Source organism: Taudactylus pleione, unplaced genomic scaffold, assembly GCF_031769625.1.
Source record: "Taudactylus pleione unplaced genomic scaffold, aTauple2 ptg000792l, whole genome shotgun sequence".
Taxonomy (NCBI): Eukaryota; Metazoa; Chordata; class Amphibia; order Anura; family Myobatrachidae; genus Taudactylus; species Taudactylus pleione.
This window is the reverse complement of record NW_028285194.1, coordinates 6564033-6852390: the sequence shown is the minus strand read 5'-3', so window position 1 is coordinate 6852390 and position 288358 is coordinate 6564033. Positions and strand designations below refer to the sequence as shown.

Below are 288358 nucleotides of genomic sequence, written 5' to 3'. Positions count from 1 at the left end.
TTCCAGACCAAAGAGGTGGAATGTTTGGTCTTCTGCCCAGGCATGACCGTCATAGGCTTTTTCATCCCACAGACAACTGTCTCCCCACATCCACATCAACATCAGTATCCTCTTTGTCAAATTCCTCCTCAGTGCCAGCTACACCAATATCCTCATCCTGTTGTACTTCAACAGTACCATCTTCAATTTGAATATCAGCAAGTGGACTGTGGGTGCTCCTTCCAGCTCTCGCAGAGGGCGTGCAAATGGTGGAAGGAGCCACCTCTTCCCATCCAGTGTTGAGAAGGTCAGGCATCGCAACAGCCGCCACACTTGGACTCTCCTTGGGGATTTGTGATATCTTCTTAGAATTAGAACGCACAGTTCTATGCTGTGCTTTTGCAAGCTTAACTTGTTTCATTTTTCTAGCGGGAGGAGGAGGACTTCCATCGTCTTGTGAAGATGAACCACTAGTCATGTACATAGGGAAGGACGTTAGCCGTTCCTTGCCATTCCGCGTCGTAAATGGCATATTGGCAAGTTTACATTTCTCCTCAGACGATTTAAATTAATTTTTTAAGGTCATTAGACTGAACTTTGGCTTTTTGGATTTTACATGCCCTCTACTATGACATTGGGCATCGGCCTTGGCAGACGACGTTGATGGCATGTCATCATCTATGTCATGACTAGTGGTAGCAGCTTCAGCACTAGGAGGAAGTGGTTCTTGATGTTCCCCTATTTTATCCCCCATTATTTTTATGGAGTGAATAACCCTTGTAAAATTATTTTTTTTTGAAGGGCAGCGTACCCCTGCACCACACAGGACAGCACCTGTACAAAATTATTTGTATTTTTGGGCAGTGTACCCTTGCACCACTTCTTCAGTTTTGACGGGAAAGGGGAGGGGAACCACTGCACTAACTATTATGATGAAACCCCAATTGACTATTTCACACACATTTTAATTGTCTGGGGGTGCTGCCTGGGACACAAACCAATAGAACCAAATCAATATCTCAAAAGAAATGAGAAAACAGAATGTCCTTTATAGGCGCACAATATAGTAGTGCAATTGAGCTGGTATAATCACTAAGTCTATATAAGTTACATATATTCAACTATAATACATATTATGGTATGTTTCAGAATATACAATAATATAACACATATTGAGTAACGATTATTTACTGTGAAGGCTTATAAGGTCTATGATTTACTACTATATAAAAGAGACATAGATTCTCTAATATTATAGTAATAATATGAATAGCAGCACCCAGTGAGTCAAGTGTCTTGATATTTTATTTCACATTCTATCTTTTTTCACTATTTTTTCTATCTATATTATTTTAACTATATTTCACATAATAAGGTTTTAATATATACCAATAAAGGTTATATTTTATGCGTTATTTGTATTTGTGCGCCTATAAAGGACATTCTGTTTTCTCATTTCTTTTGAGATATTGATTTGGTACCCTTGCACCACACAGGACAGCCCCTGTAAAAATTATTTGTATTTTTGGGCAGCTGCCCCTTCCTAGGGGCGCCCGGCCCTCCGATCACCCCCCCTATTTGCTGGGCGCCCACTGAGATTGTGTTACCAGCGGGCACCCGGCTCCTTCTCTACCCCTTCCCCCCCCCCAGGGGCACCCGGCTCCTGACCAACCCACCCTCCCCAGTGGGTGCGGAGGATGGAGCTCACTACTGAGCTCTGTCTTCCGGGTCCTGTAGTGTACTATGGGAGCGACGTCATGATGTCACTCCCATAGTTCCGAGGAGCAGGTGCCGGGGACGAACGGCAGTAGGTACTGGAGCGGCTTTTAAAGTAAGTGTTGTTTTCTTTTTAATGTGTGTGTATGTGTGCGCGCGGGGGGCTTACTACTGGGGGCATTACAGGGGCCGCACTACAGGGGGCACTACAGGAGCCTTACTATTGGGGGCACTACAGGGGCCTTACTATTGGGGGCACTACATGCGCATGCAGAAGTTTTGCCTAGGGTGTTTAGAAGTCTAGCACCGGCCCTGCAGCCAGCCCAGTATTGTAATGTATATAACTATATAAGTAGTGTACTACTAAGTTTATTATTTTTATTTATTATCACAACAGTACAGTAGCCAACACCTCCCAGCTCTCTCCCTCTACCAGCCCCTATGGACAGGACAACAGCCAGCCCCTATATGGACAACAGTAGCCAGCCCCTTTGTATGGACAACAGTAGCCAGCCAGCCTCTTCACAGTAGCCAGCCAGCCCAGTATGTAATGTATCACACAACACTAGCCAACAGCTCCCAGCTCCCTCCCTCTGCCAGCCCCTATGGACAGGACAAAAGCCAGCCCCTATATGGACAACAGTAGCCAGCCAGCCCCTATGTATGGACAACAGTAGCCAGCCAGCCTCTTCACAGTAGCCAGCCAGCCCAGTATGTAATGTATCACACAACATTAGCAAACAGCTCCCAGCTCCCTCCCTCTGCAGGGATGATGACATTTTGCCTCGATTTCAGTTCCATGCCAGGCAGGAAAACCCGAGCCTGACTCGGGTTCCCGGCTCGGATCGGGGGGGCTCAGGGGGGTTCGGATTTCGGAAGTCCAAACCCGCTCATCCCTACTTTTTAATATACGCAAATTGCTTATGTGTTTGGGGTGCAATGACATGCCAAAATTGCATACATTTATTTTATGTATTACATTGTTTAATACACAATAGATTTAATCTTTCATTTCTACCACTATACTTTAATAGAGACACCTAACTGTATCCATCGTCTGCTAGTTAATTCTATAAAATACAATAAATAAATATGAATGCCATTGCTTGTATATAAATTCATCTTGTAATGAAGTCATTCGGATAATTTCCTAAATATAACCGACTACATGAGTGGTTTAATTAAGAACAGAGGAAGAAAGCTTACGTGGAAGGCAACAGATTGGAGCTGGCTACATTTATCCAGCTAATAAATATTTGTTTTGGAGCTCACCACTCATCCCCTTATTCATTCTATGCGTAGGAGGCAATGTCTGATATGCAATTAATGTGATACAGAGATCTGTTATTTACTTGGACTGTACTGACAGCTCAGAAAGACCGACCATTTATGGAGGCTGTACAATTAGGCAACAAAAAAAGAAAACACCATTAAAATTGATGCCCTATGAAACTGATGGAGAGGTTGTAATGAAACTGCTGCAAATGTAAATTTAAGTATCCAGCCAAGAATGCTGCAGTCAGAGGCCCCATTGTCAGCGCTGCAAACATAGACATCTTTGTTTACCATCTGAAAAATAAAACATGGCTTATAATGCTCAGCAGAAGTATGGAAAAGAAAACTGTGACCACAGAGCTTACAGCCTATTTCCTATCTACAGCAGGCAGATCATCTCAAAATAGTTTATTATGGTTGATTGGATATAAGGATTCATAATAGAAGAGGGTATTCTGGAGACATATATGTACAGCAGGTTAGGCAGGTTCCAAAATTGTTCAATGAGTATAAATTGATTGACATGTTTGCAACAGAGGCTAAAGCTGGGTGACATTTAGAAAAGCACATTGATAAGTAAATGTCATCTGTGGAGCACATCTATATAATTTCACTGTCACTCTACAGGCATCAGTCCAATCTTTTAAGCATGCTTGTTCTGTACCACCAGCACAGTTCAAATGACCTCATATCAGAAAGACCAGGAACAAAACTAAAGATAAGAATTGTCATGTGGGAAATGGACTGAAGAGTTACAGTACGGAACAATTACTTTTGCTGATATTTAATGTTTCATATTGCATCAATGGTTAAAAAAAACTAAATCCATGTTACTCAGTCACTCAACCTGACGGAGTGGGGGAGAATGGGAGGGAGAGGGGGGGGAGGGAGAGGGAGAGGGAGAGGGAGAAGGAGAGGTAGAGGGGGAGGGAGAGGGGGAGGGAGAGGGAGGCAGAGGTGGAGGGGGAGGGAGAAGGAGAGGGGGAGGGAGAGGGAGAGGGGGAGGGAGAGGGGGAGGGAGAGAGGAGGGAGATGGGGAGGGAGAGGGAGTGGGGGAGAATGGGAGGGAGAGGGGGGGAGGGAGAGGGAGAAGGAGAGGGGGAGGGGGATGGAGAGGGGGAGGGAGAGGTGGAGGGGGAGGGAGAAGGAGAGGGGGAGGGAGAAGGAGAGGGAGAGGGGGAGGGAGAGAGGAGGGAGAGCTGGAGGGAGAGAGGAGGGAGAGGGGGAGGGAGAGGAGGGGGAGGGAGAGGGAGAGGGAGAGAGAGAGAAAGAGAGGAGGGAGAGAGAGACACTATTATACTTTGGTATTGCACTTTTAGTCCAGAACCCAATGTGAGTGGTGCCAGCAAGACACAAATAGTGGCAGGGCCAGATTAACAATGGGGTGGATAAGACTACAATTCCAGGCCTCCGCATAAAAATAGGCCCATCGTCATGGCAGCATGAGGATAACCAACTGCCCAACTAGCCATATAGTTGGTTTTAAAGCGTATGTATTGCATTTGCATACCTACCAACATGACCCTCTCCAGGAGGGACACAATGCTCTGGTCCTGGACTTCCCTGGTAATTTATGATTGGTGGCGGCTCCAGAGGTGGGGCTGCAGCACAGTCCAAAATTCAAATAGGGGAGTCACACCAACTGCCAGTGAGTCCCAGCCAGTGATGTTTGGCAGCGTATGAAATGACAGTTAGTGTGACTCCCCTATTTGACTTTTGAACTGTGCTGCAGCCCCACCTCTTACCAGGGAAGTCCAGGACCAGAGCATTGTGTCCCTCCTGGAGAGGGTCATGTTGGGAGGTATGCAATTGTTTTTCTGTTTTCCTCTTAAAGTAATGCATTTTTCTTTTTTACTTTGATATATTTGGGGAGACTTTGGGGCTGATAATGTAGGGGTATACTGTATATGCTCAAATGGCACAACCACACAGCATGGTTATAGTTCCTCCGCTTATAACAATTTCAGCACCAGGCCCATGTGTCCCAATCTGTCCCTGGATAGTGGAAATAATATATCTTTTACTGTCTGATAAGGTTATTATAAGTTACTGAAGAGCCCCATAATGACATGAAAGGCCAAGAGGCTTTTATTCAAATCACAGAACTTACTAAGGAATTTCTCATAAAGTTTTTATTTTATAGTTGTGAATGTTACATTTCTTCTAGAACTAACAAAAGAAATTTGTAAGTATTTTTGGAGCCCATGAATTATTATTCTTGTCTATTTAATGTTATTTTTATCCTGCCTGTCTCACATTTAATGTTTCCCCCCCCCCCACAGTTATATGATGTTGACAGTCACTTGTTGATAGTAAAAATATGTCAATCCAGGAATGGGGGCATCAGCATGTCACCAAGGGTAACATACTACTTAGTACAATTTAACCGGGTTTGCAATCATTCAACATGGTGCAGCACTCCAAGCACAGCAATAGTTATTGTCTTCAAACTCTGCATAATGAGAACGTTTCAGTGCTTTTAATATACAGTATTAGCACTTTCATCAGGACTAACAACAAGAATAACATCAAACACTAAATAGGCTAATACACCCAGTGTGCTCCAGATTCCAGCAGCAGGACTGCTTACCCGGCCAGCGGCGCATAATCAGTGACGTCATCTATCTATCTATCTATCTATCTATCTATCTATCTATCTATCTATCTTTAGATATCTTTTATTTATACTAGTAGTGTGTACCCAGCTCAATCTCCTATGACCCAGTACACATTGAATTAGAAACAGTTCAGTGTGAACGTTCCTCTATGGGACTGGGAGGTCAGCATCTAAAATATTAAACAGCACATAAGCTGCGACCTCCCAGTTCGGCAGTTGCAGGAGCATTTTATGCCATTTATCGGCTAAAGCTCCTGCATTGTCCCTCCATACACACCTTACAATCATCGGGCCAATCACCCGATATCGCATGATCACCCAGATAATTGTATAGTTGCGTTACGCAGCTTAAACGATAGTGGAAGTGATGTGGAGTCTGTAGGAAATAGACACCTCCGGCATGCATCTATGATCTGAGTGCTGCGTCTGGAGATGCAGCATCAGGTTGATGGATGCGATGATCGAAGCCCTTGGCTATTCTGAGTAGGTAGGGTTTGGACATAGCTAGGCCTACCCTTTCATTTTGATCCAATCCATGAGAAAGAGGAAGGAGAATCTGGGCAACGTGGTTGATAGTCTAGTTAGATCCGAGGAGACCTACTGTGAAAGAGTAGTTTTCTTTGCTGCCACCTCTAGGAGAACTTTAGTTCCATAAGATAAACTAGGTTGGGAAGAAGGAGATTAAAAATTCCATAGTGCCCATTGAGCGGTCAGGTCAATCAAAACTTGCTGCACTTTGGGGCACAACCACAACCACATACAGTGCATGAGGTCAGTCTCTGATTGTGCACATTTAAAGGAATTGGAATAGGAGAAAGCACCAGTGAGGAATCTCAATTTGGGAGTGAAGTAGGAATGATGTAAGAGTTTATAGTGCATTTCTGCATAACCATTACTGACATCATATTTACAGTAGACTCCCCCATATATCTTGCAGGGACACTTTTGGGAATTCAGCATTTCATTTTGCCGTTTCTAAATCTAGCGTAAACTTATAGATATAAGTCAGGGTAAAAATGTCAGAGGAGCGATGGTGCAGGGCACCGTCCAGCTCACAGCCTTTGTAGAATCTGTCAAAGCAGGGGCCACTCTAGAAATATAGCTATATACCTGGATGTAAGTGATGAGTGGGATAGAAAGGGTGACATAAAGTTCTAGCAGTTGAGAGTGTGTGTAAGTCATCAATGTAGATGGTAAAGAAAATGTATACCATGTAGGTACCAAGCATCAACTACCCTAAAAGAGCATCCACTTTGACAGTCAGTGTTACCGATTAAGGGGAGAAAGAGGGACCTGTCTAGAGTAAGACATTGATGGGAGTGGAGCAAGTGCCAGGCTGATCAAAACAGTAGATTATCTCAGAGGGGGGAGGGGCAGCCGGAGGAGCAAATATGAAGGAGACCAACAAGATTAATATCTGGGCTAAATGTCTGATCTATGGAAAAGTCAGTATATGTGTTCTGCTCCCCTATCCAGTCCTTGGCATATCTATAGTTTGCAGCTAAGGTACAATCCCTAAAACAAGGGAGATTTACTTCACCCAAAGCTAATTAGCCAAATAAGTTGTGAGGGGTGTGAGGGAAAATATAATTCTAAATACTTCAAGGAGGAAGTATCCCATTGGAAATGAAACTATCTTGACTATTCAATCCGCATCTCCCTGAAAAGGGCAGTGCTGTTTTTTGTCATATTAAGTAAAAACCCTGAAATAGAATGGAAGTGCCTCTGGGATGGCCTCACGGGAATTGTGAAAGTATACAAGCAAAGCCAATAGTGATGCCCTTCCATATAGAGTCACACATGAAATGTCCATTTAAGGGGTCTAGGGCGGGGTAAAAAGGAATGGGGAGACAGGGCACCACTGCTTTGTTCCCCAATAAAGCTTACAGGGCTGAGTGTTAAGGCCATTCACAATGAGGAATGCCATTGGGGCACAATACAAGGCTCGAAAAACACAAACAAATGCTGCAATGAAACCTTGAAAGTGAAGTAAACGTTACCATGACATACTTGCCTACCCTCCCGATTTGGTCGGGAGCCTCCAAAAAAGCGGGTGCTGCTCCCAACCTCCCAGGAAGACAGGCAATCCTTCCGGCTGCCGCCCACCCCTCCTATCCCCCCCCCGCAATTACCTTTGAAACCCCCGCGTGGCCCCGCCCCCCTCCCACAAATACCCGTAGTCTGGCCGTCCCCTGTCATGACGATCTGGCTGCTCCCTCCCAAAAGGGGCAGCCACAAAGTCGTCAAGCCTGGACTATGAAACCCTGCGAAATGCCTTATCAGCATCACAACGCACTATGATATTATGTAGATCAACAGCAATGTGAGTTTGAGTCATAGCTCCCACCAGTTGATGAATATTGTGGACAGGTGACCGACTCTTACAATTCTCGTCTGGGAATGATGAAGCAAAGAGGGGAGAAAAAAATTGTAATCGGAGGGCACGGAGTCTGGAAAACATCTTTAAGTCCTGACTCCTGATTCAACAGTGATATGGCTCTATATTTGGACTAGAGTCGGTTCCCTGATGTGCAGAACTATAATCGTAGCCAAGTTAAATCCCACATGAGACCCTGACTGTCCAAAATAGAGTTATAAAGGGACGTCAGATGTGGCAATAACTGTGTGGATAGTAATTTATAATTTTCAGCACTAAGGTCATGTGGGCCAAGTCTGATCATTATAAACAAGCAGCAGTTTATTATATTGAAAGAACATAACAGAGGTAGAAATACAGTCGGTGCATCAATACTCAACTTATATGTGGTCAAATATGTCCTTCATATCTTCATTCATCTCCTTCATGTTGATAATGGATAGTCACACTTGCAGACATCTAAGCACAGGTGCATGTTGTTCCACTGCCTTAGACAAATCCCCCATCCATCCTTCTGATGAATTCTCCTCCTACGACTTCCCTTTAGACGACTTCCCTCCTCATCAAAGAGAACCACTGTTCATATACTATGCTTTTTGCTGACCACACTATTCTGAGTCTATCTCACACTGACCAGTCTTGTCATGTGGTTTGCTCACACCATATAAGGTTCTATTACCAACTGTTTCTTATGAGCTCACTGTACCTAGGACCACTTAATGTCCTGTGTGACCTAACAATTGCCCATTCTCTAAAACTAAACATGAACAAATACTGCATGGTACATTTGCTGCTTGAGAAATGTAGAAATTAAATTAACCATATGGTTATGGTTACACTCAAATTAGAGATATAGGGCTTCATTCAGAGGCGGCCGTACGGTTTACGGCCGCACGGCCGCCTCAATGTTTGTCCAGTGCGCATGCGCACGAGGGAGCCGGCTCCTTCGTGCGCATGCATGAGACCCGCTACGACCGACAGCGCCGGTCGTAGCGGGTCTCTTTCCAAAGGGGGCGAGCTGTCAATGTTGATTGACAGCTCGCCCCGTTTGGAAGGCGGGCTGGGGGGGTGGCAGCCCAAACGGAGGCGTTCCCATGGGAATGCCTGCCGTTTGGGGGAGGCCCCACTGACATCACTAGTGATCACTAGTGATGTCAGTGGAGAGCTTCCGGCTCTGACAGAGCCAGAAGCTCTCCGGGGCTTACGACAAGTGAGACCCTACCCTAGGGTCTCGTCGTAAGCCCCGATGGTCGCGATGGTCATAGACCATCATGACCATCACCCTAGCGGTCGTTAGAGCTGTGGGTGTAAACCCAAAACCTAACGACCGAAACAGAGGCGGCCAGTCAGAATGCAAGCCGCCGCCCAGTTTCTGAGCGACCGCTTGCATCCTCCGACCGCCTCTGAATGAGGGCCATAGTGCCTTCAGATCGAAGTGTTCAACGTCGTATATGTGACCTGAACATATTGATGAACAGTTGAAAACTGATCTAGGACAATGTAAGTTTTTTTTAGTCTTACTATAGACTAGAGATGACCGGGTTCAGTTGTCAGAGAACCGAACCCACTAGAATTTCAGGGATCTGGGGCGATCCAAGCCTAGCTCAGATCTCCCTGCCTGCCCCGGATCCCTCTTCCGATGAAAAACCTTGCGATCCTGCTGTTGGATCGTGAGGTTTTGTATTGAGCGGGCTTAACACTGATGGACTGAGAGAGCCGTCCGTCACGGCTCTCAGCCAATCAGCATTGAGCCCATTGAATATGGGCATAGGAAGGAAAAGAAGATGCCGTCCGTCCCCTTCCTGTGGCCTGACACAGCCGGCACCCCCTGCTGCCGACCCCCCCTGGCAGCATCCCCCGCTGCCGACACCTCCGCTGCTGACCAGCTGGCACCCTGCATTGAGGACACCATCAGCAGCCATGCACTGCCGACACCATCAAGACCCCCACACTGAGGACACCACTGGCACCCCGCTCTTCCGACACCCCCGGCACCCTTCACTGTGGACACTGCCGGCACCCATGCACTCCTGCCCCACATACTGAGGACACCGTCAGTGACCCCACAGTGCCGACACTGCCAGCACTCCCACACTAAGGACACCACCGGCACCCCTGCATGGCCGACACTGTCAGCACACATGCACTGAGGACACCGCTGGCACCCCTGCTTTGTCGACACCACCGGCACCCAGCACTAAGGACACTGCCAGCACCCCCGCACTACTGCCCCACATATTGAGGACTCTGTCAGCGACCCCGCATTGAGGGCATCCCTGCACCGCAGACACTGTCAGCACTCCTGCACTGGAGGACACCGCTGGCACTCCCGCTCTGCCAACACTGCTGGCACTATGAACAAAAATGTCTTAAATGACATTATGGTTATTGTAGTCACAGTTGTTAATAGAATTGTGGCACGATCAGCACTTACTCACAGGCGATTTAGGCCCTCATTCAGAGCCGGACGCTCTGAGAAGAGCGCACGCTCTGAATGAGGGCCGTCCTCCATAATTATGGAGCGTCCTCCTGGACGCTCGTATAGCTGTGGGTCACCACCCACAGCCTATACGAGCGTGCAGGTTGATGGCCGCGATGGTCTTGACCATCGCGACCATCGCCACTGCGAGCCGGAGCCTGCGGTTGAGTTTCTCAACCGCAAGGCCCGGAGTGATTTTGGCTCTATCAGAGCCAAAATCACTCCCACTGACATCACTAGTGATTTCAGTGGGCCGGCTTCTGATGGTAGGCGTTCCCTTGGGAATGCCCCCGTCTGGGAGGCACGCCCCCGGCACGCCCACCAAAGGGGGCGTGCTGTCAATCAACATCGACTGCACGCCCCCTTTGATCAGACACAACGAGTGAAGGAAAGTCCTTCGCTCGTCGCGTCTGGCGCATGCGCACTACGGAGCTCCCGCCATCGTGCACATGCGCAGTGCACACCATCGACCCACTTGCGAGCGGACAGCCGCTTGCGAGTGGGTCTGAATCAGGCCCTTAGTGCCTTCTTAGGAGAAATGCAATCTGAATATGGCGATCTTGTATTACACTGCAATGTACATTGGCTGAGCAGAGGGATCGTACCCAGATTCAGTATATTGCTTCAGCTAAGGAACAGTGACATTACCCCTGCTACTAATAATATTCAGCTTCAGTATACTGCTTCAGCTAAGTGATGTATGACCTCTGCTACTTCTAATATTCAGCATCAGTTTATTGCTTCAGCTAAGGAACCAAGGGCCTGATTCAACAAGGATTGCAATTGCAAAGCTGCACGCAGGCAACTTTGCAATGTGATCCTTGCAATCATGCAAATGCAGCAGGAGGTGTATAACACCCCATGCTGCATTTGCGATCCCAGTGCTGCGATGGAGGTTGCGATGGTGGACAGCGCCGGGTGAATGGCCAGTTGAGTAAGCCTCAGCTTATTCAGGCTGGCTGGCTTGCAAGCCCAGCAGACTGTGTACGTCCACTCAGTCTCTGGGCTGGCCACACCTGAAAAACGGGGCAGGCACGCCCCATTTCCGGGAACGCCAGCCAACCACACCCCCACACCATTCCTTAAATGCCTCTGCCTGTCAATAAGGCAGAGACATTCAAGGTCTAGCGTGTGTGTTAGCAGGACCCATTCTGCACACTCGCAGAATGAGTCCTGTGCATGCGCAGATTCCTGATGTTCGGGAATCTGCATTCAGCAGTGCACTTGCGTGCACTACTGAATTAGCCCCAGTGACAGTACCTCTGTTACTGCTAATATTCAGCTTCAGTATACAGCTTCAGCTAAATGATATATTACCTCTGCTACTGCTAGTATTCAGCTTCAGTATACTGCTTCAGCCAAGTGATATATTGCCTCTGCTACTCCTAATAGTCAGCTTCAGTATACTACTTCAGCTAAGTGATACATTACCTCTGCTACTGCTAGTATTCAGCTTCAGTATACTGCTTCATCTAAGTGATATATTACCTCTGCTACTCCTAATATTCAGCTTCAATATACTGCTTTATCTAAGTGATATATTACCTCTGCTACTGATAGTATTCAGCTTCAGTATACTGCTTCAGCTAAGGAGCAGGGACATTACCCCTGCTACTGCTAATATTCAGCTTCAGTATACTGCTTCAGCTAAGTGATATATTGCCTCTGCTACTGCTAATATTCAGCTTCAATATACTGCTTAAGCTAAATGATATATTACCTCTGCTACTGCTAGTATTCAGCTTCAGTATACTGCTTCAGCTAGGTGATATATATTGCCTCTGCTACTCCTAATATTCAGCTTCAGTATACTGGTTCAGCTAAGTGATATATTACCTCTGCTACTCCTAATATTTAGCTTCAGTATACTGCTTCAGCTAAGTGATATGTTACCTCTGCTACTCCTAATATTCAGCTTCAGTATACTGCTTCAGCTAAGTGATATATTACCTCTGCTACTGCTAATATTCAGCTTCAGTATACTGCTTCAGTTAAGAAGCAGGGACATTACCTCTGCTACTGCTAATATTTAGCTTCAGTATATTGCTTCAGTTAAGGAGCAGGGACATTACCTCTGCTACTGCTAATTTTTAGCTTCAGTATACTGCTTCAGTTAAGGAGCAGGGACATTACCTCTGCTACTGCTAATATTTAGCTAAGGATCAGTGATATTACCTCTGGTACTGCTAATATTCAGCTTCTGTTAACACCCACATTGTTATTGTTTATATATACTGTATATACTATATGGACAAAAGTATTTGGTCATACCTGTTAATTATTGAATTGAGTTGTTTCAATCAGACCCGTTGCCACAGGTGTATAAAATCAAGCACCTAGCCATACAGTCTCCATGTGCAAACATTTGTGATACAAAATGGGTCACTCTGAAGAGCTTAGTGACTTCAAGTGCTTTACTGTGATAGGTAGGATGCCACCTTTTCAATAAGACGGTTCGTAAAATTTCATCTCTGCTGGATATTCCATGGTCAACTGTAAGTGATATTATTAGAAAGTGGAAGCATTTAGGAATCACAGCAACTCAGCCACAAAGACAAAGACCACATAAAATTACAGAGCGGGGTCATCGACTGCTAAGACGCATGGTGCGTAAAAGTCACCAATGCTCTGCTGATTCCATAGCTGAAGAGTTCCAAACTTCCACTGGTACTAATGTAAGCACAAAAAGTGCGCGATGGGAGTTTAAAGGAATGGGTTTCCGTGGCTGAGCAGCTGCATGCCAGCCTCACGTCACCAAGTCCAATGCCAAGCGTCGGATGGAGTGGTGTAAAGCACACCGACTGTAGTGCAGTGGAAACGTGTTCTGTGGAGTGATGAATCATGCTTCTCTGTTTGGCAGTCAGATGGGTAAGTCTGGGTTTGGCTGATGCTGGTAGAACGTTACCTGCCTGACTGCATTGTGCCAACTGTGAAGTTTGGTGAAGGAGGGATAATGGTATGGGGCTGTTTTGCAGGGTTTGGCCTAGGCAACCTTATCTCGAGTGAGGGGCTAACTTAATGCTTTAGCATACCAAAACATTTTGGACAATGTTATGCTTCCAACTTTGTGGCAACAGTTTGGGGAAGGCCCTTTTCTATTCCAACATGACTGTGCCCCAGTGCAGAAAGCAAGGATATAAAGACTTGGTTTGATGAGTTTGGTGTGGAAGAACATGACTGGCTCGCACAGTTCCCTGATCTCAACCCCATTGAGCACCTTTGGGTTGAACTGGAACGGAGATTCCAAGCCAGGCCTTCACGTCCAACATCAATCCCTGACCTCATAAATTCTCTACAGAATGAATAGGCACAAATTCCCAGAGAAAAGGTGCATGTCCACTAGCAGATAGTGGAACGACAGTACGATTACAACATTGTAATCGTACAGTCATTCCTCTTCCCCTGCAGTGCCTCCACTGAACGATATGTAATTCCGTGCAGGCACCCTCCCTCATCCCTGAACATGACCAATCTGTCGTTATTGGCAGATTGACCAGCATGTTCAGGTGATGATTGATGTCGAAAACGACCAGCGGGAGCACACATTGCTAGTCGTTTTCGACATTTTCATGCCCAATTCATGCACAATTAATGAGCGATTGAACGAAACAATAACGATATCATTATCATTCAATAACTCATTTTAATCAGCAAGTGGATACGCGGCTAAACACTCCAAAATCTTGTGGAAAGCCTTCCAAGAAGAGTGTAAGCTGTTATAGCTGCAAAAGGGGGACCAATTCCATATTAAAGTGTATGCATTTGAATATAATGTCATCACAGTCCCTGTTGGAGTAATGGTCAGGCGTCCGAATACTTTTGTCCATAATATATATATAAACATTTTAGCTCTTTTCACCCCCTTAATTTTCAAAAATCAAATTTCCAAAAATCCTTGCTTAGTGGGTACCTGCATCATGGAAGCACATTCTCCCCGATTTTCATGTTTCTAGGTCCAGGGGTTTGGGCTGGTCATTTATCAGTCAGTGAGTCAGGGCAGTGTGTGTGTGCGTGTGTGTGTTAGTTAATGTGTAAACCTGAATAACTTCTTCATAACCTAAAGAAGGAGCCATATGCCACCTGTGTCTCCAACAGCAGCCTGTTTAATAAACTAATATTTATATCCTGTGTGATTCTTGGGTCTGGTTCGGGTTTACCTCTGCCAGGGAAGAAAAGAGAAAGCCTCCCTATTACAGCGCAACTTGATTCTTCTAACCAGCCCCAATCCACCAGACACCACTTATTACAACACACTACTATTGCGGGGGAGTGTCACAAATGTACTGTGAATCAAATGCCTTAACTTTCATGTTTTGACATAATGTTTAACTGAATTGTTACCTCCAACTGTTTTTTGTTATTTTGCTGTTATAAATAAAGAGATTAAAAATAAAAATGAAAGTTCTGTAAATCAGTGGAGTTGTTATAGGAGAGGGGGACAGGCAAGCAGGCATGGTGCTGTTCTGGGTACACTTCCTATCTACCCCTCCCTATACGGAAGGAGGGCATGCCATTATTTTGTACTTCAGGCTTTCAATAACCTGTAATTAACAAAAACGGATATGTCAGAATCCTTTTTAGCTATTAACAGTTTCCCATAGGAAAAGGTTAATCACCACAACAAAGTATTTTAATATTTCATTTCCTCTAGTAAAAACAAAACATGCAAATATACCCAATGGGTCAGTTTATATTATGTTTTTCAGCAAACTATTCTTGCCAGAGTTCATTGCTTTATTTAATAAGAAATGTGCTACAGACCTATGGGCCTGATTCAGACCCACTCGCAAGCGGCTGTCCGCTCGCAAGTGGGTCGATGTTATGGACTGAGCATGCGCACGACGGAGGGAGCTCCGTCGTGCGCATGCGCCAGACGCGACGAGCGAAGGAAAGTCCTTCGCTCGTTGTGTCCGATCAAAGGGGGCGTGCTGTCAATGTTGATTGACAGCACGCCCCCTTTGGTGGGCGTGCCGGGGGCGTGCCTCCCTGACGGGGGCGTTCCCACGGGAACGCCTCCCGTCAAAAGCCGGCCCACTGACATCACTAGTGATGTCAGTGGGAGTGATTTTGGCTCTGATAGAGCCAAAATCACTCCGGAGCTTGCGGTTGAAAACCTCAACCGCAGGCTCCGGCTCGCAATTTCGATGGTCGCGATGGTAACGACCATCGCGGCCATCACAATGCACGCTCGTATAACCTGTGGGTGGTGACCCACAGCTATACGAGCGTCCAGGAGGACGCTCCATGAAAATGGAGCCCGGCCCTCATTCAGAGCGTGCGCTCTGCTCAGAGCGTACGGCTCTGAATGAGGGCCTATGTTATAAAAGAAATCAGAATTAAATTAAGTGTAAAAAAATATTTCTTGGCATTTACTGTATAAACAACTGATTTTACACAAGTTGCTCTGGGCAAGTTACTGTATATGATTTCAATGTAAAATAATACAAAGAAAATGCTAAAGCTTTTGAATATGTACCAAGATTTTCTGGATTACCACCAAAATCTATTTGGTCTATATTCATTTTCCTTATTACCTGGCTAAATGCAGATAATCTGCATTTGAGACCTGATTAATGATGTTAATTATAATTATGCAGATAAGTTGGATTATTGTAGTGTATGAGATTGTAACCGTTGCTTAAGTGTTTTTTTTTTAATTTTAATTGCTTTCTGCCCAGCTGTTCCAGCCAACAAGTAATAAAAATACAAAACACACAGCGTTTGGATGTGGATGAACCACAGCTGTACAATATTGGCAACTTGTTTACACAAACATGCAACATTTGCCAGTCATGTACTCACAAATAGCGTGACACATCAGCCATCATCTAATGTAAATGTACCAAACATTAAAATGTAACAAACAATAAAACAGTATATTCCTCATCGCCATTATCAGGTAGCTTATTTATACCCCTTTTACACCAGAGCAAAAACCTGGGTTTTTGCTGGATCTACCCGGGTCGCAGCTCAGTGTAAAAGGGTCCCTGAAAAATAACCTGGGTCAAGTGACCCAGCAATCCAACCCAGGTAGCTACCAGGGTTCGACACAGGATGGACCTGGGTAATGGTGCAGTGTAAACGGTTCAACCCGGGTTATCTGACCTGGGTCATGCCTAAAATTAGCTGATTGGCGGTTGTGGGGCATTCACCTCCCACTTTTTATGACCTCACAGGTTTAGCAGGGCAGACCTGAGTTCAGTGTGAACAGGGCTGACCTGGGAGTAACCCAGGTCGAAGCTGCAGTGTAAATGGGTCTGACCTGGGTCTGACCAGGGTTGGAACCATGTCCAAAAACCCGGGTCGGACCTGGGTTTTTGGTGGAAAAGAGGTATTACACAATACCTACATTCACAGGCATTCATGTAAAGTTCCTAAACACTCGGCAGTATAATGAAAATAGTATAATTATATACCATAAAAGACCCTAAAGCAGCAGCGAGACTTCATGTAGGGTGTTTGCTCCATTCTAATAAATGCCAGAATATGTAAAAAGCAACAAAACCCCAACATTATAACTCTCAAGCAAAAAAATGGTACTTAATTAGTTAATGGATGCATCATCACATAACAATGAAACATTAAACTTGCAGACTAATCAAACCATATATCCTGTTGTACAGTTTGTGTATAGCTGATGAAAGTCTTCTGGAGTAATAAAAAACAGACATGCAAAGTAAACATACTAGATGAGAAATGGACATATGTTTTCTAGTGCAGCACTGAACAAAGGAAACATGAGATGCACAGTGCCCTAAGTGGAAATAAAAACATATTTATAATTAAGAGGTTATATACTTTAAGAGCACTTACCCCTTTTTCAACTGCACCCCATCTCTGTCCCCATCACCCAGTAGCAATGTAGTGATGGCTCCAACTGTTATCTGATATCTTCTAAGAACTGCTGTATTGCATAAATATTTACTACATGAATGGTGAGTTCATTTGGAAGGGCTTTGGCAACCTGCACAAGTCCCCAACTCCCCACCAGGAGAGAGCATCTGCTGGTTAGACTGATAGACCATTTGGGTTACCCGTCAAATTGCTGCTGCTGAGCAAAGTTTTGTCTATTATTCTAAGTCACCTAATATAACCCACAACTAAATTCATAGGGTTCATTGGAGTTTTTCATTAAGGCCTCTCTGTCACACATCGGGGTCCAAGTCCACATTACCAAGTCCGACAGTGTCACCTTACTGCCATATGTGTCCCAATTGGCCCACCTGCAGCATCCCTGAGACCTAGGATCACTCATCTGTAAACATGCAGTTCCTGCTGTTCTGCATTATGAGTGCCGGCATCTTGAACAGTATCACATGATCCGCTCTGACAAACCAGTTTCCAGCAATTCCAGTCACATGATTCTTCCAGCCTATCAGCACTAAGGCTGCACTATTTAAACCAGCAACTGCTGTCGGCTCATTGCCAGTACAACTTCTCTCCCTAGAGATCAGTACCCTGGCTCCTGGTTCCATTTGCATCCTGTATCTGTTACAGTCATCAGTTCCAACTTTTTTATTATTAAAATAGGAGATTGTTTTTCCCTTATTTGAGTGTGGTACTGTGTGATAAGCGCAATCTATTATCTTTTTTTCTGTGCGTGTATTGTGCATTGTGAGACGATTGACAAGACCTCTCTATAGGTGTGCAGCAATAATCACCTGTGACCCAACAATTTAATCTATTATATACCCCCATTTGTGCCAGGTTTCTGTCTGTTGGTTATCAGTTCCAGCATTGCTTTTCAGCATTCTGTCCAGTGCTGGCTAAGAAATTTGTTCAGTGTTGCTTCTCAGCATTCTGTCCAGGGCTTTCCAGAAAACCTGCTCCATCATTACTTCACAGCATATTTACAGAGTGCTTCCGGCACCCAGTTCTACTGTAGTTCATTGCAGTCTGCCTCTGAACATTCTACATTGTGTTGCAGACTCAGGTAATCCTGCTAGCCTGCATCCATTCTCAATACCATTCTCCAGCATCAGTCTTCTGATGCATAACAGTCTTTGCCTATAGCCCTGGTCTGCATGAGAAAAAGCATAATCATTTTCTAGCTTCATTTACACTCCAGCTCCTCTGGCTAGCCTTAGGGGTCCCAACCCGAATCAACAAAACCCCAGTGTCATGATGCTCCCTAATTATCCATCTTAATAGCAACTAGTGGTGTGCAACGGCCACTTTTCGTGTTTTGTGGTTTGGTTTGGATCTGGATCTTTCTTCGTGTTTTGGATCTGGATTGGTTTTGCCAAAACCACAGTTCCTTTGTTTGGGTTCTGGGTTTTGTGTTTTGGATCTGTATTTTTTTTTTAAAAAGCATAAAAACAGCTAAAATCACAGAATTTGTGGGTTTTTCTGCTCCTATGCTATTATTAACCTCAATAACCTTAATTTCCACTTATTTCCAGTCTATTCTGAACACCTCACACCTCACAATAGTGTTTTTATGTCCAAAAGGTTGCACCAAGGTAGCTGGATGACTATGCTAAGCGACACGAGTGGGCGGCACAAACACGTGGTCCATCTAGGAGTGACACTGCAGTGGCAAACAGGATGGCAGTTTGAAAAACTAGGCCCCAAACAGTACATAATGCAAAGGAAAAAAAGAGGTGCAAGATGGAATTGTCCTTGGGCCCTCCCACCCACCCTTATGTTGTATAAACAGGACATGCACACTTTAACAAACCAATCATTTCAGCGCCAGGGTCTGCCACACGACTGTGGCTGAAATGATTGGTTCGTTTGGGTCCCCACAAAACAAGCTGCCAATTAATCTGTCCCTGCACAAACTGGCTCTACGGAGGCAAGATGTCGTCCTCATCCTCCTCATCCACCAATTCCTCACCCTCTTCAGTGTTGTGTACATCCTCATCCTCACAGAGTATTAATTCGTCTCCGCTGGAATCCACAACCACAGGTCCCTCTGTACGTTCTGGAGGCTGGTCTCCCTGGAAGAGTTGATAATTCATTTTTATGAACATCATCTTCTCCACATTTTGTGGAAGCAACCTCCTACGCCTTTCGCTGACAAGGTTCCCGGCTGCACTAAACACTCTTTCGGAGTACACACTGGAGGGGGGGGCAACTCAGGTAAAATAGAGCCAGTTTGTACAGGGGCCTCCAAATTGCCTCTTTTTCCTGCCAGTACATGTACGGACTGTCTGACATGCCTACTTGGATGCTGTGACCGATGTAATCCTTTAACAGACAGACGCATGCTTGTCGCTGCTGCTTTGAGGATGCAGGTGTGGCTACAGCCCACACAATTCACAAAGACAGAAAAAAAGAGAATTTTTTATTTTTTGTGGAGCGCACTTTGAGGGTTACACCACCCTTTAACAGACAGACGCACGCTTGTCGCTGCTGCTTTGAGGATGCAGGTGCGGCTACTGGGCATACATTTCACACACAAACACAGAAAAAAAGAAGATTATTTTGGTTGGAGCACACTTTGGGGGTTACACCACCCTTTAACAGACAGATGCACGCTTGTCGCTGCTGCTTTGAAGATGCAGGTGCGGCTACAGACCACACATTTCACAAAGACAGAAAAAAAAGAAGAATTTTTTATTTTTTGTGGAGCGCACTTTGAGGGTTACACCACCCTTTAACAGACAGATGCACACTTGTCGCTGCTGCTTTGAGGATGCAGGTGCGGCTACAGCCCACACATTTCACAAAGACAGAAAAAAAAGAGTTTTTTATTTTTTGTGGAGCGCACTTTGGGGGTTACACCACCCTTTAACAGACAGACGCACACTTGTCGCTGCTGCTTTGAGGATGCAGGTGCGGCTACAGCCCACACAATTCACAAAGACAAAAAAAAAAGAAGAATTTTTTTATTGTTTGTGGAGCGCACTTTGAGGGTTACACCACCCTTTAACAGACAGATGCACGCTTGTCGCTGCTGGTTTGAGGATGCAGGTGCGGCTACAGCCCACACAATTCACAAAGACAGAAAAAAAAGAAGAATTTTTTTATTGTTTGTGGAGCGCACTTTGAGGGTTACACCACCCTTTAACAGACAGACGCACGCTTGTCGCTGCTCCTTTGAGGACAGTATCATATGCAGGGACAGTAGACTTGTCAGAAATTGTTGGCACGTCCTTCAGTCCGGACCAGATGTCCAAAGCGGCCCTTGACTTATGACACAGGCGCACGCTTGGCGCTGCTACTGTGTTGATGCACGTGGGGCTACATCGCACACAAGTCACAAACACAGAAAAATAATAGTTTTTTATTTTTTGGAGCACTTTGGGGGTTACACCACCCTTTAACAGACTTATGGGACACAGGCGCACGCTTGGTGCTGCTCCTTTGTTGATGCACGTGCAGCTACAGTGCACACAATTCACAAAGACAGAAAAAAAAAAAAAATTTTCATTTTTTGTGGAGCGCACTTTGAGGGTTACACCACTCTTTAACAGACAGATGCACGCTTGTCGCTGCTGCTTTGAGAATGCAGGTGTGGCTACTGCGCATACATTTCACACACAAACACAGAACAAAAGATTATTTTATTTTGGTTGGAGCGCACTTTGGGGGTTACACCACCCTTTAACAGACAGACGCACGCTTGTCGCTGCTGCTTTGAGGATGCAGGTGGAATCTAGATGGGATTTGGAACCGGGGACACACTACCTCCATCAATTGTCTAAATCCCACTGCACTAATGGCGGATACCGGACGCATGTCTAACACCAACATAGCAGTCAAGGCCTCAGTTATACGTTTTGCTTCAGGATGACTGCTGTCGTACTTCATCCTCTTCGCTAAGGACTGTTGGGGGGTCAATTGTTTAGTAATAGTAGTGGTGTTCCTACTTCCTCTCTGGGATGATGAACAACTCCCAGCAGCAGCAACAGCACTAGGAGGAAATGGTTCTTGATCTTTCCCTATTTTATTTTTATCAGAGAAAGTTTGGTCCTCCATTTATGTTATATTGATATATACGTGTGGCTAAGGCACACACAAACACAGAAAATAATTTTTTATTTTTGTTGGAAACTAGAGCACTTTGTGGGTTACACCACCCTTTAAGAAATGAGCCAGCCGGCCCTTTACTTATGGGACACAGGCGCACGCTTGGCACTACTTTGTTGATGCACGTGCGGCTACAGTGCACACAATTCACAAACACAGAAAATATTTTTTTTTTTTGTGTTTGGAGTGTACTTTGGGGGTTACAGCACCCTTTAACGGACAAGCCAGCCGGCCCTTTACTAATGGGACACAGGCGCACGCTTGGCGCTGCTCCTTTGTTGATGCACGTGCAGCCACAGTGCACACAATTCACAAACACAGAAAATATTTTTTATTTTGTTTGGATTGAACTTTGGGGGTTACAGCACCTTTTAATGGTCAAGCCAGCCAGCCCTTTACTTATGACACAGGCGCACGCTTGGCACTACTTTGTTGATGCACGTGCGGCTACTGTGCACACAATTCAGAAACACAGAAAAAATATAATTTTTTTTTGCACTTGGGGGGAGCACCCCTGATGGACAGAGCACCCCCTGGACAAAACTACAGCACCCCTTTAGGACTGGGACACTGCACAGGACTTTGGAGTGGACACAGCCCCTATGGACAACTGACTGCACAACACAGTCCACCCAGCCCCTATGGACAACAGCAGCACAGCGCAGCACAGCACAACACTACACTGCACTACACTACACTGCACAGCCCAGCTAGCCCTAACTCCCACCCTCCCTCTTCACTGTCCACAGCCGAGTGAGAAAATGGCGCCGACGCGGGTACCTTATATAGGATCCAAAACCCGTGAGACCCGGAAGGCGGGATGATGACATTTTGCCTCGATTTCAGATCCGATTCAGGCGGAAGAAGTCGAGCCTGACTCGGATCGGCCTCGGATCGAGGGGGCTCGGATTTCAGAAATCCGAACCCGCTCACCCCTAATAGCAACTTTAAGTTTTCATCCAGTATAAATGTAACTTTATTTGGTCCCTGATTGGTAGCAGGAATGCAGTATCTGAACAACTTTACTCGAAAGTTATCATTTCTATCCTTTTCAGAAATTTAGTCCAAGGTTGGTATCCTGAATACAAATTGTTCCTTTCATGATGAGTTTGAAATGCGTATAAACCACACAGGCCTCTGACAACTGTGGAATCATTGACAAGATTACACCCTACGCTCTGAGCTGACCATCCCACATATCAATTCTCACTATTATCAAAGACTTGGGGGTCTATTTACTAAGCCTTGAATGGAGATAAAGTGAACGGAGATAAAGTACCAACCAACCAGCTCCTAACTGTCATTTTTCAAACACAGCCTGTGACATGGCAGTTAGGAACTGATTGGCTGGTACTTTATCTCCATTTGTTTATCTCCATCCAAGGCTTAGTGAATAGACCCCTTGATGACGAAGACTGGATGGAAATCAGAGAAAATGCTGCATCCAGTTCCATCTGTGTTAGGTTACCAGAGAATACTTTCAAATTACTGTATATACTGTAGATGGTATTATGTACCAAGACTTGCCTAGATACACCCAAATACACTCCTCTGATCAATTTTAACAAGGCTGCTCTTCACCAGGGTCATTCCTTTACTTTTGGTGGAGCTGCCATAAACGTTCCTGTTTCTGGTATGATGTACACAGTTTAATATTCTTAATCCTCCAGTTCAGCATTCAAGTGATCCCAAAGTTCTTTCTTCTACACCTTAGTGTAGCAACAGCCACTGCACCTCAAAACAAATTGATCAGGCATATATGGCCCAGATTTATCACCAAGTGACATTCTAGTTATCACTCATTACTAATCTTAAATGCTGCTCCATCCAATCCACTCCTAATTAGATATGTGCGGTTCGATTTTCCTAAAATACCAATACACCCGAACCTAGAGGTTCCAAATTGAATCGAGTCCTAGTTCGGAATCACTTTAGGGTTCTGAGTCGAACTGAGTCCCGGTTCAGTTCTGCAGTCAGTTTGGAACTCAGATTTCAAAAACAAACTCAGGTTTTGGATTGCAAATGAACAGGTTCAAAATAGAGGTTTTGTCGATTTATTATTTTTTTTATTGATTTTTATAGTTTTTTTATCGATTTTCATCGAAACCAAAACCGAATTTGAACCAAAACACTTGAGAGTGGTTTTGCCAAAACCAAAACACAATGATGAAATAGAACCAAAACCAAAATACAGGTGTCACGGCTCGTGCAGTTTCTCTTCTCTGCCTGGGGTGTCACTCTCTTCCGTGGTGCTTCAGCACTCTGGTCTGAGTATCAACTGGGCAATTAGTTGATACAGCAGCTGTGAGCTGCACCTGAACTTTCTATTTAGACCAGCCACACAGGTTCTCTGGTGCCAGTTCATCAAGTCAAGACTGCCTCAGTGTCTGTACTCCGGATCATACTTCCAGTTAGAATTCCTTGTGTTTCCTGCTGTTTCCAGACTCTGGTCCCTGCAACCTTATATCCCCTTGCTTCTCATGTAAGTTGTGTGGGACATTAATCTGCTTCACCAGAGCTCAGCCTTCTGGCTATCCAGGACTTGTCTCCAGTTGTTGCTACCTACATGCTACACCGCATCTTCAGTATTTCATTTATCATTTATCCGGATTCTGTATATCTAGTGTATAGAAGGTATCTGCCTAATGGGACCTAGTTTCACCTGCTTAGCAGATTGCACTTACTATTTGGGACTGTGTTGGGATTGCTTTCCAGTGTGTTTGCCGAGGCATATTCTTTAGAACTACTAGTACCTTCCAGATTCTCTGCACTGCTCTGCAGCAATCTAGGTCAGTGCCTCCAATCATCTGTTCTCACATGTGCTTTCTGGTTAATCAAGTTCCTGCACTTACAGCATATTCTGGGCATTTCAGTCAACCCGTCAATTTATTACTCAATCAGGACTTTGTGTATCCATAACCTGCATCCAGCATTTGTCGTCCTCATCCTAAGTTCTGTTTCTATTTCCTGCATTATCCTGGACTATATTATCATTGCATACCAGCTACTCAGAAATGCCTGTGAACATTGGGGGGAATTCAATTCAACACGATGTTGAATAGCCGCCGGAGGGAGCTCCCGCAGCTATTCAATTCACTGCGCTGTTTGGGTGCGCTAAGGATTTCTTCTCGCACCCCCCTGGGGATGCAAAGAGAAATCCGACCAAAGTGCCGGGCGCGCAGCTGTTTTTCTGCTTAGTGTGGCGCCAACAACCGTGCGCCCGGCACTTTGGTCAGAGAATGCCGGTTAACGCGCCTTAACACCCTTGTTAAGGTGCGATAACCGGCATTCTCCGACCACACAACGTGGTGTATTGAATAGCTGCGGGAGCTCCCTCCAGCGGCTATTCAACATCACGTTGAATTGAATTCCCCTAATTGTTACCTGTTTGTTTATCTGCCTGCTTTAATATTGCACCACCCTGTATGACATTAAATATTACTATTTTACCTTTATCAAAGTATTGTTTCCTGTAAGTATGATCACACAGGGAAACACCAGTTGAATCCTCACAACAGGGGCCTGCTCACATATCTACTCCGAACTGTCATGTGTTTGAAAAATGACAGTTAGGAACTGATTGGTTGGATCACCATTTAAGAGTAGTAATGATTGAGTAATAACAAGAATATCACTGTCAGCTGTCCTCTGAGTGGAAACGGCTAAACCTACCAATGATGCAGTCATTAATTAATAGAATTTGGCACATCCATTCTATGGAGTATATGACTAGCATACTCAAGAATTCTTGTAAACTTTTGATAAATCTGGGGGCCTTTGCCAGTATGCTTCAACGCTCGTACACTGTTTTTATGGTTAAATTACTATCTTCTTCATGCTGTATGCCACACCACACCCATCTACCCTATTAAACAAAAAAAATCATATTGAAACGGTTTTCTAACATGTAGCTTTAGGGTGTGATCTGACATGGTGGTATGATATGTCGATAATCATAATGTTGTCATGAAAATGCCGAAATTGTCATAATGGCCCAGGGGTGACTTACCTGCTCCTGACGGCTGCAGTGGCTCCATCACAGCTTCCAGGTCCCGCAGTCATGTGGTCGTCACTTCCAGGTCAGACCGCCAATCCTCCTCCAGTGATTTGGTAAATATTCCATAACCCTACCCCTTCCTCTGCTGCCTAACCATAACCTCCCCTCCCCCCCACAGCCTAACCCTAATGGCGAAATTTTAACAATGTCAACATCATAACTGTTGACAAAATGGCGTCTGCACCTTTTTCCCAGAGACATCTTTTTTGCGCATGCTCGAGTCACCGGGCATGCCGGAATCTGTGGAAAGGTAAGTATAACTAGTATGGGTGCAGGGTGTGTGGTGTGAGCCTGTGTGCACCCACACCTTGCACCCATTATAAATATGCCCCTGCCTGGCACAAATGCTATGGTGTTTGTGATACGCACTACTCAATATAAAGTATCCACTGAAATACACTTTTCTACAGTTGGATTCCTGGCATGATAAAGGCATTGTGACTCTGTCTGAGCTTATTACAGAGGGGGTCTTTTTACTGTTGTCTCATTATTAGGAACTATGGTCCTCATTCAGCAGTGCATGCTTGTGCACTACTGAACGCAGATTGCAAATAATCGGGATTCTGCGCAGGCGCATGTGCAGAACAGGTCTGCGATCCTGCACATAGAATGGCAGCAGATTGTCATTGTTTGACAGTCTGCTGCCGTTTGTGGGTGGGGAGGGGTGCAGCGATGGCCTCCGTTTCCCAAAAAGGAGGCACATCGCCGCCATTGAGGGGAGGGAAGAGGCCAGGATCTCCTTCGGCTGACAGAGATTTCCAGGCTTCTTCCTCTCCTCTGTGACGGCTGGCTTTGTGACCCCGGCCGATGTTCCACAGATTATTCGATGCTGCGTTGGACAACACAGCTTGGATTAGTAATGCAGCAGGAGCCGTGATGCCTCCTGCTACATTACCATATCTGCACAGACGGAATTGCAAAGCTGCTTTTGAGCAGCTCTGCAATTCCGTCCAAAGCTGAATCAGACCCTATACCTTATCTCTTGAGGTTTTTGTTTACAAATATATTGAAATTCAACACTGGCTACAAGCTTCCTTAACAATATATCCCAGATTGCTTAGCATTCCTTCTTAAATCCTTTTTTAGGTTATCCTCAGCAAAACATAAAGGAGGTATAACACGGTGAGATAAAATGATAGATAAACAAAGAAAAAAAGGAAAGCTCCTAATTTAGTTGAATTGGGTGAGAGATATTGAGGAATCTCTCCAACCGGGGAAAGTCTTTGAACCTGTTATCCTATGCCTAAATACATAACGCATGCCGACCTTACCCCAAATAGACTCCACAAAATCTAGCCCATTGCCCTCCGACTGCGTTGGAGGAATTGTAGCCAGGAGGGAGATATATTTCATGTGTTCTGGGGATGTTCTGTTATTAGGCCCCTTTGGAGTGCTGTCTCTAGTTTAATTCTTCGAGTTATAGTCAACAATAATTTTGCAACCACAATTGGCTTTGTTGCAGCTCTACTCTGACATTATTCCAACTAGAGACTGTTGGACACTGGGCTCTGGCCCCTATGGGGAGCTGCACAGTTGATGTCATCATTTGTTTGTGTTTTACCCTGACTCTTGGCACTAAGCACCTTATAAGAACAAGCTCCTTTGTGACAATGTCCAGATTTGGAACTTTTTCAGCTACTTGACACCAGTAACAGCGATACACTGGAACTATTATGCGTTCGGGACTATCTGCTTCAAAGACCATCGCTAAATAAAGGGTACCGCTGGACTACTTTACAAGCCGGTAATATATACCTAAAGCCGGATTACTAATACCTAAATGGACTTTGTCTGGTGATTATCTATTACACATTTATGCCTACAGGGTTTTTGGCATTTCTCATGAGTATAAATTCATGCATGCATGTCTACAATTGATCGTTATATGTGCCTATATTTTTTAAGCTTTACTATTGTTGTATAGATTGACTTGTGTTATAAAAATTGTATCTATACAATATTATAGTTATTGTTATATATACAATATCCGTTATATTTTCTACTTCCTTTAGGAGACTGACTCCCTACCATCAGCTGCTTGGAGAGACAACCCCTGACAGTGCCCTTTAAATATTTATAGTTTTTTTCTGCTTGTAACCCTGCCGAAAACCTGTTCCTGGATGGAGTCTCAGCTGCCGCAGCTGTGAGTTCTACAACATGCAGCAGCACAGTGAGTGCTTCTGCATACAGCGCAGAGCGGCTCCCGAGTCCCCTCATCAGCATAACGTAACACGTCACATCCATAACACTGATGAGGGTACTCAGGAGCAGCTCTGCCAGAATTGGGGGGGTCAGGTGAGTAATCAGGGGCCAGAAGGGAAGCAATAGGCCCCCCTCCCAGCCTCTGATTACTCAACTGGGGGGGAAGGGGAATAAGTAAGCTCCGTGTTGCCTGGGAGGGAGGTAGGCTCCATGTGGTTTGGAGGGGGCCACCACAATTTAGTTGCCCTGTGACACCCACAAGCCTACAACCGGCCTTGCTTTCATAAATTGTTTTTTGGGTGTGGGCAAGGTCATGCACCCCAGGATTTTGTCACGTTTCCTCTACGGCCCTGTGTGCATATGTGGCTACTTTATGTCGCTAGGGAAGAAATAGAGATAGACTGTATTACTTGTTAGACGCTTTGTCTATGCTGTCAACCACTGTTACTGGGACATTCACTGCGCTCTGCTGTATTACAATAAATCCTGTTTCTGGTTAACTCAGCTTCCGTCTTGATTAATAGCTCCACATATAAATGTATTGCTGACTTCAACAGAGACAGATATATGATGGGACACATACAGTAGAAACACTATGAGAAGGAAACAATGGCCTGTGATTATTCAAGCTGGGTATCCCCTATTGTGTCAAAGTGGTTCAATTGGTTTATCACCCAGCTCTATAAGCCACTAAATTATTTTCTTGCCCTTTTATGTGGTAGTTCTATTTTTTTTCTTTTCTTCTGCTCTCCATCAAGATTAATAGGGATCTTTATATTTGTTTTTAAGATGATTTAGTGATTCTTGGTTTATTTTTTTTTATTTTTTTACAAGTTTAAACTTATGCAGTAGTTCCAGTGTCATTTCATGGGCATGGGCATTGCCTCCCCAATTACATTTTTTTTCCCCTTTTGCTTTTTTTTTTTTTTTCTTATAAATCCTTAAACAATTAAAAAAATAATGTGTGAAAAAGAAATACACTTTTTTGCATGTGTGTATTCCCTGCACACATTCTCAGTCCATTTGTAGATGAGTAATACTATGACCAAGGTTATGGGTTTTAGAAATTGCCTGTTTTCATGGCTATGCCATATTTCCTACTTGTTATAGCATTTGGAGCATAATAATAGAGCACGGGGAGGATATAAAGGGATTGGGGGCAGATTAAACCTGTGGCCCTGTAGTGCATGATAGCAATATCTGCAACAAGCATGACTCAAAATACTGATCAATTAATCCATTTAACAAACATAGTTGCAGTACTTTCATAAGTTTGAAACAAACTCTGGATGAATACAAAATGTAACAACCTGCATTTACTGTGAAGCTGTTCAAGCTGCCTTGAGTCCTGTAATTGCATTTGTCATAGTGATTAATTGGTCACCACTTTGATAAGAGCACAAACTGCATTTACCTCCCAGTGCAGACTCGCACACAATGACAATGCACCACATACCCTTGTGGAAACTATATAATCCCTGGAAGACTATTATACATTCATCTCCTAATAATCCATTAGAAAAATAAAAATTGGAACATACAATATAGAGTAATGGGGCCCATACATCAGACAGCTATCGGGGCAATTCTCCATTCTGCCGATGCCCGCGTTGGGGCATCAGTAAAATCTAACTTGTTGGGCAATCCCTATTGGCAGATTCTGACACAAAAAGGATTGGAATGGGCGAGTCAGAGATTTTGAAAATTCTGTATTTTGATGATTCCCGAACGGATCGCTGCTCTTCAGTGTCTGCCGTTTTGTGCTTTTGATTGTCGAACAGCAGATTGGATCGGCATGTCAGAACAGGAAATCAGCCCGTTGATGTATGGCCCAATATCCAACTAGCCTGTATTGGGGCAATTCTCCATTCTGCAATGCCGGAGTTTGGGGATTGGAAAAATACTACATGTTGGATCTTAATTCCCCGATTCCAACACAAAAATTGTCAATCGTCAAGTCCGGGATTTTTATCATGTTGAATATTCCCTGAAGGACCGATCCTCAATGGCGGATTGAATTGGCATTGGCAGAATGGGGAATCGAGCCATATATGTATGGTCTGCATTAGTGGAGAGTACAGAAAAGAGCCTGTCTATGCCAGCAGGAAAACAACAGGCATATGTGACACCATATTTACACAATAACATCACCTTTTAAAAATGTAGGCATTGATGTCAGCAAAATACAAGCTTGTGTAGGTGGTCGACAGACCTGCTGTTTGACCATCAGAGTACATGTGAAGGGGGACACCTTGTGAAAATAACTGTGAAATGGAAAACTTTCATTGGGTGAAAGGGTAAGGGCTACTTCACAGCTTCCGGTTTTCACCAGACTGCAAAAATCCGGGTATTTTTTGCCAGGTGTAAAATTTAGTGGTAGATGGATTGGGGTGGGTCCTTTCACAGGGCACGGTCACCAGTTACCGCCGGGAATATCCACTGAGAAGGATGGCTGCCGTGTCATGCCCGTGCCGTCACTGCGAGCCAGTGGAGTATAGGAAACACTGGGCCTGATTCAGACCCGCTCGCAAGCACTCGCAAGCGGGTCGATGGCCGGGCAGTGCGCATGCACGAGCCCCAGAGCGAATGACAAATCACTCACTCTGGCGCTCACATCCAAAAGGGGTGACTATCGATGTTGATCGACAGCTCGCCCTGGTTGGTAAGCGGGTCAGGGGGGGTGGCTGGCCAAACCGAGGCGTTCCCAAAGGAACAACTGTCATTTGGGGGCGGCCCCACTGACATCATGAGTGATGTCAGTGGTGAGCTTCCGGCTCTATTAGAAGGGTCTCGTCGCAAGCCCAATGATCGCGACCATCACCTGGCCGCTCGCTATAGCTGTGGGTGGTCACCCACAGCTATGCGAGTGGGAAGGAGGCCGGTTTTAAAAATAAAGGTGGCTGCCCTGATTCAAAGTGAGCGCTCGCTTTTTGTGAGCGGCTCTGAATCAGGCCTTCTGTTTCCCTGCACACACACCAACCGGCTTGTACAGCTGCTGCTGCTGCGTATGCCAAGTAGATAAATAATAATAAAAAAAAAAAAAACAATTAAAAAACTGCTCAAAGCCGCTGCAGGTGAAAGGCACTGAGTGCCTGAAAAAAACGGCCAGCCTCTGCCTGTTATTTTGTTGGTGGGGCAAAACCGGCAGGTGTGAAATAGGCCAGAGTAAATGTGGCAAAACCGCATAAATGCTAGAATGTAATCTTAAAAATATCCAATGAAATTACAAGTGTGACGTCCAAGTAATATGAATCCATCTTTTAAATCAGATGAAAATTAGAAACTTAAAATGTACATTTTCTGAGTGCTATACGAGTATTGTAGATTTTCATGAGGGTTCTTTCAGGACATTGAATTAGAGAGCCAAGGTCAGAACGGAATAAATTACCTTACAATCTTAAAATTAGGAATGCGGTTTTACATATGCAGGTGTTCATTTTTTTGCTATAACTTTTGGAATGATTAATCTTAATGCAGTATGGAGAGTGATGTTGTGATTTGTGTCCTGCATGGCAAAAGAACAGAGATTCACATCAAGGCAAAATGATAAGTCTGATAGAGACTGTGGGACTGACTCAGGGGTGGACACTATTGCAATTTGCATGCACACTGAGCGATTGTTTGCCATTGCGCATGTGTATGCATCACCGTGCACGAAGGCAGCTGTGCGATCCCGCAGCGATCGTCATGCGAGCTCGCAGACCACAGAGGCCCATTGTAGATTGATTGACAGGAAGTGACGATTTGGGGGTGTTGATGGGGAAGGGTTAAGGAAACGCAGGCGTGCCTGGGCTTTTGAACGCCGTTTCATGGGCGTGCATAAATTAGCCACTGCAAGTGCATATGAAGCCCTGCATGGCAGAAGAGCTCCCTAGGCTGCGGCAGGTCAGACCTTCGATGTTACCGATATTTATGCGTGCTTGCGATCGCGCATGCAAGTACGAAGGCAGCAGTGGGCGTCTTTATGCTCGGGTGATCTTTGATAACATTAGCATATTTTCACAGCTGCGAGCATGGGAATGCACGGCTGCGTACGCATTACCATCCACATCTGAATTAGGCCCTCAGTACGTAGCGGGTATGCAAAAATATGCAAATATCGCAGCCGCTGGGATTTGTATTAAAACACCCACTAGATGCGTCTCAAGTCCAGCCTCTTGCGTACAAAGAAGCAAAATCAGTTGCACCAGCAATCATCTGAGAAACCCTATGGGCGTTCAGAATTCCCGTAGCCAGTAAGCAGCTGGAGCCTTTACCACTGCATTCAAATTTGCAGACACATGCACAGATACGTCACCAAAACGGTCGCTTCACGCCTGCCTTTGAGTTGCCAAACCCCCGTTACATTCCCTCAAAAGCTCCCTATCTGTCATTCACTGTTTCCAAGCCCACACTGCGACCATCATTCGGTAATGAAAGATGGCGCATGCCATCATTCAACTGCGTTTCTTTCAACCCAACTGTACAAGCATCGGCACTGTGTTCACCTTCAGTTTAGGCCCTGTGTGTAACTAACAGCTAATCAGTCTAATATTTTGAGACTAGTTAGGCATCGGTTTTGCTTTTTCAGTGGTTTTCTGGTACTTTTATTGGTGGGATTGCATCCTGCTGATTTACTGAAGTCTAAATCGACGGAAAGCCACAGAGAATCCAGACTTACAATAAAGCATCGAGGTATGGAATCGCTAACACTTGAAAAGGGGTGTATCAGGGTGGAGACTGGGAGGTGACCGAAAGTACTCGCAAAAAGGCCCTTTCATTGGCGTGTTATGGTAGTGTCACGGGCGTCTGGGAATGCTGCTATGCTTCCAATAGCAAATCCAATGCTTCAGAGGCCACGTTTAGTTGGATTAGAGGAGAGTAGCTAGAGTAGACCCTAGACTTCCAAAAATGTCAATGGTGCTACCGATGTTGCATCGATGTTGGTATGTTTACAATCTCCATCACAAATGAACACACCACACATCCTGAAAGCAGGCGTCTCACCACTCACACTCCATCGCACCATCCAGCACAAAAGGAAGGCTGCATTTGCATATTCCCGCAACCACTATTGAGAGAGCTGCAGCGACCGTAGTTTCATTACCAACCAACTCTGAATCTGGCCCTTTAAGCTATCTGGTCAATCTTAAGCAGAGGAATCACAATAACTTAAAATGAGGGCCCTCATTATGAATTGAATAAGGAGGCAGATAAGAGATAATTCTCTTATGGGGAAATTATTATTCATATATTCATTATAAAATTATTGAAAGCAATATTATTTAATAATGATATTAAAGGGGCAATAGTAATTAATTGTTATTTGGTGTTTCATTTTTTTTTTAATTATGGGGGATTATTTATTATTTTATGGCTATATAAATGATGTCATCATAAAATAATAAATGTGGTGATGTTATGGCGGTTTGGTCAAAATCCCACTAAAAAAACGAGTACAAAACTGCTATAAAACAGATGGACATCAATGATGTTTTACAAAGCTCTATCAACACAGCTAAATAGTAAATTCAGTGGTTTGATATTTGTTTGCTGGTGATGTGCAAGGGTTTCAAAACCTCAGTAAAATCGATGCTTAGTAAATTATTCCCATGGAGTGCAAGGCCATTGATATTGGAATTGATATGCTGCATATACACATTGACTGCCTGCATTATAACATACAACCAGCATTATACAGATGGAGCAAATTGAGAGAGAGATGAATGGCACAGTACACTCATAGACACACACAGATGTGGCATTTGATGGCATGGGGAAATGTGTAATATATTCACATTTGTCTCAAAGCTTTTCCATCTGTATATGACTGCTTAACCAGTGACTGTATCACTGTGTGTCTACAATTCAGGCAAAGAATTGGACAAGTCAAATGATTTTGTATTCAAAGTTCAAATACAACATGGTAGTGGGCGCAGAGGCACAAACTTGTATTAGTTGTTTGAAATGATGTGTGTGCAGGTGTTGATATTGCAAAGTTATGTATTACTGAAGCAGAACTTGAGCGGAGTGGGGTTCTATACAGCTCAGCTACTTGTTGGTAACAGTGCAGGGATGCTGGAACAGGTATTGACCAGGTTCTCTCTAGGAGCTATGTGGGGTATCCAATTAGCCCCGAACATTGTTCGGTTGCTAATGGATAGCCACGATCGACGAAAAATATTGATTTTTCACCGATTATCCCCATTTTTCGTCAATGTTTTTTTCATCCTCTCCGATTATTTCAGTCGAAATAATAGGAAAGTTCTCCTGAAAACACATAAGACCTATGTGTTTTTGCCATGTAGGTGGTGAAAAAATTGCATTTATCGTGGATTATTTTTCAGGACACATCAGGCGGCACTTCGAGGCTAATATAAACACTCAACACTCAAACACTCCTCCAACCAGCTACAAACTTCTCCATGTTACATAAACATTTACTTTCAACTTGTCTGTAGCAATCTGTTAAATAAATTTTGTATTACACATGCAAAGGCATCAACATATCACATGACTTTAGTTTGGCATTCTTGGCACATACATCAGCATAAGTTCCTTTAATAACAGCATGGGCCATAACAATGGTCTCTCGACTAATAAACTTGGGACTGCTGCAGCTATCATGATCCTTGATGCTTTTCACACGGGTGTAGTAGGTATTACCGCCGGCCACCTGGCCAGTGGTTCAAATCCCGACAGCAGAAGCCCGCCAGAGGTGAAGATCCTGAAAGCTAAATAAGGTAAGTACTGCTAACCCTACTCCCTACCCTAACCCTAACCCTCTCTTAGGGGTGCCTAACCCTAACCTCCCCCCCAAGTGCCTAACCCTAACCCCCCTTCCCCGCAGCCTAAACTTAAGTCTCCCAGGGGGGTTGCCTAACCACCTCCCGGGGGTGCCTAAACCTAACCCCCCCTTCCCCTAGCCTAAACCTAACCCTCCCCGGGGGGTGCCTAACCCTCTTTCCCCCCGGGAGCCCTAAAACCTAACCCTCCCCCCCCGCAGCTGTCCACACCCGGCTTTCCTTCGTTCGGTATGCCGGGCATCGGTCTTCCGGCATAGGTCTAATTACAGATATCAAGATTTTGATGCCTGTCTTTAGTACCTTGCCGGGATTTGACTGTTGAGAAGCCAGCTGTCAGCATTTAGACTGTCGGCTTCCTGACTACATCCCTTTTCACACTTGTGGTTTTTAAATCTTGCAAAGTCTCTTTGCCTATCTTGGATATCCATTCACACCAATCAGACTTTAGTTTTGGCTTCTGGATATCTTGTGGCTCACTGACTGCAATGTTTGCAAATTCTTCATCATACCTCTTAAGAGGTTTGCTGATATTTGATCTCACAGAAGATATTTTCTGTGGTTGAACTTCCACACTGATAGTCTGACTCAGATACATCTTCAGCTGCTGGCATGTCCATGAACACATACTTGCTCTGCATACAGTATCAGTTTACAACTTTTCTTCAATTTGTATTGTTTCTTTTTTTTTATTATTCTTTTTTATTGAATCAGAGACGTATATGCAAACAATTCAATTCAACAATAGGTCAAAAAAAGAAAAAACATTGTTTGAGTACAGAACAACATGTACTTTCAATTTGATTTGACAAAAAGTCAAAATATATAACATACAGTAAATAAATATAATTGTACTAAAAATATGAATATAAATAGTATAAGTAATATAGGTAATATAGTTGAAGGGTGCATCGTGTGGGAAATCATCACTGAGTCACTGGGGGATCATTGGTATTGTTTCTTTAAAGATAAAATATTGTGATATAACAATCTTTCTGATGTTTGGATTCCACAATCTGAAACCTTTGCTCTCATGGCAATAGCCAGGTATGATGCACTTTACTGACTTTTGAATCCAGCTTGCATCTTTTCTCCTTTAGTATATGCACAGAGGCCATACTTCCAAAGAATCTGAGATGTCTTACACATGATTTTCTCTTTGACAGTGCTTCAATAGGTGTTATGTCCTTTAGGGCAACTGTAGGGGAATGGTTCTTGAGATAAACTGCTGTGGACATGGCTTCTGCCCAAAACTGCTTGTCTAGGCCTGTGTCCTTTAGTATACATCTTGCTCTCTCTCTACTAGTGTATGGTTTGCTCATTCACTGACACCATTTTTTTCTCTATATAGGGTAACATAATTTAAATCCTTTGTACTGTGTTTCAGTATAGGTAATAGCCAGTTGATGCTCTATTCCATATTTTCTCAGTAATTGTTCCATCACTCTGATATATTCTCCACCATTATCAGATCTCAGGGTCTTGAGTCTGTAACTTGTTAAATGCTCTACAAGTCTCTTGTAATCTGCAATCTTTTTCACCACTTCAGATGTTTATCTGATAAAATAAACATCAGTCATCCTTGTGAAGTCATTTATAAGAATCAGAAAGTATCTGTATCAACTCACAGAATTACTTCCATTGGACAACTCACATCTGCATGTACTATTTGAAGTTGTTTTGTAGCTATGTTTATTCTGGAAATGGATGACAACTTTGTTTCTCTGTAATACAGCTCTCACATATGGGTTTCTCTGCATGAGCCACTGAATTTCCTATAACCATCCCGTTGTGTAGCTTCTGGACACTGTCATATCCAAGGTGTCCAAATCTTCTATGACAAAGTTCTAGTGACTGTCACTCAGTTGTCATCACTGCATAACAGTGCTGTGAATCAAGGATTTACAATTGCTATTTGTAGCTATGATGGAGCTATGATGGAGCCTCTTCTGTTTCTCACAACGCACAGTCCTTTAGTTAACTCTATGGCCTCTCTGTTCTAGGACACTGAAGGCTATAAGATTTGTTCCCATTTCTGGTACATAAAGCACATCTTGGATTTCTGTGACTTGTTCTTGTTCCAATGTTTATGCAAACTTTAATTGTCCTAACTTTAGTAGCTGTAAGGACTTGATTTCCAATTCATTTGATAATGATATGGTAACATTTGGTTAACTTTGTGAACCGTTTCTTATTACAGCTGAAATGCCTTGTTACACCTGAATTAATGTACAGTATCAACAATTTTTTCTACAGTTAACTGTAACACTCGGGACTGACTCATCTTTGCTGTTGCATTTCTTGATTTGCATAGGATTCACATTATTAGGCTTGCATTAAAATGCCTTCTTTTGTATATCTATTTTATTCAAATACAGATTATTAATAAGCATATAATAATAAACATTGTGTCTAGTTACATAGATATAAATTGCCTTCTAAATAATGCAGTTGCCTCAGCATTTGAATCACATGGTAGACATTCTTGAAACTGTAATAACTTTTCTCTGACTATGTCTGTTAGCTTTGCTGTGTTTGCCTCCTATGTAACAAACAGGAAGTCAAATGCAGGTTTCAAATTCAGCAGCATTGCAGTAGCAATCTCCTCATCATCCACTTGCACTACAACAGACATTTGTTGCTGAGAGACAGACATCATTTTGTCTATGTAATCACTCATACTGCTGCATTCATTCCATTAGGTGTTATAAATTACACTTATTAGATTTATTCTCCTCAAGAGAACTCTAGCTGAATACACTGCTCCCAGCGCTATCCACATATCTTTTGCTGACTTTCAATTGTATTATAGAGTACACGTGTTGCTCTACACTAAAGGCTATGGTCTCCATGCCTTTCTCTATATCATCAGGGTTTGAATCTGCATATGGTTCTACAGTGACTTTCCACAACCTTTCATGCTTTAACTGCATTTCCATAGCAAATTCCAGGGTGTATACTTTATGTACCTTTTAGCTTATAAACCCTATTGTGGGTGTAGCTCCTATATTTATGCTTCTTAAAGACATAACTATGCAGCTTTTGTACTTTAATCAGCTTCACTGCTGCTATACTTTGCTGGAAACACTCTGTGCTGTCTTCACTCTGTGTTCCAATGCAGTCTGCACTACACATGTGCTTAAGATGTCACCTGCATTCTGATCTGGGTGTTTCTAATAGCTTGTATGTCTGAGTATCTGTTTATCTTTGTGCCTGGGTACTTTAGACCTGTGTGTCTGGGCCCATAATCTATTGGAAATTATGTGTTTGCATGTGTTGATAAAATGCAGAGTTATGTAGGCACACACCAGCGGATGATTCAAATTATGAATAGCCCAGTATTGGTTTATATAGTAGGTACAGCCATACTCACTGTTACTTGTACACTGATACTGAAGCGGAGCAGGATTCCTTACAGCTCACCAGCCGGTGAGTGCATGCTGCTTGTGGGTAGCGGTGCAGGGATGCTGGAACAGCTTTATAGCAGGTATTAACCAGGTTCTCTCTATGAGCTAAGTAGGGGACTACTGTCTGCCACCATGTCACTTTTATCCTGCACATGCTCAGTAGTGACCTCGGTGACCATCTTGGAACAGGAAATGAAGCCTCCCTGGAGGGACAGGAACACTGGAGTCTTAGCTGAAGAGCTCTCCTCTTTCAATATCAGGAACAACAGAGTAGTTTGGGGTTTTACACATGTATTAAAAATTATTAAATGGAAATTATATTACTTTATTGTTGAGGCTGGCTGGGTGAAAGAGGCTTACATTTTCATATGACCTATTAGCTTAATATTGGGCTACTTACAGGGTCCTGTAGTGTTCATTATTGCTTGGCATTCCATGAGGTAAAAATTACCTATCACTTTTCCAAACAGGATCCCAATAATCCCCAAATCAGACAATCAACAACTGAGTTTAAGACACCAACAGCAGCAATTAATCAAAGCTACAATAAAAGGTAGGAGAGATGCAGTGTCTGACATCTATCGGGATTCTAGCGGGACAGTTTTTGTATACGGTCTTGTGCAATTAGGACATTTGGTAATCATGTGCTGCAAAGTGCTGTCTTGTTCATTGAGGCAGAGCAATGGTTAAAGTATGCCCCAACCAAGGATTTGTATTATATAAAGGACATAATTAAACTTATGTAGGCTGTATAGCTTTTGTGGAAAAACACTGGAAGGAACTCCGCACTGGATTAATTCAATTTATTAGACCATAGGAACCAACATATACTTATGTATTATTAGGGTGTTATAAAAACATCCCATACCTATAAACTGGTTGGTGGTGCTCCCCAGGAGTAAAGGCTATATACAATTTGCAACAATTATCCTATAGAGTAGGACAAAAGAAAGAAACTCCTTTTTGGGGGCACTCTTAGTATTTAGAGTGCCCCCAAAAAGGAGTTTCTTTCTTTTGTCCTACTCTATAGGATAATTGTTGCAAGTTGTATAGCTTTTGTGCTCATGTTTTACACAGGACTTACTGTAGTTACTTTTACATCAAGCATGAGGGAATGATAAATGACTAATATCATTATCCTTACATCATCATTTTACTAATTTCCAGCTGTAAACTGCTGTAGGCCATTCCGAGACTCTCGTCCAGAATTCCTCCAGACAGTCTGGAAATCAGCAGTGCTGTCTGTTGTACGGAGTCTGCTTAATCCTGAATGGGTGGTGTCTGAGAAATCTGACAGAAGGGCATTGTGTCAGTGGCGTCACTCAGTCTTTTCTGCCTCAGCCTGCCCTGCGGCCTTCTCCTTCTCTGTACTCCAGCCGCGAGTTGGCGTGACTGACTGTAGTCAGTTAGTAGGCCAGATACAGAGGTGGACGCATGCCAATATGTGTGAGTTGACCAATGTTTTTTGTACTGTGCAAGCGTCAAAGTCGCACCACGCATGCATCCTGATTGTCTGTGCACAGAGACGCAGCACAAAGACACAGGGGGGCGTTACTGGGAGGTAATAGGGGGGCTGGCAAGGTTGATGTGGGTGTTTCACTGAAAGTGGCAGCATTAAACAGCTGCATTTGGATCATTTTATTTTGTTCTATAGTATATTTCACTCTAAAACCAGAAAATTGCAATTAGGACATTAAACTTTCTAACCTTACACTGGCCACTATACTAAAGAGAAGCTGTATACTAACATGCTACTGGCACATTGAGACAACCTAATGACATTGGCCCTCAATCAGAGGCAGTCGCAAGAAGCGAGCGCTCACTCTGAATGAGGGCGGCCGCTTGACTTTTCAAGTGCGGCCTCCTGGTCGCTAGCTAAGTTGTGGGTTACCACCCACAGCTTTAGCAACCGACCAGGTTGATGGTCGCGATGGTCAAGACCATCGCGACCATCGGGGTTTGCGATGAGACCCTAAGTTTGGGTCTCGGCAACCGCAAGCCACAGGTAGCTTCCTGCTCTGATCGAGCAGGAAGCTCCTCACTGACATCACTGCTGATGTCAGTGCGGCCGCCCACAAAACGGCGGCTGTCGATCACCATCGACAGCCGCCCCTTTTGTAGTGAGCTCCGGAGCGAGAGAATTTCTCACTCACTCCGGGGCTTGCGCACGCGCAGTGCGGCCGCTGCGCGTGCGCAGGGCCTAAACATCGACCCGGTTGTGAGCGCTCAGCGCTTACGACCGGGTCTGAATGAGGTCCATTGTCCCTGTGTATCATGGTTGTGATGTCTGTGACTACTGTACATACCGATGAACACTACTCTGTAGTAAAAAGATCCCATGGGGCACTAGCTGAGTGGACTCATTTTATTCATCATACCTTACTGTGCAATGCCATGCTAGCCTGGTAACACTAAGTCAATGAAGAAAACAAAACAGAGACAAAAAAAAAAATACCCAAAAGACAAAAACAGCACAAAAAAACACTAATTATAATAAAAACAAAAACTATTATTTTTTGACAATGAGGGGGCGCTTTATTAGAGTGGTTAGATAATGTTCTGAAATCTTACAAATTAAGTAGTTGTACAGTAACCGTAAAGACACACCCCCTGGTCATGAAAACTGTCCAGGAATCTGAAAACGAGAAGGTGGTAATATACTATAAGGTGTCATCAGATAAATAATTAATGAGTAACATTGCGAGTACCATACACCTATAGGTGTCAGTTACATTTAAACATTTTCATATACTTAACCTTAAATCATGTTACACATATAGATAAGCGTAACTTGCCGTTGAACAATGAGTCCGCTAAATAAATATAAATGAAGAATTCTTGTATCTTTTAGGAGTCAGGGGCCCCAATGAGATCTCCAACAATCTGATGAAAGCCTAGACCATGAAAGCTTGTTTTCATGAACTGATAATAAGGGCAGAGCAGTAAGTGATGCAATGTCTGCAGGCAGCTCTCATGGGAGACTAATGTAAGTACTATAGCGGAATTACTTATAGATGTGTGAGACTTTGAAGTATTTGGTTATAATGTTGTTTTACCTTTTAAATTCAGTGATATATTATGACATGGACCCTTGACTTTGGGTTCTGTAAGGCATGTACAGGGGTGCAAAGCACTGAGCAGAGCAAACAGACTCATATCACTGGTAGAATAGCATGATTTAGCTGCAGTAAAAAAAAAAGATGTTTTCTTTATAAAGTTTACATACTCTTAAATGCTGTTACCAGTAGCAACCCAATACAAGTTTATGCAATATTTTTAATCTTCAATAATTATACATGCTGGTGGTACTTATGTTGTGTGGTGAGAGGGGTTGTCTCTCACCTGAATTGTCTACATTCTGGTAGAATCCGCTCCCTCCAAGGGAGGCTGGAGTAAAACCTGTGCGTTCTGCATTAGCAGTATAGGTGTGGAATTCCAGGTTTTCACATTTACACAGAACAAGCTGGAATAATCACTGGAGCACAGGAAGGGTTTAAAATTCCCACACACCTGATGCTCCTTGCTCCTGATGCTGGACAAGCTAGCTAGGTGATAGGCTGGTGTGGTGGTTAGCATTAGGGTGCCAGCACCTGGAGGGTCCATAGACACAAGGAGTGCTGAGACATTTACTTTTATGTTTTCTTATTTTCTGTAGTGTGCCTGAGTGTGTACAGGCCTAACCTCACGTATGCTAAGGTGCAGTTTCTGCTACTATTAAAGAGACACTGCATCCCAAAGTACCTGCCTGTATGGAATCCTCATTTCAATACCCCTTGTTACAGTTGTTAGACTGAACTTGAGAGTTTACATACAATTTGAAATTATTTGGGATAGTTAAAGTCTTGGCTGCATAATACATTTGCATTTCAGTCCAATATTTGGTTGTGCTATCAATAAGGAAATTGTAGTCAATCAATTATGTGGATGTTATGGCCCTCTTGGGAAATAGAGAAAAAATCTCCACCAACCAGAGGCATGGGGAATAGAAGATATATTTATATTTTAGCAAAATTATGTTACAAGGGCTTTGGGTTTTTTTGTTCTTATTTGGTTAATCTTATTTTAAAAACACTAGAAAATAATTACAGCTTAGTTATGGGCAACATATTTGAAATGCTTTGTATTCCAACTGCAAAAGTAATGTCTGTTGCTAAGGTTTTGGATATATTAGTGTCAAAGAGTCACAATTGTATTATTCACATGCTTATGAGAGACCCACTTTGTTAAGCTGGGTACACACTTTTAAAATTTTGGCCAACATTGCTCAGGATGTAAAGAGCCTGGCCGTGGCCGGGTGATTGCAATGGGGCTCCACAGGGGTGCGCCGTTTTGCCCCTCAGCAAGGGGAAGATCCACGGGGGAAATCAGTGCAATCTCTCTCCCCCCTTAGCTCAGTGGCAGCATCTGTCTCTCTGTACTCACTACTGCCGCTGACAGGAGGGAGGAGGGGGTAGCAGCAGACCCGGGCTCCCGCCAGGCCCCTGCAGCAAGTCCGGGCCAAGTAATCAGTACCTGCTCCCTCCCTCTAGGCACCCCTTATGATGTTAATGACTAAACCAATTCAGACCATCTAAACGATTCCAAAAATATCTAATATATAGTGTACACACTATCCAGTAATCATTTAGTTCTAAATAATACCTTCAATTCCAAATCAACCCGCTGATATAGGGTCTCTATACACACTGTCAGATAATTGTACTCATGCCCGTCAAGAGCTGCGCCGGGCCCGTCTAAAAGGGGGCATGGCCTAATCGCTGGAGATGTGGCCACGCCTCCTTAGGTTAAAAAAAACTTTTGCAGCACCGTGAGCCCCCTCAGCCCGGCGCGAAACCAGTGGGGGGTACGATCAGCTTGATTGCTCCCCCCACAGGTATAGGAGACTGCTGTGGCTGCTTCTTAGCAGCCGCGAGCAGTCTCCCAGTGCAGCCCAGCACACAGCAGTGTGTGCTGGGCTGCTGTGATGTAAGAGGGGGGGGTGAGTGGTGCCGGACCCGGGCCCCCGCCGGGCCCCTCCAGCAAGCCCGGGCCTGGGTAATTTGTACCCGCTACCCCCCCCCTTGGCGCCCCTGATTGTACTTTCAGGATGGAAAATGCAAATTAATATTAATAATTTACAACATTTGTCGTTACTGTAATGCTATTGTATTGTAAAAACACTAGTAATATACTCAGATGCTGCACTCTACTATTGATACTGTTGGTTCCACCCTGGTTATTTTACATGTGAGAATTGATCATAAACAAGCTGTAGCTGCCTATGTGGCCATTATAGTGAGCTTCCTGTGGGATCAGAAGAGGACGGGGAGAAGGGCTCTTATCCATAGGAGCTGCAGGACCAAGAACTGGCTACTGAGCAGATGGATGACTACACCATTCTGCTGCAACTGGTCTCCCTACATAGAGAAAGAAGATAAAAGGTATGGCTCTCTGGAAGGTCCCTGGCACATTCAAGTTCAGCACACTCATCTCACCACAAGTACTGGACCTGGTCATACCTGAGGTGTGCCAAGCCATTATCCAGGTGCTTACAAATCAATATTTAACGGTGAGTGCAAAACTTAAAACAAGATTTTTTTTTTAGAAATATAAAACTTTCACAAAACTTTTCAAATAAACATATAAATCATTAGAAAAATATAACATTATCAAACTCTAAAAACCCTATAGAAAACATATAAGCAGTAGAACCATAACATTAAATAAATATAAAACCTAAACTACAGTATAAACAAGGCAAGCATCACAGGTTCTGATACGTGGGGTCAAAGTGGTACAAACTGTCCTCAATAGATGCTGTGCCACTGAAGTGCAACATACTAACGCATGCTGGAGTGGATGTTCTGGGACCCGGGGTAGGGATATGGGGATGGCGAACATGCTGAGTCTGTACCGGGGCACAAAAACCTATGTGTGACGTGGGAGTTGAGTACACAGACCTGATAGTCTCTTGACTGCGGGCCACAGGAGTAGCAATGTACAGTAGCTGTTCATAGACAGCTGCCCGTATCAGCCTTCACCAAGGCCTCCAGTATGATCTTCTATGCAGCCTTTTGCTTCCACTCCTCCATTCCCCATAAGTTTGGCACTCACCTATGTCCCAATATCGTCCACAGATCTGGTCCCCTGATTGAGCACCATTCTGGCGGACTGCAGCATATGGTGTGTGAGGTTGTCTGTAACATCTGCGGCCAGTGGGAGTTACTATTTACCCCTCTTAATGGGCTGGACAGTACCAGCCAATGGGATGACTGGGTTGGGCATCTGTGTGGGAGCAGTTGTGCGAGCTGGAGGTTCATCAGAATCCAGTAGATTATCTTCTGGTTCCTCTCATAAAGCAGAGAGCTGACATATAAAAAAATAAACATGTCATGTTAATATCAATGCACACATTTAATTCATATAAATATTTTCGATTTACAGCTGCCTTCAACAACAGAGGAACAGCTGGTAGGATTTTGAGGAATTTTTCCAACTTGCGGAGGAGCCATTGACAGAAAGCATGTTCGGATAATACCAAGTCTCACAAGTTGTTACTATTACTATAACTGTAAAAGATTTTTCAGCATTGTTATGATGGCAATTGTCAATGCAAACTGAGTTCATATTTGTAGTTGTAGGCAATAATGGAAGTCTCTGATTGTAAGACTTTGGAACTTCCATGATAGTCTCTAGAAAGGCATCCTGCATCTACCCTCTGTCAGCCAGACAAAGCATGGGCTCAACTTTGTGTTTGTTGTGGATGAGGCTTTTGCAATACATCCCACTGTGTTTAGGATGTGCAGGCTCGGTTCTACTCGGTTCCGTTCGGTTCTTTTTACCGGATCTTATTGGGTTTCAGCTGTCACGAGTTTTGGATAGCCAATAAGATTCGGTAAAAAGAACCGAACGGAACCGAGTAGAACCGAGCCTGCACATCCCTAGTTTAAACCATACCCCCAAAGAGGACTCAACTATGAGTGAAAAATCTTTAATTGCAAGGAGGGTTGTAGAAAATGCATTTGGAATATTGAGCAACCACTTTAGAATAAGGATGTGCTCCGCCCCCCGTGGTTTGGTTTTGGTTTTGCATCTGTATCTCCTTCAAGGTTTTGTATCTGTATTTGGTTTTACAAAACCACCCTTGCGTGTTTTGTATCTGTATTTTGGCCCTCATTCAGAGCCGTACGCTCTGAGCAGAGCGCACGCTCTAAATGAGGGCCGCCCTCCATAAAAATGGAGCGTCCTCCTGGACGCTTGTATAGCTGTGGGTCACCACCCACAGCCTATACGAGCGTGCAGTTTGATGGCCGCGATGGTCGTGACCATCGCGACCATCGAAACTGCGAGCCGGAGCCTGTGGTTGAGGTTTTCAACCGCAAGCCCCGGAGTGATTTTGGCTCTATCAGAGCCAAAATCACTCCCACTGACATCACTAGTGATGTCAGTGGGCCGGCTTCTGACGGGAGGCGTTCCCGTGGGAACGCCCCCGTCAGGGAGGCACGCCCCCGGCACGCCCACCAAAGGGGGCGTGCTGTCAATCAACATCGACAGCACGCCCCCTTTGATCAGACACAACGAGCGAAGGACTTTCCTTTGCTCGTCGCGTCTGGCGCATGCGCACGACGGAGCTCCCTCCGTCGTGCGCATGCTCAGTGCAGACCATCGACCCACTTGCGAGCGGACAGCCGCTTGCGAGTGGGTCTGAATCAGGGCCTTTGTTCCAAAAAATTATATAAACAGCTAAAACCACATAATTTGGGCCTGTGTTTGTTCCTACAGTAATATTAACCTTAATAACAATCATTTTCATGCATTTCCAGGCATTTTTAACCACCGTACAGCTCACAATATTGTTTTCACTATTTTTCACCAATATAGGCCATAGGCTGCAGCGAGCTGGCTGGCTAAAGTAAGCGACAGAGCAGCAGCACAAACGCACGGCAGTTTCAAAAAAATATAGGACATCTATGAAACATTATCACACAGCAGTCGCAGACAGGATGGCAGTTTAATAAACTATAATAATGTCAGTCTGCAATGCCCCAAATTGTGCAAAATGTAAATAAAAGAGGTGAAAGATGGAATTGATATTAAAAAGGACATGCACAATTTAACAAATCAAGCACTTTAGCGACAAGGACTGGCACTTTTGTGGCTGAAGTCCTTGGTTTGTTTGGGCCCCACAAAACGTTTTTTGGAAGGACTACCTTCAATTATTAAGGAGGAGGTTGATGATGAGGGTGTTGGTGCTGGAGATTGCACGTGCTGGTCCAAACTGCTGGTAACTGATACTGGACTGCTTGTTATTAATTTACAAATTACTATAGTTTTGTTAAACAAATTGCATGAACTCACTGCAAATAACGCAATGGGGAGAAGGTGCCTAGATGGTTAACGTCCCTTCCTCTGATCACTTTGGCTTTACAAATGGAACAGATGCCTTCACAACTGTTGTCAGAATTTAGTTTAAAATAATTCCACACCTATATGTGGCTTTTCTGGCTTTCTTTTTATCATGAGCAAGAACTGCTGACACTGGTGGCTGATTTACGCAAACAACATCGTTATCATCAACATCCTCATTAGCGTCAGATAGGACACAAATTTTCCCTTCATCCTCCTTTTGCACTTCCTCCACACTATCATCCACATTTTCTGTTATTTCACCATCTTATACTAGCACAGCCATCATGGCATCAGTGATCCGCTGTGCAACTGTGTGACAGCTGTTATACTTAGCTCCTCTATCAAAGGATTGTTTAATAGTCAATTGTTTTTTTAAATTACTGCTAGTAGTAGTCTTCTTGGTCCCTTTCCGGGATGAAGATCCACCCCCAGCAGCAACAGGTGTAGCACTCAAGGATCCTTCACGGATAGGAGAAGAGTGAGTCATGCTTATGAAATTGGATGCAGCAGGACTGCTTCCAATCATGATTATGTTGATGATGCAGGTGTTGGTGATGGAGATTGCAGGCACTTGGATATAACAGAGAGAAGGGAGCAGCTAGGTGATGCTGGACTGGATTGTTATGTTTTTAGCCAAAGTTTCTGAATTTTGCAAACACTTTGGAATTTGATGAATGCACTGCAAGTGACGAAAGAGGGAGGAGGTTCCTAGATATTTATGGTCCTTACCTCTACTCACTCTTGCTTGGCAAATGTTACAGATGGCTTGACAACTGTTGTCTGGATTTGGGTGGAAATAATTCCACACGTGAGAAGTAGATTTTTTTTGTCTTTTACCCCGGCATGACAACAATGGACATTTTTCATACCATGGACAACAACTGTTGCCTGATTTACACAAACAACATCCTCGGCATCAACATCATCATCCTTGTTAGCGTCAACTACAGAAATATCCTCCTCATCCTCCTGGTGCAATTCCAGCATCCTCGATTTTTATGTCAGCAAGTTGATTTGTGCTGCTCATCTCCACATTTGCAGAGGGCACACAAATGGTGGAAGAAGGATCCTCTTGAAATACAGTATTAGAAAGGTCAGGCTCACACATGACAACCGCGGACACACTTGGAATCTTTTCGGGGATATGTGACTTTTCTGAGCACACAGTTGGTTCATGTAACTTAGCGATTTAAAGTTTTTTGACACTTCTATAGGGAGAAGGGCTTTAATCATCATAAGATGCAGAAACACCAGTCATAAATAAAGGCCAAGACGTTATCCTTTCCATGCCACTTCGTATAGTAAATGGCATATTGCCAATTTTTTGTTTCTCTTCATCTAACTTTTCTTTAATAGTGTAAAACATTTCTTGTTTGATTTTGACTTAAGCCCTTGGGCATCGGCCTTTGTAGATGATGTTAACAGCCTTGCATCACCAACATGACTGCTGGCAGCAGCTGCAAGACTGGTATGTGGTTCCTGCTCTCCTCTCATTTGATCGTCCTCCATATCAACAAACTTACACTGCGATCTGACCGGCAGTGTCACCGAACAATATATTTTTTTACACTGGGAAAGAGCTCCCCTGAATGAGGCAGCAGCCCCTTGATGAACAAGGCCTTTTTATGGACAACAAAGCACCCCTCCAGAGTCACAAATACGTGGATGATAAACTGCGGCAGTGTCACTGTACAATAATAGCACAACTAAGTTGCTAATGCACACACACACAAAAAAAAACATTTTTATTTTTTTTTACAGTGGGAAAGAGAACCCCTGAATGAGGCAGCAGCCCCTTGATGAACAACACAGATAGCACCCCGTTTTGATGGACAAAAAAGCACCCCTGCTGAATGCGGACAGACCACCTGCAGTGTCACAAATACGTGGACGATCAACTGCGGCAGTGTCACCGTACAGTAATAGTGCAGTTAAGTTGCTAACACACACACACACACACACACAAAAAAAAATTTTTTTTTTTTGTGGATTGATATTGAAATTAATAATTTCATTTCACTTTGATTTTTTTCACACTGGGGAAGAGCAACCCTGAATGAGGCAGCAGCCCCTTGATGAACAACACAGACAGCACCCCTTTTTTATGGACAACAAAGCACCCCTGCCAAGTGTGGACAGACCACCTGCAGAGTCACAAATACTGTAGGTGGATGATAAACTGTTGTCTGGCCAGCAGCGTCATCAAACAATAATAGCACAGCTAAATTGCTAACGCACAAAAAAATAAGCACTTTTATATTTTCTAACACTGGGGATTAGCACCCCTGAATGAGGCAGCAGCCCCTTGATGAACAACACAGACAGCACCCCTTCTTTATGAACAGCAAAGCACCCCTGCCGAGTGCGGACAGATCACCTGCGTTCTCTCCGGCAGTGTCACCAAACAATAATAGCGCACCTAAGTTGCTAACGCACAAAAAATAAAAAGCACTTTTATATTTTTTTACACTGTGGAAGAGCATCCCTGATTGACGGAGCACCCCCCCCCCCCTGGACAACACAGCAACCCTTTATGGACTGCAGCCTTAGCCCCAAGTTTGTCAACACACTGACACAGACAGTGACAGCAACACGTCTGTTCAGTTCACTGTCCACACCCAGAGTGAAAATGGCGCTGATCACCAGGACCTTTGTTGAATCCAAAACCCGCGAGAATCCAACAGCCGGAGGATGACGTTTTGCCTCGTTTTGAGATCCGAGTCACGCGGGAAAACCCGAGCCTAGTTCGGTTCTCATCTCGGATCTGGCAGTTCAGGTGGGTCCGTTTCTCTAAGAACCGGACCCGCTCATCTCTACTTCAGAATTGTTCATACTAGTATTAAATTAAAAGCTTGACAATATAGACTGGGTTGTATTGGCCTTTTGTGTCCTACACCACATTTTAAGATGCAAAGCATCTTCTACATGAACATCAGCTTTTCCTGAGTCCATTAAGTGTCCTGAGGAAGTTGAGAGATGGATGCCAATGGAGCCTGGGTTACCTAGAGGTATTTCTGAACAGGGGCACGTAAATAGTGAAAATTACTTAGTTATTTTATTGAGATAATGCTATGGAATGGGAAAATTACATGGTGGTTTAAAATACAAAGATTTCAGTGCCTTAATTGGTAATGCATTGTTTAAGTTGGGTAGCTTAATAAAAAAAAAATAACATCATATAAAACTGTTGTCTCAGTTCTACTTACCATTTCCATCAATGATGTTTCATCTATGTCCTCCACATTCTGTGATGAACAACTTGCTCCCACATTCACTTCCAAGGCCATCGAGCTAAGAGATGACCTCTGCTCCTACTGGTCAGTGGTGAAGCTAAGCAGGTAGTAATTAGAAATGTGCGCGTTTGTATTACTGAAATCCCAAAACACCTGAACTGGAGGGTTTCCGAGTGGATCTGAGTCCTGGCTTGGGTCTTCCAGTCAAGTTCGTATCTCAGAACAAGGCTAATCATCATTTTCCCTGAAATGTTGAATCTCCTATGTTTTGGATTGCATATAACAGTCCCTCCCTCGTGATCAGGTGCCGTTTTACACAGGAAAGTGTAGGAAGAGGGTTTGGGCTGTAGTTGTTTAAAAAACACCACTAGGTAACTATTAGGACATCATTAGGACAGAGAGTTGTAGTAGGTAAATGGAGTAGATGCCTGGGTAGGGTGACTGCAGGCATCTTTGTCACTGTATACCGTATATGACTGTGAGGGGTAAATTTACTAAAAGTTGGTCTTGGTTCTAAACCAAAATTGTCAAACGACTGTTATCGCCATTGTTGTGTTGTCAAAAATCTGACTATTTATGATCTGTAGGGATTCAGCTTAAATTGAAACCCGACATCACTGTCAGATGGTTTCTGCAGCTCTAAATGCCATCAGTGTTGATCTTTCAGTTTAAAACCAACAGCAAATAGAAGTTATAAAATGATGGTAAACCCACCCAACTGTGTAGTGCTTCTCTCAAACTCGCCTGCCACAGACAGAGCTATGTTTTAGGTGGGTTTGCTTTCATTTCGCCATTGGTAAATCTTTAAATATTTACTAAATCTGAGGATCCTTGGGCCTGATTCCGCAATCGGCCAGTTGTTACGCACTGCGCATGTGTATATGTCGTAATGCATGTGCGCGAATGCTCCACTGCAATCGGAAATGAGATTGCAGTGGCTACGCTGACCCATCACAGAGTGATTGACAGGAAGTACCATTTGTGAAGGGTGATCTGCGAAACGCAGGCGTCCCAGTGATGTCGTTGCAGGGGCGTGCATAAATTATCCACTGCGATGCCGTACGCAGCCTGAGGCCTGATAGCGTGCGATGAAGTTAGCAATTTCTGAGTAAAGTCAGGGCTTCTGCAAGTGTGCGGGAAGCTGGGATGGTACTCGATTGTACCGATGGTTTCGCAGTCTTGCTAAACATTACAGATGTGTGCTAAGTAAAGTGGGCGTCCTTGTGTAGTGCTGCAATGGGATAGCAATCACAATGAATTAGCATACTATCGCAGTTGAACTGTGTGCGTAATCGCAATTGCATACGCAGTTGCGATCCGTAGTGAATCAAGCCCCTATTCTTCTCCTATGTTCTACATGCGGTTGCGGAATGAAGAAAAGTTTATGGGCCATAGTCAACATCTCCTGCACATACCTGTAATTTTTTAAAGAAAGTCTGAACCACCAACTTTATTGTGTGGGAAAAACATGGTACTAGTTGAAATGCTCGTACAGTATTACTTGCATTATCCGAAATGACAAATCCTGAGGAGAGTCTTAATGGGGTAAGCCATTTTGTTATCACATCTCTGAGTTTTTCCAACAGATTGACAAAGGTTTGCCTCTTAGTGAAGCCGGTGTTATAGAGAGTAGCCTGCCTGTAAATGAGCTGGCGTTGTTTGTTAGATTTTGCTGCTGAAGGCAGTACACCCACCCAGTGGGCTGTCACAGTCATGTAATCTTTAGTCTGACCAGTACCACTTGTCCACATATATCTGTAGTTTAGTAAATAGTCAGTCAATGGCATTTTCTAGGCAAACAGTAACTTTCTGTTTCATATCCCGGTACAGATGAGGAATTGCTGTTCTGGTAAGATAGAATCAAGACGGAATTTGGTAGCATGGGCACATTACTTCAACTAGACGGTTAAAACCAAATGTATTGGCAAAAAAACGCAACATAGCCGTCATGACTTCAGTGATGTGCTGTGCAACATGATGGTGGCTGTCATACTTGGTTCCTCTTGCAAATTATTATCTTGGCAAACTGTCTACAAGTTCCTGGACAACAGCAGGCGGTATGTTTTGCCATTCAGTACAGTGACCAACTGTGACATTGAACAAGGTTGAGGCAGCCTAGAACGAACCTGTCACTCCAATTCGTCCCAAAAGTATCATACAACTCAGGATGGACAAGCACAACCCTGGACAGCACAGCACTCCCCTGGATTAGCAAAGCAATGATAAATAACACAGCCCCTGGACAGAGCACAGCACATCCTGCCTGGATTGGACAACACAGGCCAGCACAGCACACCCCTGTATTGGACAACACAGGCCAGCACAGCACAACCCTTTATTATACAACACAGACCAGCCCAGCACTCCCCTGTAACGGACAACACAGCCCAGCACAGCACTCCCCTGTATTAGACAACACAGACCAGCACAGCACACCCCTGTATTGGACAACACAGTCCCTTGGATGAACCACAGCCCTGACAGCCCAGGACTCATCAAGTAAATGGCGCCGATCACCGCGGGGAGGGAGTTATATACAACCCAAAACCCGCGAAAATCCGATAGAGGGATGATGATCCCATACGAGGCAAAACGTCATGTTTTGCCTCGTTTTGGGATTCGAGATAGGTGGGAAAACCTGGCCCGGATCGCGTAGTGCAGGTGTCTCATCTCTACTTTTAACATGTGTCAGCGAGTAATAAATACACCTGTCAAACCAGGTAAATTTGGAAAACTAGTAAATTTGGAAAACATGCACTGTTAGGGATACACTACTATAGACCATCAATAGGGTTACTGTATAATAATACACTATGCAGTGCATAAGGAGACCATTACGTACATATATGTTCAGGACAGTGCTAGGTTCTTCTGCTGCTCCCCCAGGGGGACAAAAGGTCGACAGGGACAAAAGGTCGGCACACTAAAGGTCAACATGTAAGAAGGTCGACAGGTATAAATGGTCGACATGGTCAAAAGGTCAACATGAAAAAGGTAGACACAAAAATGGTCAACATGTTTTTTGTTTTTTTTTAGGGTTAGGCACTTACCAGGGGGTTAGGGTTAGGCACTTACCCCAACAGTTAAGGTTAGGCACTTACCCTGACGGTTAGGTTTAGGCACCAGGAGGGAGGGTTAAGGTTAGGCACTTGCCAGAGGTTAGGGTTAGGCACTAGAATGGACGGTTAGGGTCAGGCACCTACCCCGATGGGTTAGGTTTAGGTTAAGGGGAGGTTTAGGGTTAGGGTGTAGATTAGGGTTAGAAAACAAAAATAAAATGTGTTGACCATTTTTGTCTACCTTTTTCATGTCGACATTTTGACCCTGTCGACCATTTGTACCTGTTGACTTTCTTACATGTCGACCTCTAGTGTGTCGACCTTTAGTCCCTTTTGACCTTTTATACCTGTCGACCTATTGACTGTCTAACATTTGGTGTCTATCTAGACATTGTCTACCTTTTTAATGTAGATCTTTCAATCCACACCTGCACGTCATCCATCATCCCACGGCAGCGCTGTTTGGTGGCTTCATCTGAGGGGTTGACACCAAAATAGCAGAGCAGATGCTGATGGTGTCACCCGGTGTCGTCCGCAGCCCCACAGTGATGCCATTGGTATCACTTGCAATCCAGTGCAACCAGGCTTGTTTCATAAAAGAAGGGGTTTATGAGCGCTATGTATATTGATTAAACACACTCGTGGAAACTAAAAAAAATTCACAGATTAAAACATATGTTTATAGCTCCTTATAGGAGAATTTGTGTGAGGTGAAGTCCAGTTCAAGATCTCTATTGTTGTAGTGCTGACAGCCCTAACTGGCCCTACCTTAAGCCTCCGATGCCTTCTCCTTGCGGGTCCGGGGCTTAAACGGAATTGTACCGAGAACTCCGAATATCATCAACAAAGTGAAAAATTGAAGAGAAACTTCATCAGTAAAGGTTACAAATCTAAAGATCTAGAAATAGAACTAACAAAATAGAACAACTTGAGAGGAAAGATTTGATTAGCTATAAAAAGAAAGAAAAAAATGAAGAAAGAGAACTCTCATTTATAACACAGTTTAACAGTAATACCAATGCCATAGAAGATCTAGTAAGAAAACATTGGCATATTTTGAATGTGGATGATGATCTGAACCCCTACATTTTGGAAAATCCACGCATGATATACTGAAAAGCCAGGAATATGAAACAAGAGCTAGTAAAAAGTTTTAATAGCTTGGAAGATGAACCTCTACATCAGAATAAAGGTTGGAACATGAACCTCTACATCAGAATAAAGGACACCATTATTGTCTCAAATGCAAAGCTTGCAAGACTCAGAAAATAACAACTACAAAACCAACACAAGAGTTTAAATCATTTATTACCGGGAAAACGTACAAAATACAACAATCTGTTTCCTGTGAAAGTGAAGAATTGATCTACCTAGTGGAATGCCCCTGTGGGCTCCAGTATGTAGGGCAAACCAAGAGAAAAATGAAGATAAGACTGGCGGAACACATTTATAATATAAAAAGAGGGCTACAGACCCATAGTGTTTCAAACCACTTTGCAAATGTACATCAAAAGAATCCAGTGGGATTGAAATTCATAACAATACAAAAAGTCAACAGAAATTGGAGAGGTGGAAATATTGTAAATAGTTTAAAAGGAATAGAAACAAAATGGAACTATGACCTAAAAACCCTACATCCATCAGGGCTAAACATAGATTTTGAATTAAATGCATTCTTATAAAATACTGTTCTACCTCTAAAATTGACAATAATTATTTATATTTTAGAGCTATATATTTTAATACATTTAACGATTTATTACATTTTAATACATTTATTACATACATCTATATTTTTAAACTATTTTAAGGAATTAAATTCCTTTTAATTTATAAGTATGGAAGAAAGCACATGGATATCGCCCTTTTACACCCACTTCCGGTGATGACTTCCGGTCTTTATTGAAAATTAAATAAAGTTTAAGTATTTAAACAATCTCAAGTGGGCACATTGCCATCCTTGACAAAATGCCTGTAAGGCATGAAACGCATTGGAGGCAGAAGGTGACGTGCAAAACAGTTCTGGACTATTCTGACTGCAAAGCCGATTGCATTGCTGGCTCATCCCACTGACGTCATCACTTGCGGCCACACCCGGCCAGACGCCAGCGGCACATGTGGAATGGGAGCCAAGGCCAGGCTCAGCTCCACGCACCATCTCAGCCCGGACCGGACCCGCAGGGAGAAGTCATCGGAGGTTTCGGTAGGGACAGTTAGGGCTGTCAGCACTACAACAATAGCGATCTTGAACTGGACTTCACCTCGCACAAATTCTCCTATAAGGAGTTATAAACATATGTTTTAATCTGTGAATTTTTTTAGGTGCCACGAGTGTGTTTAAGCAATATACATAGCGCTCATAAACCCCTTCTTTTATGTTACAATTTTAATGAGCAGCTTCCCAATTTAGCGCAGTTGTATACATATATCTTATAATAATCTTGTGTATTGTTTGTTAGAGGTAAACTGGAAGTGAGCTGCACAAGGATATCTGTCTACACTACAGTATATATTGTCACTTGCTGGAGGGGGAATCAATTTTTAGGGGGTTCCTACTCTCTGAGGGATTCCAGCCCTTAGCTGACCAGTTTGGGGCTGGTTAACATTATTGCAGGGAGATCTCACTCTGTGTTAACCACCTGGCTGGATGTTGCAAAATAGGGGGATCCCCATGCCATGTTTTTCCCCTATTCTCCAATACCAGACCAGGCTCTGAAGCCCAGGGGGGGGAACCCACACATTTGTTTTTTTTAAATGTACAGTAACTATTTTGCTGCTACTAGCAGCATCTAAACAAGCTTATTTGGAGACATGTGTTGGTTACTTTTAGGCTATTAGTTCTTGATTAATGACACCATTCCATACGGTCGTATAGTTTATATTAAACTCCATCCTTCTGCCACTGCTGTGCTACTATGATTCATATGGGATGTAGTCAGGAAGCTGACCGCTGAAACACCAACAGTGAAAGCCCGGCATGGGACTAAAGATAGGCACTAAATACCAATACCTATCATTATCCGCACGCCGAAATCCCGACACCCGGCATACCAAACGTAGATAAGACAGGCATCGGGAGCTTTTAGCCGTGGGGGGAGGGTTAGGTTTCGGGACTCTCGGGGGGACTTAGGGTTAGGTAACCACCACGGGCGTTAGGGGAAGGGGAGGTTAGGGTTAGGCACCACTGGGGGGAGGTTAGGGTTTAGGGTGCGGGAAGGGGGGGTTAGGTTTAGGCACCCCTGGGGGGAGGTTAGACACTAGGGGGTGAGGTTAGGGCTAGGCCCCATGCACCACTAAAGGAAGGTTAGGGTTAGGGAGGGAGATTTAGGGTACTTACTTACCCTAGTCAGGATCTTCATCTGCTGGCCTGTGAGGTGGTAAAAATTGACTGGAAGTTACTGGAAATAAATGTTATTGATGTTAATAATACTGTAGGAACAAAAACAGGCCCAAATGATGTGATTTCAGCTGTTTTTATGATTTTTTTTAGAAACAATACAGATCCATAACCAAAGCCAAATCATGCAAGGGTGGTTTTGTAAAACCAAATCCAGATCCAAAATCTTGCAGTAGAAACAGATCCAAAACCAAAACAAGGGGGTCAGCGCACATCTCTAGTTAAAAGATCCACAGGTGGCGCTGATTATTTCATTTGTGATACTGAGAAGAACATGCAGCACTAGTAAAATTCTATTACTATTTCTATTGTGGTCATGGTGTGGCCTGGGGAGGGGTTTTTTCAGGCAACCAGAAACCCCCCTGCATTTGCCTACAACCTACAACTCTAATGGCATCTCTTAATGGCATCTATTGAAGCACAGCAATAACAGCCCACACCCTCTCCATACAATCTTCTGCGTGAAATGGTGCCTGATCACGAGGGGTAGGCTCTTATATGCAATCCAAGATTTCTAGAAAAGATAAGTTTTGCCTAGTTTTTTAGATCCAAACTTGGTAGGAAGACCTGAGCTGGGACTCTGATCCACTCAGAAACCTCGGTTTCGGGTGTTTTTGGATTTCTGTAAAACCAAACTGCTCATCTCTATATACACAAAATAGACAAAAGTGACTGGTCACCCCCGCACAAGCGAAATGGTGTGCTGTGCTGTGGGGTTGTTTCAGCTGGTTTGAAGTTCTGAGAAGAATAGAGATGTTCTTGATAACTCTGTGCGCCCTACATTGTGGCAGTTCTACGTAAACAATAATTGTTTTTATCAGGACAACAATGCCACCTGTCATGTTTTCAGGGTGATGATGGACTGGTATACAGAAAATTCTGTAAAAATTCTGTAAGAAAATTCTGTTACCCGGATGGATTGGCCAGCTCAGAATCCAGGTCGTAACCCCATTGAGTACCTCTGGGACGAGTTGGAGCGACAGCAGTGGCGTCCCTCCCCACGGTGACACCCGGTGCGGGGAGGGACGCCATGCGCTCGGCACCTGCCGAAATGGGGGCGTGGCCTTCGGGAGGGGGTGTGTTGGAGGCGTGGCGTCGCATGGCGGGCCTTCGGGAGGGGTGTGGCCTCGCGGCGCGAACCCGGCTCGTGGCCGTGGTTAACAAAATGATACATTAGGTATCAATGGGGTGATGCCCGGCGGGGGGTGCAGGAGGTGCGGGCATGGGCAGTGCGGGCTCCCTCACTGACAGGAGCCGAGTGCTGCACTTAATGCTATAGTGCAGCACCCGGCTCCTGTCACTGAGGGGGATCCTGCACCTTGGTGTCACCCCTCGGCGGGTGACACCCGGGTGCGGGCCGCACCCCCCGCACCCGCCTTGTGACGCCACTGAGCGACAGGTTCGTTTTAGGCTGACTCAACCTTGTTCAATGTCACAGTTGGTCACTGTACTGAATGGCAAAACATACCGCCTGCTGTTATCCAGGAACTTGTAGACAGTTTGCCAAGACTGCACGTGGTGGACCTACAAAATACAGACGTCAATAAAATCTTGTGATCTATTTGCTGTCAGTATCCAATTACTTTTGTCTACATAGTGTACATATATACAGAGAGAGAGAGTTATAGAAATATAGATATAGCTATATGTATACCATGTATCCTTGGTGTTGGGTGCACATGATTGATATTTGTGAACAGTGCTTGCTTGAATGCAGGCATGTGTGGAGGACACTTGTTTGTTTCACAAGGGGGGCTATAAAAGGGAGGTAGTCAGCATCCCGGCATGCGGGATATGGACGGATAAAATATCGGTGCCAGAATCCCGACAGTGTCGGCTCCAGTATCTCGACTGCTGGCATCCCGAAGGTAAGTATGTGGGTTAGAGGGAGGGTTAGGGTTAGGCACTAGGGGGAGTTAGGGGTTAGGGGTAGCACTAATAGGCAGGGCCGGATTATAGAGAGGGTGACAGGGGTGATCATTCCGGGGCCCCCACACATAGGGGGCCCCTACATAGTGTCCCCGGCCCTAATCCCCAAGTTGAACTGTTTTTTTTTTTTTTTTTAATTGGTGCCATCTGCTGCGTCCCATGATTAAGCCTCGCCCCGGATATTTGGCTCCACCCCCTTCTGCTGCTGCTGGCCAATATGCCTTTCCCTGCCTCTGAAGCAGTAAGCAATGTATATATCATATATGTATATGTGTACTGTGTCTATGTCTGTGTGTGTGTGTATATATATATATATATATATATATATATATATATATATATATATACAGTGTATGTATGTATATATATATATATATATATATATATATGTGTGTGTATGTGTCATATATATAATATATAGGCCCCCACATGTTTTGCCCAGGGGCCCCCACAGACCTTAATCCAGCCCTGCTAATAGGGGAGGGTTAGGTTTAGGGTGCGGGAAGGTTAACTTTAGGCACTAGGGGGGAAGGTTAGGGGTAAGGGTTAGCATTAGGGTACTTACCTCATAGTGTCGGGATTCTGACTGTCGGGATGCCGCTGTCTGTATTTTGACCGGCGGCATCCGACCCCCGGGATCCTATATGTACGTAAGTTTAATTTATTACTTGAACCTAAGGAAATGACGGAATAAACAGTACTGAAAAGTCGGAATCTATTTATTTATTTACAGTTTCTTATGTAGCGCAGCATATTCCGTTGCGCTTTACAATTGTACACATTATTAGAACAAAACTGGGTAATAACAGACAGATATATAGGTAGGAAGGCCCTGCTCGCAAGCTTACAATCTATAGGGAAATAGGCATTGATACACAAGGATAGGTGCTATATATTGCATTTTGGTCCAGCCAGAATGCACAGTTTCTTGGTGGGCTGCATGATCCATTCACACCAGAATGTCGGCCAAATGTCATGAGGATGTGAGAGAAAGACGATGTGTGAGGTTGTGTGTGGACTGTGAAAGGGGATGTAATTACATATGGAAGCTATGAAGGTCATGTGGGTGGTTCTGGGGTCTGATAAGATTGCCTGAAGAGGAGAGTTTTCAGGGATCGCTTGAAGACTAGGGGAAAGTCGTATTGTGAGTGGTAAGGCATTCCATAGAGTGGGTGCAGCCCGAAGAAAATCCTGTAACCGTGAATGGGAGCAAGTAATGCGTGGGGATGAGAGACGCAGATCTTGTGCTGAGCGGAGAGGTCGGGTAGGGAGATATTTTGAAATGAGTGAAGAGATGTATGTTGGTGTGGTTTGGTTAATAGCCTTATGTGTAAGTAAGAGTACTTTGTATTGAATATGGTACAAAACTGGCAACCAATGGAGGGACTGACAGAGCCGGGCAGCAGACGATGAACATTTGGCAAGGAAGATAAGCCTTGCAGCTGCATTCATAGTTGATAGCCTGTTTTTGGGAAGACAAGTAAGGAGGCTATTGCAATAGTCAATACGGGAAATAATAAGTGCATGGATTAGAGTTTTTGCAGTGTCTTGTGTGAGATATGGTAAAATTTTGGATATGCTTTTTAGATGTATGTAACATGATTTTGAGACAGATTGAATGTGGGGAACAAAGGACAGTTCAGAGTCAAGGATGACACCAAGGCAGCGAGCTTGTGGGGCAGGGTGGATTGTCGAGTTATCAACAGTGATAGAGAGATCAGGTTGGTAACGGTTAATGGCTGGTGGAAATATAATTAATTCTGTTTTAGAAATATTAAGTTTCAGGTGGCGAGATGACATCCAAGATGAGATTGCAGAAAGACATTCAGTGACACGGACCAGTACAGATGGTGATAAATCTGGGGAAGATAGGTAGATTTGAGTATCATCCACATACAGATGGTACTGAAATCCAAAAGAGCTGATTAGTTTGCCAAGAGAGGAGGTGTAGATTGAGAATAACAGAGGCCCTAAGACAGAGCCTTGCAGTACTCCAACTGATAGAGGTAGTGAAGAGGAGGCAGAATCAGAAAAACGAACAGTAAAGCGATCAGATAGGTAGGAAGAGAACCAAGAAAGTGCTGTGTCCTTAAGACCTAGGGATTGTAGTGTTTGTATGAGAAGAGAGTGGTCAACAGTGTCAAAAGCAGCAGAGAGATCTAGAAGAATTAGGAGTGAGTAATGGCCTTTAGCCTTGGCAGTGACCAGATAATTTACTACCTTAGTCAGTGCTGTCTCTGTGGAGTGTTGGGTACGAAAGCCGGACTGAAGTGGGTCCAGTAAGTTATGTGAGTTAAGAAAGTGTGTGAGGCGGGTGTAGACAAGTCTCTCAAGTAGCTTGGAGGAGCATGGGAGCTGGGAGATAGGACAGTAATTTGAGAGAGAGTTAGGGTCAGAGTTTCATTTTTTCAGAACAGGAGTAATCACTGCATGCTTGAACAGTGATGGAAAGTTGCCAGTAGAGAGAAAGAGATTACAGATTTTAGTTAGGGTTGGGATAAGCACAGGAGACAGAGCTTTACTGATTTGTAAGGGCAAAGGATCTAGAGTAGAGGTAATAGAGTAGGAGGATGAGAAGAGGGAAGATACTTCATCTTCGTTTGTGAGATCAAATGAAGAGAATGTGCCAGAGGATTCAGGTAGGGAATTGAGCAGGTCACTAGCTGAAGAAGAGCATACCATTTCATTTTGGATCTCATCAATCTTGTCCCTAAAATAGGGAGCAAAATCTTGCGCACAGATAGTAGCAGGAGGTTTGGGTGAAGCAGATTAAATGTATTAAAAAGTCGCTTGTGGTTAGAGGCTTGAGCAGAGTTAAGAGATTGGAAATATGTTTGTTTGGCAGTGTCCAGAGCAGCACGATAAGAGTTGTAGATAGTCTTATATGTGAGGAAGTCAGTTGGAGTATGAGACTTTCGCCACTGACGTTCAACTTTGCGTGAGAGTTATTGTAGATGCCTTGTTAGGTTAGAATGCCACGGTTGATGTCTAACTCTACGTGGTGTGTGATGGGTAGCTGGAGCTACTTCATCGAGAACTTTTTCTAGAATCTGGTTTAGGTGCGATGCAGCAGTCTCTGGAGAAGTGAATGTAGAAATTGGTGAGAGTTGTTGTTGTAGAGAGGTAGATAGTTGTTGAAAGTTAATAGCATCAATATTTCTGTGGGTTTTAGGTTTAGGTTTGGTTAATTTCAAGGACGTTGATGTAATGGAGGAGAGTGTGCAGGTGATAAGGTTGTGATCTGAGAGAGGGAAAGGAGCATTAGTGAAATCAGAAACTGAGCATAGTCAGGTGAATACAAGATCAAGGCAGTGGCCCTCCTGATGAGTAGCGGAGTCAGTCCATTGGGAGAGGCCAAGAGATGAGGTTAGAGAGAGTAGTCTGGAGGCATAAGAAGATTGTGGACTGTTAATGGGGATATTGAAATCACCGATAACGATGGTGGAGATGTCTGATGATAGGAAGTGAGGGAGCCAAGCAGAAAAATGTTCCAGAAATTGTTGAGGTGGCCCAGGTGGGCGATAGATAACAGCAACTCGCACAGAGAAAGGGGTGAAAGTCCTCATACAGTGTACTTCAAATTATGTAAATGTGAGTGAAGGTACCTGTGGGAGAACTGTGTATGTAACAGATTGGGAGAGTAATATTCCTACCCCACCTCCTTTACAATTACCAGGCTTGGAGGTGTGTGAGAAGTGTAGGTTACCATATGAAAGTGCAGCAGGAGAGACAGTGTCTGATTGTGTGAGCCATGTTTCTGTTATTGCCAGAAGGTTGAGGTTAGTTGAAATAAAGAGGTCATAGATGACAGAGTGTGCATTCCATAAGGCACATTTTAGTGACTTGGAGGGTGAAGGGAGGCACGCAATGTTTATGAGGTTAGCTGGATTTACAGATCGTTGTGGGTGTGGCATGTGTGTTGGGCCTGGATTTGGTGATATGTCACCAGCTAATAGAAGCAGAAGGAGAGAGATATAAATATATTGGTGGGATTTGTATGATAGATTTTTATGGCGACATGTTGTGCATGTCATTGTCAATGTGTATAGATAAGTTAAAAGTTCGTGTGTTTGTAAGAGGAGAGAAGATTAATGAGGTAGCAATATGTACAGAAGGATGAGCTGCAGGGAGAGTAAAGGATGTAGTAGCCTTAGAGATGATTCCATGTAATGAGATAAGAAATAGAAGTTTGTGAAGCATTTTTTTTTGTTCCTAATGTTAAAAATACAATGTTAAGTAATGGGTTTGTAATTACCTGGTAATAGATGTTGTTCAATGTTTTTCAACTGTTTTTTTAAACACACTTGATTTTAACCACACTTAATGCATAACCACACCAAGCTGCCCTCATCAAGCTGCCCTAAGACTGAATGTAAAGAATTAGTATGGCTGATTAACACACTGGCCTCATCTGAGCCAAATGGTCAGTTGATTGAAATGCAAATTGATCAGTGGACATACATTGCTCTAAGTTTAAGTAAAATCTATTGTGCATTTAACAGAGCCAATATAGCCAATAGTGCTTTCCTATTGCTACTAACATGAACATTTCAGTTACGGCTGTTAATTGGAAGGGCATTGGGCCAAGCACATCATTTGCACTAGCAATGCCGGACAGCCAGTTTGTACTGACACCCATTAAATCCGTCAGCCTTTTGACCATGTAGACCATATGTACTTATTGACCTTCTCCCATGTCGACATTTAGTGTGTCAATATTTTGTCCCTGTCAACCTATTGACTGTCTAACATCTGGTGTATATCTAGACATTGTTGACCTTTTTACTGTCTATCTATAGTCCAGATACCCCTCTGCACTAGACAGAAGCCAGGAACCTAGGCACACATATATAATCATGGAAAGCTAAGGCTGATATGGGCTATGGGGAATCACATAAAAGGATGCTTAAAGTGGCAAAAATAAGAAAGATAGGAACACAACAAGAATACTATAGAAAAAAAAGACATGAAACACTGTCCTGATCTGTTAGCAATAGTATATAAGTGCCAACTTGCCAACACCAGTATAACATTGTAATAGGTACCTATGTGCTAAAATGTATTTTTATACCTTATAGCTACTGTATATAGAGACATGGTCCATCATTTTAAGCAGACTTAGCAATCTGTGTCATTGATATAAGCATTGGTAATAGCACCAAACCTCTGCAATATATCATGCAGAAACACGTGTTTAATCTCTGGACATAATAGCACCCATAGAATGCGTTTGTAGAAGTGTAGTTGTTCAATGTTATTATTTGAGCCCTGTTTTCTGCCAGTGTATTTTGGCCATGGATGTAAGGAGAAAACTTTGGCAGAACTACAGTTTTCTTTGAGTGATTTCTAATTAAGAAGGAAAAGTTTAAGTCAGAACCTAATTTGGTCTAAGGAACTAATATGTAGATTGTGCACATTTTCCCTTCTTGCTTGCTGTAAATCAGGCCTTCTGCTGCACAGTGCTAGATAATTGTCTTCTGGAATCCAGTTGATGATACATTTTATACAACAAGTGTAATCTGGTGACCTCTATAAAGTTACTGATGAAAACATGCAAAACTTTATATTCTTTTTCTTTTATTTTTGATTAAAAGCTAAGGAACATGCATGCGTTGAAGCAAACTCAGGGAGAGCATTAATTCACTTTTCAATATAATTTTTTTTATTTAGTACCGTTACATGTCTTTTCTGGAAACCCATTACACTGAATTACACTGATTTTTCAGCAACAAATGAACAAATGGTCCATTTGGTGATGGAATAATGACAAAAACACATCCAACAGTCACTTAATTCGGCCATAATTCCTCCCACTTTAAGTGAACAGAACGAATTGTGTTTTTGACCTTATACAGAATGGCAACGGAACACCCCTAGCTATATGCTTAGTTTGTTGTCATCCTTATTAGTGCACACTTGCACCATCCCTATCCTTGGCGCTAAAGATATATCTGAAAACAGGTGTTTTTACAGTTTTGGACAATGATTCAGAGCCTGCAATTCTATAGCCATACCCCACTGTACATCACCCGTACTTTTGTTCCGAAGCATGCACTCTGTAAACTAGTATACAGTATGTCAAACTCTGCCTCAGCCTCACTGTGAGAAGCACTGCTAAACCATTTTATATGGAGGAGATTTCCAATAGCAGAGTGGGGAGAAACTGAGATTTATTTTACAATATGTAGTATATTATATGCATGGGTCTTCAAATTGTGGGAAAAATAACCTTGTCTAGAAAACTTAAGCATTCTATTTAACATCTTTTACCTCTACTTACAGCCATACATAAGATTTATGAGCCTCCACCAAGCCCCCACACACAAAATTTTGATTCTGGGCCCACCTCCATAAGATTTTTAAAAATATTATGTCACAATAACTAATGCTGGCCATACACGCTGCAATTATCGGGACGATCCGCCCGATATCGGCGGATCGCCGCGATAATTGTAGCGTGGGGGGGGGGGGCGACTGAGGGTTAAATATTGCTCGGTCGGGCATGCTGCGATATTTACCCGGTAACTGTTGGCCGCATCGGGCAGTGTATGCCCAGCGCAGCCGACAGACAGACATTTCCTGTGTTCCTTCCTACGGAAGGAACAGGGAAATGTCTCCTACCCCGGGGGCGGAGCGCGGATGTCGGGCTATACACTGTGAGATTTCTCTCACAGTGTATGCCGCGGACATCTGCAGCTGGCAGCCGGCCAGATAAAATGTCTGTCGGTCTGACAGACATTTTATCTTGCCGTGTATGCCCAGCATAAGTAATATAATAAATTTACAACAATAATGTTATAATGCTAAATATATAATTTTGTAACTGTTGTGCTTTTCTTACAGGTGCGTGGTAATCTTTGAACCGGGTATTACCAGAGTCTGTGCGAGGTTTATTCCGATCCATACATAAAACTATACTCACATGTTTACCAAAGTCTATGACAACGGGGGGGAGACATTTTTCATATGCACACCCTGTATGTAAATGTATTACACATTGTTGTAGAATCAGAGCACCCAATAAGCCCATTCACCTCCATCCCTATTATGTCCATTTACATTCACCCCCAGTCAGCATCCATTGAATGCTCCCAATCCACACCCATTCTTCTCCAAGAATCCATTAATGCAGTGATCCTCAAACTCAGTCATCAGGACCCCACAAAGGTCACGTTTTCCAGGTCACCCAGCAGGTGCACAGGTGTATTCATTACTCACTGACACATTTTAAAAGATTCACATGTGGAGCTAATTATTTCACTTGTGATTCTATGAGGTGACCTGGAAAACATAAACTGTTTGGGGTCCTGAGGACAGAGTTTGATAATCTGTGCATAAATCAATGCACCTTCCCAGCACCCTTCAACACACTCATCCACATATTCATCCATGCTGTAAATAACCTTTCCCTACCAAGAACTCATTAATACATTCACCACCAGCATCCATTAACCCAATCCCCCACACTCAGCACATTTACTCCTCCACCCAGCACTTATTGACCAATTCCCTGCAAGAATTCATTAATCAATTCACCCACTAAACACTCATTAGCCCATTCCCCTCCATATATCAATGTATCAATTCACTCTCACAGCACCCATGAACATATTAATCCATATTGTCAGCACTCAATTACCACCCTCCGCCCAGCACCCATTAATCCATTCACCCCAGTACCCATTAACATTCTCTTTTCAGCACATATTAACTTCCCGTCACACAGCACTCATAAATCCATTCAATCTCAGCACTCATTAACCCCCCTCTCAGCAGCCAAATAACAAGCCCCACTCAGCACCCATTAATCCATTCATTGCCAGAACCCATTAACCCCACTCACCACCCCTTAAATTGCCCCCACCCAGCACCCGTTAATCCTTTCATTGCCAGCACCCATTAACCCCACTCAAGACCCATTAACTTGCCTCCACCCAGCACCCATTATGTAATCCATTCTTCCCTAGCACCTATTAACTGCCCTCTCAGCACACATTAACCTTCCCCGCTCAGTACCCATTAGTCCATCAATCCCAGCAATCATTACCCCCCCTCTCAGCACCTATTAATCTCCCCCTACCTAGCACCCATTAATCCATTTTCCCCAGTACCCATTACCCCCCCCCCACACAGCACCCAATAATACATTCATACCCAGCATCCATTAACAATTCTTCTTGTGCAGTCTGGGAGGTGGGGCTTCTTGCATGTTTGGCTGTGTGAGAGGGAAGGGTAGAAGGAGAGGATATGTGACAGACTCCCACACTGCTGTCTGCCTGCTGCACCAGGTATGGTGCCACTGAGGGCAAGAGGAGCAGGTATAAATAAAGAGTTGGGGCAGTGGCGGCCGCTATGGCTTATAAGATTTGACGTGTATCCACTGGACAATATGCTCCATGAGCGATATCGTCTAGTGTTTCCCCGGCAGTGATGTGCTCAATGTCATTAACGACACTGAGCACTCACACTGAACAATATCAATCACTATATCATTCAGTGATGTCACTCTCCCTCATCCCCGAACCTGCACAACCTGACGATATCATCAGGTTGGAGAGCAGGTTCAGGCGATGAGTGACGTCATTAACGACCAGCGGGAGACCGCATCGCTGGTCGTTGATGACATATCCACAGGATGATACTGCGGACAATGAATGATAACGATATCGTTATCTTTCAAAATGTCCAATGTATTGTCTAGTGGATACGCGGCTTAAGTATGATAAGGATGTCCAAGAAGCTGGCTGTCACCTCATAGCACATGATTGTCACCATGACAACAGGATTATGATGCATTTGGTTCTGAGCATTTGGTAGCTGTATTTTGATGCCAACATCATGATTGAGTTTGTCCTGGCCCCTACAGTTTACAGTTACAGTAGCAGCCACGTTGGCCTTCCATGGGCTCCCTCACAAGAAGGACCCTGACAGACTTTCTGACTTTTGTAGAGATGTTACAGCCACTTTATAATAAAGTATTTTCCATATATTCCATTGATTTGTGAATATATTGAGAAATCAGAATATTGATATGCTCTATGGCAGCTTTTCCCACACATAATTCTTAATGTAAGCTCAAACCAGTGGCGTACCTCCCCGCTGTGACACCCGGTGCGGGGAGGGATGCCATGCACACAGCATTGCCACTGAAAAAGGGCATGGCCTCACGAACAGGGGCGTGGCCTCGTGCCGTGGGTATCATTCGTCACTGGGGTGGTGGTGGATGCTGGAGGTGCGGAGTGCCAGCTCCCTCACTGTGACAGGAGCCAAGTGCTGCACTTAATGCTTGGTGGGTGACACCCGGGTATGGCCAGCACCCCCCCGCACCCTCCTTGTGACGCAACTGGCTCAAACATAGCCTTCTTACTGTCCAGGTTTTAAGGATATCCTTGATTGGACACAGATAGTTAAATCAAAATGACTGATGTGCTAAGTAAGCCACCTTTGCTAAAGCATTGATATCCTTAAAATCCCCATGTCTGGTATCCTATGATAACATTCGTTTTATACACATCTATACTTTACAAGTGCATTAATGAGCTAAATTAATTGATGTTGAATTTGTGTTTTTGAGATCATCTAATTCTAAATCATTATTATATTTACATCTATATATTGGTTTTCATTTTATGTTGGCACTATCTTCAAATCTAGGAAACTAGGAGCAATATGGATTGAATTAAATCATACAATATTGAAAACATAAGAACATTTCAAACTCATATTAACATTTTCTTGACTACAATGACAGCTGCTTGTAGTATATTCGTATTGTTATATATGGTAATTTTCTAGTTTTCCATACTGCAGAGCTTTATAAATGCACAAGCCTAGAGAAGATTGTAAAAATGTAAAGGACAGAATTTCTGCTGACCTCGCTCTACTTTTATAGAACGGCTCCATCTTTATTTTTCTGGTTCTGCAGCTTTCCGAACACTATCCATTGTTAACTTTTAGCTGTATCAGTAAAGCATGTAGATGATGCATGTAATATCCCCTGAAACAACTGCGTCTCCAGCAGAATCATTAATTGCTTTAGTGACATTTATTCAAAGAGAGTATGTAACAGCTTCAGACATTAAAGTGCGTAAAATAAGTTTTCAAATATTCAGCACAAATGTTTCTTTAAATTGCACCTATTATTTTACTGGGCTCCTCTTAGTTTGCAAACTTACTTTAATAGTAAACTTTCCACCTTTCAGGATTTACACTCTGCGTTCCTGCAACTATTTTAAGATAAGAAACGAATAAACTTTGGTATTAACAGGGCGGTTTGTGCTCCTTTACCATCAGACCAGTTGTCCCTTAATATGATGCATCTGTTTTCACAGGAAGTAACTTTTATTTCTTATTTTGCTTTATTTTGCTTTACATGGGTATAAAAAAATAGACTTTTTCAAGATTTTTTTTTATCATTGTTTTCACATGACACCAACATATAATTAGCCAGATCAGTATTAAAATTGCAACACTATAATGTTTAGTTTGCATACCATTTTCCAGGCCCCTGTGCATGGATCCCAAACAGTGGCCCTCATTCAGAGGCGGTCGGAGGATGCAAGCGGTCGCTCAGAAACTGGGCGGCCGCTTGCATCCTGACCGCCCGCCTCTGTTTCGGTCGTTAGGCTGTGGGTTTATACCCACAGCTCTAACGACCGCTAGATCTATGACCATCGCAACCATCGGGGCTTACGACGAGACTCTAGGGTAGGGTCTCACTTGTCGTAAGCCCTGGAGAGCTTCTGGCTCTGTCAGAGCCGGAAGCTCTCCACTGACATCACTAGTGATGTCAGTGGGGCCTCCCCCAAACGGCAGGCGTTCCCATGGGAGCGCCTCCGTTTGGGCTGCCACCCCCCCGGCCCACCTTCCAAATGGGGCGAGCTGTCAATCAACATCGACAGCTCGCCCCCTTTGGAAAGAGACCCAGTACGACCGGCGCTGTCGGTCATAGCGGGTCTCACGCATGCGCACGAAGGAGCCGGCTCCCTCGTGCGCATGCGCACTGGACAAACATCGAGGCGGCTGTGCGGTCGTAGACTGTACGGCCGCCTCTGAATGAAGCCCAGTGTCCTCTATATAAACTTGCACTAGGATAAGGTAGTAATTCAGGCTTCTGCAGCTCCCCACAACTACAGTATAGCCGACTCAGAATCTGTATAACTTATGGCGGGCAATTGAGGGTTTGAGGCTATATGAAAAGCTTTCTGTGCAACAGGTGTCTGGCAATGGATATCTCTCTGTAATACAGGACCATGACTGGAAATGGGATTGGGGAGGGTATCTCTGCAGTAGATGGCTGTCAGTTAGTTTGTGTCTCTATAGGCCACCGGACCAAACATTAGCCCTGTTCGTCGATCCGCCGCTGCCTGGCCACCAGCAAGCCCATCAAACCACCCGGTTGTGGACACAGAAGTGGGATGGTTGGGGAGACACAGAAGGGGGGCTGTCTGGGGACACAGAAGTGGTGCTGGCAGGAGATACAGAAGGGGAGGCTGGCTGGGGACATAAGGGGGTTTGGTAGAAGATGCAGAAAGGGGGCTGGTTGGGGAGACACAGAAGGTGGCTGGCTGGGGATACAGAAGGGGTCTGCTGGAGAGAAAGAAGGGGTATGGCTGGAGACACCACGCCCCCTGTTTGACTGGCTATATATATATATGTGCTTTTTAATATTAATACTGGCGTTAGACTGGCTTTGAACCGAAATGAAACGGAAGGGAAACTACCTATCTACACTACCAACAACCTAATCTAGATTTGGAGTAAATAACATCCACAAAGGTGATTCCACATTCTCACTACTACAAGATCCTGCTGACTGCATAAACTGGACTTTCATCACTGGACTCTGGTTGCTACAAACACTTTTTGCATCACTTGCTACTATTTGTGCTGCCTCTGTGCTTAACAGATAATCTTAATGAATACTGTTAATGTAATTTTTCCTCTCTAATAATGTATTTTTACCTTAGCTCTTTTGCCTAGTCTTAAAGCATCTAGCTACTACCACTGTCTACTCTGTACTCTAATATTCAATTTCTGCCCCATCTAATCTCCACTTTTTCTATGCGCAATAATATATTTTTGTTCTGCTGATACTTTACCTCATCCTTACCATGACCATGTTGTCTTCAACTCCTCCCTTCACTCAATTATTACCTAATCTTTTGTTCTGCCCCCTGATTCCACCTTTCCCCTTGTCCCCTCCACCTCCTCCTATCTCCCCTTCTCTCTCTGCCTTCCTCCCTATCTTCTCCCATTACTCCTTTTCTTCCTTTTATACCCCCCCAGGATCCTACTACCCCACTGCTAATCTCTCCTCCCTCACTTCTCTCCCTGTCACTTCACCCCACCTCCATCCACGTCTCCTTAATTTCCCTCTCTGCCCACCTCCTACAGGTTCCCCTCCTAGTACAGGAGCCCGCATGATCCCTACACTCTATACATCTTGGTTTCCAAAAGTATTCTCATCTCCATGCTATAGCAACCCTGATAATCTCATTCACATTTCTCCTGTCAACTCTGTCACTCTATTCTGAGCCCTCTGGAATGTCAGATCTGGCCCCACTTCTCCTGCAGCTCTCTCCTATAGGGGCCTCACCTTCTCCCACACACCCCGGCCATGGGGGTCGCTATGGGGGCGGTGTTGGGGTCCTTCTATCCCCTGGTTACTCATACCAACTCATACCCTCAGAACCATCCCTTACATTCTCTACATTTGAAGTTCATGTTATACGCCTCTTCCAAACAGTACACCTCAGAGTAGCTGTCATCTACTGTCCCCCCGACCCTCCCTCCAAGTTCCTTGACAATTTTTCCTCTAGGCTCACTCACTTTCTTTCCTCAGACCTTCCCTCTATTCTCCTAGGTGACTTCAATATTCCAATTGATATCCCCACAGAATCCTCTGTTTCCAAACTCCTCACCCTCACTTCCTCTCCCAACGGACCTTCTCACCCTCCCGTGCGAGTGGGCATTTGCTTGATCTGGTATTCACTCACCGATATTTCTGCCTACTCCAATTCCCCATTCCCCTCTCTGATCACCTTTCTTTTAACCTATCCCTCTCTCCTTCCCCTCATCTACCTCTGAAAGCTACCATCACTAAACGTAACATTTAAGCTATCGACACTGCTTTCTTTTCTTCCCTACGACTTGCTTCTCTCCCCTATCCTTTTTCTCCTGCCCTGAACGAGCTTCTTCCCTATACAATACCTCCCTTACTTCTGCTCTTGACTCTGCTGCTCTGGCAATCACTACTCACCATCGCAAATCCACACCTCACCTGGGCATTCTAAATGCACCGGACACCTGCAAAAATGTCAACGAACCGCCGAGCGACACTGGAGAAGATCACACTCTCGGGCAGATTTTCTCCATTTCAAATTCCTGCTGTCATCCTACAGTGCTGCCCTTTCCCTCTCTAAAGCATCATATTTCAAGAATCTCATTTCCTCTCAGCCCTCAAATCCCCAGCGTCTCTTTTCCACCTTCAATTCCCTCCTCTGCCCACCCCCTCCTTGTCTCCCCTCCTTGCTCTCTGCCATTGACTTTGCTACTTATTTTTCATTTAAAATTGATTTCATATGTCAGGACATCATAACCAAACAGTCCACCAGCTCTCCACCTCCTCCTTTCCTGGATCATCCCTCCCCATCAATTTTACTAACTCTGACATCCTTCTCCCCTGTAACTGGAGAGGAAGTTAAGGCCCTTATCCAGTCCTCCCTCCCCCTTCCACCTCTCCCCTCGATTCCTTCCCCTCGACCCCATCCCCTTCCACCTCCTCCGCTACCTCTCTCCTGCCTGCTCCGATCTTACCCACCACCTTAATCTCTCCCTCTCTTCTGGCACTGTTCCTTCTGCATTCAAGCATGCCCTTATCTTCCCCATTCTTAAAAAACCTACCCTTGAGCCTTACATTTTCTCTAACTACCAACCAATCTCTCTCCTCCCTTTTGCCTCCAAACTCCTTGAGCGTATTGTTTACAACCGCCTCACCACATTTCTTTCCTCCCACTCCCACCTTGACCCTTTTCAGTCTGGCTTCCATTCTCCTCACTCCACTGAAACATCCCTCACGAAAGTCAGCAATGACCTCCTTGCGCCAAAATCCAAAGGCCACTACTCCCTGCTCATTCTTCTTGACCTCACTGCTGCTTTTGACACTGTGGACCACCCTCTACTGCTGCATATCCTTCACTCCCTTGGTCTACATGACATTGCTCTCTTCTGGCTGTCCTCTTACCTCTCTGACTGTTCCTTCTTTGTTTCCTCTCATGACTCCTCCTCCCCCCCACAGTCTCTTACAGTCGGTGTTCCCCAAGGTTCTGTTCTTGGACCTCTCCTATTCTCTCTCTATACATCCTCTATAGGTAAACTCATCTGCTCTTTTGACCTCCATTATCATCTCTATGCTGATGATACTCAGATCTACCTTTCCTCACCTGATCTTTGCTCATCTCTACTGACTCGTATCTCCAACTGTCTCTCTGCTTTCTCTTCCTGGATGTCCCAGCAATTTCTCAAACTTAATATGTCTAAGACTGAGCTAATCATCTTCCCACCCACCCACATAACATCATTGTCATGATCCGGTACAAGAGTTCCTCTGTGGGGGACGGTGAGCCAGGGGGTTTCGGATGGCTAGGGAAGTGACAGTCCTAGTATCCCCAATAAAGGTCAAATCCAGATGTTGGCAAGACATAGCCAGAGGCACAGAGTCTAACCCACTCGGTGGTCTTCACCAGTGACCCCTGCAATTGGTGATGTGGGTTTCGCCGCACCGAGTGACACACAAGAAAAACAACATAAAACACTGGACTTCTGAGAGAGAACTAAAGTCCCAGACTGAGAATTAGCATGGGAGCTAATACAAGAAATACTAGAGAACTGTGAGTAGGCTGAAGCTACACTCCAAAGGAAATAGCACAGAGCAACACTTGGTGAGTATCACAAGTCACTGGAACAGTGAAGTTGAACAGCAGTTTCCTGTATCTGGAGTCAGACTTAAATACCCCTGGGTAGCTGATCATTGGATCAGAGGATCAGCTGAGTGACCACAGAACAACCATTGGGAGAGACTAGTAAGGTGATATGGACCCCGGAAACCAGGACGTACACACGGAAGCCCTGGCAGACCCTGGGGAGAATACTCGGACACCACTCACCTCCATTCCCAGTGATTGGACCCCTAAGCCCAAGGACACTGGCGCAAAGGTGAGTAGCGGCCGATCCCAGGCCACATCCTGACAGTACCCCCCCTTTTAGGATGGACTCCAGACACCAAAAATGTGAACAAAAAATTTCCTTCCAGAAATACAAGAAAGTTTCCAAAAAACTTGAAACTTGAAACACCAGAAAAAACTTAAAAAAACTTCATAATCTTGATTGAGCCTGTCCGATATCTTCAAGAACTCTAAACTTTGAGACACCCAAAACATTTTCAGCCTCAGTATGTGGAACTTGTAGATTTGCCAAGTTTGATGATATCAGTTTGCTGATTTCTAATAGCCCTTTGAGACTTCTTCTTTTGGACAGATTCATCCAGTACCATATAATCTTGAGAAGGAAAGTAAGGCGGTGTTTCTAAGTTTAGTGTCTGAAGGTGGTGAAGTCAACGTAGAATTTTTGTCAGAATAGGTATCTGAAGACAGACACATAGGAGCAAATTCTTTAAGCAGAGCTTTTATTTAAGGCTATTACATCTTATAGAATAGGATCTTTGGACTCATTGAGTGGGTTAGCCCACTACAAGGCTTTATCTCTAAAGTGCAAAAAAAACATGACAAGGTTGGTGGAAATAATACCACAAGGTGGATCAGTTCTCATTAGGTTGTCATAATGCTTAAGTAATATGGTGTACTGGGACACTTCTCCATCGAAGGTTATGGACACTACAGCATCCAATGAGTCCTGAGTTACAGCATTCTTTTTAGGAACTGAGATGAAACCACTTAGGGATTCCTTAGACCGAAGATTTGGGTGATTCTACTAAACTTGATTGATGTTCATCACTCGAAACAACACAAGACCCAAACTGAGATGCAGGAGAATTGGAATCGGAGACAACGGGAACTGTTGTAACTAAAGAAGATGAACTTTGAAGAACACAAGTATGGACAGAATTAGTATTAGACAAGTTATCGTCCACTGGGATGACGTGCTCAAAAGATGACTTCCCACTGGTCGAGGTACTTATTAATTCACATAAGCCCACTTCATCTATAATCTTAGTCCCAAAGCCCTTCATTTTGTTTTGTTTGGACTCTCCACCATCACTGCCCATGATGAGGTAATTGATCTTATTGCTAAAATTCTCAAAGACTATGCCTGGATCCATAGCTTTGTATTAACATTTTAGCTTCACTTTTTGTTATAGACTCTAAAACTCCTGTAAGCATGAATGTTAGACCTTCCATGCATTTATCTGCATGGAAGGTTATCTCAGGGAATTTGCTTCATGTCAAAAGCTTTAGCTGTTGGACTAGTTTTGTCTTCAGGAAGAAGATCAGACGAAGAACATAACATTTTCTTGGTCCTCAACTTAGAACCCTTTCCTTTCTGAAATGTGGATACTTCAGACAGAATAGATATACCGACTGGAATGGACAAGTCACTTGAAACTTCCATCTGCGATATTACAATGGAGACCCCCTCCTGGGGTGCGAAACTTGAAATCCCCTCCAGGGGAACGAAACTTGAGACCCCCCTCCTGGGGTGTGAAACTAGAAATCCCCTTCTTGGAAATGAAACTTGAGACCCCCTCCTGTGGTGCGAAACTAGAAATCCCCTCCAGGGGAATGAAACTTGAGACTCCCTCCTGGGGTGTGAAACTTGAAATCCCCTCCTGGGGTGCGAAACTTGAAATCCCCTACTGGGGAATGACACCTGAAACCCCCTCCTGGGGTATGAAATGTGTAACCCCCTCTTGGGGCACAAGACTTGAAACCCCCTCCTGGGGTGTGAAACTAGGAACCCCATCCTGGGGCATGAGACTTGAAACAGAAGAGCTTAAATCTGGAAGTTCAGATAGGGACAACCAGCTGGAGTTTTCCTTTAATACAGGAAATATCTGGGAAGAGACCGGCAGAGGTAATATTCGGGCTGTGAGCGGTACACATGGAATCCGGGCTGTGACCAGTAGAACCGGAATGAGTAGTGTCCCTGACTTTATAAGGTTGAAATATCCTCCTAAAATTTCTTAGACGAGGGTTGAAGCATCTTGTAACAGGGCTCCAATCGAAAACTTGAACTTTCTTTTGCGTAGTGGACATCACCTCCTTATCTGTAACTAAAGAAATGGAAATCACTGATGGATGATGGGAAGAACTAAGGGCCTGATTAAGAGCCGGATGCTATTTGCTCTCGCTCGTTCAGAAAAAGGGGCCGGCTATTTAAATTGAGTGCTCGCTCTTTGCGGTCTGTTGACGCCTCTGTCTGAGCGAGCGAACGAAACATGCGCTCGCTATTTTGTAAAGACGCCCCCTGGCCGCTCGCATCCTACATCATCTCCGCTATTTATTAGATTAATCGAGTACATCGAAAGGCGTCTGAACTGCTCGCAGTGCTTGTGGTAGGATTTTCCTACCGCAATCATGTGAACAGTTCAGGCTAAGAAACAACCAAGTGACGTGGTCGATGATGCTGCTTTGTTAATTATGCACACCCTTAAAACGCCCGTTTTGACTGTTTGGCACGCCTGCGTTCGGATCACCACTCCCCGTTTTCAAGCACCTTCCCCTGTTACCACCCACAAACGCCTCATCCTGTCACTCAAATTAGCAGGCACTCGTTATTTTGCGAGCGCTCGATTTCTGACCACACTGACTGGTTGGCGCATGCGCATTATGACCCATATGCATGCGCAGATGTGCGAACAACGCTCGGAGCGAACGAGCGGCTGCTTACGAGCGGCTCTGAATCTGGCCCTAAAAGCGCAGACGTTGGGAGTCACACACTTGCCACCACTTCTCAGTGGGTGCAGAGTACAGTCTTTAAGAAAGTGATTGTCATAACCGCAATATAAACACAGATGTAGTTCCCGGCGCCGCTGACGTTCAACCTCAGAAAGTTTAGGGTGCAGTAAACTTTGATGCCTTACTTTACTTTGCTTGGAAGAAATGTTATTCAAGTCAGGAGTAGCACTAGAAAGTTTGGGAACAACTTGAAAAATTTTGGGACAGAGACTTTGTAATTGTTCTAGAAGCCAATAGAAAGTCTTGAAAGGTTCAAGGTCACAAATATCAGATACTTGGTCGACCAGAGGACACTTGAGAGGTTCACTAGTATGCACAGAAAATGTTTCATCAGTAGGAATAATTGCAATTTGAGAACGAAACTCTGGAGAAGAGGACACAGGAGAATTCATCAGCAGAACTTGTGCTGTGTCTGGAGACAAAACAGCGAGAACAGAATGAATAACCATCAATTGACTAGAAAGTTCTTGCAGCTGTTGTCTCACGAGTTGCAGAGCTGTCTCTTGTGCAGTCACACGAAGGAGTAGATCTTGAAAACTCTCTTCACCCTGCAACCCGGCGGCTTGCATATTTGGCTGTTCAAACTGTCATGATCCATAAAGGAATTCCAGATCCACTGTTTCATGATCCAGTTACTAATAATATACATCAATCTACCACTTTTATTAATTGTGAAACCTCATATGTAGTGTATTTGTTACAATGCAAGTGTGGGCTCCAATATGTGGGACGTACCACTCGCCCTTTGAAGAAACGATTCCTAGAACATCGTAGGAATATAATGAACCAAGGGCCTGATTCAGACCCACTCGCGAGCGGCTGTCCGCATGCAAGTGGGTCGATGGTGTGCACTGTGCATGAGCACGACGGAGGGAGCTCTGTCGTGCGCATGCGTGAGACGCGATAAGCGAAGGACTTTCCTTCGCTCGTTATGTCTGATCAAAGGGGGCGTGCTGTCGATGTTGATTGACAGCACGCCCCCTTTGGTGGGCGTGCCGCGGGCGTGCCTGCCAGACGGAGGCGTGCCCAAGGGAACGCCTACCATCAGAAGCCGGCCCCACTGACATCACTAGTGATGTCAGTGGGAGTGATTTTGGCTCTGATAGAGCCAAAATCACTCCTGGCCTTGCGGTTGAGAAACTCAAACGCAGGCTTCTGCTCACACTGGCGATGGTCGCTATGGTCAAGACCATCGCGACCATCATCCTGCACGCTCGTATAGGCTGTGGGTGGTGACCCACAGCTATACGAGCGTCCAGGAGGACGCTCCATATTTATGGAGGTGGGCCCTGATTCAGAGCGAGCGCTCTGGTCAGAGCGTCCGGCTCTGAATCAGGGCCCAAGTTTTGACTCACAGTGTTCCTCGACATCATGTGGAGAAACACTGTGGAGAAATTATGGACTGGAAATTATGGGGAATAGAACACATACCTAGAACCCTGAGACAGGGAGATAGATTCTCTAGACTGTGCATGAGAGAGGCCTATTGGATCCACCTATTGAGCACCCTCCGTCCGGATGGGCTCAATGAAACAGTGGATCTGGAATTCCTTTAGCTCATGCACCTCATAGTCTCTTTTAGACCATACCGTTTCAGTCACATGATACTCCCCTTCCCCCTTCTTTTCCCCTAGGACCCCCCCTAATCCCTTTGCTATTTTCTCACATATTCTTCCATATTTTGTTGACAACATCATTCAGGCATTCAATAGTCTATACTGCGGTTAGCCATTCTTATGTGTGGACACTGTATGTTGCCTTTGGATATTATAGAGAGTGTGAGTAATCATCTTATTTAGGATGTTTTTACACTCTCTCTCATATCTATCATACATGATGTCTATTAGTTAGGCCTTAGGGGTTATGTATTTATATATATGTAGATGTATGTGTATCTATGTTTGTTGGTACATATACACTCATCTGTTATCTGATGAATTTTTGGTATTAATCTATCAATTCTTCTAGCTGCTATTATGTGATTTATAGAGTTTCCTCTAAATAGGGATTGTTCCTCAATCCTCTAAGTAATATTGATTAATATGTATAACGATCTGCTTGTGATATGTAACCTGTTAAGGAATATAGGCCCTGATTCAGAGCCGGACGCTCTGACCAGAGCGCTTGCTCTGAATCAGGGCCCAACTCCATTAAAATGGAGCGTCCTCCTGGACGCTCGTATAGCTGTGGGTCACCACCCACAGCATATACGAGCGTCCAACAAGATGGTCGCGATGGTCTTGACCATCGCGACCATTCTACTTGCGAGTGAAACCCTGTGGTTGGGTTTCTCAACCGCATGCCCTGGAGTGATTTTGGCTCTATCAGAGCCAAAATCACTCCCACTGACATCACTAGTGATGTCAGTGGGGCCGGCTTCAGACGGTAGGCGTACCCATAGGAAAGCCTCCATCTGGCAGGCACGCCGCCGGCACGCCCACCAAAGGGGGTGTGCTGTCAATCAACATCAACAGCATTCCCCCTTTGATGCGAGACTCCGAGCGAAGGAAAGTCCTTCGCTCGCCAGGTCTCGCGCATGCGCACGACGGAGCTCCCTCCGTCGTGCGCATGCGCAGTGGGGAACATCGACCCACTTGCGAGCGTACTACCGCTCGCGAGTGGGTCTGAATGACCCCCATAAGCCCTGATTCAGAGCCGGACGCTCTGACCAGAGCGCTCGCTCTGAATCAGGGCCCACCTCCATTAAAATGGAGCGTCCTCCTGGACGCTCGTATAGCTGTGGGTCACCACCCACAGCATATACGAGCGTCCAACAAGATGGTCGCGATGGTCTTGACCATCGCGACCATCGGACTTGCGAATGAAACCCTGTGGTCGGGTTTCTCAACCGCAAGCCCTAGAGTGATTTTGGCTCTATCAGAGCCAAAATCACTCCCACTGACATCACTAGTGATGTCAGTGGGGCCGGCTTCAGACGGTAGGCGTTCCCATAGGAACGCCTCCGTCTGGCAGGCACGCCCCCGGCACGCCCACCAAAGGGAGTGTGCTGTCAATCAAAATCAACAGCACGCCCCCTTCGATGCGAGACTCCAAGCGAAGGAAAGTCCTTCGCTCGCCGGGTCTCGCGCATGCGCACGACGGAGCTCCCTCCGTCGTGCGCATGCGCAGTGGGGAACATCGACCCACTTGCGAGCGTACTGCCGCTCGCGAGTGGGTCTGAATGACCCCCATAGATAGATTTACTATTCACAAGTGTTTAGTGTTTTCTATTAATTTACTGGTAAACTTAATATTAATTCATGTATTCATGTATTATATATTAATTATTAATTATATATTATTTATTGCATCTCATTTAGACAGATATAATATGAGATTTTGCTGACATCTAATAAATCTGTGAATGTATAGAAGATCTGTGTGGATTGCACATATGAAAAATAATTACTTAAATAATTTGGGCTAAGGAATGTTGCTTACACAGGGACAAAATAGATTGCAGGTGTTGTCTGGACTAATGAATGAAATTGATTGGCAGGCTTCTTCCTTAAGTATGACACCTTCCTGCTCTTAAGACATCCTTCTGAAGAAATTCTCAGCGGAGAAAGAAACGTGTTAAGGGTGTCCCTGCAAGCTAACCTGCATTCCTGCCTTGCTGAAGCACTTTTGGAGAAACAGACAGAGTTCGCTCCTACTCTAGCCAGCACAGCCAATTGTCCTCTGCTGTGGCCGTAGACAGCGTTATGCTCCGGAGTTGAAATACTCTTTGTGAGTGCCTCCGTAGAACTACAGCCTGTTACCACGGCTCAGGATTCATCTTTTCACAGCCACAGCCAGACTTGAGCCAGTGCATCGTGAACCAACGCTGACACGGGATCTATTCCCCTTCACACTGCGCATCGACGGCTTCAACTGCTCTACTCTCCACGGCTCAGATCAAGTGCATAGCAACATTTGCCTAAGAACACTAGGTGAGAGACATACTTACACCTTATCTCCCAGCCTAATTCCTAGTTGGGCAAGAGGAGGATTTATGAGAATAAACACTCACCCTTTCTCTCATTCGAAAGAGATGCACTGTTGCTAACATTGGCTACATCATTTGTTACAATATTGCAATCACAGCTAACAAATGGATTTAAGATTTTATTGATGTCAGCATGGATTCCTATTAACGGAACTGTTATTTTGATGCAATAATAAGGCTATATATCTTTTCCTGAGGAGGATTTTATTTTCCTATTCCATCAAATAGAGGTGTATATTAACAGATTAATTGGTCTGATTAATTCATGTGATTGGAGCATACAGCTGGTGCTCTAATCTTAATTGTTTTATATGTGCAACTTTTTCTTTATTATTTTATCAAGTTTACTGCAGTGAATTCATTGTCGTTACTGACTATCTATTTTATGTGAATTTATTATCATTATTGACTATTAATTTCATATGGTACTGATTTTTCATGTTTAATTAAACAATTTATTTCTTTCTATATCTGGTGTGTCTTCTGGGTCCGGCTATATTTTCTACTATATATTTATCCTTTATTGGATTAGGAGACTGGAGGACCCTTGGGACAGCTGCTGGTCGAGATATATTGCTGGGAGGTGGGCGCTACAAATTTTTCCATACTCATATCCAGATTCTACTACTGTAACTTCCTCCTATCTGACCTCCCCAAATCCCATCTCTCTCCTCTCCAGTCTGTGCTCAATGCTGCTGCTCGGCTCATCTTCCTCTCCAAACACTCTACATCTGCCTCCCCTCTCCTACAAGCTCTCCACTGGCTCCCATTCCCTTTCAGAATCCAATTCTAGGTTCTCACACTCACTTACAAAGCCCTCACCCATTCCCCTCCCATTTACTCATGTCCCTTCACTCATCTCCCTTCACTCTTCTGTCTGCCCTCTTTGTTCACCTAATACACGCTGCCTTTCATGCCAATTGATTACTTACTCCCACTCCCGCCTCCAAGATTTTGCCCGTGCTCCTCCCCACCTTTGGAACTCCCTCCCTCTCCCCATCAGATTCTGCACCTCTCTACAATCATTCAAACGAGCTCTTAAGACCCACTACTTCATTAAAGCCCTCCAGTTCTCATCCTAATTTGCTGCTGCATCTTCCTTCCTATCCCGCCTACCCCATCTGTGTCACTCCTGTTTGTCTGCCCCTCCATTAAAGAATGTAATCTCTTTCGAGCAGAGCCCTCTACCCTCTTGTGCTTCTCCCTACTGTAATTTAATTTATCTCTTACTCCCCACTAGGGCATCTGACACTTGGCTACTTATGTGGGTGTAAAGGTCGCTAATATAACAATGTTTATTATACATGTCTGTGTCCTGCATTGTATTGTATTGTAAGTCACTGGTTACTTTATTGTAAGGCGCTTTGTACTTTGTAAGGCATTGCAGAACACTTGTGGCACCATATAAATAAATGATAATAATAATATATATACAGCATGTGTGTGTGTATGTATGTATGTATGTATGTATATATATATATATATATATATATATATAAATTTATATTGTGTGCATATGTATATATAATATAATATATATATATATATTAGTTGCCGGTTTTCTACCATATTCAATACAAAATACTTTCACTTACACATAAGGCTATTAACCAAACCACACCAACATACATCTCTTCACTCATCTCAAAATATCTCCCAACCCGACCTCTCCACTCAGCACAAGATCTGCATCTCTCATCCCCATGCATTACTTGCTCCCATTCACGGTTACAGGACTTTCTTCGCGCTGCACCCACTCTATGGAATAACCTACCTCACACAATAAGACTTTCTTCTAGTCTCCAAGCGTTCCTTGAAAACTCACCTCTTCAGGCAAGCTTATCAGATTCCAGAACCTACCACATAACCTTCATAGCTTCCATATCTAATTACATCCCCTTTTACAGTCCACACACAATCTCACACATCGTCTTTCTCTCACATCCTCATGACATTTGGTCGATATTCCTGTGTGACTGGATCATGCAGCCAACCAAGAAACTGTGCATTCTCGCTGGACCAAAATGCAATATATAGCACCTATCCTTGTGTATCAATGCCTATTTCCCTATAGATTGTAAGCTTGCGAGCAGGACCTTCCTACCTATATATCTGTTTGTTATTACCCAGTTTTGTTCTGTTAATGTTCTAATTGTAAAGCGCAACGGAATATGTTGCGCTATATAAGAAACTGTTAATAAATAAATAAAAATAACATATATAAAACATTCTATCACATACAGTATTTGTGTGTACATAATATATATATATGTATGTATGTATGTATATGTATATATATATATATATATATATATACACACACATAAATATGTGATAAAAATTTTTTCCAAGGAATCAGTAACACAATATCTGTCACGGTGCTACAACTGGGACCACCCATTCCCAGATCTCTAGTTTCACAAACAAAGTAATATCACCAATTGGATCCTGCGGCACTGAGATAATTTCACAAAGTCTTATTGTTCGTTTTCAGTGATCCCCAACTCCATCCGTAGGAAATCTAAACATGGGCTCAGAAAAAATGATACAATAGTGTAACCCAGTATGACAAATGGTACAATATTCGTTCACTCTCTCTAGTTCTGCCTACCAGAAGATGTGGTCTCCCCCCCCCTTAGGACTAATTAAACAATTGGAAGTTTCCAATTAGCTTAATTAGTCAGTAATTACTCTCCTTCCAAAATGCTGCCTTCTTCATCCAGTGTCGGAGCCCGGACTCCAGCAGCAGCGGTGAGTATGCAACTGTGTGTGTGTGTGTGTGTGTGTGTGTGTGTGTGTGACCTCTGCCCAATGTGTGTGTATCCACCCCATATATGTGTGGCCCCCCAGAATGGGTGCTGGGAGAACTACATCTCCCAGCAGCCCTTGCCCCTCCCACCAGCCCCTGGAGCCTCCCAGCAGCCCCCGGGACTCCCAGCAGCCCCCGGGACTCCCAGCAGCCCCTTTTCGAGTAAGAAGATAGAGGGGAGGCCATCAGAAGCCGCGGAGACCCCCGGCAGGTAAGTGAAGAATTATTATTTTTTTTTTATGCGGTACGAGGTTTTCAGAGCTGAAAACCCTGCATCCACTTTTTTTTATTTGGATACCGCAGGTATCGGGAGCGAGCATACCCGCGGTATTCCAAACTTGGGCGTGAGTAGTGCAAGGTATTTTACCTCGCGCCCAGTTGAATATGCCCCATAGTCTACCTCTTTATCTCTTCCCATTTCACCTCCCAGTTTCCCCCACTCATCTAGACTGTAAGCTGTCATCGGCAGGGCCCTCCAATCTCTTGGTTCACACCCTGCACTATACATGTCTCCAGTGTGCCCCCAATCATTCAGCAGCTCTGATCCTGTCTGTCTGCTCTCCTAACACACTGGGTCACTGACTGCTACTGTTACTATTCAGTTGTATAGAGATCCCAATGGCTGTTATTTGCCTCTGTACTGTCTGTTTGAATACATTGTATTGTGCTATTTATTTGATCTACTGTAATATATATAGTATTGGTTAGCAATACTGTCTCACAGCACTGAGGGTATGGATTCCCCCCATGGCCCTAACTGAGTGGAGTTCATATATTCTCCATGTGATCATGTGGGGTTTCCTCTGAGTACTCCAAAAATATACCGGTAGGTTATTTGGCTCCCAACAAAAATGAACCCTAATGTGTGTGCGTGTACATATGGGACCTCATTCAGACCCGGTCGCAAGCGCTGAGCACTCACAACCGGGTCGATGTTTAGGCCCTGCACATGCGCAGCGGCCGCACTGCGCATGTGCAAGCCCCGGAGCGAGAGAGAAATTCTCTCGCTCCAGAGCTCACTGCAAAAGAGGTGGCTGTCGATGGTGATCGATAGCACGACCCGTTTTGTAGGCGTGGCGGGGGGCTGGTTTCACAAACGGAGGCATTCCTTAAAGGAACGTCTGCCGTTTTGTGGGTGGCCACACTGACATCAGCAGTGAAGTCAGTGGAGAGCTTCCTGCTCGATCAGAGCAGGAAGCTCCCTGGGGCTTGCAGTTGCCCAGACCCAACCTTAGGGTGTCGTCGCAAGCCCCGATGGTCGCAATGGTCTTGACCATCGCGACCATCAACCTGGTCGGTCGCTAAAGCTGTGGGTAGTAACCCACAGCTTAGCTAGCGACCAGGTGGCTGCACTTGAAAAGGCAAGCTGCCGCCCTCATTCTTGCGACCGCCTCTGAATGAGAGCCATAGATTGTAAGCTCCATTGGGGCAGGGACTGATGTGAATGGGCAAAATATTCTCTGTAAAAGTTGTAAAGTGCAGCGGAAAATGTATGCGTTGTATTAATAACGTGTGTGTGTGTGTGTAAACTAAAAAGATGGCGCCATCTGTCTTTTTGTTTTCACACAGATTTTGCAGTGAACTATATAATAATAACTATATAAAAATTTCATAAGGTCTGTCCTGTCTCCTGAATGCACTCTCAGCGGGAGCCGGAGTGCGTGCCGCAATGGCAAGGGAGATGGGACAGTCCTAGCACCAGAGGACCTGAGGAGTAAGTATGGGCGCAAGATGGAGCGAGGAAGGGGAGTTCTGGATGGACAGAATGGTGCTGGAGAAGGGGGGTACAGCAGCCATAGCAGAGGGCGGAGCGGTGGAAACAGGAAGGTGGGACTGGATGGAGCCTAACCATAACCCTCCCCTCCCCAGCCTAGCCATTCCCTCCCACAGCCTAACCCTAACCCTTCCCTCCCGCATCTTAATTCTCATGTCGGCATTGTGCAGAATGTCTAAATTTCACATGTCAACATTTCAGATGTCGACATTATGAACATGTTGACATTCTGCAGATGTTGACATATTTCATATCCACATTTCAATAATATCAACATCATACCTGTTAAAAAGCACTCAAATATTTAGGGAAATGTAGAATACCCCAACACCTCTCAGGAGAGGAACATAAATTCTAGATTCAAGCTACACAGGAAGAATAAAGAATAACTGTGCAGTGAGGAGGGCAGCAGAGAGTGGAGTTCCTTCCAGCAGAAACCCAGCAGGAGTCAGGAGCAGCAGGTGTAGTTGTCAAGGGGGCTAGAAGGTCCAGAGACTGAGAAGCTCCAGCATCAGGTAACCACCGCGGCTGGTTTGAGGGGCCTGTCTGGTCACTCATAGCACCAGCCCTGGGTTAAGAGCTGGCAGGGAAATATCCACTAACAGGCAGGCGGTAGCACAACAGGGTTCCAGAGTGTGGCTGTCAAACGCATATGCAGCTGTACCGCACAGCATTAAAGCCGCTTCCCCGCTGTGTGCAGAGCAGTCCAACTTCCTGGACAGTGCAAGTCAAAGTGACAGTATGTCATAACGCTGCATGCACACCTTGAACACATATAAGAGGACTGGACTGGAGGCAGTGAAATACTGTGCTTGAGGGCCCCCCCCACATTACTCCAGCCCTGCTGATGAACCACAAGATGGATAAACAACTGTCCATCAAGCTGCCACATGTCTAAGTTATAATAACACCATCCTAGAAGAAAACACCTCCAGATATATCAATGGAAAGTGCTCCAAAGAGAAACTCTTACTTAAACTTTCCTATCAATCCCTCAATAGTTATAAATTTTAATGACACTGACCAGGGGCATATCTATAATGGGTGCAGGGTGTGCGGTGCACATGGGCCCCTGGGTCCAGGGAAGCCCATACCGCATAGCTTACACCCATATCAAGATTATATGGATGTAACCTATGCGGTATGGGCTTCCCTGGACCCGTAGGAGCAGCCATTTTCCCAGTGATACGTGCATGCGCAGTACTGCTGTCCCTGAGAAAATGCGCGGGCGCCATTTTCAAAAAGACCCGCTCATGCGCAGTAGATTCTGGCAGTAAGCCAGAATCTACTGCACCCCACACTGCCAGAGAGAGGGGGTCTGCACTGAGTCTGCACACAGGCCCCCTCCTGCTAATTGCTTAGATATTTTTGCCATAATGACCTTAATTTGAAAGACATTTCAGTTGTACAGTAATAATATGTTATGCCTCCCTTGATTACCATTTGGCACACAACATTTCATATGCAGACTTTAAAGTGTCAGGATCTCTATATGTTGTCATGTGGTGCTCAATAAATTCTACCACCCTTGCTCCAGAAAATGAATGCATAGATTGTGAACAAAATAATCTGCCCTTACAGAAATGAGGCTTTAACGTAGCTAGTTCTCTTTGATTGATAACAGACTTTGACAATATGAAACTCTGGTTTGGCAATTGTTTCAAGTGTAATGAAATATAACAATGGGATTCGGTATGGATTGCCGGTGGTCAGACTCCCAACACCTATAGGTAAGTATGCTAGCTCTAACCCTAACCCCTACCCTAACCCTAATGCTCCCTCCCTGGTGCCTAAACCTAACCTCCCCCCTAGTGCCTAAGCCTAACCTCCTGTTCCCCGCACCCTAAACCTAACCCTCCCTCCCCAATACCTAACCCTCCCTGTAGTGCCTAACCCTAACCCCGCACCCTAACCCTCCACTAAATGCTGATACTTAGCTTCGGGATGCCAGCGGTCGGGATACTAATGCCGGGATCCCGACACTGTCAGGATTTCAGCACCAGTATTTAGACCGTCGCCATCCCGCATGCTGACTACATCCAATTTTATTTATATGCCAATATATAGGACGACCCGGACAGAGTCCTTTTGAAGAGAGAGACCTTTTGGTTATTTACCCTTGATACATTGGCACTGAAGGGATTAATTGAGGGATTTACAACCCCTTTTTGCAATAATTTCTATCCTATATGCTATACAGCAAGGGTACTAATGTGGCTTTAGATGTGGTTGATTTGTACCAATTCATTGATACTTTAGAGATTTTATGTACCAGGTGATATGATTTAGGTTAATATTGAGACAATGTTATTAGCGGTGTTTACTGAAGTATTTGGAAGGCATGATTATACTTTCCACTAAAATTACCATATGCCGGAAATGTGTGTGTCCCCAGTTACTATAATATAGTTATAGAGTGATGATAGGCACATTTTTAATGCATGTATAGTTTTTAATGATGTGTTCAGTGAATGATTATCATCCATTCAATATAGGATAGTTCACTTTACTAAGACATAGGTGATGTATATAGAATATGATTCTTCCAATGCTGTCTGCCAAATCGGATAATCGCTATGAGTGGTTTATAGTAACATGCTAGTTATAACCTTATGTAATATTAGTTTTGTTTTTTTGTTTTTTTTCTGAGACAAGATAGTTTTTATTGTAGTTTTATTTTTTGTGCAATGATATGTAAACTTTTTTCTAAAGTACCAAGGTTGCGGGTACCATTGAGAATAACTTTGATCATTAGCCTGTATTAGCAGGGTTAGCAGCTTTAATGACTAGGAAATGCCCTCAGAGCCGGCCCTAGGCATAGACAAACTAAGCAAATGCCTATGGCATTTGGAATGCCTAGGGGCAACCAAGGCCGCCTAGGGCCAGCAGAGGTTTGGGGCAGGCACTGCCGGGGGCATCTGCTGGTGGCTGGGCAGAGACTATGGCAGCTGCTACTGTCACTGTGTAGCGTCCATGATCGGAGCTCAGCTGACAGCTTCGATTGTGCCTGGCAGCAGCAAACAGTGAGCGGGCAACGGTGGAACTGCCAGTCGATGTTTGCAGGGATGGGGCACCTGGACAATGGCTAGTGGTTAGCGCGGGTGCTGTGCTGGGAGAGGGGTAAAGGGTGCTGTGCTGGGTGAGGGGTGCTGTGCTCTGTGCTGGGACAGGGTTGCTGGGTGAGGGGTACCGTGCTGTGATCTGTGCTGGCAGAAGGGTGGTGTGCTATGATCTGTGCTGGGAGAGGGGTGCTGGGAGCGCAGCACAATGGGGAAAGGGGCCACAGCACAGTGAGACCACGCCCCTTTTGTGAGGGCACACGCTTTTCAGGATCCCATGGGGGGGCACCACCCAAAATCTTGCCTAGGGCACTCATTTGGCTAGGGCTGGCTCTGAATGCCCTGTATAGTAATACTAATTTATACATAAAATAATGCTGAATAGTTGCTATTTTATCCAGATGGAATGTAGTACCTGATATACCGCGGTATTGAAGAAAATAAGTAAAGGGAGACTATGTTGAAAAAATTATTTTGTATTGCCAGTTGGCTTCCATTGGGTATAAAGGGAGTTACCAGAGTCACAAAGCCTATGCATCTGACAAAGTCCCTGACGAAATGTGTTAGGGTGGGACTCCGTTACGTGCTTGTACACAGGCTTGGCTCTGTCCTTGCATTCCGCACTGAGGTGCTGTTACCAGACATGACCTGTTTCCAGCAGACGGCAGCGTGTGTATGTGCCTGGCAGTGGAAGCGGTAGGAGCAGACATGCCTAGGCAGAATGTTGTTTAAACCATGTGGTATTTAGCCCACACAGTTTTATTTTACTGTAGGTATGGACACTATCTAGATTGTTTTTAACAATAAATAATGTTTATTGCACTTTGAGGAGCCCCCTCCAATTATAACGTTGACAGATTATACTTGTGAGATATCGAGTCATTTGGAGAGAGGAGTTGCAGTTTCAGAAGTTGAAACCTAGTGCCGAACTCAGTCAATCAGAACACACGCAAAGATTGCGGACTTATAGGCGCACCTGTCTGAATTTATATTTATATATATATATATATATATATATACATATATGATATACATTGGAGAGATCCGGCACTCACTGACCCGCAAACATGTCGTTGCCCTCCGTAAGCGATGCAAGAGACACATGCATCAAACACAACATACCAATCCCGGCGGCACTCGAGGATTTGAAAAGAAAGGACGACACACCCGTGGAATCTGCCGGGATTATTATGTTATGTGTATGTATATATATATATATATATATATATATATATATATATGTCATTCCATGACATATAGGACACAATACATGAAAATTAAATTTCACATAACCGCTAATGTTTTAGTATATATATGCTGCTAAAACATCATAGTGTAATAATGTATCTGTCGCAGGAGCTGATTGGCTTTGACTTCTCTTTCTCCATTTAATCACTCTCCAAGGCTTAGTGAATAGACCCCTTAATCAGGAAGATAAATATGCCTACATTGATTAATTCACATGGGTTCTATAGGTTTGAGTAATTTGTATCACAGTCCCTTGCATGGGGACAGAAATGTAAAAAGAGTAACATTTGTATGTAACATGAGTCACATGTCAAAATTGATTTTATGTTTAGTTTGGTTAACATTCAGTTTATTGTTTGTGTGTCAACCATAAGTTTAGGATCTTATATGTGTATAGTATAGCAATCATATTGTAAAAATAATTAGGAGAGCAGGTTTAAATAAATATATGTTTCCTCAGTTCCTATGTCCATTCTGTAGTAACATGAGTCACTCATATAAAAAATACAATTGAAGTACTAAGAGTGTACATTTTCTTCTGCTTCTAATCATGAAATATAAATACCTACCCCATTTATTATTGTCATATTTTTTAAATGTTGAATTCCAGCTTCACTTTTGTATGTGATGCATTTACATTTCTAAATATTAACTTGAAATGTAATGTGAGTCACATGGAATGGGAAAGAGAGAGAGAGATAGAGAAGAGAAAGAGAAATTAGCCACAGAGGTGCACTCGCCAGTCTTTAAAGGTATAGTTTTAATTCATCTTCTTAAATAAGAACAAACATTACATGCATCGACGTTTCGGTCCTATGCTTGGACCTTTATCAAGATACACTTCACAGTGACACCAATACCCTTATATCCCCTAAACATCCACATATACCCTCCCACATTAATTAAGCACAACACTCATCATTAAAAAATGAGAGCCAATCAGGTGCTGTAATGCACTTATAAAACCCCATAAAAACCCAACACCTACATAAATACAGAGTGAAAGGTAAGCATTCTTACCTACTCCAGTGGGGGCAGGATAGCCCTATCTCGTGTGTGACATTATGCACACACACACATCAGTACTGGCGTGCGTTCCACTGGAGCTTCACTTCCTGCCCAATGGAATGCATAACCTCCCTTCCGGACACAACAGCATTTCCTGTGACTGAACCGCATAGTCACACGGCAGCCGACCAGCTCAAGCTTGTGTTCCATAAATCATAACACGGAAGTTTTAAAAGACAAATTAATGATAGCGCTAGTTTACGGTATATATATCTTATCTTATACTTTACTCTCTATGAAAAACTCACCCCACTTAGGGCCGTATTCAATTAGCGACGAAAAAGTCAGAATCCGCAGAAAAGTATCGTGGATGTCGTCATTTCGCCAGGTGGAAAAGTATTGCCGTATTCAATTGCAAAGACTTTTCGCCTTCGCGGAAAGTCAATGCAATGTAATTGGCGAAAAAGATTCGCCTATGAATAGCAGGCAGAAAAAAGTGCAGAATTTTGGTTTTGGTGTGCAGACTTCGGGTAACCCCACTGCACCCTTGGGACAGTCCCCCAAAGATAAGCTGTTTCAAAATAAAATAAAAAAGACTTTCAAAAACCCCAAAAAAGTACTTTCATTTTGGGGGCAAAAAAGTTCAAAGTTGGGGACAAGCTTTAAAACTAGCGAAATAGACTTCTGAAGTATGGAGCAGGTGTTTTGTTGATTGCAGGTGCTTGCGGGGGGTGGATTTTTCACGTAATTTAAAACTTCACTTTAGCAACTTAAAAGTATGCTAGCCCCCATTTACAAGTACCCCAAATTTGCTGGGAGTACTTTTTTCTCTAAATAAAAATGCTTAATGCTATTCTTCCCCACTTGTGTTAATGCGCTAATTGGCACCAATTGACACAACTTAAGTACCCCAAATACCTTCATTAGAGCTAATCAGGGGCATCTATAGTGATCCCCAATGTTAGTGCATATTTTGGGGGGGTGCCAGGCTGATTTCCCCACTTTTAACAGCACTTTTCGTCTGTTTGAGTATCGCCGGGATGCATTTTCGCGTTCTTTTGGATTTCAATAGGGTGAATAGCCGGGGCGGGCCCGATTAGTTACCACTTCCAAAGCAGAGCACCCAGTTTATCAGAGTTTCCACTGGAAAGGGCACTGCGAATCTAAGACCTGTGATTCGCCATTCTCTCCCTAAAGGGGCGACCTGGTCTTACCAACATACATCAACGAGCATGGGAACATTAAAATGTACACTACATAATCAGAAGTGCATGTTACATGATGCTGAATCCAGATTTTCTGTCTATTGTGGGGGTGGTGAAAAAACTCTCCTGTTGTCATGCTCCTACAGGTGGCACAAATGACACACCGAAAGCAACCTGGCTTCAGCAAACCTAGCCAAGTACGAGGCTCTTTATTCTTTAGATTCCATCCAAACTTATAACTCATCAGCAGTTCGTTCAGTAGTTGATCTCTGAGAGTCGATCAGTCGCCACTACATGCCAATGTTGATTCAATGCTTTCCGAACAATGTGGCCAGCTGTATCAAAAGTGGTCGTAATTACAAAGGGGATAGCAAGTCCTTTTCTTTATTTCCTATTGCTCCCATCATGAAAAATCTTACAGGCTTTCTTCAAGCACCCATTGATCGTCTTGGCACTATGGCCCTCATTCAGAAACTGGGCGGCCGCTTGCATCCTGACCGGCCGCCTCTGTTTCGGTCGTTAGGCTGTGCTCTAACAACCGCTAGGGTGATGGTCGCGATGGTCATAGACCATCGCGACCATCGGGGCTTACGATGAGACCCTAGGGTAGGGTCTCACTTGTCGTAAGCCCTGGAGAGCTTCTGGCTCTGTCAGAGCCGGAAGCTCTCCACTGACATCACTAGTGATGTCAGTGGGGCCTCCCCCAAATGGCAGGCATTCCCATGGGAACGCCTCCGTTTGGGCTGCCACCCCCGCCGGCCCGCCTTCCAAACGGGGCGAGCTGTCAATCAACATCGACAGCTCGCCCCCTTTGGAAAGAGACCCGCTACAACCGGCACTGTCGGTCGTAGCGGATCTCACGCATGCGCACGAAACAGCGAGGCGGCCATGCGGTCGTAGACCGTACGGCCGCCTCTGAATGAAGCCCTATATCCTCTCTTGGGGAATCTGACCTCCATCTCCTTTAGTTGATAATCAGCCAGTTTCATATCAGAGTTGTTGCAGAGGACTTTCAAAAATACTGAAACCGGTAGATTTCGCTCGAGAGGTTCAGGATGATGGCTTTCCATTGACAAAGTGGATAATTGTGTATAAGGTGGCTAAGTATTGAAGGGACCTTATAACATTCAAACAAGCAAAATTAGGGAAAGTAGAGCGTGACTATCAGGACCACCGAGTTTATAGGTGGCTTCCAGGGAGTGATAATCAGACAGAGATTTAGGAACAATTAAATAGCTACACCTCCTCTGATAGATTCCTCAGATACACAGAATTCATCTAAACCACCATTACCAAGGATCACTACCCGCTCACAATTAGATCTTCCTTTAAACGCCGAAGGCCCCATCTGAGGCAGGGCAAATACTTGAGGAATGAAAAAACAGACAAAGGGGTAAATTTACTAAAAATCGAGTCTGATCTAGTTTTTTTTTTTTTTTAACTTTATTAGCATCGCCAAAACTCGGGTGATTTGAGGCTCCTGAAACTCACAAATTTACGAAGAAGTGAGATGACCAATGGAGAAGCAGTTCGAGATATCTCCACCGAGTAGCAAGTTTTGAAGGAGATTACTCACCCGTGATTGCATTGTTTTCTCTCTGCAAAACTCTCCCGAGCAAGCAGCCTGCACATATCTGTGAGATATGTGAAGGCTGCTTGTGTGTTGTAGCTGTAAAAAATTGTTTAAATGTTTAAAAAACTAATGTAGGGTCCCCCACCTAAAGCATAACCAGCCCCGGACTGCAGAGCCAGTCCTGGTTCCTAAAATTTCAGGGAACAAAATGTGTAGGGTTCCCCCATAAATTAGGAACCAGCACCTGGCTGCAGGGCCTGTCCTGGTTTTAAATACAGGGTATGTGTGTAGGAGTCCCCCTATGTTTAAAACCAGCACCAGACCCAAACTGACCGGGGTGTAATGCCACAGCCAGGCGACCCTATCTCTGGGTCTCCATGGCCAAAGCATTCGCAACCCAAGCTGGAGATCTCAGGGGAAGTGGGGACCCCCCCAGAAGGGGTCCCCCCTCTCCCGAAATCTCAGGCTTGGCCTGAAGCCCGGGGCTCTTCCCTGCACCCCTGGGCTGTGGGTATGGGGGTAATAATGTTAAATAGTTGTAAACTATTGTATTTTACAGTGGAACTACATGCCTGCCCGTTTGCACTTGTGGAACTACAAGTGCCAGCAGGCGGCCGGCATCCATACCCCCACTGTAAAATAAATAGTTAAAAAAAACAGAACACAGACACTGTCTAAAGTAAAACTTTATTACACACCTATCTACCTCACTCACACATACTTACCTGTACCAGCTGATCGGTCCACTTCTCCAATGTTGAATCCATTTGGAATACCTGGAATAAAGATCCTATACTCACCTCCATCCTTGCGCTGGTCTCCATAGCATCCAGGGTTCTTGGCAAAATGAAAAAATGGAACCCGATCCATATACTTTTTGAATGGTGTATGTGTGTGACCACATACACCACTACCCAGCTCCTGACTGATCAGTATGAACTGTCAGGAGCCGGCAGCCAATCTGTGGCCGCTAACTGTAGAGCGGCTGCTGATTAGCTTCTGCGCCTGACTCACTGACCAGCTCACAGGAGCCAGAGTCCAGAAAATAAATTCAAAAAGAGGAGCTCCTTCGACCCACCCTCACAGAATTCTAGTTTAAAAACTTTCAGTAGATTATTAGATCAAACAATACTTGAATCTTTGAAAAAACACAGAGAAGAAGATACAATTTGACACCTGCTGAGAGGGTTGCACTTAGGGAATTTAAGAATAACCACCATGTTACTAACAGGTCGGCCGACAAGAGTGGAGCCGTGGTTGTAGTGAATACCAGCGATTATGATCTTGAGGTGAAAAGACAACTGGCAGATACAGTCACATATTGTCCACTGCGTAGGGTTCCAGTAGTGGGTTACAAAAATAAACTTGATACTCTACAGGATTTGGCATTCACCAATGGATGGATCAGTATTGATGTTTTTGGGTTCCTGAAGATGGATTTTCAGATCTGTCCTATTCTATATTTGCTTCTCAAGATCCACAAAACCCTGATTAGACCACCAGGCAGGCCAATAATATCTGCCCGTAATTCCTTGTTTTCACTGGTAGCCCAGTATTGACAGTTTCTTACAGGGATGTGTTAAAAAGATCGATAGCTATATCAAGGACACAAATGACTTTATTGATTGTATTAAAGTATTACTCTAATGTCACAAGGTATTTTAATAACCATGGATGTATCATCTTTGTACACAGTAATCCCACATAGCAAGGGGTTGTCAGCTGTCAGACAAGCTGTGGTTGGATCCCATGCAGGGTGTCCACCGATAGAATTTCTGATGGAGTTGTTAGAATTGACCTTTATGTGCAATTACTGCAGATATGATGATCAATACTATCTCCGGACAGCAGGGACAGCGATGGGGAGTAACATTGCCCCATCATATGCTAATGTATACATGGACGCTTACGAGAACAATTTCATCCACCCACTGCTTGGAGATAGTATTGTATTTTATATCCAATTTATCGATGATATATTTCTGATTTGAAGTTGGACTGAGGAGGCTCTTCTTAAGATGTTAGAACATTTGAACCAGTTGGATTCACCAATTAGACTATGACTTATGATTTTGAGGAAGTAAATTTTTTGGATATTACTGTCTACACCACTGGCTTGGGTTATGGACACAGACTAAATAGGAAGCCCACAGACCACAAGACATTGTTGTCGATGGAAAGCCATCATCCACAACCTTTCAAGCAAAATCTACTGGTTTCACAATTTTTGAGAGTCCTCCGCAACAACTCTGATATGAAAATGGAAGGTTATCAACTAAAGAAGATGGAGGACAGATCCTCAAGAGAGGATATAGTGCGAAGACAATCAATTGGTGCTTGAAGAAAGCCTGTAAGATTTTTCATGATGGGAGCAATAGGAAACAAAGAAAAGGACTTGCTAACCCCTTTGTAATTATGACCACTTTTGATACAGCTGGCCACATTGTTTGTAAAGCAGTGAATCAACATTGGCCTTGGCATGTAGTAGCGACTGATCCAAGTCTGAGAGATCGACTACCGAACAAACCGCTGATGAGTTATAAGCGTGGACAGATGAGACCTGATCCAACTCCTTTATATAAAAAGCCTCATACTTGGCTAGGTTCGCAGAAGCCAGGTTGCATTTTAATGTTCCCATGCTCATTGATGTATGTTGGTAAGAACAGTACCCTTTAGGGACAGAATGGCGAATCACAGGTCGTCGATTCGCAGTGCCCTTGCCAGTGGAAATTCTGATAAACTGGTTGCTCTGCACTTTTATGAAGCTCATCATTCGCTGACTACCCTGAAGTGCTTGATAATCGATTGGGTACCACCCTTGAATATGGGGGGTGATCGATCAAAGTCGCTATTACGAAGAGAAGCCATGTGGGTTCACAAATTAGATACAGTCTAGCCGCGTGGCCTCAATGATTCTATTCCCCTGGGAAATTTTTTGCATTAGTCGCAATAAGGGCTGCATCACCAATTGAATTGCTTTTTTCAGTATTATTTTTTTAATTTTTTTTTTTTTTTTAGTTATTTTTATTTTAGTTGTAGCAGTTGTTCTATTTCCCATATGGTCTGTGTTCTCCATATATTTGTATATTGCTATTAATTCATTAGTTATATTTATTTCACTGGATTTATAACTCCCTATAATGCAGACTGTGTTTATAATATTCTTTTAAGCACTAAGTGGGATGATTTTTTCATAGTGAGTAAAGTATAAGATAAGATGTATATACTGTAAATTAGCGCTATCTTTAATTTATCTTTAATACTTCCGTGTTATGAATTATGGAGCGCAAGCTTGAGCTGATTGGCTGCTGCATGACTATGCGGCTCAGCCACAGGAAATGGCGTTGAGTCCGGAAAGGGAGGTCATGCATTCCACTGGGCAGGAAGTGAAGCTCCAGTGGAACGCACGCCAGTACTGATGCGTGTGTGTGCATAATGTCATACGCGGGATAGGGCTATCCTGCCCCCACTGGAGTAGGTAAGATTGCTTACCTTTCACTCTGTATTTATGTAGGTGTTGGGTTTTTATGGGGTTTTTATATGTGCATTAGAGCACCTGATTGGCTGTCAGTTTTTAGCGATGGGTGTTGTGCTTAATTAATGTGGGAGGGTCTATGTGGATATTTAGGGGATATAAAGGTATTGGTATCACTGTGAAGTGTATCTTGACAAAGGTCCAAGCATAGGACCGAAACGTTGATGCATGTAATGTTTGTTCTTATTTAAGAAGATGAATTAAAACTATACCTTTGAAGACTGGTGAGTGCACCCCTGTGGTTAATTTTTCTGGATTTATGAGAATTGTTTGTGGCCCACTTTTGGGTAGTCACCCCAGCATGCTATTTATGATATCGTGAGTGTGGACCCATATGGAGTTATATATATAGTTTTATATATATATATATATATATATATATATATATATATATATATATATATTTGATTACTGTTATGGCTAACTATATTATACAGATATATGTGTAGTTTCCATGTAGAGATCTAGAAATTGCTTCACTTATAATTGTACACTTTCCGAAGATTCTATCATCCCTAATGTGCAAATGTTAGTAATTTCAGAAGGCATAACTTGCAGTGCAATATGGTTGAGCTGAGCTGTCAAACTTTTATATACGTAAGTATTTTGATTGATGTTTTGTTATTAGAGGTAGAAGACTAAATTACAGTACAGCATAAGTGATATAAATAGCCATAGTATTTCTAGTCTATATTCTTAAGTAAGTAAGGAACTGTAAGTAGTATGGATGGTAAAACATAAATTGGTGGATATGCAGGGAAGAGACATGAAATGAGAGACAGGCAGGATAAAAATAAAATTAAGTAGACAAGAAAAAGAGTCCATTTCCAGGCTCCAAAACACTTACACAGGGACGGCTCTACCATTACACTGGGTACACAGCTGCATCGGGTGCTACAATGAAGACGACACCGCCATGCCACAGCAACATGTGCTGCACTCTAAAAATTTGGTCTCCCACTCCCCTGTCCCATACAGACTCCTCTGATAGGTGCACTGCTGTGCTGCTCTTTAGAGGATGTTTGTCAGTGACTGCTTTGCCTCCCAGAGACATGTACTGACTGGGAAGCAAGCCACTCAAGGAGTCGAGGTGAAAGGTGCATCATCTAGAGGAGCTGCACTTCTTGGCACTGGCTATAGTCCAGCAGGACACGGCTTTCACACAGGGACTGCATACAGTGAATGCTTGCGGTATCTCTCTCTGCCATCTCCCTCACCTCTTCCTGTTTAGAAGCATTTCACTTCTAAACAGGAAGAGATTCTTTGATAAAGATTCCTGTATAGAAGCGAAACGCGTCATGAAATTTACTTTTATCTGCTTGAAACTTGGTGCTTTTGGCTGAACTTTTGGACTTCAGCTGGAGCTATATTACAGGCGCACATCCGTCTTGCTGGGAGATTAGATGGAAGCACCGTATGCTGCACTCAGCACCTGTATACAGAAGGAGGTGCTGATAGTCTGGAAGCCGATCTATGGAAGGAGGCACACTGACAACTAGCCCACACATACAGTATGGTGAGAATTAGCAGTCTATTCCATCTGGTGCTGCTGCACACTGGAGAAGGTGTATGGAACAATCCAGAATATCACTGGTTAATTTACACTGGAGCAGACAGTGTGTTCAGTAAGGAACTGCTACAAATTATCTTACTGCATTAACTACAACAATTTATGAACTGTCACAATAGCACCTTGTTCTTTCAATTAATTGTTTATATATTATATTCTGATTTGGCCACTGCTAATATTACTATGTCAGCCTGAAGATTATCATGAAAATGGCAGCCTGTGAAGATTATCGGGGGCTGTACGCCATATGATGATAGTGTACAGTAACACCATCAAGTTACGAAAAAAAATGTTTTTTAGGAACTTGATGAATGGCCCTGATGCTGAATTTATATAAATGCATGTGAAAGTGTTAATTTTCACATGCTTTTGTATAAATTAAGTGATGATGAATAGACCCCTTAGGCTTAGTACATAGCAGTGGTACATAAAATTATGCAGAAACTGCAGTTTCTGCATAATGTTATGACAGACCACATTAATAAATAGGCCCCATAGTGCTTTAACTTTATCTATGTATGTAATGTTTATTTCACTAAGGGGCACCAAAATCTATATACGCTTACCAAAAAAATTGTGCTTGGGCCGGCCTTGCACTTACAGTGTTTCTTTTTACTTTAAGAGAAATATTATACTCACTACTATAAAATAAAAAGGATATGAGACATCACCTCAGAGTTCTGCAATCTGTATAAAGGCATTTCGCCTTGGTTTTTATATGATCACGGACTCCTCAGTAACATATAATAACCTTATTTTTTTGTAAAATATACAATATTCCCACTATTTGTATCATGCTAGCACCACCAGTTATGGGTGATAGACTAAAACTTCAATATCGAACTATGACAGATCTATCTATCTAGCTATCTATTAATCTATAATTTATACATACTATAGACAGGGCAGACATAGAAAACTTGTAGAGTTATCATCTTAGTTACTGTAAGTTATTTTTCTGTGTTGTTATAAAAAGATCCTGAATGCTACATACGTACGTTAAATAAGAAAACAAAGTCCGAAATATAAAATAATTTGTAGTTTATTGTCACATTTTTTCTTATAATACAATTCATTTTTCCCTGCAGCACCACGGTCTTCTCAATAGTAGAGCAAGCCCATTTCCCTTTATGTATTTTATAGTAATTATTCTTCTCTTTTAAAACATCCATTTATTGTGTGGCCTTTATAATATCCATATCCCTAACCTTCTACTTAATGTTTCATAGTGTGCTTACATGTTTTTATATCTCACAAGTCCATTACATATTTATCACAAATAGCAAACAAATTTGAATATAATGTAACCTCGGGATCCCTTTAGATTTGTTAAATGAGTCCCAATTTCAGAATTATGTCCTATTTAATTTTTCTGGTTTTCAAGCCATTATATTTTCCGCTTATTTGTTACAGCTCCCCTTGTGTTTTATCCTGTGCCTGAGATGATCTCATGAAGACATTTCTTGGAAGTGGAATATATTGAAATACAGTATGTTATAATGGCTAGGCAGTCAGAGCTTAACATTACTTATGGCCCTTATAAGGCTATACTGTAGACAAAGGCAGTAAACTCAGGGTGTCTTACCCCAAATGAAGCTCAACAAATATGAATGTATGAGCTCCAATAATTAGCACCCTTTTACAGATCTCAATTATTATGCAGTGTAGCTTAGGTTTGCCTAGTAAAAACTTAAATGATTATATTACATGTATACTAATGATTTTATAAAGAGCAAAACAACCTTAAAAGTTGTTGCAACTAATTTACGTATAGCTTACCTTTATTTAAACATATGTAAACATATTTTCCTTGTGATGTAATCTCCTATTTGCTATAACAATCACTTTTGCACCTTTTTTCTTCAGAAACTGTTGTACATGAATTCACTTTTTTATTACTTATTACAACTGGTATGCATTTTTAGCTTGCTCAAAAAATATTTTTTTATGATGTAAACCTTCAATACAAAACTAATTTTTAATTGACCAATCCATATTATATGCCTCTGGATATGTTTCTTCTTGTGAAGCTAGCTTTTTTAATATGGAAATATATAATTTTTAAGCTATCAATGTTATAGTCTACATGCTTACAGTATATCTGATATTTGTTATTTGTTGTATGCATACAATTCATAAACATATTTCTGTCCATGTAAAGCATTTTTCAAAATACTGATAAAAACACTAGTTATATTTTTAAAACCAAAATCCTGGACAATACTATACAATTTTGAACACTCAAGAATGTCAGTAGGGTCAGGGTGTAATGCATTCATTCAGGAGTTATATTTTGTTATCATCATAATAATATAAACTGTTGGGAATTTTCTAAATATAATTTAGCTAAAAATGAGAAGTGTGCTTTTTAAAATAAGAAAACATTCTCTATAACAAACATAAAATGATTTGGAAAAAAACATAGTATTGTCTTTTCATCCCTGCACTGCATGCTCAACAAAATATAAATATACTTTGACAATATTCTGACACATCATATTATTGGCATCTAGTAAGAGGAAGGATAATATCATAGCTATAATACACAGTTATTTTCTCATATTATTTGATTAATTATTTAAATAGGCATGTGCTCTTAGGTATGAGAAGAAATTAATGTTTTAAGAACAGGGAACATGTATTATATTATTGTATTGTTAATGAATAATAAAATCCAATTTAATTTTTACTTTCACTGTAAATATGAACAACATATTAAATATATATTTATAAAGACAATAATATTTAAAGACTAACATATAATAAATTTGTTATAATTTTCTTGTGAGTGTTTTGTTCTGTCCAGCAGTTCACATGGAATAACTGCCCTGAGAAAATGCTTAATGCGTTTTACTAAACAACTTTTGCTGCTTAAATAACCCAGTAAAGCTTGTAAAATGTACCTGTAACTCAATGCTGCTTAGGCATCATTTAGCGCAATTAAAAACAAAGTAGGGTTCATACATTAATTATGCAAACATTCATTAATGTTTCATACACAATAAAAATACAGTTTGAATGTTAACAATATTTTTTGCTGTGCTTCATACAACATTACTGGGTTATTATAGTTTTATTTTTCATTAACTTAAAACAAACCATGTTTCAAAGCGAATACAATTTAAATACTAATGCTTTATGCTAGTTGTCCTTCTATTTTTGCAAAACAAGCATTTAGACACTGGCAGGACATAATTTAAACCTGATGATAATTTTCCTGGTAGTGCATTTAAAAATATCAGTATAGTAACTATTTAAAAATGTGCTTTATATACGTCTGTTTGGAATATTCTTACATTCCACATTTTAAGTTTTAGCAACTGTCAAGCTATGGCATGCCCCATTCATTAATCTACTTGGTATGCTACTTGGTATAGTTTGTTATGATTTAATAATCATTCTGCTCTAGTTCAAAATGAATTAGATTTTTTTCTTAACATAATTTTTTTTCAGTTTTTTTTTTGAACAGATGAATTATAAAAAAAAATACAAAAAAATTAAGTGAATGACATGTATTTATGACAATAATTTTTACAGTAAGTAAAAAGGTTTATCACAGTTTTTATAGCTTGCATGAGTTCATTTTTAAAATAAATCTTTCACATGTTCTTAATGTTTTTTTAATACTGTTTTGTATTTTTAGATTATTATAGTTCTATGCTTTATAACAGTAAACACCATATAGCTTATGCTTTTTGTCTGGGTAACCTACAAAACGCACAGCTGCCTCATTGGGACTGCAACGTCTTCTTGGCCTTGAGATTGGGTAACGGACACTGCCATCAGCCAACCATCCTCCATCACAGCGATCGTAGCCAAGGAGCTTCCATGCTGCATACATCTGGCCAACTTTAGCAATTTGTGCGCCATCATTAATACAGGCCTGCACAGCTTCATCGTAAGTCAGCTTTGTTGGGTGTATAAGGTAGTAGAAACGACCTATTGAGAAAAAAATTAAAAGTCAGGTAATTGCTCATTCTAAATTAAAGACCAGGTTGATTTAAAACATGTAATGAACAGCACATTAATAAACTAAAATATCCAGCAAAGTCTATCTATCTAATTGTGGAACATCATCTATTGCAGGGAATGCATCTAGTATGGAACTCGGAGGTGGTTGTGAAAGGGGAGGTGAGAGGTTCAGGGTTCACTGTAATGATGTCCCTTCCTGCTCTTCTGAAACTGTTCAGGGGCAGGTGCATTTGCAGTTAAGCTCCAGTGAGAAGAGTAGAGATTGGGCTTTTTCTAGGAAACTGAAAACTTCAGTTGGAATTTGAGTTTGTTGTTTACCTAAAATTAACCAATAAGGAAATTTAGAACAAGGATAAACTGTAAGCTGGGTTCACCTAATATGAACATTATGTTTTTTCCCCTTGGTTTAGATTTAGCTGTTAAATAAATAAGTATTAGATTTGTTTAATTATAACCTGTAATGTTCTTTTAAAGCCCATTGTTTGTAATTTTATAGTACATTGTTTTGAGTTGAATTATGAAAAAAAAACCTATAGAGGTACTGTATAAAAAAAAAGCATTGTGGGTGTTCTACTGCGTATGAGATTGTAGAAAATTTAGAATCTGGCGATCATGCTGATAAATGAAAAAATATGCATATAAAACCACACAAAAAAAAGGAAATGACATTTGTGCTGCCTCCACATTTTTCCTCATTAAGAAATATCCACTAATGTCATTCTGGCACCCAGTCTAATGATTTTAGTATAGAATATTAAATGTACAAATGTTCAGCATGAAAGAAAAGCAATCATACTCTCATAAATAAATGAGGCTTGAACAGGCAGCTTTTTAAGAGAAGAATGGAAATGAATCACAATGTTTACCATGATTGGCCATGAGCAGGGGCGTAGCCAGAATTTTGTGGCCCCCATAGCAACATTTTGGAGGTGCCCCTCTACCTATAATACTACCCAAGTTCATTGTATGCATCATACAGTAATAGTTCCCTAGATCATTTTAGGCCCTAAACTAGTGCAATAGTTTATTTTATGCTGCATAGAAGTGCCCTAGTTCACATTATATTACACAGTGCTGCCAATTCATATTATGCCACATTGTATTCCTCCCAGTCCACAATATTCCACATTGTAGAGTTGGCAGTACACATTATGCCACACAGTGCCTCCAGTTCACATTGTGGAACACAGGGGGCTTTGACCAAATAGCTCCTACCTGAGAGTATACTTTCTAATGCAAGAACTTCCACTTTGAGCAGAGATCTTCTTAATTTAGGCACACTGTCCGGTACAGTACTAATTTCTGAGCTCAATGACTCTCTCCCCCCCTCACCAGCTTCACAAATGCTGTAAACAAAGGAAATCCTACTCTTCAACAGTGCTGTGCTTACTGATTAGGTCAGCTGTGTCTGTGAGCATGAAACAGGAATGTGGGAGATGGATCATATCAGTGTGGAGCTTTACTTAGAGGGAGAGCCTGAGTCTCCCATTCCTGGCCCGGGCAATGGGTCGGACCCAATTTCTTAGCAAGCAATTTCAGGGACTTGGTAGACAATTACTGTATATTAGCTGGGTTTGGGCCTTCTAAGCCTCTGTGCTCATAGCAATGGAACCCATTGCACCCACTATAGCTACACCCATGGCTATGAGGCTCTGCAGTAGCTGCTGTACCTGTGTGAAGAGGGTACCATATGGTTGGATGTGAAAGAAAATACTGCAATTTTACCTGGTTATACAACTTTTTAATGAAGTGGCCTAAAGTCAGGACTTTTACATAGCATTTTTACTCTTGCGAGCTTGCACAATGTACTAACATAAATGGTGTGAAAAGCATCTCTACAAAGGCATTTCACAAAAATGGAATGTTATAAACAGATATACCATAGGCAAATGATGGGCAAACCAGTTGCCAGGAAATATGTGCGTCTTAGGATTTTATGTTTTTTGCATGGATAGGAAATGGTACTAGAGCATGTAGATGTTGCTAAAAAGTTTGGTCAAGTATTATTTAATGTAGTATTTATACAATTTACTGACAGGCTATAATATGTGTTGTAAATTGATGTTTTTGACTTACTCAGGTCACTATTTAGTGATCATTAGATTTAGTTATTTTAAATAAACCATGCCTGATAATTATGCAGTAAGCCAGTGGCATGAATTAAGTAACCGTGATATCTTGGTTGAATTCCAGTGACCTTAGGAAGTCACTACATCTCCCACTGTCCTCTCACCAACATGATATAATATGTTTTATTGTATGATGTCCCAACGTGCCTGTAAGCCTTATGTAAAGCACTGTAAACATTATGAAAAGTTAACAATGCTGATATATTATCTTGTATATTATTTTTTCAAACCTTGCTTAATCTCAGTGAACATAAGCTCTTAAATAAAAGTCTAAAGAGAATTGTGAAGAAAATAGTCTCCATGGAAACCAACCATTAAATTCCCATTAGCATCTTCTGGTGCCAGAAAGCTGTGTTCTCCTTCAAATGTTCCCAGAAATAGCAGCATCTTATCAATTAATTGCAGTATCACATATTTTGTGATAAACTGTACACTGTTTAATGAAATGTATTATTAACAAATAAGTTAATTTAAAACCAAATTTTAAACTGATCCCCACAGAAATAGTGATTTACATAAAATATTAATTGTCAGCTTTGCTAGTGTCCACAAGTTTATAATTAAATATATAATCGGTGCAACCATTTTGCTTGTTCCATAAAGATCCTCTAAAGCTAAAAAGTTGATATGCTTTTAATTAAAAAAAAGTGGATTGGATTTTTAACTGTTATAAATGTACCATGCATGGTGCAATAGTGGTAAATTTGGTAATAAAATTACCACATTAGCCAACTAAATCTGCGTGTGTGTTGTCATTGAGAGGATACTATTAACTGCATACACATATACCACAACTGACGGCTAGGATGTTTTGTATTTTTTTTGCTGATTTAAATTCTAAAGGTGATGTCACAACAGCTGATTTCAATTAGCAAGAATAAAGACAAGGTAAAAGTAATACAAGATCTCTGAAGATATTTGAAATGCACTGCCTGGAAGTTGTTTTCCTGCTTTCCCTAAACGTTGCATGCAGGTTTTTACTAACTGTCAGAATAGGAAATTTAACAAAGTGGAAGTTGCTTAAATCAATGTGGCAATACTCTTCAGGTGCATGAAAGGGAGAAGTCATACTAAACAAAAAAACAAAAAGGGGGGGTATCACACAGATGTCCCCTAGCGCACTAAATTGCACCTGCAACAATACTTGAAAACTATAAGGTGAAGTTGGCCTAATGGCTTCCCATGTATTTGCAAATGCATGTAACAAATATCTCTGAAATTCTATTACCATATAGTTTTCAAGTATTGTTGCAAGTGCAAATTAGTGTGCTGGGGGACATCTGGGGAACACCCCCTGTTTTTTGGAACAGGAAATCTGCCAGTTTTACACCATCTAGACACAACTTACAGTATTTCTTTTACTATGAAAATACAAAGAGAATGCACTGCATTTAGCTATGTTTCTACACTCCATCGGACACAAAACCACCATTAGTAATTCCATTGGACACAAAACCACTGTTACTAACTCCATAGGACACAAATCCACCATTACTAACTCCATCGGACACAAAACCATCATTGCTAACTCCATCAGACACAAAACCGCCATTGCTAACTCCATCGGACACAAAACCACCATTACTAACTCCATCGGACACAAAACCACCATTGCTAACTTTGTTGGACACAAATCCACCATTACTAACTCCATCGGACACAAAACCACCATTGCTAACTTTGTTGGACTATACTGGTTTGTAAATCTATCAGGGACATGCAGTCAGGTAGACTCTGCCTCCCTATCATACTCCCTCCATTATCATACACCCTGTCATGCTCCAGAATTTTCATATAAAAACTGTGTTTTTATACCTGTGTGCCTCCCCAGCCATTGACCTCACGCACGTCACTGGATTCTATTGTGCCCCAGCTTCATTCCAATGGCTCAAATCGTGCCCTATTTTGATTGCGCCACTGATTTTGCTATTTAGCCACGCCAAGCGTCTTTTTCTTATCACATGTGTTTTATTCATATCAGTAATGTGACAAAAGTACAATGTAAGGGTACACTGACTGCTGGGGCTGGCATTACATATACATCTATGTGCGACTAATTTGCAAATCTGGGTAAAAGAGGCAAAAGAGCATTCTGATATGAGCGGCCACAACATGCCCCATGTCACATATTGTTATGCTTGATCTGAGACTTTATACAAATTAATTTGCAGCATAAGTATGTATCTAGTGTCCCTGGTACATTGTAAGTGACTTTGTATGTGACTACAATGCGAAAGAGACGCAAAATTTAGGAAAAAGTATGAGTCACTACACATGATGGCGCATCTATAGTATGTCACGCCAAGCATCTTGCGCTGTATGGAACAAAAACGCTAGGTGAAAGAGGGCACATCTGCATTACATGATTGATGATTCATCTGCTGTCATTCTTAGCTAAATTATATTACTCATGCTATATAGTTGTCTCTTCTTTGTGACTGTTATCTTTGTCTTTTCCGCATCCCCCCTCCCACCTTTCTTTCTAGCTTCTTATGTTTGCCATGTTTGCTGTAATGTAAATCATTTTATTGTCTTACTATAAAAAAAAGAAACTCTGATGGAAAGATGCAATGAGGGGCTGCAAGTAATTTTTTTCCAATCTTCCCCTTATAGACATCCCTTTTTTTAATCACCACCTGGAGTGACTCTAATGTTATCATTGCATGTCCTTAGGTGTAACCAAGTCAGGTGCCTCTGTACAGTCCAGAGATTAGCCTGCACTCCATCATTTCTCTAGACTGTAAGCTCTGACAATCAGGTCCCTCACTACACTTTGTCTCACATCTGCAGCTCTTTCGTCAGCCTCATCTGTACTTGTTCTCTTTTTATACGATTGTATCATCTGTAACTCTGACTGTCCAGTGCTGCAGTGTTTTGTGGCACCTTACGAATGTACAATGATGGTAGTGATGATGATTTTCTAGCACTTCTCAAATTCAAGGCTGAGTTCTGTATAAACAATCTCTTCAGGACTAAAATATACCATACTAAATACATTGGCTGTGTAATTAAACTTAACTTTGAAGCAGCCCGTACTTGATTGTGGTAACTTCTGATCCCCTCAGTTCATACTAGTGAATGTGGTCTATACAACTACCAAGGAATTCAGTGTCTGTGACCTGTGGTCTGATACCAAATAACTATTAGGTGAGAACTATTGTGGACATAACTATATTACCTTTGAAGTTTGAGGTGAAACAGAAGACATCATATCGGCTTTTGTCTTTGTCCCTATAGCCATAGTTCCGAACCCCAGGAACAGTGTTTTTGCCCCCACATGGTTCTCTTGGATTTGTGATAGGGTATTGTACTGATCCATCACTGAGCCATCCTGCATTACACCAATCAAATCCTGCCCTCCACGCATCATACAGCTGATCAAAAGAGGCTATAATAGAATCCTGGTCGTGACAGGCTTGTTGGGCCTCATGAAAATTAAAATTGTAGCGACCCAAACGTGGATAAAATGGAAAAACAACACCTGGAATACAAAAAAACAAACAAAACAAAAGTGGATTAAAATATTAATTTAAAATAATAAACAGTTTAAATCAGAGGTTTCCAAACTCAGTCCTCAAGTCACAATAACGGTGCAGGATTTAATGATATCCATGGTTGAGCACAGATGGTTAAATCAAAAGACTGAGGTACTAATTAAGTCGCCTGTACCCATGCATGGTTATCCTTAAAACCTGGACCATGAGGGTGCCCTGAGGACCGAGTTTGGGAACCTTTGGTTTAAATTAAATTATATATAAAAGTGAATTTAGTTAGTGCACATACTGTAAGAAGTATGTACAAAACAAACCAAATGGATTATTTTATTGAACTATAGGAGTTCCATTATCTAGTTTACTTCATACATATCTGGCCATAGTTATGCCATTTACCTAAATACTGTATTTAGATCTCAATTACTTATTACTATGAGATGTATTTGCAATGAAACCTGCAATATAACCACATTAAAACAAATATTTATGTATTTTGATTACAGTACCTCTGCATTTTTATATGTATACATTTGTAAATATTACATACAATAAAAGGATGCCCCATTGTTCAAAAACATAGAGGACAGAAAACAAGCAAGTGCCCTGATTATAAATAAGATCTCCAGTCAAGGTAAAAATGTTTTTGTTTTTTTAAGATTAAAAAGTTGAAAAGAGTAGAGAAGTGGCCTAGTGGAGAAGTTGGCCACAGTAGCCAGCTTCAACATTATAGAATGTACTTGATAAATGCTACCTTATATCTGGTTAGTTGCTATGGGCAACTGCTGCACTAGTCCACTTCTTCACTCTTATCACTGCTTGCCACCAGCCTCCAGAAATTTGGCATTCCCCACAGTTTACAACCAAGGGGGTGATTCAGGTTATGACGGAATTGCAAAGCTGCACACAGGCAGCTGTGCAATTCCGTCCTTGCTAATATGCAAATGCAGCAGGAGGTGTATGATACCCCCAGCACTGCGACCGAGGTCACAGGCTGGGATCACAAATGCAGTGGCCGCCCTCAGCTTATTCAGGCTGGCAAGCATACTCAGGCTGGCTGGCTTGTGAGACCAGAAAACTGCATCCGTGGATGCAGTCCCTGGCCTTGCCACTCCTGGAAAATGGGGAAGACACTCCCCAGTTTCCATGAACGCCTGTCAATCAGGCCGAGGCATAGAAGGGGCTGCGTGTGATCATGCAGGACCCGTTCTGTACAGTCGCAGAATGGGTCACACGCAGATTCCTGATAATCGGGAATCTGCGATCAGCATTGCACATATGTGCAATGCTGATTCAGCCCCAAAGTCAACACTGGTTATTGGTAAATTTAAAAAAAGCTATTTTCAACAGAACTGATGTACCCCAAACCTAAATATTGGCTTGATAATGAAACGTGTGTGAGACCCTATCCGTCATGAAACAGTAAACAAGTTTTATTTTAAAGCTACAGAACTTTAAAGGTGAATTTGTACAAGTCAATAAAATCATCTGAACATGGACAACCCAATTATTAGCCATAAATCAGGCAAAATCTCATGAAACAAGGTCCTATTATACTACAATAATGTGTCTTTTTGGAAGAGCAAACAATTGTATTGACGGGAAAATAATTGCTATTCAGAGAATTTTTGATTATATTTAAACAAGGAAATAAATAAAATGAGCAAGATACACTTATAATTGGTGAAAATCAGATGCTAAGAATAACAATTTAATTAAAAAAATGTGAATCAGATATATTACATTGTTTTAATCAGATTAAGCATTATATTCCCATTTATTCAGTGATTTACCAACTAACATCAGTATCATGGGAGTGCTGCATTTAAATAACAATTAGCAGTGGATTAACTAAACACTTTATCAACATGACAATGGCAAATATGAGCCTCATTTCCAACATGACCCATTGCAACTGTGAGATAATGATCTGCTCCTGTTTCCTATTTTCTGAGTGAAAAGATGTTAAAGGGACAGATCTAAAAACAATTATTTGTTCATTTAAAGCTCCCTAGAATGGAGATTGAGGGGTCTATTTACTAACCAGTGTTAGGAGACAGAGTGAAAAGTGATAAGAAAGTGATGAGGTGCCAGCCAATCAGCTCCCAACTGTCATCTCACAGGCTGTGTTTGAAAATGACAGTTGGGAGCTGATTGGCTTGCACCTTATCACTTTCTTATCACTTTTCACTCTGTCTCCTAACACTGCTTAGAAAATAGACCCCTGAGGCATGTAGAAGAGCCTTTGCAGTACCGTACCAATATATTTCTCCTATCTCACAGTCACAGTGTTGACTTCTCACATCTGTCAAACAGTGTTCGGCAGTCCTAATTCCTGTATTGTGCTTCATTTCAGATCAGAGTTTGTATACCTTGCCTGTCATTTGGAAAACTACTGTCTTTAATAGCAGGACACAAGGTGGTAAGTTCCTGAATGATAGACCATGTGCCCAAACATCGATCTGACATTAAAGTGGAGTGGTTAATGTATTACACTTGGAACAAGTTATCATTGAGCTGATACTATTTACTAAATGTCAGTGGCGGGCATTTTTTTTTGATAAAGGAGCTAAAGTGGGACACTCGCTCCCCCATCTGGTCTGTGTATTATAGGAGCGACATGGGCTGCTACATTACATATAGGACAATGACAAGGAAGGCAGGCTCACCCTAGCTCAAGGTCCCATATAAGCCACTAGTGTTCTGCCTTTGACTCATTTTTTCCTAGGGTAATTCTTGATAATCCCAGATGGTGTTATACATCTTCTCTTTAATAACAAGCTGGCTGCTAGGTGCCTCCTATTGCCATTACTTTCTGCATGATATGTTTCAAATCTAATTCAATAAAATTGTATCTTGCAACATTTGGGATATCTATGGATCTTGCAGTTCCACATGGGACTACTTGCTTTACTTTGCTGCCTACATATCTACACACTTTAGACTAGAGATGTGCGAGGGCATGTCATGTTTTAGTTTTGGTTTTGGCAAAAACTCCCTCAAGTGTTTTAGTTCAGTTTTGGTTTTATTTAAAAAATGTATAAAAACAGCTAAAATCATGTAACTTGGACCTTTTTCCTATAGTATTATTAACATCAATAATACCTCTTTTACACCAAAGTCCAGGGAATGGCCCTGGATTTGGAACACGTTTCCAACTCGGATCAGAGCCGGGACAGACCCCTTTCGGCACGGTTCCCCCCTGGAGCCGGGTCAGCACTGATCAGTCTTATCCGGTGCAGGTGAGCAACGTTCACGTGCATCAACATGGGATTTATATAACAGTGTAAAAGGGGTATTACATTACATTATTACATTAATTTCCAGTCAATTGTGACTTGCGGGAAGACATGTTCTACTCAAAACCCCCAAATGATCCAAGTCGAGACTATGTTCGTCTCGGAACCCCAAAGTTCAGGTGACTTCAGTTTTTAGTAAAACCGAACCGCTCATCTCTACTTTAGACATTCTGGCAAAGAGTCTTTGCACTTTAAAGTGACAGAGAGAGATCCCCGTGGATAGCCCCCATTGGCCCTCATTCACATCTGCAGGTGCCTAGCAAGTAATTAGCTTTAATTATTTTCAGGATCTTAGAATGGGGCTGATTCATAGATGTTAATCACACAACCGCTGCATCTTTGCACCTAGCGGCTATGCTATATTATGCAGCTGCCGCAGGAGGCGTTTTGTGTAAATCTGTGATCTGCTGCTGCATCCGAAGACGCAGCATCAGATCATGACCGGGCAGACATCGGCCATCTGAGTAACCCTAAGGTTGGCTGGCAGAACTCAGTTGCAGAGGCCAGTAAATCTATGTCGGAAAATGCAGACATGTGCTTCGGCACGCCTACAAAATGTCGCTGACACACCCCGTTTTGTCAATTACTCTCTGTTGCCACTTTGCGCCAAAATTACCACAGCCTGTCAATCAGGCTGCGGCGTTCAGGGCACTGCGGCCAGAGGCGTAGCACCATCTCTGGACATGCGCACTGCTGCTCCTGTACATGGCCAGTGAAAATAAAAATCGCTCATTTGTGTAAAAATCTTTATATTGTCCAGCTCTGAATCAGCCACAATATTATGAGTGAATTTTACTGGTGTGCATTTTAAGCACACCTAGGGGGTATATTTACTAAAGTTCTGGTTTTTAGAAGTGGAGTTGTTGCCCATAGCAACCAATCAGATTATAGCTATTATCTTCAAGAAGTTGCTAGATATATGTTAAGTAGAATCTGATTGGCTGCTATGGGCAACATCTCCACTTCTAAAAACCCGCAATTTTGATGTCTCTTTTATATGCATAATATCCACTGCAAAAAATAGCAAAATGTTATCCCTAATTTTTCATCGTTGTCACCAACAAAATATCTGTTCTTTGAATTGTTTAGACAGCTGCTATTGAATATAACTGTATCAGTCTTATCACATCCTTTTATTACGTGTTTAATATAAAACTAACTGAATTGATATTATTGCAATGATTCCCGTTTTATTTCAGTAATAAATAGACCCCATATGACAGACTGAAGATCATTGGGAAGGAGCACAGAATGAGAGGTCAAATTAGTTGCCATGTTGACTTGTAACTACTAATGTTTAGTTTATATGTTTAGCTTGATAAAATACTTGTCAATGTATTTGCAATCATATGTTGCTGAATTTGCCTTACTGCTGTAGGTTATTAGCCATTTCAGTCTAGTTTTCTCCATTGAAATTATTACCAGGCAGTCATCTCTGTACTGGAAAATATCTCTATCTCTCACAAATTGACCTCAGTTCTGAGGCATATTTATCAATGATCAGACTTTAGACTTGATGATCGTAATTCGCAGTATTAAGAAGGATCTGCTGAGAAGCCCTCCCTCAGCACTGGAAGGATGAAATGTGCATGCACGTTATCCATCACCTCGCTATAGCACTATTCGGTGACAACAACCGAGGGGGTGACACCAAAACAGCAGAGCAGCTCTGCAATTTTGGTGTCATTAATACATAGAAAATGATCTTACAAATCCGCGCTAATGAGATGTTTCCAGATAACGGACCTTTTTCACAGACTCCAAACGTATTGAAATCAGTCCATATGCAAAAGAACATAGAAAAAATAATTATTTTGTGATAAAGTTCTTACTATAAGTATAGTACACCGAGAGGTGAAAACAGTCCCGGTCCACAGTGGAGGTAGATTGTAGGAGAATAGTCAAAACGTCCATAAAGAATGCACTGTGATCACAATAAGTGGTGCTTACATGTAAGCTTACATAAGTCAGGTATGGTGCACCCACGTAGCGGTTTCTTTAGGGGTCTCCTTTAACAATCACAAATCCGCAGATTTCTCATATGAATAGGATCCACGACACCCCAAAAATAAAGGGACCAAACAGTCACCACGGATAGCTAACACTCCAAAGTTTATTACAAAAACATAAAAACATAATAAACATACCCTATGTGCATCAAACAATCCTACAGCGTAAAGATGGATCCCAGGAATAATGCTAAAGTAGGTAGGTAGATCGCACAGGGTGGGAAAATACAGACACTAGGACGCGTTTCGACGCTCTGCGGCGTCTTTATCAACTTTAATGTCTGTATAAATGAAGAAGTATGCACCCTAAATAAAGTGCAACACATATAAAATAATAATACAGGACAGTGTAGTATTGCTTACCAAAACGTGCAGCATGTGTGATCATACGGCCGCCATCTTGTTTGGAATAACTACATGTCCCATAAACCACTGCTGGTATTTAAACCCTATGCCCGATGTCCAGATATTTAATTGGACATCGCAGTCACGTGTCCACCAGAACATCATTATAGTGCGTCACGCACAACTACATGACGCAAAACACGTGGTAACGTAAGCGCCATCCGAAAGGCAATGGCCTAACGTGCACCACGTGATATCGCGGGTGCCATTTTGATAAGAAAAACTACAAATCCCATAAAGTATAGGGATTTGCTTTGATATTTAATAGGACATCGCAGTCACGTGTCTCCACGTAGCTCCCAACAGAACATCATTACAGTGCGTCACGCACAACCACATGATGCGGATCACGTGGTAACGTAAGCACCATCCGGAAGGCAATGGCCTAACGCGCACCACATGATATCGCGGGCGCCATTTTGATAAGAAAAAACTACAAATCCCATAAAATATAAGGATTGGCTTGATTGAATGAGAATGGCCTCATTAACTCCCTCGTATATTTGTTATCATCCCGGGTGGGAGACCTATAATGTCACATGATCCCTCTATCTTGAGATTAAAAATAATAAAACTTGCAATTACTAAATGGGATATCTCTGAAATGTGGAACTATATATACAATGTCCAAATGGAAAATTCCCTCGGATGGTGTCACCCGGTGCAGCCCGAACCCCCTGCACCCCTGTAGTGACTCCAGTGATGTAGCCCATTAACTGCCGCGGCTAAATTTGGTAGATCTGACAGCTTTGCAGCCCCTGTAGAAACCTATGGGGGCTGCTGATGCTGTCAGAAATGGGATGCAGTCAGGAAGCCGGCGATCAAAATGCCAATCGCAGGCTTCCCGACTGTCAAATTCTAGCAGGGGTCTAATGATAGGCGTCGAAATCCGGATGCCTATCATTATCCCTACACTGGGAGCCCGCTGCCTAGCATACCGAACTAAGGTAAGCCGGGTGGCGGGTGTGGACAGCTGCAAGGGGGGGAGGGTTAGGTTAGGGGCTCCCAGGTTAGGCACCCCCCCGAGAGAGTTATAGTTAGGCTAGGGGAAGGGGGGGGTTAGGGTTAAGCACCCCCAGGGGAGGTTAGAGTTAGGCACCCCCCCCCCGGAAGGCATAGGTTTAGGCTGCGGGGATGGGGGGGCTAGGTTTAGGCACTTAGGGGGGGTTAGGCACCCCTAAGGGAGAGTTGGGGGGGGGAGTAGGGTTAGTATTACTTACCTTAATCCCCTGAAGGGTATCTTCACTCCTGCCGGTCTCCCAGCATCGGGATTTCAACTGCCGGCCATAGGGCCGGCGGTCCTTCATACTGATTCGGTCAGAAATGGGGGGATTGCAGTTGATGTAGGCATATCTGCAGTAGTCGCTCTTTGGTGATATTTGCAAGTATCCTCCCAAAAATGGATGTTTTCTAGAGATATGCCACAAATTATTTTATAAATAGCCCCCTTAGCATATTTGTGAAACTGTTTAGTAGCTACTTTATATAAGTTAGTTGCATAATAGATTTAGTGTTTCAAATCACCAAAATATGGAGGAGCTCACAAATGAATATACCTTGTAAGTCCAGTGACACGACAGCGGTATCATCCTCCAGTCCTTCAATTACTTCACATTTGTATCTTCCATAGTCTTCCAGTGTTATGTCGGTAATTATCAGCGAAGCATCATTTTCACTTGCTTGTTGTAGATATACCCTACCCTGAAAGTGGCCATAACTCCTCTTGTGGTGTCCCATTGAAACAAAGACATCCACCTCCTTGAGGTAATCTGTAGTCAGTTTGGTCCACTTGATGCGGATTTTGTGAGAGGGTGATCCGGCAGTCACTGAGTCATGTAAAAATTTGCATGGCAGTGTAGCGTTGCCCCCTCGATGGGAGATTACTTTTGTTTGATCTACCTCCACAACGAGACGAGGACCATTCTCTGGAACACAGGAAGAGAATGACAGTCCATAAAATTATTCAAAGCACAACGTAATACATATTTACCGATACTGGTTTGTATCTGCAGTGTCTCATTGGTAAAAAGCAAATACAATATTCTACAGTGGATTACAATATGCTATTACCAGATATTATATAGTTTTATCTCATGACTTTCCATCATTTTTAAACTAGCAAGGTTCTTCACAGTAGTGAATTACTCACTGGGCATGTGAGGCCACTTGCTGGGAGCGGCACAGCAGGACCCAACGGTATCAGAAACCCACAGCCTACTGGAACTTCTCAGCAGTGGAAAGATCTCAGTTGGCAACTGTGTTTATAATTATTACATGTGACATACAAGCATACAAGTGCAATATCGTATCCACCGCAGCGACAGTTGGGGGCGCTACAAGGGTGGAGACTGGTGAGGGAAAGATGGCCTTCTCATGCTCTTCCTTGTGTGATATCACCTCACTGAACTGGCATCTTGACTTCCTAATGAAGCTTTATGCTTGAAGTTACTGCATATGCACAGCCTGTGAGACTCGCTCACTGTTTCGTCCTGCACCAATTTTGATATTATGAGGCTGATTGTGAGTCCGATACAGTGGAAAAATGTTATGTCTACACGTGCCTCAGAGTCGCACCGCACATACATCCCAATTTTGTACAAACAACGCTGTTCAGATTTGGAAGGTATCAGAATTGGGGCATTCCTGGACTGTGGCTGGGAGGTAACAGGGAGGTGGCTAAAAAGACGTACAGAGCGCAAGGCATTGTTAGACCTATTTAGGGACCATAACAGAATTTCCATGCCCCCCACCCCGCCCTCTCCGTGCTCTACCCAGAGCTGCCAGTGGGGATGGCCACCTCCTGTGCCACGTGGCCGGCTTTAATTTCTTAGCAGCACATCTGCTGTCCCAAATGGTTCTGTCTATCAACACTGATGCTGGGAGGAGGCGTGGCTGTGCTGAGCCTGCTAGGATATCTCCGGACCACAGCCACGCCTCCACCCTGCATCAGTGGAGACAGAGCCGTTTAGGACAGGAGATAAGCTGCCCAGCAGTAGCACACTGTGGGGGAGATGTACTAAGCCTTGATCAGAGAGAAAGTGGAGAGAGATAAAGTACCCAGTTACAACTGTGAGTTTGACTTTGCTAGCACTCTAAACAATAATTGACGGGCAGCATCACCTGTGGCCAAGAACCTCTTAAGCTACGTAATTCTCTCTGTTTGGCCCATAGCACACATACGCTTCTTGAGAAAGCCACCAATGTGTGGTGAAACGGAATTGTTTAGCTATAAACAGCCTGTTACCATCCAGATCATAGCATCGTGATGGTGTTCTCTATTGCAACTGCACTGTCTTCCTGCTACTAGACATGTATCTTAGACCCAGCAAGGTTAACATCTTCTCCGGTGCCACCAGTGACATAATTTGGCACAGTGACCCAGAGATTCATCCAACGTGATAATCCCAGAAAAGTATGGGATTCTTCAGCAACTTGGATGTTCCATTTGGAGCTGGGACCCAGCGCTACCAGGACAACACCATAAGTGAGGAAAACTCCCATACCACAGTAGAGACTCCCTTAAACAAGTGTCTGTCATGCTGCTGGCACTGTGAGTATTTGATTATGGGGTCCCCTAACAACAGATTTTGATCTGGCCACATATAGGACCAAGAGCCCCCATGCTTATTAAGGGTGAGAAGCAGTCCCATATCATGGCCAGTGTCATATCTACTCTAGCGTAAACTAGCTACTATGATTCTGGGGCCCATATCAGGGTTTGGGGGGGCGAAAGGGTTAGTAATAGTTAACATACTATCGGGATTCGGAGGCTGCCGGTGTTCTGCTGTCAGCATTTGAACCGTCGGACATAGATCATACCGATCCCATCATGCCTGGTCATTTAATTACCAACTCACTAGTATCAGGTAACACTATGGGGTCAATCCAATTATTGGAGATTTACTTGCAAATGCGTGTAAGTGTGGCTATATGCCGCACTTATTGTACAGCTAGAATTGCAGATTTTTCTTTGCAACCCTGTATTGCTGCATTAAAAAATCCATGAATCTGGGAAAAGATAGTACTGGGTGTATGTGTGTGTGTGTAAGTGTGTGTGTATAGGGGGGGGGTGCAAGGTCTGATGCCATTGTAGGGGTTTACACTCCTTTGCAATGGCAACTCACCCCCTCAGGTGTAAGGGCAAGTTACTTGATTTGAGCCCTTAGACTGAGACTATTTCAACTTATATTCATGTATTTGCGCTATATGCATTTACAGTGCCAATTATTTAACTAGAGGACAGTGTTCAGTTCTTCTAGTAATTCTTGCAACATTGATACTATGGATCTAATATTTGTTACTGGTCTTCATCTGACTGGATCCTGTCATCTGAGGTATAAATAGTCTTTTGGATGATGGATAAACCAGAGGTCATATGGAGACAATCTGACCATTCATATTGTCATCTAAAATGTATTCTCTATACTATGAACATAAAGTTATTTAAAGTCTTATTGGTGTAACCCCCCTTTATCCTCTAAATTGACACCAAGTTACTAACTCCTATGTAATCACTTTTTACCCACCCTTAAACTCATGTTAAGTGGTGTTACACCTATTACTATTCCAGTGCCTCCACCCAAACTAAATTGTAAGGCTTGCTTGGGACAACCTATTAGTTATGAGTGTGATGTATAGTGCACAACAATGCTTAAATATATTCTGGGTTTAACACAATTTTGTTAATACCACCTGTCTTTTTCTAGGCTACTCCATACATATGAACTCCGTGCTCCACCCTCTCCAGGTAAGTAAGACAATATTAGATATATTTTAACACCTTTTCTTTATATAGACATAGGTAAATACATATTAATAACAATACATTAACACTGTCACAATCTGATACACTTATAAGTACATACTGCTCCTTAACTGATCAATATATATTATATACATAAATTAATTATCTTTAATATCGTTGAGAATGCTCACAACCTAGTATTGTAGATAGCATCTCTTACTAAGAACAATGAAGTCAAGTCCTTTCCCCAGAAGTATGCCTTTATTATGTCCAACTGTACTTAAGTGTTCCTGACAAATAGTTGGTATATTCTATCAGGTATGCTCCTGGTTATAAGTTAGCTGCTTTTCTTCCATCTGTACTTTCCAAATGCTAAAGTAAGTGCTTGCATAAATAAATTACTGAGTATAAGAGTCCAAACTTAAATGGCTCCTTGGTTGGCTCTGAATAACTGTGCTCTCGTTCTGATCTGCAATGTATGACCTGTCCCTAGCACAGTAATATTTATTATATATTTTCTGTAAGTTTCCTAAACCATACTGCTGCTTGTTCACTATTCTTTAGTCTATTTATACAGATAAAATGTATCTCCTTAATAACTTAATACTTTTGTTGCAATTTGGAGTTGCTACTAGATATATGCCTCTTTCAGCTGCAAATTTGAATTTAGGCTCTCATTCAGAGCCGTACGCTCTGAGCAGAGCGCACGCTCTGAATGAGGGCCGCCCTCAATAAAAATGGAGCGTCCTCCTGGACGCTCGTATAGCTGTGGGTCACCACCCACAGCCTATACGAGCGTGCAGTTTGATGGCCGCGATGGTCACGACCATCGCGACCATTGAAACTGCGAGCCGGAGCCTGCGGTTGAGGTTTTCAACTGTAAGGCCCGGAGTGATTTTGGCTCTATCAGAGCCAAAATCACTCCCACTGACATCACTAGTGATGTCAGTGGGCCGGCTTCTGACGGGAGGCGTTCCCTTGGGAACGCCCCCGTCAGGGAGGCACGCCCCCGGCACGCCCACCAAAGGGGGCGTGCTGTCAATCAACATCGACAGCACGCCCCCTTTGATCAGACACAACGAGCGAAGGACTTTCCTTCGCTCGTCGCGTCTGGCGCATGCGCACGACGGAGCTCCCTCCGTCGTGCGTATGCTCAGTGCAGACCATCGACCCACTTGCGAGCGGACAGCCGCTTGCGAGTGGGTCTGAATCAGGGCCTTAATTCAGTAGTACACTGTTAGTTTATCAAGTGTACCCTTGTCATACTACTTCAAGTGTCTCACTGTCCCAATACCAATGGGGATGCTGAGGATATATATATATATATATATATCTATATTAAACTGGCACCCCTGCGCAGGCTTCCATTCTCAACCCTCTACAATATTTACAAGTTTCCTGATGCTCTGTGAGGCTTTGTATGGGATGCAGTGTATTGCAATTGCTCACTACTACTGGTGGGCGCTACTGCCACTACCAGTCATCCACTTGTCACTATTGGTGCTTTTCACTGATTCCCCTAACTAAGTGGAAATCCTGCCTCCTCTGACAGTATCCAGACCTGCCTCTCATAGCTGAGGATGGCGCCTGGCAGCTGACCTCTTGATGCAGCCACTGCTGCTCCACATGCACGCTTGCAGACACGCCCTTCTTCGGGATCTCAGCCTCTCAACAGCTTAGGTGTATCGCAACTCCGCCCCACTCACATCCTCCAGTCCCTCCTCGCGTCTCTGCCGACGGGACCGCCCTGCATCTCCACTGCCAGGACCTTCACCCTCTGGTCAGCAGTAAGCTTGACCCCTGCCACTGATGCCTCCTCACCGGCTCCACCCTCCTGCACCCGGCAGCCTATGGCTCCGCTGCCCAGGTCACAGGGAGGTGGGCACCCAAGGAGGGGAACTCCAGACTAACTGTCAGCTGCTGCTAACAACTGTTATATCTCCTCCCTCTAACTGGACCCTCTTTTCCTGACAGAAACCACCAATTCACTACTACATGTAACACTCCACCAATGTTAAACATGGGCTCCCTGACTGCAGCTCCTGCCTGCTAGTTCTGGCACTTTCTTGAATAGTGTACACTACTTAACATTAGGGGTGTGCACCGGCCACTTTTCGTGTTTTGTGTTTTGGTTTTGGATCTGGATCTTTCTTCGTGTTTTGGATCTGGATTGGTTTTGCCAAAACCACCCTTCCGTGTTTTGGGTTCTGGGTTTTGTGTTTTGGATCTGTATTTTTTTTTTAAAAAAGCATAAAAACAGCTAAAATCACAGAATTTGTTGGTTTCTCTGCTCCTATGCTATTATTAACCTCAATAACCTTAATTTCCACTCATTTCCAGTCTATTCTGAACACCTCACAATAGTGTTTTCATGTCCAAAAGGTTGCACCGAGGTAGCTGGATGACTATGCTAAGCGACACGAGTGGGCGGCACAAACACGTGACCCATCTAGGAGTGACACTGCAGTGGCAGACAGGATGGCAGTTAGAAAAACTAGGCCCCAAACTGTACATAATGCAAAGAAAAAAAAGAAGTGCAAGATGGAATTGTCCTTGGGCCCTCCCACCCACCCTTATGTTGTATAAACAGGACATGCACACTTTAACAAATCAATCATTTCAGCGCCAGGGTCTGCCACACAACTGTGGCTGAAATGATTGGTTCGTTTGGGCCCCCACAAAACAAGCTGGCAATTAATGTGTCCCTGCACAAACTGGCTCTACGGAGGCAAGATGTCATCCTCATCCTCCGATTCCTCACCCTCTTCAGTGTGTACATCCTCATCCTCACAAAGTATTAACTCGTCCCCACTTGAATCCACCACCACAGGTCCCTCTGTACCTTCTGGAGGCTGGTCTCCCTGGAAGAGATGATAATTCATTTTGATGAACATCATCTTCTCCACATTCTGTGGAAGCAACCTCCTACGCCTTTCGCTGACAAGGTTCCCGGCTGCACTAAACACTCTTTCGGAGTACACACTGGAGGGGGGGCAACTCAGGTAAAATAGAGCCAGCTTGTACAGGGGCCTCCAAATTGCCTCTTTTTCCTGCCAGTACAGGTATGGACTGTCTGACATGCCTACTTGGATGCTGTCACCGATGTAATCCTCCACCATTCTGTCAATGGTGACAGTATCATATGCAGTGACAGTAGACATGTCAGAAATTGTTGCCAGGTCCTTCAGTCCGGACCAGATGTCCAAACTTGGTCCTGCCTGCCCTGCATCACCGCCAGCGGGTTGCTTAGGATACCTAAGTTTTTTCCTGGCAGCCCCAGTTGCGGGAGAAAATGAAGAAGGAGCCGTTGACGTGTCACGTTCCGCTTCAGCTGACAGTGTATTCACCAGCAGGTCTTTGCACCTCTGCAGGCTTGTGTCGGCCGGAAAGAGAGACACCACATAGGCTTTAAACCTAGGATCAAGCACGGTGGCCAAAATGTAGTGGTCTGATTTCAACAGATTGACCACCCTGGAATCCTGGCAAAGCGAATGAAGGGCTTCATCCACAAGTCCCACATGCCGAGCGGAATCGCTCCGTCTTAGCTCCTCCTTCACTTTCTCCAGCTGCTTCTGCAAAAGCCTGATGAGGGGAATGACCTGACTCAAGCTGGCTGTGTCTGAACTGACTTCACGTGTGGCAAGTTCGAAGGGCTGGAGAACCTTGCACAACACGGAAATCATTCTCCACTGCGCTTGAGTCAGGTGCATACCCCCTCCTTTGCCTATGTCATAGGTGGATGTATAGGCTTGTATGGCCTTTTGCTGCTCCTCCATCCTCTGAAGCATATAGAGGGTTGAGTTCCACCGCGTCACAACCTCTTGCTTCAGGTGATGGCGGGGCAGGTTCAAGAGTGTTTGCTGGCGCTCCAGTCTTCGGCACGCAGTCGCTGAATGGCGAAAGTGGCCAGAAATTTTTCGGGCCACCCAAAGCGTCTCCTGCACGCCCCTGTCGCTTTTCAGAAAATTCTGCACCACCAAGTTTATTGTGTGAGCAAAACATGGGACGTGCTGGAATTTGCCCAGATGTACTGCCCGCACAATATTGGTGGCGTTGTCAGATATCACAAATCCCCAGGAGAGTCTAAGTGGGGTAAGCCACTGGGCGATGATTTCCCTCAGTTTCTCTAAGAGGTTGTCGGCGGTGTGCCTCTTACTGAAACCGGTGATACACAGCGTAGCCTGCCTTGTAACGAGCTGGCGTTTCTGAGATGCTGCTACTGGTGACGCTGCTGCTGTTGCTGCGTAAGGTGATACATCTACCCAGTGGGCTGTCACAGTCATATAGTCCTTAGTCTGCCCTGTTCCACTTGTCCACATGTCCGTGGTTAAGTGGACATTGTGTACAACAGCATTTTTCAGGACACTGAGGACACTTTTTCTGACGTTTCTGTACAGTCTCGGTATCGCCTGCCTAGTGAAGTGGAATCTAGACGGGATTTGGAACCGGGGACACACTACCTCCATCAATTGTCTAAATCCCACTGCACTAATGGCGGATACCGGACGCACGTCTAACACCAACATAGCAGTCAAGGCCTCAGTTATACGTTTTGCTTCAGGATGACTGCTGTTGTACTTCATCCTCCTCGCTAAGGACTGTTGGAGGGTCAATTGTTTAGTAAAAGTAGTGGTGTTCCTACTTCCTCTCTGGGATGATGAACGACTCCCAGCAGCAGCAACAGCAGCAGCGGCAGCAGTAGGCGTAGCAATGCAGGATCCTCCAGAGGAATCCCGGATAGGAGAGTCAGTCATGCCAGTGACATGGCCTGCAGGACTACTTCCGATCCTGACTAAGGAGGAAATTGACGAGGAGGGAGTTGACGGTGTGGTTTGCAGGCGCTTGGATACAACAGGACAACGGGATTTAGGTGTCCCTGGACTGCTTACGGTCTTAGCCAAAGTTTCTGAACTTGACAGTAACTTTTTATGAACGCGCTGCAGGTGCCGTATAAGGGAGGATGTTCCTAGGTGGTTGACGTCCCTACCCCTACTTATTTCACCTTTACATATGGTACACATGGCAAGACAGTTGTTGTCCGGATTTGGATAGAAATATTGCCAGACCAAAGAGGTGGAATGTTTGGTCTTCTGCCCAGGCATGACCGTGATGGGCTTTTTCATCCCACGGACAACAACTGTCTCCCCCGGAGCCTGATTTAAACAAACCACATCACCATCAGAATCCTCCTCGCCAACTTCCTCCTCAGCGCCAGCTACACCAGTATCCTCATCCTGTTGTACTTCAACAGTGACATCTTCAATTTGCATATCAGCAAGTGGACTGTGGGTGCTCCTTTCAGCACTTGCAGGGGGCGTGCAAATGGTGGAAAGAGCCACCTCTTCCCGTCCAGTGCTGGGAAGGTCAGGCATCGCAACCACCACCACACTTGGACTCTCCTTGGGGATTTGTGATATCTTCTTAGAAAGCACAGTTCTTCGCTGTGCTTTTGCCAGCTTAACTCTTTTGATTTTTTTAGTGGGAGGAGGGCTTCCATCGTCATGTGAAGCTGAACCACTAGTCATGAACATACTAGGGATCGACCTTAGCCGTTCCTTGCCACTCCGTGTCGTAAATGGCATATTGGCAAGTTTACGTTTCTCTTCAGCTGATTTAAATGTCTTTTTCAAGGTCATTTTCCTGAACTTTGCCATTTGGGATTGTATGTGCCCTCTACTATGACATTGGGCATCGGCCTTGGCAGACGACGTTGATGGCATGTTATCGTCTATGTCATGACTAGTGGCAGCAGCTTCAGCACTAGGAGGAAGTGGTTCTTGATCTTTCTCTATTTTATTTTTATCGGAGAAAGTTTGGTCCTCCATTTATGTTATATCGATTTGATATATACGTGCGGCTAAACACAGAAAATAATTTTTTTTTTGGTTTGGACTGGAGTGTACTTTCAGGGGTTACAGCACCCTTAACGGTCAAGCCAGCCGGCCCTTTACTTATGACACAGGCGCACGCTTGGCACTACTTTGTTGATGCACGTGCGGCTACTGCGCACACAATTCACAAACACAGAAAATAATTTTTTTTTTGGTTTGGACTGGAGTGTACTTTCGGGGGTTACAGCACCCTTAACGGTCAAGCCAGCCGGCCCTTTACTTATGACACAGGCGCACGCTTGGCACTACTTTGTTGATGCACGTGCGGCTACTGCGCACACAATTCACAAACACAGAAAATAATTTTTTTTTTGGTTTGGACTGGAGTGTACTCTCGGGGGTTACAGCACCCTTAACGGTCAAGCCAGCTGGCCCTTTACTTATGACACAGGCGCACGCTTGGCACTACTTTGTTGAGGCACGTGCGGCTACTGCGCACACAATTCACAAACACAGAAAATAATTTTTTTTTGGTTTGGACTGGAGTGTACTTTCGGGGGTTACAGCACCCTTTAACGGTCAAGCCAGCCGGCCCTTTACTTATGACACAGGCGCACGCTTGGCACTACTTTGTTGATGCACGTGCGGCTACTGCGCACACAATTCACAAACACAGAAAATAATTTTTTTTTTGGTTTGGACTGGAGTGTACTTTCGGGGGTTACAGCACCCTTAACGGTCAAGCCAGCTGGCCCTTTACTTATGACACAGGCGCACGCTTGGCACTACTTTGTTGATGCACGTGCGGCTACTGCACACACAATTCACAAACACAGAAAATAATTTTTTTCTTGGTTTGGACTGGAGTGTACTCTCGGGGGTTACAGCACCCTTAACGGTCAAGCCAGCCGGCCCTTTACTTATGATACAGGCGCACGCTTGGCACTACTTTGTTGATGCACGTGCGGCTACTGCGCACACAATTCACAAACACAGAAAATATTTTTTTTTTTGGTTTGGACTGGAGTGTACTTTCGGAGGTTACAGCACCCTTAACGGTCAAGCCAGCCGGCCCTTTACTTATGACACAGGCGCACGCTTGGCACTACTTTGTTGATGCACGTGCGGCTACTGCGCACACAATTCACAAACACCGAAAATAATTTTTTTTTTGGTTTGGACTGGAGTGTACTTTCGGGGGTTACAGCACCCTTAACGGTCAAGCCAGCCGGCCCTTTACTTATGACACAGGCGCACGCTTGGCACTACTTTGTTGATGCACGTGCGGCTACTGCGCACACAATTCACAAACACAGAAAATAATTTTTTTTTGGTTTGGACTGGAGTGTACTTTCGGGGGTTACAGCACCCTTTAACGGTCAAGCCAGCCGGCCCTTTACTTATGACACAGGCGCATGCTTGGCACTACTTTGTTGATGCACGTGCGGCTACTGCGCACACAATTCACAAACACAGAAAATAATTTTTTTTTTGGTTTGGACTGGAGTGTACTTTGGGGGTTACAGCACCCTTTAACGGTCAAGCCAGCCGGCCCTTTACTTATGACACAGGCGCACGCTTGGCACTACTTTGTTGATGCACGTGCGGCTACTGCGCACACAATTCACAAACACAGAAAATAATTTTTTTTTCGGTTTGGACTGGAGTGTACTTTCGGGGGTTACAGCACCCTTAACGGTCAAGCCAGCCGGCCCTTTACTTATGACACAGGCGCACGCTTGGCACTACTTTGTTGATGCACGTGCGGCTACTGCGCACACAATTCACAAACACAGAAAATATTTTTTTTGGGGGTTTGGACTGGAGTGTATTTTCGGGGATTACAGCACCCTTAACGGTCAAGCCAGCTGGCCCTTTACTTATGATACAGGCGCACGCTTGGCACTACTTTGTTGATGCACGTGCGGCTACTGCGCACACAATTCACAAACACAGAAAATAATTTTTTTTTGGTTTGGACTGGAGTGTACTTTCGGGGGTTACAGCACCCTTAACGGTCAAGCCAGCCGGCCCTTTACTTATGACACAGGCGCACGCTTGGCACTACTTTGTTGATGCACGTGCGGCTACTGCGCACACAATTCACAAACACAGAAAATAATTTTTTTTTTGGTTTGGACTGGAGTGTACTTTCGGGGGTTACAGCACCCTTAACGGTCAAGCCAGCCGGCCCTTTACTTATGACACAGGCGCACGCTTGGCACTACTTTGTTGATGCACGTGCGGCTACTGCGCACACAATTCACAAACACAGAAAATAATTTTTTTTTTGGTTTGGACTGGAGTGTACTCTCGGGGGTTACAGCACCCTTAACGGTCAAGCCAGCCGGCCCTTTACTTATGACACAGGCGCACGCTTGGCACTACTTTGTTGATGCACGTGCGGCTACTGCGCACACAATTCACAAACACAGAAAATATTTTTGGGGGGGGTTTGGACTGGAGTGTACTTTCGGGGATTACAGCACCCTTAACGGTCAAGCCAGCTGGCCCTTTACTTATGATACAGGCGCACGCTTGGCACTACTTTGTTGATGCACGTGCGGCTACTGCGCACACAATTCACAAACACAGAAAATAATTTTTTTTTTGGTTTGGACTGGAGTGTACTTTCGGCGGTTACAGCACCCTTAACGGTCAAGCCAGCCGGCCCTTTACTTATGACACAGGCGCACGCTTGGCACTACTTTGTTGATGCACGTGCGGCTACTGCGCACACAATTCACAAACACAGAAAATAATTTTTTTTTTGGTTTGGACTGGAGTGTACTTTCGGGGGTTACAGCACCCTTAACGGTCAAGCCAGCCGGCCCTTTACTTATGATACAGGCGCACGCTTGGCACTACTTTGTTGATGCACGTGCGGCTACTGCGCACACAATTCACAAACACAGAAAATATTTTTTTTTTTGGTTTGGACTGGAGTGTACTTTCGGAGGTTACAGCACCCTTAACGGTCAAGCCAGCCGGCCCTTTACTTATGACACAGGCGCACGCTTGGCACTACTTTGTTGATGCACGTGCGGCTACTGCGCACACAATTCACAAACACCGAAAATAATTTTTTTTTTGGTTTGGACTGGAGTGTACTTTCGGGGGTTACAGCACCCTTAACGGTCAAGCCAGCCGGCCCTTTACTTATGACACAGGCGCACGCTTGGCACTACTTTGTTGATGCACGTGCGGCTACTGCGCACACAATTCACAAACACAGAAAATAATTTTTTTTTTGGTTTGGACTGGAGTGTACTCTCGGGGGTTACAGCACCCTTAACGGTCAAGCCAGCCGGCCCTTTACTTATGACACAGGCGCACGCTTGGCACTACTTTGTTGATGCACGTGCGGCTACTGCGCACACAATTCACAAACACAGAAAATAATTTTTTTTTGGTTTGGACTGGAGTGTACTTTCGGGGGTTACAGCACCCTTTAACGGTCAAGCCAGCCGGCCCTTTACTTATGACACAGGCGCATGCTTGGCACTACTTTGTTGATGCACGTGCGGCTACTGCGCACACAATTCACAAACACAGAAAATAATTTTTTTTTTGGTTTGGACTGGAGTGTACTTTGGGGGTTACAGCACCCTTTAACGGTCAAGCCAGCCGGCCCTTTACTTATGACACAGGCGCACGCTTGGCACTACTTTGTTGATGCACGTGCGGCTACTGCGCACACAATTCACAAACACAGAAAATAATTTTTTTTTTGGTTTGGACTGGAGTGTACTTTCGGGGGTTACAGCACCCTTAACGGTCAAGCCAGCCGGCCCTTTACTTATGACACAGGCGCACGCTTGGCACTACTTTGTTGATGCACGTGCGGCTACTGCGCACACAATTCACAAACACAGAAAATATTTTTTTTTGGGGTTTGGACTGGAGTGTACTTTCGGGGATTACAGCACCCTTAACGGTCAAGCCAGCTGGCCCTTTACTTATGATACAGGCGCACGCTTGGCACTACTTTGTTGATGCACGTGCGGCTACTGCGCACACAATTCACAAACACAGAAAATAATTTTTTTTTTGGTTTGGACTGGAGTGTACTTTCGGGGGTTACAGCACCCTTAACGGTCAAGCCAGCCGGCCCTTTACTTATGACACAGGCGCACGCTTGGCACTACTTTGTTGATGCACGTGCGGCTACTGCGCACACAATTCACAAACACAGAAAATAATTTTTTTTTTGGTTTGGACTGGAGTGTACTTTCGGGGGTTACAGCACCCTTAACGGTCAAGCCAGCCGGCCCTTTACTTATGATACAGGCGCACGCTTGGCACTACTTTGTTGATGCACGTGCGGCTACTGCGCACACAATTCACAAACACAGAAAATATTTTTTTTTTTGGTTTGGACTGGAGTGTACTTTCGGAGGTTACAGCACCCTTAACGGTCAAGCCAGCCGGCCCTTTACTTATGACACAGGCGCACGCTTGGCACTACTTTGTTGATGCACGTGCGGCTACTGCGCACACAATTCACAAACACCGAAAATAATTTTTTTTTTGGTTTGGACTGGAGTGTACTTTCGGGGGTTACAGCACCCTTAACGGTCAAGCCAGCCGGCCCTTTACTTATGACACAGGCGCACGCTTGGCACTACTTTGTTGATGCACGTGCGGCTACTGCGCACACAATTCACAAACACAGAAAATAATTTTTTTTTTGGTTTGGACTGGAGTGTACTCTCGGGGGTTACAGCACCCTTAACGGTCAAGCCAGCCGGCCCTTTACTTATGACACAGGCGCACGCTTGGCACTACTTTGTTGATGCACGTGCGGCTACTGCGCACACAATTCACAAACACAGAAAATAATTTTTTTTTGGTTTGGACTGGAGTGTACTTTCGGGGGTTACAGCACCCTTTAACGGTCAAGCCAGCCGGCCCTTTACTTATGACACAGGCGCATGCTTGGCACTACTTTGTTGATGCACGTGCGGCTACTGCGCACACAATTCACAAACACAGAAAATAATTTTTTTTTTGGTTTGGACTGGAGTGTACTTTGGGGGTTACAGCACCCTTTAACGGTCAAGCCAGCCGGCCCTTTACTTATGACACAGGCGCACGCTTGGCACTACTTTGTTGATGCACGTGCGGCTACTGCGCACACAATTCACAAACACAGAAAATAATTTTTTTTTTGGTTTGGACTGGAGTGTACTTTCGGGGGTTACAGCACCCTTAACGGTCAAGCCAGCCGGCCCTTTACTTATGACACAGGCGCACGCTTGGCACTACTTTGTTGATGCACGTGCGGCTACTGCGCACACAATTCACAAACACAGAAAATATTTTTTTTTGGGGTTTGGACTGGAGTGTACTTTCGGGGATTACAGCACCCTTAACGGTCAAGCCAGCTGGCCCTTTACTTATGATACAGGCGCACGCTTGGCACTACTTTGTTGATGCACGTGCGGCTACTGCGCACACAATTCACAAACACAGAAAATAATTTTTTTTTTGGTTTGGACTGGAGTGTACTTTCGGGGGTTACAGCACCCTTAACGGTCAAGCCAGCCGGCCCTTTACTTATGACACAGGCGCACGCTTGGCACTACTTTGTTGATGCACGTGCGGCTACTGCGCACACAATTCACAAACACAGAAAATAATTTTTTTTTCGGTTTGGACTGGAGTGTACTTTCGGGGGTTACAGCACCCTTAACGGTCAAGCCAGCCGGCCCTTTACTTATGACACAGGCGCACGCTTGGCACTACTTTGTTGATGCACGTGCGGCTACTGCGCACACAATTCACAAACACAGAAAATATTTTTTTTGGGGGTTTGGACTGGAGTGTATTTTCGGGGATTACAGCACCCTTAACGGTCAAGCCAGCTGGCCCTTTACTTATGATACAGGCGCACGCTTGGCACTACTTTGTTGATGCACGTGCGGCTACTGCGCACACAATTCACAAACACAGAAAATAATTTTTTTTTGGTTTGGACTGGAGTGTACTTTCGGGGGTTACAGCACCCTTAACGGTCAAGCCAGCCGGCCCTTTACTTATGACACAGGCGCACGCTTGGCACTACTTTGTTGATGCACGTGCGGCTACTGCGCACACAATTCACAAACACAGAAAATAATTTTTTTTTTGGTTTGGACTGGAGTGTACTTTCGGGGGTTACAGCACCCTTAACGGTCAAGCCAGCCGGCCCTTTACTTATGACACAGGCGCACGCTTGGCACTACTTTGTTGATGCACGTGCGGCTACTGCGCACACAATTCACAAACACAGAAAATAATTTTTTTTTTGGTTTGGACTGGAGTGTACTCTCGGGGGTTACAGCACCCTTAACGGTCAAGCCAGCCGGCCCTTTACTTATGACACAGGCGCACGCTTGGCACTACTTTGTTGATGCACGTGCGGCTACTGCGCACACAATTCACAAACACAGAAAATATTTTTGGGGGGGGTTTGGACTGGAGTGTACTTTCGGGGATTACAGCACCCTTAACGGTCAAGCCAGCTGGCCCTTTACTTATGATACAGGCGCACGCTTGGCACTACTTTGTTGATGCACGTGCGGCTACTGCGCACACAATTCACAAACACAGAAAATAATTTTTTTTTTGGTTTGGACTGGAGTGTACTTTCGGCGGTTACAGCACCCTTAACGGTCAAGCCAGCCGGCCCTTTACTTATGACACAGGCGCACGCTTGGCACTACTTTGTTGATGCACGTGCGGCTACTGCGCACACAATTCACAAACACAGAAAATAATTTTTTTTTTGGTTTGGACTGGAGTGTACTTTCGGGGGTTACAGCACCCTTAACGGTCAAGCCAGCCGGCCCTTTACTTATGACACAGGCGCACGCTTGGCACTACTTTGTTGATGCACGTGCGGCTACTGCGCACACAATTCACAAACACAGAAAATAATTTTTTTTTGGTTTGGACTGGAGTGTACTCTCAGGGGTTACAGCACCCTTAACGGTCAAGCCAGCCGGCCCTTTACTTATGATACAGGCGCACGCTTGGCACTACTTTGTTGATGCACGTGCGGCTACTGCGCACACAATTCACAAACACCGAAAATAATTTTTTTTTTGGTTTGGACTGGAGTGTACTTTCGGGGGTTACAGCACCCTTAACGGTCAAGCCAGCCGGCCCTTTACTTATGACACAGGCGCACGCTTGGCACTACTTTGTTGATGCACGTGCGGCTACTGCGCACACAATTCACAAACACAGAAAATAATTTTTTTTTTGGTTTGGACTGGAGTGTACTCTCGGGGGTTACAGCACCCTTAACGGTCAAGCCAGCCGGCCCTTTACTTATGACACAGGCGCACGCTTGGCACTACTTTGTTGATGCACGTGCGGCTACTGCGCACACAATTCACAAACACAGAAAATAATTTTTTTTTGGTTTGGACTGGAGTGTACTTTCGGGGGTTACAGCACCCTTTAACGGTCAAGCCAGCCGGCCCTTTACTTATGACACAGGCGCATGCTTGGCACTACTTTGTTGATGCACGTGCGGCTACTGCGCACACAATTCACAAACACAGAAAATAATTTTTTTTTTGGTTTGGACTGGAGTGTACTTTGGGGGTTACAGCACCCTTTAACGGTCAAGCCAGCCGGCCCTTTACTTATGACACAGGCGCACGCTTGGCACTACTTTGTTGATGCACGTGCGGCTACTGCGCACACAATTCACAAACACAGAAAATAATTTTTTTTTTGGTTTGGACTGGAGTGTACTTTCGGGGGTTACAGCACCCTTAACGGTCAAGCCAGCCGGCCCTTTACTTATGACACAGGCGCACGCTTGGCACTACTTTGTTGATGCACGTGCGGCTACTGCGCACACAATTCACAAACACAGAAAATATTTTTTTTTGGGGTTTGGACTGGAGTGTACTTTCGGGGATTACAGCACCCTTAACGGTCAAGCCAGCTGGCCCTTTACTTATGATACAGGCGCACGCTTGGCACTACTTTGTTGATGCACGTGCGGCTACTGCGCACACAATTCACAAACACAGAAAATAATTTTTTTTTTGGTTTGGACTGGAGTGTACTTTCGGGGGTTACAGCACCCTTAACGGTCAAGCCAGCCGGCCCTTTACTTATGACACAGGCGCACGCTTGGCACTACTTTGTTGATGCACGTGCGGCTACTGCGCACACAATTCACAAACACAGAAAATAATTTTTTTTTTGGTTTGGACTGGAGTGTACTCTCGGGGGTTACAGCACCCTTAACGGTCAAGCCAGCCGGCCCTTTACTTATGACACAGGCGCACGCTTGGCACTACTTTGTTGATGCACGTGCGGCTACTGCGCACACAATTCACAAACACAGCAAATAATTTTTTTTTGGTTTGGACTGGAGTGTACTTTCGGGGGTTACAGCACCCTTTAACGGTCAAGCCAGCCGGCCCTTTACTTATGACACAGGCGCACGCTTGGCACTACTTTGTTGATGCACGTGCGGCTACTGCGCACACAATTCACAAACACAGAAAATAATTTTTTTTTTGGTTTGGACTGGAGTGTACTTTGGGGGTTACAGCACCCTTAACGGTCAAGCCAGCCGGCCCTTTACTTATGACACAGGCGCACGCTTGGCACTACTTTGTTGATGCACGTGCGGCTACTGCGCACACAATTCACAAACACAGAAAATATATTATTTTTTTAGCACTTGGGGGGAGCACCCCTGATGGACAGAGCACCCCCTGGACAACACTACAGCACTCCTTTAGGACTGGGACACTGCACAGGACTTTGGAGTGGACACAGCCCCTATGGAGAACTGACTGCACAACACAGTCCAGCCAGCCCCTATGGACTTTGAAGTAGTGGACACAGCCCCTATTAACAACAGCAGCACAGCACAACACAGCCAGCCCCTATGGACTTTGAAGTAGTGGACAACAGCAGCACTACACTACACTACACTACACAGCCCTAACTCCCACCCTCCCTCTTCACTGTCCACAGCCGAGTGAGAAAATGGCGCCGACGCGGGTACCTTATATAGGATCCAAAACCCGTGAGACTCGGAAGGCGGGATGATGACGTTTTGCCTCGATTTCAGATCCGAGTCAGGCGGGAAAAGTCGAGCCTGACTCGGATCAGACTCGGATCGGGGGGGCTCGGGGGGGTTCGGATTTCAGAAATCCGAACCCGCTCATCCCTACTTAACATATACATAAACATGTACAATATGAATTTAATGTACTTTAACATTCACACACACATATACCTTATTTATTTCCTCAGAATACTATGAAATGTATACTGTATGTCAAAAGTAAACATTTAAATGATTTCTTTAACCCTAAACCAGTAACGAAAAATATATATTAAAAAAAAAAAGTCCCGGGATTTATATAAAAAAGTTAAAGCTGTACCTCCATGCCTTGATATAGTTCATTAACTCGAAACACATTGGATCGGAGGAACTACTACCTGATGGGACTTTTTAGACACACTATTGGAGAAAAGGTATGACCATTTCAGTTTTTGTTATGAATCCCGGGACTTTTCTTATATATATATATATATATATATATATATATATATATATATATATCGTTACTTGGTCTGCCTCTCCCTAAGTGTTGAATACCCCTTCAGTCTAACTGAACCTTTTGATTAATCTACTGTTTTATATCTTTTGTGTGAATAAAACACTGCTCTTTTATTAATATTGGAGTGTATTCTGGAAACATCATTTTAAAGATACCGCTACATGTTTTCCACCACCACGATAACTCGTGAGTATCGGTACGCATCATTATGAATGACCTATAAGGATACCTTTACAAGCTTTGTTACTTGTATATTAGCGTAAGTGAGGTACGTCACCTCTGCGAAATACACAATTGGCCAAATGTAATAGGTAGTCTGTTTTGGTAAATTGCGAGTTTGATGCTAAACTCGCAATTTTTCACAACTCTCCAATGTAATAGGGTGTCTGTCCACTAAAACTCACATTTTTCAGAGTTACTAAAACTCACCATTCTCAAACTCGCATCCAGATGTTTTCACATTGAAAACAATCAACTCGTCCAATGTAATAGAGTGTCTGTTTCAGACTCCCAAAAAAAAGATTACCAAAAGTCCCAAAATATTATACCTGCTTCAGGCTAGGGAGTATATCCTGAGCAGGTCAGATTAACACAGAAACATGCACATATCCATGAGATATGTATATGTTTCTGTGTGTACTTATGTAAAATGTTTTTAAATTTTAAAAAAATTATGTGCACCCCCTCCCCAAAAGCATAACCAGCCCCGGGCTTTATAAAGCCTGTTCTGGTTCTAAAAATACAGGGGCCAAAATGCGTAGGGCCCCTGTATATTAAAAACCAGCACAGGGCTTTGTTGAGCTGGTCCTGGTTCTGGAAAATCAGGGGACAAAATGAGTAGGGGTCCCCTGAAAATTCCAGAACCAGCACCGAACTCTTTCTAGCGGGGGGATAATGCCACAGCCAGGGAAAACCTTTCACCGGTTTCCCCGGCCAAAGCATTATCCCTGACCGCTGGTCAGTCCAGGCCGGGGGTCTCTGGGGAGTTGGGGACCCCTCCAATAAAGGGGCCCCCCTCTCCAGGGCACCCCAGGCCTAGACTGATAGCCCGGGGCTATCCCCGGCACCCTATGGCCGTGGGTGCCGGGTTGATAGTGTTAGTGTAAAGTGTAAAAATAAAGTTTCCATATTGTCTTTAATTGTAGAACCACAAATACCAGCAAGCCTCCCTGCATGCTGGTATTTGGAGAACCACAAATACCAGCATGCGGGGCATTACGGGCCCGCTGGCACTTGTAGTTCCACAACTAAAGAAATACGTAAAGAAACAAACATACACCGTGAATGTAAAATTTTAATAAAACATACATGCACACTCACACATACTCACCTAGTATCCGAAGTAATCCATAGGGGTGTACCTGAAATAAAAAATCCATACTTACCTCTCCTATGCGTCGATCGCGTCCACTTGTCCAAGTAGGCAATCCAGGGGTTAAAATAACAAACACGCCAAAAACCCGATCCATGCGGACTGAGCAAAGGTATGTGTGTACACATACCTTTGCTCCACGTAAATGACCGGGGCACACGTGTGCCCCGTCAGTGAAGGGGCCGCCAGCCAATCAGGGAGCATCTCCGTCGGAGCAGCTCCCTGATTGGCTGAATGCGGTCAGCCTGTGTCTCACATAGACTTCTATGGTGAGAATTCCCCATAGAAGTCTATGCAGGGAGACGCTACATCGATTACTTCAAAGGATTAAACAACGAGTGAACACTAATTTTAATCTTTATTTTATTTCACATATTATTTTCTGCAATCGTCTATATATTTTATATTTTGCTGCTAATACTTAACTTTTATTGTTTAAGTACCTTAAAATATGTTTTAACAATTTAATGAACATTCATGACGATTTACAATGGTTGTATGTGGGAAAAGAACCCCTTCAACTCTTTTTCTTTTTAATAATCGATTATAAAAAGGGATATCAGTCAGGGCCGGATTTCTCACTAGGCAACCTAGGCGCTTACCTAGGGCCCGGCGGGATCCAAGGTGCCCATGGATAGGCCGTTTGCCCCAAGAAATCTGGCTAGTCAAAATGCTCCCAGAGAAGTATTGCACAAGTACCACGTGATGTCATGAAATCACATGGTCCCGCCTAAACTCCAAGAGGGTCCCGCTTCAGTGCCACTGTCACAGACTCAGAGTGACTGTGTATAGCAGGGGGGATGAGGAGGGTCACCAGTTCCGCTGCCTAGCCCCAGCTGCCCCATCCAGCTCCAACTAGCTTGTGCACTGATTCCCCGCAATAAGGGTGGAGCCAATACGGCAAGCCCTACCCCCAAATCACAGAAAATCACGCCGTTATGCCGTAAGGGGATGGGGCCTAATGAATTGCAGTTGCTGCATTAAGTGTAAGTATGTTATGTATGTGTACTGTTTTAGTGTGTATGTATGTATGTATGTATGTATGTATGTGTACTGTTTTAGTGTGTATGTATGTATGTATGTATGTGTTAGTGTCTATATATGTGTTATTGTGTATATGTGTTAGAGTGTGTAAACTGTGTATGTGTTAGTGTATATGTATGTGTTAATATTGTGTGTGGACTGTTTATGTGTATGTTATATATAATATATACAGTCAGGTGCATAAATATTGGGACATTGCCAGAATTTTCAGATTTTGGCCTCTATTCACCTCCACAAAAAAAAGGCCCCTTAAAAAGTGGGAGGCACATATAGAAACTGTTGTAATTCCTACACCGTTCACCTGATTTGGATGTAATTACCCTCAAATTAAATCTGAAAGTCTGCAGTTAAAGCACATCTTGTTTGTTTCATTTCAAAGCCATTGTGGTAGTGAATAGAGGACAAAATATGAAAATTCTGTCAATGTCCCAATATTGACTGTATGTTTGCTCTATATATATTATTATTTAGAAACCCCCCCTGGAAAATCCTGCATTTGCTCCCAGGCCCACGGCTTGTCCCAGGGCCCGGCCCCAGCACACACATCAGCCTATGCACAGTGCCACTGTCAGGATTGCCAGTGCCCACCAGCACCACGCAGAGGAACAGGCAGAGCCGAGGCAGAGCTGCAGAGGTCCCAGATCACAGGAAAGCACAGCAGCCAGGCAGGTAGGGTACTGTATTATTCTCAATTACTCTGTAATCTAGATTCATTTACTGTATGTTGTTTTTTTATGTTGTGTAATCCTATTTAAAATTGAAGAGTTACTACTTATGGACTGAGCAATTATCGGTAGACTGCGCATGCACTGTGATCGCACTGCGAATGTGCCAAGGTATAGTGCTATGGATTGTTTGAGGGAGGGGGGTCTCAAACTGGTATCTTGCTTAGGGCCCCATGAGGTGTAAATCTGGCTCTGGTATCAGTAGCACTCCTGTCTTACTGACAGGATTTGAGTCATGATAATTTATATCAGAACTAGGACCTGATTCAGACCTGCTCGCTAGCAAGCGATCGCTTGTTGCTGGCGATGTTTGCAAATGTGCGCATGCGTATAGTTCACAGTGCACGTGCCAGTGGAATGAGTGACAGGAGAGGCCATTTGTGGGTGGTAACAGGGGCAGGTATAGTCAACCTCAAGCGCTGTGAGCACATCGATGTACAAATGTTTTCATGCACTTCCTGAAGATGACATGCGCAAGTGGGTGTCTTAAGAATGGCTGGAGGGCGTCTACTTATGCAAAGTGATTGATTGCCAAGACATAGTGGGTGTGCTAATGCCTTGCCTAGCAATTGCCTGCCTTGCTGGGCGTGCACTGGATTTGAATACGCTGGGAGCGAGCGGCTCTGAATCAGGCCCTTAGATACAGAAGCATAATAGTATTTTCATTTCCATAGTACTGAATATATCAATCGAATGAGCTCATATTATAGTAACCATCCATAAAAGAGAAATAAACATGTAAGTCCCGTTCACCTGATTAAGAGATGTACTAACGCAATGGCAGCTGCCATCCTGTACGTGTGACAATATGCTGATGCTGTAGCCACTTGCAAATGTAGTGAGATGCCCACCGGCGGCACTGCAGATCCAAGCAAGTGCATACAAACACACAGCGGTGGTCGCAGATCCTCCGATAATCGATCATCTGAGTAACCCCACGGTCCGGCAGAACGGCCGCAGGTACTGAGACACTGGCACCATATTTTCTATAAATGGGATCTCAGTAGTATGCTCAGCCACTTCCCGACAACGGTCGCAACACGTCTGGTAACATTATTACAGATATATAAACAATTATAGGCAAATAATGGAATAGTCTGCACTGTGCTGATGGTAAAAGGTAGATTTGTATAAGCCTTGGTGAGTGGACTTTGTAGCCTTGATGATGGAGATTATGGGGCTTATGCAGCTTTGGAGGTACAGCCATTTGTTCCTCGGGAGGCTTGCCACCCCCACTGAGCTTCCTCATCCAATCATTCCTCTGGATATCCTGCATCATATCACAGTGGCAAGGTTGCACACTTAGGGCCTGATTCAGACCCACTCGCAAGCGGCTGTCCGCTCGCAAGTGGGTCGATGTTGTGCACTGCGCATGCGCACGACGGCGGGAGCTCCGTCGTGCGCATGCGCTAGATGCGACGAGCGAAGGACTTTCCTTCGCTCGTTGTGTCTGATCAAAGGGGGCGTGCTGTTGATGTTGATTGACAGCACGCCCCCTTTGGTGGGCGTGCCGGGGGCGTGCCTCCCTGACGGGGGCGTTCCCAAGGGAACGCCTACCGTCAGAAGCCGGCCCACTGACATCACTAGTGATGTCAGTGGGAGTGATTTTGGCTCTGATAGAGCCAAAATCACTCAGGGCCTTGCGGTTGAAAAACTCAACCGCAGGCTCCGGCTCGCAGTGGCGATGGTCGCGATGGTCAAGACCATCGCGGCCATCAAACTGCACGCTCGTATAGGCTGTGGGTGGTGACCCACAGCTATACGAGCGTCCAGGAGGATGCTCCATAATTATGGAGGGCGGCCCTCATTCAGAGCGTGCGCTCTGCTCAGAGCGTACGGCTCTGAATGAGGGCCTTAAGCAGCTTCTGATTGGTTGTGAGAAGTGTTATTGTGGCTGCTGTTTCCTTTAAGCTTTTAAAACATTATTGGTCCTCTTCATCAAGCTCAAAATTCCAGTAGCACATTGCTGGGTTTTGGGGTTTTGAGACACTGCCAGTCAAGAATTTCTTATTGAAAATGTTATATGCATTAAGTGGCAGAAATCTATGTACTGGCAGTGACTAGAGCTTTCTCTTGCAATTAGGTTTTTCTTGCAATTGGGCTTGCAATTGGGTTTTATCTATACTAACCAACACCTGTTCTGTTGTAACTATCTCTGTATAAAGTAGTTTTTAATGTCGCCTAGAACATGTTTAGAATAATTAAAAAAATTTTGTGTATATTTTATGTGGCAAGACAGTTCACGCATTAACACATCTGTAAATGCTGGGGTTCCCCAAACATTCTCCATACATTTTGGCTATAAGAAAAAAAAATCACCATGATACAGTAATACCCCTATTACACCGGAGCTAAAACCCGGGTTATTGCAGGGTTAACCCAGGGAGCTCCCTGGTGTAAAAGGGGAGAGGGTTAGATCGCCGGGTCGAGTGACCCAGCAATCCAACCCAGGTAACTAGCAGGGTTTAACACGGGATTAGCGCGTGAAACCCTGCTGTGAGAACAGCGCACTCCAGGTCACGATGACCTGGAGTGCGCTGCAAGCTGGCCGATTGGTCCGGCTTCAGTGGCGCTTGGAGATGATGTCCTCTCCAAGCGTCCACTTTCACGCTGGGAATGCTGGGTCTATGCAGACCCGACTCCGGTGTGGGTGGTGCCGACTCGGGAATATCCCAAGTCGGCACCGGCTAAATTCCGGGTCTGATCCGGATAGGAACTCTGTTCCAACTCCGGGTCAGACCCGGAATTTTGGTGGAAAAGTGGTATAAGTGGCTGTGATTAACGCAACAGCAATCAGACTCCAGTACTAATTGCTGCATTGCTTCACCTACTTGCTTGTTTTAGGTCCGACTACTATTACAAGCTCTGCCTACCAGTGTTGTGACTTCACCTTCTATTACATATTGCATTGGTCTGGCTTATAACCAATGTGGCTTGGGTTAATGTGCTAATCCTGCCCGCTTTCGTGTTGTCCCTGCCCACAGTTGATTTTTTTTCCTGCCTACACAAAGCCACTTTCAGAATTTTTCCATGTAAACTTTAATTTCCCAATTAGCTCTAGTTTGTATGGAGAAGCTATCACTGGAGGTACCTGGTGATAGCTATTGATGGCCGATAGCTATTTTAAAGAGTGATTTATGGCTTTTCTCTCTGTAATACATTTTACAGAACATTATTCAAATATTAGGAATATTTACATTATACACTGGCTGTTCCGCTGACACTTACCCATTTGTGTCCCTAAGTGCCTTTTGCATAAGCAGAAACAGGAACACGTTAGGCCTCTTTGGAGTTAAAAGAATGATTAGGAGTCCTTGAGAAAGGTTACAGTGAATCAGTGCAATCCTTAGCTGGGGACATTGAGGACAATTGTGAAGGAAACACAGACAGCGATAAGAATAAGAGACAGCCCATAAAACAGCCAAGGAGTAAAAAGGAAATTTGTAAACCACTTGGCAAAGCACAATCAATGCACAGTAGTAGTCTAATGTTATTATAGCTCCGTGTGCTTTGCTATAATCATAAAGCCTTTTTTTCCCAGTTCTATTACGTCTATTTATTTCAGGACATAAGGATAGTAACTAGCGTTTATTAGCATTGACATTATAAAAGAAACTTGTTTTTCTCAACAGGCTAACAATCAATTCTCTCCTTAAGAAAAGCAGATTAACTTCCATTTAAATTTGCACCTTATACTGTACATACCATTTGAATCAATTGGAATATTGTAATGAATATTGTTTTCCATCTAAAGGAATAAAATAAACTATTTGTTCAGAAAGTATCGGGTTGACATACTGGCTCATTAGAGCGTTTCAATGACCTTTCAGAGGCCTTGCAAAATGGATTAATAGACAGTCATAACTTGCTTTATTGCCACTATATTAACTGAATTGGATAACACTGTGTTCCCACATGTGTGCTACTTTATAATCTAATTTTTCCAAAGGTGTGCTATCCTCATTTCTTTAATACTTCACATAAGAGTATAGAATACATAGATAGCTAATTAGTGTAGATGAAGACAAGGCTGAAAGTGGCATGTCTTATTTCATACAGAATGCTTCATAATTACCACTAAAACAAAAGAAACTCAGACACATACTGTGCAATGTCAGCCTGAGAATATACAAATCCCAGCTATATAGAATGCGTTTAAATGGCAAATGAAAGGCAATCTAAACACCAGCGATAATATTTAAATTATTTTCAATGTGGGCTTCAGCAACTTGCATTGGTAATTGTTTTAGATACATTTATTATGGATTGAAATAGACCTGAGAACTCCTGTATTTTTCATGTAACACAGTTTTTATTGGTAAAATTATCTATATCAGCAATGGGCAGTAAGCAGCCTTAGGTCTACAGTTTATACCAGTGGTTTTCAAACTCGATGCTCAAGGCAATAAAGGTCCAAGTATCCATGCTTGAGCACAGGTGACTTAATTAGTACTTCATTCATTTTGATTAAATCATCTGTGCTCAATCATGAATATCATGAAAACCAGGACTGTTAGGGTACCTTGAGGACCAAGTTTGGGAACCACAGGTTTATAATATAAGCAGCATTGATTTTCTTCCATTTATATTAGGGGTGTGCACCGGCCACTTTTCGTGTTTTGGATCTGGATCTTTCTTCGTGTTTTGGATCTGGATTGGTTTTGCCAAAACCACCCTTCCATGTTTTGGGTTCTGGGTTTTGTGTTTTGGATCTGGATTTTTTCTTAAAAAATAAAGAAAAACACTAATCACATAAAATGGGCCTTTTTTTGTTCATATGCTATTAATAACCCCAATAACATTAATTTCCAATCATTTCCAGTCTATTCTGAACACCTCACACCTCACAATATTGTTTTTAGGCCAAAAGGTTGCACCGAGGTAGCTGGATGACTATGCTAAGCGACACAAGTGGGCGGCACAAACACATGGCCCATCTAGGAGTGGCACTGCAGTGGCAGACAGGAGACAGGAAGCCAATCAGCGTTATGGTGCCCATTTGCATGTAGCACGGACTCGGGAGATCCGTGCTACATGCATCTGTGTGATTGGCACAGAGCAATGACGGGTCCGTTAGACCCGTCTGTGCTGCTGTGGTAAAAAAAAAAAAACCTGTGTAAAAAAAGAAAAAAATGGCGTGCCCCCCCCCCAAAAAAAAGAGAGCAACCAGCCCCGGGTATTAGTGACCCAGTGCTGGGTGTGCTTAAATACAGGGGACAAATGACATAGGGGTCCCGTGCACTTAAGCACAACCAGCACCGGGCTAGCCAGAACCAGCGCTGGTTGCCAAAATATGGGGGACAAACGACATAGGTGTCCCCTGTATTCTGCGCAGCCAGCTCTGGGCTCTGATCCGGTCCTGGTTCTGGAAATACAGGGGAAAAAAATGAGTAGGGTTCCCCTGTATGTTCCAGAACCAGCACTGGACTTTTTCTTGCGGGGGGTTGATGCCACAGCTAGGGGAGCCCTTTCACCAGGCCCCCCAGCCGCAGCATCAGCCCTGACTAAGTTTGTGGATCGGGTTTTCAGGTTTTTTTTTGCCAAGTCCCGGGGATGCCTCCTTTGGAACGAAAAGTACAGAACCTCGCATAGGAGATGGTGAGTATGTTTCTTTTTCACAGGTCCCCTATGGATACCTTACCGGACAAGTGGACCGATGCTACAGGGTTACATAGGTGAGTATGTGTACATGTGTGTGTGTATGTTTAATAAACTTATACTGTCATGGTGTGTGTGTCCTGTGTTTTTTTTAAACATTTTTTTACAGGTGAACTACAGGTGCTAGTGGCCCCATTTCAAAGGGTGACAATTTCATTTCTGCCATGTTGGACTATGACAGCCTTATGATTTCAGAAGGTAAAAGCGGTTTTGTAAATGTGGCTTTTGAAATTATTACAGTAAAACTGTGATGCCTCAAAACTGTGAAAAGTGTTTTGCTGGGGAAAAAACAGTACACTAAAGCAGATATTCTCAACCACTATCCTCAAGTACCACTAACAGGTCAAGTTTTATGGATTTCTGTCTTTGGAAGAAGGTGGGATAATTACTGACCCAGGAATATAGATTAAAGAAATCTTCAAAACATGACATGTTCTTGGTACTTGATTATAAGGGTTGAGAGCCTCAACACTAAAGAGTTTATTCACTAAGCGTCGGTAGAGAAGAGCTGTTCGGCTTTGCTGAAAACCAAACATACCCAAACGCTTGGGTTCCGAGTCAAACCGAGTACTGGCTCAGTTTGCTATGGGGGTTCCAAGTAGAACCAAGTAACAGCTCAGGTCTTCACTTTAGTCGGATCTCAGATCTAAAAACAGGATCTTGCATGTTTTCTGATTGAACATAAGTCCCTCCCTCGTTATTTCAGGTGTCAAAATTGACTGGAAATTAATGTTATTGATATTAATACTATAGGAACAAAAACAGGTACAAGTTACATGATTCTACCATTTTTTAATAATTTTTTTTAAAGAAATCCAAAGCCGAAACCAAATCAGAACACTTGAGGAAAGTTTACCAGAACCAAAACACAGGGGACCGTGCACATCTCTACTTCCTGGCATGTTTAAGCTAGAAATTTAATAGGACAATGCTCTGTTTTAATAGCAAAACACCTAGCTGAGGCCAATAAATCTGTGTCGCAGACACTGGTCTCGCCACTCCCTGAAAATGGGGCAGGCACGTCCCCGTTTTTGGAAATGCTAACCAACAGTGCCCATTGCCTGCCCCCAAATGTCAATCATGCTGCAGCTTAGGGCCGCTGCGACCGTAGTCGCAGAAAGAGACCTGCACGTGCACAGTGTCACATCTGTGAATCCGGCCCTGTTTTGTTTCCAACACTCATAGGCCTACATAATCAGACAGAAGCTAGATAAGCTTGCAGTATGGTTGAACCATTACATGTAATTTACTGCAAGCAGCCTCCACTGTGTTATTGTGCCACTTCCCTATCAGCCATTACGCTACCTTTATACAGCAATTGAGAAAATCACCAGTCTAATCCACGGCACATTGGAACTTAACCAAGTCTTCAAACGGGACACTTGTAGTGGCGGCACCATATATGGACATCAGAAGTTTGCAGTCTCCCAGTTCACAAGGCTGCAGGGTCCATTTCAACCAACAGCTATATGGGCCTGATTCAGAGATGGACGCAATGGCGATGTTTTCGCAAATGGATGATGTTTTAATTACTGCACATGCGTCAGAGTCACATGGTGTATGCATCATAATGGATTACCATTGTCACTCACAGTGAAGATTTATTTCCAAAGTGATTGACAGATAGGGGGACTGTTTTTGGGCAAAAATGGTGGGGGGGATATGGCGATTCAAATGCAGGTGTGTCATGATTGTTTTTGGGTGGTGGCTCAACATGCGACTGTGATCCCGTATGCAGTTGCAAAGGCTCCGGCATCTCTGTCATTAGGGTTACTCAGAAGTTTGATTTATAAAGCTGCCGGCGGGCATCTCAATACAAATCCTTGCGGGTGTGACTTTTGCATATTTACGCACAGTCTTTGCGTTCAAAGACACAGTCATGACGGGATTTGCATCCATCTCTGAATCAGGTCCTATGTACTTTACAATTTAGCAATTCGCGGTGCCGCCGGTCTCAAACACAACAGGGGAAGCCCGACAAGGGAATTAACTTAATCCCGATGTCGGAACACAGAAGGATGACAGCCCGAACGAGGTAAGTCCTGGGCACCCTTTATGTTAGCCGTGGGGGGAGGGTTAGGTTTAGGAAGCATAGCGGGGTTAGCATTAGGTTTTTTGGGGGGAGGGTAGGGTTAGGCACCCATAGGGGGGGTTAGGGTTAAGAACCACTGGGGGGGGAGTTAGGCACTAAGGGGGGAGGGTTAGGTTTAGGTACAAAGGGGGGAGACTTAGGTTTAGGCACTAACTGGGAGGGTTAGGGTGCAGGGTGGGGAGGGTTAGGCTACAAGAAGGGAGGGTTAGGATTAGGGGGAGAAGCGTAAGTATACTTTCCCGACCCCTGTCGGTAAACCAAACAACGGGATGCCGCTGTCGGTATTCTGCCAGGAGGCATCCCAACAGCCAGCATTACATACCGAATCCGGTATGATATGTTGATGTTCATTGAAAAATCTCCTCATAGTTTTTGACAATCCATACCATGGCATAGCAAACAGACCCGCTACCTGCAAAAATGTTCCTGAGATGCTGAGCCACTGTAGGAATTTTGCTCCTACTGTATACCGCTTCCTCTATTATAAATGCATACTATAGTACTGCCCTTCCACCTTACAACCAAACATACTTTACTTCGCTAATATCCAAAACCATTTCTTTACTCTGCTTTTCTCTCCAACTACTGCCCCATTTCTAATCTCTGCTTTGCCTCCAAACTACTTGAGCAACTTGTGTACAACTGCCTATCTCACTTACTTTTACCTCATTTTCATCCATCTTCCTCCTGGACATCCTTTGTTCCTGTCAATTTTCTTGCTCAACCTCTTTTCCTGCACACCCTTAACTCCCTTAACTCCCTTAACTTCATAGGTCTTCATGACACAGTTCTTTCCTGATTGACTTACCACCTATCAAACCACTCTTTTAGTAACTCCACCTCATCATCCCTTTCATTCTCACTACCTATTGTGGCCCTACAAGGATCTTTTATATGCCTTGGGCTTGCTCACTGTACACCCCTTTTGTCCTCCAGTGCCACCTGCACACTGATGACATCTAAATCCACCTCTCCTCCCCTGACCTCTACCCTTCTGTAGTATTTTGTGTAACCTACTGTCTCTATGCTATTATTATATACAGGGGTGTTCCAATGCTACCTAAAGCTCAGTATGTCCACAACAAAGCTTATCATTTTCCTTCTTCCAAGAGTCACTACCTCCCCCCAAATCTCCTTAGCGTCAATAACTTACAATTTTCTCAATAACATATTTGACTCCACTCTCTGCTTTCTTCCTCATTTCCAGTCTACCTTACCTACACCTGATAAATATTGCCAGAATATATAATTTTGTTACCCATTATCATGGTGCCATCTCCGAGGATGCTATGGGGGCTCCAATATTTGTGATGCATCTAGAGAAGGCTTTTTTCTCGGTCACTGATGGCATGATTAAACAATTAAGGAGCTGGTGATGTCACTGTACGACTCCTGGACTAGTCCTTGCAGCTGTCAGAAATTGCTGCCTCCCAAATAAATGTATTTGCACCCCTTGTATTGCAATATGATTTGTTCCCAATACAAAATTATTTGTTTTTTTTTGTTTTGCTCCCAACTCAGATCAGCCCCACTGCCCGGAAGCACTCAAGACCCTTTAGGTGCTTTGGTATATTCACTTCATCTATGTATAATTGTTATATACTGTACAAGCTTTTGCTTCTGTTGTTTATGTGAGCATCAGAGGCCGATACATAAAGCTGACCAAGGAATATGCTTTGCAGAATATGACTGAAAACGCAGTTCCTTAATCAGAAGTCGGGCACATGGGTCCCAGGGAGATCTGCAACCGGCACATATGTCATAGAAAGCAAACATTGACTTAGTTATACCATGGCAATGCACATGGATGAAGATTGTAAGTGCAGACAGATCATTCTTTCTGTGAGATGGGCTTAGGTGGGCGGCTTCCATCCCATCGCACAGAACTGATCCGTCTCATGGGAATGTCATGGGAGAGTTGTGGGCATGTAGACAGATGTCTGTGCTCATTTGTGGTGTGCGGACAGAGATGGGACGCACCTTTTGCATCCAGAATGCGGTGGGTGTAAGTCCTGATATTAATGATGACAGTTGCAGCTGGGGTTGTAAACAGAGTGGGCGGCATGGCTTTCCCCATGAAGACAGACAGATATATATGGCATAGACAGATGCATACTTGCATTAGCATAAAGGTGCGTACATATGGTACGATATCTATGAACGATATATGGCATATCGTTCAGGTATACAATTGGGAAACTGGCTGCCTTAATACCGACAGCCGGCTTCCCGACTGTCATATCCCGGCGAGGGTGAAATGCCGGGCGTCTATAGCTAGACGCCTGTCATTTCCCCGATGCCAGGAGACAGGCGCCCGGCATCCCGATCGAAGGGATGCCGGAGCGCCATGAGCGGACAGCCGCGGGGGGGGGAGGTTAGGTTTAGGGCACCCAGGGGGGAGTTAGGGTTAGGCACCCCCCGGGAGGGTTAGGGTTAGGCTAGGGGGAGGGAGGGTTAGGCACCCCCGGGGGGGACTTAGGGTTAGGCACCCCCCCCTGGGGGACTTAGATTTAGGCAGCGGGGAAGGGGGGGGCTAGGGTTAGGCACTTAGAGGGGGGATTAGGCTTAGGCACTTTGGGGGGAGGTTAGGCACCCCTAAGAAGGTTTAGGGGGTTAGGTTAGTTTATACTTACCTTAGCGACGATCGGGATTTCCAGCGCTGTCGGGCTTCCACTGCCGGGAACTCTGCTTTTGTCGGCCAGGCGCTGCCGGGAATTGAACCACCAGGCATGCGGCCGGCGGTATTTCATACCGATTCCATCATTCATATCATTCATTTTTATGCAGTGAACGACCAACGATGCGCGTTCCAGCATGAATGATAACGATATCTATGATCGTCTGTACATGCAGGCCAATCTGGACGATATCGTCAACTATGCCTCAGAGATGTGGCAGGATGACTTCACTGAAAGATATCTTTCAAGTCTTTGGTGGCACAGATCATTCCATGTGTACCCAGCATAAGGCAGTGAGAAGGCTGCGGTGGCATGCTGAAATGCGTCCAAGTCAGAGTCAGGCACTATGTGGGAACAAGTAAAAGTTCTGCAGGAGACGTCCTGGCTGGAAACATGATATCGATGGCAATGAGTAACCATAGACAAAAATCAAATGAGCCCCCGTCTTCACCTCAGTAATAATTCAGTCAGGAAGACTGATTCACCCCACTTAGAAAGAAACACTAATATTTATACTGATCATAACGGGCCTCATTCAGAGTTAGACGCAGCGGTGATGTTGAACACAGTAGAGCAATGTGCGCATGCATCCCCATTTTCTATGTACAGAGTCGCAATATAGATTTGGGTGTACAGGATCAGAAATGTGGGGGGTGTACCTGGATGGTGACTGGAGGGTAACATGGGGTGGCTTTAAAGATGCATTGGGGTGTTGCGTCTTATTGGAGTGTTGCAGGCGTGTCACTGAAGGTGGACGCGTACTGAGAGCTCAACTGCTTACATAGGAAGCCATACTCAGACGGAGAAACTGCACCTGCCAGAGGGCTGGTGCAAGTTGCCATGGTGCAAACATTGGTGGCGTCTAAAGATGCACCAAGTAGTCAACGGACGCTGACAGTGGACGACTCAGTCCTTGCATGTTTGGACACACGGCTGTACACCAGGCAAAAGCATAAAGTCGCAGATGCAACATGTGGCAAATGGATGCTGCTGTGTGCGACTCGTTATTATCTGATTTCTGGCATGCAGATATACTACTGTTAGCCTTTATCTGGTTATTTATGTTACATTTAGTACACCATGTGGCGCCTCTTATTTCTTTCTTCCATCTGTATTGAAGGTAGCGATGTTTCAGATCTACATGACCTTTTCTCGAGCAATGCATAAAAGAATATGGGCCTGATTCAGAGCCGGACGCTCTGACCAGAGCGCTCGCTCTGAATCAGGGCCCTCCTCCATGAAAATGGAGCGGACTCCTGGCCGCTCGTATAGCTGTGGGTGACCACCCACAGCATATGCGAGCGGCCAAAAAGATGGTCGCGATGGTCTTGACCATCGGACTTGCGACGAAGACCCTGCGGTAGGGTCTCCCTGCCACAAGCCCTGGAGTGATTTTGGCTCTATCAGAGCCAAAATCACTCCCACTGACATCACTAGTGATGTCAGTGGGGCCGGCTTCAGACGGTAGGCGTTCCCATGGGAACGCCTCCGTCTGGCAGGCACGCCCCCGGCACGCCCACCAAAGGGGGCGTGCTGTCAATAAACATCGACAGCACGCCCCCTTTGGTGCGAGACCTGGAGCGATGGAAAGCCCGTCGCTCCCCAGGTCTCGCGCATGCGCACGATGGAGCTCCCTCTGTCGTGCGCATGCGCAGTGGGGAACATTGACCCGCTTGCGAGCGTACTGCTGCTCGCGAGTGGGTCTGAATGACCCCCTATGTTCCAAACAAGTGAATTTAAAAGGTTCAGGCACTAAAAAAATGGCTCAATGGATCATGATGCCAGAAATGGTAATTAAAAGCACACCAGATAGTGAATAATAAATAGAACATGAACATCAGGACAAAATAAAAACAATAAGGAAACAATAACCTCAATACCATTCCAAGTTGCTGGAACCTTATGCTGGGTACACACTGGACGATAAATCATTTGTACAGCCAAGGAACGATTTACTGTATCGTCCTGGCCGTGGGCTCATGTGTACCCAGATATATCTGTTAAATATGTTATTCAAAGATATATTGTGTCAGCCGTGCGGCACGACAGATGCAATATATCTTGCAGTTATATCATTCACACCTTAAAAATGACATCAACACTGCTTCCTCTGGCAAGACTTATTGGCCGATTGGTAAGTGTGTACGCACAGGCACATACTTACCAAATCGCTTGGTCAGCGGGTCGGTTGGACGTCCGACACGACAGGCAAGTGGCATTGATCACATATTAAATAACTAAGGGCCTGATTCAGCAAGGAACGCAAAGGAGAGAACGCACGCACCCGTCCGCTGCGAGAATATGCTAATCAATGCATACGCACGAAGACAGCACCACAAGATGCAGATGCCCACCCTAGATTAAGCCGCCTATCTCTCTTTACTCAAAGCCTGATCAGTACGCATTATAATAAACATCGGTAACATCGAGAACCATCGACAACACATTTGCATAATAGTGATTGACCAGACCTCGCGGAGGATCTGTGTGCACGGAGTCTCATCACTGCGTCCGTCGCCGCATTGGCCCCTAAAACGGTGTCCCAACGCACAGGCACGCCTGCGTTCGCCTGCCACCCCCCGTCACCACCCACAAACTGCACTTCCTGTCAGTCATTATCGGAAGGGGTCTGCTTACACACTGCGTGTAGTCTGCATACGCTTACCCGATTGCACTGGCTAGTTTGCACACACGCAGTGCGATGCATGAGCAGTACAAAAACATCGGCCAAGTGCATACGTTCTCTCCTTTGCATAGCTTGCTGAATCAGGCCCTAAGACAGTAAAAATACACTGTAGTCTTTAAATATATTGCAGGCATGAATTGTGTCATCCTGTATTTCAGAACACAAACTGCAATGACAATTTGCGCCCAGGTAAAAGTCCCAAATAAATTAACTCATTCGGCGCCTGATTCAGCATGGATCGCTATTGTGATTGCAGCTGCGATTACGCAAACAGGTATGCTGTGAAAAGATGATAAAGTTTGCAACCGCACAACCAGCATAGAGATGCCCACTACCACTTTCTCACATCCGTAATACCTTGCAGTCCTATGTATAAATCAGTAACATCAGACCCTCATGCAGAATTACAGCAGCTCTGACCTACCTCAGAAATTGCAAGTCTTGTCGCACGCAGTGAGTACTGAAGCTGCGTATGCCATCGCAGTGGCTAATTTATGCGCGACCATGCAAAGGTGATAAAACTGACAGGCACGTCTGCGTTTCTCTGACCGCTCCCAAGTCACCACCCCCAAACGATGACGCCCCGTCACTCACCCTGAGATGGCTTTCTATCTGCGTGTGTGATTGCAGTGCAATCGCAATGCTGTCCTGCGCACACATGCGCAGTACCACTATAGGCTGATCTGCGTAGGTGGTTGCAATTGCGATCCATGCTGAATCAGGCCCTCATACTGGTGGTCTTAATCACTGAGATCTGTTTCTCTCTGTGAGGAATAACTTTTGAATATATGCTTATGATGTAAAGGCAATCTTCTGCTAGGACAACTGCATTGATCCAGCTTGTTGGTTGTTTGGCAATTATCACTGGTAGTTTGGACGGCATGTTTTTAACCTGAAGGAACCTGGCTGTGTTTTATTCACCATTTAAACCCATTGCGGTGGTGCCGAGGTGTTACCCGGGACCTGTTTACTGCTTTTGCTAAAGCCCACCGCAATACCGATCAAGGGTGAGAGACGCTAATTGCAGGACACTACTTTTTATTCTATTTAATAATAAGGGAATTTTTTTATGATATTGTGAATAAATTGTGTTCATACTATTTTCATGTTCACTTGAGATACAGTTTTTGGAGCTTTTTGGCACCTTATATCCCCCTACCCCTTTACACTGAATCTTATGACATAAGGGATCTGGTTTCCCTAAGGTCCGACGGAGGCAGCATAAAAACTCCATTCATTGCACACCTGTAAGCAGCCATAGGAGACTGCTCCGGCTGCTGCAGCAGCCGCGAGCAGTCTCGCACTGCAGCCAAGCACAAGCTGTGTGCTGAGCTGCTGTGAGGGAGGGGAGGGGGCGGGCGACGCCAGACCTGGGCCCCGCTGGGCCCCTCTAGCAAGCCCGGGCCCGGGTAAACTGTACCTGCTCCCCCCCCTCTTGGCGCCTATGCCTGTAAGAACTACACGTTTTTCATTGTACTTGAATTATCACTGGTCCCAATTAGCCAGCAGTATACGCAATGTTCTGTATAATCTTGCTTGCCCTTGTACAGTTTGTCTTTGTTAAAAGATAAAAGATTGGATCGATGTTTTTCCATCCAAATCACAGGCACATTTTCAAAATCAATTTTGCCCTTTCTTGCTTCAGCTCATTTATATACAGTTACAGTATATCATTATCTTCCCATGCAGTATATTTCATGTAGGCCAGATGGAGAGAAGGTTTTGTGAGTGCATGTAACTCCATCTATCCACCATCAAGAAAGCATTAAGAACTGGAGTCTGCCATCAGTCGGTAGAAGACCAGTGGGCCAAATTGTAACACACAGCGTGACTGATCACATTTCAGTCTGCTCTAGGGGTCATAACAGATCAAATGGTCTGCTACATCTGGAGGCCAAGATGATCCATAATTTGGGCATGATTAACCCCATGGGACTAAAGGCCCCCAAACACGGTGAGATTCAAAGTTGGTGAGATCAGTTTTACGATTTCCCTTGAAATTCTTCCTTTGAATTCTTCATAAGATGTGGTCAAATGGTGTACGATTGATCATTAAGATCATAGGATAAGATGCATAGAAGTGTATCACATCGTACACCATCAGTTGAGATCTCTCTGCAAAACCATCTGATCTGCGATCTAACTAGACGACGGCGGGGACGCGGACCGGGGTCGCAGAAGACTCAAAATACAACTATTTGCAAATGATTGGTCTGTCCAACGTGTAGAAAATGCCAAAATCGTGTTAAAAATCATCCCGTGTATGGCCAGTATTAGAGCCTGATTCACTACGGTACGCAACAGAGAATGCAATAGCATTTATGCGCAGTTCAACTGCGATAGTATGCTAATTCATTGTGATCGCAATGCCGCAGTTACACTACATAAGGACACCCACTTTACTTACCACACATCCGTAATGTTTAGCAAACAAGCACCATCGCAGCTTCACACACACTTGCACAAGCCCTGACCCTACTCAGAAATTGCTAACTTCAACGCACGCTATCAGGCTTCAGGCTGCATAGGGCATTGCAGTGGCCTCTGTAACGGCGTTCAAACGCCCTGGCACGCCTGTCACCACCCACATATGGCACTTACTGTCAATCACTCTGCAATGGGTCTGCATAGTCACTGTGATGCAGTCCCGATCACAATGGCTATATCGTGCACGCAATCGGACGATTGCGTGCGTTTTAGCAACTGCGTTCCTTGCTGAATCAGGCCCTTAATGAATAATTCAGATTTTCTTGCTTCTTACTATCTATGATCTTGCTATTGATTTCTGTCTTTCTAGTTTTGTATATTTTTCATTATTATTTTGTCTTCACTAATAATTATCAGTAGAGTTGGGGTAAGAGTTAGACATGCGTTTTATAAATGTGATATGCCCATTAAAGACTTTATCGAGTTGGGCAAACTGACCATGCATGCCACTAGCCTCCACTAGTCTTCATTAGGTATCCCATAACAACAGTGTATTCCATATTGCCATGTTAACCCTTGATCTCCCTACGAACATTGGTGGTCGATGTGCTAAGGGCTTGAATCAGCCCCGGATCGCTATCTGCGTACGCCCGCTAGATGTGTATGCAAATTTTTCAAAGTGACGCCAAGGGAAGCAATCGCTCGCCAAGGCATAAGCACGCCCACCATGTCTTAGCGAGCGGCCACTTGTGTATGCGTACGCCCAATCGCACAGGCAGAGCCGCCCACCAGCAACACGTCATCTCCAGGATGTGTATTAAAACATTGGTACATCGAGCACCATCGGATGCGAACGCAGTGCTTGAGGTAGCTTTACCCTACCGCCAGCATTGCGAGGAAATCAGTGAAAAAAAATGGCAAGCGAAGTGTACTATGACACTGCCTATTAATTATGCATTGAAACACCCAGGCACGCCTGTGTTCGCATTTCCAACCTCCCGTTATTAGTGTCCTACCCCTGTTACCACCCACAAACGGCCTCTCCTGTCACTCATTACCCTGGGCTGTCTTTGCTGGGTGAGCGAGAGGGTTGCGATCGCAGTGTGTAGTTCGCGCACGCACAGAACGAAGCGTGCGTGTACGCAGAACATCGGGCCGCTTGCGAACGCACAGTGCGAGCGAGGTGCTCTGAATCAAGCCTATGTCTTAAGGTGCGTACACATGGGACGATCAACAATGATAACAATATCATTGTACTATCTCCCGGGTGTGCTGGATGATCGATATTGATCATCCAGCACACCACCAACTCATCAACGACTATAGCGATCCGCGATCAATGATCGCAGGTCCCTATAGTAACCTGGTTGATATCGACCAGGTTAGCCTGCATGCATGGTTGGTGCGATATCGTCCATACGTGCCCGCGCATTGCAGGTCGTTGGGCACCGAAAATGCACGATATGAACGATAACGATATGATCATTATCGTTCATATCGTCCATTTTAATCGTACCGTGTGTACGCAACATTAGAGAGAGATAAAGTGGACAGAGATAAAGTACCAGCTAATCAGCTCCTGTCATTTTTCGAACACAGGGCCTGATTCAGAGCCGGACGCTCTGACCAGAGCGCTCGCTCTGAATCAGGTCCGGCCTACCTAAAATTGGTGCGGCCTCCTGGCCGCTCGCATAGCTGTGGGTGACCACCCACAGCTTATGCGAGCGTCCATGATGATGGTCGCGATGGTCAAGACCATCGCGACCATCGGGCTTGCGACGAGACCCTGTGGTAGGGTCTCATTGCTGCAAGCCCTGGAGTGATTTTGGCTCTATCAGAGCCAAAATCACTCCCACTGACATCACTAGTGATGTCAGTGGGGCCGGACCTAGACGGTAGGCGTTCCCATGGGAACGCCTCCGCCTGGGCAGCTACGCCCCTGGCACGCCCACCAAAGGGGGCGTGCTGTCAATCACGCCCCCTTTGGTGCGAATCCCCGAGCGACGGCTTCCCTGTCGCTCGCCGGGTCTCGCGCATGCGCACGACAGAGGCGTCTCCGTCGTGCGCATGCGCATTTGGGTACCATCGACCCGCTTGCGAGCGTCCTGCGCTCGCGAGCGGGTCTTAATGAGACCCACAGCCTGTTAGGAGCTGACAGACAGTTAGGAGCTTATTGGTTGGTACTTTGGGCCTGATTCAGAGCCGCTCGCTATTTGCGGTCGTTCGTTCTAAAACAAGGGGTGGCTATTCAAATGAACCGTTCGCTAATTGCGGTCTGTTCACGCCTCTAAGTCTGAACGAGCGAGCAAAACTTGCGGTTGTAATTTTGAAAAATACGCTCGTATCCTACCTCATGTCCGCTATTTATTAGATTAATTGAGTACATCGAACAGCGTATGAACTGCTCGCTATTCTTGTGGTTGGTTTTTTCAACCGCTATTTTGCGAGCAGTTCGGAGTAAAAAAAAAACAAGTGACATGGTCAATGACGCTGCTGTATTAATTATGCACTCCCTTAAAACGCCCGTTTTGACCTTTAAGCACGCCTGCGTTCTGATCTCCACTCCCCGTTTTCAAGCCCCTTCCCCTGTTACCACCCACATACGCCTCCTCCTGTCACTCAAAATAGCAGGCATTCGCTATATAGCGAACAAACGATTTTCGGCCGCACTGACTGGTTCGCGCATGCGTATTACAAACCGTACACATGCGCAGATGTGCGAACATCGGTCAGAACGAGCGAGCGGCCGCTTACGAGCGGCTCTGAATGAGGGCCTTTATCTCCATTCACTTTATCTCTCTCCAAGGTTTGGTACACAGAACCCATTAATATTGTTTCCTCATCATAAAAGCTACACCACACATTTTCAAAATTAATAACATACAGTACAATCCCTTTTGTATGCATATTACAGGTTGAGTCTCCCATATCCAAAATGCTTGGGACCAGGGGTATTTTGAATATCGGATTATTCCGTAGTTTGGAATATTTGCATACTATAATGAAGTATCTTGGGTATGGGACCCAAATTTAAACACAGAATGCATTTATGTGTTATATACACCTTATACACACAGCCTGCAGGTAATTTTATACAATATTTTCAATAATTTTGAGCATCAAAAAAAAATTGTGTACATACATGAAATTCATTTATGTTTCATATACACCTTATACACACAGCCTGAAGGTTATTGTATACTGTATTTTAATGATTTTATGCTTTAAAAAAAGTTTGTGTACATTGAACCATCAGAAAGCAATGGTTTCACTTTCTCAGTCATACAAAAAATATTCCGTAATTCGGAATATTCCGTATGTCGGAATATTTGGATATGGGAGACTAAACCTGTATTTTGATTTTTGGACGGCAGTTCCCATAGCAACCCCACACATCTACAGATTATATTGATAACCAGCCAACTAGTCAGCTGGTTGGACTGAAAATGGTCATTCAAACAAGTTGGTTAACCGGCGTTTGGAAGCAAATGGTTGATTGGCGGATGCTCCCATATATTGCCAGATTTCAAGCCAACTAAATGACTGGTTGGAAAGACAATCTTTAGATGTGTGGCTAGCTTAAGTGCATTTATCGTAACCGCTCTGTCGTTTGCGAGTGTGGCCAGCCAGCAACAGAATGCAAGATGTGCAGCAGATTTTCTATTCCATTAAAGAGTTCTTTTCATACATGTCATTTAAGGGTCTATTTACTAAGACTTGGCTGTGTTTGAAATATTACAGTTAAGAGTTGATTGGTTGGTACCTTATCTCTGTTAACTTTGGGCCTGATTCAGACCCACTCGCAAGCGGCTGTCCGCTCGCAAGTGGGTCGATGGTGTGCACTGCGCATGCGCACGACGGAGGGAGCTCCGTCGTGCGCAAGCGCCAGACGCGACGAGCGAAGGACTCTCCTTCGCTCGTTGTGTCTGATCAAAGGGGGCGTGCTGTCGATGTTGATTGACAGCACGCCCCCTTTGGTGGGCGTGCCGGGGGCGTGCCTGCCAGACAGAGGCGTTCCCAAGGGAACGCCTACCGTCAGAAGCCGGCCCCACTGACATCACTAGTGATGTCAGTGGGAGTGATTTTGGCTCTGATAGAAAAACCCCGACCACAGGCTTCTGGTCGCACTGGCGATGGTCGCGATGGTCAAGACCATCGCGACCATCATCCTGCACGCTCGTATGTGCTGTGGGTGGTGACCCACAGCTATACGAGCGTCCAGGAGGACGCTCCATTTTTATGGAGGACGGCCCTCATTCAGAGCGAGCGCTCTGCTCAGAGCGTCCGGCTCTGAATGAGGGCCTTTATCTCCATCCAAGACTTGGTAAATAGACCCCTTAGCTACTATTTAACATGATGGGTCTGTAGCAAGATTGGGATCTGTGTTGGGCATGTCAACCTATGTATTTTGAAATACAGTATTTTCACTGTGTTTCTTATTTCATTTGTGATCAGGAGGCTTATGATGCTTAAAACACTGTAGCAATGTCTTTTCTCTAGTGATTAAGGTTTCAGCAACTTTATTTCAATGCAAGTGTATTGTGTTTATTGTTTTCTTATATTTTTCTTTTGTGCTGATGATCATGAGAACATCAATGTTTCAGGTCTTTTGTGTTACTCTGCCTCTGTGGAGGACAGCCGCTTTATTATAGATTTGTTGGAGAGTTTGTTGTTCCAAAAACCAATGGATACATCCAAAAGTCCATTTTCCACTGAATATGAGGCTGAAGCATATGACCCATGTATACAAGTGAAGTATGTTCTCTTCCACTCCCTGCCAGATCAGAAACAAGGCATCTATACATCTAACATAAAACAAAATGTCCTTAGAAAATTCTGCATTAGAGAAATTTGTGTGGCTTTATGGGACATCATAAAAATATTCGACCCCATTGCAATGCCTTGTCTCTGCAGTATAAAGCAGTTCTCAAAGAGGAAATAGTTTTAATAAAGAACGATTTTGATCAATCCATTGGTTGGGGTTATTCTATCTCTATGCCAGGTCATATGGCTTGCCTCATCTTATTTTTGGACCGGTCTGACTGTGATGTGTCCTTTATTTATGCTTTACACCATTGGCTTCTTATGTCTCACTGCTGCCATCAGTAACCATTGCATCAACACTCTCACTCACGTGGGACCTGCCTTGGTGGTTTACTGTGTAATACACATAGACTTCATTCAGTTCAAGGATCGAAAATATAAGCCTATCTGTGCTAATTGTAATCACTGTTATTTACTGTTTGCTACCTTGTTTACTATTGTTGTTAATTGTTGAGGTTATTATTATGTATCATGCCGTAGGATGCAGGCTGCCGTGCTGATACTACATTGCTGTTTGTAGGTGTCTTTTGTTTATGTCACATCACCTAGCAATAGGGTCGATCTCCATGCTGATGTATCACTGCCCTCACTCTCTACTAGCAGCATCCAATGAGTGCATAGCCTGACCAATTATTTTAACGGCCTTTGGCACATTTTGTCAGAGCATCTATGCACTGCTTAGTACATACCAAAAGTGGTCCAAGGTAGGGCAACCAGTGAACTGGCGACAGAGGGCCTGATTCAGCAAGGGATGCTATTCTGCTTATACGCATGCACCGCAGTTGCTAATATAAGTGATGCTATTTAAATATTTGCATTCACACTGCATACGCTGCCTGACACAAGGATGCCAACTTCCCCTTACCCACATCCGTATACTAGGGCAACATAGCAAAGCAATCAGTAACATCGAGTAACATCGGACCCATGCACACAGTTAAGGAAGCCCAGATGTCACTCAGGAATTGTTTACTTCTGCGCACGCTACAAGTCCTCAGGCTGCATCTGGTAGCGCAGTGGCTAATTTATGCACACCCATGCAACGGCATTGAGATGCACCGGCACGCCTGCATTCGCCCGACCACCCCCCGTCACCATCCACAAATGGAACTTCCTGTCAATCAGTCGGAAACTGTTGTCCAGCGAAGAGAACGCGGAGCTGTTTGGTTTTGTCTACCAGGATGAGTTTGTGTCTTCGTAGCTCAAGATTCCCTCGGACACATTGTCAAAATTCCCCACCTTTGATATATACTATGTATACAGCTTCAACAGCGAGCAGTTAGTCTACTACTTGACCCTACAGCTAGACACACAGTTGACTTCACCGGATTCCACCGGAGAGCAGTTCTTTACGTCCAAAATTGTCCGGCTGTGTGTTGATGTGTGTTGATGACCCAAAAGTCTGCGTAGCCTCTGCGCAGTTCTGACGGGAGTGTCTGGTTCTTGCGCAGTGCAAATTAATCAACCAATTGTGTGTGTATACGCAACTGCGTTCCTTCCTGAATCAGGCTCAGAGTCATGGGCGCCTAAGCCTGATTGATGCGCATGGGGAGTGAAGACTAGCCCATCTGCTCCTGTACCACGGAAGAACTACTGTAGCACAAATAATGGAAAAGTACATGCTGGCTAAAATACAAAGATGTCAGAACACAGTGCATCGCAGCTTGCTGCTTATGGGGGTACGCAGCCGCAAACTAGTCAGTCCATGCTGACCCTGTCCACGGCCAAAAGCACCTACCGTGGACACGTGAGCATCAGAACTGGACCATGGAACAATGGAAGGAGGTGGTCTGTGTGTTGTTTACCTGGGGAAGAGATGGCACCAGGATGCACTTTGGGGAGAAGGCAAGCCGGAAGAGACAGTGTGATGCTCTGGGCAATGTTATGCTGTGAAACTTTGGGTTCCAGCTTTCATGTGGATGTTTCCTTGGCACATACAACCTACACATCGCATTGCGACTTAGACGCATTTACGCCACAAAAAGAAGCTCAACTTTAGAATGGGACCTGGCAGCTCACTCACGCCAGGCATGTCACCCTGCATGGAGTATTTAGGCTAGATGAGCAATGAAACATCCGTATATGGTCATTGTCTTTCAGTGTTTCTCCCTATAAAGAGGTAGAGGAAAGTCATATGTCTAAAGGCCCCCATACATCAGAGATTAATTGCAGCAATCGTGCAATTTGCAATCGATTGTGTATAAAAATCTTTCCCTTTTTCAATCGATTGCAGATTGCAGAATTGCCACAATCAATTTAAAAAGGGAAAATTTTTTATACACAATCGATTGCAAATTGCACGATTGCTGCAGTCAATCTCTGATATATGGGGCCTTTTGACATTAGATAATTAGCACTTTGTGAGATTCAAGTAGTTCTAAAATTCCACACTTTCAGCTCTGCCATATTCTGTTGTTCAACATTTGTTTTATAGAACCTTTTTCTGGCGAGGATACTACAGGAGGAGCTGTTATTATCTTGCTATTGTGTTCCATTGTTTATCAGTGTTTAATACCCAGCACATTCAGGGTTTGTTGTTTCATCAGGTCTTGTTAGATATTGGACACAGGCCCTGATTCAGAGCCGGTCTCTCTGACAGAGCGCTCGCTCTGAATCAGAGCCGGTCTTTTTTTTTTTTAGAACGGCCTCCTGGCTGCTCGCATAGCTATGGGTGACCAACCACAGCTTATGCGAGTGTCCATGATGATGGTCGCGATGGTCAAGACCATCGCAACCATCGGGCTTGCGATGAGACCCTTGTCGTAGGGTCTCGTTGCAGCAAGCCCCAGAGAGATTTTGGTTCTAGCAGAGCCGGAATTTCTCCACTGACATCACTTGTGATGTCAGTGGGGCCGGCCCTAAACAGTAGGCGTTCTCATGGGAACGCCTCCATTTGGGCAGCCACCCCCCTGGCCCGCCCACCAAAGGGGGCGTGTTGTCACTCAACATCGACAGCACGCCCCCTTTGGTGCGAGACCCTGAGCGACGGATTGCCCGTTGCTATCTGGGTCTCCCGCATGCACACGATGGAGCCGGCTCCGTCGTGCGCATGTGCTCTGGGCCACCATCGACCCGGTTGCGAGCGCTCAGCGCTTGGGACTGGGTCTGAATCAGGCCCACAGACTGATGCATTGTGATGAGAGCAGAGGCTGGAACAATATGATTGATACAGGCTGGAGTCATTTGATGATTTACAGAAATTTGTATAACTTCGGTAGCGATGGTTGCCCAGCGTAACCTGAAGCTTACCTCAGTCTGGCCGGTGCCTGGTCACTTGTGAGGCCAGAAAATCATGCGTCCTCCCAGAAAATGGAGGCGACACTCCCCCCATTTTCGGGAACGGTGGCCTGGAACGCCGCCGCTTCGTAGAAGGGGGCTGCACATGCGCAGTACACATCCTGTGCATGCGCAGTCCTAGAACAATCGTAGACGTGCGATAACCATTGGGTTAGCGTACATTTCTGAATCAGGCCCTAAGTACCTGACAGTAAATGAAGTCCAGCATCTATTGCCTATACACCAGAACAAAATGGAGTCAGTGAAAGAGCTAACAGAACAATAGTTAGAATAAATCCAGCTATGCTGAATGATTCAAATCTTGACAATACATTTTGGGCTGAAGCAGTGAGAACAGATGTTTACTTTAAAAATCGATCACCTACAGTGTCAGTCAAGGAGATGACATCATTGGAAGCGGGGACAGGTAAAAAAAACAAATAGCCATCTACGTGTGTTTGGAAGTAGAGCTTATGCTCACATACTCAAGGAAAAAAGACACAAATTTGATTTCTTATACCATTATGGGATGTTAGTGTTAACAAGACTATTGTACAGCCACAGGGACCTGTGGCACTGTGCAATATACTGTATGCTTGCAGTTGAAAGCGTGTCTGGAAGAATTGAAATAACAAAAGTAAATAACCATTCAGGGAACATGAGTTCCATGAGGAGCAACAAAGGGAAAAATCCAAGAAAGGAGTTTCCTCTACCTGTTCGCTGTGTACCTCAGAGACTTCACGATCCTAAACCTACCTATGATTGGCACGAATGGAAGTGTACTATTAGAGATGTGAGCTGATCCACATTTTTTGGTTTTGGATCTGGATTCATCTTTGTGTTTTGTTTTGTTTTTAATTGATAAAAATTCTAAGACCAGTGTGTATCAAACTGCAAAGGAAGACAGTTAAAGATTTAAATGCAGTTGCTTTTCTCACTTCTTGGACTAAGGCCCTGATTCAGAGCCGCTTGCGATCGCACAGTGCTCCCAAGCAGCCCGATGTTTGGGCACTGCGCATGCGCCACGTCCGGCGTGCACGTGCCCTGCTGAGCAACTGAAGTTCAGTCGCTACGGGACTCGCAACAAGACGGGGCGGCTGTTGATGGTGAGTGACAGCTAGCCCCATTTTGTGGGCGGGTGGGGGGGTGGCTGCACAAACGGAACGCCTGCCGTTTGTAGGGAGGTCTAACTGACATCACTACTGATGTCAGGCCTTGCGGCAGCTAGACCCAACCGCAGGGTCTCGTCGCAAGGGCGATGGTCGCGATTATCGCGATGGTCTCGTGGCCTCTCGCACAAGCTGTGGGTGGTCTCCCACAGCTTTGCGAGCGGCCGGAGAAAAAATAAAAAAGAAAAAACACGCTCACAAACCCAGCGAGCTGCCAGCGGCAGCGAGCGGGTCTGAATCAGGGCCTAAGTGTGATTTATATTTGTCTAGATCAGAGAGGGTCATAAAAATGACTTCTGAAGACCACTTTGTCAGGGATCTGATGAAGAATTCTTTCGTCAGTTCAGTTTATGTTTCCAGTGACATGTTGAGCAAATGTCTGATTTCCTATGCTCAAATGACCTGATTCAGACCCGGTCGCAAGCGCTGAGCGATCGCAACCGGGTCGATGGTAGCCCAGTGTGCACGCGTGCAAAAAGCACTCGCTCCGGGACTCACTACAAAAGAGGCGGCTGTCGATGTTGATCGACAGCTCGCCCATTTTGTAGGCGTGGCGGGGGGTGGCTTCAAAAACGGAGGCATTCCCATGCGAATGCCTGCCATTTGTGGGTGGCCCCACTGACATCACCAGTGATGTCACTGGGAGAGCTTCCGGCTCTATTTGAGCCAGAAGCTCTCTGGGGCTTGCAGCAACGAGACCCTATCACAAGGGTCTCGCCGCAAGCCTGATGGTCGCGATGGTCTTGACCATCGCGACCATCATCATGGCCGCTCGCTATAGCTCTGAGCGTTCACCCACAGTTATGCAAGCGGCCAGGAGGCCGCTCCTAAAAAAACCAGCGCCCGCCCTGATTCAGAGCGAGCGCTCGCTTTTTGCGAGCGTCTCTGAATCAGGCCCAAAGTTTTCATTTGCAGGAATGTGGACTGGAAAATATTCAAAATGTTGATGCTTTATGTTACTAAATGTCTTTGCCTAACCGTCTGTCTTCCATTGCAGGAAAGAGACGTCAAATGTTGTTATGATGCTTATGTTTTGTGTACTGTGATGGATGGCAGTCTTGAGCAAGGGGGGGTATTGGAAGGAGTGCACTCCTGCTCTGCCTCCCTTCTGACAGGAAGTTCTGAGCTAGCAGTCACTAGGACCTGCTAGGACCGACCTCTGACAAGAGCTACTGCACATGTACGACATCTCTGCCTGTCTTCACTTCCTGGCGTTCCATGAGGACGGACGGATCCGGGAGACTCTCGCAGTACTGAGCCACATAGCTGGACCTCATGTATACTAATCCACCACCGTTATAGTAGAGGGTATCACTGCTAGCATCAGCTGGTGTATTAGTCACTACCCCGCCCGGTGCACTATATGGCCTAGCAACACCCTAAGATCCAGGCTGCCTATATATATAATCTGCATACCGCTATTACACCTATGATATCCCTATGTCATTTGCCACTTGTTGTTTTACCTGATCCAATAAATCTAAGAACTGGTTAAGCTGTACCACAAGTGGACTAACTGCCACCAGCTTCACTTACAAATGAGCGATAACACTAATAATGAAGCCACAAGTAGAATCTTAATATTACCCTAATATCTCAATGGTGGAGTTAATTTTACTCTTGCTCTATAATTGAAATGCACTGATGAAAATTACCTCAAGATAATCTTTTTTATTTACAGTATATATCGCACTTTTCTCATGAGTACTCAAAGCGCTTTACATTTGTAGTAAAGACACCATATTACAACGGAGGCAGCCATCTCAAGCACATTACAGTAGTTACAGTGGATTAATTCAAAATATGATACTCATATACGAGATATAAGATAACCAATAACTGGAGATGAGATAAACTTTGGGGAATGACAAAGTAGAGAAAACAAGAGGGGAAATAACTGTAACCCAAGAATTATTAGATCTGCTAATTGTTCATCCCATCCACAGGCGTACCAGGCAAGGTAGCCAACGTGAGTCCCCTACCTAGTTTACAGGCAAGGCATAAGCTATACATGGGGGTGTTATTCATAATGGGCAAATACAACAAAATCAGAAACAATAATTACTGTATTAGCTACATAAATAAAGGTGAACAAATAATATATAAAGGAATACGTTGTATTATATCATTCTACTAATTGTGGAGTCACCTATTCATTGCTTAATTACCAACAAAGTTAGTCTTAAATAATTTTTCCCTTTGATATACGGTACCCTTTTCCCATAAGGTGGGATAAAGCAAGGCAGTGAGATTCAGGCAATTTGCTTGGTGTAAAGTAGCCATAGTAGTGCAGTGCTTATTGCCTCCTTATGATTGCATATCAGCAGTACTGTGACTAAAGCCCGGCCATAAGTTGCTCTTTTGCATTCCAGCTAGTTCATGGATCTTGAAGTTAGCGGAGACAGAACACCTGGAGCTAATATTGCTACACAGCTGGTACTGTGCACATTTGCATTTCTACATCCCTGTTATAGTATAATCAGACCAGTCTGTCATCATACCCTGGTACTGTATGTGGGATTTGTGGAGGGGACAACATGCTGTTTGGCCCCTCAAATTAGTGGTAATCAGCCCAGATTATGACCACTGGTGACTGGTCCATTCTGGAGGGTGGAGAGGAACTCGTTATCAAAAATTTATATATTTTATTTTTTCTTGTGGCATCCTTAGGGTATATTCATTGATCATAGGTATTCTCCACCCACTTTCAGATCATTCTCATGTACACATCCTCCTTTATACAGCAGTATTTAATTCTAGGTGTAGGGCTGGCTTAAATGTTGACTCTTATGAGAAGATATCAGGCTTGCAAAGATATTTCTGTTTTGTCTGGCTTCCATCTCTGTGTAATGTAAGTAAAGGGTTAATAAAATATTTACTGGCCTGAACAGTATGCCAAAGTACTAGCTAACGGAAAATATACTTCCAAGAAGTACCAAGATTGGGGTGAACAGGTACAAAGCACCCAGTCTGGGGCCTCTCTGGGGGCTTGAGCAGCCGAGAAGATGCAGCTACACCCAGGGCCGGTTCTAGACATTGTGGAGCTCAGGGCGAAAGTTCCCAGTTGCACACCCCCCCACAATAAAAACAAAAAAAGGGACAAGCAGCCTATACCGAGCAGTGTGTGAAGGAAGGCACAGTGGGTTTGTGGGAATAGGGGCCAGCGGCTGCAGCTAAGACCTGCTGGTACCGGGATGGAAAATCAGCCGGGAAAATTTCTGGTAGCAGCCCTAATGGGGTCGGACCTGTTGAGGGGTCAGGGTCTGTGGAGGGGAGGAGGGTGGGGGCAGTTTACAATAGTATATTTTATATCCCTAGATTCCCTACCCTCCAATGTGACCCGTTCCACCCTGTACAAATAGCTCTGCTCCTGGACTTCCCACCTAATTTACAATTGTACCGGGTCATGTTGGAGGGTCTGTATAATATATATATATATATATATATATATATATATGGGAGTGTTTGGAGCTGTGAGATGAAGGCAGGAAAGGGGCCCTGTGTGGGGTAAGGGGTGCTGCGGATGGGAGTGGGGTGTTTGGAGCTGTGAGGAGAGAGCTGGAAAGGGGACCTGTTTGGGGGGGGATAGGGGAAGTGTTTGGAGCTGTATTGTTATTCGATTGTTCTGCATGTGTTGCACGATCATTATCGAACATCCAACACATGCATTAACATATAACGACCCACGATTAATGATCGCAGGTCCCTATAGTAAACAGGCTACCTTGGTCGAAATCGACAATGTATGCCGGTTTTCCCGGGCGACGGACGATGGTCGACAACAACTATTCGTGCCCGCGCAGCGCCCATCGTTTGGTCGTTTGCAGGGGCATTAAAGTGAACGATTTGAACGATAACTATAAGATCGTTATCATTTAAATCGTTCACTTTATCTGAACGTGTGTACGCAGCTTTAGGATAGAGCAGGAAAGAGGGCATGGGTGTGTGTGTGTGTGTGTGTGTGGGGGGGGGGGGGGGTGTTTGTAGCTGTGAGGAGAGTGCAGGATAAGGGACATGTGTTGGTGAGAGGGGGATGGGGGGGCGTGGATAGGGTGTGGGAAGTGTTTGGAGCTATGAGGGGTAGGGGTAGAGACAGGGTCGGCCCGCCGTTACGCCGACTATGCATGTGCGTAGGGCGCCAGCCAGCAGAGGGTGCTCAATCCCCACTGCGGCCAAACTTCTACAGGAACCCTCCTCCTGCCGCCACACTCCTTCCCCTCCCCCACCTGTGCCACACTCTCCTTCCCCCCAACCCCAACCTGCGTCACACTCCATACCCCCACCCCCCGTGCCACACTCCTTCCCACGGCCGCCACAGGGAATCAACATTTCCTGGGCGCCCGCTGAGATTTTACCAGCGGGCGCCCGGCTCCCCACAGCGGCAGCCGGAGCTCACTCAGGCTGCTTGTTGATGCAGAGTGCAGTTCACTGCAGTACAGAGCAGACGGAGATGGTTGGAGGTCCTGGATGCAGGGGAGGACGGTCTGGAGGCGGAGCCATCAGTGGTGACTGACGTGCTCCTCAGGTCCCCCGCTGAACATTTTTTTATAGCCTCACTGAACTGCTGGCTGCTCATGTGCAGAGGTTATAACGCTGCCCGATCGGAGCTCAGCTCCGATCGTGGCAGCCAACGGAACAAAGGGGTGTGTAAAGGGCAGCTGCTGGCCATTAAAAGGATTAAAGGGACCGGCTCAGCGTCTCAATCCACCCCTGGCCGCCGGCTTTACTGTAATAAAGATGTATTCTAGAGATAGTCTTTTTTTGTATTGGGACTCAGTGGCGCCCTCTAGGGAGCAGTGCTCCGGGCGACGGCCCTGTTAGCCCGCCCCTAGCCACACCCCAAAACCATGAGCGGGATGCAGCAAAGTCAATAACGTGGTCAAAATGACATTTCTCATATGCATCAACCCCCTGAATGCGATATATTCCGGGGCTTTAAAGCGGTGGGCTCAGACCATCTTCAGATGGCATTGCCCAATAGAAGCTTCTCTTCGCTGCCTCCCAGCACCCCCCTACACCTCCTTCTGCGCACAGACCTGGAAGTCCCTCATTCGCAAAGGAAAGGACAGCTCTTACAGAGATGCATACCGGCATAATTAATGCTGGCATGCATGAGTAGGGTGGCGGGATGCAATGTGTCGTGCATCCTGCCCTACGGGAGAGATTTATCAAGTATGAAGATAGATTAAGTGGAGAGAGATAAAGTACTAACCAATCAGCTTCTAGCTGTCATTTTACAGACTGCGCTTGAAAGAAAAAAAAGTTAGGAGCTGATTGGATGGAACATTTTCACTCTGCATTTTTTCTCTCTCCAAGCTTTGATAAATTTCCCCCATATGTCCCTTTAGCAGACAGACCCTAACCTCCCCCCGGTGGTGCCTAACCCTAACCCCCCTTCCCCTAGCCTAATCCTAACCCTCTCCGGGGGGGTGACTTACCCTAAATCCCCCCCAGGGTGCCATAAAACGAACCCTCCCCCCCGCGTGGCTAAGAGGATGGGCGCCCCGGACTTACGTTGTTCGGGCCCGCGTCGTCCTGGATTCCGGCGTCGGGATTATGATAGGCGTCGGTATCTCGACACCTATCATATGTCCCTAGCCGGCACTCTGCCGTCAGGATTATGACCGTTCTCATAACTACATACCCTCTCAGTAGCCTTGCTTGCAACCCTACCACAGGATTTAAAGGATCAAGGCCCTGCCTTGATATAAGATACTGCTTTTGGCCTGAAACATTGTCTTATGGACTTGCAGAAATTGATGACAGCCTGCAAGATAAAATGTTTTCATCAAAATATGAACCAAATCCCCATGATTTATTTATACTGCCGACAACAAATGTCTTTCTGTTGTGTATACATATATGCAGTGACAGATTTTACCAAGTGGCTGCAGCCCCCCAGTATAAATCTGCCACTGCTTCCAACATTCTCAGTGAGCTCTGGTGCAGCTACCCCTCTCCCCGCTCCAGTCCTGCACCATCCCCCCCATACCCCTTCCCCGCTGTAAGAACGATCACATAAGGGTCTATTTACTAAGCAGTGTTAGGAGATAAAGTGAAAGGTACCAGCCAATCAGCTCCCAACTGTCATTTTTCAAACACAGCCTGTGAGATGGCAGTTGGGAGCTGATTGGCTGGCACCTTATCACTTTTGACAATTGTCTCTTAACACTGCTTAGTAAATAGACCCCTGAGTTCTCTCCTCGGCGAGGGCAGGCACAGCAGCGAGCAGGAGATAGTCTCCCTGTCTAGACTGGCCATGCGAGGAGGAGTTAGCTGTGTAGTGGCTTCCTATTGGAAGCTCTGCCTGCTAATCTTACCCAGGACTGCCAGCAGGAAGCTCACACCATGCTAAATCGCCAGACATAACAAGCTTCAAATGGTGGGTACACACTGGGCGATATTACTGAGCGACTGCACGATTACGACATCGTAATCGTGCAATCGCTCAGTAATCGTGCACAAATCGTGCACTTTTATGTCGGAAACGACCAGCGATGCGCACTCCCGCTGGTCATTTCCGACATTGTCCATCGCCTGAACATGCAGCACAATCTGACGACCTCGTCAGGTTGCTGCATGTTCGGGAATGGGGGAAGAGAGCCCGGCGCTGAACGATATCGTTAATGATATCATTCAGCGGCTGTGCTCAATGTCATGAATGACATTGAGCACAACCTGCCGGGGACACACTACATGATATCACTCAGGGAGCATATCGTGTAGTGTGTATGCACCTTTAGGGCTGCAGATTGTGCAGCTCTAGAAGTTGTTGTATTACAGCTGACTCAGTGATATTACCCTTAAAGTAATTTATATTTCCTTATAATTAATAAACAGGGGGCATGATAAAACAAATAGGGAAGGGAAAATGGGTGTCAGTTTGGTACTGTCACTAAGCTGCTGCTTCAAAAGGAAGGTGTCAAGTTACCAATAGGACAAATAGATAAATAATCTTTGCAATTATGGTAATACAGCAGGAGGCATTACGTCCATGGACACCGCATCGGAACATCTGCGTGTCCCCATGGGTTCACTCAGGCCGGCCATCGCAGATTAGGGAAAGAGGCCAAGATATCTCTGCTAGCCGACAGAGATCCTGGTCTCTTACCTTCCCCCCAACGACAACGAAAAGCCTCCATTTTAGAAAACGGAGGCCATTGCCGCCCCCCCATCCCCAAATGGCAGCAGGACCCATTCTGCACATGCGTGCACTGCTGAATGAGGGCCAGGGAGCACTAATTTCACTTTACTTAGTGAAAGGCTGAGAGCAACATTTATTTCAAGTTCAACCCCCAAAGACTCCTGGCAATATACTTATTAGGCCCAGTTGCACTGACTTCATGGGCCCAACAAGACAGCAGGCAGAGGTGTACAGTATGACGTATAAGACAACTCAGTGCTCCTACTGTGGCAGCACCTGCAGTCACATATCTGGCTGGCTCACAGTCACATGAGCTAGCAAATTATGCCATCATCACTTCATCTGTTCATTGCGTTGAAGGCAGCCTTAATAGGACTCACTAGACTACCTTGCTTTGGGATGTACTGAATATCCTGGCGGATGGGATGCCAACCATCGATATACGGACCCCGAAGCTCACACTGCCCGGCAAAAAAGCCTACGACGCTATCACAAAGGCATTCAGGGTACTGGCGTCGGAATCTCGACCACCGGAATCCCGAACTAAGGATCTGGGGTAAGTATACGTGCTAACCCGGGAAAGGGGGGGGGGGTTAGGTTTAGGGACCCCAGAGGGTAAATTAGGGTTAGGCACCCCCCGGGGAGGGTTAGGGTTAGGCTGTGGGGAGGGGGGGGGGGGTTAGAGTTAGGCACCACCGAGGGGAGGTTAGGGTTAGGCACCCACCTGGGAGAGTTAAGTTTAGGGTGCAGGAAGGGGAGGTTAGGGTTAGGCACCACTAAGGGAGGGTTAGGGTTGGGGGAGGAGGGCGAGGATTAGGTTACTTACCGCCGCTGCTGGATTTTGCACCTTCGGGTTTCCAACATCGGGATTTGCTTTAAGGGACCAAGTGTTTATTAATGCAGGGCCAACTCAGTGTACATACAGGACTTTCTTAAGGGGCCTGTATTCCTGACGTTCTGGATGGGGCACAGTACTTGCATGCTGATATGGGAACAGTGCTGGCACATTTAATGCGGCCTAATTCTGGCATACAATGGTATAATTTATATGGTCAATACTGATCTAACCAGCAGTAGCAGTAATGGTGTATGTCTGGGGGCACAGCTGAGTTTAATCTCTTCGTAGGGTTATCAGGGAACGATAAATAAGACAAGTATATGGTTTCAACTTGCCTGAGGTGCCAAAACATGTCCTTCCCCAATAAGTGTGATGCATTGGAATATTTATAATGGGTGCAGGGTGTGCAGTGCACATGAACCCCCTGTGTCCATGGGGGCTCACACTGCACACCCTGCACCTATATCATATTATTCTCATCTCTCTGGTGTCCCTCGTTGGCCGACGCTGCACACAAAAAACACAGGTAAAATAGCGTGACGCCCATTTCCTGGATATTTGTGCAAGCGCTATAGAGAAGTCTCCAGGAAGACAGCACTGGGTGAAGTGGGCGGTCCAGGCGTCAGATGACATGATTCGTACTGAATCGAATCTTCGTAGCCACGCCCGCTGCTGTAGAATGCCAGTAATCGCTGCATTGTATAGCGGGGGCCTGGCCACAATGACATGATTGTGTCTTCCACACTGCCCCCTATATCATGCCACGGCCCTGTAGCGCCCCCTGCTGTGCTGACCTGGCAGCCAGAAAGTTGGACCTATGGAGTGAGGGGGCAGTGATAGAGACACAGTGGGGGAAGGAGAAAAAGAGGTGGGGAGCAAATTTGAGGTAGGGAATAGAGAAAAGTGAGCGGGATTTGGGGAAAAAGAGTGGGGGAGCGGTGGGGCTGGAGATAGAGCAAAAACACAAATGGCAGAAAATGCAGCATTACAGCTAGTCTACCAATAAACCTATAAAGATTGAGACTTAGGGGTATATTTACTAAAGTGCGGGTTTATAGAAGTGGAAATGTTGTCCATAGCAACCAATCAGATTCTAGCTATTATCTTCTAGAAAGTGCTAGATAATTGATAAGTAGAATCTGATTGGTTTCTATTAGGGAAACATCTCCACTTCTATAAACCCGCACTTTAGTAAATATACTCCATAGAGGCTAGATATGCAGCTACTATTTTGACATATTTTCCTATAAAAACTAAATTAATTTTCCCTTTTGACAAAATGATTTACTTTTTAAGCAATGTGCAACTAACTAATTAGCGGTTATGCATTTGATCATGTCACACGTGGGTTGAGCTGAAATCCTGGCATCACAGTGGGCATTAGTATCTCACATTAAACAGCGCAGATAAAAGTATTTATGTCAGAGGGGCCTGTAAGACGATGAAACTAAGGTGTTATGCTCTGGCCTATCTGACAGCAGACAACTGACTACATATTACAGGACACCCTAATGAGCTCCACATATCACGTTTTAAGACCTACAGCTGTCATTAATATGTTAGTCTTTAACGGTTCTTGTCATTTGAAACGTAATCTTTCCCATTTACAAGTGAATGCAAGCCCATTTTACATTTAACTGTTCTATTTTTGTCCAACAAATAAATATACACTATATAAATGTGCCACAGACTAACAATAGGCAGGCTTTTAATATTCCTGGCATTGGGGCATTTAACTACTTATGCCAAAACTGAAAGCTGCCATGCACTGCAGACTGAGATCTTGCTGCAGAAGCATGCTTCATAGGGGAATAAAACCCATAAATGGAAATAGCAAATAAATATGGATTGCAGAACACAGCTATCAACTAAGGTAAGCCCTGTACCAAAAATAAAGCAGGCTTTTCCCTTATTAGCCTATTACTATATACCCCATGTTTAGTATGAAGGGCACTGCAGTAACATTACAGTAAATGAATGTGTATGTGGAAGAAAGCCTCAAACAGACCATTGATATGGTAATAAATAAATGCAAAACGAAGGTTGTGTTCTTCATTATAAACAGCAAACCCTGCAGAATTAGACTACTAGTGCAAACTGAGCAAAAGTAAGACAGGTAAGATGCAGCATAATATGAGACAGAGCACCAGGAAGCAAACAGCACTTTACTGTATATCACACATATGCCTAAAAATAAATCTACGTGCATACTTTTACCGTAGCCTTACCGTGGACCTGAATGATCCGATCATGGTGCAGTGTGGAGCTACCAGCATGATGATCAGCCCAGCAGAAATAAATTAGCACCAGGAAAAGTATCCTCTTCATCTTCGGATACCAAATGGATCTTCCTCACTGCAAATGCATAACATAGGAAAAGGCTTGTGAAAAGTGGAAAACCTTCACGTCTCTGCTGCTCCTGCTGCCTAACTTGTTACAGCATTACCATCATCAGAGGGGGAACGCTCGACAACATTGCTTGCCCTGTTCTGCACTACAGAAGTTACTGCAACTGATACATGATGAGGTAAATGTTGCAACAAGGATTTAGTAGTCCTCTAGCAGCTATATATATTACTACATAATACTTATCTGGTTAATTCATATAGTAATGTTTTAATACGGTGACTAGCAATGAAACAAAAAAAAATGTTTTCACTTGATTATATTAGCAATATTGATTGTTTAATTAAAGCTTTGTTATTTGCACTAGATTAATACTATTCAGAATTGCTGTTATAATTTCACTGCAAAGTCAATTATATATTTTTTTAACCTGGTATGTCTCAGTGTTTAATATGGTGCAATTGTACAGCATGATAGGACAGAACGCTAGCACTGCAGTTGCACAGATTGATTCTCAACGAGTGGTTACCTGGAATGCTGACACACTTATTTCATGTGCATGGCCAGTCACTGCAATCAGCAGAGTTATGTACTGCACAGAGATTCCTAGCCTCTATCTATAACAATTAAGGATCGTATTCAATTTGTTTCGCACTCGCGATACTTTTTCACCTGCCGGACTATTTGCCTGCATCGCGTATTTTAGCCGCGGAAACATATCGCACGAGTACCCGTGATTCGCCCTATTCAATTCCAAAAGATGCGAAAACGCAACCCGGCAAATGCAAACCAGACAAAAAGTGCTGACAGAATTGGGGAAATCAGCCTGACACCCCCTAAAAGATGCACTAACATTGGGGATCAATGTACATGCCCCCGAATAGCCCTAAAAAAGTTATTTGGGGTACTTCAGGTGTGTCAATTTCTTCTAATTAGCGTCTTTGTAAAAGTGGTGAAGGATAGCATTACGCAGTTGTTTTTTGTGAAAATAAGTAGTCTTGTCAAATTTGGGGTACTTGACAATGGGTGCAAGCATGGTTTAAAGTTGCTAAAGTAAAGTTTAAAAAAATGTAAAAAACCCACCTTCCACAAGCACCTGCAATCAAAAAAACACCTCACCCCTACTTGCAGGCCTCCCTAAAGTCTATTTTGCTAGTTTTTAAGCTTGTACCCCCACTTTGCACTTTTTTGCCCCCACTTTTTTATCAAAGTGCTTTTTTGGGGTGTTCCTCAATTTTTTAAGTTTTTTTTTTAAACAGTTATCCTTTGGGGGGCTGTCCCAAGGTTGCTGAGTGGTTTCCCCACCTTTGCACTTTTTTTCTTCACCTATTCTTTTTCACCTATTACATTGCATTGCGTTTTCGCACATGCAAAGTATTTGCAATTTAATACGGAGATAAGTTTCCGCCTGGCGAAAAGTCGCAATACTTCTTCGCGGATTCCGACTTTTCGCGGCTAATTGAATATGGGCCTAAGTTGGGTACACACTACGCTATTCACTGCACAATTTATCGTGCAGGTCGCATAGTGTGTACACCCAATCACGAGTGCCCGCAGGTCGTTCATCGCATCATCCCATCTGCTGTGCTGTACAGCAGATGGGCTGATGAGATGAACGATGCCATTCTGCTAAATGCAGCATGGAACCTACATATCGCGCCATCGGCCACTACATCATGTAGTGTGAATGGATGGTGCTATGCAGGGACGGACTGGGGCTGTACATCAGCCCTGGAAGTTCCGCCCTGTGCGCATGTGCTCGTGAAGGGGGCATGGTTTAGTTTCAAGCGAGGCACACCGCGAGTCACGGGGGCCTGGTCTGGCGGTACGCCCCCCTCTCTTCCCGGCCCACTGCCACCACCCCTTCCCCGGAGCTAATAGTATGTATCCGGCGGCGTGGGGTTGAAGGCGAGGGTACTTCCACCCTTCTCGAACCGGCTCAGAGACCATCGGCCCTTCTGGCAGAAGAGCCAGATGGCCAATCCATCCCTAGTGCTATGTATCGTGCCATTGCATCATGCTGTCGATGGGTTTAACACAACATGTAGTGTGTACCCAGCATTAGAGTATAAAAATAGGCAGAGGTAAAAATGTAACCCACAGGCTGTTGTACAGAGATTATGAAATCATATAGCAATATTAAAATTATAAGTCTTGAACTCAATATCCAGTACTCTGAATTATATGCCAGTGAGAATTTCACAAGATTTTTGTAACATTTTTAATGTATATTAAAATTAGCATGAAAAATAATTAAATATTACATAGCTTGGCCAGCCAACATTAATAGTTTCCTCAGTGTTTCTTGGCAAAGAGAGATTCATTCTAGACTGCAATTAATCTAAATTTGACTTTATCAAGATAAATTAATATATTTTGTTTCCAGCTGGTGCTTAAAAATCATTTATTGAACAAGTCCCAATTTGGGACACAACTTAATTATGGAAAAGTGCTGACATGAAAAAAAATATTATTAATTATTATTATAAAGAAGAAAATGGGTTATATGGTGTATGCTGTCAATATGATTAGAAATGTCCAGACATGTAATAATTCATATAATATAGGCCTTATAATATCAGGATCTGATTTGTGGAAACTATTGTGTAAGAAAGGAGCCTATGCATTAATAATTGTGACAGTGCTGTGATTATTATCAGTCTACCCCTGCTATGCATTACCAATTTAAATTTTCTACAAGAACAGTGCTTTTGTTAAAGCAAACTAAATCCAGGTACATTGGACATTTTCAAAAGACTCTTCCACAGTTACTGACACTGTGTATGCACATTGGGCCTGTTTCGTAGATCAACACAATGGCAATTACGGATGCAAATTGAGAAATTGTTTGCCAGTGCGCATGCGTATAAGTCGCACTGCGCGTGTGCAGCAATCGCATTGCGATTACAGATGCACAGAGGTTTTAATCACAAAGTGAGTGATAGGGAGTCAGCGGTTAGGGGTGGTAACGGGGGGATAGTCAGAAAAACGCAGGCGTGTCTGATAGTTTGATCACCGTTACATAGGCGTGCATAAATTAGCTATTGCAATCTCCTACGTAGCATGAGAACTCTCTGATAGTCAGGAGAGCTGTCGAGTCTGCGGCTGTTCAGACCTGCTACAAGGGCAAGATGGCGGCTTGATGTGTGTCGATGTTACCGATATTTACACAGGTAAGCGATATCGTACGCATGTAAGAAGGCAGCAGTGGGCGTCCTTATGCTCAGGTGATCTTTGGAACCTTTAGCATATATTTGCAGCTGTGCTGAGTACAAAATCGCAACTGCGATCGCATCCGCGTCCATCTCTTAATCAGGCCCAGTGTCAATTCCTGAAACACTTCGGTGGAGGATTTAGGCTGCGGGAGAGGGATAATAAGATCCCTCTCCTCCAAAAATGGCCCTATAGGCATAAAGCTTACTGCCATGCCTTCGAGACCAAGCTCCAAAGAGCTACACTTTTTGGAGCTTGGTACATAGAGGTCAGACTGTAGAATGAATTGAGAATAACGGTGACTGCAGCCTTCAGCACTAATTAACCTTTTGAAGATGATTTATGTGAAATCTCCTGCTTTTTGCTATTGATACATAAGGCCAAATTCTGAGCCGCTGGAAATGGCGATGTTCACGTAGTTGGGCAATATTTTACCAGAAAATTTAAAAAAAAGTCTTAAGGCTCATAGGAACTATTGCAATCCAGGTGCACGGTATCATAAATGTTGTGGAAAAGTGATGGGCATTTCTGGGCGGTGACTGGGAGATGGCTAGAAATGCCCGCACAAATGATTAGTTTAATGGGTGTATTATGGTGCAAGTTTCAATGGTGTGACAGATGGTAGCGTCTAAGGATGCACCAATCGGTATCACTGCATGCATGTACGCTGATACTGTGCCTCTCAGTCCTTGCACATGCTGTGTAGGGATGTACACAAGGGAAGGACTTTGTAGCGGCATTTGCATATAGTCAGAGACGGGCGGCCGCCAATAGATGCTGCTTTGTGCACTTCTGCATCCATCTCTGTAACAGGCACATAGCCGGGATACATCATGTTGACCAAGGAAGGGCTTATTGGCGACATTTGTATAAAGTCGCAGACTGGCAAAAGACGCAGGCATGGATCCGGCTGCATCCGATTCAGACTCAGCCCATTTGTATCAAGCAGTCTGATATGAAGGGGCTGATACTCATCACACTGATCTTGGACACAAATGGTGAGTTCTGAATAAAGCGCAGAGGTAAATTTTAGCATTTTTGTGTATGTCCGACTTATTCTGAGTTGAATGTAACCTGGCTGGTTCTGTGAAAAAAGGCGTTTTGGGGGCGCAGCGGGGCAGTGACAATGTGATTGCATGTGTCATGTGTCATGAGAGTGTCATGGACGTGTAACAAAAGCTCTGTATGTGATTCATGCATATGCGGTAAGGAAGCCTGTTTCTGACGGATCTCCTGGACCCAGCATGGAGCTGGTGCATGTGGCGATATTAATGATCAGAGCTGCGGTGGCTGGAGTAAAATCAATAGACTTTCTGCTTGCACATGATCCCTCACATTAGTGGAACGGATTCTTGAATTAGCATAAGATAGTAAATCAGGATTCCGCGGCTGCCTGCTAATACAGCCACCTTGCATGTGACTCTGGATCCTCCCCTAAGCTATCCATTTACTGTCCAGCATGGAGAGACATGCCGATAATATGCTGCCAGTCAGAACTCTGGAAAGATGCTCTCACTGCACACACTGGGTCTCATTCAGACCCTCTCGCGAGCGCTGTACGCTCGCAAGCGGGTCGATGGTGCCCAAGTGCGCATGCGCACGACGGAGGGAGCTCCGTCATGCGCATGCACGAGACCCGGTGAGCGACGGGGAAGCCGTTGCTCCAGGTCTCGCACCAAAGGGGCCGTGCTGTCGATGGTGAGTGACAGCACGCCTCCTTTGGTGGGCGTGCCGGGGGCGTGGCCGCCCAGACGGAGGCATTCCCATGGGAACGCCTACCGTCTGGGTCCGGCCCCACTGACATCACTAGTGATGTCAGTGGGAGTAATTTTGGCTCTGATAGAGCCAAAATCACTCCAGGGCTTGCAGCCACGAGACCCTACCGCAAGGGTCTCTTCGCAAGCCCGATGGTCGCGATGGTCTTGACCATCGCGACTATCATCATGGATGCTCACATAAGCTGTGGGTGGTAACCCACAGCTATGCGAGCGTTCAAGAGGCTGCACTAATAAAAAAATAAAAAAACGCCCTGATTCAGAGCGGGCGCTTGTTCAGAGCGTCCGGCTCTGAATCAGGCCCTCTGTACATCATGGTCTGATTCCTGCTTATAAGGATGGCGTGATCAGTGTACACACATCTATGGCGTGCAGGTGCTTCAAAGGGGTGAACGCTGGCCATGCCAAGTTGAAGCCTGATGAGAACTGCGCTATGCCGCGATGCGTGTGCCCGTGTGCATGCATCGCAGCAATGATGTAGATGGCTACATCTGTAAATAGATAGATAGATTGATAGATAGATACAGTAGACCAATAATGGGCTTGGGACCCGCTACAATAGTCATGGGACCCACAACAATGGTCAATGGACCCAAAACAATGGTTATGGGAACTGCAACAGCAGCCATGGGACCCGCAACAATGGTCATGGTACCCACAACAATGGTCATGGAACCCGTAGTTAATTTGCTAATCTCAGGCCTGTTTCGGAGCAGCATATTATCAGCATGTTAGATTCATTTTTTAATGGATCAAGGCATGATCCGAAAGTGGCAGCAGGATACCATATGAAGTGATATTTTTGCTCTTTCCATCCTGTATGCTTTTAGATGAACTCACAAAAGATAAAACACAACATAAGGGCAATAAAAAAGGCGTTCTGTGGGCGTATTTCTTATTGTGTATAAGGAGGATGAGTAAGGCACATCAGTTTCTTCCCTACCACTCAGTCAAATAATGTTAGTAACATTCAATTAAAAAAAAACCCACTGTGATACTTTTGACAAATGATATAAAAGGCTACATAAAATGATAAAATTATATGCTTCTGCCAACGCTACTGATCTGAGCTAAACAAAGTGTGCGTTGGGGAACCCACACTGTAACTGTCAATCAACACATAGATTTGCAAAGTTCATCAATGCAGATTAATCATTTGTAATAAATAGAATCTTTTTTTCTGCGATTCAGCTCATATAGGGGGATATGTATCAAGCTTTGGAAAGAGATAAAGAGGAGATGTTGCACAAAGCAATCAATCAGCTTCTAATACCCCTTTCAGACATACCGAGATTCCCGGGATGTCGCGTATGTCTGAAAGGTACCTACCGTCGACCCTCCAATCGACCAAGGAATTTCCCAGGACTTACAGTAAATCCCGGGAAATTACCCTGCTTATGTCTGAATGGTGCTACATGGGAATTTACTCCCGGGCTTCACCAAACAGCTTGTGATTTGCCGGACACGGCTGCCAGTTGGTGACATCACAATGGCAGTCGGAGAGGGGAGGACAGACGCCACACATGGTGAGTAGAAATCAGAGCTACAAGGCTGATTTTGGTGCCGGCAGGGGAGATAAGAATAGCTGCAGAGAAGGGCAGCTGCCATACATGCTGCAGAGAGCCCAGCGCTGCAAGGGTGAATTTGGTGCTGACAGGGGACAGAGTGCAGTGTCAGGTGTTCGGAGAGGAGTGGAGTGCCAGGTGTTCAGTAGCAGTGCCAGTCCCTTTATACCAAGCCCCCACCTTTGCATGACCTCATTAATGTGTGCCGGCAAAGCGTCCACTTAAAATGACAAAACTGTGATTTCTGTGTAAAACTCTGAAAAACCCTGCTCATGTCTGAATGGTGCTACCCAGGGAATTTTCTGGGTAGAAGCTGTAGTGTGAAATGGGGTCTCAACCAAATACCCAGGAATTTGCACAGGAGAAATTCCTGAGTCTGAGCAGGAAATTTCCCGGGTCGTATGTCTGAAAGGAGTATTACTGTCATTTATCTAGCATAGTATTTGAAATGACAGGTAGACGCTGATTGATAGGTTTGAGCAACTGCTCTACTTTATCTCTCATCAAAGCTTGATTGTGAATACATCACTCCCTTACCAGGATTGTCCTGAGTCATTGGGTCTTCTTTACGTTGTGGGGCCTGGCCAAGCATGTGAACTCAGAGGGTCTCTTTACATGCTGCACCTCTGAAGGGGTCATGGCTGTGCCTCCCTGGCAGGTCCAGGTCCCCAGTCATGCCCCTTTGACAGCCCTTTTGGCACTTCTGGCCCTTTTATATATAAACACAAATACTAAGGTCAGACTATAAAGACCCTTTAATACCCCATCAAAGTTATTTTATTCCCCAGAATTCTTCAGAAGGAGGTGCCTTATTAAACATCATAGTATAAAAGGGGGGAGGGGGAGAATAAAAATAAATCCATCATTCACAGTCTAGGGACAAATCATCGCATTGTCTAGATCAGAAAAAAAGATTCCAGACAAGATCCTGCTCTCTTTATGATCCGGCTGTAGGTGGCCAGCTCTTTGAGGAAAAGAGAATGCTAACCTAATATCACAGATAAACTGGTTTTTGTTTTGTAAAATATGTCATACAAAACATAGACAGGAAAATAATATTTTTTTTAAGAACAAATTCTAATTATTCTGCAGTAATTTTAAAAGTTTTCTACAGGATTGGTTTGTTCGAAAGAACATAAATCAGGATCATGACTTTTAGTTAAACTGATGGAATGCTGCAGCTGAAACAACTCATAGGAGATTCACTTTTCTTAAGTCCTAATATAGAGGACAAGTCATACTTCTGTACAGAGAGCTTCAAATGAGATTAGTTATTTATACAGACTCCAGTGGTGTCCTGTACTATAGGCCAGGGACGACTCTAGGGGTGTTTGACCAGTGCGGTCAAACAGGGGTGCCAGTCATAGACGGCGCACCCCTCCCCAACATCCCGATTTCAGTGGGACAATAATGTCCCGCTGTTCCACCCGTGGGCCGAAGTGGCCCGCGGGTGGTGAAATTGGGAGGTTGGTGACCCCCACCGCCGCAGCAGCAGAGCCGGACCCCGGAGTCTGAATGGATGCTGCGCACATACACGCAGCATCCATTCATTGATGGGAGAGGGCTGGGGGAAGCCCAGCTAGTGAGGCTCCCCCCAGCCTGACGTTATTTGGAGGCATGCCATGTGGGCACGCCTCCAAATAACGTCATGTAGGGGGCATGGCCTATGGTAATTAGGCCATGCCCCCATTTTCGGTCGCGCGTGCGTGATGTTGGGGCGCACTGTAAAGAGCCGGCACAGGGTGCTCCGATCCCTGGAGCCAGCCCTGCTATAGGCGATAATAGAAATAATGGACAAAGATGTAAAAATTTAACCAGCAGGGTGTACAATATGCGATCCATCACACGATACATCATTCCTACAAGGATCGCATGGTGTGTACCCCCAATCGCGTCTGTATTTAGGTGAGAAGTTGACTGCAGTTTTGTCAAATTATTTCATATCATAAATATTCCTGAAAACAAATTAAATATTAAATAGCTTTGGCTAAGGGCAACTTACTAATTTTATTTTTCATATTGTTTCTTGGCAGAGAAAGAAAACTTCTAGAAAGCAATTAATCTAAATTTGGTTTTACAAAACCACCCTTGCGTGTTTTGGTTTTGGTTCCGGTTTTTGGTTTTGTATTTTTTCTAAAAAATCATAAAAACTGCTGAAATCACATAATTTGGCCCTGTTTTTGTTCCTACAGTATTATTAACCTCAATAACATTTATTTCCAGTAATTTACAGTCAATTTTCACCACCTCACAGCTTTGCATCAAACTATCTGGCTGAATAAGCTAAGCGCCAGCAGTGGGCGGCACTAAAATGTGGCAGGTCAGCTTCCAACATGGCACAGAGTGGCACTGCAGTGGCAGACAGGATGGCAGATTAATAAACTATAAAATAAAATTAATAAAATTCCCCAAACAGCACATAATGCAAAGAAAAGAGGTGCAAGATGGAATTGTCCTTGGGCACTTCCATCCACTCTGATGTTGTATATAGTAAACAGGACATGCACAGTTTAACAAACCAATCACTTCAGCTACAGGGACTGCCAATTGTGGCTGAAGCGATTGGTTTGTTTGGACCCCCACAAAACAAACCAGCAACGGGCAGCTGACCTTGCTCTCAATGATCTCTCCGTGCACAAACTGGCTTTACAGAGGCAAGATGTTGTCACCATCATAATCATCCGATTCCTCACCCTCATCAGTGTGTACATCATCTGTTCACACAATATTAATTTGTCCCCTCTGGAATCCACCATTACATCCTCAGGTACCTCTGTAATTTTTGGAATTGGCGGTAAAGGTCTTCCTCTTGAAATGTGTAGTTCATTTTGATGAACATCATTTCAAATACAATTTTTATTTTTATAGTGGCACCACTGTTTGCGTAATAAACAGGACCAATATCAGCCAGTCATACACCTTGGGAGCAACACATACCCTCCCGATTTGGCCGGGAGCCTCCCGATTTTCGGGTGCCGCTCCCGGCCCCCCGGAAAGGCAGGCAAGCCTCCCGGAAGCTTGCGAACCTCCCAACCTCCCTCCTGAAAAAAACGGAAACCCCCGCAGCGGGGGGGCCCGGGACGCGATTCGCGCAGAATCGCGTCATCGTGGCCTCGCCCCCTGCTTCACAATGCTGAAAATAGCAGCATTGTGAAGAGGGGGCGGAGTCACGATGACGCGATCGTGCGGCCCCGCCCCGCCCCCGCCCCCAGTGTGCCACCAAATGGCCACCCCCGCCCCGGCTCCGCCCCCAATGGCCGGCCCCGCCCCCTGCTATTAGCCGACAATCAGCTCCCTCCCGGAAGGCTGGAGCTGATTGTCGGCAAGTATGACACAACCCCTCCCTAAAGTTACATATGCATACCAGAATTGGTGTGTGAATATAGGCGCTTGAACCTGACGATGAACATATATATGCAAAAATGTATATAATAAACCAATGTGTTTCTTACCATAAATATATCATATGCATCAATTTATAACACATTTATTTAAAGTTCCATAAAATACATACAATAATGAACAGACATAAAACTTTTACTGGATATTCGTGCAATATGTCCCTTGTGGGTCTTTGACTAAAAAGTCCTCACCCTTTTAGGTGGTTGCCCACCGCTAGCTCTCTATAGCTGTAGGTCCCGGGCACATAACACGGCACCACCGCAACATGCTTATATCAGCCTAAAAAAGGATACGGCGGTAGCCGAAATGTGCATTGCTGCTCTCCTTGTTTTTTGGACTTATACCCTCCTCATTCACCTATTACCAGCGCCAAGTCGTCTTTTGATCTATTAATTTGGGGAGCAACGCAGCTACAGAGACTGACGGCATATGGGAGTGTTATCCCACTGAGGTACGGGACTCTCTTCAAGTGCGGGTATTACAGATTCTACCAACGCTGCCTGAGGCTGCTGATGAGAGGTGACGGCAAGTACTAAAACTCTCAATAACACACCAGACCTACATTTCCAGCTGGGGTGCTGGGAAATAGATGTTCTAATGTTGAAGCCAAATTGAGAATGATTATATGAATGCTTTGAGGTGGACTGCCGTATACTTGTCATACCACTTGCGGCAAGTGAGGATTTTATTTTGGATACTTAGTGCAATAATTTAATTGGATACATGAGACAAATTTTTTCTTATGTATAATATGTATCGCATCTGATGCATCAGTGCACAATTGAGCAAATAAGCTGAATTAAATAGTGATTTTGTGTTTTACACCAGAGACCCCTGACTGGGGATTTTTTCCTGTTTGGGAAAGTAATATATGGTTCCTATACACAGAGTCTGATCAACTCTCTGTATTTTATATAATACTATATATATTGTTATCAGTATGATATATATATTCCTTTAGGTAGTATATGGTATTTATGTCTATGTAAATTTATGTACTTTTTCTGACCATAAGTGCGGGTAATTAAACCTAATCATTTTTTACGTGTGTTTGAATGAATGTCCTGACTGGGGTATTTAAGCGCAGTATATTGCCTTTTCTGTACTGCTGTAATCACAAATCCAGAGGAGAGTCCAAGCAGGGTAAGCCATTTTGCAATGACTTCCCTGAGTTTTTCTAAGAGGTTGTCAGCAGTATGCCTCTTAGTAAAACCGATGATACACAGAGTAGCCTGCCTTTGAATGAGCTGCTGTTTCTTAGATGCTGCTGCTATTGGTGCCGCTGAAGGCAATACACCCACCCAGTGGGCTGTTACAATCATATAATCTTGCATTTGTCCTTTTCCACTTGTCCAAATATCTGTGGTTAAGTGAACAGTGGGTACAATGACATTTTGGTTTCCTAGTGAAATGGAACCTAGATGGGATTTGGTAGTGGGGACACAGGACCTCAATTGACTGTCTAAAACACACTGCACTAATGGCGGATATCAGACGCATATCTAATACCAGCATAGCTGTTATGGTGTCAGTGATCCACTGTGCAACTGGGTGTCTGCTGTCATACTTGCTCTCCCTTGCAAAGTATTGCTTAACAGTCAATTGTAATTTTGAACTACTACTAGTAGTTTTCCTGGTCCCTTTCTGGGATGAAGATCCACTTCCAGCAGCAGCAGGCATAGTGCTTAAGGATTCTTCTGAAGAATCCAGGATAGGGGAGGACTGAGTTAGTCTTATCAAATTGGATGCAGGACTAGTTCTGATCATGATTGAAGATATTGTTGTTGAAGGTGACCAGTGATTACAAATCTGCTAAAAACGTTTGGGAGAACAGAATTTAGGGATTATACAGTCAGGTGCATAAATATTGGGACATTGACAGAATTTTCATATTTTGGCCTCTATTCACCACCACAATGGCTTTGAAATGAAACAAGCAAGATGTCCCTTAACTGCAGACTTTCAGATTTAATTTGAGGGTAATTACATCCAAATCAGGTGAACGGTGTAGGAATTACAACAGTATCTATATGTGCCTCCCACTTTTTAAGGGGCCAAAAGTAATGGGACAAACTAAGCAATCCTAAATCTAACTTTCACTTTTTAATACTTTGTTGCAAATCCTTTGCAGGCAATTACAGCCTGAAGTCTGGAACGCATAGACATCACCAGATGCTGGGTTTCATCCCTGGTGATGCTCTGCCAGGCCTCTACTGCAAATGGCTTCAGTTCCTGCTTGTTCTTGGGGCATTTTCCCTTCAGTTTTGTCTTCATCAAGTGAAATGCATGCTCAATTGGATTCAGGTCAGGGGATTGACTTGCCCATTGCATAACATTCCACTGTTTAGCCTTAAAAAACTCTTTGGTTGCTTTTGCAGTATGCTTTTGGTCATTGTCCATCTGCACTGTGAAGCGCTGTCTAATGAGTTCTGAAGCATTTGACTGAATATGAGCATATAATATTGCCTGAAACACTTCAGAATTCATTCTGCTGCTTTTGTCAGCAGTCACATCATCAATAAATACAAGGGAACCAGTTCCATTGGCAGCCATACATGCCCAAGCCATGACACTACCACCACCATGCTTCACTGATGAGGTGGTATGTTTTGGATCATGAGCAGTTCCTTTCCTTCTCCATACTCTTCTCTTCCCATCACTCTGGTACAAGTTGATATTTGTCTCATCTGTCCATAGGATGTTGTTCCTGAACTGTAATGTCTTTTTTAGATGTTGTTTGGCAAACTCTAATCTGGTCTTCCTGTTTTTGAGGCTCACCAATGGTTTACATCTTGTGGTGAACCCTCTATATTCACTCTTGTGAAGTCTTCTCTTGATTGTTGACTTTGACACATATACACCTACCTCCTGGAGAGTGTTCTTGATTTGGCCAACTGTTGTGAAGGGGTTTTTCTTCACCAGGGAAATAATTCTTCTGTCATCCACCACAGTTGTTTTCCGTGGTCTTCTGGGTCTTTTGGTGTTGCTGAGCTCTCCGGTGCGTTCTTTCTTTTTAAGAATGTTCCAAACAGTTGATTTGGCCACACCTAATGTTTTTGCTATCTCTCTGATGGGTTTGTTTTGATTTTTCAGCCTAATGATGGCTTGCTTCACTGATAGTGACAGCACTTTGGATCTCATATTGAGAGTCGACAGCAACTGATTCCAAATGCAAATGTCACACCTAGAATCAACTCCAGACCTTTTACCTGCTTAATTGATAATGAAATAATGAGGGAATAGCCCACACCTCTCCATGAAATAGCTTTTGAGTTGATAGTCCCATTACTTTTGGCTCCTTAAAAAGTGGGAGGCACATATAGAAACCATTGTAATTCCTGCACCGTTCACCTGATTTGGATGTAATTACCCTCAAATTAAATCTGAAAGTCTGCAGTTAAAGCACATCTTGTTTGTTTCATTTCAAAGCCATTGTGGTGGTGAATAGAGGCCAAAATATGAAAATTCTGTCAATGTCCCAATATTTATGCACCTGACTGTATAAACCTCCCTTTATTCTGATTTTGTGCTCTCTTTTAATATATCCGTTTATGGAATCTATTTATGATACTTAGAGGTATATATAGGATCCACCCTATTATTGGTGACAATAGAGTATTTACTGGTGAATTACCCAGATGCTGGTTCCAGGTATTGCTTGCAAAAAAATAATATCGTTGGCATTTGCGCTTTATAATATTACTGAAATAATTATTATTTATATATTTTTTTGTGATAAGCATACCATATATCTCACCCTTTTCTTTCCCATTGAATCACTAAGGGTACAAATATAATATGATTACAAATATGACTTAATATGTAAATTGGTCTGAATCCTATTTAGTTATCTTTTTGTGGCTGTGGTAAAATATTTGCTCAGGAACACCACAGTGCATGTATTGCTTATGTTATGTACGTGTATGTGTAAACAAATTCTAATAAATTCCCCCGTTTTTAGGTGCATATATAATAAAAGTTATGTTTTATAAATATTTAGTAATGTTTAAAAGATATGCATGCCCCCAGAAAGGAGTTTCTGTTGTTGTCCTGCTGTACAGGACAACATCAGATTATTTGCTAATTAATAAAAGTAAGAACTAGTATAGAAAATGTCATAAATTCAAAATATATAAACACATTTATTATCATATTTACATTAAAATATGTTTTTCATTGACCGGTCAACAAACAGCACGTTTAACTCTAAAATAGCATATATAGCTCAATCTCTCAATATTATGGAAAATAATTATTAATATGTTTGAAGAAACAATATAAACTCAGGATCCAAATATTATTAATAATAAAATTGTAGGAGGTGGATATATATAAACAACGAAAACATTAATAGCAAATGATCACTGTGCCCACACTAAAAATCATGTGGTAATTGTAAAAAGTGTTCTTTTCTTTGCATGATAATGAAAGTTATTCAGTCTGCGTGAATAATGTTACAATCAATTGAGGACAAATGTCCAATATAAGTCTCCAAGCAGTTTGTAATAGGGACCTGTGCCAAAAGTAATATTAGGTCTCCTCTTTGCGTGATCCGCTTGTTCCTTCTAGACTGGTCGGGGAAAAAAGGTCTGGGGGAGGGGAGTGTCTTTACTCTTAGGGGATTCTCCAAGCTCGTACCTGTCCTGTCCTCAATGGGCAGCAATGTGTCTCTGCCTACACCCTGCTGAGCGGATCCCGTCTGGCAATAACAGGTAAACGTCCGTGTCTCCGGAGCTCCCGGCAATAGCAGCACACATGTCGGTAACACAGACTTGATCCTAGGGTCCACAGATTGCCTCTGACTACTTTTGCACCATCAATGGGGACTTTTTAAAAGACTCTTTGAAAAAGACCCCATTGATGGTGCAAGGACTCTGAAAAAACCCCCATTGACTTAAAGAGCCTGCCCCCACCCACAAGGTTGTCATCTGCTTCACCTCCTCTCCGGGCTTAGGAATAGTATTAGCCAGTGTCGGACGGAGGCATGAAGGGTCCATCAGGGAAATGCAGTGGCCAGCCACAGAGGCTTGGCTAATCATTAGAGAGTGAAAGATTTGGGCCCCTTCTTGGAGATATATAGTAAATACTGATAGTGCATGCATGATAATGTAACAGCAGTTCACCATAGTCCTGGGAATGCAGTACAATGTAAATATCTATATAAAAAGTGAAAGAGCGTGCCTGGCTGTCCTTTATGCATGGCTAGAGTTTTGGACCTAGCTCCACTAAATTTGGCAGGGTGGTGTAGTTTGACCAGAATTATGTTTTTGCCTAAGTTTGAACTTCATCAGGGCCACACACAGGCACGTAATCTTTAAAAATGGGGACACTCTTAAATTACACAGGTTCCGGAATTGGCTCAAGTGGAATTTGTCAGTCTGCCAAAAACCTGGGTGAAAGCTACAAAATTAACTTGATAAGAGCAACTACTATCTTGCATTGCTGTTTTGAGAGGCATAGATGGGACCAGCATTGGAAGGGTGTGCTAGTTCCTGTAGTGCTATTTAGAGGTTTCTGGGGTACCTCCTAGGTGAGTTGGCTCTCAACTTAAATATATTTATGTCTGTGCTGTTATCATGTGGCACGACAGTATGCAATTATGACCCAGACTGGGTGCTATTATTATGTAGCTTTAGAAGGAGGTACAGAGGAGCATTGACACGGCCCAGCAACTCACCTCCCTGTGTCCCTCCACAAGCTTTTCATTTCCACCTGTATGCCATCAGCAGCCAGCAGGTGGGTGTAAATTTGTGGCCAGGACACCAGCTAATTACAGCTGGCACACTGGCAGGAATGGACGATCAGCGCCAGCGCAATTTGAATCAGCCACCATTCTCGAGCCAATTGCAGCTCCTGGACTGGCAGGCAATCAGTAGCTGCCACTGCTGATTGGCTGCCAGTCTGAGAGCTCTGATTGCCTTGTGACCGGCGGCATTGTCTCTCCATGTCTGCCTGCAGGTGCGCCATCTGTAGTCAGCTGTCGGGTCAGCACCAAAGCAACACCACTGCCACCTGGACCCCCCTCAGCATCCCTGACTGGACCAGCCCACTTTATGTGCAAGACTTGGTGAAGGGGATTGGCTGGCAACAAAGGCAGCTCGGGCATCCGCATCCCTTGCACCCACGGCAGTTAGTGGGGTCCATTTCAGTATCAATGGAATGGAGTTAAACAAATAAAGGCTACAGGTGTACTTCAGGGTCCATTCTTCCAGGTATCCCAGCTAGTGTATAATAATTAAGCACATGATAGTGATCCTGTCTATATAGCACAATGATGCACTGTACGTGTGATTGGGGACCCATGTATTGACCGGCTAGTGTCTAAAACTCAACTGCATTAGTAATAGCAAGATACATGCCATTGTAAAAGAAACAACTATCTAAGCCCTTACCACTGGAATGACTTAATTGTAGGTTGATGAAAGACCCTGTAATAGAGTAAAAATGTATAATTTGAGTGAACAGTCTGGAACTTGACCCCTAGAGAAGGGGGGTGGCCCTCAGGGAGTGAGGCCACCCGGGATTTTCCCTGTGCCCCTGTGAGCCAGTCCGACACTGGCGTTACTCAGTGGTCAGCACAGGAAAAAAAAGCCATATTATTATAGTAAAACATCTTTTTAAATTATTGTTAATCATTTATTTATTTTTATTATTATTATTTTCCTTTCAAACAAACTTAATTTTAAGGGGCCTTTTCAATATGTTAATTATCGGGTTTCGTGCAGACCCGGATAATTAATATTCCTACTCGCGGCAAGTGCCAGAGCAATCCATCATTGCTCCGGCGAGGAGACAGATGATCTGAAAATCAGCTGTCTTCCAAATGTTTTCACTTTCTGAGCATTGAAACTTGGCACTGCCGAGTCGGACTCGGCAGTGCTAGTGTGCCTACGTGAACAAGAGTTCTTGCAGGCGCACAAGACCCGGCATCTGGTGGAAGGAGCCTGCAGGGTCAGAGGAATCCAAAAGGATCCCTCTTCACAACCTGGGACTCCTTTACATAAAGAAGGAGCGGATGTGTGGGAGCAAATTCCATCTGAAGATGGTGAATGCTCCAGCAGACAAGCTCCGAAAATATTGTATTTTCGGAGCTTCATGAATTTAGGTCCCCATACTAGAGTATGGGGACAGCGCATCCCATTGGGAGAGAAAGGTAAGCAGGAGATACCTTTATGAGGAATGTCCCCAATACTTAATTTCTACAAAAGTAGGTGAAAATGTTAATTCTCACCTGCTTTTGTAGAAATTAAGTGAAAATGAATAGACCCCTAAATGTTTTTGTTGAATTTCGAACTGGAAGCCCCAAGTTTCTTTGACACCTAACTGACACCTAGCTGCTCTGACAAGTGGCCAGACTACTCGCATTACTGCTTCCGATTCAGGGGCGTTTTAAGAGAGGAGGAGGCTCGTGTGCGCTCCTCGTGCGGGGCCCCCTCCTCTCTCCCTGGTGGCTGGCAGCCGACTGACATGGCTGGCCAGCCACCGGAGCATTAACAGACTCCTGGCACACTCTAGTGCCCGGAGTCTGTTAATGCCCCGGTGGCTGGCCATTTTCCGTCATTCTATGCATGCGCAGTAGACTCTGGGCACTAGAGAGTGCCCGGAGTCTACTGCGCATGCGTAGAACACCGGAAAAATGGCCGCGGTGGCCATTTTTCCGGTGTTCTGAGCAGCAGTGACACCCAACGTGGGACCTCGGACAGGTAAGTTTAAAAAAAATATGGGTGCAGTGTGTGCGGTGCAGGGCCCCCCTGGACCCGGGGGCCCCTGTGCCCCACACACACTGCACCCATTATAGATATGCCACTGTTCGCTCAGTTGTTAGACAGAAATAATGGTCTGAAGCATCCTAAATGTTCCCTACTCTAATTGACAACTGTAATGGCATTAATGTCTGATTTACAATTTTGTAATATATTGTGACTCACGAAGTGTAGTTCCAGTATGAAGTTGTTATACAATGACAAGTAAGCCTTGGGGGAATGGGAAGAGATTCACTAAGCGGATGGTTTGAAAACTCTGCAAGATTTCAACATTTTTCAGCTGATTTACAACGGTTAAAACAAATGCAAAATTAGCACACAAAACCAGAATTTAGACCAAAAACACCATCCCAACTTTTTTTAGAAACATACAGTGGAAACCAACAGATTTACTAAGCATTGTTTTTTAAACCAATATAAAACGGCTACAAAATCTTATATATAAAATGCATTCATCAGTTTGTTTGTCTGTCTGTCCAGTTATGCATTCGGACACCCCTGCGCCAATTGGGATGAAACCAATGCGAGGTGGTCCAGTTGGATCCTAGTTGGGTTTTAGGGGGGGTTAGGGTCTGGGGCTTGCTGGCAACTTTTAGCCTGCAAGGCAAGTACAAGACAGTGGCCCTGATTTACCGATAATCACTCCACTCTGTAAACATTCGGTATTGCGTACAACTATGAATCAGGCCCTCTGCTAATACTCTTATGCAGGCCTCCAGTAGTGCTCCCAGTAGTGAGCCCCCCTATGCAGTGCCCCCAGTAGTAAGCCCCTTATATAGTGCCCCCAGAGGTAGTCCCCCCTATGCAGTGCCCCCAGTAGTAAGCCCCTTATACAGTGCCCCTTATATAGTGCCCCCCATGCAGTGCCCCCAATAGTGGTACCCCTTATGCAGTGCCCTTTAAATAGTGGCCCCAGTTGTAGTCCCCCCCTATGCAATACACCCAATATTGCCCTTTATACAGAGCCCCCAGTAGTGGTCCCCGATGCAGTGCCTCCAGTGGTAGCCACTGCTATGTAGTGCCCCTAGTAGTAGTCCCCCCCTTGTAGTGCCCCTAGTAGTAGTCCCCCCCTTGTAGTGCCCCTAGTAGTAGTCCCCCCTTGTAGTGCCCCTAGTAGTAGTCCCACCCTTCTAGTGCCCCTAGTAGTAGTCCCCCCATGCAATGCCCCTAGTAGTTGTCCCCTTTGTAGTGCCCCTAGTAGTTGTCCCCCCCTAGTAGTGCCCCCCCCCCAGTAGACACACACGTAAAAATAAAAAAACACTTACCTGGATCCCCGCTCCTGCTCCCGCCGCCGCCATCCGCTCCTCTGCCCGCCCTCCTTTGCAGCTCTGCAATATGGGAGAGACATCATGACGTTTCTCCCATTACCCACTGCAGGAACCAGAAGATGGAGCGGCTCTGGCAGTGGGCGCAGCAGCATTCAGTGAGAATCTGACAGACTCTCATTGGCTGCTAATTACAACAAACACACAGCTGCCGGTGCCGGCGGCTGTGTGTTTGTCAGTCAGTGTGTAGTCACAGAGACACAGACTGCCCGCGGCCTGGGATAGTATATGGCGCTGCAGCCTGGGGGGCACATGGCACCCTGCCCCCGGCCCAGCCCGCCTCTGGTTAGGGTCCTGGTCGGACCTTCTGTTGGTGTATGCTGGGCAGAACTTTGACCCAGGGAGCCAGTTCTGGGTCTTCAACTGGATGGATTTGGACGACATCACATAATAAAACTTAATAACTTGAAGATTAAAACCCAGGCAATGCCGGGTACTTCAGCTAGTGCTGAATAAAATGAAAGGCATGTCTGTGTAAACAGCTGCCAGGCTGTCTGAAGGCAAATATGGATTAAAGAGTGAAAATACATGATCTTTCCTACATAATTACCTTCGTACATAGGGGCCTATTTACAGTATGTATGACCATGATTGAGCTCAGATTATTATAATTTGTTAATATCACATATTGCTGCAGTAAGAAATGACATACCTGAGGAGTATTTAATAATATTTTCATATACTGTAGAGACACACAGGTTCTAATAGACACCCATCTCTGTTCAGTCTAAAAAGTAAAGTGATTCCATACACAATCACTTTACTTCTGGGTTTGGTCGCGGATGAGATACAACGCATGTGAGGTCAGTGGGAAGTGCATGTGGGCTCAGTAATTACTTGAGAGGGACCCAAAGGATTTGTCACTTAAAGCTCTCTGCTCACTACCTGAAAAAGACGGGCTCAGCCGTGAAATGATACTGTCAATTATTTTTGCCTTGATATTATCTGTCATTGTGAGAATTCTATACCCAGGAGAAAAAAATTCTACCAGAAAACTATTAATTTCTTGTTTGGGGATTTGAATTCAAGATACCCACCTGCATTATGGAACTGATTAATAAAGAACAATATTTATTAATCTTTTGGATGGTTAATCTCTTCTTTTATCTTATTTACTTATTACAGATCAAACCATCCTCAGAATTTTGATTGAAATGCACAGTTCCAATTTTACACTATCACAGATTAAATCTTTTATACTATCCAATTTAGCACCATAGAATTATTCTTTCATAGAATGGACTAATGCTATCTAATGCCATCTAGAGATGTGGTTAACTAACAATACAGTACTCCTAGGCTGCACTTAGTACATATAGTACATACTCTACTCCTAGATTACACATAGTACATACTGTACTCCTAGATTACACATAGTACATACTAGTACTCCTAGATTACACATTGTACATACAGTGCTCTTAGATTACACATAGTACATACTGTACTCCTAGATTACACATAGTACATACTAGTACTCCTAGATTACACATTGTACATACAGTGCTCTTAGATTACACATAGTACATACTGTACTCCTAGAATACACATAGTACATACTAGTACTCCTAGATTACACATTGTACATACAGTGCTTCTAGATTACACATAGTACATACTGTGCTCCTAGATTACACATAGTACATACTAGTACTCCTAGATTACACATTGTACATACAGTGCTCCTAGATTACACATAGTACATACTGTACTCCTAGATTACACATTGTACATACAGTGCTTCTAGATTACACATAGTGCATACTGTACTCTTAGAATACACATAGTACATACAGTACTCCTAGACTACACATAGTATATAAAGGACTCCTATGTTACACATAGTACATAATGTACTCCTAGATTGCACATAGTACATACAGTACAACAAGATTACACATAGTATATAAAGTACTCCTATAATACATATAGTACATAGAGTACTCCTATGTTACACATAGCGCATACAGTACCCCTAATGTCGATAATGTTGTTTCCAGGTATTTGTAACTGTAACTCTTAAACCTAACCCCTAATCCCTAACCCCTAAACCTAACCCGACATATCGTCTAGATAAACATCACTAAATCCCTAGCCCCTAATCCCTAAATCTAACCCTATTGATAATGTTGACATTTTGACATTTCATATGTATAAATTTTCCTTGTGTCAACATATATTGACAATGTGACTGCAAACCCTTCTAAATTACACATACGTCTTGCAGTTCTCCTAGGTAACAAAGTACATACAGTACCCATATATTACCCATAATACTCATAAATTACACATAGTACAGGCAATACTCCTTGTTTGATCTCCTTTGCCAAAATTATATAGAAAATTCATTTTAAATAAAAACAAAATTTACAAGCATATTGATTACTCCTTATAGAGTTGCAGAGGATACAGGTAGCTTGGCTTTTGCTTGAGATAAATTCTATATTTTAGAAAATACAAAAGTGTTTTTTCAATCATTTTTGTGCAGACTTCCATTTTTATTGTAATGTTATTGAGACAAACAGACTTCTGGAATTTGTTAAAATATAAATTATATTGTAGAAGAGCGGACATACCTTAGGGAGCCACCACTGGGATAGACTATCTACATAAAATATATTATAATTTATCTCACTACTTCCATATACCTGATTTCCCTAAAATTCAGCAATATATTTCCCATTGCAAGACAGACAATTCCTTCTTTTTCATTGCATCGCTTTTCTTTATTGAATGATCTTTCGAGAGAATAGTGCATGAAAATAGTTTCATTACATAGTGAGGAATGATAAGGAAAATATCTTCTTGTACATGAGGAGAGACTGGTGAAATGGATGGTTACGAGAGGTCATGTTAAAATTCTAAGACTGTTTGTTCCATCAAAAATTGAGTCCCCTTTGCTCTCATATGTCATAGAGGAGAAATGTTCTACAGAACTGAAATTCTCCCTGGAAAAGCATTGAGCACTATAAAAATGAAATGTTCACGGACTGCAGCATTGCATGTGTCATTCAGGAAACAAATGAAAATTGAAAAGTGCTTTAGTCTTACAAAGCATGAATGCTATTGTCAGACACAAAGACATTTATCATAAAGGATAATTCAAATGTAATCATAGCCAGGCCACAAATACACAAAGGGTCAATTTAATAAAGTCTTTCAGAAGCAAAATGAGAACAAAAGCAGGAAAAATATATGTACTCAGTTTCAAAAAATAGTATTTTATGCCTATAAAGCTGTTACTCTATATTATACAAACATCCATATAAGCACGTGTTACCCATATTAATTTCTCAGTTCACCACTTTTCTCTAGATAACAAATGCAGCATTGCAGATACAGAGATTTATATATAAACAGATGTAATGAGAAACAGATATAATCTACATGCTAGTTGAGCTCTGCTGTGATAACATTCCATAATTCTGATGGGTAATTCCAAACAGGACAACTTCAATCTTCTGAAATCCTTCTTTAAACTAATCAGGGTAAAGATCAAAATCTGACAGTCTGATACATGAGCCTTCTCACAATCTTCCATCTGTCTTCTATAATTGTATAATGTGTTTGAAGGACAGGGCTGTTGATATCATTTTAAGCATGTAGCTTAATGGTTGGAGCTAATTCTGTGACACATTTTCACATTTGCCATATGCCTATTTTATGATTCAGGACGTTCAACGAGGCATTCTGGATGGAGACTTACGTTGTGATAAATGTCATTATCCTTTGTGGTAGTGATAAGCCAAGCTGCAGCAACATTTTGTACTAATCAAAGTTCTTACCATAACAGGCCATTTTGCAGAGATACAAAGTTCCAGCAATACAATCTGTGAGATTTGCTTCTGCTTAGCCATTAGATGGAATGACCAGTTCACATTATGAGCCTGATACTGAGTTTGGGCTTACAGTATGTTACAGTATGTTACAGTATGTTGCTCCCGAAATGCGTTATTGTGCCTGTATGCAGTTAAGCTCATCCTGTGATGTGCCAGCCCCATTGGAGTGTGCCTGATTTGGATGAAATATCTCATTAATTCCCAAACCCAGATCCCTCCCACCCACATTAGCAGTACATTTCCTTTTTCTAAAGAAGTGGGCAGCGAGTCATGAAACACGTTATATTGAAACCCCTTTCTGATGTCTGCTCAAAAAATGTTTTATATAAATAAAACACTAAAATGCATATTTATCAAAACATATTTGTGGGACATCCCCAAAAAACACCTATTTTGGGGGGGTACGAACAATTTTTAAGTACCAACTCAATGTATCATAGATTTCTATGGGGGCTGCTTCAATGCAAAATGTACCAAGTTTCAGAATGCGAAACACTCAGGAGCATGACCCCAGTAGCTAACGCCATCTTGTTGGGTTACATTCTGCAATAGTTACCAAGCAATATCCATAGGATTCCTCTCCGACTCTCTGTTCGTACATGCGTGGTCATCAGACTGCGCATTCGCAGTAGCATTACCAGATCCATTCCTGAAAAAGGATCAATAAGATGCAAAACACGTTGCACAGACTCCATGCCTATTCTTAAGACATGGGACCAGGAGAAATCGGCCAGTACTTGTCAGCCTGTTGCGGTGGTGCCGAGCTGCCTTGCCCGGGACCTTCTGCTTATTATGCACTAGTCCACCACGATCCAAACAGGTGGTGAAGAACTTTTTCCCATAAGCCTGGTATACCGAATATTTTTTGTATGTTTGCTTGTTTTTACTTGTAAACCTGCGCCCAAAGATTTAACCCATCTTCTATATCTAAGTTTATGTCCAATATACTTAGCCTGCAGGATCATTGGCATGCCCTCACGCAACTTTGCCAAGAGTGAACATCCTATTAAATTCCAGTTACCTCTATTAAATTGTTACTATAATGTGATTAAAATGCGCACAGCTCTGTATCACATAACAGTTCAGTTTTGGAGCACACTCTGTGCAAATACACTCAGCAGTCATACGCTCATCTCCCCATCAGTCCCTATATTTGTAAACTCGCATGTCTCAGACTTCATAGAGGCATATTCAATTGGGGGCAAAGTTTAGCGCCGTAAAAATCCTTGTGCCCCATCCACCCAATTTTGGATTGCCGCTGGTATGCGCGCCCCCGATACCCATGGTATGCAATATAAAAAAGTGGTTTTGGGGTTTTCAGAGCTGAAAATCCCACTACGCTTACAAAAAAAATAAATAAAATAAAATAAAATAAATAATACTCACCTGTCTGGGGGTCTCCGCAGCTCCCAGTGCCCACCCCTCAATTTTGTCACTGGGAAGAGGCCTGCTGGGAGTCTCAGGGGCTGCTGGGAGGCTACGAGGACTGCTGGTAGGCACAAGGGCTGCTAGGAGATGTAGTTCTCCCAGCGCCAGCTATACACTCACACGGGGGGGTCACTCATACTGGGGGTCACTCACACACACACACACACTCACTCATACACACTTACAAACACTCACACACACTAACATACTCACCCTGCTGCGGAAGACTAGGTTCCCGATGCTGGATGCAGAAGACACTGCTTCGTAAGGTGGGTAATTAAGGACTTCCAATTGCTTAATTAGTGCTCAGGGGGACGTGCTCTGGAGGTACGAGAAAAAAGATGCAGTGATTTCTATAGAAATCACTGCATCCCATTTTCAGGCATCTAACTGAATTGAATTGTAAGGGACAGTGTGCACCCATTATAGATACGCCCCTGAAGGAGGGGTGGTTTACCTAAAGGGTAGTTCATTAAAACCACCGGTGTCACATGCTTTTTGCCTGTGGTCAATCAGACGGTGAGGACTCCCAATACACTTTTAATTAAATCAATCGTTATGTTTTGTTGAAGGGGAAAATAACACTAATAATACTGTTATGGGGCAAAATTATTTTAGAAATACGAGTATTAGTGTGCAAAAATTATGTTTAATTTGATTAAGAGAGTAATATTATGTATTAATTATATAAAGGGTCAATATTAACAAATTGTCAATTGGTGTTAAAAAAATATTTTTATGACATGGAATATTTATTATTTTATGTCTCTGTAAATGGTATCCACATCATAAAAGAATACCCCCTTCATAAATATATATTTTTACACCATTTAAGAATTAATAAACATTGCCTCTTTAATATAATTAATACATAATATATATTGCTCTCTTAATCCAAATAAACATAATTCTTGAACCCATTTATATTAATAAAATAATATTACCTCCATCACAGTATTACTAATCTTACTTTCCTCCTTCATAAATAAATAACGATTGGCTTCATTAAAAGAGTACTGGGAGTCCTCATCTACTGATTGGCCACATAGATGCATCGGTTTGGCCATTTAAAACTAGAGATGTGCGCCGACCCTCGTGTTTTGGTTTTGGTTTTGGATCTCCCCAGGTGTTGGATCTGGATTGGTTTTGTCGAAACCTCACCTCCATGTTTTGTTTTTACGTTTTGGTTTTGGAACTGGATTTTTTCTTAAAAAAATAATAAAAACAGCTAAAATCACATAAAATTGGTCTGCTTTTGTTCCTACAGTATTATTAACCTCAATAACATTTATTTCCAGTCATTTCCAATCCATTTTGACCACCTCACAATATAATTTTTTTTATCAAGTTAAGGCCAAAAGGTTGCATCCAGCTAGCTGGCTGACTAACCTAAGCAAAACAGTTGGCGGTACTAACATGTGGCAGTTCAGCTTCCAATTTCCAACATGGATACAGTGTGTTATAAAGTGTGGTTTGGATACACCAATAGTGCACTTACTGTGACAGCAGTGTCGGCAGTGTTGCTGACAGTGGGCCTGATTCAGACCCGCTCGCGAGCGCTATGCGCTCGCAAGCAGGTCGATGGTGGCCCAGTGCACATGAGTGATGTCAATGGGAGAAATTTCGGCAACGAGACCCTACCACAAGGGTCTTGTCGCAAGCCCGATGGTCTTGACCATCACGACCATCTTCCTGGCCCCTGCTATAGCTGTGGGTGGTCACCTACAGCTATGCGAGCGGCCAGGAGGCCGGTCTAAAAAACAAGAAGGCCGGCCCTGATTCAGAGCGAGCGCTCTGTCAGAACGTCCGGCTCTGAATCAGGGCCTGTGTCCTCAGAACATGGGATGGCAGTGCTGCGGTGCTAGCAGTGTCCTCAGTGCAGGGTACCGGCGGTGTCAGCAGAGCGGGGTGCCAGCGATGTCTTCAGTGCAGGTTTTCTAGCTGTGTCAGCAGTGCAGGGAGTTGCTGATGGTGTCCTCAGTACATGGAATGGCAGTGTGGGAGTGCTGGCAGTGTCCTCAGTGTACTGTACCGGCAGTGTCAGCAGAGCGGAGGTGCCAGCGGTGTCCTCAGTGCAGGTTTGCTGACTGTGTCGGCAGTGCAGGGGTGTTCTCAATGTAGGGTGCCGGCGGTGTTGTCAGCATGGGGGAGCCAGTGGTGTCAGCAGCAGGGCTGCCGGCAGTGTCAGCAGTGGGGGTGCCGACAGCTGGTGTGTCGGCAGCAGGGGGTGCCGGCCATGGGCTTAACGCTGATTGGCCGTGACAGACGGCTCTGTCAGCCAATCAGTGTTTTGCCCATTGAAGGCAAAGAGATTTTTAAAAATGGCCGTTCGAGGCAAAACCTCGAGATCCGACAGAGGATTGCGAGGTTTTGCCTCGATTAGGGATCCAGGGCAGGAGGAGAGATCTGGGGGGCGCCTCGGATTGCCCCGGATCCCCGAAGTTCGGGCGTGTCCGGTTCTCAGGGAACCAGATTCGCTGATCTCTATTTAAAACAACTGACCATCTACAGTTGACCTAAAAGCAACATCCAAACTGCTGATTAGTAAATCTTGTAGTTTGAAGGTGAAAATGTCCGGCGATGGACTGTGGGTTGAAAATGCCACCAAACCCTTAGAACCTTTAGAAAACTATTGCTTAGTAATTCCATATAATAATTCCAAGCATTCTATATACCTGAATTAAGACAAATTAAGTCTATTCTCAAAACCTTTGCTCCAATGTTAAACTAGAAATACAAAAAAAAAAGAAAATAATACATTCCTAATTTCCTATATATATTTCTTTCAGCTTAACCAATGGACACTTCTGCTTGCTAGTACCTGAACTGTGTTATTTTATTTAGTAATGTGATGTGACAAAAATATATTTGTTCTCACTGAACATTTTTGAGACACAAAAATAAAGCACATAAATACAAATAAGAGACTTGGAAAAGGTGACCTTTATGACTGTGTGTATTCAGCATTCAATGATAGTTTTTCCTAAGGCTCCTATCATCTTGAAACAGAAAATCAAAGCATTCACGTAACATGAAGCTTGCTTAGGCCATTAAACCATGTTTTAGGTTGCATGCCAAAAAAGTAAAATAGTTACAGGAACCTGTTCCCACTTATTTAGTTATTTCATTTGCTTCAGGTATCTGGCAAAGCAGGGGCACTTGGAAACACTAAGCTAATCATACACGTTACACTTAGGTTGTTTGTCCTGTCACTGATTAACTGGGTAAATGTCCAGTGACATCACACACAGAATGAATGGACCCACTTGTTAGGTGTGCAGGACTAAAGTAGACTGGCAACACAATTGTCAAGTTTATAAAAGGCTCCTCATTATTCCTTTTGGATGGCAAATACAATTGAACAGTTTCTGCTCCTTTTTAATGTATCATATACATCATACTTATTTTAAGTAATTTCTTAGTAGAAAAGAATGGGGCGCTAAGGTCCTGTTTCCTAAACACATACTGTACAAACATTGGCCCCCTTGTGACAGTGTAAGTGAATCTGTGGTACAGAATGTCAACACCCAGAGGTCTATTCACTAAGCCGGGGAGAGAAATAAAGAGGAGAAAGATAAGTACCAACCAATCAGCTCCTGTCATGTTACAAGCTGTGTTTGAAAAATGACAGTTAGGAGCTGATTTTTTGGTACTTTATCTCTCTTCACTTTATCTTTCTCCAAGGCTTAGTAAACAGGCACCCCAGAATGTCAACATAGATGTCAGTGATGCACGCATGGTTTTTAATACCTAGAATCCCCATGACAAACCGCAATCGGAGCGGTGTCACTTTGGCACTGCACCTGTGTACTATGCTGTGAGGATAAGGGCGTAATGATTTGATTCACCTGGACCTGCACCCAACAAGAGCTGCTGCATTGCATCTTTCCTCTGAAGGTAAGTGTGTGATATATAGACAGTATATATTATATATGAACATAACTGTACATATATATGTATTCACAATTTTTTATATATATACACACACACACACACACACACACACACACACACACACACACACACACACACACACACACACACACACACACACAGTAGTGCTATTTTTCAGCTCCTGAACCTCTCATTAACTATGACGTACTGTCCAGGGCCAAAATGTATTTTCCATAAGATAAATTTTATTTTAAAGGCCCTTTTCAGTTCCTTCTTTTCTAAATAAATATGTATAGAATGTATATATAATTGTTTTTCTATAGCTCCACCCACAGTTTCTTAACCTATTTTCCCAGAAAAATAGCTTGATACATATATATATATATATATATATATATATATATAGATATATATATATATATATGCAACAATCAATAGAAGGATGCACTCACGGGTCTGAGATAAATCCACACTGAAAACTGTGTCAAGTCCTGTTCAACATTTCAGTCACATAGGGCTCTATTTACTACAATCCGCATATTGAATGCAGATTGTGGTGTGATATTAACAATATCACAGGGATTTACTACAAATCCAATCTGCACACTAGTCAAGGTATTTTCGGAAAAAATACTGTGACAAAGTGCCCGCGCATGCGCCGATCGGCCGCCGCTGCTACCTCACCGGAGCTAAGTCCCACCCCCCGGCACTAAGCCCCGCACAACCCCCCTGTGACCCTCCCCCTCCCTTAATTACACTTACCTGCATGATCCGGGCCCCCGGTGATGTCCTCCATTCTTCCGGTCAGGTGATATCCCATACTGCATTGGGACCCGATCACCTGATGACCGGGCCACAGTGCAGCATGGGAGACCAGCTGACTGGAGGGAGGACATCACCCGGAGCCCAGACCACTGGTCCCTGGAGTCAGGTAAGTTAATTTTTTTTTGTTAATATTTTTTCTTTTTTTTTTTTTGCAGTGAATCAGCTTGCAGTCTTTTTAGACCACACAGCTGATTACTGGGACCGACTCCCGGCTCTGCTCTCCCCGTTAGAGTGGAGCAGGAGTCCGGTAACTGGGGGAGACCCTGGATAACGCCACCTCCAGGTGGTGTTATTATCACAGGGCCTCCCTAGGTATTTTTTTCACAATTTATTTTTAGTAACTACCAGACAGATCACATTTCCCATTACAATTATGGTAAATGCAATCTGATTACTAAAAATAAGTGATACTTAGGGGTTGGAGTAGAATTTTACGAATTCTACTCCAATTGCCCTGTAATAACTATAGGTGATACTAAAATAATGTGAAAAGGGTGTGAAAACACCCTTTTTCACTTTATTTTAGTCACAATAATGTTAATAAATAGAGCCCATAGAGTTTAATCATGATATATATATATATATATAGTATGTATCAGTGGTTCCCAAAAGCCTCCACAATTAGACCACACCAATCACAGTACAGGCAGGGTTCTGTAAGGGGTGTGGCCTAATTGTGGAGGTGTGGCCACACCCCCTACAAAGCAAAGGAACACTAGTAACTGTGGTGACATGAAGCAGCACCGCACTCTGCACAGGAGGGACAGCTTGAGGTAGAATGAGGGGGGGGGGGCTGATTAGTGCGATCACTTTCTGTCTCCCACACACATGCAGGCAGAGGAGACTGATGCTGCTTAGCTGCAACAGCCTCCCTGGACTCACCGCAGCCCAGCACACAGCAGCGTGTGCTGGGCTGGGGAGGGAAGCTGCTGCCGGTGACAGGTATTAAGTGGCTGGGCGGACCCGGGCTCCCGCCTGTTCCCTCCAACAAGCCCGGACAACTGGACGTTATGTCTACATTGACATTTTGAATGTCGACAATCAATATTTTGACATACTGTAGGATTTTCAAGTACTTGTCGCCCAAACCTACAGTCTAACATACAATCTAACCCTTACCGCAGCTTAATCCTAACCGCAGCTTAACCCTAACACTAAAATGGACTGTCAACATTCTGCCTGTTGACATTCACAACATTTTGTCCATGTCGACATTCTAAATGTCAACATAATGACTGCATACTGTAAGTGATGCTTCCAGACTTTGGCAACATATATATAAATATATACATATTTATAGTAAAATTCCACATGTTGCATATCAATTTACGCCTCTAAGATCCACATATGAGTAAACATATTTACAGACGATATGTAGATAATTTAACTGGGGGCTCCCATTATCATTTTAATGTGTGTTTGACTAGAGTCACAAGAGCACAGTTTTGCTATTCTTCATTCAGAGTCCCAATTTTTAAATTTGGCAGGTACAGAACAACAGAGTATGTAAGAAATGAAATCATCAGAACGGATGTGGCTGGTGGTCTAAATCCCGACAGGGGCAGCCCAACAAGCGACTTGAGATTTTAGTCCCGACGCCGGAATCCAGAAGGATGCCAGCCCGAACGAGGTAAGTCCTTACTGGTAGCTGGGGGGAGGGAGGGTTAGGTTTAGGCAGCGTAGCGGGGTTAGCATCAGGTTTTTTTTGGGGGGAAGGTAAGGGTTAGGCACCCCTAGGGTGGAGGGTTAGGCACCACTGGGGGGGGGGCTTGTTAGGGTTAGGCACGAAGGGGGGAGACTTAGGTTTAGGCACTAATGGGGAGGATTAGGGTGCGGGGTGGGATGGTTAGAATACTTACCTAAATCTGTTGGGATTTTGACCGTCGGGATGCCGCTGTTGGTATTCTTAACATTGGCATCCTGACTGTCGGGATCCTGAACCCAACCCATTTTAAGCCATGAGTGTGTGAGGTAGTGACCTGTCCAGTGATCATTAGAGTTATAACAGGATTGCATGTAACATGGGCAGTGCCATGATGTTACATGGAGGGGAATAGAGATAAGTGGAAAACCACATTGAGGGAAATTTAAAAGATTCTGTTTTGAAAAAGTGATGATTTTGTGCAATTATGCAGCGGGATACAAAAGCAAAGGTGTTTAAAAAAACAGTGCCTAAATACCGTGGCAAAATTAACAAAATCTGCATTTTTCCAATATCTGACCCAGTTCCTTTTCCCCCAGAAAGATGAGAGGCAGGTACCAAAACAGCAATGTGAGGTGCCTGGCAAACTGCTATGGTAATAGTGTGGTCTCAAATCAGGCCAGCCGACAATCTGGCTGCCTCTTCCGGGAGGATGAAGCTAGATCGGCACAGCAGGGGGCGTGATGTGAATTTGGAAGTGGGACGGGGGGAGCGTGACTGCACCATCGCGTCATCGCAGCCACGCCCCCGCTACACAATGCCGTGATTACAGGCATTGTTCAGCTGGGGACGGGCTCATCGGCTCCCCCAGAACGGGCAATTACAAGGGGAACAAATGGTGGAGGGGAGTGAACAACGCAGGGGGGGGGCGGGGGATGGGTGGCGCCGGCCTGGAGACTTGCCCTCTCTACCGGATGGCCGGGAGCACCACCCAATTTTCGGGAGGCTCCCGACTGTCTTGGGTGAGTAGGCAGGTATGTGCCAAATTCACTTTCTTTCTGATGTGAAGTTCATAAATCTAACTTTTATTATTATTTGTGCTGACAGTAGTCCCATAATGTTAGAAATGTTCTGAGCTCTTTTTTGTGACTAATGCGAAATACAAACAATAAAAATATAAGCTGTAGCCTGGGGTTGATTTCTGATCTAAAAGTTATGGAAAACTTTACTAATAATCTCTTATAAAACATGACTTTCAAAGGTCTTTGAGCAGTTTTGTAAACTGTGTAAACTGGTTCTGTGTTGTCAGCCCTAATGAAATTTCCTCTGGCTGTGGCATACATTTTTCCTGACAGCAGTGTTTTTTATGCAATCCCCGTAAACAACAGAAATGGCAGCACTCAATGAACCTACAACAAATTATATCCAAAGAAAACAGAAAAAAAGAATTTGCTCTTCAACCTCCACAACATGTGAAAAACAAGGTATCAGAGTCAAGAAAAGGAAAAAAAAAAACAATGACATTAAATTTCCAATCCCGCATAGCAAGTTATTGTTTACATTTAATACCAAGTTTTGATTTTAAACAGCAAGTTTTGTACCTTTATATTGTGAAGTTACATGAAGAATTTTTCCAGAAAGTTTTTTGATAACTCGATGTTCCTTCTGCAAAATGTCTCTGTGTGGGAGATTGCTATGTCTGCCACTGCAAGAAGTCTCTCTCATCTTGAAGAATTTGGATCCAGAAAACAGAGGGCCTGATTCAGAGCTGCTCACTCTGACAGAGAGCTCGCTCTGAATCAGGGCCAGGCTTTTTCTTTTTTGGAGCGGCCTCTTGGCCGCTCACATAGCTGTGGGTGAGCAAGAGACCCTTGTGGTAGGGTCTCGTTTATCGCAAGCCCCAGAGAGCTTTCGGCTCTAACAGAGCCGGAAGCTCTCCACTGACATCACAAGGCCGCCCCCAAACGGCAGGCGTTCTCATGGGAACGCCTCAGTTTGGGTAGCCGCCCCCCCTGGCCCGCCCACCAAACGGAGCGAGCTGTCACTCAACATCGACAGCTCGCCCCCTTTGGTGCGAGACCCGGAGCTACGGAGTGTCCATCGCTAGCCGGGTCTCGCGCATGCACACGACGGAGCCGGCTCTATCATGCGCATGCGCTGTGGGCCACCATCGACCCGGTTGCGAGTGCTCAGCGCTTGCGACCGGGTCTGAATCAGGCCCAGAGAACAGACTGATCCGGTTGCAGGATTTATAGTCCGCCACCCCCAGTGAGACATAGGGTCTGATTGAGACGCTAGTGCACTGCTGAACGCAGATTGCCGATGTTCGGAAATCTGCGCAGGCGCATGACCCGTTCTGCGCATGTGCAGAATGGGTATACGATCCTACTCGCAGACTGGCAGCAGACTGGCAGTGATTGACAGTTTGAGGGCGGGGAGGGGGCGGCGATGCCCTCCATTTCCTGAAATGGAGTCGTGTCGCCACTGTTGGCAGGGAGGGAAGAGGCCAGGATCTCTGTCGGCAGATGGCAGCAGACTGCGGCGGCTGGCTGCGGAACCCCATGGGTCACCTAAGTCGGCCGATGTTTCGCAGATTATCTGATGCTGCGTTGGGCAACACAGCATGGATAAGTAATGCACAGGTGGCGTGATGCCTCCTGCTGCATTACCATATCTGCAAGGATCACAATTGCAAAACTGCCTGTGTGCATACATCATATATCTATAGCCTGCGTGCAGCTTTGCAATTGCAATCCTTGCTGAATTAGACCCATAGTCTTCTGGTAGTGCCAGTGGTTTCCTATTAGAAGTGCTATCTACTATTCACAACCAGACAGGCAAACCCAGGGGGATTGGGACTGCCAGTCCAGACCATGATTAGCAGAGAGAGCACTTCCAATGGGAAGCCACTCTTCAACCTTTCCAAGAGCCCTACCCGGCTTCTACGGGCTGCAGCCAAAGCAATCCCGACAAGCCAGCGTTTGTGTGCATGTGTCGGTTGCAAGCCCTGCTAGATGCATTGCGCATGCACAATGCACCTGTCTGGTGCCAAAGAGAGAGCAGGGTCTGGACATCTGCTCGCATTGCAGCACTCGGGCAGCCCCCAGTAGCACATGCAGGGGGGGGGTTCTGAGTACCCAGAAACCCCCACTGACAGAGGGGAGAGCAAGCACAACCATGTTATTAAGCCCCGCCACCTCGCAGCAAAATGCCTCGATTCGTGGGTCAATGGGATGGAGGCAGAGCCAATATGATGCAATAGAATTAGAATTGCATAATTTGGCTCCACCCCCTCCCAATTGACCCGCGAATCGCGGGGCTTATTGACATTGTACCTTGTCCCATCTCCATCTCCAACCTGAAGCATGGTAAGCGTGTGTATGTAATGTATGTGTGATATATATATGTGTGTGTGTGTATATGCGTGTGTGTAAATATATATATATATATCCATGCAAGTGTGTGTACTGCATATATATATATATATATATATATATATATGTGTCAGTGTGTGTGTGTATATATATATATATATATATGTCAGTGTGTGTATATATATATATATATATAATATATATATATATATATATATATATATATATATATATACTAGGAACCCCCCTTAAAAATCCTGCGTTTGCCCCTTACATAAAAAAGTAGGAGCACCCACTGGTCTGATCTCTGGAGCACTTTCAGTCAGTCAAGAAGCTCCTCACTAATTATGATGGCAGAAATATGGGGGCACTTGTGCTATGAATAAGCATGCTGAGTAGAGGAACATTACAATGCCTATTTGCAGGTTGATTTGCATGTTGATGGGCTGAATGTAATAGCCTCCAAACTTCCGATGCTGCAGAGATTTATGGGAGTCTCCTGGTTTTTTTTTAAATGACAGGGATAAAACCAGCATGGTTTAGCTTTTAAAATAATTGTCAGTTTTAAAAATACGGGGCGACTTGCATAAATCCCTGCAGAGTCAGAAGTGTGGCGGCTATTACATTTAGCGCAATGTGTTGAAAGCAGGAAAGTGGGCAAGTGTAAAGATCTGAGACTTTAACAAGGGCCAAATTGTGATGGCTAGATAACTGGGCCAGAGCATTTCCAAAATGGCAGGTCTTGTGGGGAGTTCCCAGTATGCAGAGCTTAGTAGTAGTACCTACCAAAGCAATCTAAGGAATAGCGTGCCTCGGCTGTCATGTGAGTGTCACTTGCGGCTCCAGCTGAGTCGTCATACAAAGCTGCGTTCCTCTGAATATACCTGCCTTAATCTTAATCCCTACTCCTTACTGTCCCCCTAGTGCCTAACCCTGACCCTCCAGTCCTACAACCTAACCCTGATGTCAACATGTTGTGGCCTGTCGACATTTTAACAATGTGGTGTAGACATTATGAATGTTAATGTCAACCTAACGACTACATCCCATGTATGCCTACTGTGTAATAATATATGTAATGTGCACCCCAGTAATAAAAGAGTAAACGTAATGCATCCCCCAGTATAGTGATAGACTTAATATAGGCCCATATTCAAATAATAAATTAAATATGCAACTAATTATATTTTATTAAATATTTGCACTATTATAATAATATACTGTATAATGTGGTTCCAATATTTTCTGTTTGGAATAAGCTTAGGCTAGTAGTGCCATATATTACTATATTATTTTTAGACTTTAAACGTTAAGGGTCGGATTCAGTTACTCGCGAAAAGTGCCGTTTGGAGAAAAGTTTGCGCCATTTTGCGCTTTTCACCTGTATTCTATTTCAATTCCAGGACATTTTCGCCTATGCAAAATGTTTACATGGAAAAATAGGCAAAAAAGTTTCTCCACATATAGGCAGGCGACTTGGAAGTGCAAAATCACTATTTTGGGACGCGTCCTATTTGCATCGCATTGCAACATAGACACATTTCCGGCAATAAAGATGTCCGCGCTAGCAGAGTCTCACAGGACTAGGTGCGCCGAGATGGGCTGTTTGGTGTGACTGCAGCAAAGAGGAGTGAGGACACATCTGTAATATTATGAGTGGGAATACCTAGATAAAAATGCTGTACAGTAATTCATTCATTCATTGAGGGCCTGTGGTGCTAGGGACCCCAGATGGAATGTCCATACACTCTCATGTTTTCTTGGTCAGATAAGCTCCCAATACCCATATTGACCTTTTTCTAATCCAAAAATGTTCATGTCCTTGAATGTGTTTGCGATTGTAGCAGACTTGCCTATTTTTTAAAAAGCATTTTAGGTAGACTGTGAAAGCAACACCTATGAGCACGGCGGTAAAGTGGGCGTGTACTGCTACATCTGAGAGGCGTGTCATAATACTGATTTACATCCAAATGTAAACGAGCCCCAATTAGTAAGATCTATTTGTTGATGAAAACACATTGATACTTTTCAAGAAATGCATGTAGCCATAGGGATCACTGTGCCTTATAACCAATGCAGGGAAATGATACTAATGATCCTATTTGAATGCATATATCTCTGTTTTTGTTTTGTTTTGTTTTTAATATAACAGCTTCATAATGAGGGTAAGGTGCAATCAGGGAGATTACTAGACACTTCAGGGAGGGAGGGAGATTGCTTCTATTTCAGAGAGTCTCCCTGACAATGAGGGTGAGTTGGCAAGTATGGGTTGTAGTGAAAGTGCAGTAACTTTAGAAAAACAAAAAAAAAATCTAAAAATGTACTGTTTTGCAAATACATCCAGACTATTTTAACAATTAAAAAAATGCAGCATGCATGTACAATAGCAATGTCTGTTACCAAGATTTGAGATAGTGAATGGAAAATGTTATGAAGGATGAGAGTCCTTCATAACATAGGTTCCACCTCACTTGATACATTTCAGCATCACGCATGTAAATAGATTCTAAACTGCTTAAATAACTTACAAATCAACTTATTATGTGAGAGATATAAACGAAAATAAATGTTTGTACCCCGGTGTACGAATGCCCAGGGATACCAGTGCCATGTCTTTAATTTTTCTGTCAACTATGCCCACAATTCTCAGTTTATGTTTGTACCCTAAATGTAATATCATTTATACAATGTCACCTTCTCCATTCACTGGCAAAGCACATGTGAGTCTTTTTCCATTTATTTATACTACTCTTGTCAAACTTTTTGGATATCCTTTCTTTACAACCAGCCTGTGATTAACCTTTTTTCCTTTATTGTAATTAAATCCCTAATGGAAGTCATACGTATTATTCGTTTGCTAAATGGTTCCTCTACCTCTCAGTTTTATCTTCGCATATATTTTCAGAATTTTACTGTTGGTGGTTTATTGTCACTTAGGGCAAATTCTGACAATTTCATATTTTTATGTTTTAAGATGACACTAACCTCCTCAATGATTTCTTTTAAATTGCTTTTAATCTTCTATTTTTTATCTGTTCTCATTTTGTTATAAAACAATTCTCTATTTTTGTCTTCTTGGATTAACTTGTTATTGTCATTGCAAATAGATGTATATGTTACATGTATCAATGGTACCTCGAGGGACATTTACACAAATCATCTTAGACTTGAGCAGTTAATTACAATATCCCTGGGAATAACTAGGGTTATGGTATACACTTGGAAATAAATAGAGTTATGGGATACACCTCTCTAGGGTCAGGTGTAAAGATATACAGAGATTTTTATATACAGGTATACAGAGACTGTTATTTTTTTATAGCAACATGGGGTAAAAAACATAAAAATTCTATTCAGTTTTTTTTTTCTTAGAAATGAATAACTCATTCCTTTCTAAATAATAAACTTCTAGTCTCACACTGTGACTTCTCCACCAATTCTTCCAGTCAATCCACACCTCCCACTATTTCAGGACATTTTTTTTTAATACCCTAAATATTTCTAGTGATAACAAATGCCAGAGCACTGTATAAAAACAAGTTAAATACGTAACAAAAAAGTAAAATAATAAGGTATGATGGAACCGACCACTTCAATTTACAACCTGTGCAATTGTGAACTTTTGTCATGACTCTATAGCTTACAATTAGCTTGTGCTATAGCAATACGTAGTTACATAGGACTATTGCCTGTAGTCCCTGTGCAGTCCTAGCACTTTGAAAACTACTGTATAGTGAGGTTTGTAGCTGTGAAATACAGTAACTCATTAATACTGTACATTGGGCCTGATTCATTACGGATCGCTATTGCGATTACGCACGCAGACAGCCGATTGTTGCGGTCTGTGCATGCCTATACATGGCAGTGCGCAAAAGGCAATACTGCGATCGCACTGCAATCACAGAGACCACGCAGTGTGATTGTCAGGAACTGAGCATTTTGGTTGCGGTGACGGGCAGTGGTCAGAGAAACGCAGGCGTGCCTGTCCGTTTGAACGCCGTTGCTAGGGTGTGCATAAATTAGCTACTGGGACAGCATACGCAGCTTGTGTACTCACTGCGTGCAACGAGGTTAGCAATTTCTGAGTAAGGTCAGACTTTTTGTAATTGCGCGTGAGGGGCCTATGTTATTTGATGTTCCCGATGTACATGCAGGATTGCACGCTATTACGGATGAGCGAAAGTGGTAGTGGGCGTCTCTATGCTGACTTTGGGCATCTCTGTTCGGGCTTTGTGATTGCAGTCATTACCATATTTTCGCAGCAGACCTGCGTGCCTAATCACAGCTGTGATCGCAATAGTGATCCGTAATGAATCAGGCCCAGTGACATTATTGTGCAGCATTCTTGCAAGATTTCACACTATGATGGTTCCTTACTCGCTGAGTGATGGAACCAAACAGAACTACATACAAGAGGTCAGTGCTGCAAGGAGATCACAAAAAGCGAGATGGACAATGAGAAACAAAGTGGGAGAGAGTAGGGGAATGTACATAGAGAGTAAGGGATACATACAAGTGGGGATGTAAAGAAAGGAAGGTAGACACTTAGCAAGAAGATACATGATGGCTAATTAAAGATGGTAGAAAGAGATACAGTACTGGGCATGAACATATGGAAAAAAGAATAGTTAATGAGGTGGGAAATATGAGCTATGGGGGAGCAGCCATAAAAGTGGGGTTAACTGTAGAGGGGGAAGATCCTCAACAACTTAGCAAAGACACACAGCTTGGTGGTATCGACTAAATAAGAGATTTGTGCTATACAGTACATGTGTTTTACTATGTTTGTACTTTGTGTGTTTTATGGGTCTGAACCGGGATGTAGTTATATGGAGGTCACAATCCCGACAGCAGAATGCCGGCTAGGGATTTATGATAGGCGTCGAAATACTGACGCCTATCACAATCCCGATGATGGAATACAGGATGACGCGTGCCCGAAAGAGGTGAGTCTGTGGCGCCCATCCTGTTAGCTGCATGGGGAGGGTTAGGTATAGGACAATTAGCGGGGTTAGCATTATGTTTTGGGGGGTGGTTAGGGTTAGACACCCCTAGGGGGGAGGGTTAGGGATAGGCACCCCCAGGGAGAGGGTAGGGTTAGGCACCCCCCGGGAGGGTTAGGTTTAGGGAGTGGTAAAGGGGGTTAGGCACCCCTGGGGGGAGGTTAGGGTTAGGCAGTAGGGTGAGAGGTTAGGGTTAGGCACCACTAAGGGAGGGTTACGGTTAGGAGGGGGGGACAGAGGAGGATAGCATACTTACCTGCCATCCTGTCGGGCAGCCGCTGTCGGGATAAACAGCCGCCGGCATTTCAATCCCATTCTGTCTGAACCATAGTTGTACGCTATGCTGATGATTTTACAATTGAGCGATTATCAGAAATCTGTGCATGTGTCTGAGTCACACTGTGCATGCATCAAGGTACATTTCCATAGTCCCTCGCAGCGAGTACTTATTTTCAGTGTGACTGATAGTCAGGGAGCATGTGGGGGTGTTGACTAAAAATGCAGGTGTGTCGCAACCATTTTGGGGGCGTGTCACATCCTACGTCTGCGATTTCGTATGCAAGAAATAGGGCTTCGGCGTCTCAGTTCCCATGGTCATTTTGTACGACCATGGAGTTACTCGGGACTGCTAACATGGAATGATCTGCGAGTGATGCTGCGAGTGACAACCCACCCGCGCCTTTGTATGCAGATGCTTGGATTGCAAAGAGTCGGGTGGGCTGTATTAATACATATCCCGGCTAGCTGAGGCATTTGCATATTTCCGCACAGCAGTTGTGTATGGGATCTCACCTATGGTGACATAAGCGTAATACTCTGAATCGGGTTATGTGGGTATAGATCAGTTATAGACACCTGATACACGTCAGTAACTCCTTACTGTCAGTAATGATTTTGTTTTTAGAACGGCCCCAGTGAGGCTCCATAAAAGGGGGAACACTGCCTGTTTTTATTACTTTCATTTCTGTAATTGTCAACAGTTCACTGTGCATGAAAACTGTTTCATCTAATTAAAAGTATGGAATGAATACAATGTCTGCCAGCTTCACACCCTTTATCAGTTTACAGTCATTTTCGCTATACAAAATAGTCACATAGTGACCCATAGAACAAGTAAACTAGGGATACCAATACTAATATCCCAGATACCAGATCTGGTCCTGGTTTGGTCTGGTCCTCTGCCAGCCTCAGGAGAACAGCTGGAGTCCCATAGAAGTCAATGTGATGCGGCTGTTCTCAGTAACTGATGGGCTAGGAGCGTCCTGCACAATGACCTCAAGACTGCGCACTGCACACCCAGCATATCAGTGACTGAGGAGTTTATGTGCTAAGCCTTGGAGAGAGATAAAGTACCAACCAATCAGCTCCTAGCTGTCACTTTACAGGTTGTTTGAAAAATTACAGTTAGGAGCTGATTGATTGGTAGTCTACCTCCATCCACTTTATCTCTCTCCTAGGCTTAGTACATGGGTCCCTGAGAGCAGCTGCATCATGTGATCTAGCTCTTCTCCTGCAGCTGGGCCTGGACAATGAAAGTCACAACTGGCATATAGTTACACAGAGATTGTTTTTTTTTTTGTAGGAAGGACAGATTGGGAAAAAAGAAGTAGAGTAGAAATATATGTGATAGAAGGTATAAATGCTACTTTACTGCAAAGTATTGGAGAAAAACTTTGAGTAAACCTAGAAGCTGAAAAAAAGTTGTTTGTACTTGAAGGATCTACAGACTTCTAGGACAGGAAGAGAAATTGGACAGAACCTAACAATGACATAAATAAAATGTTATCAAAAGGATAGGAAATTATTATGTGAACCTTTAATCTACCTGATGTGAACTAGAGAGGCTCTTCTGCAATCTCCAATGGGAGAAGGGACACTCTAAGGGTGAAAGCATTTTGTAAGCAATTGGGGAGGAAATTCAATATTAAGCTTCATACTTAATGTCAGGATTCAGTTTGGAATCGGCCATTATTCACCACGGCGCCGGCTTCCCTTGACTAGCCGCGCGATCTGACGCCAGGTGAAGCGACGGGTGACATGCTGAGTATTATCCCTGAGGCCCCGTTTTTTTCGCAATCCTCCATATCAGAGTTCCCGCAGGGGCAGTCATGGCCACAGCCATATTGTCTGTCAAACCTGACCGGACCCTCCACCAATGGTAGCCTGGTCACCACTCAGCTGACTCTCCTCCAATGGACAGCTACCTAAGGGTATAAAGCAGGACTCCAGGAAACCGGAAGTCGCCTGAACAACTTCTCTTCTCCAGTAGCTTCGAATTGCTGTTCCAGGCTCCACGCTGTTGTATCATCAATGCGCTTCACCAGTCTCTGTGATATTCTCAGTGATATTCAACATCAGTCACTTCTGATATTCTCCAGTGATATTCAACATCAGTCACTACCAATACTCTTCAGTGATATTCAACATCAGTCACTACCAATACTCTTCAGTGATATTCAACATCAGTCACTACCAATATTCTTCAGTGATATTCAACATCAGTCACTACCAATACTCTCCAGCAATATTCTACATTGGTCACTATCAATATTCTTCAGTGTTGTTCTCTGACTGGAAACCTCAAGGGCCAGGTCGCGACACTTAATAAGCAGAAAGTAGCATTACACCCACGTCAACAACTCTGCGCCAGCATTGTGAAGTCTACATAGTCACATGGGACATACACGGTCAAAGTATGCAGAAAATCCATGTGACTGACAGTGGACACCCCTTGGTTTCCGGGTGGGTTTTTACATATCATTAGTATTTGGACTTGCAGTAGCCCCATGCTAGGTGCAAAAGAACCATCAGGAACAGACATCCCATCTCCATCCAAACACTATTATCAAGCCTGGAAATTACCTGCACACAAAACTCCAATGCCCAATTCACAGAAAGTGCAGCCCATCAAAGTAGAGATCAATCCGTTTTTAGGAATGCAAGTCTGATCTGGTGCATGCACAGTCGCCAATTTCTTTCACCCATTTGCATTACGCTGATATCGGCACTTCACTTGCGTATGACTCAGAATCAGGCCCAGTGAGTGTCAACTTTCCATACCAAACCCGCATTTTGTTTAAATTTGCATCTTATTCGCACAGATGCAGCGTAACACCACTCAACCTGTACCAGAGACGCCGGGCTGCTACCTTAATTGAACAGTAATTAGTGTTAAATATGTACAAATGTGTGGATGAGGCGCACAGAACTAGGCGTGAAAATATGCTGCAGCCGCTGCATTGTAGCACTTCATATACAGACACAAACATAGCTAGCAACATCTTTGTCCTTTCAAATTTCGGCAAAAAAATGATTGGGAACGTCAGGTTTTAGAACCCGAGTCTTAGTAAATAAACCCCCTATTCGCCATAGGATGCGAGACGCTGTATGGATTACTGGTGATCCTGAAGACCTTCTTCATGAGACGTTCTGAGAGGAGTAGCGTACTGTACTTTTCTTTTAATTTTGAGTATTATATGCATATGCGAAAAGGCCCCTCGTAGTGTACACGAGATGCTAGGCTGTTTTATTTGTATGCAAGAAAGACGCTCTGTACGGCCGAGCCACCCGGAACCTGGCATGGAGACGGGGGCTATGAGAACACATCTGTAATTGTATTTTTTATAATCATTACGTTTAATATTCTAGGTGCATATAATTATTTTTGGTTTAGTCCCAAATAAATATTGTAACAGTTGTTGATATTATCTGATTCAATGTATCCTTTTTGTCAGAGAATCTACCAAGTCTTACGCAGTCTGTCATGTGTGATAAAGTATATCATTAGTTTGAATACTCAGATACATGCAAATAAGTTTCCAATATGTGCTTATAAATTATAGAACAATGTAATTAATGTTTATTATATTATAAATGATAAATGTTACTCTTAGGGCCATATTCAATTTGGCTGCAAAAAGTCGGAATCGGCGATAACATTTTCGCATGTTTGAATTATCCCAGTATTCAATTTCAAAGACTTTTCGCCGGTGCGAAAAGTCTTTGAAAAAATGGGTTTTACATGGTGAAAAAAAGTGCAGAATTGGGGTTTAGGGGTGCAGGCTTAAAAAAAATAGCCTGCACCCCTGGGAATACCACCTAAAAATTAACTGTGTCAAATTTTTTTTTTTTTTTTTAAATAGGGACACCCCCAAAAAATGTATTTAATTTTGGGGTAAAAAAAAAAAAATGGGGAACACGTTTTTAAATAACTAAATTAATTCAGAGGGGGTTCCCAAGTATGCGGCAGGTGTTTAAAAGAATGCGGGTGGTAGCGGCAGGTGCATTTTTGCAGAATTTTTCAAAATAACTTTAGGGACTTAAAAATATGCTTACCCCCATTTTTCATGTACCCCAAATTTGATAGGACTAGTTATTTTTCACAAAAATAAAATCTAAGTGCTATTCTTCACCACTTCTTCATAGATGCAAATATGCACCTGCCGCGATTATTACAAACCCCAACTTCCTTCAGGAGGTAAAAATGGGGGTACCCATAGTGATCCCCCATGTCTGTACATATTTAGGGGGGTCCCAGGCACATTTCCCGAAAATTTCCGTTTTTTTCGTAGATCCAAATTTGGCGGGTCCCGTTTTCACTCCTTTTAAATTGAATATGGGGATAAGCGGGCACGCGCCCGATACTTTATCCCCACTCTAACCTCCTATGTGGAGCGAAAAGTCCAGCACGGACTTTTCGCTCCCATATTGAATATGGTCCATAGTGTTATAATAAGTCATATCACAGTTGTTCCCTTACCCTCACATTTTAGTTATCACATATAACGAGAATAGTCCTCTGAGGAATAATGTTTCTGTTTTTCCTGGTTGATAAATTATATTTCTTTCATTAGCTAAACCTGTGTCCATATTAGTAACTAACAGCTCAATCGAAATGTACATTTTTGTTACAATAACATATACAGTAATAAATCAGATACATCTTCTTGGTATTTAGTTGTGATACCAATTTGTATCTTATTTATTGCACTTTATTACCCTAGTTTGTCAGGGAACTCTCAGGGGATGATGCATACCTGACCTTACGGCTGCTTACGTAGGGTATCGTGTGTGTTTTCTTACTGCGCACCCTTCCTAAATGCACATATGTAAGTATGGATGATTCACAGTTATATGCATGTCATTCGCATCTCCAGTCGTGACTGAAGGGGCATAACTGGGCTATTCCACTGTCCCTTACCTGCCAGTGGCTGGCAGTGTCACTCCTCAGCACAGCACATGCTGCTGTGTGCTGGGTTGCTATGGGACCAAGGAGGCTGCTGCCGCTGATCAGAAGCAGCAGGCTCCTCTGGCAATGATGGGGTAATGGACGGGAGCGTATGCCACTGGCTGAGGGGCACACAGCACAGTAAAAATAACAAAACCTTTTTTCATGGCCTACTGCCATCCATTAGGCCATGCCCCCAAAATAACCGGGGGCCCGGCAAGCCTAACTACGGCCCTGATTACATGGTGTTCTCACACAGGCAAAGTTCAGAGTGGGTGTTTCTACTTGTGGACAAGGCAGAATTGGCAGGAAGGCTTAATGTACCTGTTTCCAGAAGCATCATTTGTCCCTAGTATAAGGCTGGTGAAAGTGCTCAATGATGATAATAATGGGTATCAACCAAGTGGAAAGATAGGGTCAGTCTGCTGGCACAGATGTGTCAACTGTGTATACAGTTGTATATATGCATCTGCAGCCGCAGTGTGTTCAACTAAGCCTCCAGTGTACAGAAACATAGTATAGAGCAGGGGTTCCCAACCACGGTCCTCAAGGCACACTAACAGTCCAGGTTTTAATGATAGCCATAGTTGAGCACAGGTGACTTAATTAGTACCTTAGTTATTTTGATTTAACCATCTGTGCTGAAGCATGGATATCACTAAAACCTGGGGCGGGATGCACTAAACGGAAAATGCGGTAAAACCCCTGTTTACCACATTTTCCGTATGCATCAAGCACCTGGCCGTCGGGCTGCGATGCGGAGGGTAACGCCTATGGGCTTCTACCGCATCGCGCTGCTATGAGGGATCCGATCGGATCCCTCCCAGCATGCCCCGCGGCCGCCGTGTCAGTCTGCACATGTGCAGATGGACTCCCAGGTCATAAACCCGGAAGTCCACTGTGCAGGAGAGATCGCAAAGGACAGCTGTTATAGGAAGAGCTGTCCTTTGCTGTACAGATCGCATATGTTAGTGCATATGCGATCTGTACAACTGCGGTATCCGGCGGTAAGTATTAGTGCATCCCACCCCAGGACTGTTAGTGTGCCTTGAAGACCGAGGTTGGGAATCACTGGTATAGAGAGTGTCGCAGATGTGGAGTTGTTTCTCTGGATATAACAAAAACAATGTTAGAATTGTATTCTAGCTTTAATTATTACTTAAACTTTGATGGTCACTATGTGTAAGAGGAACAACGCTACAACATGATTCTAGCTTCACTTCATGCTAAGTCTCGGTGTTTGATGATCACATTAACACAACCCTATTGCAAGCCACTAAGCTTTCAAACTGAATATCTATGCAGTATTTACTGTATTTGTTCCACTATAATAAGGATAATATTATAGAGTGACTAGGAAACTACTGTTTTATACCTAAATATCTTATTTCTTCCCTGATATCTTCCCTAATATTTACAACAAATAGCTACATTTGCTATTTACAGATATATTGTGCCATTCGTACAGTACTGATATTTATTTATTTACTGATGATTGTTACAATCAAAATAATAACCTTTATGGTAATAATATATAGTAAAATACATGAACCTTATCTAGTTATAATGGCAGTCAGTGTAATACTCAGCAAATTAGCTTTACACCTGATGAAGGTTAGAATTGAAGTTGATTTATTTTAGCTCTTAACGGTTCCGATCTCAGTTATGATGGTTTAAGTATATTCTATACCAAAGTTCACACATTCAATTCCAATGTCACTTGTTACTTTACTTTATTTAAATATTTACTGGTGATCTTGAAGACTTCATTGATTCAGTTTGCATTAATTTTATATCCGTGCCATTAAACATATTAATTGGATATCATAAAGAATTACCCTGACCCCCTGGTATAACTTACATTGATCTATTATCCTGTCTAGTAACTCATTCACTCTTTCTTTTATAATTCTGGATCAGACTAATGCTGAGTCTTATGATTGTCTAAACCTTAAATAGTGATTTAACAGTCTGCACGCAGATACTCCTTGCTTTAAAAATTCAATATCAGACTAATGCCAAATATTATGACTGTCAATCAAGTGGTGTTTTAATGGTCTGCATACTCAGACTTCTTGTTGATTGGTTAACGGGATCACATATACTAAGTGGACTTGCAGTGAACCCAAATGCATGCATTTAGCGTCACTAACAATGCATTCATGTTATTGAAGGTGATAAGTGGATTTTTAAAAGATTTGCTCTGACTTGCAATATCATTTACATCTATTTATCATCGTATCCAGTAACAGTTTCCATATTCTTTATTTAATATATCATAACTCCTAACATCAGAGAGAGGGACAGGGGCATGACTATGACAAAAAGGGGGAGTGGTTTTGTCCACACCCACAGTGGGCATTTTATTAAACCCCATTTTTTTATACCATAAGCTGAAGAGACTCCTGCGACCACCCTGCCCAAACGCTCACAAATTGGGATGATTGTCCTGGTCATGGGACCGTGAGACAGTTCTTCAAAAGTTGGGATTGATTCATCAAAAGCAGTTGGGTGGTATAATACATTGTAAGACTTATCACTTATCCTAATTGTTATGATTGTCTAGATCAGTGGTTCTCAAACTCGGTCTTCAGGACCCCACACAGGTCACATTTTCCAGGTCACCCAGCAGGTACACAGGTGTATTCATTACTCACTGACACATTTTAAAAGAGCCACAGGTGGAGCTAACTTCACTTTTGATTCTGTGAGGCGGCCTGGAAAACATGCACTGTTTGGGGTCCCGAGTTTGAGAACCTGTGGTCTAGATGGCAAGCATGATTTAACTGTCTGCACACTTACACAGCTTATTGAATAATTACCTGTATAACATAGCTTACCCAGACTCAAGGTGATTACAAGTGTACCACTTCTCCAACTGAGGCAAGTAGAAGCGAAAAGCCGAGATCTGCGAAAAAGTATTGCGACTTTTCGCCTGTCGGAAGCTTATCTCCATATTCAATTCCATCTGCTTTTCGCGTACCCCAAATTTGACAGGACTACTTATTTTCTCCAAAAAATACTGCTTTATGCCATTCTTCACCACTTGTGCAAAGACGCTAATTAGAGGCAATTGTGCGAACTTAAGTACCCCAAACTGTTTAGAAGGACTAATCGGGCACTACTACATTGATCTCCAATGTTTCTGCATCTTTTTGGGGGGTTCAGGCTGATTTCCCTATTCTGACACCACTTTTCGCCTGTTCTGACTTTGCGTGTCGCCATTTTCGCGTCTTTTGGAATTGATGAGTTTCCGCAGCTAAAATACGCGATGTAGGCGAAAAAAGTCTGGCATGCGAAACTTTACCGCAGGTGCGAAACTAATTGAATACCACCCTAAGATGTTGTCAGATGATTCCCAGTAGTAAAGCACAATGGTTCTGCTGCTGATATATATATATATATATATATATATATATATATATACACATATATGTATGTTAATAATACTTGCACGTTTCACTTTGTTTCTTCAGGTGGATAAATGATCTATATTTATCCTCCCTGAGAAATGCATAAGACGCTGAGGTTTTAATGTGAATACAGTAAATTGTAATCCCAAGCAATATGTGAAACAAAATCTGATTGCCTATTTCGACAGTGACTATGGAAAGAGATCAAGGTGGAGCCATGTATGTAGATTATTACATCTATCTAGATTTTACTTAAGCCTTCGATATTCTCTCACACTGAAGATGGCTAAATAAATGAGAAACCTTGGAATTAGCATCAAAGGTTTTGGAAACGATAACGTTGGTTGAAGGACTTCTCAGCTGAGTAGCCCGCCGCAGCCAGAGGAAACAGAAGATAGTAAATATCTGTGGGCTGCGGGGGCTGGATGTGGGGGGCAAGGGGCTGGAGCAGAAGCAGGATGGCTGGGGAAACAGGAGCATGGGAGACAGAAGGGGGATTGCTGGGGAGACAAAAGGGGAGTGGCTGGGGAGACAGAAGGGGTATGGCTGGGGAAACAGAAGGGGAATGGCTGGGGAGACAGATGGAGGATGGCTGGGGAGGCAGAAGGGGGATTGCTGGGGAGACAGATGGAGGATGGCTGGGGAGGCAGAAGGGGGATTGCTGGGGAGACAAAAGGGGAGTGGCTGGGGAGACAGAAGGGGGATGGCTAGGGAAACAGAAGGGGAATGGCTGGGGAGAAAGAAGGAGGATGGCTTGGAAGACAGAAGGGGGATGGCTGGGGAGACAGAAGGGGGATGGCTGGGGAGACAGAAGGGGGTATGGCTGGGTAAACAGGATGATGGTTAGGGAAACAGAAGGGGGATGGCTGGGGAGCCAGAAAGGGATGGCTGGGGAGACACAAAGGGGATGACTGGGGAGACAGAAGGGGTGATGAAACAGAAGGAGGTGCTGGCTGATGAAACATGGGGGCTGGCTCGGGAGATAGAAGGGGGGTGGCTGGGGAGACGTTATAAGTACATATTGTAATTAATCAGACAATTTGGGGGGAGGGGGCTTCAGCCAGAGGCACTCAGACCCCTAGATACATCCCTGGATCCATCCAAGTTGTGTCTGATGGACATACACAAAGATGCATAAATTTGCATCTGCATATGTGCTGTATGCAAAAACTCCCCATTAGCGTCCGTTAAGAGAGATCTGTAGGAAAATTACTGAGGATCTTAGCAGCCTAGAGGAAGGGTCAAGAGTGTCAACTAGACGGACATGCATATACTGTATCTGGAGTAGGGGTGGCCGCCCCCCACCAATGTCTCTCACTGTGGGCATAGGTAAATATTACAAGAGAGCATTGGCAAGGGTAGGGGTGGACGGGCAGAGGTCACGCAGCATATGCCAGGTCCATATTACTAGTATACTATTAATGACATTAAACTATAATCTACTGAGGTGGAAAAAGGATTTAGGAATCACTACTTTAGGAGACTTAAATTTAGACAAATTGTGCAAAGAAGGCCATCTAAAATTGGGTATCGGTATGAATGACCGCCGGACCTATGTCTGGAGGTTCAAATCCCGACGCCGGAAGACCGGCAGCAGTGAAGATCCCGACAGCACAGTAAGGTAAGTATAACTAACCCTCTTCCCCCCTAACCCTCCCTTAGGGGTGCCTAACCCTAACCTCCCTCCCAGTGCCTAACCCTAACTCCCCCCGTAAGTGCCTAAACCTAACCGCCCCGTTCCCCCAGCCTAAACCTAACCCTCCCGGAGGGCCTAAGCCTAACCTCCCCCCTGGGGGGGTGCCTAACCCCCGCTTCCCATAGCCTAAGCCTAATCCTCCCGCAGGGGTGCCTAACCCTAAGTCCCCCCCCAGGAGCCCCTAACCTAACCCTCCCCCCCCCGTGGCTGTCCGCGCCCGGCTTGCCTTCATTCGGGCGTCAGGTTCCCGGCATAGGGATAATGATAGGCATCGGGATTTCGACGCCTATCATTAGTTCCCTGTCGAGATTGCACAGTCGGGAAGCCGGCGGTCGGCATTTCGACCGTGGGCTTCCTGACTGCTTACCCTAAAATTGTGCTTGGTTTAAATCACAAAAATGACCAACAAAGTGTAAAGAATCTACAAATACATAGCTTGGAGCAGAAAATGAAGATATGATAGATGCTTTTAACTATAAAAAAGGCTTTAACATGGTAGAGGAGGAAGTATTAGTATAAAAATAAGAGGACATTATTATTAATATCGGTTACATATAAGGGTTGACTTATTTCAGTGCTGTACTAGGGGTGTGCGAGTGGTGCTGCTCTGTGGACAGCACCACCGCTGTCCCATGGTCCCTGCATCTGGCTAGCAATGTGCCTGGAATGGCTGCTGCAGTGCCGCCCCAAGTGTCCTTTGTATGCTCCAGACATGGACACTGCAGCCTATTCAGCCTCCCGAAGCATCCTGAGGATGCTCCAGACACTGCTGTTCTTCCATGCACTGACGGCGCCGACACCTCCAACATGACATCATGCACTCATAGGGTGTGGCTGGCACAGGGCGCCATACTACCCAGTTACAACGCTGCTTTGAGGGCATCATGACACAAACCATTGACATACAATAACATGAAACATAAGATAAAGATGGCCCAGTCCAAAACAACTTGCAAACAAAGAGGTGTGGGCGACACTTGATACATAATGTACAGATCTGTTCTCATGCACTGTTGTTGCAGTCACACCAAACAGCCCCTCTTGGTGCACTAGATCCCGTGTGACTCTGCTTGTGCGTCTTTTTTGATAATGTCCCGTGTGACTCTGCTTGTGCGTCTTTTTTGATAATGTCCCGTGTGACTCTGCTTGTGCGTCTTTTTTGATAATGTCCCGTGTGACTCTGCTTGTGCGTCTTTTTTGATAATGTCCCGTGTGACTCTTCTTGTGCGTCTTTTTTGATAATGTCCCGTGTGACTCTGCTTGTGCGTCTTTTTTGATCTGCAACATTTGTATATCTGTGTGTGACTGAGTTTGAATCTGTATACAATGTAGCAGCTGCGGCTATTTTACACTCCAAGTTCCATTGTGCTTCATACACAGACACAGTTGCACACATATGTACATGTGTTCAGGGGCAGAACTATGGAAGATAATGGAGGCGCCTGCCGCCGGGCTCCAGCTCTGAAGGGGCACCTCCTCCATTGTCCACAACATATTCACCTCATTTAGGGTTGTAACTATGTACCCGGAGTGTACCTTAATGGCCGCCCAATACATGGCACCCCTTCTCGTCACCTGACAAGCCACCATACACTAGTGGAGAGCTCCATGTCAGACCATCAGCTGCTGCCTTCATCTATCTATCTATAGCCTGTGAATTGCTACATTACAGTGTCAGCGGCTGTGACGGGGGAAGGGGGCACCAAATTATAACTTGCCTCCGGGCATCTGGGATAAACTTACGCCACTGCATGTGTTGCATATCAAATTAATCAGTGCAATCTCCTGGTGTGTCTTAGTCGCATCACATTGTGACTACGATGCATTTTTGAGTGAAAGAGATGCGAAAAGAAATCCCGCACTAGCAGAGTAGCATGGGACCTGGCGGATCACTCACAACAGGCGTCTTGAGGCTAAATGTATGAGGGCACATCTGCACTGTAGCTGAAATACAAGTGTACCTAGTGTAGGACAGGAGCATCATCAGCTGCCATTAATAAATACATACACTGAAACTAGAGGCTTGTACAGTAGGTTTAGCAGAAATCTAAAAAAAAATGGAGAAACTACTGTCAGTAGGCTAAATGTTTTTTTTATCTGCCATTGAGTGTAATGTTTTTAAGTTTCTACAAGCAATGCGATTTGCAAATTTAATAAAACATAACAAATTTGCTGAATAGCTGAAAACTCCTAATAGTCATTCTCTCTCTTATGTTTATGTATGTCTTCTACGTGTGTCTTTTATGTATGTATGTCTGTCTGTCTTTTACAACCCAGTAAAATGTTAATGTTGATTCAAATTGTAAAGTGCAACGGAATTTGCTGCGCTATATAAGAAACTGTTAATAAATAAATAAATAAATTCTCTTTTGTAACCAAGGACATGTTGTTTTCAATGTATAAGTCTAAAAACTGCCAATTAGTTTAACAACAGATTAAAGATCACTGCTAGAATAACAGTTACAAATGAATATAAGAGTATGATCAAGTTCGATTAGGACAGGTGGAGCAATTTGGTGCTTGTCAGCATCAATAATATACACCAGATCACATTGCACTGTCTCCTCTTCCCAGTGGCGGATCCAGGGGGAGGCGATAAGGGCGATTGCTCCCCGTAACACACTGCCCCAGCCCTGCCCACCTGCTGATCCTGTATTATACAATACTGTATAATGGTAATAGCGGTGGTGTAAAATGCAGCATGCCAGGTAGTGGGAAGTAGAGAGCTATGTATGGAGTTCAGTAGGGTTCCTTAAGAATATTGAACTTCAATTGCTCTGTCTTTATTTAATGCTGTGTGTGCATCTTCTGGCCAACACAGATTGTATGTATTTTTATAAATGACAGAACTCACACACCAAGGGGCCTATGTATCAAAGCTGGGAGAGAGATAAAATTGTTACAAATAAATTGCCAACCAATCAACTCCTAAGTATCATTTTTTAAGCACAGCCTGCAAAATGTAAGTTGGAAGCTGATTGGTTAGTACTTTGTCTCTCACAATTTTATCTCTCTCCCAGCTTTGATACAAATGCCCCCAAGTGATTTATTTGTAATCCTGTAGCGAAGATTCAAAAGCAAAAAAAATAGAAAAAAAATACTGATGTCCATTGTTCATTCATGACAAAACACAGGGTCTCATTCAGACCCGCTCGCAAGTGCAGGACGCTCGCAAGCGGGTCGATGTTACCCCAATGCGCAGTCAAGCTGTCGCTCCGTGTCTCGCACCAAAGGGGGCGTGCTGTCGATGGTGATTGACAGCACGCCCCCTTTGGTGGGCGTGCCGGGGGCGTGGCTGCCAGACGGAGGCGTTCCCATGGGAACGCCTACCGTCTGGGTCCGGCCCCACTGACATCACTAGTGATGTCAGTGGGAGTGATTTTGGCTCTGATAGAGCCAAAATCACTCCAGGGCTTGTGGCCATGAGACCCTACCGCAGGGTCTCGTCGCAAGTCCGATGGTCGCGATGGTCTTGAACATCGCGACCATCATCATGGACGCTCGCATAAGCCGTGGGTGGTAACCCACAGCTATGCGAGCGTCCAAAAGGCTGCTCCACATTTAAATAGGACGGCCCTGATTCAGAGCGAGCACTCTGGTCAGAGCGTCCGGCTCTGAATCAGGGCCACAGTTCAGTACTACTGTATAGTGTAATAAAAGACAGGCTCCGTCAGCCAATCAGGAGACGATGCTACAAAAGTTTTGTTGGCTATTTCACGCATGCACTGTACAGTTTAGGAAAAGTGACATCTGGTGGACAGAAAGTTATATTACACACTCTGGCTTTTCCAGAGCTTCAGTACGTTACGTTGCACCTTACTGCAGCATGCCGCGAGATACATCTCCATGTCATGCGCGACTAGCATGGCATGCTACATGGCGTATGGAGCAAAGATGTAGCAGGACACAACTGTACTAGTATTGTAGAGCTGCATGCATCTCTTCCAGCTACAGATACAGTACATCCAACTATAATGAGGCCAAATAAAGTTCCATCTCTTTGGTGCCTTCCCATGTACTGTATATTCTTAGTATTAAACATAACATTAGTAAAGTGGAAAACTATTCTAAAACCTGCAGAAGTAGTCTGACTAGTAAATCATAATGAAGAAAGTAAATGATGAAGACACAAATAGAGAAAAACATTAAGCACCTATGAGTATGTTTTTTTATTTGTAAGTATCTGGCACTATAATGTATCACGGATAAGTTAGCTGGATATTGGTTTATGGTGTTGTTTATACTAGTATAAGAAACTGTGCACATTGATCTTTGATATTTTCCATAAACAACTTATATTTACTTTGACTTTTCAAGTCCAAACTAAATATGTTTAGAGAAATATACATATATTTTGATACTAGACTTATTTAAAAGTGATCAAAAGGAACATTTTCCTCTGCAGTATATGTTTTCAAATAGTGAAACATAAAAGGTACTGTCAGTATTTAATACAGCTTTATGAATTCATTGCTCAAATTTCCTCCAAATGTGGCCATCTGACTTTAAATGCAGAGCAATTGCATGCACTACGTAAAGGGGCCTATCCATTACCCGACTTTGTGAACAATTGTTCACAGAGTCGGGTATTGAATAGCCGACAAGGACTAGCGATGCGCGTGCTCGCTGGGTCCTTGCCGGCCCCGACCGTCTACTGAACATGCCCTTCAACCTGATGACGCTCGTCAGGTTCGGTATGTTCAGAGATAGGAGGTCGGGCTCCTTCACTGAATGACGTTCAGTGAACGCCATTCAGTGCGGGCACCACACCTCGGCGACCTGAAGGTCTGAACGCTAGTTGAACCATCTTGTAATTCTCGCATTACTGTCCTTATTTTCAACATCCACTTCAGAGGGGCATGGTCAGTGATCAATTTGAACTTTCTTCTGACCAAGTAGTACCTGAGAGCCTCTAACGCCCACTTTATGGCCAACGCCTCCTTCTCCACTGTGGCATAGTTTCTCTCATGTACATTCAACTTTCTGCTAAGATAGAAAATAGGTTCTTCCTCACCCTCCTTGTTCTGGGACAGGACCGCTCCTATACCTACTTCTGATGCATCGGTTTGTACTATGAATTCCCTTTCAAAATTAGGAGTCATCAGGACTGGTTGGGAACACAACGGTACTTTCAACACCTGAAAAGCTTTCTCTGCCTCAGGACTCCATTCTACCATGACTTTTTGTTTGCCTTTGGTCAGGTCAGTCAGTGGGACTGCCATGGTGGCAAAGTTGGGTATAAACCTCCTGTAGTACCCCGTAATTCCCAAGAAGGCTCTCACCTGCTTCTTATTCAGAGGCCGTGGCCAGTTTTGTATGGCATCAACTTGATTGAGCTGAGGCTTTATCTGGCCTCTGCCAATGGTGTATCCCAGATATTTTACTTCCTCCATGCCTAGACAACACTTTTTTGGGTTGGCTGTCAAACCTGCCTTATAGATGGAGTCCAACACTGCTTGTACCCTGGGTAAGTGAGACTGCCAATCAGGACTATGAACGACCACGTCACCCAGATAAGCAGCCGCATACCGTCTATGGGGCTTTAGAATCCTGTCCATCATTCTTTGGAAGGTAGCAGGTGCCCCATGTAGCCCGAAGGGCAACATCTTGTACTGAAACAAGCCCTCTGGCGCTGAAAAAGCTGTCTTTTGTTTGGCGCTCTCGGTTAACGGTACTTGCCAATACCCTTTGGTTAGGTCAAGAGTGGTTAAATACCTTGCCGTCCCTAGTCTCTCAATCAGTTCATCCACTCTTGGCATCGGGTAGGCATCGAATTTTGAAACGCTGTTCAACTTTCGGAAGTCATTGCAGAAACGCACACTCCTGTCGGGCATTGGAATCAACACAATGGGACTTGACCATTCACTATGTGATTCTTCAATAACCCCTAACTCTAGCATATTTTAAATTTCTTTCGACACCGATTCTCTTTGTGCTTCTGGTAACCTATAGGGCTTTAGATTAACTTTAACCCCTGGGTCAGTGATGATGTCATGTTTAATGACCGAGGTTTTCCCAGTTACGTCAGAGAACAGCACCCTATTTCTAATCAGAAACTCCTTGACCTCTTGTTGTTGAATTGCTGACAGGGTTTTTGCCACTGTCACTTCAGGAACTAAGGGCCCTGGACTTACTGGAGGGTCTCGGACGGCCGACAGTACCGTTCTATCTTTCCAGGGCTTTAACAGATTTATATGGTATATCTGTTCCGGCTTTCTTTTCCCCGGCTGGTAAACTTTGTAATTGACCTGCCCCACTCTTTCTAAGATTTCAAAGGGCCCTTGCCATTTAGCCAAAAGTTTATTTTCCACAGTGGGAACCAATACTAACACTCTGTCCCCAGGAGCAAAGCTGCGTAACCGAGCATTGTGGTTGTATACCCTCTGCTGTTCCTGTTGAGCCTGTTCCAGGTGCTCTCTCACTATCGGCACTACCACAGCAATTCTCTCCTGCATTTGAGAAACATACTCAATCACCGTTTTGTAAGACTAGACTTCCCCTCCCATGTCTCTTTGGCAATGTCTAGTAACCCCCTTGGGTGTCTCCCATACAACAAGTCGAAGGGTGAAAACCTGGTGGAGGACTGGGGAACTTCTCTTATGGCCAACAATAAATACGGCAATAAGTAGTCCCAATCCCTACCATCCTTGTCGACCACTTTCCTAAGCATGTGTTTTAACGTCTTGTTAAACCTGTCGACCAGCCCATCGGTTTGGGGGTGATAAACCGAAGTTCTTAACTGTTCGATTTTGAACAGGCGGCATAACTCTTTCATGACTTTGGACATAAACGGTGTACCCTGGTCAGTTAGTATCTCCTTAGGTATACCCAGCCTGCTAAAGACATGAACTAGCTCTCTGGCAATGGTCTTGGTTGACGTAATGCGCAACGGGATCGCTTCCGGGTACCTGGTAGCGTAATCCATTATGACCAGAATATACTGGTGTCCCCTGGCAGACTTCATTAAGGGTCCAACCAAATCCATCGCTATTCTTTCAAACGGCACCTCTATGATAGGCAATGGAACTAGTGGATCCTTAAAATGTGGCCTGAGAGCATGATACTGACACTCAGGGCAGGATGCGCAAAAGTCAGATACCTCTTTGTGAAGCCCGGGCCAGAAAAACCTCTGCTTTATTCGTTCAGTGGTTTTCTCTACCCCTAGATGGCCTGCCGTTATATGACCATGGGCCAGATCCAACACTGTTCTTCTGTAGGCTTTGGGAACTATTAGTTGTTCCACAACATCTTCCCCCTTCTTAGTCACCTGATATAACAAATCCTGACATATTGCCATGTGGGGATAGGACAAAGGACTATCAGGGTCTACGGGTTTACCATCAACTACTTTTACATTCTCCCTGGCTTTTACCAAAGTAGGGTCATTCAACTGCTCCACGGCAAAGACCTCTCTTCTGACCTCTAAATCAGGCAGACGATCACCTGACCCAACAACACTTCCCACCTCAATGGGAGGCACATCAGTTGGCGGGCCACCGTCACGTTCCGCATTCTCTAGTTCGCCAACCATAGTAGAAAAAGGGAATAACTCTGACTCAGAAGAAACTCCCTCCTCCACTACATCGACAACCTTCTCAAATGGATCGGGGTTGTTCACCTCTGGAACAAAACGGCACCAAACCCACAGAAACTATAGCAGAGCCACATGGTGTCTCGATGTTCACCTCGGCCGTAACATAATATCGAGTATCCCCATGTATGCAGGTCACACCAACAGTTTTCCCTGTATGCCTCAAGGGGTTCACCAGCTCAGCTTTTATAAGTGTCACCAAGCTACCAGAGTCTAACAGTGCCTCTACTCGGTTGCCATCTACAGTGAGTACACACATGTGCTTATCAGTCTCAGCCTGCCAGTCAGCCGTACAGGCTATCTGTGCAAAGAAAGACCCCCTGCGGTAGACATGAGCAGTATCACATTGCATAGGTTCAGTTATAAGTGCACAATTAGCGGCAATATGGCCGAAGCCACCACATCGGAAACACTGAGTCATATTAATGTCTAGTCGTTTACGGGGCAAGAACCTTTCCGGCATGGCAGGCCTGTCTCCAGGTTCTACACCCTCAGTCTTAGGTACATTCCACCGCCCAGCACCCTTCTCCCCTGGAACAGTCTTACCAGTGTCTCTGGGAGTTCGCCGGTGCGCCATCGGGGCTCGGTGGGGCATACTCATCAGCTCCTCAGCTGCCACGTACCTCTCCACCAGCTCGACCAACTGGTCCGCGGACTTAGGGTCTGCATGGCTCACCCACTTGCGCAGAGTCACAGGTAGTGATCGCAGGTACCGGTCCATCATGACCCTTTCCACGATCTGTGGTCCCGTCAGCGTCTCGGGCTGTAGCCATTTTGAGGACAGATGGACGAGGTCATGCATCTGTGAACGTGGAGGCTTGTCCTTATGGAACTCCCAGCGGTGGACCCGTTGGGCACGAACAAAGGTGGTGACTCCCAAGCGAGTTAGGATCTCCTGTTTTAGTTTTTTATAGTCCTTGTCATCAGCCAGGCATAAGTCGAAATAGGTCTTTTGTGGCTCCCCAGACAAAAAAGGTGCCACCAGACTTGCCCACTGCTCCTTGGGCCAACTCTCCCTTTCGGCCGTTCTTTCAAATGCGGTGAGATAGGCCTCCACATCATCGTCCGAAGTCATCTTATGGAGGAAGTGACTGGCTCGTACGGAGTGAGTGGTGGTGGGAGGACCCGTATTAACATCTCTGGGCCGGGCGACCAGGTACTGTACCACCTCTTTTATGGCCTAGCTGTTTTCCGCTAAGGCCTGGCTGTTTTCCGCTAAGGCCTGGCGGGTTTCCTCGATGGCGACCTGTTGTTGCCTCTGGGCTGTCTCCAAGGCCAACAGTTGCACCCTGGTGGATTCCTGCTGAGCCCAGGTAGATTCCTGCTGAAGTTTGTTCGTCTCCTGCTGAGCTCTGGTAGATTCCTGCAGAGCTGCTGTAGCTTGGAGCAAGGCCTTAATAACGTCCTCCATTTTGTCCTGGGGTGTAGGTTGGAAGCTGAACCTCGCCTCTCTGAGCATTGGCTGATGACTCCTCTATGGGGACTCCAAGGACACAGCGTTATTTCCACACTCACAAATTGGGTGTCTGTCCCTTTAATTTTTAAACGGAAAGTTTTCCTCTTGCTGCAACTTCAGTGTGTGTGGGTGCCCGCATTCTCCACCATATTGTGACACAGTTAGGTTAGGGGGTCCCTCTCCTGGGTAGAGGACTCCTTCCTTACACACACACAGCAGCAGGGAAGCAGCACACCAGTCTGGATGCAAGTACAAGCTGGTCGGCGCCAGTCTTTATTGTACAATGACAGAAAATATAAAGAAAACATAAATATAAATCCTAGCCCTGTCAGGGCACTAACTTCACAGGTAGTTCCCTCACTACCAGAACCTGGCAGGGCCTAATGCCCTCGCCAGCAACAAAGCACAGCACAGTACTCACAAATAGGTTTTTCAAGTGTCTGTGAGCAAACTCCCTGCCTGCTCTCCCAGGTGAGACAATCAGCCCTCAACACACTGGGCTTATATTGGCCACTCTCAGGTGGAAAACTAACAAGCCTGATACCAGGCTGCGAGAACCAAAACCTGGAGTGGCCGTGGGTGGAGCCCTCCCTCTCCTCTCACCCACAACCCCCAGGTCCCAAACCGGCTTTTCAAAAAACCGAAACTCAAGCCTGCTACACTGCAGACTTTCTCCTGGGGGTTTAAAACACAAAAGACAGGAATCTGGGACAAATGTACCTGCCACAGACCACTTTACCAGTGATCCTATCACAATATATATATATATATATATATATATATATATTTGCCCATGCACCCATTCATTAATATATTTATTAACTATATATATATATATATATTTGGCAAATTTTAGCTCCCTCCCGGGAGGGAGCTGTCAGGCTTTCATTGTGGGGTCTTGGCGCTGCAATGATGCAGCATTGGGGGTGGAGAATGAGGCCCTCTTCGCAATGCCAATATTAACGGGAAGGGAGGGTTAGGGGAAGGGGGGTTAGGGATATTAACGGCTTAGGGTACGGGGCAACAATGATGCAATTCAGTCTGAATCATGTCACCCCCCCCCCGGTGCTATTGTTACTGTGGGGGGGTTGGGCGGGTTAGCAGCCACCGGGAAGCTTGCCTGTGTTTCCGGGGGGCCAGGAGGAGCACCCAATTTTCAGGGGGCTCCTTGCCGAATTGGGGGGATATGCAAGTATGATATCTATATATTGTATATATATATATCTCAAAAGTAGTAGTGGACATGATCACATATTTTAAAATGTGCTAATAATATTAAGTTTCACAAAATATCATACAAGTAGTGAAAAGTCAGCAAAATGTAAAAGTACACTTACAGTATCACATAATTTGATGAAAAATAATAAATAACACTCTCTAGTTCATAAAGGAGCCAACTGTCTATTAGTCCGTTAGTTTACCGAATGGTGCATTAGGTTAAAGAAATCTATAAGGCGAAAATGATAACTCCCTAATAGTGTAGTATTTTTGATGGTTTATAGTTACAGAAATATTAAGAAGATACATGCACCTGCGCACAAGCGAAATTATATAAGGATCATCTGTTTTGTCTTTGTCCTAGTTGTTCTTTGTTTTCCCGGAGTTGTGAGATATCGATCTTGTGATCTACAGGTGCCCCAATATCTCCAAGAGGATTTATTTTTAAAACAGAATAGGCAAACAATAGTGTAATATTGAATTTAAAATATACCCCTAAAAATATATGTAAAATACATTATTTAGTAGCAAACTGAGTATAAAAGTTATGATGTAAATACAGTACAGGATATAGTTTTTGTCCTCAAGAGCATTTTGTTGGGTGGTATGTCTTAGCCAGGTTCAAGTGAATAATATAACATTATAGTGTACTATTTGTATTATATAGTTTTAGTAATACATAACACAAACTATGTACAAAATAAAATGAAGAAAAGCTTACTATATCTAAAGTGTTTTAGAAGGTTTTTCCAGGGAAGTGCAGTCCTGTACCTAGGACTCCTTGGAGATCCCTTGGGCAACTCTTGAGAACAGTCCAAAGAAAGCCCATATAAAATTTATAGACTATGGAGGTGGGAAATTACTAATACTTTCTGTAAACAAGTAACTGTGGAAACTACGTGTTTCATCTACTTTCCAATGTTAGTCAGTAATTCTATGAATGAGTATTCAGTACAAGGATTGCTCAAATTTGTGTTAAAGTGTCAAATCCAGTAATTTAACACACTTTATAGTACAAAGGATTGCAATATATTGTCAAGCTTTTAAAAGACTAACAAATTCAAACTACAGTCAAGACAGGTGCAGAGGCTGAATTATATTCAGGCCAGTTTGAAATGGCTGTATAGCCGTTTTCCCTGAGAACGTAATGTTTGCTGTTAGATTTTTTTTTTTAAAAGTTAAATATCTAAAACTTGGATAGGCAACATTTATGGGTTATTCTGATGTCTTTTGTTTTAGCTGCAAGCTGCGAACTCTAACTTTGAACTGAAAATTACATCTAGAGGTTTGCTAGGCAGGGTTCTGCAAAAGTCAAAACCAAACAAACAAGTTTAAAAATAATGAACATAGCATTTACATACTCAATGACTTGAGTCTGCTAAATTTTACTGAATTTAAATCCGGATTAAGGCTCTCATTCAGAGCCGGATGCTCTGACAGAGCGCTTGCTCTGAATCAGGGCCGGGCTATTTTTTTTTTTAGAACGGCCTCCTGACCGCTCGCATAGCTGTGGGTGACCACCCACAGCTATAGCGAGCGGCCAGGAAGATGGTCGCGATGGTCAAGACCATCGTGACCATTGGGCTTGAGACGAGACCCTTGTGGTAGGGTCTCGTTGCCACAAGCCCCAGAGAGATTTCGGCTCTAACGGAGCCGAAATCTCTCCCACTGACATCACTCGTGATGTCAGTGGGAGAGACTGACCCCCAAACTGAGTCATTCACATGGGAACGCCTTCGTTTGGGCAGCCACTCCCCCGGCCCACCCACCATAGGGGGCGTGCTGTCACTCATCGACGAGACACGGAGTGACGGATTGCCCCGTCGCTATCCGGGTCTCGCACATGCGAACAACGGAGCCGGCTCCGTCGTGCGCATGCGCTCTGGGCCACTATTGACCCAGTTGCGAGCGCTCAGCGCTTGCGACCGGGTCTGAATCAGGCCCTAAATTCGAGATGTGCGGTTCAGTTTTCCTGAAAAATGAACACATCCAAACTTAGGGGTTCCAAGTCGAATCACACCCAGGCTCAGATATTTTGGGGGATTTTGAGGAGAACCGAGTCTCAGTCTGCATGTGCTGTAAGTTCGGAACTCGGATTTGAAAACCTCCGCTTTGGATTGCATGTAAAGATGTCCAAATTACATGATTTTAGCTGTATTTATCAATTTGAAAAAAAAATGCAAAACCATAACTTAATCTGAACCAAAACACTTGAAGGTGATTTTTCTAAAACCAAATCCATAAAATTTGCCAAAACCAAAAGGGGGTCCACGCACATCTCTGGTTTAAATACTTATATCCAATACCACTACATATCCCCACACTCACACCAATCACATTCTACAGTATAGTATATCCTTTTTCTCTTAAATATAATTTTAAATGGAGAACACTTAGCATTGATAATGTACTATTTCCAAATAAAGCTGAGTTAGCCTGTCATCGATTGTCTTGGTTTGGTCAAAGTAACGTTAGTGTACATAACTCCTGTTGTAAACCCAGTTTTGTTTTAATGTTAGAAGGTTATACAGTCTACTGCTCTTCCACTGTTTATTCTTTAATGCCCTCCTCAGGGTGACAAGATGTATACTTTACATAGTCAATTCTAGATAGAAATCTGTTAAGTCCCTTAGAAAAGCTTTCGAGAATTCTTTTATAGTACTAGCAGATATACCTGATTTCACCCGAGTAGACCTTAGATATTTACTGTTTTCATTTCCATCTCACCACTCCTATAACTCATTAATCCTTTACCTCTGTTGTAATGCCTCACTGCTATAGTAATACATTACCCTCTCTCACCTGTGTACAAACATATTCCACTCCCTCACCTCTCTAGTTACACATTATCCTCGCTCACCTATGTAGTAACACACTTCCCTCCCTCGCCCGTGTTGTAACACATTTGACATTCCCCTCCCTCACTTGTGTAGAAATACAATCCCTCCCTCACACCTGTAGTAACACATTACCTCACTCACACCTGTAGAAATGTATTCCCCTCCCTCACCTCTGAAGTAACACATTCCTCTTTCTCACCTCTGTAGTAACACATTACCCTTGCTCACCCCTGTAGTAACAAAGTCCCCTCCCTTTATCACATTCCCCTCCCTTATATTTGTAGAAACATATTACCCTCCCTCGCCCATGTTGTAACACATTCTCTTCCCTCACCCCATAGTAACACATTTGACATTCCCCTTCCTCACCTCTGTAGTAACACATTCCCCTTCCTCACCTCTGTAGCAACGCATTCCCTTCCATCACTATTCAGATAGGGGAGCCACACCAACTGCCAGTGATGTTTGGCAGCACTTGGGATGACAGTTGGTGTTTGAATATTGAACTGTGCTACAGCCATGATGAGACAGTCAGTTAGGACATTGCACAGGGGGAGGAAACTTATTAGCCATTTTCACTCCCTTAAGAGTGGAATGTCAAAAAATCCCTTCTTAGTGGATAACTACACGTGATGTACTCCCCGATTTTCATGTTTCTAGGTCCAGGGGTTTTGGCTGGGCGTTGATGAATCAGTGAGTTAGTGATTCAGTCAGGACATTTGATATTAAATATATATATTTTAGAATTTATTACTGTTTATAGTATTAGTAATCTCTGCTGGCAAATAACATTTCTTATTATGCATGGATAAAGCAATGTATTATGCCTTCTCCTGTAGTTCACTGTGACGAATAATATTTATATTTAACTTGGATTCAAATCCTAACTGTTGCCCCTCCAGGAGGATTACTCCAGTATATCAGAACCAATATATGTTTTTTAATCAAGGTTTTGAAACAGAGGGAATTAACATTCAGTTTCCTCTGAGTCTCTGAAGTTTATGAATTTGGCATCTCTGCTTCTATTCTGTCAGCACTATACTGCTAAGCCTGGATAGTATAAGCCGTCAGACTATGTCATCACATCTGCCCATTCAGGACCAGATCATCTCAGGTCACCTCTGCTGATGACACCTAGCAGCTGACGCTGTGGATAGGATGCCTCAATTTCCACTCCCTTAGCAAACACTTGGAGACTCCCCAAGTCTCCCTACTCATCAGCGGCCGACATTGTCTGTGTCTCTCTCAGCCTCTCACACCGCCAGGGCCCTTGGGAGAAGCTGGACTGGATCACTCTCCTCATATACATTGCCTTGCAAAAGTGTTCACCCCCCTTGGCTTTTTACCTTTTTTGTTACATTACAAACTGTAATTTTTTATTTTTTTTTAATCGGAATTTTATGCGTTGAATCTGCACAAAATAGTCTCATTTGATGAAGTGAAATGAGAAAAATATATATAAAAAAGAATCTTTATAAATAAAATTCTGAAAATTGGCATGTGCATATGTAATCACCCCCTTTGTTATGAAGCCCCTCTAAAGTTCTTTTGCAACCAATTACCGTCAGAAGTCACATAATTAGTGAAATGAAGTCCACCTGTGTGAAATCTAAGTGTCACATGATCTGTCAGTATAAACACACCTTTTCTGAAAGGCCCCAGAGACTTCAACACCACTAAGCAAGAGGCATCACACCATGAAGACAAGGAGCTCTCCAAACAAGTCAGGGACAAAGTTGTTGAGAAGTACAATTCTGGGTGGGTTATAAAAAAATATCCAAATCTTTGATGATCCCCTGGAGCACCATCAAATCCATCATCATCAAATGGAAAGAACATGGTACCACAACAAACCTGCCAAGAGAGGGCCGCCCACCAAAACTCACAGACCAGGCAAGTAGGGCATTAATCAGAGAGGCAGCACAGAGACCAAAAGTAAACCTTAAGGAGCTGCAGAGTTCCACAGCAGAGACTGGTGTATCTGTGCATGTGACCACAACAAGCCGTACACTCCACAGAGCTGGGGTTTATGGAAGAGTGGCCAGAAAAAAGTCATTACTTAGTGATAAAAATAAGAAGACACGATTTGAGTTTGCCAAAAAGCATGTGGGCGACTCCCCAAATGTATGGAGGAAGGTGCTCTGGTCAGATGAGACTAAAATTTAACTTTTCGGCCACCAAGGAAAACGCTATGTCTGGCGCAAACCCAACAATCCCATCACCCCAAGAACACCATCCCCACAGTGAAACATGGTGGCGGCAGCATCATGCTGTGGGGATGTTTTTCAGTAGCAGGGACTGGGAAACTGATTCGAGTCGAGGGAAAGAGGGAAAGATGGATGGTGCTAAATACAGGGATATTCTTGAGCAAAACCTGTTTCAGTCTGCCTGTGATTTGAGACTGGGACGGAGGCTCACCTTCCAGCAGGACAATGACCCAAAGCATACTGCTAAAGCAACACTCGAGTGGTTTAAGGGAAAACATTTAAATGTGCTGGAATGGCCTAGTCAAAGCCCAGATCTCAATCCAATTGAGAATCTGTGGTCAGACTTGAAGATTGCTGTTCACAAGCGGAAACCATCCAACATGAAGGAGCTGGAGAAGTTTTGCCGCTGTAATTGCCGCAAAAGGTGGCTCGACAAAGTACTGACTTTATGGGGGTGAATAGTTATGCACGCTGAAGTTTTCTGTTATGTTGTCCTAAATGTTGTTTGATTCACAATATAAAAAAAAAAAAGATCCCAGTTGTAGGCATGTTCTGTGAATGAAATGATGCACACCTTCAAACAATCCATTTTAATTCCAGGTTGTGAGGCAACAAAACATGAAAAATGCAAAGGGGAGTGAATACTTTTGCAAGTCACTGTAACTGTCCCAACTGCCACAACCACCAACAGCCTCTGCTTTTATATCCTCTCCAGCCCCTCTCCTGCTCTCATCTCGTGCCTCCATCAGGCACAAAACTAGGACAATCATTAGTATTTTACGTGCCAGTACTTATAGGTATATATTCACCATAGGCATATCTATATTACCCAAATACAAAGTCCATTACGTACATTTAAGTTACTACTTATATTGCTTAACTTATATAATATCCATCAATACTCTCCTTTATAAATATATATAATATAAATATATCCAAGCCAGACTGGGGGATTAGATCAGCATGGAACATTTACATTACATTCTTCTGGTCATGAACCACCCTAGAAATATTCCATGAGATATACATTTTATGGTATCATTTACATACTTAAAAATATTAATGTATGTGTTAGACAGTGCCATAAATTTGTGCAACTGAGTCACTAATAATATGGGTGGATAATGGTATCTGCCTATGGCATAGTTGCATGCTACCAATTATCCACAAACTTATTTGTGAATGTTCTAAAAATGTGTTATTTTAAAATATACACAAATGGGAGTAAATGGGGGCATTCTTTGCTAAGTATGTATTAGGCACATGAATGTGGCAAGTACCACAATGAAGGATGAAAACAAAATTACACTTTGAGGAAAGGGATTATTTAAATGACCTGGAAAATGCTTTTGAGGAGGCATCCCCTGTTTTATGGGTAGATTCACCGCATTTAACAATGGCCATAACAAGGGGTATGTTTGTGGTGCCACCACCCAAGGTGCAAGGCAGAGGGAGCGGGACCCTGTTGCTGCCCTGATGGCACCTGCATTTTGCTTGAAGGGTGCCTGGAATGGCACCATGCCACCATGTCCCCTGAAAAGCTGCTCAACGTATCCTTAATAACTGCCCAGTGCTCAGCTTCCTGGGCCTGGCCCCCTGTTCTGTGACGTGCATTTTCTAAGGGTAGTTCAACTAATGTAATTAGTAATTAATGTAATTTGTAAACATTGACAAAAACAGTAATGACACTGTAATGTCTGTGTATGTGTTCATACAAAAATACATGGAGATCAGGAGCTGTAGTCAGCATGCTTTCAACACCCTTACTGAACTAAGGACAAACATAAAGCAACACATTTTGCAGCAGCTGCTGTCAAGCAATACAGTGAAATAACACAGTGGTGAGACATGGTACTGCAGGCATTAAACAATGTCATAATGTCCCTTCAATCTCCTCATGTAATTAGGGCATAAATGAAGATAAAATTAACAGTATTTTTTGGAGATAAACATATATGTATTAATTACTGAAGTAGGTGGTCATAAAGTATAAGTAGGTGTTCGTAAAGGGGGAATAGGTGGTCTTTGCTTTGATATATTTGCTGTTTCCACCATGGACTTTTTCCAAGGAGTCCATAAACCTGCAAATAGAAAAGCAGTGCGGACCCATATATTTTGTGGTGTGTATTTCATCTTAGTGCCTGTATGACAGTTCACTACTTGATATTTTCATGGTATTTTTTTGCTCACCATCACGTAAACCTGGGGGAAAAATGGGAACATGAAGTTGCCTTTGAAAAGAATTCTGAAAGTGGCCTAACAATGGTGAAACTACATCATTCTACTGTAGACAAGGTCAACACAAATGTAGATGAGATTAGCACAACATTATCTCCAGCAACATTGGTGGAAATGAAGGCCAATGCAATATGCAAATTTAATTGGAGACACAAAAGTGGCAGACATTTTAGCAACCTATATAAAACACAAGGAGCATCTCAGAAATAATATGCAGAACAAACAATTCAGAGAGCATCCTATTGACTGATATATGATACAGAATACATCCTAGGTACTCTCATACAATACAAAATGCATACTAATGACCACTGTACAATACAAAGGATATTTTAATGATCACCATACCATACAAAGAGAATCCTAGTGATCGCCACACAATACAGAGAGTATCCTAATAACCACCATACAATACAAGGAGCAACCTAATTACTGCTATACAATATAAAGAACATCCCAATGTCATTCAACCCAGACACCTTTCTAGTAACTGATATACACTAAATATTTTTGTGACAGCCACACTTTCCTTCATCAATAATTAACCCTTCCTTAAATTAATTCTTACTAAAAATTATTAGTTCTATCAGCATCATCATAACAACCTCTTTCAGCATATTTCATACCTTTACAATCATTAGCTCACTAACCCTCACTTCATCAATTGATATCAATTATATTCATAACCCATTGATAACCTCCCTCAGCCCCTTAATTTTAACTAATCCCATGATAATCATTAAAACATTCACCAACATAATACAATCCAATAATCCCTACTAAACAGATTCTCAACATCTCTCAATTATTCCTATCTATATCCCCAATAACCCACACATATGCAAACTCTCCCACCACCTGCGTGCCAGCCACCAGCCCCTGTCAACAAAAATGAATCTTTTAAAAAAAAAAATCTGATAGAAAAATATCATCATGAGTAGCTCTATGAGTCCAAAGGCCTGCCGGGAAAAGTCCCTGTAAGGTCATGGCCAAACCACCCTTGTATAGATCCAATAGACCCAAGATCCAGTTGTACCATAAGAGATGCAGTCAGGAAGCCGAAGGTCGAAATGTTGACCGCCGGCTTCCCGACTGTCAAATCTCGGCAGTGTACTAATGACAGGCATCGAAATCCCAACGCCTGTCGTTAGACCTACGCCGGGAGCCCGATGCCCTGCATACCGAAAAAAGGTAAGCCGGGTGGCAGGCGCGGTCAGCCGCGGGGGGGAGGGTTAGGTATTAGGGCTCCCGGGGGGACTTAGGGTTAGGCACCCCCCACGGAAGGGTTAGGATTAGGCCAGGGGTAGGGGGGCTTGTTAGGGTTAGGCACCCCTGCGGGGAGGTTAGGGTTAGGCATCTCCCCCGGGAGACTTAGGTTTAGGCCGCAGGGATGGGGGGGTTAGGGTTAGGCACCCCTAAGGGAGGGTTAGGACTAGGGAGGGGCAGGGTTAGTTGTACTTACCAAAATCCCCTGCCGGGCTGCTCGCATCGGGATTTGAAACGCCGGCAATGCGGCTGGCGGTAATAGATACCAATTCCGTACCATACATGCAATCATTTATAACAGTCATAAGCACAGAATTGCAAGTACATTGGACAAACAATGATTAAAAGAAACATTTCCAGAAATATTGTCTACAGTATTTCTGCACATGTGCAGATCAGCATGCACCTCGAGATATGTACTCCTCTGCATTTGCAGCAAATGCTCCTGGTTTAACATCATCATCAGTGTGCACTTATGCCTGCTCTATACTAGTTTAAATGTATATATAATATATTTATATATGTTTATGGGTTGGTCTGCATGGGTTGCCGTCAATAATAAACATGCTCTTACTGAACTTTGCCTACATGAGAACACCCCATCACACCCCTGTTCTGCCTCTCTGGTCATAAGTTTAATGTAGGTACATTCGGAATGCGTTCTCACTTTCTGAGCATGCACATGGTGAATTCAGGCACGATACTCTACACAAATAGGCATATATTCAACTCTACACTAGCCCCACTGTGTGGTCACGAACGCCAGTTTTATAGAATACATACACATGATTGTTACATATTGATGAATTATATAAATGACAACAATGCTTGTTCTTTAATTACTTTTGTTCAGTCTCTTTTGGCTTGTCATGGTTCAAAGAACATATGATCATACACCAAGTAGCTGTGATTACAAGGAGTTACCAGTCAGCTAACATAGGGGGTCATTCAGACACGCTCGTGAGCGTCAGGACGCTCGCAAGCGAGTCGATGTTCCCCACTGCGCATGCGCACGAAGGAGGGAGCTCCGTCGTGCGCATGCGCAAGACCCGGGGAGCAACGGGCTTTCCATCGCTCCGGGTCTCGCACCAAATGGGGCGTGCTGTCGATGTTGATTGACAGCACGCCCCCTTTGGTGGGCGTCCCGGGGGCGTGCCTGCCAGACGGAGGCGTTTCCATGGGAACGCCTACCGTCTGAAGCCGGCCCCACTGACATCACTAGTGATGTCAGTGGGAGTGATTTTGGCTCTGATAGAGCCAAAATCACTCCAGGGCTTGTGGCAGGGAGACCCTACCGCAGGGTCTCCGTCGCAAGCCCGATGGTTGCGTTGGTCAAGACCATCGCGACCATCTTTTTGGCCGCTCGCATATGCTGTGGGTGGTCACCCACAGCTATACGAGCGGCCAGGAGGCCGCTCCATTTTCATGGAGGAGGGCCCTGATTCAGAGCGAGCGCTCTGGTCAGAGCGTTCAGCTCTGAATCAGGCCCATAGTCCAAAACAGACAGTATGGCTATTATGTGCGGGAATGATACTGTCCATGGTTGATAAACAAAGGGGCTGTTTTTTCCCATCTAAACTGTCTGGATGCTGCGGGTCTGAGTTGTTAGTAAGTTCCAATCATGGTTTCATTTTATTTATATCTCATATTCAGCAGTCTAACAAACAGGATGAGTCTTATTTACTAAAATCGCTTGGTAAAATCACTAAACTTCCATTCTTAAATAGATGTTTAGAAATTCACCTTTTCAGGGAATCGTACAATTATTTATCTATGTTTCATCCAACACACACACACACACACACACACACACACACACACACACACACACACACACACACACACACACACACACACACGAATTTTACCTTTAAATATTTAACTTTCACAATCTTGCCTCTCTTTATTTGTAAATTTATGTCATATCTGAAAATTTGTCTTAAGTACAGTTAATCGTTCATAACAGAGTGTCCAAGAGGGAATCTAATATTTGATATAGGCTGAGATCATCCTATGGCCATTAAAAGGTAAGTTGTTTGTAAACCTATGAAGCAAGTCAGTAACCTGGTGCACTAACAGAACTGAACACTTTTATGCACAATATCCTGATTTGCTGATATCATTTCAAGATGTAAAGTGATATGTCGGCTGTATGTTAAGGAAGTGACCATATCAATTTTCCAGCATTTTAACGTGATTATAATAACAATAGTGGAAAATGATATGTTTAATACGCTCTGTATTGATCTCTGTCGATCTAGCAATGGGTTGAGTACACAATTCTGCTGCACACAATGCCGACAGTCAGAATCCCGGAGCTGGACCCCGACGGTGAAAATCCTGATGCATGGAGGTAAGTAATATACCCCTAACCCACCTTTCCTGCAGCCTAACCCTTCCCTCCCATAGCCTAACACTAACCCTCCCACTCACAGCCTAACACTAACCCTCCCCCCGCTGCCTAACCCTAACCCTCTTCTACCGCAGCCTAACCCTAACCGTCCTCCTAGTGCCTAACCCTAAACCTAACCCTAAAACTCACTGTTGGGATCGCAGCCGCTGGGATTCTGGAGCTGGGATTCTGAGTGCCGGCATTGTGTGCACTGGTATGCCCACTACATCGACATCCCCAAGCAATAACTCACCATCACATTCCTGAAAGCTGTAAATATTAAATGTCCAATTTCATTGGTTGAGACAGCAGTATTATCAAGCAGAAAAGATATAAAATGCTATCTTAATTTTTCTAATTTTCAGCATGTTTTGGAAAGAGACAAAAGAAATATCGCTTGGCATGCTGTAATTTTATTGTTTCTTCTCTAAGACATATTGTCGAAAGAAAAGGAACATAATTAATGGCCTTAGAACTTGCAATTACAAACAATTATATACTTGTTTCTTAGCGGTTCACTTATCCATGCTATAAACCAACAGTTTATCTTTATTTTGACATTTTCATCTGAATCTTTTTTTTTTTTTTTTTAAACACGGATTATATCCACCGTTGGTTGCAGAATCTAAAGAAACCATCATTTATAGCACTATTTGGATAATGATCTAATGCAATTACAAGGAAAGAGCTTTCAAAATGTAGCTTAATTTCCTAAAAGGAAGTTATGTATAAGTGCACAATTATAAGTCGAGATAACATATTGGATCTCTGAAATTAGGATATCGGCAATTCGACCCATGAGTATTGACATGCAGTAACAATGACTTGTTTTGATTTCCCCTTTTCATATAGCCAATCAAAGCTCTTACACAAATGTCCCAGTAATAAAATGGAAATAAGTATTTGTGTCAATTTCCAACTAATCCGGACTGCAGTGTGGAGGTATTTAGAGACTGTTTTCAGTACAGTTTTTCAGTTAAATAGTTTTCCACCTTTAGAGAAGCTTTACAAAATCCCTTCTGAGGCTTTACAATGGTGGACCCTTTATTGAGGCACCTGCAATGGCACTATTCAGCTGCCCCCATAATCATTTTATATTGCAACTGGAGTTAAGGTAGTCAGCTGACTGACTGACTCACCAACCTCAATGAAGCCGGCCTGCTTGAATGGTTCCAGATTGTTGGATCCATCCTCTCCAGCTACAGGGAAATAAGGGCCTTTCAGAGGCGCACGCTATTTGCACACGCTCGCTCTGAATCAGGGCGTCCCTTTTGAAAGAAAAATTCCGGTCTCCAGGCCGCTTGCACAGCTGTGGGTGACCACCCACCGCTTGTGTGAGTGGTCTGGCGATGGTCGCGATTATAAACTAAAATGTATCTTTTAAACAAAGTTTGGCTGTTTTAGATGTCCCAAAATAGGTATGCACTAGGGACATTTGCATAAAATTCATCTTTAGAGTAGTCACCCATTGGCCTTTACACAGGAGAATATTGTATGTAATCAGACAGAGAGCACACTCCTAGTTACAGCTAGCATATTGGTAAATAAAGACAGCAAGGGTGAAATGGGATCATAAAAGGTTTGCCGAAATATTTGAAATTGTGCCTGTAGCTACCCAAGTCAGTTTGCAGAACGTATCTTACTTTTTCACACTGTGCATGCTCCAGAACCCAGCAAGCAGAGGCACGGAGAGGGGAGGGGAGCGGTTACTAATTACCTAAGCCCTGGCTTGTAGAAGGGGCCCAGAAGGTGCCCGGGTCTGCTGTGCATATGGGAGAATGACCCTCCCCTCTGCACACATAGTAGTTTTTATTGGTTTGTTTAGCAGATGTGGCCACACCCCCAGGATTTAGCAACGCCTTTCTCTTTACCCAGGCCTGCCATTGCTCTCTACAGCCCTGTATGTAAGTATGGGTGATGCAGAGCTGTACACAATTCACTCCTAACTTCTTTTGCTACTGAGAAGGGGGAACTGTTCTGCAACATGAGATCTCCCACAGGCAAAGTTCAGAGCGGACACGCAGAGAGTATTGCAAACTATATATAGCTGTACATACATACGCGTGAATATGTCTGTTTTCAGATAAACTTTTTGCACCATGGATAGGGCTGGTGTAAGTGTGCACTGATAATGATGATGACTATGACACCATGTGTGTGGATTGGGTCGGTCCATCATCAGAGGTGCATACAAATCTGCATATGGGCGACTATATGCATTTGTTTCTGCGCAATGTGGGGCTTCTATTCAACTTCTTTTCAACTCTGCACCAGCCCTGTAATGTTTCCTCATCTGCATTTTTACTTACACATGTAACCTACAATATGGTGAAGAGCAAATCTAAGGTCTTATGTTGAGTTGGACATAGTAAGTCTATTTTCCTGCATACCCATATGTCAGGCTCAGTATAAAGCTGTTCACGTTTTATTGACTGGCATCTCATTGAGCCTGGAGTGGCAGGACAGGAGCAATAGGTCTGGGCGAGTAGGTCTTATACAGTGAGGGCATGTTTACTAACAGTGATTGCTTCCCAATTATATCAGGAAATAATCACAGATTCACCTTTAAGAGGCATCTCTTTGTGTTCTTTATTGCTGGTGCAGTAATATGTAATGATCTGGGCCATAGCAGGGCGAAATTTCACCCTGTGAAAGCTTTGCCACCTGAACTTGTGACATCATGGTGCCAGTTTGAAGGGACAGACCTGCTGGGACCAGCTAAGGATGCTCCGGTGGCTCTATAGGCTTAAGTATGCTATTCCAGGCATCTTACAATCCAACTGCGGATGCCACGAGGGAGCAAAGGGGGTTTTGGCTGCACCCGGGTGTCACCCTCCGAGGGGTGACACCAAAATGCCACCTCCTACTCAGTAACAGGAGCCAGGTGCTGCACCCTAGCATTACTTGTATCACTTGGTTCCTGACGCAGTGAGGGAGCCAGCACTGCACACAGTCTGCTCCCTGGGGACAGTCCGCATCTCTGGGACCCATAAAGCGACTAAAATGGCCAAGCCCTTACCCACGAGGTGATGTCCCTACCTGTGAGCCCACGCTCCCATTTTGACGGCGCAAACTACAATCCTATCTGCACCGGGTATTACCACGGGTAGGGACGCCACTGCCCTAGGTCCTGTGTCCTTAAAAGTGACACTGCTCAATCACCCAAGTTACGGCCCTGGCAATGAAGATGATGACTATCAGCAGCATTATGTTACCACTTCTGATTGGCTAATTCTGTATTGATCCCGCCAACTCATCATTAGTGAGGTGCTATATTGGATGAAATTGCGGCTGTCTTTTCTCCTTTCTTCATTGTAATTTCCAGTTGGTCTACTGCAAGAAAGAAGACTGCCATTTCATTTTTACAGGGGTGCCCTCATACATCTAGCCTCAATACGCTATGCAGCGCGACTTGCCTGATGTGAGTGAGATGCCAGGTCCCGTGCTACTCTGCTAGCGTCGGGCATCTATTTGCACAAAAAGACACCCGACGCTAGCAGAATAGCACAGGACCTGGGGACTAGGAGGCATCAGCAGACTGTGCTGATTCATTTGATATGTGATACTGTGTGCCACTGAGTCTGAATACGAAGCACAACGGAACTTGGCGTGGAAAAAAGCTGCAGCCGATACATTGTAGCACTTCGTATACAGATTCAGGGACTCAGTCACACATAGATATTCAAGTGTCGCATATGAAATTAATCAGCACAGTTCTTTCTGCGTCCTAGTCGCATCACAATGCGACTAAGATAAATTTCTGGTAAAAAAGACGTGAAAAAGACGCCCGGCACTAGCAGAGTCGCACTGGACCTGGTGCGACTAGAGGGGCTGTTTGAAGAGACTGCAGCAAGAATGTATGAGGACACATCTGTATGTAGGTTTTGAATGAGAAGTACTGAGCTTACCCAAAGAACGTTTAATGCATGGCAACACATGCAATATCCTTTGGCTCGCATGTCCTTATACGCCGAACATTTCAGACATTTTTGTTAATTATTGAAAGTTTTCTTGTGCAGTGAGCTAAAAGCCAATTAGAGCTAAGTTGTAACTCTCTAGAGAAAGTGTGTTAACATAACTAACTGACTATTGTCAGAAGAAATGATGTTCTCTTACAAAGCAATTATTCCGTTGAAATTATTTTTCAATGTAATTGATTATGCTCAAATTTTCTCATTGCATTCTAGTAATTAAATGTAATTCTGGAAAAAATTATATTCATAAAATGCAATAGGGATAGAAGATGAGGTTACTATACAGATTCATGCAGGTTTGTGTGATTACATTTAATTGATTTTGTCACTGTACAACAATAAACATGACATACTGTATGTTGTATCTTCTATTGTTTTTACATCAATGTTTAGTATTTTAAAGAATAAACTAAAAATGTAGTTTCGGTTGTAGTGCAAAGGTATGTTAGAGTGCTGAAGACTTATGTCCTGAGATTCGGCAGTGCCCCTCTTCTCCATTTTACTAAGGGCTTATTTCAAATACACAATGATGTTCTCTATGTTCCCCACTATGAACTCTCGGAATCGGTATTAAATACCAACAGTCGGGATCCTGGCGGTCAGAATCCCGACGCCGTGATCACGACAGGGTTAACATACCAACACTTGTTGGTTGGTAAGGTATGCTAACCCTCCCCCTCTCCCTACCCTAACCCTCCCTCTTTGGTGCCTAACCCTAACTCTCCCCGTAGTGCCTAACCCTAACCCCTAAACCTAACCTTAGCCCTCCCCCCAACCATGCTACTTACCTTTGGCATCCCGGCGGTCAAGATGCTGGCGCCGGGATTCTGACTGGCGTCTGTATTCTGGCGCCGGTAATGTAAGCCTCTGCATCCCGACCGCCAGGATGCCGAACGCATACCGAGCTCTCTATTCACAGTTGCTGAGGCAGAATTGAACTTACACCTGTTAGCAAAATGTATTTTGCGTTATCTTATGTTCCAGAACCAAAGGTACACAAGTAGGAGCGATGCAAAGTCATATGCATTTCAGTCAAACCTAGCGCACGGATAGGGGCAGCCTGTTCCAAAAGATACATACTTTTCATATGGGGGGGGTATATACTATATACTCATTTAGGAGGAGATGTAAGAAGAGGTGGAAAGTGCCAAATACACTATAACCAGCGCTATTTGACACTTATATTGAACCTCAGTACTGTATGTATGAAAGCAGATAACAGAGAAAAAAACACTTTTCTCTACGTTATCTGCAAACATTTAGGGCTCTACTTATTAACATTATTTTTACTAAAATAAAGTTAAAAAGGGTGTTTTCGCACCCTTTTCACATTATTTTAGTATCACAAAAAAGCGCAATTGGATTAGAATTCTCAGGGGGATGGGGTCGCGGGGGAGTCGCGATCGCTGGGAGGTAGTGGCGGCCGGTCGGCGTATATGCGGGCACCTTGTCACTGTATTTTTCCCGACAAATACAGTGATAGGGCTGCGGAGGGGATGTGCAGGGACAGAGCTTTATCGCAAGCGCTGTCCCTGCAAGGGATTTTTAATAAATCCCTGTGATAGTGCCTAATATCACACTACAATCTGCGTTTTAATGCGGATTGTAGTAAATAGAGCCCTTAATGATTTTTCTGTTGCTACAATATTGTATGGCGATGGAAAATCATTCAGACTTTATTAAAAAACTATAAGAGCACCTTTGTGGCTTATAGTTTTTTTCACATATCGGCAGGATTACCTGTCGGAATGTATGCTGCCAGGGGCATCTTTAGAGAGGAGGGGGCCCGTGTGCATTCCCCGTCATGGGCCCCCACCTCTCTCCCCAGCGGCTGGCAGTCGACTGGCGTGGCTGGCTGGCCACCACAGAATTAGTAGACTCTGGGCACTAGAGTCTACTGTGCATGTGCAGATCGCCGGAGAAATGGCACGGCCGCCATTTTCCTGATGATTTTCTCACAGGGCATGCACAAAACATTTGAAAAATGGCCATGGCAGACATTTTTCGGCGTTATGAGCAGCGCTGAGCGAGCCGACACGGGACCTCAGAGAGGTAAGTTTTAGATAACATGCGGGCAGGGTGTGCAATGAGGGCCCCCCCTGGACCCGGGGGCCTGTGTGCACTGTGTGCACCCATTATAGATACGCCCCTGCGTGCTGCTAACCTGTGGTGGCCGGGCAGCGTCTGTAAGGGCCTCATGTGGTTGAAGTTTATGAGATCTGGCGCATGCGCAATGGACAGGCCAGGAGGAAGACACAGCCCATTAGCACTAGGCTGATGCGCTGTAGGTCTTGCACAGATCGCTGGAGTCGGGAGTTTTCTCTCCCCTACTCCGGTGGCTGAGATTTAAGCATCTCTACTTTATTGCTTCTGGCTTCACTTCGATAAGGTGACGCAGGAAGAGCTATAGTGGGACGTTAAGTCCCGCTATAGTACATCTGCCCCTTTGGTCCGTGCACACAATGAGGGTGCAGTAATGACTGACCTGCATTCAACTCTGCATTAGCCCTATAAATGGGAGTTCGTGGGGAGGCATCAACCACTGCCAACACCATTGTGTGAAACAGGCATGCAGCAGTAGGAGTGAGGAGCACATTGTTTAGGACCCCCGACAGAGAGAATGACTGGACTGCAGGTAATGCACTGGAATAAGGGAAATGCCTGATCTCAGGTTAGCAGAAATCTGTACTGTAAATTCTTTTATTAGAATGGAGCAATTCTTACAAATACATTTCATATAAAAAAAAATAACAATGATCACTGTACAGCATTTAAAATAAGCTTCAATACACACTGGCCCTACGATAAATTGTTACGGTCTTGTGTACCGAAAGGGTTAGCCGAGTTAGATTACTTAGCCAGCGAATAATAAAGAAAGGAGCTGCTACACACTGATACCATTCAGCCTGGTGGCACTGCTGCCCCTTTATCAGCAAAGCTTTCACAGTGTAAGATAAGCTTCCTAGATTTGCAAATTTAGACTTAAATACTGAGATGAAAAACATATTATCAAATATCACATTGCATACAACAAACCTTGCTTTTGTCATTGCCAAATCTTGTTTTCATACTTAGCAGGGACAGAATGCAGAGGCATAGCCCAGTCATTATGAATGAGTCACACACCAATTATATTTTTTATCCTATTGCTGGAAAAACACATATGTCTTGTTTTTGTATTATCTATTGCACTGCATGATTTTGGGGCAATGGTTTATATCCTTTGGCATTCTAACTGCTGGCAAAATAATCTCCCATGATGCTAAATCTAAATCAACCAGATGCTACCCTCTGAAATTATTGCCCTTCTGTAATGCTCTGTGATGTTATATACTAAACTACTGTATGTCATAATGCTACTCTGCATTGCTGTTATATAACATAAACCCTTATGGGCCTCATTATGGGGCCTATTCATTAAACCTAAAAATTTGATGGAGATAATTAGGTTTAGAACTCGCATGGAGTTCTACCTAATTATAGGTGGAATTCATCATTCCACCTCTCCATAAGTATCTATTCCGAAAAGCTGTCATTTTTGCGATGACAGCTTTTCGGGAAATAGATACTTTTCCCTGCCTACACTACCTTATCGCATCTGGAAACAGTGCTGCGCATGCGCTGTTACATCTGTAAAACCAGCGCATGCGCAGCACTGCCTACAGATGCGGTAAGTTTGTGTACCCCCCCACCCCCCTCCGCTCACCTCCCCCCCCCCCCGACTTACCTGTCCACGCAGCAGCCTCCGGCTCCCTCCTGCTGGTCTGTCATATGGTTTTCCAGCAGACCACATGACAGATTAGAAAAAAAAAATGTTTTTTTTTTTTTTTCAAAACTTTCTTGTGCTCTGCTGGGGAGCACACATGTCCGACCAGCCTCTGGAGCCTGAGGACGGAGCAGAGTGCCGGAGGGACTCGTCGGGGGACCTGCACATGTGGATACAGGTAAGTCGATTCTGCTATTCGCCACCTCACAGTGGCTAATAGTAACTGCATCAAATTCCGAAAATTCATAATTTTTGGAATTTGATGAATACCACAATTTCCACATCCCCATACTAATGTATGGGGAGTGTGGAAATTAACGCAGGGGAACTTAGCAAGGAGATATCTGTGATATCTCCTGTGCTAAGTCTGTTCATGAATACCAAAATAACGTTATTTAAGGAAAATGTCCTTAAAAACGTTATTTTAGTGTTGATGAATAGGCCCCTTAGAGTTAGTTGTACATCCAGAGAGAAGGTGCAATTCTGCACCTTGAAAAAAAACTTGTTGTGCTAAGGAAGAGGGGTGGGGAGGGGGCAGGTTTAAACTGTGCAGACAGATTTAGAGTCAGGAGGGGGCATGTTCTAGCTCCACTCTATCTTGCAGCATATATAGGGGTCCATTCATTCATCAATATTATTATTATTATTATTATTATTATTATCTTTTACTTATATGGTGCCACAAATGTTCCGAAACGCCTTATACAGTACATAGATAAGTGAACAAGAATCCAGTGACTTACAGTACAATACAATGCAGGACCAGGACAAGGTTTATATACATTGCTGCAATAGCAATCATAACACTCAAATAAGGAACAGGACGTGAGCAACCAAGTATTAGGCGCCCAAGTGGGGAGTGAGAAGATGAAGGTATAAGTAAGGGGAAGTACAAGAGGGTAGAGGGCCCCGCTCATGAGAGCTTACAATCGACTGGGGAGGGGCAAACAAACAGGTGTGACACTGATGGGGTAGACAGGTAGGAAGGAGCAGGTAGGAGGAGGTTAGGATGAGAGCTGGAAAGCTTTGATGAAATAGTGGGTCTTGAAAGCCCATTTGAAGATTTGTAGTGAAGTGGAAAGTCTGATGGTCAGAGGGAGAGAGTTCCAGAGGTAGGGAGCAGCACGGGCAAAATCTTGGAGGCAGGAGTGGGAGGAAGTAATCAGTTGGTATGAGAGGAGGAGTGCATTTGTTGAGCGAAGAGGGCAGATACGTGTGTGAAGGGAGATAAGGTCAGAGATGTAAATGAGAGAGGAGTGGGTGACATACTAACATTTTCACCTACTTTTGTAGAAATTAAGCATTGGGGCTATTCATTATAAAGGTAATGCAGCTTACTTTTCAGCCCCGATCTGTCCCACAGTCCCCATACACTAGTATGAGGACCTAAATTCATCAAGCTCCAAAAATACCAAATGTGTAGAGATTGACTGCAGAAGCATTCACCATCTTCAGATGGCGTATGCTCCTCTACCCCCCTTCCTCCCTATGGGAAGGCGTCCTGGGTTGTGAAGTGGGATCCTTTTGGATCCCTCTGCCGCTGTCCGGCTCCTTCCGCTGGACGCCGGGGCTTTGTGCACCTGCATGAAGCCCAGTTCACACAGGCACACTACCAGACTGCTCCAAAGGGGATCGCAGAGGCAGCTGATTTTCAGATCAGCTGTCTCAGCACCAAAGCAATGTTGAATTGGTCTGGTGAATATGTATTCACCACTGCTACAGTACTCGCACGAAGTTGGATAGGCCACCGTCTGGCCACCAATAATTAACATGCTGAATGGACCCCCATAGAGGGGTGCTCAGTGTTTCTGTGCTACAATCAAAGGGAGTCACTATTTTCCCTGCTGCAGAGAAAAAATATCACTTGTACTTGTTGCATCACAAATATTCTGCCTGTGTACACATTTTCACCATTTAGCTTGGCTTACTTATAAGGATCCTATTTATGAAATGGAAAAAACAATCAGCTGTTTTCAATGGAGTTAAGGGGCCCATACATCGGGATGGGTATGATATGCCGATGCTGGAAACCTGATCAGTGAATATCCCGACGGCGGCGGTAAGTACCCTAACCTTTCCCCTCTCCCTCCCCTAAACCTTGGTGGTGCCTAACCCTTACCTCCCCTGGTGGTGCCTAACCCTAACCTCCCCCCGGTGGTGCCTAACCCTAACCCCCCCTGCCTGCACCCTAAACCTAACTCTTCCGGAGGGTGCCTAACCCTGACCTCCCACTGGTGGTGCCTAACCTACACCCCCTCCCCGTAGCCTAACCCTAATCCCCCCCTGGGGGTTCCTAAACCTAACCTCCCAATCCCCGGGGAATCTCTAAAACTTACCCGGGTATTAACGCGTGGGATTGCGACGCCGGTATCCTGATCTCCTTCGTGGTAGCGGCATTGGCATTTTGCATGATGACGGTTTATCGGCGAATGGCATCCCATTTGCTGACATATTAACTACATCCCCATACATCCGCAAACACAAAAGAACAATTCACAGATCCTTTGTTTTTTTTTCCCAATCCACCAATCTGGGCCCACACATTATAGATATTTTTCAGTGATTTTCAGGAAAGACAGATCTGCAATTTTAGAAAAGTTCATTATTTTTACTAGTAATGGACGGCAAATTGGCTGATCGTTACCATACACTAGCAATCTATAGCCCCAAATGGGATAGGTTGATGAAATCCAAAATATTGGATAACCTGATTTACCAATTCCGATCACTTTTTGGTTGAATCGGTGATTGGTGTCTCATACATTGCAGATTTTTTGCCCCAATCATCTGCAGAATGGGGAATTGTCCCAATCTATTGCAGATGTATTGGGGCCTTTAGGGCTTCTACCCTATCTACTGCCGATCTATCAAGGGATACTGCTGTGCTCTCTCCTGGTGAAAGGTTGTTTAAGAATAAATATTTTTTCTCATAAAACTGGGATAAATGTTTTTTATTTCTATTGTTTTTTTAATTTGATGTTTTTTTGTTTTTAAAATTAAACTGGAAGCTAGGGCTCTCATTTCCACTGTCCTATGGCTCCATGTATTTTGATAACATATAACTGGGATTTAAACCCCTAATTCAAACAGTTTGTTCTTCTTTTAAAGCCCTTTGCTAGTCACTGGAATTACATGGTGCTGAAACGAATGGAGAACTATCAACGCTGTTGGACTTGGTCTCACCAAACTGTTCACGTAGCTTGGTGATGGGTTGTGTTATAAATGCACCAGCCATGTCTCCTGACTGTGCAGATGCTGTGTTTGCACTACTTACATACTAGGTCTAGAGGTCTATTTAACAATGTCTGGAAGTAACTATCATTATATATCACTGCATATCAAAGCGATATGTAAAAAAGTACTGCCCCATCCATGCTAGGACTTTTCTTGCAAGGTTTTTCTCACATTCATTGGCAGCATACAGTAAGTCTGCTGTGAAATGTAAACACAAAATGTACGTGCCCAGCTGCCACCCTCATGTGAGCATAGTCGTTTAACTCGGCGGGATCCAGTGTATCCTCTCCATCTCCGCTGGTCCACATTGGTTGGTGCAGCTAATACCATCTCTTAGACTCAAGAGTCAGGCAGCTATGTGGATAGCGGTAAGTTGTGTTCAGAGAGGTACTGCAAGAGACATGAGTCATTTCACCTTTTGAATTAGAGCTTTCTACAGTGAGAATGCCAGAGAGAGCTTCATAGATAGAGACCGTCATTTTCCTGCCTCGCTATCACTGCCTGTGTGACATATCTATATTCTGACACCTTTGAGTTATAAGTCAAATATGTCAGTAAATCTGTTACATACTACTAAGAAAAATTTATTTTATTGGTCCCAAATCGCATGATGATTTTTTGTAAAAGACTTGAAAAGTTTCTCCCCATTCCTTCTGTAATTCCCAATAACTGTATTTGAAAGCATTCAGAAAGCAGATTATTGCAAAGGTGAGGAAAGCAATCGGATATGGGCTGGAGGTAACTTCAGCCAATCTTGCAGGCCCCACAGTCATGATACCTTCCTCTTTCACATTTTAATGTTGTATACAGTGATTATGGGGGAATGCAGGCTTGGACTGGGCTGCCGGGGAATCGGGTAATTCCCTGGTGGGTCCCACTGATTTTAGGCCATGCCCCTTTTTGAGAGAGGGTGGGGCTTATTGGCCACGATCAGGAGTGGGGGAGGGGTTGCTGTCCAGCCTGTGAAAGTGCCCCTTGCCTTCCCATGACCAGTACTCGGCATTACCTCCCAACACCTGCTCTTTTTCCACAGATCCCTGCCTCATGCTGCTCTGGAGCAGCTCACCAATAAGAACGGAGCCTAATGCAGGGGGCGGAGCCTAACACTGGGAGACGTTCTGTGAGGATCGGCTATCCCGGCTGCAGTCAGCCTAATTATGTTGTTAAATTGCCCCTTAACACTCTCTCAGGGGCCCTCCAAGCCAGCCAGTGTCAGCAGCAGTGGGGAAATCTGCCTGAACTTCTGGAGAGCCTGTCCATGGAGCAGTGGCGTAACTAAGGTATTTGGAGCCCAGGGCAAATTTCAAAATGGAGCCCCCCGCCCCTCAATGTGTGCGTGCCAAAAAATGGGCGTGGTCACTTAAAAATGAGGCATGTCAACATGACACACACCCCATTCTCGTCACTCTGAACATTCCTTTCCATTCCATATGCACCTTAATGCAGTGCCCCTTATACAGTCCCACCTATGCAGTGCCCCCAGTAGTGGTCCCCCTTATGCAGGCCGCCAGTAGTGCCCCTTATACAGAACCCCCAGTATACAATGTCCCCAGTAGTGGTCCCTCTTATGCAGGACCCCAGTAGTGCCCCTTATACATTACCCCGAGTATGCAATGTCCCCAATAGTGGTCCCTCTTATGCAGCCCCCATTATTTCCCCTTATACAGTGCCCCCAGTAATGGTCTCCCTTATGCAGGCCCCCAGTAGTGGCTCCCCTTATGCATGCCCCCAGTAGTGGTCCCCCTTATGCAGTGCCCCATGTAGTGGTCACCCCTATGCAGTGCCCCCAGTAGGGCCACTTATACAGTGCCCCCAGTAGTGGTCGCCCTTATGCAGGCCCCCAGTAGTGATCCCCCCTATCCAGTGCCCCTTATATAGTACCCCCATTGCAGTGTCCTCTGTGCCATCAGTAGTAAGCCCTTTATATAGCGCCCCCAGTAGTAGCCCCCCCTATGCATTTGGCCCAGTAGTGGTCCCCCGATGCAGTGCCCCTAGTAGTCCCCCCAGTACTGCTCCCAGTAGAGGTCCCCCCCATGCAGTGCCCCCAGTAGAGGTCCCCCCAGTGGTGTCCCCTGTAGAGGTCTCCCCAGTAGTGCCCACAGTAGAGGCTCCCAGTAGTAGTCCACCCACCCGATGCAGTGCCCCAAGTAGTAGTTCCCCCCAGTGATGCCCCCAGTAGAGGTCCCCCCCAGTAGTAGTCCACCTCCCCCCTGACAAATGCACACAAGTAAATAAAGAAAAAAAAAAACATTTACCTGAATCCACGATCTGGCTCCAGACACTGCTCCTGCCGCCGTCTGCACGTCAGTTCTCCCGGGCTGGCGCGCTCTGCATTATGGGAGAGACATCATGACGCCTCTCCAATTACCCACTGCAGGAGCCAGAAGGGCGGAGCTCATAAGTGAGCACCAGCCCGGCTCTGTCTGACTCTCATTGGCTGCTGATTAACACACACATCGCCGCCACCATGTAAATGCACTAGCCTGAACCTGCCACCCACTCCCCGCTTGGCGCTATTGGGTAAGCACTCAGGGGGAGGGAAGGGGCACGGCTGTGCAGCACAGGACGCTGGGCGCAGGGAAGCCTAACGCTGGTCCTGAGTAAATGTGTAGTGCTGACCGCACTCACTTCGGTCGGCACTACATTGGCTAACTAGGACGGGCCGGTACCGTGGCCAGCGGCGCCCCACACACCGCCGGTCCCACGGCACCCAGGGCACGAGCCCCAGTGGCCCTGTCCTAGTTATGCCAGTGCTATGGAGAGCACAGGTGACCAGGCACAATAATGGTGAGTAAAGATCTAAGGGGATGTTTCCGTTTCTGAATTTTTGATGCAATTGCAAAACTGCATGCAGTCAGCTTTGTAATTCTGTCCTTGTAAAAATACAAATGCAGCAGGAGGCATATGACACCCTTTGCTGCATTTGCGATTTTATCACTGCGACCAAGTTCGCATGCTGGGATCACCATCGCAACCATCGATCGCAGTGCTGGGCGGCGCCGGGCCGCTGCCAAGCTGAGTAAGCTGAGGCTTACTCAGGCTGGCCGACTTGCTCGGCCAGGAGACTGCATCCGTAGATGCCACCTCCGAAAAATGGGGCCGACATTTCCGGGAATGCCGGCTGCCCCCACACCGCCCCTTAAATGCCTCTGCCTGTCAGTCAGGCAGAGGCATAGAAGGGTCGGCGTTTGATCACGCAAAACCCGTTCTGCATACTCGCAGAATAGGTCTTGCGCACGTGCAGATTCCCGATAATCAGGAATCTACCTTCAGCATTGCTCTTGAGTGCAATGCTGAATTAGGCCTTATATTCACTATCACAAAGGACTTGAGACTTCTGCTACCAGGGGTGAGTAGGGGGTTGTGAGGAAACAGCTTCTGGTGCAGACTCTGTGCATGTCAGAAGTAAGATATTGATGATGATATTTTAGTGGCCATTTATTAAAAACAATCTAAACTAGTGTCACATGGCAGGGATATTACTTAAGATGAGACCAAGGTGCTGATTCTGAGCTGGACGCAGCATCTTGTGCCTGTCGTGCACCTGTGACTTTATGCTAATGACGCTACAAGCCCTTCTCCTGGTGTACACCTGTGTGTATGACTATGCAAGGACAGGGACAGTCTTTTAGAGCATCTTGGTGCATCTTGGTGCATAGGAACTTGCACCAGACCCATGCTAATAAGCGCAGATTCTCAATGTGAGTGACTAAGTGTCTGGGTACACAACCATTTCAGCGACATGGGACATACCCATAACACACCCATAAGGTGGACCATCTCCATCTGTCTGAACAGCCACCTCCCTGTCACCACCAAGGACTACCCAATTCATTTTCAGTACACTTCTGCATCCGTGCATCTCAAATCACTACTGCGACTCTGCATCTGACATCACTACTGCCACTCTGCATCTGACATCACTACTGAAACTCTGCATCTGACATCACTACTGCCACTCTGCATCTGACATCACTACTGCCACTCTGCATCTGACATCACTACTGCCACTCCATATCTGACATCACTACTGCCACTCCATATCTGACATCACTACTGCAACTCTGCATCTGACATCACTACTGCCACTCTGCATCTGACATCACTACTGCCACTCCATATCTGACATCACTACTGCAACTCTGCATCTGACATCACTACTGCCACTCCATATCTGACATCACTACTGCCACTCCGTATCTGACATCACTACTGCCACTCTGCATCTGACATCACTACTGTGACTCTGTATCTGACATCACTACTGCCATTCTCTTACTGACATCAGTACTGCGACTCTGCATCTGACATCACTACTGCGACTCTGCATCTGACATCAGTACTGCGACTCTGCATCTGACATCACTACTGCGACTCTGCATCTGACATCACTACTGCCACTCTGCTTCTGACATCACTATGCCACTCTGCTTCTGACATCACTACTGCCACTCTGCATCTGACATCACTACTGCGACTCTGCATCTGACATCACTACTGCCACTCTGCATCTGACATCACTACTGCCACTCTGCATCTGACATCACTACTGCCACTCCATATCTGACATCACTACTGCCACTCCATATCTGACATCACTACTGCGACTCTGCATCTGACATCACCACTGCCACTCTGCATCTGACATCACTACTGCCACTCCGTATCTGACATCACTACTGCCACTCCATATCTGACATCACTACTGCCACTCCGTATCTGACATCACTACTGCGACTCTGCATCTAACATCACTACTGCCACTCTGCATCTGACATCACTACTGCCACTCTGCATCTGACATCACTACTGCCACTCTGCATCTGACATCACTACTGCCACTCTGTATCTGAATTCGTATGCATGTGGTGGGATCAGGATAGAAGGCAAGTAGTAGGATAGAAGGTGAGTAGTAACAATGCTGCGGGTTACTCCTGCAATGCATACTGTACTGTACTGTATTTTATTACTGAGCATACAGTGTTACTATACACTTAACTTAATGTATAAGTGCTTCTGCTGCAAATTATTCGCTGCCATTACTACTTACACGCTTATCACTTGGCATAGCCACCATTAGACAATTGATTGCTACTACTGTATTACTTGTATTACTAGGCATGTCTACTCTGAAGGCCCCCATACATGGGGGGCATGATTTGGCCGTTTTCGATCGATTGGAACGACCAATCATATTGGCGATGGCGATGCGTGCCCCCGCAATCGTAGTCGCTGATCAATTGAACCTGCAGAAAGATATCGACTTATCTTTCATGAATTGGCACACATAGTTTTGTGTGTGTGCATGATGAACAATGCGATGGACGATGGACAATATGTTGTTACTTTTCCTCTCATTATTTAAATTCCAGCATCGTGAGGTTGTTTGCAACAAACAATATATCGTTTACGATCTGCAGTCGTTTACGACCCATCTATATTGTTTGTTCATTTGTACAATCGTTCCGTGTGTAGGCACAATATTGTTTGACCGAGAGAGTTCAAGATTCAAGGAAAATCGCGAACGAGATTGGATGATAAGCAAATAGCACCGTGTATGGGGGCCTTTAGCCCAATACAGGACATTTACTCTGCTGGCACTGTAATGGACATATGCAGACCACCATTACTTACTTGTCATTTTACTAGGTAAATAATTGGTCATTACTGCTGGCATATCATCAGGCAATTACCACTGCTGTGCATGTAATAGGTATATTAATAAGTATTACTATTAGTGTGCTTATCACTGAGCATTACTGGGAATATGACTGAGCAGATTACTACAGCTGATGCTACTACTACATGGGATATACTGTATTATACAGCATTTTCTATTCAATTTTATATATTGTATATTTGCCTCCTCAGTGGGCTGTCTATGGTATACGTGCCACCAGTATGGCAACTTAATTGTATACCAGTAATTGTAAAAGGTGGTAATGCCAGAAGTAGGGTGTTTTGGGGGTAGTCTGCAATTTCACACTTCATATCAGGCAGCAGTAAGGCTACAATAACCACAGATATTCCCAAACATGTGACCTAGGTACTAGCCACAAAATGCTGGTCAGTCATATATAATTACTGCTTAATGTGTTGCTCTTTAGATGAATTTCTACTACAGTATGTTTATGTTGTGTGATTATTCAGTTTGTGAGCCCATTTTAAAGACTTTGCTCAATTTTCTGTGACAGTTGCCTAAATATAAATACATTTTAAATACTGTTTCACAAAATAATCACTCATTCCGCATTTGGCTGTCTAATTTTACATGTCAAGCCAGCAGAATTTGGATTTATGTGTCTGACCTCAACTACACCACACAGCAAACTCAACTCACAAACATCATTTCAACTCTATTCATGTACTGTACATTAAATTACAGTGCAGAATGGATGGGATAACATACAGTAGCAAAAGCAGAAGTAGAAGATCATATCACTGAAGCTTTGTAAGTACCAAGTCGCCTGCTCTGTCCCTCAATTTCATGTGTGCAAAATGTTATCAAAATTTCAATCAACTCTACAGGCATCTTTTGAATATTTAATGTATCACCACAATTTATTGATTGGAGACATTTGGTTTTCTGTAATAACATGATACAAATGGCATTGATATGTTGCAGCCAATAGCAACTAAGCAAATACCAGATTATTTGTTCTAGTGTAGTCAGAGTAATGATGGCTGACATCTGATTGGCTGCCACAGCATATCATTCCTTGACACAACTTTATTAAATTGGTCATTTTTGTACTTTGGTCATTTTTGTACTTAAATTGGTCATTTTTGTCATTTTGTACATTTCTACTGGTTTGCCTTCCTGACATTTATGGTTGCTATGTGTCAACAAAAGAGGCTGCCTGAGTGTCTTGGTAGATGTAGTTCAGCAAGATCTGTCCCTATTTCTTTTCTCCTAAGTTAAATAGCCAGTGCTATCTTGTGCTGCAGTTGAGCTTAAAACAGTTCTGTTTATTCAACCTTTTAGTTAAATTTCATTTGTTATTCATGCCTTATAAACTATGGTTATTTTAGTCTATGTGACTCACATTTGTCATGCTTTATAAAAGTGAGTAAAGCAATAGGAATGTTACCATTGGTATTCCTTAATTTTACATGTACCAACCCTTTATTTAAACATTACCTTATAAAAACCGGCTTGTTCATACTAAAATAGATTGACTTCACTTAAATCCATCACAGATGTGGTTTGTTTGAAGGCCAAGCTTACAGCTTCATGGCAGGAACCACTAGGTGGCGCACACTAACCATATTTATTTCAGCCTACCCTTACAAACCTACCATTCATATAGTAAATAAAGAGCTGCATTATTAATTTATGCCATTGCAACTACTCTACACCTAATATTTGTTTAGCCAGCTGTTTCCTCCAATCCTCCTTTAACGCCACTGATTGAAGCCTTAAGTACATTTAGCCTTTTTCATCCCAAAGAACATTTTGTTGCCTACAAATTACAAGCTGCCTTTTCAAATGAGGCTGTGCACTACAGTAACGAAGTGTGGAGCCGGAATGTCTAATAATTCCTTTGGAATAACAAAAGTTCACTGTAATCTATACATGATGAGATTTTGTTTTAAATAGCACTTATGTGTTTGTTACTAAAACCTAAGGCCATTAAAGACAGATTTTCTGGCTGATTAAAATGCTTTCCTTGTGTTAGAGTAGGCTATGCATCATATCCTTTAGTAAACAATATTCACCTTTAATAATCTATTTGTGTTTTTATGAATTGTACCAATAAGAAATAAATGTCAAAGCGGCCGATTCAATTAGTGGCGATGATCCGCAGAAAGTGCCGCGTTGTGGCTGCTCATTTGCCTGCTCAGACAGTCTCAACCTCTATGGGGTGCGAGGGAAAATTAGCAATGTCCCGGAATCGCAGCCAAGCCGCAAACTGAATCACTCCCAATGAGAGGACATCAGTTGACGACTTATATGAATGAAAGTCATATTATTATCACTATCTGTAATTTTTATGACCACAGTTAAATGTACAAAAGGTCAAAGCGTAATAATACCCCAAAATATACATGATGGTTTCAATAACAACAAATACACAAAATGGAATCAAATTGCAACATAAGGGAGGGTCTGCAATAGGGTACGTTTTTTGTTTTTGTTAAAGTTTAAATTTTGTAGCAAAATCACCAAAACAGTTAGCACTTTTACAATCTCTTACCTAATTACCTCTCCAAAAGTTGAAGAAATCTAGACAATGCAGACTGATGTTTATTACTGGACAGTTGAATAGCGTACATGTTATAGTAAGGTCCTACTACAGTAAATGACAGTCGGTAAACCCATTGAGACTCCAAAGATAGATAGATAGATAGATAGATAGATAGATAGATAGTGTTGAATTGATGTGAAAATAGCACCATGTAGTTATAATAATGATGTTTTGATCAATAATTTTTACTAAGCAGAAAAAATATTTGTATTCTTATTATATTTAAAGAAACTTATTTTTTTTTAAATATGCAGCATTAGACATTAGTGAGATAATAGGTAATTGTATTAATATAAAGTATGCAATATATAAAATATACAACATGCAAAATTAGGGAACTCTATTCCCTTGTAGGAGCAATGTGTCCTCATACACTGTGGCTTCAGTCACGCCAAACAGCCCCTCTCAACGAGCCAGATTCCAGGCGACTCGGCTGCACTGAGCGCCTTTCTGGCTCGAAATGTGCATCTTATTTGCATAAGTAAAACAATTGCGACAAAGCTACTCTCATCTCTCTGAGAGGCTCAGTCACGCCATGCAATCTGCGCTGTATGGTGTATAGATACTAGAGGGTATATTTACTAAAAGTCAATTTCGGTCGATATTTGGTTGATTTTTGGTTGATTTTCTATTTCAGGGGCTAAGTCATACATTTTTCTAACAGATGATTTTTGACATAAGTTTTTAAACAATGTCAAAAACCATATTTTAGTAAATGTGTGTAAATGTGATTTAGACACTGAAACACAAAATCAACCAAAAATCAACCAAATATCGACCACACATCGACCAAAAATCAACCAAGATCAACTTTTAATAAATATATCCCTAGGTGTAGGAGGTCTCATCATATATATATATATATATATATATATATATATATATACAATTCCAGATGGGTCCACACCGTATGGTACATGCAGTATAGCATCAACGTGTCGGTCCTATGCTTGGACCCTTGACAAAGGTCCAAGCACAGGACCGAAACGTTGATGCTATACTGCATATACCCATATGCATAAGATGGATTAAAAGCTTTTTGGAAGACTGGTGAGTGCACCCCCGTGATTGATTTAGTTGATATATATATATATATATATATATATATGTATATATATATATAGATATATATATATAGATATATGTATCATACAATAGCATACTGTAACTGAAGATGGTATTAGGTAAACAGAACTTATACAAACAAATTTAATTCAATATTTGGTTTCAGAAATGATGTATTCACAATAGTAAAGAACACTGTTTTTACAATTTGACACATCATAAAAAGTGCATTACAGTTGTATTGTTTTACTATGCACTTTAAACTCTAGATAAAGTGTACCATAGATTGAATTATCTGTGGATTTTATGTTACTGAGAAAATAAATATAGCAGATTTATGTCACATTGAACCAATATTCATATATGCCCTCAATTCCATTATCGCATTTTTTTTTTAATTCTGGTTCCCTGTGCCAAGAATACACTAAAAGGTCTGTTTAAGTTATGACATCATACTGGAACATGTACAGACAAACTTTCCACGCTGCAAATTCTCATATGTATTGGCCCCATTGTGTATTATCTTAGTGACAGGAATGCACATTTGTACAATCAAAACCAAATCACGTTCATAAAACTTGTTGTATCAGGTCCAACCACAGCACACAGTTGAGTGGCTGATCTACTGTATGGGCCCTTTCTGTAAATATACAGTACAATGCTCAGGCTGGAAAATGCACCGTTAGGCTCCTAATTATTGTATACTATCATTTTACATTGTTTCTTTAGGTTGTTGTTTTATTAATGACCATACAAAAATGAGTTACATACTATTATACGTATATATTTTCTCATATATATATATATATATATATATATATATTGACATTTTGCTTTAAAAACCGTAGGAACAATAGTTTTGCCAATTACAAAATACATGTAAAGTTTACAGAACATTTTCGACATGTGAATGACTGTATCTGGCATCCATCCATTATAGCTGAGGTAACTACACCTCATTATATCTAGTCCAGAGCCCCAAAATAGATGTCTGTCTATTTATTGATCGATTGACAGGTAACTAGATACACACACCTCTGTACATAAGAGTGTATCTGTCTGTAGTTTCAAGGTTAAATAATCTACTCTCAAGTATTTGCAGATGCACCAATGATTTGCAGGTTATAGGGGAGAGCATTACTTGCAATAAACTTTTGCAACACAAAAACCTAATCCATTTGTGTATTGTTAATTCATACTAATTTAAAACTAAATGACCATAGCTGAGTATGGTGAAAGGTTGATGTTTGCTACTTTATTTGCCCTCTCTTGTAAGCAATTTACAAGAGAGGGCAAATAAAGTAGCAAACATCAACCTTTCACCACACACCAGATACACAAGTTGATATTACTGTATATAAAACTTAGAACAAACCTGCAGTCACCTAACCAATAGGAAAAAGAGGAGAACTGTGTGACACTCTGTGAAAGTATTAATAGCCAGTATCCATTACAATAGACATTCAATACTGTTCAAGTGTCCAGTACACCTGCCAGCCATCACAGTGGTATAATTTAGCTAATGAGCGCATACAGTATGCTGTGGCGCAGGTAAAGTGTGTTTAGTTACTTTGTAATTTAGTTACAAATTATGTCAAATATCAACTAAATAGTCCTATACTCTAATGACAATTATACAATTATATAACACTAATCATTACAGTTTGATAAAAAAAATTTTTTTAACAAATCATCCGACATTGGCCTCTGATGATTTACATTGAAAATAATATATATATATATATATATATATATATATATATATATATATTGTATATAAATATATATATATATTGTATATATATATATATATATATATATATATATATATATATATATGTACATTGCTAATGAAATCCTCACCTTTTAAACTTTGGTTATGTGTTCAGACTGTTTCTTTGTGGCTCTCTGGATGGCAGAGGTCCTGATCCTGGGCACCAGAAGCCACTTTCTCATCGAGCAGAAAGGGAAAGTAACACGTCATAAGTAAGTACGCCTCCTACTGTAGATGTGTTAATAACAGCCCAGCATTCAGCATGTCCAGCTCTCCAGCTCTCAGTGAACGCCGGTGCTGAGGAAAGCAACACGGTGGCTTTTGTGCACAACACACCCAGCGCTCCACCACAAACTTACAGAGCTCCTTTATGTACCTTTCTGCTGACTGCGATTCTACTCAAGTAAAGGTCCGATTACTTCATAGGGGACAGGGCAGGTCGCCCATATTCTCACTCCACTCCACTTTACAGGAACACAGAAGGAAGTGCGCACATATGTGCGTTTTTGCGCTTTGTCAGCGCAGTCAGTGTTCCAAGTATGCAACATGTGCTAATTACAGAGTGATTTATTTGAACAATGCAAGGGACAGGCAATCTCACAGTACTGTATAACTTGCATGTACAGTATATATAGTGTGTTCAGGGTTTGGGTGACACGGTAGTGGGTGGGGTTGGAAATATACAGTATATACAACGACAGGACAAAATTAGAAGCAGATGGGAACATGAAGGGGACTTAATAACATGGAAAGGCGAGGATGGGAAACTTGGTGGTGGCTGAGGGCAAGCAGCAGGCACAGGCAGCAAAGCCCTGAGAACAGGCTGGCATTTATGCTGCTAGGTAGCATATTGGGACCATTGATGACTGGTCTCAGGAAAACCGTTTTCTTCTAGGATAGGAAATAGCTTCATATTTCAATAACAGAGCAAGTTTTGATGAAGTGGAGTTTGTTTCAGAAAAGGGGAGGTGGAAAGTGAGGAGAAATGACAACAAATGGGAGCATTTTCTAAAAGAAAATAGGAAAGGGCGGACTGTGGTTAGAAAACTATGCTGAGAATACTGAACTAGTGTGAGGAATAAGGAAAAGGGGTTTATGCACTTTTTATTTTTATTATCTGAGGATTATTTCACTGCTGAGGCTGCAGATTTATATGGACCCAGGCACTGCCAAATCTCCCACTCAGGAGGAGGAGCATTCATATTTATGTTTAAAATAAAGATCTCTCTAATTTTTTTGTTATCACTTTAAAATATTTTTTCCTTGGATATTGGGGCTAATGCTCTGTTTGGCCACTGGTGTGCTCATCTGAACCTGCATCTGTAATAGACATCTGATGATAGTACTGAGAAGAGAGGATATCTGGACTCACAGATATGGTGCTTATGGAACTAATCACACAATATATTTATCATTACAGCAGTAGAATACAGAGTATTACTATGAGAATACATTTTTAAATCTATTATCACACATGTATTTTGTTTTCAATTATGCGTGTACTTTTTTTTAAAGATAGCTTGTCATGTCTTTAAGTTTATTTTATTATTGTCTTTATATGGATATAAATGAATGCAAAAAAAAGAAGCCACTAACGGAATGTTTTAGTGAATTCAGATGAATTACCAAGATGTAGTGAATTAGCAAAGGCAGAACCTGTAGATGGCGGTATTGTTCTAGATAAATACTATAGATCCTAAACAAGGAGGCTGGTAGTCCCAACAGTGCACACAGCAGTTACTGTCTTGAAACTGCACTGTGCCCCTTCCTTCCCCAACATACATGACATTACATGATATCATTTCCTAACAAAGGGGGGTTCTCATGAATATAGTTTTCTTTCCCCGAATTGAACCTATTTACTTGATGACAGTTTCAGAAACAATGTTTTCAGTGAAAGAAATGTGACTGCACTTAGAAGACTAAAAGGGAGGATGTGGAAAACAAGCCCAAACTGCAATGAAAAGAAAAATAGATACAGTACTATGGGAAAACAAATTACAATGTGTCATTTTATTATGAGAGTTTAACTCTCCTAGATAATATATTTGTCTGTTTCGCATTTTTACCTTTGTATTTATCTCTAGAATCTCTATAGGTGAATATGTTTTCTGACTGGTTTACAATCCAACTATTTTACTATTTTATAAAATTCACAAATAAACCTTAAAAAAAAGTTGGAGAAATTTCAGGCATTCAAAATGAAGTAGCGACAGTATGAAATCGCTGCTATAATCGCTTTGCGCAGCTTATCCTTTACTAGAGATGCTTAAATAATTGGCTTGAACCTGGCTGGTTAGAGGACCTCAGACTTCATTGGATACTATCAGCTGCTTTGATCTGGATCACTTGCTGCATCCACCCTGCGTTTGAACGGCAGACCTTGAACTTTGCAGTTAAGATGATATTTTGAACAATTTGACCAATTCCAAAGCATCGGAATGACAAATTGCGCAAATCGTGCAGTGTCCACTAACGATCCCTATGCGCTGTCCTGCTGGTCATTTGTCGTATGCTCAGATCTTACCTACATGCAGTAAAATCTGGCAATCTCGTTAACGAGATTAAGGTTGTTGGTCAGATAGTTTATCAGATTGCACAGTTTATGCAAGATATAATTTGTCTGGGAGTGCCAGGGAGTTGCCGGGGGAGTTCAAGAGAAATCATTGACTACATTGCATCTTTTGCGAGTTGTCTAGTGTGGGGGCACCTGTAGAAATTCACTTGCACTTTGAGTTTGTGGATTCTTAGGGACAGATGTGCTAATCTCTGGCAAGTGATAAATTGGAGAGTGATAAACTGTCAATCAATCATTTTACCAATTATTTAGGGTTAGGCATTAGGAGGAAGGTTAGGACAAGGCTGTGAGGAGACAGGGTTAGGATTAGACTGTGGGGAGGGTTAGGGTAGGGGAAGGGGGGGTTAATGTTAGGCACCCACAGGGGCAGGTTAGAGTTAGGCACTCCCCCGGGAGTCTTAGGTCTAGGGTGCTGGAAGGGGATGGGGTTAGGTTTAGGCACTTACAGGGGTTTTCGGGTTAGGCACTAGGGGGGATAGTTAGGGTTAGGCACCCCTAAGGGAGGGTTAGGGGGGAGAGGGTTAGGTATAGTTAGTTACTCACCGATCGGGATTTTCAGCACTGCCGGTCTTCTGTTGTTTGGATTTGAACCGTCGGACATAGGTCCGGCGGTCATTCTTACCGATCCCGTCAAATTGCATGCTGGGCCAGATTAAAAATGCAGTTGCAATGATTCTAATGGCAAACTTCCTTAGATAGATAGATAGATAGATAGATAGAAACTTGAATTGATTCATATATACTCAGAGGTGTCAATTGGTCAGGTCTGGTGACACCCGGTGCGCACTCTTGACTATCCCTGCGTGCTGGAGGTGCGACTGTGCCCGAAAAGGGGCGTGACTGAAAATAAAGGGCAGTGTCCTCACCGAGGATCCTGATGCTTTTACCCCGTGGGCAGCACAGCATCGCAGGAGATGCCGGTCTTCCCCCGAGGACTGGGCTATCAGCACTGTCGGCTCCTCTTCTATGACAGGAGCCGGGTGCTGCAGGAGAATGTTACATTGCAGCTAGAGGATCCTGTCACTGCAGAGGAGCCAGCATTTTGGTATAATCCCCTCCAAGGGTGGCACCCGAGTGTGGCCCGCACCCATCTCATGATGCCACTGTATATACTGTATAAGACATGTTACAGGATGCTACCTTTGTTGCGCTGACTACAACTGAATAATGCAGAAAGGTATGACTGGACAGGGGCTAAAGAAGTAGCCTTGACTTATTCCATCATCCACTGGTTGCTTTCTAATTTATGTGAATGTGGTATCCTGCAACTGAAAGACTGAAAAAAGAGAAGTATTGCCATGTGTTTTGCCATTGTTTCCAAAAAAAACCAAGGTAATTTGTCAAAATCAGCCCGATTTTTTGGTTTTGATTTTTTTATTCCACTCAATAGATGTAAATTTGATTTAAAAAAATGCAATATACAAATAAAATTACATAAATTTTAGCTGTTTTTTTGTTCTTAAATTAGTATTTAAATAATTTACTCTCAGTTAAAGAATATGCTCTAATGACTACCTCTCAAATAGCAACATTATGAACTGCAATGAACTGTCTAGCTGAAAATGTTACCCACATCCAATAATAAATGGCTTTTTGTTACAGGTTTATAAACATGTGTTATATCTTTCTGCAACTTGGAGATGGAATTGGATTAAAAGCATTAGCCTAACTCATGCTCAAAGGTCCCCATTGAAGTATAAGCCCCTCCCCTCAGTGACAGCATACTCCCTCAGTCAATAGAATCCCCCCACCCTCGCAGTGGAAATGATTTTGTAGGTGGACTGATCTCCCCAACCTTCCAGTGTCTATAATACACCCCAGTGTCCATAGATCCTCCCCATCCCTCATGCAGTGCACAGCGGAGCAGGCACAAGTGAGACTAATCATCATCCAGGGCAGTAACTAGGGTGGTGCGCCAATTTCTAACCGCCAGGTGCCCACTAATATATATATTAATGGTGCGGTGTGCAGCGCCCATGTCTTCCACTAAAGGGACATGTCACTCATGCACCCTTGTCTCCGCCTCCCTTCCGACCTGGTCCCTCTGCACACTGTCTCTTGGGACGGGAGAGATCTCATGACATCTCTTCTCCGTTCCCATGGTTCCTTAGGTGAGTCGCCATCAGGGGTGCAGTATGGTAGGCGGTGGCGCAGTGTCCATCAGTAAGCTGTCTGCAGCTTATCCTAAACAGACAGTGACAGGTCCGTGGGGATAGTGTTTGATCCCCGGCAGTCAGAGTGATTCATCAGAGGCACTGTTCTAATGCCGCAGCTGCAGACTAGTAACAGTGCATGCAGTTGATTTCCTTCCCGCGGTGACCACTCAGTGTGCAGTTCCTGCTCCCTCACTGAGGGCCTTATTTATCAACGAGTTTATCACTCAAAGGGGTCTATTTACTAAGCAGTGTTAGGAGACAGAGTGAAAAGTGATAAGGTGCCAGCCAATCAGCTCCTAACTGTCATTTTTCAAACACAGCCTGTGAGATGGCAGTTGGGAGCTGATTGGCTGGCACCTTATCACTTTTCACTCTGTCTCCTAACACTGCTTAGTAAATAGACCCCAAAATGAGTGATAAATATCACTGTTTGTGATAAATGGTGCTCCTGCCAATCAGCTCCCAACTGTCAACTGTTAGACCTGCACCCCCCGCACCCTCCTTGTGATGCCACTGACTACATGCATGTGAAGGGGTGGGTAGGGGGGATTATTAATCTCAAATTCTGAATTCAATTTATGAGAATCCCCTTAGAGCACTACTATTGGTAAATTTACTAAAGTGAGAGTTTTTAGAAGTGAGTTTTAGAAGAGATGTTGCCCATAGCAACCAATCAGATTCTACTTAACATTTAACTTGCATCTTCTAGAAGATAATAGCTAGAATCTGATTGGTTGCTATGGGCAACATCTCTTCTAAAATTCACTTCTAAAAACTCTCACTTTAGTAAATTTACCCCCTACTTTGTGGGCATAATGTCTATGAGGTGCACTACTGTGTGGCATAAGGGGTTCTACTGTGTGGCGTAACGTGTATTAGGCATACTACTGTGTGGCATAACTTGTATAAGGGGTTTAGGGAACTACTTTGTGATGTAATGTGAATAATAGACACTACTGTATGGTGTAATGTGAATAACAAACACTACTTTATGGTGTAATGTGAATAATGGACACTACTGTATGGTGTAATGTAAATACTGGACACTACTGCATGGTGTAATGTGAATAATGGACACTACTGTACTGTATGGTGTAATGTGAATAATGGACACTACTGTATGGTGTAATGTGAATAATGGAAACTACTGTATGGTGAAATGTAAATAATGGACACTACTGTACTGTATGGTGTAATGTGAATAACATACACTACTGTATGGTGTAATGTGAATACTCTACACTACTGTACGGTGTAATGTGAATAATGAAAACTCTCACTTTAGTAAATTTACCCCCTACTTTGTGGGCATAATGTCTATGAGGTGCACTACTGTGTGGCATAAGGGGTTCTACTGTGTGGCGTAACGTGTATTAGGCATACTACTGTGTGGCATAACTTGTATAAGGGGTTTAGGGAACTACTTTGTGATGTAATGTGAATAATAGACACTACTGTATGGTGTAATGTGAATAATAGACACTACTGTATGGTGTAATGTGAATAATGAAAACTACTGTATGGTGAAATGTAAATAACGGACACTACTCTACTATATGGTGTAATGTGAATAACAGACACTACTGTATGGTGTAATGTGAATAACGGATACTACTGTACAGTGTAATATGAATACTGGACACTACTGTATGGTGTAATGTGAATAACGGACACTACTGTATGGTGTAATGTGAATAATGGACACTACTGTACTTTATGGTGTAATGTGAATAATGGACACTACTGTATGGTGTAATGTGAATAATGGAAACTACTGTATGGTGAAATGTAAATAATGGACACTACTGTACTGTATGGTGTAATGTGAATAACATACACTACTGTATGGTGTAATGTGAATACTCTACACTACTGTACGGTGTAATGTGAATGCCGGACACTACTGTATGGTGTAATGTGAATACCGGACACTACTGTAAGGTGTAATTTGAATAAAGGACACTACTATACAGTGTAATGTGACTTGGTACTTTTGTGTGGCCATGTCCCTTTCCTGTGAGGCACCACCCTTTTAATTTTGGCATGCAACTTCACCACGCACCGTCCCTGTTTAAAATATATGGGAGGGCACCAATACTCTTTCTAGCACCGGGCACCAAAATGCCTAGTTATGGGTCTGTGATCATCTATATTGGTTCATTTTCAATTTACTTAAATGCAGGCCTTTTTTGGTTTCATCAGATCATACAGTAGACTGTTCCTCCATGTTGTAAATTGGCCTCCCATATGCCAAACTTTAGGTTTTCATGTTATTTTTCTTAATTATTTTCTTTTTGCTACCCTCCAACAAGTGCAGATTTGTGAAGTGACAGGGCCATAGGCAAATGCAGGGGGGATATCCAGTTGCATGGAAACCCCCCTTCCCCGACCTGGCCAGAGGCTTGAGTCATGACCACAGTAGCAGTTGTTTATAGTACGATTTTAGTAGAGCTGTGGACTCAACATGCACCAAAAGCGATAGAACGGAGCTGCTACTCATGCTCAGTGACAGCAGCTTCACCTACAAAGTCTGCTGTGTGTTTGAATCTGAACACTCATCTTGTTAAGTGCTAATTATGGGCTAGCCAAACTTGGTCTAAAACCAAGCATTTGGAAACCCCCCCTCTGGAAATCCTGTGTGTGAACCGATGGCTATTGTTGTTCCATTGATACTTTCTCCCTACTCTGCCATAGAAGACTGCAAGATTGTCAGTGTTGCTATAGTGTTCTTAGTGGCCTGGCTAACAAGTGCCCTTCGTGCATGGATGCTTAGATTTGTAGGCCATCCTGTTCTAGATAAATTCACAATTATGCCATTGGACTTGACAGTGCCCTCTTCTCATTTGGTTCTGCTTAATAACTCATTCTCAGGGTTTGCTTTGAATGTTCTTTGATCTTCCTGATGTAACTCTTGATTGAAAATTCACTAACCAAATGAAGGACTTCCTACAGACAACTGTTTTTTTATGTTGAAATCAATGCAAACTCTTTATTTGTACACAGGTAGACACCAATCAATTTGTTATGTCAGCTATGAAGACAACCTCAATCCATTTTGATTCCATGATGCAAGAAAATAAAATGTGAGAAATGCCAATAGGGTGAATACTTCCCATAACCTTTCTACGTGGTCATAGAATACTTTGGAATATGATATTATGTATGTATGTATACTGTAAGCTTATTTAGGCAAAGTCTGAACATATTCTGTTTCATGTATATTTTTTAAATAGAATGCACAACATATTTGTAGTCTTAAGTATATTCATTTACTCTGCTAGGTTTATGCTACATGGACTTCACAGTAAACTGCAAACAGTACAACAACAAACAGAACAAAAACAAGCAAACATCACCTCAATCTCACTTGTCAAGGTCAAAATGCATCAATGAATTTAAATGACAGAGCTTGTTCCAAACACCCTGTTATATATATAAAAGTCAAATTGGAATGCAGTCAGGATGCCGACCGCCGGCTTCCCGACTGTGAAATCTCGACAAGGGACTAATGATAGGCGTTGAAATCCCGACGCCTATCATCCCTACGCTGGGAGCCCGACACCAGGCATACTGAACGAAGGTAAGCAGGGCAGCGGTCGCGGACAGATGCGTGCAAGGGGAGTGGTTAGGTTTAGGGCTCCCGGGGGGGATTTAGGGTTAGGCACCCCCCTGGGAGGATTAGGGTAGGGGAAGGGGGGGTTAATGTTAGGCACCCCCAGGGGGAGGTTAGAGTAAGGCACTCCCCCGGGAGTCTTAGGTTTAGGCACTTACAGGGGGGTTTTGGGTTAGGCACTAGGGGGGAAGGTTAGGGTTAAGGGGGAGAGGGTTAGGTATAGCTAGTTACTCACCGATCAGGATTTTCAGCGCTGCTGGTCTTCTGTTGTCGGGATTTGAGCCGTCGGACATAGGTCCGGCGGTCATTCATACCGATCCCGTCAAATTGCATGCTGGGCCAAATCAAAAATGCAGTTGCAATGATTCTTATGGAAAACTTCCTAGATAGATAGATAGATAGATAAATAGATAGGTCGATAAATAGATACTTTAATTAATTCATATATACTCAGAGGTGTCAATGGGTCTGTTGACACCCGGTGCGCACTCTGACTATCCCTGTACGCTGGAGGTGCGACTGTGCCCGAAAAGGGGAGTGACCAAAAATAAAGGGCCGTATCCTCACCGGGGATCCTGATGCTTTTACCCCGTGGGCAGCACAGCATCGCAGGAGATGATGGGCTGCCCCCGAGGACTGGGCTGTCAGCACTGTCGGCTCCTCTTCTATGACAGGAGCCGGGTGCTGCAGGAGAATGTTACATTGCAGCTAGAGGATCCTGTCACTGCAGAGGAGCCAGCATTTTGGTATAATCCCCTCCAAGGGTGGCACCCGAGTGTGGCCCGCACCCATCTCATGATGCCACTGTATATACTGTATAAGACATGTTACAGGATGCTACCTTTGTTGCGCTGACTACAACTGAATAATGCAGAAAGGTATGACTGGACAGGGGCTAAAGAAGTAGCCTTGACTTATTCCATCATCCACTGGTTGCTTTCTAATTTATGTGAATGTGGTATCCTGCAACTGAAAGACTGAAAAAAGAGAAGTATTGCCATGTGTTTTGCCATTGTTTCCAAAAAAAACCAAGGTAATTTGTCAAAATCAGCCAGATTTTTTGGTTTTGATTTTTTTATTCCACTCAATAGATGAAAATTTGATTTAAAAAAATGCAATATACAAATAAAATTACATAAATTTAACCTGTTTTTTTGTTCTTAAATTAGTATTTAAATAATTTACTCTCAGTTAAAGAATATGCTCTAATGACTACCTCTCAAATAGCAACATTATGAACTGCAATGAACTGTCTAGCTGAAAATGTTACCCACATCCAATAATAAATGGCTTTTTGTTACAGGTTTATAAACATGTGTTATATCTTTCTGCAACTTGGAGATGGAATTGGATTAAAAGCATTAGCCTAACTCATGCTCAAAGGTCCCCATTGAAGTATAAGCCCCTCCCCTCAGTGACAGCATACTCCCTCAGTCAATAGAATCCCCCCACCCTCGCAGTGGAAATGATTTTGTAGGTGGACTGATCTCCCCAACCTCCCAGTGTCTATAATACACCCCAGTGTCCATAGATCCTCCCCATCCCTCATGCAGTGCACAGCGGAGCAGGCACAAGTGAGACTAATCATCATCCAGGGGAGTAACTAGGGTGGTGCGCCAATTTCTAACCGCCAGGTGCCCACTAATATATATATTAATGGTGCGGTGTGCAGCGCCCATGTCTTCCACTAAAGGGACATGTCACTCATGCACCCTTGTCTCCGCCTCCCTCCCGACCTGGTCCCTCTGCACACTGTCTCTTGGGACGGGAGAGATCTCATGACATCTCTTCTCCGCTCCCATGGTTCCTTAGGTGAGTTGCCATCAGGGGTGCAGTATGGTAGGCGGTGGCGCAGTGTCCATCAGTAAGCTGTCTGCAGCTTATCCTAAACAGACAGTGACAGGTCCGTGGGGATAGTGTTTGATCCCCGGTAGTCAGAGTGATTCATCAGAGGCACTGTTCTAATGCCGCAGCTGCAGACTAGTAACAGTGCATGCAGTTGATTTCCTTCCCGCGGTGACCACTCAGTGTGCAGTTCCTGCTCCCTCACTGAGGGCCTTATTTATCAACGAGTTTATCACTCAAAGGGGTCTATTTACTAAGCAGTGTTAGGAGATAGAGTGAAAAGTGATAAGGTGCCAGCCAATCAGCTCCTAACTGTCATTTTTCAAACACACCTGTGAGATGGCAGTTGGGAGCTGATTGGCTGGCACCTTATCACTTTTCACTCTGTCTCCTAACACTGCTTAGTAAATAGACCCCAAAATGAGTGATAAATATCACTGTTTGTGATAAATGGTGCTCCTGCCAATCAGCTCCCAACTGTCAACTGTTAGACCTGCACCCCCCGCACCCTCCTTGTGACGCCACTGACTACATGCATGTGAAGGGGTGGGTAGGGGGGATTATTAATCTCAAATTCTGAATTCAATTTATGAGAATCCCCTTAGAGCACTACTATTGGTAAATTTACTAAAGTGAGAGTTTTTAGAAGTGAGTTTTAGAAGAGATGTTGCCCATAGCAACCAATCAGATTCTACTTAACATTTAACTTGCATCTTCTAGAAGATAATAGCTAGAATCTGATTGGTTGCTATGGGCAACATCTCTTCTAAAATTCACTTCTAAAAACTCTCACTTTAGTAAATTTACCCCCTACTTTGTGGGCATAATGTCTATGAGGTGCACTACTGTGTGGCATAAGGGGTTCTACTGTGTGGCGTAACGTGTATTAGGCATACTACTGTGTGGCATAACTTGTATAAGGGGTTTAGGGAACTACTTTGTGATGTAATGTGAATAATAGACACTACTGTATGGTGTAATGTGAATAACAAACACTACTTTATGGTGTAATGTGAATAATGGACACTACTGTATGGTGTAATGTAAATACTGGACACTACTGCATGGTGTAATGTGAATAATGGACACTACTGTACTGTATGGTGTAATGTGAATAATAGACACTACTGTATGGTGTAATGTGAATAATAGACACTACTGTATGGTGTAATGTGAATAATGAAAACTACTGTATGGTGAAATGTAAATAACGGACACTACTCTACTATATGGTGTAATGTGAATAACAGACACTACTGTATGGTGTAATGTGAATAACGGATACTACTGTACAGTGTAATATGAATACTGGACACTACTGTATGGTGTAATGTGAATAACGGACACTACTGTATGGTGTAATGTGAATAATGGACACTACTGTACTTTATGGTGTAATGTGAATAATGGACACTACTGTATGGTGTAATGTGAATAATGGAAACTACTGTATGGTGAAATGTAAATAATGGACACTACTGTACTGTATGGTGTAATGTGAATAACATACACTACTGTATGGTGTAATGTGAATACTCTACACTACTGTACGGTGTAATGTGAATGCCGGACACTACTGTATGGTGTAATGTGAATACCGGACACTACTGTAAGGTGTAATTTGAATAAAGGACACTACTATACAGTGTAATGTGACTTGGTACTTTTGTGTGGCCATGTCCCTTTCCTGTGAGGCACCACCCTTTTAATTTTGGCATGCAACTTCACCACGCACCGTCCCTGTTTAAAATATATGGGAGGGCACCAATACTCTTTCTAGCACCGGGCACCAAAATGCCTAGTTATGGGTCTGTGATCATCTATATTGGTTCATTTTCAATTTACTTAAATGCAGGCCTTTTTTGGTTTCATCAGATCATACAGTAGACTGTTCCTCCATGTTGTAAATTGGCCTCCCATATGCCAAACTTTAGGTTTTCATGTTATTTTTCTTAATTATTTTCTTTTTGCTACCCTCCAACAAGTGCAGATTTGTGAAGTGACAGGGCCATAGGCAAATGCAGGGGGGATATCCAGTTGCATGGAAACCCCCCTTCCCCGACCTGGCCAGAGGCTTGAGTCATGACCACGGTAGCAGTTGTTTATAGTACGATTTTAGTAGAGCTGTGGACTCAACATGCACCAAAAGCGATAGAACGGAGCTGCTACTCATGCTCAGTGACAGCAGCTTCACCTACAAAGTCTGCTGTGTGTTTGAATCTGAACACTCATCTTGTTAAGTGCTAATTATGGGCTAGCCAAACTTGGTCTAAAACCAAGCATTTGGAAACCCCCCCTCTGGAAATCCTGTGTGTGAACCGATGGCTATTGTTGTTCCATTGATACTTTCTCCCTACTCTGCCATAGAAGACTGCAAGATTGTCAGTGTTGCTATAGTGTTCTTAGTGGCCTGGCTAACAAGTGCCCTTCGTGCATGGATGCTTAGATTTGTAGGCCATCCTGTTCTAGATAAATTCACAATTATGCCATTGGACTTGACAGTGCCCTCTTCTCATTTGGTTCTGCTTAATAACTCATTCTCAGGGTTTGCTTTGAATGTTCTTTGATCTTCCTGACGTAACTCTTGATTGAAAATTCACTAACCAAATGAAGGACTTCCTACAGACAACTGTTTTTTTATTTTGAAATCAATGCAAACTCTTTATTTGTACACAGGTAGACACCAATCAATTTGTTATGTCAGCTATGAAGACAACCTCAATCCATTTTGATTCCATGATGCAAGAAAATAAAATGTGAGAAATGCCAATAGGGTGAATACTTCCCATAACCTTTCTACGTGGTCATAGAATACTTTGGAATATGATATTATGTATGTATGTATACTGTAAGCTTATTTAGGCAAAGTCTGAACATATTCTGTTTCATGTATATTTTTTAAATAGAATGCACAACATATTTGTAGTCTTAAGTATATTCATTTACTCTGCTAGGTTTATGCTACATGGACTTCACAGTAAACTGCAAACAGTACAACAACAAACAGAACAAAAACAAGCAAACATCACCTCAATCTCACTTGTCAAGGTCAAAATGCATCAATGAATTTAAATGACAGAGCTTGTTCCAAACACCCTGTTATATATATAAAAGTCAAATTGGAATGCAGTCAGGATGCCGACCGCCGGCTTCCCGACTGTGAAATCTCGACAAGGGACTAATGATAGGCGTTGAAATCCCGACGCCTATCATCCCTACGCTGGGAGCCCGACACCAGGCATACTGAACGAAGGTAAGCAGGGCAGCGGTCGCGGACAGATGCGTGCAAGGGGAGTGGTTAGGTTTAGGGCTCCCGGGGGGGATTTAGGGTTAGGCACCCCCCTGGGAGGATTAGGGTAGGGGAAGGGGGGGTTAATGTTAGGCACCCCCAGGGGGAGGTTAGAGTAAGGCACTCCCCCGGGAGTCTTAGGTTTAGGCACTTACAGGGGGGTTTTGGGTTAGGCACTAGGGGGGAAGGTTAGGGTTAAGGGGGAGAGGGTTAGGTATAGCTAGTTACTCACCGATCAGGATTTTCAGCGCTGCTGGTCTTCTGTTGTCGGGATTTGAGCCGTCGGACATAGGTCCGGCGGTCATTCATACCGATGCCGTCAAATTGCATGCTGGGCCAAATCAAAAATGCAGTTGCAATGATTCTTATGGAAAACTTCCTAGATAGATAGATAGATAGATAAATAGATAGATCGATAAATAGATACTTGAATTAATTCATATATACTCAGAGGTGTCAATGGGTCTGTTGACACCCGGTGCGCACTCTGACTATCCCTGTACGCTGGAGGTGCGACTGTGCCCGAAAAGGGGAGTGACCAAAAATAAAGGGCCGTATCCTCACCGGGGATCCTGATGCTTTTACCCCGTGGGCAGCACAGCATCGCAGGAGATGATGGGCTGCCCCCGAGGACTGGGCTGTCAGCACTGTCGGCTCCTCTTCTATGACAGGAGCCGGGTGCTGCAGGAGAATGTTACATTGCAGCTAGAGGATCCTGTCACTGCAGAGGAGCCAGCATTTTGGTATAATCCCCTCCAAGGGTGGCACCCGAGTGTGGCCCGCACCCATCTCATGATGCCACTGTATATACTGTATAAGACATGTTACAGGATGCTACCTTTGTTGCGCTGACTACAACTGAATAATGCAGAAAGGTATGACTGGACAGGGGCTAAAGAAGTAGCCTTGACTTATTCCATCATCCACTGGTTGCTTTCTAATTTATGTGAATGTGGTATCCTGCAACTGAAAGACTGAAAAAAGAGAAGTATTGCCATGTGTTTTGCCATTGTTTCCAAAAAAAACCAAGGTAATTTGTCAAAATCAGCCAGATTTTTTGGTTTTGATTTTTTTATTCCACTCAATAGATGAAAATTTGATTTAAAAAAATGCAATATACAAATAAAATTACATAAATTTTAGCTGTTTTTTTGTTCTTAAATTAGTATTTAAATAATTTACTCTCAGTTAAAGAATATGCTCTAATGACTACCTCTCAAATAGCAACATTATGAACTGCAATGAACTGTCTAGCTGAAAATGTTACCCACATCCAATAATAAATGGCTTTTTGTTACAGGTTTATAAACATGTGTTATATCTTTCTGCAACTTGGAGATGGAATTGGATTAAAAGCATTAGCCTAACTCATGCTCAAAGGTCCCCATTGAAGTATAAGCCCCTCCCCTCAGTGACAGCATACTCCCTCAGTCAATAGAATCCCCCCACCCTCGCAGTGGAAATGATTTTGTAGGTGGACTGATCTCCCCAACCTCCCAGTGTCTATAATACACCCCAGTGTCCATAGATCCTCCCCATCCCTCATGCAGTGCACAGCGGAGCAGGCACAAGTGAGACTAATCATCATCCAGGGGAGTAACTAGGGTGGTGCGCCAATTTCTAACCGCCAGGTGCCCACTAATATATATATTAATGGTGCGGTGTGCAGCGCCCATGTCTTCCACTAAAGGGACATGTCACTCATGCACCCTTGTCTCCGCCTCCCTCCCGACCTGGTCCCTCTGCACACTGTCTCTTGGGACGGGAGAGATCTCATGACATCTCTTCTCCGCTCCCATGGTTCCTTAGGTGAGTTGCCATCAGGGGTGCAGTATGGTAGGCGGTGGCGCAGTGTCCATCAGTAAGCTGTCTGCAGCTTATCCTAAACAGACAGTGACAGGTCCGTGGGGATAGTGTTTGATCCCCGGTAGTCAGAGTGATTCATCAGAGGCACTGTTCTAATGCCGCAGCTGCAGACTAGTAACAGTGCATGCAGTTGATTTCCTTCCCGCGGTGACCACTCAGTGTGCAGTTCCTGCTCCCTCACTGAGGGCCTTATTTATCAACGAGTTTATCACTCAAAGGGGTCTATTTACTAAGCAGTGTTAGGAGACAGAGTGAAAAGTGATAAGGTGCCAGCCAATCAGCTCCTAACTGTCATTTTTCAAACACAGCCTGTGAGATGGCAGTTGGGAGCTGATTGGCTGGCACCTTATCACTTTTCACTCTGTCTCCTAACACTGCTTAGTAAATAGACCCCAAAATGAGTGATAAATATCACTGTTTGTGATAAATGGTGCTCCTGCCAATCAGCTCCCAACTGTCAACTGTTAGACCTGCACCCCCCGCACCCTCCTTGTGATGCCACTGACTACATGCATGTGAAGGGGTGGGTAGGGGGGATTATTAATCTCAAATTCTGAATTCAATTTATGAGAATCCCCTTAGAGCACTACTATTGGTAAATTTACTAAAGTGAGAGTTTTAGAAGTGAGTTTTAGAAGAGATGTTGCCCATAGCAACCAATCAGATTCTACTTAACATTTAACTTGCATCTTCTAGAAGATAATAGCTAGAATCTGATTGGTTGCTATGGGCAACATCTCTTCTAAAATTCACTTCTAAAAACTCTCACTTTAGTAAATTTACCCCCTACTTTGTGGGCATAATGTCTATGAGGTGCACTACTGTGTGGCATAAGGGGTTCTACTGTGTGGCGTAACGTGTATTAGGCATACTACTGTGTGGCATAACTTGTATAAGGGGTTTAGGGAACTACTTTGTGATGTAATGTGAATAATAGACACTACTGTATGGTGTAATGTGAATAACAAACACTACTTTATGGTGTAATGTGAATAATGGACACTACTGTATGGTGTAATGTAAATACTGGACACTACTGCATGGTGTAATGTGAATAATGGACACTACTGTACTGTATGGTGTAATGTGAATAATAGACACTACTGTATGGTGTAATGTGAATAACAGACACTACTGTATGGTGTAATGTGAATAACGGATACTACTGTACAGTGTAATATGAATACTGGACACTACTGTATGGTGTAATGTGAATAACGGACACTACTGTATGGTGTAATTAGAATAATGGACACTACTGTATGGTGTAATGTGAATAATGGACACTACTGTACTTTATGGTGTAATGTGAATAATGGACACTACTGTATGGTGTAATGTGAATAATGGAAACTACTGTATGGTGAAATGTAAATAATGGACACTACTGTACTGTATGGTGTAATGTGAATAACATACACTACTGTATGGTGTAATGTGAATACTCTACACTACTGTACGGTGTAATGTGAATGCCGGACACTACTGTATGGTGTAATGTGAATACCGGACACTACTGTAAGGTGTAATTTGAATAAAGGACACTACTATACAGTGTAATGTGACTTGGTACTTTTGTGTGGCCATGTCCCTTTCCTGTGAGGCACCACCCTTTTAATTTTGGCATGCAACTTCACCACGCACCGTCCCTGTTTAAAATATATGGGAGGGCACCAATACTCTTTCTAGCACAGGGCACCAAAATGCCTAGTTATGGGTCTGTGATCATCTATATTGGTTCATTTTCAATTTACTTAAATGCAGGCCTTTTTTGGTTTCATCAGATCATACAGTAGACTGTTCCTCCATGTTGTAAATTGGCCTCCCATATGCCAAACTTTAGGTTTTCATGTTATTTTTCTTAATTATTTTCTTTTTGCTACCCTCCAACAAGTGCAGATTTGTGAAGTGACAGGGCCATAGGCAAATGCAGGGGGGATATCCAGTTGCATGGAAACCCCCCTTCCCCGACCTGGCCAGAGGCTTGAGTCATGACCACAGTAGCAGTTGTTTATAGTACGATTTTAGTAGAGCTGTGGACTCAACATGCACCAAAAGCGATAGAACGGAGCTGCTACTCATGCTCAGTGACAGCAGCTTCACCTACAAAGTCTGCTGTGTGTTTGAATCTGAACACTCATCTTGTTAAGTGCTAATTATGGGCTAGCCAAACTTGGTCTAAAACCAAGCATTTGGAAACCCCCCCTCTGGAAATCCTGTGTGTGAACCGATGGCTATTGTTGTTCCATTGATACTTTCTCCCTACTCTGCCATAGAAGACTGCAAGATTGTCAGTGTTGCTATAGTGTTCTTAGTGGCCTGGCTAACAAGTGCCCTTCGTGCATGGATGCTTAGATTTGTAGGCCATCCTGTTCTAGATAAATTCACAATTATGCCATTGGACTTGACAGTGCCCTCTTCTCATTTGGTTCTGCTTAATAACTCATTCTCAGGGTTTGCTTTGAATGTTCTTTGATCTTCCTGATGTAACTCTTGATTGAAAATTCACTAACCAAATGAAGGACTTCCTACAGACAACTGTTTTTTTATTTTGAAATCAATGCAAACTCTTTATTTGTACACAGGTAGACACCAATCAATTTGTTATGTCAGCTATGAAGACAACCTCAATCCATTTTGATTCCATGATGCAAGAAAATAAAATGTGAGAAATGCCAATAGGGTGAATACTTCCCATAACCTTTCTACGTGGTCATAGAATACTTTGGAATATGATATTATGTATGTATGTATACTGTAAGCTTATTTAGGCAAAGTCTGAACATATTCTGTTTCATGTATATTTTTTAAATAGAATGCACAACATATTTGTAGTCTTAAGTATATTCATTTACTCTGCTAGGTTTATGCTACATGGACTTCACAGTAAACTGCAAACAGTACAACAACAAACAGAACAAAAACAAGCAAACATCACCTCAATCTCACTTGTCAAGGTCAAAATGCATCAATGAATTTAAATGACAGAGCTTGTTCCAAACACCCTGTTATATATATAAAAGTCAAATTGGAATGCAGTCAGGATGCCGACCGCCGGCTTCCCGACTATGAAATCTCGACAAGGGACTAATGATAGGCGTTGAAATCCCGACGCCTATCGTCCCTACGCTGGGAGCCCGACACCCGGCATACTGAACGAAGGTAAGCAGGGCAGCGGGCGCGGACAGATGCGTGCAAGGGGAGTGGTTAGGTTTAGGGCTCCCGGGGGGGATTTAGGGTTAGGCACCCCCCTGGGAGGATTAGGGTAGGGGAAGGGGGGGTTAATGTTAGGCACCCCCAGGGGGAGGTTAGAGTAAGGCACTCCCCCGGGAGTCTTAGGTTTAGGCACTTACAGGGGGGTTTTGGGTTAGGCACTAGGGGGGAAGGTTAGGGTTAAGGGGGAGAGGGTTAGGTATAGCTAGTTACTCACCGATCAGGATTTTCAGCGCTGCTGGTCTTCTGTTGTCGGGATTTGAGCCGTCGGACATAGGTCCGGCGGTCATTCATACCGATCCCGTCAAATTGCATGCTGGGCCAAATCAAAAATGCAGTTGCAATGATTCTTATGGAAAACTTCCTAGATAGATAGATAGATAGATAAATAGATAGATCGATAAATAGATACTTGAATTAATTCATATATACTCAGAGGTGTCAATGGGTCTGTTGACACCCGGTGCGCACTCTGACTATCCCTGTACGCTGGAGGTGCGACTGTGCCCGAAAAGGGGAGTGACCAAAAATAAAGCGCCGTATCCTCACCGGGGATCCTGATGCTTTTACCCCGTGGGCAGCACAGCATCGCAGGAGATGCTGGGCTGCCCCCGAGGACTGGGCTGTCAGCACTGTCGGCTCCTCTTCTATGACAGGAGCCGGGTGCTGCAGGAGAATGTTACATTGCAGCTAGAGGATCCTGTCACTGCAGAGGAGCCAGCATTTTGGTATAATCCCCTCCAAGGGTGGCACCCGAGTGTTGCCCGCACCCATCTCATGATGCCACTGTATATACTGTATAAGACATGTTACAGGATGCTACCTTTGTTGCGCTGACTACAACTGAATAATGCAGAAAGGTATGACTGGACAGGGGCTAAAGAAGTAGCCTTGACTTATTCCATCATCCACTGGTTGCTTTCTAATTTATGTGAATGTGGTATCCTGCAACTGAAAGACTGAAAAAAGAGAAGTATTGCCATGTGTTTTGCCATTGTTTCCAAAAAAAACCAAGGTAATTTGTCAAAATCAGCCCGATTTTTTGGTTTTGATTTTTTTATTCCACTCAATAGATGAAAATTTGATTTATAAAAATGCAATATACAAATAAAATTACATAAATTTTAGCTGTTTTTTTGTTCTTAAATTAGTATTTAAATAATTTACTCTCAGTTAAAGAATATGCTCTAATGACTACCTCTCAAATAGCAACATTATGAACTGCAATGAACTGTCTAGCTGAAAATGTTACCCACATCCAATAATAAATGGCTTTTTGTTACAGGTTTATAAACATGTGTTATATCTTTCTGCAACTTGGAGATGGAATTGGATTAAAAGCATTAGCCTAACTCATGCTCAAAGGTCCCCATTGAAGTATAAGCCCCTCCCCTCAGTGACAGCATACTCCCTCAGTCAATAGAATCCCCCCACCCTCGCAGTGGAAATGATTTTGTAGGTGGACTGATCTCCCCAACCTCCCAGTGTCTATAATACACCCCAGTGTCCATAGATCCTCCCCATCCCTCATGCAGTGCACAGCGGAGCAGGCACAAGTGAGACTAATCATCATCCAGGGCAGTAACTAGGGTGGTGCGCCAATTTCTAACCGCCAGGTGCCCACTAATATATATATTAATGGTGCGGTGTGCAGCGCCCATGTCTTCCACTAAAGGGACATGTCACTCATGCACCCTTGTCTCCGCCTCCCTCCCGACCTGGTCCCTCTGCACACTGTCTCTTGGGACGGGAGAGATCTCATGACATCTCTTCTCCGCTCCCATGGTTCCTTAGGTGAGTTGCCATCAGGGGTGCAGTATGGTAGGCGGTGGCGCAGTGTCCATCAGTAAGCTGTCTGCAGCTTATCCTAAACAGACAGTGACAGGTCCGTGGGGATAGTGTTTGATCCCCGGCAGTCAGAGTGATTCATCAGAGGCACTGTTCTAATGCCGCAGCTGCAGACTAGTAACAGTGCATGCAGTTGATTTCCTTCCCGCGATGACCACTCAGTGTGCAGTTCCTGCTCCCTCACTGAGGGCCTTATTTATCAACGAGTTTATCACTCAAAGGGGTCTATTTACTAAGCAGTGTTAGGAGACAGAGTGAAAAGTGATAAGGTGCCAGCCAATCAGCTCCTAACTGTCATTTTTCAAACACAGCCTGTGAGATGGCAGTTGGGAGCTGATTGGCTGGCACCTTATCACTTTTCACTCTGTCTCCTAACACTGCTTAGTAAATAGACCCCAAAATGAGTGATAAATATCACTGTTTGTGATAAATGGTGCTCCTGCCAATCAGCTCCCAACTGTCAACTGTTAGACCTGCACCCCCCGCACCCTCCTTGTGACGCCACTGACTACATGCATGTGAAGGGGTGGGTAGGGGGGATTATTAATCTCAAATTCTGAATTCAATTTATGAGAATCCCCTTAGAGCACTACTATTGGTAAATTTACTAAAGTGAGAGTTTTTAGAAGTGAGTTTTAGAAGAGATGTTGCCCATAGCAACCAATCAGATTCTACTTAACATTTAACTTGCATCTTCTAGAAGATAATAGCTAGAATCTGATTGGTTGCTATGGGCAACATCTCTTCTAAAATTCACTTCTAAAAACTCTCACTTTAGTAAATTTACCCCCTACTTTGTGGGCATAATGTCTATGAGGTGCACTACTGTGTGGCATAAGGGGTTCTACTGTGTGGCGTAACGTGTATTAGGCATACTACTGTGTGGCATAACTTGTATAAGGGGTTTAGGGAACTACTTTGTGATGTAATGTGAATAATAGACACTACTGTATGGTGTAATGTGAATAACAAACACTACTTTATGGTGTAATGTGAATAATGGACACTACTGTATGGTGTAATGTAAATACTGGACACTACTGCATGGTGTAATGTGAATAATGGACACTACTGTACTGTATGGTGTAATGTGAATAATAGACACTACTGTATGGTGTAATGTGAATAATAGACACTACTGTATGGTGTAATGTGAATAATGAAAACTACTGTATGGTGAAATGTAAATAACGGACACTACTCTACTATATGGTGTAATGTGAATAACAGACACTACTGTATGGTGTAATGTGAATAACGGATACTACTGTACAGTGTAATATGAATACCGGACACTACTGTATGGTGTAATGTGAATAACAGACACTACTGTATGGTGTAATTAGAATAATGGACACTACTGTATGGTGTAATGTGAATAATGGATACTACTGTACTTTATGGTGTAATGTGAATAATGGACACTACTGTATGGTGCAATGTGACTAATGGACACTACTGTACTGTATGGTGTTATATGAATAATAGACACTACTGTATGGTGTAATGTGAATAATGGAAACTACTGTATGGTGAAATGTAAATAATGGACACTACTGTACTGTATGGTGTAATGTGAATAACATACACTACTGTATGGTGTAATGTGAATACTCTACACTACTGTACGGTGTAATGTGAATACCGGACACTACTGTATGGTGTAATGTGAATACCGGACACTACTGTAAGGTGTAATTTGAATAAAGGACACTACTATACAGTGTAATGTGACTTGGTACTTTTGTGTGGCCATGTCCCTTTCCTGTGAGGCACCACCCTTTTAATTTTGGCATGCAACTTCACCACGCACCGTCCCTGTTTAAAATATATGGGAGGGCACCAATACTCTTTCTAGCACAGGGCACCAAAATGCCTAGTTATGGGTCTGTGATCATCTATATTGGTTCATTTTCAATTTACTTAAATGCAGGCCTTTTTTGGTTTCATCAGATCATACAGTAGACTGTTCCTCCATGTTGTAAATTGGCCTCCCATATGCCAAACTTTAGGTTTTCATGTTATTTTTCTTAATTATTTTCTTTTTGCTACCCTCCAACAAGTGCAGATTTGTGAAGTGACAGGGCCATAGGCAAATGCAGGGGGGATATCCAGTTGCATGGAAACCCCCCTTCCCCGACCTTGCCAGAGGCTTGAGTCATGACCACAGTAGCAGTTGTTTATAGTACGATTTTAGTAGAGCTGTGGACTCAACATGCACCAAAAGCGATAGAACGGAGCTGCTACTCATGCTCAGTGACAGCAGCTTCACCTACAAAGTCTGCTGTGTGTTTGAATCTGAACACTCATCTTGTTAAGTGCTAATTATGGGCTAGCCAAACTTGGTCTAAAACCAAGCATTTGGAAACCCCCCCTCTGGAAATCCTGTGTGTGAACCGATGGCTATTGTTGTTCCATTGATACTTTCTCCCTACTCTGCCATAGAAGACTGCAAGATTGTCAGTGTTGCTATAGTGTTCTTAGTGGCCTGGCTAACAAGTGCCCTTCGTGCATGGATGCTTAGATTTGTAGGCCATCCTGTACTAGATAAATTCACAATTATGCCATTGGACTTGACAGTGCCCTCTTCTCATTTGGTTCTGCTTAATAACTCATTCTCAGGGTTTGCTTTGAATGTTCTTTGATCTTCCTGATGTAACTCTTGATTGAAAATTCACTAACCAAATGAAGGACTTCCTACAGACAACTGTTTTTTTATTTTGAAATCAATGCAAACTCTTTATTTGTACACAGGTAGACACCAATCAATTTGTTATGTCAGCTATGAAGACAACCTCAATCCATTTTGATTCCATGATGCAAGAAAATAAAATGTGAGAAATGCCAATAGGGTGAATACTTCCCATAACCTTTCTACGTGGTCATAGAATACTTTGGAATATGATATTATGTATGTATGTATACTGTAAGCTTATTTAGGCAAAGTCTGAACATATTCTGTTTCATGTATATTTTTTCAATAGAATGCACAACATATTTGTAGTCTTAAGTATATTCATTTACTCTGCTAGGTTTATGCTACATGGACTTCACAGTAAACTGCAAACAGTACAACAACAAACAGAACAAAAACAAGCAAACATCACCTCAATCTCACTTGTCAAGGTCAAAATGCATCAATGAATTTAAATGACAGAGCTTGTTCCAAACACCCTGTTATATATATAAAAGTCAAATTGGAATGCAGTCAGGATGCCGACCGCCGGCTTCCCGACTATGAAATCTCGACAAGGGACTAATGATAGGCGTTGAAATCCCGACGCCTATCGTCCCTACGCTGGGAGCCCGACACCCGGCATACTGAACGAAGGTAAGCAGGGCAGCGGGCGCGGACAGATGCGTGCAAGGGGAGTGGTTAGGTTTAGGGCTCCCGGGGGGGATTTAGGGTTAGGCACCCCCCTGGGAGGATTAGGGTAGGGGAAGGGGGGGTTAATGTTAGGCACCCCCAGGGGGAGGTTAGAGTAAGGCACTCCCCCGGGAGTCTTAGGTTTAGGCACTTACAGGGGGGTTTTGGGTTAGGCACTAGGGGGGAAGGTTAGGGTTAAGGGGGAGAGGGTTAGGTATAGCTAGTTACTCACCGATCAGGATTTTCAGCGCTGCTGGTCTTCTGTTGTCGGGATTTGAGCCGTCGGACATAGGTCCGGCGGTCATTCATACCGATCCCGTCAAATTGCATGCTGGGCCAAATCAAAAATGCAGTTGCAATGATTCTTATGGAAAACTTCCTAGATAGATAGATAGATAGATAAATAGATAGATCGATAAATAGATACTTGAATTAATTCATATATACTCAGAGGTGTCAATGGGTCTGTTGACACCCGGTGCGCACTCTGACTATCCCTGTACGCTGGAGGTGCGACTGTGCCCGAAAAGGGGAGTGACCAAAAATAAAGGGCCGTATCCTCACC

General features: G+C 43.7%; 1 protein-coding gene and 1 long non-coding RNA gene across 2 annotated transcripts; one reads left to right on the top strand and one right to left on the bottom strand.

Moving 5' to 3' along the window:
• Positions 1-98642: 98642 nt before the first annotated feature.
• Positions 98643-264363, bottom strand: HAPLN1 (hyaluronan and proteoglycan link protein 1). The gene is made up of 5 exons (XM_088457945.1): positions 264108-264363; positions 171247-171373; positions 114480-114848; positions 106898-107200; positions 98643-101557 (listed from the first exon to the last, which is right to left on the bottom strand). Exons 2-5 carry the CDS (start codon positions 171344-171346, stop codon positions 101274-101276), a joined length of 1056 nt encoding a protein of 351 aa, XP_088314071.1. The 5' UTR covers positions 171347-171373; positions 264108-264363; the 3' UTR covers positions 98643-101273.
• Positions 135999-271822, top strand: LOC148474967 (uncharacterized). Its single transcript, XR_015872806.1, has 3 exons — positions 135999-136170; positions 171241-171545; positions 271756-271822. It is a non-coding gene; the product is annotated as an uncharacterized LOC148474967 (long non-coding RNA).
• Positions 271823-288358: the final 16536 nt, after the last annotated feature.

Excerpts from the sequence above, each read along its gene's own strand:
- HAPLN1 (XM_088457945.1), bottom strand. The coding sequence starts at position 171,346 with ATGAAGAGGATACTTTTCCTGGTGCTAATTTATTTCTGCTGGGCTGAT. Across the intron at positions 114,849-171,246 it reads TCGGATCATTCAGGTCCACG|AGAATGGTCCTCGTCTCGTT; the intron begins GTAAGGCTACGG and ends CCTGTGTTCCAG. Across the intron at positions 107,201-114,479 it reads CGTGTCACTGGACTTACAAG|GTGTTGTTTTTCCATTTTAT; the intron begins GTATATTCATTT and ends TTTGTATTCCAG.